Raw genomic sequence first — 231384 nt, 5'->3', positions numbered from 1 at the left:
CTGCTAACAGGTTCCATTTGTGCAACATACTACCCAACTAAACAGCATGTATAATATTGTATTCATAGAATAGTAAGGACTGGGGTCCAAATCTACCAACTCTTTACTGTTACCCCTATGTGCACACATCTACAGTATTTTCATAGTAGAAACAAGAAATAAAAAGATTCCCAAACAATTTGAACATTTGTAACCCACTTGTCATCTGTCCCTTTTCTCCTTTCTGTTCATGGTTATAAAAAACAGGATAGAAAATAAAACAAAACAAAAACTAAAAAAATTATGGGTCCAAAGCCCAAGTTCTCAGCTCATTTAGGGGAAGCGTAGTTAGTGATAATTTTAGAAAGTGGATGGGGAGAATGGAATGGGGAGTGGAAAATGACTGGAGACCAAAATAATCAAAAGCTTCTCCTATTCTGAACACTCCTGTCTCTTTTTGTTATTCCTACAATGTTGTTACTTAATGCTTGTCTCATTTTTCTTCGAGTATTCGTTTTCAGTTCACACAGCAGTTTTCTTGCTAGTCTTGACTCCCATTCGATATCTTTGACTTTTTACTTTATTTACAACAGCTATTCAAAGGAAGATAACATGTAAAAGGAGAGTGAAATATAAACTTCTCCTTAAGTGTAGAAGTGCATCACTGCCCTAAAACTCAATAAATCATTGGGTCCAGATGGTATACACCCAGGGGCGTAGCTAGAAGTGACTGGGCCCCATGGCAAATTTTTTGTATGGGATTCCCACCACCATCACACACACACACACACACACACACACACGTGTAAACAAACTTCTTTGCAAACGCCCTCCTCCCATGCAAACCCCACTCATGTGGCAATTTTGTGACTTTTTAAAATTTATTTTACTGTCATTTTTAGCACGACTTTATTGTTTTTTAACATTTACAGCTGCTGATGGAGTTTATTTTTAACTCAACCCCTTTAAACCTGCTTTATAATTGTAATAGACATGTCTGCTTTACCTCTACATAACCACAAGTATTTTAGCCTCTGTACCTTTCATACTGCAGCCACAGATGCCCTATACAGTTCTGACATAGGTTCACTCATACACACACTCACTACATACATGAACACACTCATATACGTGCTTACCACATACATGGACGCACTCATACACACAGTCACTACATACATGGACGCACTCATACACGCCCTCACTACATACATGGACACACTCATACACACAGTCACCACATACATGGACGCACTCATACACACAGTCACTACATACATGAACACACTCATATACGTGCTTACCACATACATGGACGCACTCATACACACAGTCACCACATACATAGACACTATCTTACACTCACCACATACATGAACGCACTCATACACACAGTCACCACATACATGGACGCACTCATACACACAGTCACTACATACATGAACACTATCATACACTCACCACATACATGGACGCACTCATACACACAGTCACCACATACATGGACGCACTCATACACACAGTCACCACATACATAGACGCACTCATACACACAGTCACTACATAAATGGACGCACTCATACATGCACCCACCACATACATACAGGTTAAAAACAAAAAAAAATTGAATATGAGTGTGTCCATGTCATGTCCTGGGTAGGGGCCTGATGAAGCGCGACTGTGCGCAAAACGGCCGTCGCTGCTGCTGCATGTGAAAATAGGCATACTGCACCCAGCCGTGTGTTCTCTATGTATTGAGCTTGGAAATAAAGATTCAAGCAAGAAAATTCTTCAGTGGTTAGTGATGCCTGTTCTTCTTCCTCTTCTATGTGAATTTAAGTGGTTTAACCTAGATAGAAAACAAAGTTTGGAGCTAGTAGTCCCAATGGAAATGCTTGATGATGTTAAACTATTACATGGATTGTCCTCGTGTGATGGACCCTTTAAAGAAAAAAAGTACCAAAACTCAACCTTCGGGTAATACAAACTGTATCGATGTGTTCCTTAATCTAGTGAGTAGTGATCTTGATTCTATGCCTTTACACTTTACTCCATCTAACTGTACTAAGAAAGAATTGCAAGCCCTAAACAATCTAGAACAGGATAAAAAACCCGATTTGATACATATGCAAATTAACCTGAGATGAGTCCTGTCCCTGACTCATCTCACATACAGGACTCATCTCAGGTTAATTTGCATATGTATCAAATCGTTTTTTTACACAATAAAAGCACACAGAGCTATGGGGACTGGGTATTGCGGATGTGCTAGCGGCCATCTAGCAACCCATGTCCTCAGCTCTATACACAAAATCCCGGTGACAGGTTCCCTTTAACCGTCTGATAAAGGCGGCAATACAGTCATCCTTGATTCTCACATGAATAGATCTATGTGTGAGTCCTTATGGCACCAAAGGATTGCTATGAGATACTGAGGGGAGATCCAATTGATGCATATAAAAAGGAACTTAAGATCATCCTTAATAACTGAAAAGCTAAAAAAAATTGATTAGCCAGGATGAGTTTGGTTTCCTTTTTTCCTCAGTTTCATTAAACAGCTATATTCTATTGTCTCCCGAAAATACACAAGGGGTGCGCCCCTTTAAAAGGGCGACCCATTGTGTCGGGAGTTGACAGCTTGTGCCAAAATTTGGGCATCTACATAGATAAGATATTATCACCTTTTGTAACAGCTTTGCCCTCGTACGTACTAGACACAGGAGATCTGAACAATTGGAAGGTATACATCTAGATGATGATTGTATTTTAGGAAGCATTGATGTAGAGGCACTGTATTTGTCTATCCCACATGAACTAGGTTTACGTGCAGTTGCACATTTCCTTACTACACAGGGACGTCAATTTAATTTACACAACCAATTTGTTCTTCAGCTCCTTGAATTTTCCCTCAATAGGATTTTTTTTCTCTTTGATGGCAGGTTCTATCACCAGCTCCGGGGCACCACGATGGGGAGCCCTTGTGCCCCCTCGTATGCAAAGTTGTTCCTGGGCTGGTGAGAGGGGACCTGCATCTTCAAAGATGAAATATCAGTTGAGACTCAGAATATGTATGTGTGGGCACGATTCATTGATGATGTCTTTTTCATTTGGAAAGGTAGCCCTGAGACATTCACTAGATGGGCATATGGGATGAATAATAATGACATCGGCCTTAAGTTCACTTCTGAGAATAACACCACAAAACTCCCTTTTTTGGACATTTGCATTATTAAAAATTCCAATGGTACTTTAGATACTTCTGTTTTCAGAAAGCCCACCTCTACTAATTCCCTCTTACAGTGGGAGAGCAGTCATCCCTTTCCCTTAAAGAAGGGAATTCCTCGTGTTCAGTACTTGCGTATCAGGAGAAATTGTTCACAACATTCTGATTTTCTTAAACAGGCGACGGATTAAAGGAATAGATTCCTAGGCTGTGGGTAGCCCCTTACGTGATCGTATATCCCTCCTTACAAATAATAAGCCAAACATGCATGTAAGCAGCGAGGGTAACAGAAGCTCAAGAGAGATTCACCTTATTGGCACTTTTGACAAGGCTGCTTCCAGTGTGCTAGATATTATATCCAAACACTGGCATATTTTGGGGATGGATTCAGATATTTGTAGGGTAATTAAGGAGTACCCCAGTATTACATACAGGAGAGGGAAAAGTGTCCGTGATAGAGTGGTTAAGAGCAATTATGTAGCATCATCAGTAACTAAAACCTGGCTCAATAAACCTCTGTCAGGGTGCTTCGCCTGTAAATATATGAGATGTGGTAAAACATTTAAAAGTAACGTCACTAATGGAACATATGAGATCAGAAGTCTAATCAATTGTAAATCTAAGGGGGTTATCTATAAGATAACATCTAGTTCTGGAAAGGAATACATTGGTAAAACGACATGGGAGTTGAGACGGAGAATTGGAGAACATATTGGAGACATCACAAATCAAAGAGATACAGCTGTGTCACGTCATGTCAGAAATGAAGAGAAAACTGAGTGCCTCAGCTTCATTGATTTGGTTAAACAAACAGGAAGAAGGGGTAGCTGGAATAAAAGAATCCTACAATGTGAAGACAAATAGATTTTTTATCTGAAGACTGTATACCCTAGTGGCCTTAACCCCTAAAGGACACAGGACGTACCGGTACGCCCTATTTCCCGAGTCCTTAAGGACACAGGAAGTACCGGTACGTCCTAACTTAAAATCGGGATTCCAACGCCGCGGGGGTTAATCGGAACGGGATGCCAGCTGAAATCATTCAGCCGGCATCCCGTAACAACGCAGTGGGGGGTCATTTGACCCCCCCCCGTATCGGCGATCACAGTGAGGGAGAGGCACCGTTAGGCAGGGAAAGAAGGGAAAAGTACTTTCATTCAAAACTTCCATCTATCCATCTATCAGACCCCAGACCCCCCCTGCCACTTGCCTAGACCCGGTTTTTGGCTAGACCTGGTGACTGGACGCCGGTCAGTGCAGCCGAAATGAGGACATTTTGGGGCCTCGTGCTGCATATGGGTCTAGTCCAAAAACCCAGTGTCAGGCAATACAGGAGTGGGGACGTCCTGTACCAGACCCCACTGTACAGTATGGTCATGACACGCTCCCGGTTTGAGGCCATCCGGAAATGTCTGCATTATTCCGATAATGCAGCATGTCCACCCCGAGGTGATCCTGCCTCTGACCGGCTGTATAAGATACGGCCGGTCATCGATCACTTTGGGGCCAAATTCATGGAGGCCTACGTACCTGGAAGGGAGGTCGCGGTTGATGAGTCTCTCATTGCGTTCAAGGGGAGACTCAGTTTCCGCCAATATATTTCCACAAAGCGGGCGAGGTATGGCGTGAAACTATACAAAATTTGTGAGAGTACCTCAGGGTACACTTACAAATTTCGTGTGTACGAGGGGCGAGATTCCCGTATTCAACCCTCAGAATGTCCCCCCACTCTGGGTGTTAGCGGGAAACTCGTGTGGGACCTTATGTACCCACTGCTGGATAACGGTTACCACTTGTACGTGGATAACTTTTATACCAGCATTCCCTTGTTCAGGTCCCTTGCCGCCAGATCCACGTTCGCTTGTGGGATCGTGCAGAAAAATCAACGCGGCCTCCCTGCCTACCCCCTCCAGGTACCTATCCCCAGGGGTGAGACCCGTGCACTTACCAGTGGAAACCTGTTGCTGGTCAGGTATAAGGACAAGAGGGATGTCCTTATGCTGTCCACAATCCACGGTAACAGCACCACCCCAGTCTCTGTGCGAGGTACCGCGGCAACGGTCCTCAAGCCCGATTGTATCGCCGACTACAATCGGTATAATGGAGAAGTTGATCTCTCTGATCAAGTCCTCAAGCCATATAACGCCATGCGCAAAACCCGGGCATGGTACAAAAAAGTTGCGGTCTACTTGGTGCAGGTTGCCATGTACAACTCTTTTGTACTATCCCGAAGCGCTGGCAGCACAGGGACATTCCTCCAGTTCTATAAGGCAGTCCTCAAGGACCTGATCTTTTCGGAGCGGGAAAGAGCAGGCCGGAGTACCTCGGGAACTGAAGGCGCCCGGATCGTCCCTGGCCAACACTTTCCAGGTGTGGTCCCCCATACTGGAAAGAAGGGACGAACCCAAAAAAAGTGCAGAGTGTGTCACAAGAGGGGGATACGGAAGGACACCACTACTCAATATGACACGTGCCCCGATCATCCGGGCCTCTGCGTTATCGATTGCTTCAGGGAGTATCCCACTTCCACGGAGTACAACATTTTTATAATCCCCAACAGTCCACTAGAGAACATACAACACTATGGCTCTCAGACTTTGGAGACACGGAAACAATTTTTCTTTCCCCAAAAAATATTAGTTTTAGTGCAGGTATCCTCAAACTGCGGCCCTCCAGATGTTGTAAAACTATAACTCCCAGCATGCCCAGACAACCTACAGCCATCAGCAGGGCATGGTGGGAATTGTAGTTTTACAACATCTGGAGGGCCGCAGTTTTAGGATGCCTGCTTAGTGTCTCCAAAGTCTGAGAGCCATACATATTGGGCATCGTCGCGTGCGTAAAAGTCGTCGCTATAAAAATAAATTTTGACCAAACGCCTCGGATGAACTGTGTTAAAAATATAAAATAAAAACTGTGCCAAAACACCCATTTTTGGGCAAAATTTAAATTTGAATCCATTTTGCCGGTAATAAAGCAAGGGTTAACAGCCAAACAAAACTAAATATTTTTTTTCCCCGATTCTGTAGTTTGCAGAAACACCCCATATGTGGTCGTAAATGGCTATATAGCCACACGGCAGGGCATAGAAGGAAGGGAACTCCATACGGTTTCTGGAAGGCAGATTTTGAAGGACAGTTTTTTTTTTTACACCATGTCCCATTAGAAGCCCCCCCTGATGTAGCCTAGACTAGAAACTCCAAAAAAGTGACCCCATCTAAGAAACTACACCCCTCAAGGTATTCAAAAGTTACTTTACAAACTATGTTAACCCTTTAGGTGTTCCACAAAACTAAATAGCGAATGTAGAAACAATTTTAGAATTTAATTTTTTTGTTACATTGCCTCAAAAAAGAGTAATATAGAGCAACCAAAAATCTAATTTACCCCAAAAATAGTCCCAAAACAACAACCACCTTATCCCGTAATTTCCTAGATGGGTTCACTTTTATGGAGTTTCTACTCTAGGGGTGCATCAGGGAGCTTGAAAGGGTACATGGTGTAAATAAACCAGTCCAGCAAAATCTGCCTTCCAAAAACCATATGACATTCCCCTTCTTCTATGTCCTGCCGTTTAGCCAAATAGTAGTTTACGACCACATATGGGGTGTTTCTGCAAACTACAGAATCAGGGCAACCCATTTTGAGTTTTGTTTGGCTGTTAACCCATTTTTTCCAGTAATAAAGTAAGGGTTAAAATGGAAAATTTTCCAAAAAATAGAAATTTCTAAATTGTTTCTCCACCTGCCATTAACTCTTGTGGAACACCTAAAGGGTTAACAAAGTTTGTAAACCCAGTTTTGAATACCTTGAGGGGTGTAATTTCTTAGATGGAGTCACTTTTTTGAAATTTCTATTCTAGGGGTGCAACAGGGGGCTTCAAATGGGACATGGTATAAACAAAACCAGTCCTGCAAAATCTGCCTTCCAAAACCCATATGGTGTTCCCCTCCTTCTATGTGCTACCGTTCGGCCAAACAGTAGTTTACGACCACATATGGGGTGTTTTTGCAAACTACAGAATCAGGGAAACCCATATTGAGTTTTGTTTGGCAGTTAACCCTTGTTTTACTCCTGGAAAAAATTGATTATATTGGAAAATTAAAAAAAAAATAGAAATTTCAAAATTGTTTCTCCATATGCCATTAACTCTTGTGGAACACCTAAAGGGTTAACAAAGTTTGTAAACCCAGTTTTGAATACCTTGAGGGGTGTACTTTCTTAGATGGAGTCACTGTTTTGAAATTTCTATTCTAGGGGTGCAACAGGGGGCTTCAAATGGGACATGGTATAAACAAAACCAGTCCTGCAAAATCTGCCTTCCAAAACCCATATGGTGTTCCCCTCCTTCTATGTGCTACCGTTCGGCCAAACAGTAGTTTACGACCACATATGGGGTGTTTTTGCAAACTACAGAATCAGGGAAACCCATATTGAGTTTTGTTTGGCAGTTAACCCTTGTTTTACTCCTGGAAAAAATTGATTATATTGGAAAATTTTAAAAAAAATAGAAATTTCAAAATTGTTTCTCCATATGCCATTAACTCTTGTGGAACACCTAAAGGGTTAACAAAGTTTGTAAACCCAGTTTTGAATACCTTGAGGGGTGTACTTTCTTAGATGGAGTCACTGTTTTGAAATTTCTATTCTAGGGGTGCAACAGGGGGCTTCAAATGGGACATGGTATAAACAAAACCAGTCCTGCAAAATCTGCCTTCCAAAACCCATATGGTGTTCCCCTCCTTCTATGTGCTACCGTTCGGCCAAACAGTAGTTTACGACCACATATGGGGTGTTTTTGCAAACTACAGAATCAGGGAAACCCATATTGAGTTTTGTTTGGCTGTTAACCCCTGTTTTACTCCTGGAAAAAATTGATTATATTGGAAAATTTTCCAAAAAATAGAAATTTCGAAATTGTTTCTCCATCTGCCATTAACTCTTGTGGAACACCTAAAGGGTTAACAAAGTTTGTAAACCCAGTTTTGAATACCTTGAGGGGTGCACTTTCTTAGATGGAGTCACTTTTTTGAAATTTCTATTCTAGGGGTGCAACAGGGGGCTTCAAATGGGACATGGTATAAACAAAACCAGTCCTGCAAAATCTGCCTTCCAAAACCCATATGGTGTTCCCCTCCTTCTATGTGCTACCGTTCGGCCAAACAGTAGTTTACGACCACATATGGGGTGTTTCTGCAAAGTACAGAATCAGGGCAACCCATTTTGAGTGTTGTTTGGCAGTTAACCCTTGTTTTACTCCTGAAAAAAAATGATTATATTGGAAAATACTCCATAAAATAGAAATTTCTAAATTGTTTCTCCATCTGCCATTAACTCTTGTGGAAGACCTAAAGGGTTAATAAAGTTTGAAAAAACAGTTTTGAATACCTTGAGGGGTGTAGTTTCTAGAATGGGGTCATTTTTGGGAGGTTTCTATTATCTAAGCCTCACAATATGACTTCAAAATTTGCTTCTAAACTTCTAAGCCTTGTAACATCTCCAAAAAATAAAATATCATTCCCAAAATGCTACAAACATGAAGTAGACATATGGGGAATGTAAAGTCATCACAATTTTTGGGGGTATTACTATGTATTACAGAAGTAGAGAAACTGAAAATCTCAGAATGGCCTGGGTAAGTCAAAGCGTTTTAAAGTTATGAGCACTTAAAGTGACACTGGTCAGATTTGCAAAAAATGGCCTGGTCCTTAAGGTGAAATAGGGCCGTGTCCTTAAGGGGTTAATGAACAACAAAATTATAGCTGCTTTTTATAAGAAGTTTTTCATAGTCCATGTAGGGCTTTGTAATTATTTTCCTTTGTTTTTACATATATCTGTAGCCTTATGCACAAGCGGCTCCTAAATGAATTGAATATCATATTGAGTCCTGCCCAAAATCAGTTTTTGAGCTACATAGCTTATTATTGTGAACAGCTATCTATCATTTGCGATAGCTCAGGAGCAGTGACGTCTGACGTTGCTTCGTTACTAGGGTTAAGCAAACCCGTGGAAGTTCGGCTTCGCCGGGTTCGGCTGAATTTCAGGTCAAAGTTCGGGTTTGGGACCCGAACTTGACCCAAACTTCATCCCGAACCCCATTTAAGTCAATGGGGACCCGAACTTCAATTTATTATTTTCCGTTATAACATAGTTATAACGGAAAATAATAGCATTCTTAAAACAGAGTGCTAAATAAAATGTCTATTGAGGGGTAAAAAAAAAAAAAAACTCACCTCATCCACTAGATCGTGCGTGCGTTCCACCTACGTGTCAACTCGAACAGGGAGGAGGCAGGGCGCTTTGAGGGCACTGAGTATCCTGCTCCCCTCCTTTGACGTAATTCTCGGCGGTGAGACGTAGGCTTGGTGGGGACACTTCTCCATGCCCACTCTGGCACAGACCACTGTATTATTTTGTGCTCCTCATATATTTTTCACAAGGAGACCAGGGAGTCTTTTGATCTTTATCTTTAATTGTAAGTGGTCTTTGCAGTCTCCAATTGACAATTTGTGGAGATCTTTTCCCCTTTTTGTTCTTATTTAAGTTTATATGTATTCTTTTCACTTAGGTATCCCTGATAAGTAGGGATTAAGTTAGGGACAGTATTAGGGAATAGTCCCCAATTAGGGACAGGTTCCTGATGGGGTCGCCCCTATCGGGGCGGGTGCTCTGTGTATGATAGACAGGAATGACTAGCCCCCTTCCCTCCTTTTTTGCAGGCAGGAATATAGCATTTGGGTTTGCTAGCTAGTACTGCCAATCACGACATGAGCTCTTGTTATCTGACTCTACTGTCAATTAACAAAAAGATGGGCACCTGTTGCTGAAAATATCCTGGGTTGGGTAAGACCTTTCCAATTATTATCCAAAAAGTAATTAATGAGGTGCACATTAGAGCATATTTTATGTATATTTTTCTTTATTTTTCTCTCCACATTGTTTGATCACGGTATTGATTATCTTATTTTTCATAATAAGTAAAAGTTATGTTTTAACAAATAAGTCCAAGTCTTCTAGATGTTATGTGATATTGTATGGTGGGAGACTCAGCTACCCATACATTTTTCACTTTTGTGTATTGGGTACCAGTATTTTTGACCCTAAAATAATACCAACAAAACTGCCACCTTATCCCGTAGTTTCCGAAATGGGGTCACTTTTTTGGAGTTTCTACTCTAGGGGTGCATCAGGGGGTCTTCAAATGTGACATGGCAACTTAAAATAATTCCAGTGAAATCTGCCCTCCAAAAACCACATGGCGCTCCTTTCCTTCTGTGTCCTGCCGTGCGCCCGTATAGCAATTTATAACCACATATAGAGTGTTTCTACAAACTACAGAATCAGGGTAATAAATATTGAGTTTTGTTTGGCTGTTAACCCTTGCTTTGTTACTGATTATCTTATTTTTGATAATAAGTAAAAGTTACGTTTTAACAAATAAGTCCAAGTCTTCTAGATGTTATGTGATACTATTTTAGGTTGCATATGACTTTTTGATCGCTTTCTATTACACTTTTTGTGATGTAAGGTGAAGTTTTTATTTTTTATTTTTCACGGTGTTCACCTGAGGGGTTAGGTCATGGGATATTTTTATAGAGCAGGTCGTTACGGACGTGCCAATGCCTAATATGTATACTTTTATTTATTTATTTAAGTTTCACACAATAATATTTTTTAAACAAAAAAAATCACGTTTTAGTGCCTAGATAGTCTTCTACGAAGGTGTGCGAGGGTGGCTACATTGGAGCAGCTCACCATCAAAATGAACCAGGGGGCAACTGGACCTGTGTCTAAGGCCTCATGCACACGAATGTTGTGCATGCGCATGAGGCCTAATTCAGTAAACCCCACTGTGTATGGGGCTCTGAAGCAGACGGATGGTCCTTGCACCTCTGCTAACGAATGAATGAATTGGCAGAAAAGGCTTCAATTATAGTATCAGAATTGAGCCTCTTCTGATTGGCAAAGGGTTGCCTTCTCCAATGAGTTACGTTTTTTGCTTCATCAAACAGATGGACATTGGTATGTCAGGTGAGAAACATCAGAGAACAAACAACCTATAACCATTGCTGGAAGAACACAAGCTGGTGGTAGCAGCGTTATGGTCCAGAGAATGTTTTTGTGGCATTATACGGGCACACTCATCCATGTAGAAGGCACTCTCAACTGATTTGGGTATGAATCCATCCATGCAGATCACATACACGCTTTCCTGGGACAGATAAGATGTTCCAGCAAGACAATGTGGCATTTCACATGTCAAGAAATGGCCAACATTGGTTGAAAAAGCATGACCAAGACTTCCCGGTGCTTACCCTGACCCCTAATTGGATTTGGGATGGAATTTTTTCCAAGGGGATAACTTATATATGATTATTAGATTTGCATACACCACCAATCTATAACTAATGATTAACTGCATGAAGAGATGAACTCTAAAACACAATTTTATTAAATCAAAATCATTAAAACCTGTGGCTTCCCACTCAATGTTTTATTCAGGCTTAATTTGAGAGGGTGTCAGTCGACTACAAAATTATAGGGACACCACCTCTCTTTCTTTTTGAATTACCTCTCACACACTAAAGTGTTAGTATCCACTACAGGGGATGTGTGAAAATTAACTTATTGCGATTGACAGTATCTCACAGTTTTTTTGCATACATTGTAACACTCTCCCCCTAAATATGTAGTTTGAACTATGTCTCAAGAAAGCCTATCAACATGCGGTGATGAGTGAGAGAGATGACCTCCTACATCCGAAAACACGTGATGTGGAGGATAAGAAGATCCATGTCATAGGGACGTATGATGTGCCACATAAGGAAGTCTGCAAGATCCTACAGGACCACTGGGGTATTTTAGAATCTGACCCCATAGTTGGGCTTCTAGTAGGGGATTACCCTCAAATGACATACAGGAGGGCTAGTAATCTGAAGGACAGATCAGACCACAGTCTATACAATCCCCTGACAGGATCCAACTGGCTGTCAAAGAAACCTTCAGGGACGTTCAAATGTGGCAACTGTGTTGCTCGCAAAGTGATTGGTAAGGGCAACACATTCACCAGTACTACCACCGGACGCGAATATAACATCAGATCATTTGTTAACTGTAAAATGATGGGGGTGGTATACTTGGCTACATGTATGTGTCAGAAACTATATGGGGGCAAAACTAAAAGAAAATTCAGAGACGGATTGGAGAACACCTGCTTAGCATTAATAAACAAGATGACGCCCCCCTGACGCAGCATGTTGCAAAATTCCATCCGGAAGCAAATGGATGGACAGATGTCTTTTTTCAGCCTTACAAACTATGTTACTATGTTACTACATCACCTTTGTATGTCTGAGACCAATATGAGTTTAATGTTGATATGCACAAGGCACAAAGTCAAAATCAGAGACCAAAAGTAGTTGCTATCCCAACTTCAGGGCAACGGATGTCAGCACTAATGAGTTATCATGTTGTCTTTGCACGATGCAGGTGATAATTGTAGCATTATCTATGACTGCTTCCAACTTTATTAGGGTCCAACCTTATTTGTTTTTTTTTTTGTTCTTTTATGGTAAATTACACTTTAGTCTGACCAGGAGCTAAAAATGTAAGTTTTTGTCTGGCGTTACATGTTAACCAGGCATTAGAGATGAACGAAGTTCTTAAAAATTTGATTCGGATGCTTTGATGAATAAAAATAAAAATTGCTTTGTGACGAATTACCGTACATCCTCATGAAGCACATTTCTATGTAAGTAGCAGGCGCAATGACGGCGATTGTCACCCCCCGTCATTAAAACCTTCAGATGCCATGTCCATCTCTGATCGTAGGGGTTAATAATTTAAACAAATAATAAATTGTACTTATCTTATCCATTTGAGCATCAAGAGGCCCCTGTTGCCACCTTGCTTGAAGATCCAGCATAAAATCTTGCACATTGAGTAATACCATCATCACGCTGGCTGGTGTGGTGACGTCATATGTCGCCGCACAAAATATTTTGCTTGGGATCTTCAAGCAAGGTGGCCTCTTCGCGCTCAAATGGATGAGGTGAATATGATTATTTTTTTTTTTTACTACCGCCATTAAAGGGAAAATTGATTCGTTACCACGAAGCACGAGGAAATACGGCTTCAAAGCGAATCAGATTTTCCTTGAAATTCCGATCAAAGTCCACTTCGGATACTTCGATTCACTCCACACTACCAGGCATGTCACAAATCACAGCTGAAAACAGGCACCTTCTACAACTCTTCTCCATGGTCTACCCTCTTTATAATCCATGTACAGTCGTGGACAATGACACAAATATTAGTTTTCACAAAGTTTGCTGCTAAACTGCTTTTAGGTCTTTGTTTCAGTTGTTTCTGTGATGTAGTGAAATATAATTACACGCACTTCATACGTTTCAAAGGCTTTTATCGACAAATACATGACATTTAGGCCTCTTTCACACTACAGTTTTTTGCGTTCCGTATACGGTCCGTTTTTTGCGTTCCGTATACGGTCCGTATACGGAACCATTCATTTCAATGGTTCCGCAAAAAAACGGAATGTGTTCCGTATGCATTCCGTTTCCGTATTTCCGTTTTTCCGTTCCGTTGAAAAGATAGAACATGTCCTATATTTGGCTGCAAATCACAGTCCGTGGCTCCATTCAAGTCAATGGGTCCGCAAAAAAAACGGAACACATACGGAAATGCATCCGTATGTCTTCCGTTTCCGTTCCGTTTTTTGCGGAACCATCTATTGAAAATGTTATGCCCAGCCCAATTTTTTATATGAAATTACTGTATACTGTATTTGCCATACGGAAAAACGGAACGGAACAACGGAACGGAAACGGAACCACAACGGAAGCAAAAAACGGAACAACGGATCCGTGAAAAACGGAACGCAAAACACTGAATTCAACATACTGTAGTGTGAAAGAGGCCTTATGCAAAGAGTCAGTATTTGCAGTGTTGGCCCTTCTTTTTCAGGACCTCTGCAATTCGACTGGGCATTCTCTCAATCAACTTCTGGGCCAATTCCTGACTGATAGCAACCCATTCTTTCATAATCACTTCTTGGAGTTTGTCAGAATTAGTGGGTTTTTATTTGTCCACCCGCCTCTTCAGGATTGACCACAAGTTCTCAATGGGATTAAGGTCTGGGGAGTTTCCTGGCCATGGACCCAAATTGTCAACGTTTTGGTCCCCGAGCCACTTAGTTAGCACTTTTGCCTTATGGCACGGTGCTCTATCGTGCTGGAAAATGCATTGTTCTTCACCAAACTGTTGTTGGATTGTTGGAAGAAGTTGCTGTTGGAGGGTGTTTTGGTACCATTCTTTATTCATGGCTGTGTTTTTGGGCAAAATTGTAAGTGAGCCCACTCCCTTGGATGAGAAGCAACCCCACACATGAATGGTCTCAGGATGCTTTACTGTTGGCATGACACAGGACTGATGGTAGCGCTCACCTTTTCTTCTCCGGACAAGCCTTTTTCCTGATGCCCCAAACAATCGGAAAGAGGCTTCATCTGAGAATATGACTTTGCCCCAGTCCTCAGCAGTCCATTCACCATATTTTCTGCAGAAGAAAATAATCTGTCCCTGATTTTTTTGGGGGAGAGAAGTGGCTTCTTTGCTGCCCTTCTTGACACCAGGCCATCTTCCAAAAGTCTTTGCCTCACTGTGCATGCAGATGCGCTCACACCTGCCTGCTGCCATTCCTGAGCAAGCTCTGCACTGGTGGCACTCCGATCCCGCAGCTGAATCCTATTTAGGAGGCGATCCTGGCGCTTGCTGGACTTGAACGCCCTGAAGCCTTCTTAACAAGAATTGAACCTCTTTCCTTGAAGTTCTTGATGATCCTATAAATTGTTGATTGAGGCGCAATCTTAGTAGCCACAATATCCTTGCCTGTGAAGCCATTTTTATGCAACGCAATGATGGCTGCACGCGTTTCTTTGCAGGTCACCTTGGTTAAAGGGAACCTGTCACCAGGATTTTGGCTATAGAGCTGGGGACATGGGCTGCTAGATGGCCGCTAGCACATCTGCAATACCCAGTCCCCATAGCTCTCTGTGCCTTTATTGTGTTAAAAAAACTGTTTTGATCGATTTGCAAATGAGCATGATATGTGTCCTGTATTTGGAGATGAGTCCAGCGGAAAGGAGCCCAGCACCGCCCCGCGTCCTCCGAATCTCCTCCTTGCTGGCTGACATCACAGAGCTGGAGCGCCGAAATCTCGCGATGCGTGAGCTAGCGCATGCGCAGTGTCGGCATCATGTTCATTCCCTGTGCTGGCATCAGCACAGGGAACGAACTACGCATGCGCTAGCTCGCGCATCGCGAGATTTCGGTGCTCCAGCTCTGTGACGTCAGCCAGCAAGAGGGAGATTCGGAGGACGCGGGACGGTGCTGGGCTCCTTTCCGCTGGACTCATCTCCGGATACAGGACACATATCAGATTCATTTGCATATCGATCAAAACGTTTTTTTAACACAATAAAGGCACAGAGAGCTATGGGGACTGGGTATTGCAGATGTACTAGCGGCCATCTAGCAGCCCATGTCCCCAGCTCTATGGCCAAAATCCTGGTGACAGGTTCCCTTTAATAATGGGAGAACAATGATTTCAAGCATCACCCTCCTTTTAACAGGTCAAGTCTGCCATTTTAACCCAATCATCCTGACATAATGATTTCCAGCCTCGTGCTCGTCAACATTCTCACCTGAGTTAACAAGACGATTACTGAAATGATCTCAGCAGGTCCTTTAATGACAGCAATGAAATGCAGTGGAAAGTTTTTGGGGATTAAGTTAATTTTCATGGCAAAGAAGGACTATGCAATTCATCTGATCACTCTTCATAACATTCTGGAGTATATGCAAATTGCTATTATAAAAACGTAAGCAGCAACTTTTCCAATTTCCAATATTTATGTAATTCTCAAAACTTTTGCCACGACTGTACAGTACTCATATACTGCCATTATTACATCACTTTGTAAATAATAGATGTGAAGAGTTATCTGCATTATACTGTGTAATTCTATGTGCTGAAAAGGGATACCACCTAGAAAAGCAATGGCCTTAGAAGTAGTAATAGAAATAATACTGTATAACATGTCTATATTGAGAGAGGATTTCATTGACCTGAAAAGTAGACAAGAAAGTAGAATCTGCTATGAAAAAAATTGGGAATCTGCCTGTTTTTCAAAAGGGAAAATATGAAAAATAACAGAAAACGGATGGTATACTTTAAATGTGGCCTCTTGCTATGATATGAGTAATGCAGTATGTTAGGAGAATGTACCGTATTCACCACAAGAGGTATATGATTAGTCTACAGTGTATCATATATAACAAACAGAAACATCTAAAAGACAGTACACATTTTTGGTGAACACTGTAATTATTACGCTGCATGAGCAATGATTTTTTTCTACTGACCCAACCCTAAAAAAATTCATGCTAGGAGAAGTAGTGCCTCCTGGTGGCAGTTTGTAGAAACTGAAAACCGTATTCTGTATACAATAGTCAATGGGCAGTGTGAAATCAGCAGTGCTTTGTAGCAGCCATATCCAATCAGTCCCACTGGGACTTGTGTTAGATTGCCATGGGAACTGTGAGCTACTGTCAGCGCTGGAGGTGTTGCTAGGAATATCAAGTATATCATCAAGTATGGGAGCTTGCAAGCAGATTCAGTTTTTAGATTCAGTGTACCGATAAAATTGAGTCACTAAAAGGAATAATGATATATCTATTTATACTGATGTCAAGACCCCTAAATTTGACACTGTTAGAAAGAAGAATCAAAAATATATGACTTAAAACAGAGATACATTTTCCGTTTAGGAAAAGTAATGTAGAATGAGTCTGGGGGTTATCTTATTATATGACAATTATAGTTTTTATTTTTTTGTAGAGTACTAATTAAATCTGGTCCTAAAAACCCATTAACTAGGGCACAGTGGGAAGAGTTGAAACTTGTACTTCCTGAGACCTAACATGAACACTTATCAAATCTTCTTGGGCCAAAGTGGTTGAAGTTATATGTTTGAATTATCTGCCTCCCCAAGTTATTGCTTTCTATGATGAAAAGCCAGCTCTCTGTGTGGCACAGAAAAGCATTCTGGGAACTAATCACTATCCTTCTGGTATTTAGTCTTTTATTAAAGAGGTTTTCCAAGCTTTTAATATTGATTACCTATCATCAGGGTAGGTCATCAATATCAGATTGGCGAGGGGTTCCAACACCCAGGACTCCTGCCGATCATCTGTATGAGGAGAAGGCACGTGCCGTATGCGTGTGCCGTCTCCTGTCTGTCTTCCTGCTTGCCATAGACATAGCAGCAGTGAGCAGGAAGAGACACAGGAGATGGCACGTGCTCATGGCGCATGCCTTCTGATACAGGCGATTGGCGGGAGTGCCGGGTGGTGGTGGGTGACCCCAACTATCTGATATGGAGGATAGGTCATCAATATTAAAAGCTTGGAAAACCCCTTTCAAGCACTCGTACACGTTCAATACGGGTACCTTAAAGGGGTCTTAGAGCTCATGTACACAAATGTGTGCCAGCCGGGCCCATGCTGTGGACCACAAATTGTGGTCCGCAATGCATGGGCACCGACCGAACGGAAGCTGCATGCGGACTCGGACCCATTCACTTGAATGGACAACTTTTTTGCAGTGCTTCAATGGGGTTTCTGTCTGTGCCTCTGCACCACACTTTCCGGATTGCGGACCCATTCAAGTGAATGGGTCCGCATCCCACTGTTTGTGGGCCGCAAAACGGGCCTGGCCGGTCGTGTGCATGTGCCCTTACAATGAGGAGAGAGAAGAAAGCCATCACCAGACACCACACACACTGATCCTTTTCTCTCCCAACATCATTTATTGAGGGAGCGTCACAAGCCCTTTATACACATTAGATTTTCAGTAGTGTTGATCGGGTTCTCGGGTGCTCTACCAAGCACCCAAGCACAATGAAAGTCAATGGGAGAACCCAAGCATTAAACCAGGCACCCCCTGCTCTGAAGAGGGGAGGGTGTCTAGTTCTCATGAAAAGGTCAGAAATTGATGGAAACACCACTGAAATGGTTCGGGAACAGCATGGGGAGGATGTCTGGATGCATCTTGGACTCCCAGGTCGCTGCTGGGAGCGATGTTGTCCGAGTAGTACGCCATAATACGCACAAAACCGAAGATAAAATCGATTTTAGAGGAAAAATTGTTAGGAAACATTCTTTCCTGTATATTTACTTGTATATAAAGTGCAAGTGCTGGCAAAAATTACAAGGAAGAGGCACTCCAATACAACCTGTATATCACGTAAAGGAGGGCCTCATTCACATTGTAGTACAATTGTTCAGGTAGTAGGACTCCTACACTCATGAAGCCTATGCACTAAGTGAAAAGGCTGCCAAAAATTATAAGGAACCGGCACTCCAATACACCCTTTATTACACATAATGGAGGGCATCATACACACCCTTGAAAAATTATGATTGCTGGCCTGCTGGTGACCCTCAAAAACATTAGGAGCAAGAGCCTGCTGGTGACCCTCTAAAACATTAGGGGTGAGGGTCTGCTACTGAGATGACCATCTAAAACATTAGGGATGAGGGCCTACTGCTGAGCTGACCATCGGAAAAATTATGGTTGAGGGTCTGCTGGTGAGCTGACTCTCTAAAACATTAGGGGCTAGGGCATGCTGCTGATCTGACCATGTAAAAAAATATGGGCGAGGGCCTGCGGCTGAGCTGAGCATCAAAAAAATTATGGTTGAGGGTCTGATGCTGAGCTGACTTTCTAAATCATAAGGGGTGAGTGCCTGCTGCTGATCTGACCATCGAAAACATTATGGGCGAGGGCCTGCTGCTGAGCTGACCATCGAAAAAAATTATGGTTGAGGGTCTGCTGCTGAGCTGACTCTCTAAAACAGGGGGCGAGTGCCTGCTGCTGATCTGACCATGGAAACAATTATGGGCGAGGGCCTGCTGCTGAGCTGACCATCCAAAAAATAATGGTTGAGGGCTTGCTTCTGAGCTGACCATCAAAAAAAATTATGGTTGAGGGTCTGCTGGTGAGCTGACTCTCTAAAACATTAGGGGCGAGTGGCTGCTGCTTATCTGACCATGGAAAAAATTATTGTTAAGGGCCTGCTGCTGAGGTGACCATCGAAAAAATTATGGCTGAGGGCCTGCTGCTGAGCTGACCATAGAAAAATGTATTGTTGAGGGCCTGCTGCTGAGTTGACCATCGAAAAAATTATGGCTGAGGGCCTGCTGCTGAGTTGACCATAGAAAAAATTATGGTTATGGGCCAGCTGGTGAGCTGACCATCAAAATAATTATGGTTGAGGGCCTGCTGCTGAGCTGACCCTCTAAAACATTAGGAGCAAGGGCAGTCTAATAAGCATGTTTAAAAAGCCACATTTAGAGGCCTTGTTCATTTTGATAAGAATCAACCTGTCAGCATTTTCAGTTGACAGGCGGATGCGCTTATCAGTTATTATGCCCCCAGCAGCACTAAATACCTGCTCTGACAAAACTCTGGCGGCAGGGCAGGCCAGCACCTCCAAGGCATAGAGCACCAGTTTGTGCCACGTGTCCAGCTTGGACACCCAATAGTTGTAAGGCACAGAGAGATCGTTGAGGACGCTGACACGGTCTGCTACGTACTCCTTCACCATCTTCCAAAACTTTTCTCTCCTTGTGACACTAGACCACGCATCAGGGTGAGGTTGATGCCGGGGTGTCATGAAACTGTCCCGGGCCTTGGAGAGTGCTTCCTTGCCTCTGTTGGAACTGCTGTGTGTTCCCTTCGTCTCCCTTTCTCGGTTGCCCAAGCAACGACGTACTCTGCTGGAAATTTTTGGAGCAATTTTTCCACAAGGAATTTCTGGTATTGCACCATTTTGCTAGTCCTCTCCACCACAGGAATGAGATATGAGAAGTTATTTTTGTAGCGGGGGTGGAGAAGGGTGAACAACCAGTAATTGGTGTTGACCAAAATGCGTATAACACGAGGGTCAAGGTAAAGGCAGCATACTATAAAGTCAGCCATATGTGCCAGAGTCCCAACAGACAAGACTTCGCTGTCCTCATCAGGAGGATGACTCTCAATCTTCTCATCCTCTTCCTCTTCTTTGGCCCATCCTGTCACGGTAGGTAGGTAAGCGGGGAAATAACGAAACACGGGAAAACAAACAGGACAAACGACTAGGCCCAAAAGCTAGGGAGAAAAGAGTCACCTCCTAGCAATCCCTAAAAGCTTTCCCTAAACTGCTGTGCCCATGTGCATACCCTTAGGGTGGATATGCACATCCCCTCGTGCCTAAAACTAAACACCCTGGGCAAACCCTAAGCAGTAAGGAAAAGGGAAGAGGCAACCTGCTTCTTCAAACCAAGAAGAAACAAATGTCTCCCTAGAGGCCTAGATAAACACATAAAGGGAAATGAAGGAAAGGACTTATCTTGAGCACAGCTGGAGCAGACGATCCATCACAAATCAAGAGCTCCCAGGAAAGAACTATAACCAGCACAGGCCACTGGGGGAGGGATAAATAGCCTCACTAACAATGAAACCCAGTACACCTGAGGGAAGGTGGGTCCAGCTCAAATCCAAATAAAAAAAAAAAGGAGTCAGACATGTGCAGCCAGTCTGACAGATCTCTGCACATTCACAGGGCAAGGTGTGACGCATCCACCCTGAACAGATGGAATAAACCTTCTGTGGGTACTACCCTTTGTAGCGGAGGCAACCGTCTCCTGCTCCTCCTCATCATCATCATCCAATTCCCGCTGAGAAGACGAACGGAGGGTGGTCTGGCTATCATTCTGTATACTGTCTTCCCCCAGTTCCACCTTTTCCACATTCAAAGCGACCGCCATCATTGTGAGCAGCGAGCATTTCAGTAGACACAGAAGTGGGATGGTTACGCTGATAATAGCAGCATCGCCGCTCACCATCTGTGTTGATTCCTCAAAGTTGCATAAAACCTCACAGAGGTCAGACATCCATGCCCACTCGTCGCTTGTGAAGAGCGGAAGCTGACTGGAAAGGCGACGACCATGTCCCTCTTCAAGCGGGCTTGGCGAAAGGCCCAAATCAAGGAATAGTGATGAAAAGAGCTCCTCGGAATATCCGAGTGTGGGATCACTTGTTTGGCAAGACTCTCCATGGTGGGACGAAGGAGGATCAGGGTGAGGATTCTGTTGACCAGTCTCTTGGCTACTGAGATTGGACTTTGTGGAAGACAAGGTGGTGCCGCCGTACAAACTGGGACATAAAGCCATGTATCGTGGATGAGTGTGTTTCTTGTGCTCCGGCAGCAGGCATAGTTTCAACGCGCACAGGGCCACGGCCTCTGCGTGCACCATCAGCAGCACGGCCACTTCCCCGTACCTTACTGCTTGCCTTCTGCATATTAAATAGTATATATGCTTGCACGTACAGTAGCGCTGGTAAGTGTATGAGCAAATAAATTAAACTGAATGTCACTGATATTTAGGATGTGCAAACATTATACAGGAGATGTAGCGCAAGTAATGTCGCTGCCACCAGCAGTGAATAAAATTTGACTGAATGTCATTGATATTTATGATGCGCAAGCGTTATGTAGGAGATGTAGCGCAGGTAATGTCGCTGCTGTCACCAGCGGCTAATAATAAATTACAGGCAATGTCACAGCTATTTGGAATGCGCAAACGTTATACAGGAGATGTAGAGTAGGTAATGTAACTGTCCGCAGCGGACACCGTTTACGTAAAAAGTACACTGGATGTCACAATTATTTTTAGTATGCGCACACGTTATACTGGAGATGTAGCGCAGGTAATGTCACTGTCCGCAACGTCTACGGAAAAAGTACACTGGATGTCACAGATATTTTTAGGATTCGCAAACGTTATACAGGAGATGTAGAGCAGGTAATGTAACTGTCCGCGGCGGACACGGTCTACGCAAACAGTACACTGCATGTCACAGATATTTTTAGGCTGCGCACACGTTATGCAGGAGATGTAGCGCAGATAATGTCGCTGTCTGCAGTGGCCAAACAATTGCAAGCTATTTTGCGCAAGTTGCGATAATAATATATATTGCTGCCAGATACAACAATAGTCCTTAAATGACTTTTGCGTCTCTAATTGCACGCAATTTAGTGCAGGTTGCGCTAAAAATATATATTGCTGCCAGACACAACAATAGTCCTAAAAAGGACTTTTGGGTCTCTAACTCCAACCCTGCCTAACAAAATTTTTATTCAATTCCCTACTCTATCTGTCCCCTCTACAGCACAGCTCTCCTTGACTGCGACTGGCCGACCTCGTGTCATCGGGTGCTTTATAGCACCCGATGACGCGTTCCGGCCAGCCACTCACTGTAATGCCAGTAACCAACATGGCTACGGCATTACAGTGAGCGGCAGTGCTTACCTGCACGTTTATTGGCTGCATAGCAGCCAAGAAACATGGGGGGAGGAAACTCGAGCACAGTGCTCGAGCACAGGCGGTATTCGGCTGAATGTGCCGAGCATTGCGATGCTCAAGCCGAACTGGTGTTCGGCCGAGCATGCTCGATCATCACTAATTGTCTGCAAAACCTGCCATTCTCAATACAATACCTATAGAAGCCTATCAGTCATTAGTTGGACCTTTTACAATTATTATAACTGAAAAGAAAAGAAAATTGTCCAAAATACAAATAGAATCTCCACTTTGTTAAACAGACATAAAACAAATCCAAAATCAGATTTGAAAAAACATAATAGTTGCAGCATAAGGCAATAAGCCCAACCTATACAGAAACATACCTCGTTGTGCACAATAGTTACATGTAAAAACTCAATAATACAATTGACTGGATAATACCAGTTATAACATATCAATAAACTCTACTGCACTGTATACCATGCCATCAACAGGTCATATAAATAACTGCAATAATAATAATAACCCCAAAAATAGAGATAATGGTAGACACACATAATATAATAATAATAATAATAATAAAAACCATCAATGATATTCCTGTTACAATAATAGGATGTTGCTATGCAAGGGGCAGAATAGGTTTATTGACTTGATATGTTATAACTGGTATTATCTAGTCAATAGTAGTATTTTTCATTATTGCGTTTTTACATGCAACTATTGTGCACAGCCAAGTGTGTTTGGTATAGGTGGGGCCTAATGCCCTATGCTGCTTTTTTCATGTTTTTTTTTTTTTAAATCCAATTTTGTATTTGTCTTATGACTTTTGTGACACAGTGAGGGGAATTGTCTGGGAAAACAGGTATTTTCCTCCCAGCGTGTGCTGCTGGGCTGATTTGCAGCCAGATGGGTGAAATACCGGACTGGATTTTAATTGCCGGTCCGGGTTTTTGGCAGCACCTGGCTGTCCTGAAATAGGCAGCTGGGCTCAACAGCAGGATTTCTGTTTTGGGATCTGAGGCTTGGTGCCAGGTTGGAGAGCTGAGATCCATGGGCCGAGGAAACAGGCCCCCTAAAGCCTGCCATGGACTGCTGGAGGCAGAACTGACATCAAGGTGACTTGTCTTATATGAACTTTCCAATTTGTGTGAAGTAACACCAAGATGTACTTTCCATTATGTGCGAAGTAAACACCAAGACTGCAAAGTAACGCATTGTTTTGTGTATTTGCCTCAAGTGTGAATAAACACTGAAGTTTTGCATTAAGAACTTGTCTTTTGCCTCTGTACTGTGTCCGCTTACCCTAACTACCAGAGCGAAACCCCACACTATTTAATAAAGTGGAGATTCTATTTGTATTCTGGACCTATTTTCCCCTTTTTGTTTCCTCAAGCCTGCCTTTCTTGGCAGGTTTTGCTAATAAAATACTAATGTATATGGGGCTTCAAGGCTGATTCTAGCTTTTCTGCTGTCTGAGGCAAAAATTAAAATGGCGCCCGCCATCCCCATGTTCAAATTCTCATTCCAATCCCTCCCCTAGCCCTACTGTTAAAGATATATGTGTATGAACATTACATAAAGCTCTATCACATACACAGGAGAATACAACACTCTTACATCCAGTGATGTCTCCTCTGATGTAGATGTTCTCTTTACTCATAGTCTCCATTGGAAGCAGACTGCTATAATGACATATTTCAGCCGCGTCTTGAGTTTGCCTCACAGACATCTTAGTTTCCTCACTTTTCCATCACCCCCCTTCCCTTTTCCTGGTGCACCAACATTGTCATCCTGTTGCTACCCCCAATACCGTGCCTACTGTGCTCCCCAATGCCCACAAACGCTATACTGCAGAAATAGTAGTGCCATACAGTCTCTTACCATAGTAATATGCTCTCAGGCTGCCCTCAATAATAATAGTGGCCCCTACAGTACCCCCAATAGCAACCCCATTAGTAGTAATGCCCTCCATATTGTTCCCAATATTAATAATGCTTCCACGGCACCCCAATATTGATAATGGCCTCATAAGGTCCATATTAGAATTAAGACCACCATAGTGCCAAAACACAAGGCTGCTCTACGTGGTACTCCTTTACAGCCCCCAGCCCCCTAGTTATAAGGCCCTTATAGTAGCCCCATATTTTTAAAGCCCAGATAGTCTGCCCCTCTAGTTATAATGACCTCTTTAGTACAACCTGTAAAATAATGCCCACTGTAGTGCCATATGTATAATGTACCCCCTGTAGTGCCCATATGTATAATGACCCCTCTCCCGTCATTCCCCCTGTAGTGCTCTAGCCTGTATTAAAATGCTCCTCAGTAGTGCCCTTTTTATTATAATGCTCCCCTGTAGTGGTTGTGCCTGTATTATAATGCCCCCATACTGCTCCCTGTAGGAGAATGCCACCTGTAGCGCTCTGATCTGCATTATAATGCCGTCCTGTGGTATGATAATTCCCCCTGTATTATAATGGCCCATTTAGTGGTTCGGTCTGTATTATAATGCCCTACTGACAGTGCCCCCTTTAGTTTAATGCCCTCTTGCTGTGCTAGTATGTATAATACTCTCAACCCGCCCTGCTCAACCATAGTGCCCCTGTAGTATAATGCCCCCCTGTAGTGTCAGGATGTATATTGCTCTCACCCCCGGTAGTGCCCCCTGTATTATAATTAGGGGTCAGCGAATCAAGCTTTGGATCCAAGGTCTGAAGTTGATTTCTTGCAAAACTTTGTTTTAATGCTGTACGGAGACCTGTAAAATTGCTTTGTGGAGGCAAAATTCGTTAAGTCCGAAGTCCTGCAAGATTTTGGTGAATAACATTGGTTCTTCGATTCTACGACTTTAAAAACAGGAATCCGGTTGGCTTTGTTACTGAGGTACCAACCTGCATGTATAATGCTCTTAGCCCCCCTTCCCACAGTACAATGTCCCCTTGTAGTGGTAGTATATAAAAAAGCAACTCCCTCTCCTGCAGTGCCCCATGGTATAATGCTTCCCTGTAGTGGTAGTATATATAATGACCCCCTATAGTGGCCTCCATAGTATATATAATGCTCTCCCCCATAGTATAATGCTACCATATTATAATGCCCTCCCCCTCCCTGTAGTCCCCCATATATATATATATATATATATATATATAATGCTCCCCCTTATATTCCCCCCATAGTATGCTCCCCTGTATTGGTGGTATATATAATAGTATATATAATGTTCTCCCCCTGTAGTATAATGTCCATGTATATGTCCTTCGTAGTCTTATGAATTGTCCATAAGGTATTGTGGACTCAACACATGGGGTGTGGAAATAAGGAAATTGTGGTGGTGGATTTTCTATATGTCTCTGTGTCCTATTGTTCTTACTAGTGAATCTCATATTCATCCTGTTATCTTTATTGAAATGGTACGCAAATTCTTGATATTGCACTTCGGTACCGGTCCAAACTACAAATATGTTATCTATGAATCTTAGGAACAACTTAATATATCCCATGTATTGATTGTCCACTGTAAATATAGATTTTTTTTCTTCGAACATTGCTAGAAACAGATTTGCATATGTACTTGAGACAGACGTCCCCATCGCTGTTCTGATTTTTTTGTAAAACCACTTTTCTCCACACATAAAGGCATTGTGTGACAAAATAATCTCTACTCACCTGTGTGCTGTTCTCTTCTGCCGTCTTCCATGCAGGCCACAGGTATCTTCCCGGCTGTGGCCTGAGTTGCCACATCCCAACGCAGGAGTTCGCGATGACATTACCACAACCTTCTGTCCCGGATACCATTCTGTGATGTGATCATGCGACACCTGGCACAGGCGGTTATGATGATGTTATAGCGACCTCTTGCGCCTTTCTACTGCTTTATAGGCTTCAGGCCTAGCAATTGTCAATACTATCCATGTTTTCCATCTATAGCAGCTTAAAGCATCATTATTACCTTGTCATCAGGGGTATTTCAGTTACAACATGTTATCCACTGTTCACTAGATAGGAGATAGCTTTTAGATCAATGGGGTCTGGTGTGCACTTCTGCCCCATTCAAACTCTATGGGACTACCAGTTACAGCAGATCCATAGAGATAAATGCAGAAGCGTGCATACTCAGCCTCTGCTCCATTTATATGCAGGATACAGGACGCTGTTCTTGTGATTAGTGAGGGTCTCATTGGTTTTAACCCACCAATCTAACAGTTAACTTGTTACAAGTTAACTGCAAAGTGCGGATCTGAAAAACACGGGCACCTGTTCTGTACATCCAGTATTGCAGTGCAGACCCATTGACTTTAATTGGATTCAATGGGTCTGCACCAAGATGTAGGGTGCACATGGCTGGTAGGGTTGAAGATGTGTAGGAAAATTGTACCCTATAGTTTAGAATTATGCTTTAAACACAGAATTGTTAAAGGGTTTCTGTCACCTGAAAAATGGGTATTAAGCTGGCTTAATGTCAGCTGGACATAACTATATTAGTGCCATCTCACTGCCTAAAGCCTTTAATGAGAAAAACAAATGTTTATAATATGCTAATTAGCCTCAAGGAGCGGGGGGGGGGGCTCCGTTTGCCCACCTCTTTTCACGCCCTTCTTCTCTTTATTGACAGGGGCAGGCATCGCTGCTCTCTTTCCGCCAGCCGTGTCTGCAGTGTAAATCTCGTGCCGTTCAGTATTCGGCAGACGTAATGAGGGAAGGACGCTCGGCGGCTGCTGACTTCCTCACTGTGCCTGCGCCGTTCAATACGGTTTGAGATTTACACTGCAGACAGGGCCGGAGGTAGGAGACCAACGATGCCTGCCCCTGTCAATCTAGTGTAGCAAGGCGTGGTCAAAGGTGGGAAAACGGAGCCTCTAGGAGCAAGGGAAACAACCCCCCCCCCCCCCGCTCCTAGAGGCTAATTAGCATATTATAAAAGTTTGTTTTTATCAATAAAGGCGTCAGGCAGTGAGATTGCACCAATATAGTTATGTTCAGCTGACATTAGCACATCACTAATGTCAGCCAGCTTAATACCCATTTTTCAGGTGGCAGAAACCCTTTAACCTGTTGATGGAAAAGATGTACAAGTTTCACTTGTGTCCCACGTTGAGGGTGATCTTCTAGCTTGTTGAGGACTATACATGGAACTATGGTTAGCAATGGTGAGAAAGGTGTTCAGGGAATAGTTTCACCAGTCTGTCATCACAATGTGCATTCTTCGTTAACATTAGCAGATATGCTGTGTTCTGTTCTTCCTTGTTTCTGTATCGTGCCATAGTGCATACAATTGCGCTCCTGGTTTGAGAATCAGACGTTGATGGGTTGTATTCATATACTTTATAAAATAACTCTTAAAGGTTTTTTCTAGGATTTGATCCCCCTTTTAATGATAGCATATGACACCTATTGAAGGGGTTCACATGCTGCTTCAGGATACACCACCCCTTAGGGCAGTCATTGGTTGGAGCAGTGGATGTGACTCATCCATCACATCCGTACCCCAGCCAGAAGTAAACAAGCCAGGGGCCAGACGATCAAAAAGCAGAGTCAGGACTCTGGAGAGTGGCAGGGAACAAGCCAGTATCATTACTTCATTAGGTACCACATATTACTGAGGCTAATAAAAAGAGACCAAATCCTTGAAAACCCTCTTAAAGGGTTGTTCAAGATTAGAAAAACATGGCTGCTTCCTTGCAAAAATAAATCCACAAATGATCACGGGTTATGCGTGATATTGCAGCTTAAGAAGACAGAAGAAAGATGGTTTACGTCTTCTGATAGAAACTGATTTCTGAGGGGCAGTATGTGTCAGTCTACAGGTTTTCAGCAAAAGGTTTATGCAAATATTTATTTTATAATCACAGTGATTAGCTTGAGGCTTCCCTCATGTTAAGACATTATTGTCACTCAATACTGAACTGTCACGGCTGGAGGTGGGGGAAACCCCCAGCCGTGCGGTGCCAGGAGATGGTAGGGTTACCCCTTGGCCGGGACCACAGAGTTAGGGAGCAGGTCACCTCCTATTGCGTCCCTAACGCTGACCCTGTCTCCTGTCAGTATGAGCCGACCTTGGTGGTAGGAGGGCTCATACGCCGGAACCTAAAAGTCCCTGCAAGCCCTCAAGTCGGCCCTGAACTAGGGGACAGAGTAAGACGACCTGCTCCTCCTAGATACGGAGGAGCAGGAGTCTCAACGGCCAAGCAACACAGGGGGAACATCAACAGACATATGGAAATGACAGGTAAGTGAGACTAGTCCTGCACTTACCTGCCACAGACACACAAACCTGGAACCCATGAACAAGTGCTGATGTCCACAGCAACATAAAGGACACAGCACACACCAGACATTACACGGGAAACCAGGAAACCATAAGCTGCACTAACAGGATAACCCCACACACACCTAGATAACACCGTGAAACATAGTATTAACTGACAATGGTTTATGACCAGAAGGATGGTCCCCACCAGGCAGATGGAGGAGACAGGAGGCTGCTCCAGCCAGCATGGCTGAGAGCAACCTACTGAGCCCAGCCAGGGACTGAGGCTTTATAGGCCAAGAGGCCCCACCCAACGATCAGCACACACCCAGTGAAGTCACACACACTGGGAAGGGAGTTAACCCTTCCAGCAACACAGAAGGGAAACTCACATAAAGGGGAAAGCACACAACCTCACTCACCTGTCTCCGACGGCAACGGAATGCGTGGCAACCGTGTCCTCCAGAACAGCCAACAGGCCGAGACACTTCCACAGCATGCAAACATCGCCAGACGTTGCCGCGGACAACCGCAGGTGAAGGGAGGAGTCCAGGTGCATATAAAACATCACCTCGTGCACAACAAACAACACAAAGTGCACACAGACATACAAACGGGCATTCACACAAAACCCGTTGCCAAGGGCAACCGCACGCACACTTGTTGTCCGCGGCAACCGCACCTGAGGCAAACAACTAAGTGCCCCAGCTGCGGTTGACGAACTCCCAAACCGCGGGCAACAGCATGCGGCACCCAAGGAGTCACGACCATGACCAAGGATCGTGACATGAACAGTCTAATGTACATTGGCAGCTCCCTACTCTCCCCTGGCAGATGAAGTCGGAGGAGAAAAGGATCAGGAAATCTGAATTTTTTCAACCAAAATATAAGCCACTATTACAGGTGTCTGGCGGCAACTTTCTTCTTTCTCCCCATTGTAGGACACCTACACGCTTGGCCAAACCAAAAATGTATGTTTGTAGATTTAGGATAGAGAGTGAAAGTGTATGGGTACCTTAAATGGGTTGTATGGGAATGATTTAAAATGGCAACAAACAAGCTGTCCTAGAATGTGAGCAGGACTAGTTGCCTCCACTTTTTTAAACTCTACTGCACACTTTACAGTTGAAAATGGTGGTGCTTACCATAAGAATTTCCAGATTTTTTGGCGTTCACAAGGAGTTGTACTTATTCAGGAACCCATGTTTATAAAATAATGCTTTAACAGGATGGTGATTCTGGAGAGGCTCATGCAATTTAGGCTCATTCATATGCCATAACATTGATCTGTTTGATACAGATCTGCCCTATATCTCCCATAGACCTCTAAGTGGTTGATAGAGGTACAGTATATCTACAGTATATCACAAAAGTGAGTACACCCCTCACATTTTTGTAGATATTTCATTCTATCTTTTCATGGGGCAACACTGAAGATCTGACGCTTTGATGCAAGGTAAAGTAGTCAGTGTACAACTTGTATAACAGTGTACATTTGGTGTGCCCTCAAAATAACCCAAGACACAGCCATTAATGTCTAAACTGTTGGCAACAAATGTGAGTACACCGCTAAGTGAAAATTGCCAAATTGCGCCCAAAGTGTCAATATTTTGTGTGGCCACCATTATTTTCCAGCACTACCTTTTCTCTCTTGGGGCATGGAGTTAACTAGGGCTTCATAGATTGCCACTGGAATCCTCTTCCACTCCCCCATGACGACATCAGGCTTTCTTTAGGGATGACAGCAATGCAGACCATTTTTTTTGCAGCATGTGAGGTATGGGCTGACTTCCCCACCAATTCAACCTCTGCAGCAATGATGGCAGCACTTATATGTCTATTTTGAAAAGGCAACCTCTGGATATGCCGCTGAGTATGTGCACTCAACTTCCTTGGTTGACCATAATGAGGCCTGTTCTGAGTGGAACCTGTCTTGTTAAACCACTGTATGGTCTTGGCCACCGTGCTGCAGCTCAGTTTCATGGTGTTGGCAATTTTCTTATAGCCTAGGCCAGTGATGGCTAACCTTGGCACTCCAGCTGTGGTAAAACTACAACTCCCAAGATGCCCCCCTTGCTTGGCTGTTCTCAGAACTCTATAGAAATAAATGGAGCATGCTGGGAGTTGTAGTTTCACCACAGCTGGAGTGCCAAGGTTAGCCATCACTGGCCTAGGCCATCTTTATGTAGAGCTACAATTCTTTTTTTCAGATCCTCAGAAAGGTTCTTGCCATGCGGAGCTATGTTGAACTTTCAGTGACCAGTATGAAGAGTGTGAGAGTGATAACACCAAATTTAACACACCTGCTACCCATTCACACCTGAGACCTTGTAACACGAATGAATCATATGACACCGGGGAGGGAAAATTGGGCACAATTTGGCCATTTTCACTAAGGGGTGTACTCACTTTTGTTGCCAGCGGTTTAGACATTAATATCTGTGTGAGTTTTTTTGAAGGCAGACGAAATTTACACTGTTATACAAGCTGTACACTGACTACTGTACATTGTATCAGAGTCATATCTTTAGTGTTGTCCCATGAAAAGATAGAATCAAATATTTCTAAAAATGTGAGGGGTGCACTGCTATGATGCACATACAGTAGAGAGTCTAGAGAACTGAAATGTAGTCATATTGGGATGTATACAACCATACAGACTCCTTAACTTTAAATGTTGGTTTCAGACATTTGAGGCATCATTGAACAATATATGAAACTAACCTTAGAGACTGAAAGAGTGGGCAGAATGCTAAGCGGGCTGCAGGGCTGGCTCTACAAGGACTAATTCCCTGTGTGGTACCTACCAATGGCATCCCCCATATGATGCATTTTCATACAGTATGCAAAAAACAGCCAAAGGTATATAAAAACAGCAAAGCATAGCAATGGCTAAATATGCTGTACAATAATATGATTCCTGGAGGTACAAGGGGCTATCTGTGGCATCCCTTGAGCAGGGGTAGATGATGCCTATTGCTAAGGCCAATCCTGGGGGTCTGTATGGAAAAAAAAATTGTGCCCATTATGGCTCACTTTTTAGTCGTGTAAAAAGATTAATATAATACTTTAGGTACAAATCTGATAACATAAATCATCTGATTCAATGCAACAGTTTGCTGGCAATAAGAAGGTTTAGTACAAATAAGCACATAAATCATAAAAGCTGTCAGAGGACTATGGTATAAAACAAAACTGTACAGTTTAATATGCAGGACAAACCATTGCAGTCATCTCCTTAATAACAGGAAGTACACTTGTATAGGCTACAGAACGTATCCTACTATATACACCAGTTATAGAATTCTGTACATTCTTTTTTTTTTTTCACAAATACAATATGTCGACTCGCCGGCGGTAGAGACACTGTGGTACCAGTTCTGTGAGCATCAACTGGATGCTTTTATGTATTAGAGAGCTTCCAGGGATGATAAAGATGTATATTCATTAGAAAATTCAACTATTGTCCCGTAACTGTAATATCAGTGCTTTACAAATGAAACGTCCAGCTTGACTGAAGTTTTCCTGTAGCATATCATACCACAAGCTTGCAATATGGACACTGAGGTCCGTTAACTAGTCATTAGCATTCTACACTTCATGTTTATATCTTCTAGACCCCTTCCTCCGTGAGTACACCGGCATGCTTAATTCACCTTGGTTCTTAAGTGGACTTCACTTTCATTGGAAGAGGCGCATGAATGCAACAAAAAAGGGCATGATTGCTATATGTACAGCTTGTACAAGAATGAACATACTTCCACAAAAGGTCCATTTAAAAATCGTGTTCCTGACCTTACAGAGGACACAAGAACAGCATTCTAATCAATTGTAGGGAATTGGAAATCTCTTGTATTGCACAAAGCATGAACAGTATCAGTCTTTTGGGGCTGTCACCCTTAATACTGGGCTGGCTGAGCTTCCCCATCCTCATTTCTGGTAGATTTTGGTTTTACGTAGTTATTTGTAAAAACGGTGGTTGTCTGTACACATTTTATTTTATAAAATATTTAAAAAGAGGATCCAAGGTTTGACTACCCTGAAAGATACATGATCCTGGTTGTTGTGGATCTTCCCGCCAAATGAATTGTATATAACCTAGTTTCTCGGTTGCATTTGAGTTCATTGTTTCATATAATAAATCCTATTATACAAAGTATAAAATATTTAGCAGTATTACGTTCCATAAGTGTGAAGAAAATGGCATTTCTTAAAGAATAGTGATGTCTCTTAGGATTTTTAACTCTAGGAATAGTCAAAGTTTCTGAGCGCGGTTTAAATGAATGGCAATTTACAATTGATAACATGTATTGCTATGTGTATTAGGCATTGGCTTTCTAAATTGCGTATGTACAACACCTATTCCTAAAGCAAAAGGAACAGGCTCCTCACATTAGCCCTCCCTGCAATCAGAACTATGTATGCATTCACAGGTATACATTGCGTGTCTCCAGCACAGTATATGGAGTATACAGCAGGCTCTGAGATTTTAGGCATAAGGCACTGCAAATTGCCATGTCAAACTTAAGCTAAGCTGGTCATACACTTTAGGGTTGTCATATGTCAAAGTACAGATGTGTCCACTTACCTTTGCTAGAATTTGGTTAAGTAGTCCAATTTCTCGTGAAACTCATTCAATATATTATTATTACATGCTAGCAAAACCCTTTACAGATTGAAATTCAGAACATAATCACTAGATGGTTACACATAGAATGGACATCTCGTGACATAATACTGTATTGAGACATCTTAATTTTTTTTTAAAGGTTGATCATCTCATGCCACACATCTTTGATATGTTGAGGAAAGGTAAGGAAGGACACATCTGTAGCTAAAAGTTCTCTTTTGTAATTTACAAATAAATATGCACACTTAGATTTGCAAAGAATGCATGTTTATTGCAAAAGGAAATGGTGGGTAAGTAGCTACGGGACACCTCTGGTTCTGCTTCTCCTGGGACACAAAGGCATGTTAAAATTCAACTTGCCTAATCCTTGTGTACCCTTAAAGCAGAAGTCAAGGGACACATGAGCTGTCCCCATTAGATTATCAGTGCGGTTCCCTAGAATGAACTAATGTTTATGACCATCTTTACTCAAATGTCAGGTTATATCTTCTTTCATACAGGACCATAAGGCAGTATGTACAGTATCTACTACATGATAATACAGGTATATCATCACAGATGCATAGTTGTTAAAGATAATTTCCATTGGTATACAGTTTGACTAATCTGTTTTGCTAGTTATATCACTATGCCTAAGCCTTCAATACAACCTAATAGAGATTGCCCATACAGTGCTGATAGGTACATGCCTTTGTTCCTTATGCTCAACATGCTGGAAGAACAGTGGATGCCCAGCAAGTCTTCAGTGTTAGACTGGTAAATCCTATTTACCCACCGGACTTTAGTTACATTTTAGTTGTCACTATTCCTGAGTTGAGACGAATAGCATCCCTGTATTAAGTAAACCAGACTGTAATCAATGAATATTTTATTGTAAATGACCTGGACGGGATGGGGATACGTTTCCAGCTTTGTCCATTTGCAGCTTATTTGTTCCTAAATCTTTCATTGGATATATGGTGTTACATTAATAGTGTTCCCCTGCACAGCAGGGAGTAGATTGTTTCTCATTAGCTTTGGTTCTATGCCCAAGACGCATTCTTCTATTGACTTGTTGATCCTCTTCAGGACATATGTTCTATTTTAGAATAAGCGCTTACATTTCCACTGAGTGTAGAATGTATATTGTGACCTCCAACCGGCCACACTGCAACAAAACATAGCAGATAAGGGACAGTGGCTTCCAATTCCAAGGTCTTGTGTCACTGCACTACCTCCTTTCTGCAAATATGGAAACGTTGATCTTTTACAAGGACTCATCCATATTTCCTAGAACTCTGAAACCAAGGCAGAGAAAGATATATAATATTATATGATACAAATAGAATATATTATATGTTCACCGAATATAATATATGTGAGCTAATACCCATATAATTAATCTGTTGTCAGAATATGTGGATTATACAGAGTTGGCTTCAGGACCTCTGGAAATGGGTTGCTCTATGCTCTATTGAAAGGTTTCATGGTGAATACATGTTGATCCTTCCCTACGCAGACCAGCATGCCCTTTACCATTGGAGGAGAAGGGCTTGAAAAGATTTTCCAGGTTTTTAACATTAGATCGGTGGTTGTCTGCATCCTCTTCAATGTTTACTTCAATCGGTATTGCACATTTCCATACTTTTTGTGGTGGCTGTGCTTGGAATTGCAGATTTGTCCTATTCAAATGAATGTCTGGTACCCAGCTTTAGTGATGATAGGATGCCCCTGGTTCTTAAGAAACGCATGTAGGGAACCAAGAGCCTCATGAGTCTCCCAAGCCGCTGGTTGGGGAATACTATCTAATATCTAGCCGTGCCAAAATGGAAGATTAACAGTTTTTAATAACTTTGTTTAATTCTACTTTACTTACATCAATGTTAGCAATTTAAAGTGAATGAGTGTTAGGAAAGACAAAGAATAGCTCTTACCTGATCAAGAGGTAATATTAATGTCAAGGCCAAAGAATGAAGGCAAGAGAAAAGAACAAGAATAGGAAAAGGAACTGCAGAGGAAAAGGAATTTTTTAGAAAATTGGCAAAAATGTGACATAAAAATAAGAATAACTTTAAACACATAAGAATGATGTAACACACTATTATTTACAATGTGCTAACTAATTCATTTCAGCAGATCAATAGGTTCGCTTTGCTAACGTTGTCCAGCACTGAGATCTAAAATCTCTAAAAACAAAAAAAAGGAGGAGTTGTCCAATGATGAATATCATTCATAGTATAATCCAGCCCATAATTATAAACATTTTGGGTTATTACGCTTAAAAAAATTCTTATATCACCAGATATTCCAGGAATTATGTCAGCATTGTGCCACCTGCTGTTTCTGTTGAACAGCCTTTCTGTGTTCACCTAAGGAAATGTGCCGAGGTGGACACACATGATCAGTCTTGTCTCCCTCTCTGCTCTTCCAGTTGTGTGAGAGATTCCTGGTGTGGTGAAGCAACTGCTTCCGTAGCTGCAATGTTGCCTCTGCTTCTCAGAGATGATACTGAGCAAGTGATAAGAGGATAAGACAGCATTACTGTAATTGCACTTGTTCAGCATCTCCTTTGAGAAGAAGAGATAACATTGCAGCTTCAAAAGCAGCCGGCTCACCACACCAGGAATGCCTCTGCAGAGAGAGAAGCATGACATAGCATGTCTGTCCACCTTGGCACATTTACTGAGGTGGACATAGAAAGGCTGTTCAATAGATACTGCAGGTGGTGCTATAGTAACACTGTTCCTGGAATATCAGCGGATAAAAAACATTTTTAATTTAAGTGAAAATACAAACAATGCTTTTAATTATGGACTGGATTTAGCTTCTTTATTGGAAACCTCCATTAACACAAAAAACATAATATCATAAATAAGATACTGCTAAAAGTGTAGGTATATAAGAGCAAACAAGCCTGAGAATAGGTCAGATCTCGGAATCTGCCTGGCACAGTGGTAGATATTGTGCTACAGTTGTAGACATCGTGCAAGCGGTGGTTACAGTAGACAGTGTCTCTACCACATAAAAAGACCCCAATAATATATAAACAGTACACGGTAGCTGGGGACACTCCTACGTATTTTAAATTTGAGCGCTGGAGCTTCCAGATACGCTTGGACTATATTAAGAAATATTCTGCTGGATCATGTTGCTAGTCACAATCTGGTGGGAACAGGCCAGGACAACCCCTTAGATCTCTGCATCTAAGGAGTTTAGAGAAGTAATGTTTAGTGGGGAGAGTATACTCCATTCTCTTGTGATATTTCAAGTTCTGGATGGAGCTAAACTACAGTGTCATAATACGATCAGTAAAGTTTGTCATTCTGAGCTGTTCTAACATCTATCAGAAGTAAACCTACCAATGAAATTATAATGAATTATAGGGAAAGTTTGGTTTAGCAAATCAATTAGCTATTTTCTGTTAATAAAAGGTCCTGCATTCAAGGCAGAGGATAGGTAATCAGTATTAAAATCTCGGAAAACCAAGGGGGGATTCCAGAATTATGATACTGATGGCCTGTGCTCAGGATAGGCCATCGATATCAGATTGGTGGGGTCTGACACCCAGCGCTCTTGCCGATCAGCTGTTCTGGGGTAGTTCGGACTTTGGGTCAGTATGATTTTGATGATACCAAATTTATATCTTTTTTGTTTTATTACTTTTTTCCATTGTGTTATACATTGTTTGTTTCCATGGTTATGACCACCCTGCAATCCATCAGCGGTGGCTGTGCTTGCACATTATAGGAAAAAGTTGCGGCCCGTCTGGTGGCTGGGACTTTGGAAGCATGCATAGGCTGTTTTTTTCTCTATGGTGTGCAAGCACGGCCATCACTGATGGATTACAGGGTGGTCATAACCATGGAATGAACAGTGTATAATGTGATGGAAAATTGAATCCTGCCAACAAAGGAAGCAATATGGATAATAACAATAAATTAGTAAGTGCCTTGTATTAACTTTTTACATAATAAATGCTATTTGCTGAAGTGACACAACTCCTTTAAGTACAAACTGTAATTTCAATTTTTTAACATTTTTATTTACTTTTTATTCCATGTTTTGGGAGACAAGGTGGTCGAAAAATAGCAATTGTCTGTGTTTTTTATTTTTATTTTTTTATGGGGTGCAAAGTACTTTTTAAATGGCAAGATAGTTTTTTATTTTGTGAGTTGGTAAGCTTACCACAATACTAAGTTTATACAGTGTTTTTATTCCTTAATACTTTAGCATCATAAAATAGCTTTTTTGTTAAAAATCATTTGTATTATATGTCTCCATATTCTAAGACTCACCTATACATTTTTTTCAGTAAAGTTTGGAGGACTTTTAATCACTTTTTACATCATTTTTTGGAAGGTGAGGTGACCAAAATCAACCATTTCTGAATTTATTTTTCCATTTTTTGTTTTTACAGCATTTACTGTATGGCATAAGTAACATGAACAGTTTATAAATCAGTTTGTTGCAGATGTGTAGTACATGTTCGTTTGCAGATATTATGGCAAAAATAGTTTATTAACTTGAAATTTAAAAATGTATGTTTTTTTTTGTCCCATTAGGGTACTTGACCCTCCAATGTCCTGACTGCTGAAATAATAATTTGCAATACTTGTGTATTACAGTGTATTATACTTTGTCTTCCACAGATGACAGACCCAAAGGCTATTGTTGGGCTTCTAGTCACTTTTGCAATTGTGTTGCAGTGAGACTAATAGGGTACAGGGGATGCCTCTCCCTCTGTCAACTTAGTTACTTTGGTCGTTATTGACTGTGGCATCTAAGGGGTGGACCTGACAGGATCGGAGTTAGTGCAGATCCTGCCAGTTGCAGCAAGGTGTCAGCTGTTTATCACTTTGAACATTCACTGGGGATGGTATCGGCTCAACTCCTGAGCTCACACCATCTACTGTACTTGATGCAACTTTACGCTGGATGTGGCCAAGTCACTTGGAGTCTGGACATAGTTACATCCTTTCGCAGAAAGGGGTTAATAAATCTGTAGTGAACATTTCTATAAGAATAGGGTTCATTATTAAGCAAGTTTTACCGTTAACTTGCATTCCACGTTGACGGCTGTTGGCAGGTTCCACATACAGTACAGCCTTGCTCATTCTGTACTTTATGTTCTCCATGAGCTCTTTAGTCATAACCACAAGTTTCTTTAAGGGAAAGAAACAATTTTATAGGATTCAAAAATATTAACTTTTACAACCAACCTTTTCCTCTAAGTCTTTAATTTGTCTCTTCTGAATATCTGTTTTTGTTTCCAGGTCTCTTATTCTCTGAAATCAAAGAGGAAGCCAGAATTCAGATGAGCTATGAAAATTATTCAGATCCTTTGAAGACTTGACCTGAAATCCACTTACTGGTTTCATATGGACCAAATATGTAGGGTAACCATGTATTTGTGGTTTTATTTAGCTTTTTTAAATAATGCAATTTGTATTATCTATAGAATTATGTGTATCTACATAAAACTTTCCAACCCTATGCCAAAACACTTGCTCTCAAGCTCTCTTCTCTGTTCATTTACTTAATCTGACGGTTACAAATTGCATCTGCATCTTAATTAACATGGTTCACAGACCTGACTTTAGTGGTCAGTCCTCTTTAAAGGGGTTCTCTGGGACTGAGGTATGGATTACATTTCTCAGCACTTTTGCCAATCTGATATTGGTGAGGGTACTGGTCAGCAATACCTCAGTCCAAGTGAAGAACCCCTTTATGTCCTTCAAAAATAATTTAGTTTCTTCTGGTGCCTGTGTTCTATGTGAGGCTTTAGAGTCACAGCATATAGCCACCTTAGCCTTTAAAGGGATTCTCTAAGCTTTTAAAAAAAATCTGAGAAAAGTATTTTTCTGATCTATGAAGGGAAAATGGTTTCCCCAGTACTTACCCATCCATTGTGCTGTCAATTCTGACTTCTCCGTTGCACATTGCAGCTGAACTGTCTTGTCTCCACAGGTCAGAAGACTGGATTTTCAAAAAATCTAGGCAAACCCATTTAATAGTGTAGCATCAGCATAACATACATGCAGCATTTCAGAGGCCCTGCTACATTTCTCATGCTTTAGAAAAAGGGCAATATCTCTGAGACATTGAGTGTATGTTATGCCACTGCTGTACATTATTAAGGGCTAAGGCCGCTATATACTGTGGCTCTGAAATGTAATGTGGAATGTCTATGAAGGTCAGTTTTTCTAAAACTTAGCATGCTCTGTTTTTTTTCCCTGCTGTTTTTCCTATACTTTTTCTTTCTATAGGACTTCAAAAACACCACCAAAACTAATGAAATTCATATTTTTTTTAACAAAAAATTGCATATGTGAAGAAGTCTATGGACTAGACTTACACGTGTACTCTTTGTGGCAATTAAAAAAAAAAAAACAAAGACAGCAGTAGGAATTGTGCAAAGTAAAAAGTGAAAATTACAGAAGGATCAGTCTTTCCCTTATATGGTATCCACTCCTGTATTTAGGTAAAGAAAACTGCTTCAAAAACTGCCATGTATGATTTCAGCTGAGCTGATTTTGTCTTAAGTAATGTTAGTTAGGCCTATTGCACACGGCCGTTTTTTTTTCCCGTTTACTGGCCGTTTTTTGTGTTCCGTATACGGAACCATTCATTTCAATGGTTCCGCAAAAAAAACGGAATGTACTCCGTATGCATTCCGTTTCCGTATTTCCGTTTTTCCGTTCCGTTTTAACATAGAACATGTCCTATTATTGTCCGCAAATCACAGTCCGTGGCTCCATTCAAGTCAATGGATCCGCAAAAAAAACGGAACACATACGGAAATGCATCCGTATGTCTTCCGTTTCCGTTCCGTTTTTTCTGAACCATCTATTGAAAATGTTATGCCCAGCCCAATTTTTTCTATGTAATTACTGTATACTGTATATGCCATACGGAAAAACGGAACGGAAAAACGGAACAGAAACGGAAACACAACGGAAACAAAAAACGGAACAACGGATCCATGAAAAACGGACCGCAAAACACTGAAAAAGCCATACGGTCGTGTGCAATAGGCCTTAAGTTTCTTCTGAAAACAAGCAATTATCACAATAAAATAGTTACATTTGTGGATTTATCAGATGAGCTGCTATTCTTCATAATCTTGTAATTACTACAAGAAAATTTCCTGGAGATGTCTGCAATTGGGAGAGACTAACATTGTATGTATATTGTCGCTTTCATTATTTTAATATATGCCCAAATCAGTATTAAAAGGGTTTTCTGGAATTGTAATATTAATGGCAGCAAAAGAGTGAAACCTTAAGGCCTTTTTAACACGAGCAAGTTTTCTGTCTGGATGCGATGTGTGTTTCAAACGGACAGCATTTGGACTGAATCCTGACCCATGCATTTCAATGGGTATGTGCAAATGAGAATCATATTTCACACATCATCTCTGACTTCAGGAAACATTGCACTATATTCTATATTGTGTGTTTTTGCAAATCTGGCCCCATAAAAGTAGATGGGGCTTGCATGAAAAAATGAAGGCATCCGCATGCAATACAGATGCAATGCGTTTTTCACTCATGGTTGGTAGGAGATGTTGAGTGATCTTCATAAGTTTTCCTTCACGGCTGTGAAAAACGCATAAAAAGCTGATTGCATCCACGCGGAAAACAATGAAACACTGAACCCAATTCCAGACAAAACTGATGCATGGAAAACCATTATTTTGTCACTGAACAGATCCTGATATAATCTGTATCACTCGTGTGAAAGAAGCCTAAGTTGCGGGACTCAAAACCCCCCACTAAGGCCTCTTTCACACGGGCGTGATGGACTAGATCCGAATGCGATCAGGGTGCGTTAAGTGAAACTCACACCATTTTTCAAGCAAGTTCAGTCCGTTTTGTCTGTGATTGCGTTCAGTTGTTCAGTTTTTATCGCGCAGGTGCAATGCGTTTTGATGCGTTTTTCCCACACATGATAAAAAACTGAAGGTTTACAAACAACATCTCTTAGCAACCATCAGTGAAAAACGCATTGCATCCGTACTTGCTTGCGGATGCAATGCGTTTTTCACCGAAGTCCCATTCACTTCTATGGGGCCAGGGCTGCGTGAAAAACACAGAATATAGAACATGCTGCATTTTTCACGCAATGTAGAACTGATGCGTGAAAAAAACGGTCATGTACACAGACCCATGAAAATGAATGGGTCAGGATTCAGTGCGGGTGCTATGCGTTCACATCACGCATTGAACCCGCGCGGAAAAATCGCTCGTGTGAAAGGGGCCTAAATGTCCCATGCTGATTCCAGACATAACTGACACTTGGGTTTACTCGGATATAATTCAAAGACAGGACTACATTGTCTGTTAATCTTGGTGGGGAACTGTTTGGAGAAGGACAAATATGGTAGATCTATATAAAGTATCCCAATGTCTGCCAATAGTCACCTGGTGAGCTTGCTGGAGAAGCTCCATCCTCTCCTGCAGGATCTGACAGTCAAATTCCCTGCTTTTCCGTAACATCTGCCTCCTCAGTTTTTCCACAGCCATTCTCAGTTCATCTTGTTGTTTGTCATTGAGTAACTCTCCAAATTTGATAACCGATTCCTGCTGCAATGCGTTGTACAAGGTGGCCTCCAATTCTTGTATTCGCTGTTCAGTCAGTGGGTAATCAGATAAAAGAGAACAAGAGGATCACTTTTCATCATTTGCCTTTAACCTAGCACATTTTACAGCATTCCTGATACACCAAACTATTCAAACCATTTCATGCAAAATGAAGGTAGCAATAAATCTGTGTATTTGTCTTAAAACGCTTTCCATATGACCTATTGGGGCTATCTGCAGTAGAGATTTACTGCAAATAGTTCATAGTTCTCTTTAAAATCGATCACCTATCCTTAGGATAGGCTATCAATATTAGATTGGTGAGAGTCTGACTGCAATCAGCTGCATAAAAGAGCCATGGTGCCCAGTGAGCGTCATGTCCCATTCATTCTTACTGGCAACAGCTCCACACTTTTAGTAGTGGATGTGTCTGGTATTGCACTTCAGTCCCATTCACTTTCATCAACTGATCAGAGAGGATGCTAGTTAAAAGTATAATTACAATGTATGGCTTTATGTATGTTATCAATATCATGCCACCTGAAGGCTATGCATGGCATTCATGTCCCCCCCCCCCATATAAATCACTCCTGTTCAGCTAGGCATTAATTATCTCCAACATACTTGAACATTTACTGCTGTTAAAGAGGTTGTTAAAGTAGCAGTGCAGTGTACTTACACCTTTCTCCATTTAAAGGGGTTCTCCAGGAATTAAAAAAATGAAAATACTTAAATATTATTTAATAATAAATATATTCACAAATACCTTTCATTACTTAGAATGACTTGTTTTGTCTGGGGAGCAATCATTAGGAGAAATAAAATGGCCGCCATTCTATTAGTACACACAAAACCTGTCCTAATCACACAGCCGGACAAGTTACTTCACAACACTGAGGAAAAGAGCTGCCTAATCCTCCTGTCTGCTTTGCTCGTCAGGATTCATGATCCTGAATACAGGTGAATCTCTGTGGGAATGGAGAAGATGAGGAGACCTGAGAGGAGGGTGAGGTGTGGCTAATGAGCAGCAGCACTTGTTTATAGTCTCCATTACCACAGCGACACATTATCACAGCCTTTCCGTCCTCTCTGTACTTCATGTCTCCTCATGAACTAAATAACTAAATTTCCAAGAGATTCAGCTAAAAATCTTATCATCTGTATTCAGCATCATAACCCCTTACAAGTAGAGAGGAGGAGGAGGAGGCTGAGGCATCTCTTTACCTCAGTGTTGTAAAGTAACTTGTCCTCCTGTGTGATTAGGACAGGTTCTGTGTGTACTGGTAGGACAGCGGCCATTTTGTTTCCCCTGATGATTGCTCCCCAGACAAAACGAGCCATTAAAGGTATTTGAGAATATATTTATAATAAAGTGATATTTAGGTATTTTCATTTTCTTAATTCCCGGAGAATCCCTTTAAGTGACTGGGACTCAAATGGCGTGACCGTGTAGGTAAGCATTGAGGGGGATGAAGTGCTCGCACAAGTGCTGCAGGCTTTTCAAACAGCTGATCGTTGGGGGTGCTGAGAGTCAGACCCCTGCCAATCAGAAAACCAGACAACCCCTTTAACCTTCATTTACTGCATACACTGACATAATATACTGCATGTATGTTGTCACACTATTCAGTACAAACCACATATGCTTGGTCTAGTGCTTGCTTCCTGTAATCCAGTTCTTCTTCCAAATACCCCTTCAGTTTACAGAACTGCTCCTAAAGGAATTAAGTAGTATATTGATTCTTGGTGGGTTGACAGTTAGTACTTCTTTTTATGGTGCAAAAATATTACCAACAATATTATACATATTATTATTATATACTGAAAAACTTGTATATAGTAAGTATAGACATTTTTTACTGATGCTTTTATGAGAAACAGACGTTAATAACAATCCCCTTCAATTGCAAGGAGGCTGAAAACGGACTGAATAGAACATGTTATATTTTTTGATGCCCGTTATTCATTGGCCATATCAAAAACGTCCATGTAAATAACCCCATAGATTACCATTATTGTGTGAATGTAGCCTTATACTGATACAAGAGAGGGTTAATATATAATTTAATGTCCAAAGTTTCATTCTTACATTCAAGATAAAAAAAAATTGATTCCTCAGTGGTTGATACTTTTTATTGGCTAACTGAAAAGTCGATGACACAATTGTAAACTGTCAAGACTACTAAGGCCTCTCCCTCAGACATCTTTTAAGACAGTATCTGAAGATTCACATATTTATACACCAACGTACAGAGGAATAATGAGTAGTGATGAGCGGCAGGGACTATATTCAAATTCGCAATATTTCACGAATATTTGGGCGAATATTCAACATATATTCTCAAATTTGAGATTAATTTCTTGATTGCAAAAAATCAACAATGTAATATTCGCGTAATGAACGCAAAACACAGGCGTGGGTAAATTTTTCTACATTTTTCAAGCTGCTAGAAGTTTCACTAATGTTTTGTGATTGCGCTAATCGGCACTAATGATGCGAATATTTTGGCGCAATACGTGAAACTTCACATTTTAGCAGGTCTGCATGTATGTCTGGACAGCAGAACCTTTCACACTACCAACACCCTGCACTGCAACAGCTACACTATATCAGGATGTCCTGTACATATCGCTGAGCTGATATTACCCCTCATATGACTACTAGGGATGACTGACTGCTATGCGATGACCCCCTAGATCATCACACCAGCAGAAGGGTCTTTGTATCGCTCCACAGCAAGGGCAGGATTGAAACGCCCAATATGAGGCCTCTATAGTTGAAGCTGACCATCATCGGATCCCAAACGGAACCTGGATTTGTCACTCATTTATGACACCACTGCAAAGAAAGGTGATAGTGGCTGGATGTCAATCGCAGGAAACGTAATAGATGCCATGACACCAAATTTCCTTTTGCTAAGCACCTGGAAATGGTCCGGGCAGAGACAGGGATGTGGAATGAAGGTGTCTCCTGTGTCTGGATGATGAACAAGGAAACTGTCGGAGCTGCTCATGTTTGTCTGCAGATCAAACAATCCCCTTGTACTAGTGGTCTGTCTGGGCAATCCGGAGCCTGTTCACCATGTGTATGTCCTCCTTTAAATAGTGCTCCCAACACCTCCTAATGGCTAGGTCAGAATGGCCTGAACAGCAGGCAGTTTGTTAAAAGAACCATCCGGTCTCTCTCAGTCCAAAGATGTGGACCCTACCAAAGCCTGTGAACTGGGCAAAATGCCTTGGAGTGCGTTATCTAGACATGTCTAGCAGTTAGTGATCTCTCATCAAGGGGGAAGCACTTTTACGCCCCCTTGTGGCAAGACCCAGTGTCTAATCAGACCACCCCTGTAATCATCTACATATCTGCCTCCATAGACATAACTGCGTGCACAGTTTGGGAGCATCTGACATCTTTATCTGGGTGCGTTATTAAAAAAAAAAAATAATTGCAATGAGTGTATGTATGAATTCCTTAGTGGCCTAGGCTTGTGCATTTCACAATCTGGTTTGTATATTAAACTTTACATTTTTGTCTTAAATCATCCTCATATGATTCACATCATGATTTCACATGCAGCTTCCTGCCATACATGCAAGTAAAGTTGATAAGGTGAAGGTTGAAATCCATCGTTGTTGAGAGGGAAGCACTGGCAAAACCAATATTAGTCATAGTGTAATGATCTACCTGTTCTCATCTGAGATCTACCTACCATATCACTCTCCAGCTCCATCATCTTCCGATGAAGTGCGGCTTCGGCACCTTCAATCTGTTGTATCCACTGTGGGTACAAAAAGGAAACTGCACCCATCATTATCAAATAGTTTTATCATATACATATAGCCATAATATGTTTCTTGGCTTAATTGCAATAATTCTTTATGATTTTCTGTCATTGTATGGCTTTGAAATAACCAGGTGATGTCAGCTGACATTCCGCTGTACTTGGAAGTAGTATTCAAGATGACCACAAGGTGGCAGACTTCCATTGGTAAAGTCTCATAATTAAGACTATACTATAGCACAGGGGTAGGCAACCACTAGCACTCCAGCTGATGTGAAACTACAACTCCCAGCATGCATACTTGCTGTGCTTCTCTCAGAACTCTCATAGAAATGAATGAAGCATGCTGGGAATTGTAGTTTTGGAACAGCTGGAGTGCTGAAGGTTGCTGATCCCTGCTATAGCATATAGTCATAGAGCATATAACATATCTAACAAAGGCTCAAAATGTGGCCATGTGAATAAGTCCAAAGTGTTTTAGAACTGCTGAACATGCCGTTAGTGCAATCATAAAGGCGGAGGAAGATCTGCAATTTTGTAAGACCACTTTATTGTGATCTTTTACAGCTATATATTATTCTGTTTACTTAGTCTTTTACCTGCTTACATATTTTTTGTAGCAATTATAATCTTATATATTTGTATATGATGCTTATTCAAAGTATTTGATTATTTTATAGACATGAGATATATATCTATATATCTTATTATTAAATGGTCTACTTAACATCATTTATTATAATGTTCTTAGAAAAGACACATATGCAAAAAACTTCTTCTACAGTATACAAGTATGTAGTAGCAATCAAGCCATGTATAAATACCTATATAGAATTGATTATAGTCTATTCTTTCCATGTCTATATAATGTCAATGGACTCATTTTAAAGGGTTATTCCCATCTCATCATACTATGGCAAATTGCTATGGCTGGTGGAGGTCCAACCTCTGGGATCCCAACCAATCCTCATATTTAATGGGCTGCAGCACTGTTTCTGAGCTTTGTCCCCCTCGCAGTCTTTCCCTGTACAGTGGTACCAGCTAATAAGCCCAACGGCCGTTCCTTGCACAGCAAATGGGGCTGGTAGTGCTGCTATTGAGGATCAGTGCTGCAGCCCCTTCATTCTATGAATCAGTGGCGTTCTCCAGAAGAAAAAAAAGAAGAAAACACAGATGATAAAGTGATGGTATATCCTGAGAATGTGAATGAACCATATACAATAATAATGACTGAAGTAAGGATTGAGAGGTGAGGATGTAAAATACCCATCAAACCTGTATAACAACGCAAAATGGAAAGTGTATTCTCATGGATATGAATTCAGAGTATAACTCACTGACCTTAGTTGTCTGTAGATGATTAAACCACAATGACAGTAAAAGTTTTGTGGACTGTTTCACATTGACGGCTCTTGCCACTTAGTAACCAAAGCTATAATTTATGAGATTGGTTTCAAGGAGGTCTTTAACATTTTCCACTGACATACATGAAATACCATCCAAGCCATGCTGTATGTTGTGTAATCTTAAGTGCCAGTTGTACATTATGTATGAGCACTCACATATACCTCATAGGCATCTCTAAACTCTAATTGATGCAAGCCTAGGGAGACCACCAGAACCCGATAAATATTTTAACATTACCTTCTCAGCCAATGACAGCACGGTGCTCGCTTGAATTATGGCAACCTGTTCTTCATTCCTTAGATTCTGACAGGGAAGTAAAATGGAAGTTCAGCGTGGAATAATGTTTAGCTGCCCATGGGTATAAGTATATCTAATGTACTACTTACCCCATTGTCTCCCAGAATATCTAGCTGTTTGATTAGAACCGGTATGTTGACATCCTTAAAAAATGAAAATAGTAATGTAAATCTTAAGAAGCGTTAGTCGACAGAAAAAACTGTTTTTTGTCCGTTAAGTGGCAGCATTGGCCTCTCCTTCAGTTACTTTGATAAATATAAAATGAATACACAATAAATGTCCTATACCTTAACACCTTCCTTCATGCAGTAAATCTGTAGGGCACTGACTCCATCAGAAAATGGATGAATTTGTAAATTGAATGCAGGTGACCTTCGTTCTCGCTCCTGGAAGGAAAAAAATAGGTTACAAAGCCAAAGTTGTCAGCAGTCCCCATTGCTATGTGGGCATCTTCAGTCATTTCCTGTGCATTGGGGTAGGAACAGGAAGTGGAGGGCAAACAGATGTGGAGTGGAGCAGCATTGGAACAGCAGCAACAAGGGAGCAAAGAGGTGAGCAATGCTCCCATTTAAAACATTCTCCCCCGAAAACCCCTTTGCTGTATCAATGTGTCTACTAAATTAAAAGGTTATCTCATTAAGACAACTGTATCGCCAGGGCATATAGACTTCATAAAGGGGCATCTACTACCTGGGACCCTCTACAGAATATGAGCGAGAATGTAGTCATTCTGGAAATCTAGAGCCACACATGTATTCCATAGAATATTACAAATCACTTGTCTAGCTGCCACCCCACCGCCCCCTTCCCCAATGACCCCCACATAAAGGGGTTGCCAATGGTGAGACTGGACATCTGTTCAACTATAAAACATGTTTGATAATGTTAGAGTACTGAGATGTGTTTAAATTCCATTTTAGTGCCCTACAGAAAAGAACATTGCCACCCATGCAAATGTGCACCCCATCTACCTAGGTATTTTATCATTTGTCTTATGGCTGTGCCAGTCAACCCCCTGATTACCATAGAGTTTTATGCTGATCATTAAAACGCTAAGATTTTGGAATGAGACTCCTGAGCCTTATGAATGACTGACCAGAAGTAATAATAATTTTCATGTAAAAAAAGCTCTACTATCAATATACAGGTTACATGGTCAGATATAAAAACAAGAATACATGTTAACTCTACTCCATCCGTATGCATTTTGACAACAGCGAGAATTGTCATACCGAGATTAACTTAAAGGGGTATTCTGGTTATATTAAGTACATTAATTTCAAGTTCTAGATTTTTTTAAACAAAAATAAAACAGTTAATTGTCAGAATTTTTGGGTCCCCTGGAATCAGTTGATATGAGGTGGGACATGAAAGATGTGATGTCCCTCATTTTTCTTTAAATGTTTGCCTTTTCTTAACTTGTTTATCAGGGGCGTAGCTATAGGGGAAGCAGGGGAAGCAGCTGCTTTGAGGCCCACCTAGGATGAGGACTAAAAAAATTTACTGTCAGGGCCCTTCAACAGTATTATACGTTGACATTACAGTGACACTGTAGGAAGCGGGTGGATCGGCTGTGAGAGCCATCTTGACTAGCCACTGGAGTGGGGGTTGCATGGGAGGGGGCCATTCATTTCTAGTTACACCACTGTTTTTTATGCATAGTCAAATTAGTTTTTTCTTTTCTTTTTTCTATTTCTTTAGAAGAAGGTACTCTTGAATACTTGATGATGCAGGATCACTATATGATAATACTTGCAAGTAACTTCTATAGTAATTATGTATAGGGATTATTATATTTTTTAGACAGTCACAAAATGTAAAGAAACTTAGAGAAATAAAAGATTATCTCATGAACCAGTCATACTTCTAACTCCAGATTGCGGAATTCCAACAACTCATTCTGGTCTCTAGCATCTTGCAGTTCTTGTTGTAGACGATTATTTTCAGATTCCAGTTTCTCAATCTGAAAGTGAAATACAATCATCTTTATTATGCTTCAAGGGGTTATCCGATGATGAATTGACAAGCCCATACTACTTGAATAACATAATTAATCCAGTCATTGTGCCTCTGCATGAATAACACAGGCCTAATTTAATCTTCATGGATGACAATGCACCAGCTCATCAAGGTCGTATCATTAGGCCTCATGCACACAAACGTATTTTCTTTCCGTGTCAGTTCTTTTTTTTTTGCAGACCGTATACGGAACCGTTCATTTCAATGGGTCCGCAAAAAAAAGGAAGTTACTTTTTTATTTCGTTTCTGTATGTCTGTATTTCCCTTCTGCAAAAAAAAAAATTTAATGTCCTATTATTGTCCGCATTACAGACAAGGATAGTACTGTTCTATTAGGGGCCAGCTGTTTCGTTCCGCAAAATATGGAATGCACATAGACATCATCCGTTTTTGATAACCGCAAAATACTTACGGTTGTGTGCATGAGGCCTTAGAGGCCTTAGGGAACGGCTGCTGGAGACTGGAGTACCTCAAATGGAGTTGGTTGCACTTTTTCCAGACCTGAATCCCATTGAAAACCTATGGGATCAGCTGAGTCACCGTATAGAGGCTCGGAACTCTGTGCCCCAGAACTTTAATGACCTGAGGGAGGCCCTTCAAGAAGAGTGGGATGCCATGCCTCAGCAGAGAATAAGTCGACTTGTAAACAGGATGAAACGTCGTTAAGCTGTTATTGATGCTCAAGGCCACATGACAAGTTATTGAGACATTGACATTTCTGTGGGGTATACCCACCACTGTTGTTGGCTTTTGCTTCAATAGATTGTTTGAGATGAGGAAATCACCATTCCAGACTTCTACTTAAATACCCTACTTTCACTATATAATATCACTGTAGTGTGAACTTTTGAAGTTTTCCATAAATTTCACCCAAAAGCCAAATATCCCTAACTTTTTGTGAGTAGTGTATATATGAAAAGTGAACCTGAGAACAGGATATGATGGAGGGAAAGAAACTGAGCTTTGTGATAAATATGTTTAGAGATGAGCGAATCAAAGTTGACGAAGTCGAATTTGATCGGAATTTCAGGAAAAATCTGAATTTCCACACGCTTCGTGGTAACAAATCAAATTTTTTCCTAAAATGGCTGCTGTACGTGTTTGGACACGGAGCATGGAACTCTGGGAACGAGTGATAACCCACAATGCCATGCATGCAGCCAATCAGCAGCCAGCCAGCCCTATAAATAGCCTCAGCTATCTTGGATTCAGCCTTTTTGTACTTGGTGCAGGGAGAGACGTCAGCAGGCGCTAGGGACAGTTGTAGAAAAGACTTTAAAACTTTTATTTTGCTGTATAGAAGTTCAGGTAAAGGATAAGGAGGAATCATTCCACAGTATTGAAGCAGAACAGGGTTCAGTAGGGGAGATTACAGCCTGGGTAATAGGAACAATCCTATTACACCTTGCTGCACTGACTGGGGATCCAAATTGCCATTATACAGCTCTGTAATTCCAGCAAAACATTCTAATTAGGGTGCAAGTGCTGATTGATACAGGCATTAACAGGGGTTATTACAAGGAAATATTTATACGTCTTATTTGCTGTGCAGTTATATGTTGTAAAGCATTTTTTGGCTTGTATTCGTGGGGAAAAAAGTGCTCATTAGCCGTTGTGTGGTGACGTGAGAAAATTGCAGCCCTTTTTGGCGTGTATAAGTGACAAATATAGTGAAAAATATATTATTTGCCGTTTAGCGGTGCAGTTATATGTGCTAAAGTCCTTTTTGGCGTGTATTAGTGGCACATAAATATATATTATTTGCCGTTCAGCGGTGCAGTTATATGTTCTAAATCCCTTTTTGGCGTGTCTTAGAGGCGCAAAAAAATAAAATATTTGTTGTTCAGCGGTGCAGTTATATGTTCTAAAGCCCTTTTTGGCGTGTATTAGTGGCAAAAAAATATATATTATTTGCTGTTCAGCAGTGCAGTTATATGTTCTAAAGCCTTTTGTGGAGTGTATAAGTGGAAAAATGTAAGAGCCTATTTGCTGTTCAGCAGTGCAGTTATGTGTTCTAAAACCTTCTTAGGCGTGTATTAGTGAGAAAAAAGGGCTTATTAGCCGTTGTGTGGTGAAGTGAGAAAATTGCAGCCCTTTTTGGCATGTATAAGTGACAAATATAGTGGAAAATATATTATTTGCCGTTCAGCGGTGCAGTTATATGTTCTAAAGCCCTTTTTGGCGTGTATTAGTGGCACATAAATATATATTATTTGCCGTTCAGCGGTGCAGTTATATGTTCTAAATCCTTTTGTGGTGTGTATTAGTGGCACAAAAAATATATATTTTTTGTCTTTCAGCAGTGCAGTTATATGTCTTAAAGCCTTTTGTGGAGTGTATAAGTGGAAAAAAGTAAGGGCCTATTTGCCGTTCAGCGGTGCAGTTATATGTTCTAAAGCCCTTTTTGGCATGTATTAGTGGCACAAAAAAAAGTATTTGCTGTTGTGTGGTGAAGTGAGAAAATTACAGCCCTTTTTGGCGTGTATTAGTGGCAAAAAAAAAATATTATTTGCCATTCAGTGGTACAGTTATATGTTCGAAAGCCTTTTGTGGCGTGTATAAGTGGAAAAAATAAGGGCCCATTTGCCGTTCAGCGGTGCAGTTATATGTTCTAAAGCCCTTTTTGGCATGTATTAGTGGCAAAGAAATATATATTATTTGCTGTTCAGCAGTGCAGTTATATGTTCTAAAGCCTTTCGTGGAGTGTATAAGTGGAAAAATGTAAGGGCCTATTTGCCGTTTAGCGTTGCAGTTATATGTTCTAAAGCCTTTTGTGGCGTGTATAAATGGAAAAAAATAAGGGCCGATTTACCAATCAGTGGTGCAGTTATATGTTCTAAAGCCCTTTTTGGCGTGTATTAGTGGCAAAAAAATATATATAATTTGCCGTTATGGGGTGCATTTATATGTTCTAAAGCCTTTCGTGGAGTGTATAAGTGGAAAAAAGTAAGGGCCTATTTGCCGTTTAGCAGTGCAGTTATGTGTTCTAAAACCTTCTTAGGCGTGTATTAGTGAGAAAAAATGGCTTATTAGCGTGGTGAAGTGAGAAAATTACTGACTTTTTTGGGGTGTTTTCATTTCCTTTTTATTTATTTATTTGATCTAGCAGTATGTCAAACAGAGAAGAGCCAGGCCCTGCACAGGGGAGTGGTCTAACACCCCAGAGGTGTTGCTACTGTCTTTAATGGTCTAACCTCATGTCATGTTATGCATTTTTTCCAGGTCCTCCACACTGTGCATTTCTAATGTTATGTAATTGTTCATGTAATGTGCCTGGTTCACCAGTAGGTGGCAGAAATTATAGGAGAGCTATAGTTAAATATATATATATATATATATATATAAATTGTAGGAAGGTGCAAGGGTCAGTTGTTGATGGAAGGTATGTGTCATCGAGCAGTTTTCATGTGCTGTTTGACACCTAGCTATTTAGTATAGCTGTGTAGCTGATCCGAGACGGCTCTTACTAGGAGTAGTCAAAGTGCTGGTTGGGTGACTACTCCACACGTTCCAGGCCGGTCTTGACTGGCCTATAAAAAACCCAGCCAGCAGTGTCAGCTGGGTGTGATTACCTCTCTCTGACAGAGGAGCTCTGGCAATCACTGTATTGGGATCTGAGCCATGTGCTACGCTGGAGGCCTGGGTTTGGGACGTCTGCTCTGTCCTGAGCAATGCCGATCGGGTGTGAACTAAGACCTAGGGCAGTGATGGCTAACCTTGGCACTCCAGCTGTGGTGAAACTACGACTCCCAGCATGCTACATTTATTTCTATACAGTTCTGAGAGCAGCCAAGCAAGCGGGGCATCTTGGGAGCTGTAGTTTTACCACAGCTGGAGTGCCAAGGTTAGCCATCACTGACCTAGGGTAACAGGTGACTGTGTTGCTGTATGAACTGTCTAGCTGTGAACGAACACCAAAACTGCAAATGGACTGTCGCACTGTTTTGTTGCCGTAAATGTGAATAAAACACTGACGTTTTTGAGTTACATGCCTCTCAGGTGTCCCTGGTAAAAGCTACCCTGGTGCGGCCTAACAAGCTTTGCCATAACCCCTCCAGCACTGGATCGGCCAGGTGTCTCCTGGTAATGCCCTTGAGATGGTGGACCTGGTGGAACGCTATGAGTCTACCAGGAATTTGAAAGGGGTTTCGTTTGGGAGGGGGCAGCCAAACCCCAGCTATCTCCATCCCAGACACAGAGACTTGAGCCAACCAAGCCTGGATGGGGTATACCCAGCTCCGATAGTATGCTGGTGGTGTCAGGAGCCTGGCCATGTAAGGGCCGACTGTCCCCATCGGGGCGAAACCATGGAGACTAACTATGCATACCGCAAATTGTCTTTGTACGCCAGGAAGCTGTGTGCATCAGGTATCCCAGAGACTATAGACAATAACCACCTGTGCCAGGTAGAAGTGGGAGACACTCTGGAAGTGGCTTTGTTGGACTCAAGGAGTCTGGTGTCCCTGGTAAAGCTACCCTGGTGCGGCCCGCCGAATATACTAGCTGAAAAATCAGGGTCGTGTGTATACATGGAGATTTAAAGGACTATCCCACCGCCCTGGGAGGCAGCAGGTGGACCCACGAGGTGGCCGTTGCCACCACTTTACCTTATGAACTAATAATAGGGAGAGACTTTCCGGGCTTCCCAGCCCTGTGGCCGGCCATGAGAATTGTTGATACCCCTGAGTCAGGGGTGACTCCAGCAGAGTGGCCTGGCTCGGGCAGGAGGCCAGAACCCTGGGAACCCAAGACCAAAGGTCCTGTGGTAGGGGTGATCGCCACTTTGGTGGAGGAGGGGGAGACAACCCCGCAGAGTCTGTTGGTAGGAGACGTTGAGGACTTGCCATCGGGTCCTGAATTGGCAGAACTCTATGTCTCCGGTGAAAATTTTTGAACCGCCCAATACCAGGACCCAACCTTATCCCGGGCCTGGGAGAATGTTGTAATAATTGATGGTGAACCACAAAAACCTGGGGCCAAGTCGATGTTTCCCTGTTTTGTTGTTCACCAGGAAATGCTGTATCGGGTAAACTAAAAACTGGGGAGCATGTTGAACAGCTGGTGGTGCCCAAGGCTTATCACAAACGCGTATTGAAGCTTGTCCACCAACATGTTCTTGGGGGTCACTTGGGATGGCAGAAAACGCAGGACCAGATACTACAGCGGTTTTACTGGCCCAGTGTGTTCAGAGAGGTAGAAGAGTTTTGTAAATCTTGCCCAACCTGGAGTCCCCTTGCCCAACCTGGAGTCCCCTGGTACCTCTTCCGATTATCGAGGCCCGTTCGAGCGAATCGCTATGGATCTCATAGGCCCAGTACCGAAGTCTGCTAGAGGGAACCAACACATCTTGGTGGTTCTACACTACGGCATTTGGTACCCGGAGGTGGTGCCACTGCGACATACATCAGCCAAACTCATAGCTAAGGAGTTAATGAAGATGTTTTTCCGAGTGCGACTACCTAAAGAGGTTCTGACCGACCAAGGGACCCCTTTTATGTCCAAGGTCATGAGGGAACTCTGTAAGTTGCTCCACATAAAACAGCTATGGACGTCCGTGTATCATCCGCAAACGGATTGCCTGGTAGGCCTCTACTGGGTTCTCGCCCTTTGAACTGCTATATGGCAGACACCCTCACAGTCTGTTGGACATATGTAGCCAAAGAAGCATGGGAATAACAACCCACACCGCACAAAAGTGCTATTGAGTACGTGACCCAGATGCAAGAACGGATGGAGACAGTGTTGCCTCTGGTCAGGGAGCATATGGAGGTAGCGCAGTGAGCCCAGAGTAGGGTCTGTAATCGGCAGGCTTGGGTCCAGAACTCTTCTCCCGGGTGATCAGGTTTTGGTTCTGGTACCAAGCATAGACAGTAAGTTCCTAGCTAGGTGGCAGGGGCCCTATGAGGTACTTAAGAAAGTTGGAGAGGTAAATAGCAAAGTACACCAGCCGGGTTGGCGAAAGCCAGGAAAAATAGGGAGTCCTCTACTGAAGACAGCCCACGGCCAGGTTTTCTAGGAGAAGAGGTTCATGCCCCTCTGTCTGATGCAAGAGAAGCAGTTGCCACAGTAAAAATTGCTGACAGACTCTCCTCTAAACAGGCTCAGGAAGCCAGGGAGTTCATTAGTCGGAACACGGATGTGTTCTCCGACTTCCCTGGACGCACTTCCATAATCCAGCATGACATTGTCACTGAGCCTCAGGCAAAAGTCTGGTTAAAACCATACTGGGTACCCGAGGCTCGGCGACAAGCCATCTCGGGGGGAAGTGCAGCTAATGCTGCAACTAGACGTCATTGAGAAGTCCAAAAGTGAATGGGCCAGTCCGATAGTCTTAATACCCAAGTCGGACGGGACGTTACGGTTCTGTAACGATTTTCGCAAACTAAATAAAACCTCCAAGCTTGATGTGTATCCCATGCCCCGGGTAGATGAGTTTATCGAAAGATTAGAACAAGCACCTTATTTTTCTGTTTTGGACCTCACGAAGGGCCATTGGCAGGTGCCCTTAACGAAGGCTACCAAAGAGAAAACTCCCTTTGTAACCCCTGAGGGGCTGTATCGGTATAAAGTGATACCCTTTGGTCTGCATGGTGCCCCTGCCACTTTCCAACAAATCATGGACATTGTACTTCATCCACATCGTCGGTACTCGTTAGCTTACCTGGATGATATTGTCATCCACAGTACCGACTGGGAAAGTCATCTACCCAAAATGCAGGCTGTAGTTGACTCCCTTAGGAAGGCTGGACTGACCGCTAACCCAAAGAAATGAGCAATAGGGTTAGAGGAGACTAAGTACCTGGGGTATGTCATCGGGCGCAGAGTCATCAAACCCCAAGTAAATAAAATAGAGGCGATTCGGAATTTGCCCCAACCTGTTACCACTAAGCAAGTCCTTCCTGGGAATGGTAGGCTATTACATGAGGTTTGTTCCCCATTTTGCCACTTTAGCGGCTCGGTTGACAGGGCTCTCGAAAGGACGGAAGTCCATGATGGTCTGCTGGAATGACCAGGCGGAAGAGGCTTTTTCCGCCTTGAAGTCGGTCCTGTGTGGGTCACCGGTTTTGGTGACGCCCGACTTCAAGAGGGAGTTTGTGGTACAGACCGATACATATGAAGTAGGCCTCAGAGCTGTACTTTCCCGTTGTTTTCCTGAGCCGCAAACTCACCCCAGCCAAGACTATTTTTATTGCAAATATTGCACTTTGATAATTTGCGAATATCTAGAATATAGTGCTATATCTTCGTAATCACAAATATTCTAGAATTTTCCCATGATCCCTCACTGCTTCTTGCTTGTGGGCCAATGAAAAGGCTGCAATATCTGACTTTAGAAGTAGTGTTGATCACAAATTTTTATTGCAAATTTTCCGATTGCCAATTTTCACAATCAAGAAAATAATGACTGGAGATCACAAATTCTCTAATTCGCGAATATGTGACGAATATTCACCCAAATATTCGCAAATTCTAATATTGCCCCTGCCGCTCATCACTTGTGTTCACACAGCTACATATTTATTATAATTGTATAGTGTTGTCAGGTCAAAACATTTCCTTAGGCTTCATTGTTCCTAAGCTTATGTTCGGGTATAGTGACATGACCTGCCCAAGTGATACTTTACCTTTTCTATTAATTCCTGATTTCGTTTTCTGAAAAGCTGTTTTTCGTCCACCCAGTGGGAATCCTATGAACAACAAAAAATTCATAAACAAAAAAAAAATCATTGTTATCCTATTTTGAGATTATATGTCATCTACCAACCTGTCCCTTTTCAGCCAATGCCTTTTCAAGATCTTCAATTTTGGCTTTATAGCGTAGGGCGTCTGTTTGCATCTGTTCTTGAATCTGCCAAAAGTATGTGAATATCGTGTCATTTCGAGTCTAGACATTTGTGTCTACTATATCATATTAATCATATTAAAGAATCCTGGTAAATGTGTTTGTTATATGAAGTTCCATCTTGAGATTACTTTAAAGTGGCTGCCATGCCCACCCTTGCATATTGCGATTTCCTGCGGCTAAGGCTACATGTACACGACAGAAAAAAAAAAAGTCAGGCCATTTTGCATAAGTGTGTGCATCTATTTTCTGGCCGTGTGTCAGTTTTTAATGTCCGTTTTGCATCAGTTTTTCATGTCCGTTAAAAACGAACATTAAAAATGGATGAATTTGACCCACCCTCCTGAGAACACCCACAGGATGGTAAGCCCCAGCTAAATAAATGTACCCAACAGTGTATATAATTTTTTTTATAGTATCCCCAGCTTTAATAATGCCCCCATGTAGGCCCCCAGAAAAATAAATGTTTCCCACAGTGTATATAATTTTTTATAGTGTTCCCAGCTTTAATAATGCCCATGCAATCAAAAAAAGATAGGGGCACATCCAATAATATAAGAGGAGAGTGCCGGCCCTCGGTATGTGAAGCACAATATAACAAAAGAGAAAAAGAATACCGAAATGGGAGCCGCACATCTACAAAAATATAAGTTTATTAAGGCAACAGACACAGCATAAAAAAGTTTTTTAAAAACGTTGTATACAACAAATCTGGGCCATGTAAGCCGTGTATCGGCGCATGCCCATCTGAATCACCACAAATTCATATATGAACCCCCACATCAATCAGCATATAATGATGTAAAGTGCATGAAATCCATCAACAATAGATAATAAATACTTATCATAAAAATGGCATAATGGGGGGTGTCTGTGGCGGTCAGCAGAAGAGCCCAACGCGTATCGCCAGACTTGCTGGCTTCCTCAGGAGTGTCTGGTTCCTAATAGTAATCATCAGATATATATACAAAGTAATCAATATACTGCTACCTTGCAGCTGGACACTGATTCCTGATGGAGAAAGAGGGGGCGGTGACCACCTCGTCATCATCAAGCGACAGAGGGGCGGTATGGGGAAGTCTCCAATGATATGATTGTAAATTGATTGTGGGACGCGAACGGCGTCCGGATGCGCTGTCCGCGCATGCGCCCATTCAAGCCGGCCCGTGCTGCGTTCCAAAGACCGGAAGTAGCAGCACGTGCCGGCTCACAGGGCTCCCACTGCGTGTCAATAACCGGAAATGACATAGGTCCCGGTGTGTGACGCGACGGAGGGGGCGCTGCAGATGTGCACGGGGCAAAGAGATAAGACAGGAATAAGCTTCTTGCAATAGACATGATATATCCATTATCATGGACAAAAGACCAGTACCGGGGACTCTGACCAAAGATTGGAATAAGGAGAAAGAGACTAATGTCAATCCAAGAAATAGAGACATGGAGAGAATGCCAAAAATGAAATAAAATGAATTGATAAACACACAGAAAAAACGTGACAAATAATGATAATAAACAAAATCCAGAGAATAAATCGATTTTTTGTATTAATATTTGTAATTATTTTTTTCATTTATTTTGTTCTCTATATTTGATATAACTATTTCATTATTTTTTCGTGTATATACTTCTTATTGTTTATTTTTTATATTTTCTATATATTTTATAGAGTTTGTTTTCTATTATTTTTTATATATTTTTCAGTTTATTTCTTGAATTTTGATGTATTAATTAGTGCATTAAGGGGCAATATAAATGCCCAGAAATGAGATCCAAAAGTAAATACTATAATTGGATCATGTGCAGAAATAACTACCTGTCAAGGGAATCACCCGGTCTATTAGGTTAGCTACATGATATTACATCCAGAAGTGCTTGGATAGGCATTTTGTCCCTTAATTTTAGTCATTAATCACTCCTAATTTTTGTCTAATTTGGAGATTTTATGGTATATACTCAATAATCACCCCGAAAAAAAAAAAAGGGGGAAAGGGGAGGAAGGAGAAGGGGAGGGAGAAGAGGAATGGAAACAAGAATTATATAAAAGAAGAGAAGTAGAAGAAAACGAATATGAAGCACCGTGCCCAAATCCGCAGCTCCCCACATCGAAGTCCCAGTATCGAATAGGGTTATTCTTCAAATAATGGCCACACCAGGGATTGTAGCATCAAAGGACCGTCAAGAACAGATAAGGTGGGGACATATATAGATTGAAGTAGGCTAATCATCACAAGTCCAAGCAAACAAAGAAATCCTTGAGGAAAAGGCATGGTAATCCAGTGAGATTCAATATGATGAACAATATTCAAGTGATTTCCCAACCAAGGTGCAGAAAGGGATAACCCGATCCCGGAGTCGAAGACCAGGTGATCACAAGTAATGTGAACAACACGTGTATCTGAAATTGCAAAAGAAAATTTTTATTATTGAAGAAGAAAAAGGGGAAAGAAAAGAAAAGAAAAACAGGCAATTGAAAAGTGCAACAAATCATCTAGCATAAAAGCCTGTGAACAAAAGCTCCTCGTTAAGACCCTGTGGGGATAAACAGTCAAGGTTATAAATCCATCGGGATTCCGCCTTCAACAAACATTGTGTTATGTGTGTCCCCCTGATGTTGGAATAAATTTTTTCTAAGCCTACAACTTGTAGGTCATTGTGCTTACCCCCATGATGATCCAAAAAGTGTGAAGCCACAGAAGTGAGAGTCTTCTCCTCATCGGCTCGGTCCCGAGCGGCCAGGTTAATGTTAGACATATGCTGCTGGATCCGTTTTCGCAGTTCCTGTGAGGTCTGTCCCACATATATTTGTCTACATGGACAGATGATCCCGTATACCACATTTCTCGTGCGACAGTTGATGTAATGCTTTAAACGTATATGTTCCTCACCATTCATGAAATTATCTTTCCCCAACATGTATGGACAAACATTGCACTGGCCGCAGGGATGTGTACCTTTGAACTTGATGCCTCTATTCAGTCCCCGTGTAGGACGCTGGAAGTGACTGCAGACAAGCTTGTCCTTGAGTGAGGGTGCTTTCCGGGCAATGATTTTCGGTTTTTCGTCCATGTGTGGTATCAGTCTGTGGTCAGAGGTGAGCAAAGACTGATACCACACATGGACGAAAAACCGAAAATCATTGCCCGGAAAGCACCCTCACTCAAGGACAAGCTTGTCTGCAGTCACTTCCAGCGTCCTACACGGGGACTGAATAGAGGCATCAAGTTCAAAGGTACACATCCCTGCGGCCAGTGCAATGTTTGTCCATACATGTTGGGGAAAGATAATTTCATGAATGGTGAGGAACATATACGTTTAAAGCATTACATCAACTGTCGCACGAGAAATGTGGTATACGGGATCATCTGTCCATGTAGACAAATATATGTGGGACAGACCTCACAGGAACTGCGAAAACGGATCCAGCAGCATATGTCTAACATTAACCTGGCCGCTCGGGACCGAGCCGATGAGGAGAAGACTCTCACTTCTGTGGCTTCACACTTTTTGGATCATCATGGGGGTAAGCACAATGACCTACAAGTTGTAGGCTTAGAAAAAATTTATTCCAACATCAGGGGGACACACATAACACAATGTTTGTTGAAGGCGGAATCCCGATGGATTTATAACCTTGACTGTTTATCCCCACAGGGTCTTAACGAGGAGCTTTTGTTCACAGGCTTTTATGCTAGATGATTTGTTGCACTTTTCAATTGCCTGTTTTTCTTTTCTTTTCTTTCCCCTTTTTCTTCTTCAATAATAAAAATTTTCTTTTGCAATTTCAGATACACGTGTTGTTCACATTACTTGTGATCACCTGGTCTTCGACTCCGGGATCGGGTTATCCCTTTCTGCACCTTGGTTGGGAAATCACTTGAATATTGTTCATCATATTGAATCTCACTGGATTACCATGCCTTTTCCTCAAGGATTTCTTTGTTTGCTTGGACTTGTGATGATTAGCCTACTTCAATCTATATATGTCCCCACCTTATCTGTTCTTGACGGTCCTTTGATGCTGCAATCCCTGGTGTGGCCATTATTTGAAGAATAACCCTCTTCGATACTGGGACTTCGATGTGGGGAGCTGCGGATTTGGGCACGGTGCTTCATATTCGTTTTCTTCTACTTCTCTTCTTTTATATAATTCTTGTTTCCATTCCTCTTCTCCCTCCCCTTCTCCTTCCTCCCCTTTCCCCCTTTTTTTTTTTTTTTTTTTTTTTTTTTTCGGGGTGATTATTGAGTATATACCATAAAATCTCCAAATTAGACAAAAATTAGGAGTGATCAATGACTAAAATTAAGGGACAAAATGCCTATCCAAGCACTTCTGGATGTAATATCATGTAGCTAACCTAATAGACCGGGTGATTCCCTTGACAGGTAGTTATTTCTGCACATGATCCAATTATAGTATTTACTTTTGGATCTCATTTCTGGGCATTTATATTGCCCCTTAATGCACTAATTAATACATCAAAATTCAAGAAATAAACTGAAAAATATATAAAAAATAATAGAAAACAAACTCTATAAAATATATAGAAAATATAAAAAATAAACAATACGAAGTATATACACGAAAAAATAATGAAATAGTTATATCAAATATAGAGAACAAAATAAATGAAAAAAATAATTACAAATATTAATACAAAAAATCGATTTATTCTCTGGATTTTGTTTATTATCATTATTTGTCACGTTTTTTCTGTGTGTTTATCAATTCATTTTATTTCATTTTTGGCATTCTCTCCATGTCTCTATTTCTTGGATTGACATTAGTCTCTTTCTCCTTATTCCAATCTTTGGTCAGAGTCCCCGGTACTGGTCTTTTGTCCATGATAATGGATATATCATGTCTATTGCAAGAAGCTTTTTCCTGTCTTATCTCTTTGCCCCGTGCACATCTGCAGCGCCCCCTCCGTCGCGTCACACACCGGGACCTATGTCATTTCCGGTTATTGACACGCAGTGGGAGCCCTGTGAGCCGGCACGTGCTGCTACTTCCGGTCTTTGGAACGCAGCACGGGCCGGCTTGAATGGGCGCATGCGCGGACGGCGCATCCGGACGCCGTTCGCGTCCCACAATCAATTTACAATCATATCATTGGAGACTTCCCCATACCGCCCCTCTGTCGCTTGATGATGACGAGGTGGTCACCGCCCCCTCTTTCTCCATCAGGAATCAGTGTCCAGCTGCAAGGTAGCAGTATATTGATTACTTTGTATATATATCTGATGATTACTATTAGGAACCAGACACTCCTAAGGAAGCCAGCAAGTCTGGCGATACGCGTTGGGCTCTTCTGCTGACCGCCACAGACACCCCCCATTATGCCATTTTTATGATAAGTATTTATTATCTATTGTTGATGGATTTCATGCACTTTACATCATTATATGCTGATTGATGTGGGGGTTCATATATGAATTTGTGGTGATTCAGATGGGCATGCGCCGATACACGGCTTACATGGCCCAGATTTGTTGTATACAACGTTTTTAAAAAACTTTTTTATGCTGTGTCTGTTGCCTTAATAAACTTATATTTTTGTAGATGTGCGGCTCCCATTTCGGTATTCTTTTTCTCTTTTGTTAGCTTTAATAATGCCCCCATGTAGGCCCCCAGCTAAATAAATGACCCCCACAGTGTATATCATTTTTTATAGTGTTCCCAGCTTTAATAATGCCCCCATAAAGGCCCCCAGCTAAATAAATATCCCCCACAGTGAATATTATTTTTTTTAACCTCCCCTAGCTTTAATAATGCCTCTAATGTTAGGGCCCCATCTTAAATAATTTCCTCCATAGTGTGTTTCTTTTTTTTTTTTTATAGGGCCCCCATCTTTATAATGTCCCCCATGGTTTATATAATGCCCCCATAGTGTCCCGCAGCCAAACAAAACAAAACAACAAACCCTCCACTTGCTCACGCTGCAGCAGTCTCTTCTTTCTTCACAGATCGGGACCTGCCGAGGGTGCGCAATGACGTCACTGCTCGCTCCCCCGTGGTTACATCACCACGCAGGTCCTTCGGCAGGATCTGCTCAATAAAGAGAGAAGAGACTGCTGCACCGCGAGCAAGTGGATGAGGTGAGTTATTCATTTTTTTTAACCCCTAAATGGCCTGTGTACACGTTTTTAACAGCCGTTAGACGGGTGCACCCCTGTCAATCGGCCGTTAAAAAGGTCCCATTGATTTCAATGGGGTCTGTCCGGCCGTGAAAATGGCCAAAAATAGGACATGTCCTATTTTTGGACGGACGCTATTCACTAGCCATTAAAAGAACGGCCATGTAAATAGCCCCATAGACTTTCACTGGTGCTAAAAATGGACGTGTGATGGCCGTTACTTAGACGCGTGCATGTAGCCTAACACTACGGGACCTTAGGCACTTACTGCATATTACTATACAATGAACAGTGTAAAACATTATGTATAAATGGCTTGTGTTATCTCAGACATTGATGGCTCAGATATGCCATCAAAGTCTGAAAGGTGCAGGTCCCACCTCTGAGACTCGCACCTATTTCCATGGCATGCTCTCCATTAATTTCTATGGGAGATCCAAAAATTGGATAGTGAGCGTGCTTGGCTATTTTTTGAAGTCCCATAGAAATTAATGGAGAGCACACCGCGCAAGCTCCATTCACTTCTATAGTACTGCCGAAATAAGTCCCATAGGGTGCTCTCCGCTCCGATTCAGGAGATAAGTACATGTTGCAGATGTAGGACCCACACCTATCTGACATTGGTGGCATATCCTAGAGATATGAAACCAACGTCTAAAATCAGACAACCCCTTTAAGCACCTAAAATCCTTCCAATGGTGGTGACATCATGTTATTAGCGCTATGCATATGCAGGAAATTCACAAAAAAGGAACACCAACCTATATAAAAATATAAAATTAATCAGCAGATAATTTTGGACTTGAAAACAACATCATAAAAGGTGTTTAGTCTGCCTATAATTTAATTGCATTTAATATAAACAGAGCCGAAACATTTAGAGTAGTGAAAGCTCTATGGCAAGCTCTATGTGAAGCGCCACTACCCCCCCCCCCCCTCTTTTAAATGTAAAACATGACAAAACCTATAATGAGTTCCATAAGAGGTCCAAGTGTGGTGTTTTTTCATTTTGACAGGAAGAATGGTTCTGAATGCTCCCCTGTTCTCCCCATCAAATGTGAAGCAACTGTTCCAAATAGAGCTTCTGACAGAGGTATGAGCATAGCCTTAATTTGTTAACTTTTATAACCACTTATTTTCTTGGGGGTACTTAGTTGGAATTTGTTGTCACTAGGGACTAGTGGTCTAGAGGATTCCATGTACAGCAAATACATCTGCAGATTTTACTTTTGTCTGGACCAAATTAAATCAATGTGCATTAATAAGGCTTTTCTCTAAACACTATTTTGAGTGACGTGGAACCTCCATTTCTTCGATTGTCTGCAACCTGCCACTGACACCACTGCTACTAAAAGGGGTTGGCCACCATACACATAAAAAATAAAATAAAAGGCCCCAGATAATAACTAAAGCCAAGAAGTATTAGTATAATGACAGATATACTGTGTATATATAATTTTTCTACTGCATTCAGCATAGTATGCTCACATAGATGAGAGGCTATGTGGGGACGGAGCAGCTGCAAAGTGAAAGTAAAAATCCCAGCATGCATCACAGCAAGCATCTTCCGAGGAGTGGTCACATGACATCCCTGGCCAACTGTGATAGCATAGTAGCAACAGCACCTCAGGTGTCATCTCATCGCAGACAAGTCAACATCGGTGCTAGCATTGATGTTGGCCGTTTCAAGCAGAGTGTCAGCTGCATGCTGACACTCTGCCAACCGCTCAGCCATCCGGAAAATGGGGGAAGGAAGAGGGGGACGGGGGATCGCGCACTCGGCAATCCTGAAATTAGGGGGGCACAATGTAGGCTGAAGCCTACGGGGGGGGGGGGGGGTATTATATGTACACATTAGAAGGTTCTGATCCCCACAGTCACGTTTTGTGGGGATCAGAACCTTTTAGCCGGCATTAGGATTGCCTGATTGGCTAGTCTGTACAGACTAGCCAAGGGGGACACCTGGGAAATAGTGACCACAAAGTAATAACCTTCCAATTATCATTCAAAAGAGTGTTTCTACAGGGAGGAACAAAAATACCAAACTTCAAAAAAGCTAAATTTAGCCAACTAAGAGAGGCCATAGGCCTAACTAAATGGGATAAAGTCCTCACAAATAAAAATACAGCCACAAAATGGGATATCTTTAGAAGCATCCTAAAATCTCATTGTGAAAGGTACATACCGTATGGGAATAAAAGGTTAAGGAACAAAAAGAAACCAATGTAGATAAACAGAACGGTAAAGAAAGCAATAAATGACAAAAAGAAAGCATATAAAACACTAAAACAGGAAGGTAGCACGGAAGCACTGAAAAACAGGAAAAAAATAGAACATGTAAAAAACAAATAAAAGTGGCCAAACTAGAGACCGAGAGATTAATTGCCAAAGAGAGTAAAACTAACCCTAAAATATTCTTCAATTATATAAATGTTAAAAAGTATAAATCTGAAGGTGTCGGCCCTTTAAAGAGTAATGAGGGGGGAGTCGCAGAGAGCGACGAGGAGAAAGCAAAGCTGTTAAATATTTTTTTTCTCCAATGTATTCACCGAGGAAAATAAACTGTCAGATGACATGCTGAATGTTGAAATAAATTCCCCATTAAAAGTGTCCTGTCTGACCCAGGAAGAAGTACAACAGCGACTTAAAAAGATTAAAAAAGACAAATCACCAGGACCAGATGGCATACACCCCCGTATCCTAGGGGAATTAAGTAATGTCATAGCCAGACCCTTATTTCTGATATTTGCAGATTCTATATTGACAGGGAATGTCCCACAGGATTGGCGCATGGCAAATGTGGTGCCAATATTCAAAAAGGGTCCAAAAACAGAGCCTGGAAACTATAGGCCGGTAAGTTTAACATCTGTTGTGGGTAAACTGTTTGAAGGTTTTCTGAGAGATGCTATGTTAGACCATCTTAACGGAAATAAGCAAATAACGCCATATCAACATGGCTTCGTGAGGGATCGGTCATGTCAAACTAACTTAATCAGTTTCTATGAGGAGGTAAGTTCTAGACTTGACAGCGGCGAATCAATGGATGTCGTGTATCTGGACTTCTCCAAAGCATTTGACACTGTACCACATAAAAGGTTAGTATATAAAATGAGAATGCTCGGACTGGGAGAAAATGTCTGTAAGTGGGTAAGTAACTGGCTCAATGATAGAAAACAGAGGGTGGTTATTAATGGTACATACTCAGATTGGGTCACTGTCACTAGTGGAGTACCTCAGGGGTCAGTATTGGGCCCTATTCTCTTCAATATATTTATTAATGATCTTGTAGAAGGCTTGCATAGTAAAGTATCAATTTTCACAGATGACACTAAACTTTGTAAAGTAATTAACACTGAAGAGGACAGTATACTATTACAGAGCGATCTGGGTAGATTGGAGGCTTGGGCAGATAAGTGGCAGATTAGGTTTAACACTGACAAATGTAAAGTTATGCACATGGGAAGGAATAATGCATAAGTCACCCGTACTTATTAAATGGTAAAACACTCGGTAACACTGACATGGAAAAGGATCTAGGAATTTTAATAAACAGCAAACTAAGCTGCAAAAACCAGTGTCAGGCAGCTGCTGCCAAGGCCATTAAGATAATGGATTGCATCAAAAGGGGCATAGATGCCCGTGATGAGAACATAGTCCTACCACTTTACAAATCATTAGTCAGACCACACATGGAGTACTGTGTACAGTTCTGGGCTCCAGTGAACAAAGCAGACATAGCAGAGCTGGAGAGGGTCCAGAGGAGGGCAACTAAAGTAATTACTGGAATGGGGCAACTACAGTACCCTGAAAGATTATCAAAATTAGGGTTATTCAATTTAGAAAAAAGATGACTGAGAGGAGATCTAATTATTATGTATAAATATATCAGGGGTCAGTACAGAGATCTATCCCATCATCTATTCATTCCCAGGACGGTGACTGTGACGAGGGGACATCCTCTGCGTCTGGAGGAAAGAAGGTTTGTACACAAACATAGAAGAGGATTCTTTATGGTAAGAGCAGTGAGACTATGGAACTCTCTGCGTGAGGAGGTAGGTGGTGATGGTGAGTACAATAAAAGAATTCAAGAGGGGCCTGGATGTATTTCTGGAGCTTAATAATATTACAGGCTATAGCTACTAGAGAGGGGTCGTTGATCCGGGGAGTTATTCTGATTGCCTGATTGGAGTCGGGAAGGAATTTTTTATTCCCCTAAAGTTAGGAAAATTGGCTTCTACCTCACAGAGTTTTTTTTGCCTTCCTCTGGATCAACTTGCAGGATAACAGGCCGAACTGGATGGACAAATGTCTTTTTTCGGCCTTATGTACTATGTTACTATGTTACATGGCTAGAAATGTTCAACATTAGTTGGAAGAGCATGACCAAGACTTCCAAGTACTACCTTGGTCCTCTAATTCCCCAGACTTGAACCCAGTTGAGTATATGTGGGACCACCTCCACTGTTATGCTTGCTCTATGGATTCTCCCCCACGCACCCTCCATCAAGTGTGGGATGCACTGCAGTCAGCATGGCTCCAGATACATGTGACAACCTACCAGGACCTTATAGAGTCACTCCCAGCCCACCCAACTGCTGTCCGTGCTGCACATGGTGGTAACTCTGGATATTAGTTGGTGATCATAATAATGTTACTCGAGTGTGGACATTTGTCTTAGACAATTGCTTTGACTGGATACAATTAGAGCATACTGTGCCTTGTTAGCACAGCTATGTCTGTAGATGTTTGTTCAGTCTCCTATGTCATGAACAGCTGAGATCTTGAAAATTATGAGATATTAAAACAAAGTGTTTAGCAGTTTCTTAACTTTACATCACACAACAATTAAGCTATATTTAGATAGAATGTGATAACTCCAGACTGGTAAACATGGTGCTGCATGCTTATTTACCTGTGTCTCTTTCTCTGCATCTATCATACTGCCTGTATGTTCTTGGAGCAAAGCGTAGGCCCTTTGCAATGCCTGGTATTCCTTGGTCAACTGACGAAACCTTAGCTCAGACTCTTCTGCTGCTAAACTCTATGAAGAGACACAAGGGACATTTTATTGACATTTGAAAGTGAAGAAAACTAAGAGGCAGCTCATGATTGTTAAAATGGCTTATAAATATTTACATTGTCTGCTATTACATGTATGTACAGTAATGGCATGATCTGGAAATTAAAGTATATATTTATCTATATAAAAAACAGCACATGGATTATACTGGATGCCAGAATGGTCACTGGGGAATTGTATTCAGGAAAGACACAGTTAGGTTTAGGGTACTTTCACATCTGCGTTCTTGTCTTCCGGCATAGAGTTCCATCGTCGGGGCTCTAAGCCGGAAGAATCCTAATCAGGATTATCCTAATGCATTCTGAATGGAGTGAAATCCGTTCAGGATGCATCAGGATGTCTTCAGTTCCGGAACGGAACGTTTTTTGGCCGGAGAAAATACTGCAGCATGCTGCGCTTTTTGCTCCTGCCAAAAATCCTGAACACTTGCCGCAAGGCCGGATCCGGAATTAATGCCCATTGAAAGGCATTGATCCGGATACGGCCTTAAGCTAAACGTCGTTTCGGCGCATTGCCAGATCCGACGTTTAGCTTTTTCTGAATGGTTACCATGGCTGCCGGGACGCTAAAGTCCTGGCAGCCATGGTAAAGTGTAGTGGGGAGCGGGGGAGCAGCATACTTACCGTCCGTGCGGCTCCTGGGGCGCTCCAGAGTGACGTCAGGGCGCCCCAAGCGCATGGATCACGTGATCGCATGGCACGTCATCCATGCGCATGGGGCGCTCTGACGTCACTCTGTAGCGCCCCGGGAGCCACGCGGACTGTAAGTATACCACTCCCCGCTCCTACTATGGCAACCAGGACTTTAATAGCGTCCTGGCTGCCATAGTAACACTGAAAGCATTTTGAAGACGGATCCGTCTTCAAATGCTTTCAGTACACTTGTGTTTTTCAGGATCCGGCGTGTTATTCCGGCAAGTGGACACGCCGGATCCGGACAACGCAAGTGTGAAAGAGCCCTTAGATTTGGTTGAGTTGGGGGGACTGCAAAGAAAGCATTTATGTAAATGTGAACCCTCTAATAATAAAATATTTTTCTTTATATCCTTTTATCTTTATATCTTTACTATGCAATGCCACTTACTTCATCTAAATCATCATCCGGTGTGGCTGGCGTCCTGTCTGTTCGATAGGAAGCTACTGATGATGTTTCAGAATCCATCGAGTCATCATCATATCCAAATACAGTGTCCACCAGGTGTCTCTGTAATAAGTATGGAAAGTAAGATTCCCTTCAAGTGCATACTGTACCAAGCTGCGGCACATTGCATGTGGTTCCAACTGTTGAAACGCATGGCGCTCAGTAGCTATTGTAGAGAAGGATCTTTGGATAGCCACAGATGAATGGATGAGCATATAAAACATGATTGTGTTGCATCCTCCAGAGTAAGAGACACTTTTTACAGTATGTGAATGCTCCAGCTAATAGTTTAAATTAATGAACCATCTTTATGATATTCATATCTTCTAATAGGGCTTACAGATAGGGGCTCTCCTAATGAGGCAATCTCTTTAACGTCCATGGTTTTTCCACATTCAGTGCCGCCATCAGAACACTGCAGATGGACTGTTTTTGGAGGCCCAGGAAAAGGAGCCTAAAAATGAAGCCTATACTTTCCTCTCAGCTGTACTCCCCTCCGTATTCAGTGCTCTGTTTGATATATTGTATATAAAGAGTATCTCACCCACTGAGGTTGACTATCATCAGTGAGGTTCAAGATGGATGATGAGAGAAAAGTGGTGAAGTCCAGTGGCAGGCCAGTTTGCACTAGCAGTTATGTTTGTGATATTTCCCTATATATTTCATTAGAGAATTGCACAGTCCTTACCTTTATAGGCTTAGAACTTCTTTTATGTTTTTTCCGTCTAATAAGTTTTTCTCTATCCTGGAAAAACAAGAGTTTTATAATTGGTAATACTGATATGTGAGTCATGTTAAAATGTTACATAAAATCTAAAAATACGATAAAAATAACTACAACACATTCAGATACTAGGTGCCTTACTAAAATGTACTACAAAACAGATCAGTCTTAACCTTTTTACATAGCAATCCATATAGGATTGGATCTGACCTCTTGAGCCAAATACTAATATGCAAGATGTTGAGGTTGCCATACAGATTAGACGAATGTTGGCCAATTTAGATTTCGGTGGGCACAGCCATCTATCTATTGTATATGGTTATGTCTCGAGCTTTCCTCCAATGGTAGAGGGCAAAGAAGTATTGGGAAGCTTTATAGGAAAGGAACTGAGAATATTTATACTACATGAGACTAAAATAGAGGCTACGGTGCAGATTTATCATAAAGATATAATTTTTTTTAAAGGTTCTTGCAAAAAAATGTTTACACAAGAGCTGTTTCTCAGCTAGCCTCGCCACTTTCCTGAGGGTATGGTGAGGCCGGGATAGGGACTTGGCGAGGATGGGGCATAGATTTCAGGTGTACGGACTGCTGGATGTTGCGCCTAATTTATGACGAGGCGTACGCCATCAGGCTATCATAAATCTGCCTCCTTTTGTTTTCTATTTAGTCAAGTAGCTATAGTATGTCATATGGTGGTTGGTGCATAATATGCATATATATTCTCCTATCTGGAGTCCCTACCAGAGAAACATGATCCAAGCAGATAAAGCAGAACAGTATACACAGATCTCCTTTTACTAAGGTTTTGACATTTAATTGTTTTCTATTATATTGGCCCTACTGTAAAGGTGACCATACACCATACACTGTAAAACTGTGACCTCCCCATATACACACGTATGCTCGGTTGAGCATGCATGTGTTCTCAGTGGGGAGAGGTGAATAAACCACTGTCAGCAGCATCTTCTTTGAAAACAAAAGGATAAGACATGTTGAAGTATACAGGATACTTGTACTTTCACACTAGCGTTTTTGCTGGATCCGGCAGGGTCCAGCAAAAACGCTTCCATTACAGATAATACAACCGTCTGCATCTGTTTGAATGGATCCGGTTGTATTATCTTTAACATTTATTTAACATTGCCAAACGGATCCGTTTTGAACTCTATTGAAAGTCAATGGAGGACGGATCCGTTTTCTATTGTGGCAGATTGTGCCAGAGAAAACTTTTTTGCTCCACATCCCAGGACGGAAAGAAAATCACAGCATGCTGCGGTTTCTCCCCGGTCTGGGAACAGAATGCATTTTGGAGCATTCCGTTCCCTTCAGTTCATTGACAATGAATAGGGACAAAACTGAAGCGCTTTTTTCCGGTATTGAGCCCCTATGACTGAACTCAATACCGGAAAACTTTAACGCTAGTGTGAAACTAGCCTTATTCACAATAGATGGTCAGCTGATTCCACTGAAATCTGTAGCTTGGGCCAACATTCATCTCATGTGTCCTTTCTTACCTTTCATTAGATTCAAGAAATCCTGATTTTTCCATTGCAATTGACCAGTTTAAAAAATAATAATTTTGTGTTACTAACAACATTAGACAGCACTTATTCTTCAAAGCTGGTCATCTTGTGACATTCATTTTGGGGCATCTTGAAAGGTTAGTAAGGACACAGCTGTATGCATAAAGATGTAGCAAATGTTCAATTGACATTAAATAAACAGTTGCAACAAAACCATAATGGAAGTGCTCATTAGTATTCACCCCATAAGACGCACTGACACCCCCACCCACTCTGGGGGAAAAAAGTGCGTCCTATAAGGCAAAAAATGTGAGCCTCACAGGCAGTGAGAAATTACGTTTTATGTATTACTGTTACGCTGAGCGCTCCGGGTCCCCTGCTGGCCGCGGATCGCTCACAGCGTATGCCCCCAGGCAGCACTCCAGTGTCTCGGCGTGTGCGTCCTCGCTCTCTAGGGCGCGCGTGCGCCGGGACTCTTAGATTCAAAGGGCCAGTGCACCAGTGATTGGTGCCTGGTCCAAAAGGGATATTAAGGGTTAAGGTTTGTGAGAGGCAGTGCTGACTTAATTAGGCTGCACCTGTGCACTGCCCATTTATACCTTCTCCTCCCACAGCTTCCTGCCGGATCTTTGTGCCTTGTGCCTCAGAGAAAGCGTTCCACAGTGTTTGTTTGCCTTGCCTGTTGCCGAACCCGTTGCTACCGTCTACTCGCCTTAGAACCTTTGCCGCCTGCCCTGACCTCTGCTATGTCCGACTACGCTCTTGCCTTCTCCCTGTGTACCATGCCTTATCAGCTGCCAGAGAGGTCGAGTTGTTACTAGGGGACACGACCTGGTAGTTACCGCCGCAGCAAATCCATCCCGCCTTGCGGCGGGCTCTGGTGAAGACCAGTGACTGCTTAGAACCGGTCCTTTAGTACAACCCGCGCCATCGCCTCTCTGGTCCAGAGGATCCACTACCTGTCCTGCCGGTACGTGACAGTAAGATCCGGCCATGGATCCCGCTGATGTTCCCCTGCCAAGCCTGGCGGACCTCACCACTATTGTGGCCCAGCAGGGTCAACAGCTGGCCCAGCTGACCGCCATGTTGCAGCAGCTCCTGCCTTCTCAGCAACAGCCAGCTCCTCCGTCTGCTCCTGCTGCGTCACCTCCGCCTGCAGTTGCCACCGGTTCCAGAATCCGTTTGTCCCTACCAGACAAATATGACGGAGATCCTAAGCAGTGCCGTGGGTTCTTGTCGCAGTGCTCTCTCCACCTCGAGCTTCTGTCCGACCAGTTTCCTTCTGAGCGAGCCAAGGTACCCTTTATTCTCAGTTTGCTGTCCGGGAAGGCCCTGGCCTGGGCTACACCACTATGGGACCGCGCAGATCCTGCCACCGCTTCCGTCCAGAGCTTCTGCCTAGAGTTCCGGAATGTTTTTGAGGAGCCTGCCCGGGTTACCTCCGCAGAGACTGCCTTACTAAATTTGACCCAAGGAGGTTCTTCCGTGGGTGACTATGCCATTCAGTTCCGCACCCTGGCCTCTGAGCTGAACTGGAACAATGAAGCCCTTTGCGCCACCTTCAAGAAGGGACTTAATAGTGAAGTAAAGGACGTTCTGGCTGCACGTGAGCTTCCTTCCACTCTTAGTGACCTCATCTTGCTGGCCACTAGGATAGACAAACGTTTCGCCTAGACGCTTTCCTCGTCTGGCTCCCGTTTTTCTGCGTCCACCTCAACCCGCTACTGGGCTTTCCGCTGTGGAAGCCATGCAGGTGGATCGGTCACGCCTGACTCCGCAAGAACGAAGCCGCCGCAGAAACGAGAACCTGTGTCTGTACTGTGCCAGTACCGAGCACTTCCTTAGAGATTGTCCTCTCCGTCCACCGCGTTCGGGAAACGCTCGCACCTAGTAAACGTGGGAGAGGCGTTGCTAGGTGTGGATTCTTCCTCTCCACGTCTCATCATACCCGTGCAGTTGTTCATCTCTTCCAAGTCCTCTTTCTCCGCAGCCGCCTTCTTGGATTCCGGTTCAGCTGGCAACTTCATTCACGCCTCCTTGGTTGATAAGTACCGTATTCCAGTAATCCGTCTACCCAAGCCGTTTTTCATCTCTACTGTTAACGGTGAGAGACTCTCTGCCACCGTACAGTTCCGTACCCAGCCTCTGCAGATGGACATCGGAATATTTCATACCGAGACTATAGAGTTCTTTGTCCTTCCCTTCTGTTCCTCCGAACTCCTCCTGGGTCTGCCGTGGCTTCAACGTCATAGTCCTGTCCTGAATTGGTCCACCGGTGAGATCCTGCGTTGGGGTTCCTCCTGTTCGGACCGCTGTCTTAAGCCTGCTCTGGTCAAACAGAACCCGCAAGTTTCTCCGCCTTCTGGGCTGCCCAAGCCATACCATTCCTTCGCGGATGTCTTCTGCAAGAAACAAGCTGAGGTCCTTCCTCCTCACCGATCCTATGATTGCCCGATCGACCTGATACCCGGTTCTACTCCACCTCGGGGCAGAATTTATCCTCTCTCACCTCCTGAGACTCTTGCCATGTCCGACTATATACGTGAGAACCTACAGAGAGGATTCATAAGAAAATCTTCTTCTCCTGCTGGGGCCGGTTTTTTCTTCGTGACAAAAAAAGACGGCTCCCTCCGCCCCTGCATTGACTACAGAGGTCTTAATAAAATTACCATTAAGAACCGTTACCCTCTGCCTCTAATCTCTGAGCTATTTGATCGTCTCCGAGGGGCTAAGATCTTCACAAAATTGGACCTTCGAGGGGCCTATAATCTGATCCGTATCCGGGAAGGAGACGAATGGAAGACCGCCTTTAACACAAGGGATGGCCATTTTGAGTATTTGGTGATGCCCTTCGGCCTCTGCAACGCACCTGCTGTCTTCCAGGAATTCGTCAATGATATTTTCAGGGACTTACTTTACACCTGCGTGGTCGTATACCTGGATGATATCCTGATCTTTTCCTCCAATTTGGATCAACACAGGGTCCATGTGCAACAAGTTCTTACTCGTCTTAGGAGAAATCGCCTGTACGCTAAACTTGAAAAATGTCTTTTTGAACGGACCTCCCTGCCTTTCCTGGGATACATTATCTCAGCCCAAGGACTTCAAATGGACCCAGCCAAGCTCTCGGCGGTTCTGGATTGGCCACGCCCCTCTGGTCTCCGAGCCATACAAAGATTTCTGGGCTTTGCGAATTACTACAGGCAATTCATCCCTCACTATTCCACTCTGGTAGCTCCTATCGTGGCCCTCACAAGAAAAGGAGCTAACCCCAAATCCTGGCCTTCCCAAGCCGAGGAAGCCTTCCAGTCCCTGAAATGCGCCTTTGCCTCTGCACCCGTTCTCTCTAGACCAGATTCCACCAAGCCTTTCTCTCTTGAAGTGGATGCCTCCTCGGTGGGAGCCGGAGCTGTCCTCACCCAGAAGTCTTCCCAGGGCAAGACTTCTACTTGTGGCTTCTTTTCTAAAACATTCTCTTCCGCAGAGAGAAATTACTCCATTGGGGACAGGGAACTGCTGGCTATTAAATTGGCACTGGAGGAATGGAGACATTTACTCGAGGGCGCCACACATCCTGTGTACATCTTCACGGACCACAAGAACCTGGCTTATCTCCAGTCTGCTCAGAGTCTAAATCCCCGTCAGGCTCGTTGGTCTCTGTTCTTCGCCCGCTTTAATTTTGAGATCCATTACCTTCCAGCTTGTAAGAACATTAGGGCAGATGCTCTGTCTCGCTCCTCTGATGTGGTGGGCGACGAGTTAACACCTCGATATATTATCCTTCCAGAACGCTTTATAACAGTCGCTCCCGTGGACCTGCGCCTTCTTCCTCCTGGCAAATCCTACGTACCCCCACGTCAGCGGCTGCGAATTCTCAAGTGGGGCCACGCCTCCCCTTTTGCCGGTCATCCAGGGGTGCAAAAGTCTCTCCAACTAATCTCCCAAAGGTACTGGTGGTCTTCTCTAGAGAAAGATGTCTCGGACTTCGTCCAGGCCTGTATGATTTGCGCCCGGGATAAATTGCCTCGCCAGAAACCAGCGGGTCTCCTCTTGCCTCTACCCATTCCTGAAGTTCCCTGGTCTCACATCGCCATGGACTTTATTACAGATCTTCCCTCCTCCCATGGCAAGTCCGTTATTTGGGTCGTGGTGGATCGCTTTTCCAAGATGGCTCACTTTGTACCCCTGCCCGGTCTACCCTCTGCACCCATGTTGGCCAAACAATTTTTCCAACACATCTTCCGTCTCCATGGCCTTCCCAAACATATTGTCTCGGATCGTGGGGTACAATTCGTCTCCAAATTCTGGAGGGCTCTATGTGCTCAGCTTGGGATCAAATTGGACTTTTCTTCTTCGTACCATCCTCAGTCTAACGGCCAAGTAGAACGGGTGAACCAAATTTTGGGTGACTATCTGCGTCACTTTGTATCCTCACGCCATGATGACTGGGCTGATCTACTTCCCTGGGCGGAGTTCTCCTACAACTACAAACAATCCTCTGCCTCTAACAAGTCTCCTTTCTTTGTCGTTTTTGGCCGTCATCCTCTTCCACCTCTGCCGCAGTCTCCCACTCCTTCTTCTGTACCTGCCGTGGACAGTCTTGTACAGGATTTTTCCTCCATCTGGCGAGAAACCCACGCTGCTCTCCTCAAGGCTTCCGCCCGTATGAAGGTTCAAGCTGACAAGAGACGCAGATCTCCTCCGGAATTTCGCCCGGGTGACAAGGTGTGGCTCTCCTCTAGGTACATCCGATTTAGGGTCCCAAGTTACAAGTTGGGCCCTCGTTTCTTGGGACCCTATAAAATCAAGAGTCGTATCAATCAAGTTTCTTATCAGCTCCATCTTCCTCCCTCCCTCCGAATCCATAACTCCTTCCATGTCTCCCTTCTTAAACCTGCTGTCTTTAACAGTTTTTCTCCCAAGCTTGTTTCTCCCACCCCTGTCGCCGGTACCTCCAATATATTCTCTGTCAAGGAATAGATTTTTTTTGGTCGACTGGGAGGGCTGCGGTCCTGAGGAGAGGTCATGGGAGCCGGAGGAGAACATCCTGGACCGCAGTCTCATCCGCAAGTTCTTCGGTACCAAAAAGAGAGGGAGACCAAAGGGGGGGGGGGGGGTACTGTTACGCTGAGCGCTCCGGGTCCCCTGCTGGCCGCGGAGCGCTCACAGCGTATGCCCCCAGGCAGCACTCCAGTGTCTCGGCGTGTGCGTCCTCGCTCTCTAGGGCGCGCGTGCGCCGGGACTCTTAGATTCAAAGGGCCAGTGCACCAGTGATTGGTGTCTGGTCCAAAAGGGATATTAAGGGTTAAGGTTTGTGAGAGGCAGTGCTGACTTAATTAGGCTGCACCTGTGCACTGCCCATTTATACCTTCTCCTCCCACAGCTTCCTGCCGGATCTTTGTGCCTTGTGCCTCAGAGAAAGCGTTCCACAGTGTTTGTTTGCCTTGCCTGTTGCCGAACCCGTTGCTACCGTCTACTCGCCTTAGAACCTTTGCCGCCTGCCCTGACCTCTGCTACGTCCGACTACGCTCTTGCCTTCTCCCTGTGTACCACGCCTTATCAGCTGCCAGAGAGGTCGAGTTGTTACTAGGGGACACGACCTGGTAGTTACCGCCGCAGCAAATCCATCCCTCCTTGCGGCGGGCTCTGGTGAAGACCAGTAACTGCTTAGAACCGGTCCTTTAGTACAACCCGTGCCATCGCCTCTCTGGTCCAGAGGATCCACTACCTGTCCTGCCGGTACGTGACAATTACTTTGCAGTATATGTTGGTGTTTTATAACCAAAGGCAAAAAAAAAATCTCTCTGTGCTATTGTCTGTCACTACCATGTGTAGGCATATAAAAGTAAAGTTGAGGCACACAATTTTCACGATTTGCGAATAGGGAATGTATTCATTTGCATGTAATGCTATCATCCATTGGCCCAATCTGCTTCAGATTATGAACATTTGCATAAACCGTACGTTTCGGTCACGCAGGACCTTCATCTGCGGTTTTATCTGTTCAGACGGATGTGGGTAATCTGGGGAGCTGGATGCATCCAGTGCCGCAGATCGCCCCAGATTACCCATTACATGCAAATGAATAAATTCGCTATTAGTAAATTGCGAAAATTGTGCCTCAACTTTACTTTTATATATACTGGCTGCTTATAGCCCTTGGTTGGCACCTGAACGCTAAATAGCAGAGTGCGGTTCTCAAATCTCTCTTAAATACATTGTGTAGGCAGACAGCAGGAATTGTATTGGAGGGAGTGTATATATCGCCCAGAAAGTTAAGCTGGGTGAGATATTAAAAGCCGGATAATGTTGTTTTGTTCAACAGCCTAGTTGCTGAACTGTTGGCAAATGGTAAAATCAGGGCCGGCTTGGTTGGAGTGGGGAATAGGTGGTGGTGGGATTCACCACTCCCACTCTATTACAGAGAGTGGGGAAGACTCAGCCCGTTCAGCTGAGGAAAAAGTCCCTCATTAAAGGTGCATAAAAGTTTGAGGGAACCAGCAGTGTCTCTCTGCAAACAACCCAGCTGAGAGACACCAGCAGTCTACAGGCTGGTAACAGAGCCAAGTGTTACCATACCCTGGGAGAGTGGGGCAGGGGCCTCAGTCATTATACCAGCTGAGCCAGGTGAATGTGTTTTTGGTTTGTTTATTTCTGTTATCTTGTTGAACCCTGTGGAGTTTAAATAAATCTCTACATTACTGCATTGGGACTGTTGCATCTGTGTCACCTACCCCGCTTCAGAACATTGCAAGTGGTGGAGGATGCGGGCAATGCAGAGCCGTTGCTAATAGTTACGGCGTGACACCTATAGACGCTAAAGATTTTCCTCAGCGACTGAAAGGGCGGCTTTGCCTGTGGATGGGCGGGTCCACGAAAACCTCTGCGATGACTCCCGAGAGCATTGCCTGTGGATCGGCGGGTCCACAAAAACTTTGCAATCACTCCAGAGAGCATTGTGGATCGTCGGGTCCACGAAAACTCTGCAGCTACTCCAAGGAGCACTGCCTATGGACCGACGGGTTCACGAAGATTCTGGTAGGAGTTATATGTTGTACTGTTGATGTCCTGGGTGAAGTCCCTATCGACCATGCAGTCACAAACCCACCCTATGGAGGAAGTGGTAAAAACACTGGTGCAGGCCCAAGACCGAGCCTTGGAGCAGCAGCGCCAGTTCCAGGAACAAACCACAAGTCTAATGCTGAGACAAATGGCGTTGTTAAAAGAGGTGGTCTTGGCACGTTCTGAGTCCCACGGGGGGAGGGGCCTGCAAGCTGGGGTGCCAGGGAGGCCGTGCAATGCTCCCTTAAAAAAATTGACTCCCAGGGACGATGTTGAGACTTAACTTACCATCTTTGAGAGGGCAGCCCAAAAGGAGAAACTCCCCAAGGAAGACTGGGTTGCGGTTCTGGCACACTATCTGGTCAGGGAACCCCAGAAAGCCTATCATGACCTCAGTGAACAAGATAGAAACATAGAATGTGTCGGCAGATAAGAACCATTTGGCCCATCTAGTCTGCCCAATATACTAAATACTATGGATATCCCATGGCCCTATCTTATATGAAGGATGGCCTTATGCCTATCCCATGCATGCTTAAACTCCTCCACTGTATTTGCAGCTACCACATCTGCAGGAAGGCTATTCCATGCATCCACTACTCTCTCAGTAAAGTAATACTTCCTGATATTACTTTTAAACCTTTGCCCCTCTAATTTAAAACTATGTCCTCTTGTAGCAGTTTTTCTTCTTTTAAATATTCTTTCCTCTTTTACCTTGTTGATTCCCTTTATGTATTTAAAAGTTTCTATCATATCCCCTCTGTCTCGTCTTTCTTCCAATCTATACATGTTAAGGTCCTTTAATATTTCCTGGTAAGTTTTATCCTGCAATCCATGTACTAGTTTAGTAGCTCTTCTCTGAACTCTCTCCAAACTATCAATATCCTTCTGGAGATATGGTCTCCAGTACTGAGCACAATAATCCAAATGAGGTCTCACTAGTGCTCTGTAGATCGGCAAGAGCACCTCCCTCTTTCTACTGGTAATTCCTCTCCCTATACACCTAAGCATCCTGCTAGCATTTCCTGCTGCTCTATGGCATTGTCTGCCTACCTTTAAGTCTTCTGAAATAATGATCCCTAAATCCCTTTCCTGAGGGATTAGGACTGTATTACTGATTTTATATTCTGCTCTTGGGTTTTTACGTCCCAGGTGCATTATCTTGCACTTATCAACATAAAATTTTAGTTGCCAGATTTTTTACCATTCCTCTAGTTTTCCTAAGTCCTTTTCCATTTGGTGTATCCCTCCAGGAACATCAACCCTGTTACAAATCTTTTTGTCATCAGCAAAAAGACACACCTTACCATTGAGGCTTTCTGCAATTTCGCTGATAAAGATATTAAACAGTATGGGCCCCAGAACAAATCCTTGAGGTACCCCACTGGTAACAAGACCTTGGTCTGAATATACTCCATTGACTACAACCCTCTGTTGCCTGTCCCTCAGCCACTGCCTAATCCATTCAAAAATATGGGAGTCCAAGCCCAAAGACTGCACTTTATTGATAAGCCTTCTATGTGGGACAGTATCAAAAGCCTTACTAAAGTCTAGATAAGCGATGTCTACTGCACCTCCTCCATCTATTATTTTAGTCACCCAATCCAAAAAATCAATAAGATTAGTTTGATATGATCTCCACCATGCTGTTTTTCATCTTTCAATCCATGGGATTTTAGATGTTCCATTATTTCTCCACTATTGATGTCAGGCTTACTGGCCTATAGTTGCCCGATTCCTCCCTACTACCTTTCTTGTGAATGGGCACAACATTTGCTAATTTCCAATCTTCTGGGACGACTCCTGTTGCCAGTGATTGGTTAAATAAATCTGTTAATGATTTTGCTAGATCACCGCTGAGCTCTTTTAATAGCTTTGGGTGTATCCCATCAGGCCCCTGTGACTTATTTGTATTAATTTTAAACAGCTGACTTAGAACCTCTTCCTCTGTAAAGACACATGCATCAAAAGATTCATTAGTCATCTTTCCTAACTGAGGTCCTTCTCCTTCATTTTCCTTTGTAAAAACTGAACAGAAGTATTCATTGAGGCAGTCAGCTAGTTCTTTATCTTCTTCCATATACCTTCCTTCTTTTGTTTTTAATTTGGTAATTCCTTGTTTTAGTTTCCTTTTTTCATTTATGTATCTGAAGAATGCCTTATCGCCTTTTTTCCTTGACTGAGCTAATTTCTCTTCTGCCTGTGCTTTAGAAGCTCTTATAACTTGTTTGGCCTCTCTCTGCCTAATCTTATAAATTTGCCTGTCATCCTCTTTTCTTATTTTTTTTTATAATTCCTAAATGCTATCTTTTTGTTTTTAATTATTTTGGCCACTTCTGCTGAGTACCACAGTGGTCTCTTCCTTTTTTTGCTTTTACTGACAAGCCTAATGCAATTTTCTGTTGCCTTCAATAGTGCCACTTTTAAGTAGTCCCATTTCTCCTGGACTCCAATGAAACTGTCCCAGTCTGATAGGGACTCGTATACCAGTAATCTAATTTTAGAAAAGTCTGTTTTTCTAAAATCTAAAACTTTTGATTTTGTGTGGTGTGACTCAGTCACTGTACTTATAGTAAACCACACTGACTGGTGATCACTAGATCCCAAGATTTCCCGTACAGTAATATCAGATACCAAATTCCCATTTGTGAATACTAAATCTAAAATGGCCTCCTTCCGGGTTGGCTCCTCCACTACTTGCTGTAGAGATAATCCCAGCAGGGAATTTAGAATATCTGTACTACTGGCAGAACTAGCTATTTTGGTTTTCCAGTTTACATCTGGAAGATTGAAGTCTCCCATAATGATAACTTCCCCCTTCAATGTCATTTTAGCTATTTCCTCAACTAGTAGATGATCTAATTCTTTGACTTGGCTAGGTGGTCTATATATCACACCTACACGAGTTACCTTATGATTATCAAGCTGCAAGGTAACCCAAACTGACTCTAAATTGTTCTCGCTAACTTGTAAGATGCAGCGGTGGGTTGGACAGGGAGATTCCCAAGGGGTGGACCAACTAGTGGAACTAGTGGAGAAGTTTGTTGCCACAGAGGGAAACCTCCAGGAGGGGCCCACCAACTCGGGATCATCTGGGAACTGTAGGGCTCCAATTGGCAAACTACGTCCTTTGGTAAAAGGGGATGACAAAGAAACCCCAGGTCCCAAGAGAGACTCCATGGCTAGGAGACCAGGGCAGGTTCAGTGTTGGAGGTGCTGGGATTTTGGTCATGTCATGGCACAGTGTCCACTGGCCACAGAGCCTATGGACTGTAACTACAGCCGACGTCAATCCCTGTTTGCAGCCCCATCATGTCTGGCTACCATGGGACTAGAGACTGAGCCACAAGAATGAAAACTTGTTGTGAATGGCTGCCTGGTCACGTCTTTGCGAGACTCCGGTAGTTTAAAGACCTTAGTGCATGCCAGCCTTGTACCCGGAACCTGTGTCCCGGATCGATTTGTGAATGTAGTGTGTATTCATGGTGACACCTGAAGGTATCCTGTGGCCCTCGCAAAAATAGAGACGCCACAGGGAACAGTAGAATATGAAGTTGGGGTGGTAAAAACCCTTATGCATAGTGTAATTGTGGGGCGGGATTTCCCTCTGTTTTGGGCATTATGGAAAAATGGGGCCGTAGCATAGAGAGAGCAGGATCCACCACTGGACTATAACGTTAGGACCGATCCCAAAGGAGAGGACGAGACGTCTCCACTACAGGTCTTAGCAGGGGAAGATGACGTTGACCCCAACCCCCCGAGAAATACCCGAGTTGGAGGTAACCCGTGATAACTTTGGTACCACCCAACTGAGGGCTGATACCCTTAGACATGCTACTTGAGAAACCTTGACGTGGTGCCCGGGCTTAGACATGTTCTACACCGTAGGACATGTTGACTAATCTCTCAATTTTAAAATCAGTTTGAGGGTTTAGTGAGACCGCAGAGTGCACATGTATTTGTTGTTGTTTTGTTATATTGTTATATTGATTATTACATCCGCACTTGTTACCTTGGGTGAGATGTCTATTGTGGTACTTGTGGTTCGCCGCGGGCATCCTCCACCGTATGCATTTTGCTGGGGATCGCCATTATCAACGGGCCACAAGTGCAGGATTTGCTCCCCTATATATATGCACGACTGCATGTGGGTTTGAGCACCTCCTGCTAATGCCACCTTGTCTTTTTTGGTTTGTATATATAGATTCCTGGAGGTGTATAAACTCCAATTCAAATGTGCCTGTTTTCCATCTACAGGCCACATTTAGGTGCACCTGTGAGGCCTGGGCAATATCAGTCAGTCTTGAGTGGGACTCACAGACTCCTCCCTCCTCCCATTGCAAGCATGGTTACATGCTGGAGGTAACTGGTGAGCTGTTTGTGAGTCGGCCTCATGCTCCTGTAATTTGCCCACTGGCTCCTGGTATCGCCCATACGGCGCAGGTAGGAGAGCGTTAGGTCCCGGGCTACTTGAGAAACCTTGACGTGGTGCCCGGGCTTAGACATGTTCTACACCGTAGGACATGTTGACTAATCTCTCAATTTTAAAATCAGTTTGAGGGTTTAGTGAGACCGCAGAGTGCACCTGTATTTGTTGTTGTTTTGTTATATTGTTATATTGATTATTACATCCGCACTTGTTACCTTGTGTGAGATGTCTATTGTGGTACTTGTGGTTCGCCGCGGGCATCCTCCACCGTATGCATTTTGCTGGGGATTGCCATTAGCAACGGGCCACAAGTGCAGGATTTGCTCCCCTATATATATGCACGACTGCATGTGGGTTTGAGCACCTCCTGCTAATGCCACCTTGTCTTTTTTGGTTTGTATATATAGATTCCTGGAGGTGTATAAACTCCAATTCAAATGTGCCTGTTTTCCATCTACAGGCCACATTTAGGTGCACCTGTGAGGCCTGGGCCATATCAGTCAGTCTTGAGTGGGACTCACAGACTCCTCCCTCCTCCCATTGCAAGCATGGTTACATGCTGGAGGTAACTGGTGAGCAGTTTGTGAGTCGGCCTCATGCTCCTGTAATTTGCCCACTGGCTCCTGGTATCGCCCATACGGCGCAGGTAGGAGAGCGTTAGGTCCCGGGCTACTTGAGAAACCTTGACGTGGTGCCCGGGCTTAGACATGTTCTACACCGTAGGACATGTTGACTAATCTCTCAATTTTAAAATCAGTTTGAGGGTTTAGTGAGACCGCAGAGTGCACCTGTATTTGTTGTTGTATTGTTATATTGATTATTACATCCGCACTTGTTACCTTGTGTGAGATGTCTATTGTGGTACTTGTGGTTCGCCGCGGGCATCCTCCACCGTATGCATTTTGCTGGGGATCGCCATTAGCAACGGGCCACAAGTGCAGGATTTGCTCCCCTATATATATGCACGACTGCATGTGGGTTTGAGCACCTCCTGCTAATGCCACCTTGTCTTTTTTGGTTTGTATATATAGATTCCTGGAGGTGTATAAACTCCAATTCAAATGTGCCTGTTTTCCATCTACAGGCCACATTTAGGTGCACCTGTGAGGCCTGGGCCATATCAGTCAGTCTTGAGTGGGACTCACAGACTCCTCCCTCCTCCCATTGCAAGCATGGTTACATGCTGGAGGTAACTGGTGAGCTGTTTGTGAGTCGGCCTCATGCTCCTGTAATTTGCCCACTGGCTCCTGGTATCGCCCATACGGCGCAGGTAGGAGAGCGTTAGGTCCCGGGCTACTTGAGAAACCTTGACGTGGTGCCCGGGCTTAGACATGTTCTACACCGTAGGACATGTTGACTAATCTCTCAATTTTAAAATCAGTTTGAGGGTTTAGTGAGACCGCAGAGTGCACCTGTATTTGTTGTTGTTTTGTTATATTGTTATATTGATTATTACATCCGCACTTGTTACCTTGTGTGAGATGTCTATTGTGGTACTTGTGGTTCGCCGCGGGCATCCTCCACCGTATGCATTTTGCTGGGGATCGCCATTAGCAACGGGCCACAAGTGCAGGATTTGCTCCCCTATATATATGCACGACTGCATGTGGGTTTGAGCACCTCCTGCTAATGCCACCTTGTCTTTTTTGGTTTGTATATATAGATTCCTGGAGGTGTATAAACTCCAATTCAAATGTGCCTGTTTTCCATCTACAGGCCACATTTAGGTGCACCTGTGAGGCCTGGGCCATATCAGTCAGTCTTGAGTGGGACTCACAGACTCCTCCCTCCTCCCATTGCAAGCATGGTTACATGCTGGAGGTAACTGGTGAGCTGTTTGTGAGTCGGCCTCATGCTCCTGTAATTTGCCCACTGGCTCCTGGTATCGCCCATACGGCGCAGGTAGGAGAGCGTTAGGTCCCGGGCTACTTGAGAAACCTTGACGTGGTGCCCGGGCTTAGACATGTTCTACACCGTAGGACATGTTGACTAATCTCTCAATTTTAAAATCAGTTTGAGGGTTTAGTGAGACCGCAGAGTGCACCTGTATTTGTTGTTGTTTTGTTATACCCTTAGACATGCCAAGCGTTTAAGTCAGTATTTTCTCCATGTGTTGACTACCAGTAGTTTTCTTATGATTCCTTCTTCCAAAGGCACTGAAAAATATTTGCTTTAGACCAGTCATGATAAAGACGCCACAGATTAGTGGGAAAGGATCAAGTTATATATCAGCAACAGGAGGTGATTTGAATTCAGCGCCAAAATGGACTGAGAGTCAGGACTGCAAAAACGTGAGTACTATACCAATTCTCACAATATTGACTCACAACAGCACTTGAACTGAACATCAAGTTAGATATTTGTGCTGGCTTTATTCAAGCGGTCATATTGAAAGTACTCGCTATCTGAAAATATCGCTCCATAGGAGTTAGATTGTGCATAGATATAAGATCCTATACTGATTTTTATCTGAAAAAAGAACGCGAACCAAGTGGCTAGACTGAATTTATCTTCCATTTAAATTATCGCAGTGAACCAAGCGACCATATTGAATTCACCCTTCATCTGAATTATCGCCGCAATACAGTTCGATTGTAAATATAAGTAAGAACTGAGGAAGCATTCAGCCATTGTGCACCCATATATCCAATATATCTCCTTTTCCCATTCGAAAATATTTTTCCATTCGAAAATATTTTTTCACTTGAAAATATTTTTTCGAAGCAGCTTTTCTATCTGATTTATTACTCCACCAGAGTCTGATTACGAACTTTTGCAACAAACCAGCGATTATTTTGTACATCAGTATATTGTGACTTATTTAGCCATTAAGATCTTACGATTGTAGATTCAGGTGGTCCAGTATTTTATATTGTAAATTTTTATTGTAATTTAGTAATATTGGCTAATCTAGATGTTTTATTTGTGTTATAGATGTGAATAAATTTTAAATCTGACATTAGCATTTTCTGCGTGACCCTAGTATATTGTGAGTGCTGGTCATTCCATTTCTTTCAGCATTTATTAAGTAAATGGGGGTTTACATTTGACCGTGCACCCAGCCAGAATTCCCCACACAAAGTAGAGCCACTCATATCCGAATTTCAAAGGGCCAGATATATGACGACTCTGGATCTGACCAAAGGGTATTGGCAAATTACCTTAACAGATAGAGCCAAGGAAAAAACAGCTTTTTCCACCCCAGAAGGTTTGTTCCAGTACAAGAACATGCCGTTTAAGTTAAATGAGGCGCTGCCAACATTCCAGAGGTTGATGGATTTGATTTTGAGACCCCATAGTCGTTACGCAGCAGCTTACCTAGACAATGTGGTTGTGTTTAGTGCAGATTGGGGAAGTCACAAGCAGTTCTAGATGCTATAAGTGACGCAGGTCTAATAATAAATGCAGAAAAGTGTGCAGTGGGACTGGAAGAAGCCAAATACCTAGGATATGTCATAGGCAGAGGTATAATTAAGCCCCAGGTGGAGAAAGTGGAGGCGATACAGAATTGGCCGAGGCCAGTAACTAACCAAGTGGCGGCCTTAATAGGGATCACTGGTACTACCGGAGGTTTGTACCAAATTTTTCGGCAATAGCAGCACCGTTGATGGACTTGACAAAAGGAACCAAGTCCATAATGGTGTCTTAGTCCCCAGAAGCTGAGAAAGCGTTTCACAGTGTGAAATCGGCTCTGTGTGAACGACCGTTGTTGGTTGCACCGGATTTTACCAAGGAGTTCTTGGTACAGACAGACGCCTCTGACACAGGATTGGGAGCAGTACTATCCCAAACAGTAAACGGTGAAGAACACTCAATACTATATTTAAACAGGAAGTTGACAGGGTTACAAGATGGTTTCTCGCTCTACAGAATTTTAGTTTTTCCCTAGAACATAGATCAGGGAAGTCACAGGGCAATGCAGACACACTGTCAAGAATCCATTGCATGGTGGCTCAACGGGCCCATACCTCCAGTCTGGAGAAGAGGGGGGGGGGGGGATATGTAGGCAGACAGCAGGAATTTTATTGGAGGGAGTGTATATCTCGCCCAGAAAGTTAAGCTGGGCGAGATATTAAAAGCTGGATAATATTGTTTTGTTCAGCAGCCTAGTTGCTGAACTGTTGGTAAATGGTAAAATCAGGGCCGGCTTGGTTGGAGTGGGGAATAGGTGGTGGTGGGATTCACCACTCCCACTTCCACTCCATTACAGAGAGTGGGGAAGACTCAGCCCGTTCAGCTGAGGAAAGAGTTCCTCATTAAAGGTGCATAAAAGTCTGAGGGAACCAGCAGTGTCTCTCTGCAAACAACCCAGCTGCGAGACACCAGCAGTCTACAGGCTGGTAACAGAGCCAAGTGTTACCATACCCTGGGAGAGCGAGGCAGGGGCCTCAGTCATGATACCAGCTGAGCCAGGTGAATGCGTTTTGCTGTTACTTCTGTTTAGCCGAACCAGGCGAATGTGTTTTTGGTTTGTTTATTTCTGTTATCTTGCTGAACCCTGTGGAGTTGAAATAAATCTCTACATTACTGCATTGGGACTGTTGCGTCTGTGTCACTTACCCCGCTTCAGAACATTACAATTGTCAGAACTTTACAATTCAGTTGTACTTACCCTTGTTAAATCATCAATGATGTTCTGTTGTTCTACCACTTGTAACTTCAGGAATTCAATCTCTTGCTCATCCTCAGCTTGATCAAGGTCATTTAAGGATCTCAGCTTCTTCAATGGTGGGTGGGATATGATTTTCTCTCGCTAAAGACGAAAGTTTATCTTTTTAAACAGTATAAAAAAAGTCTAATTGGGCATATGGACAGGGCTTGTGCAAAGGGTAAAATCTGCAGCCAATTCATGGATCTGATGTTTTTTTTTCCCATACTAGAAATTTTGCTATGTGAATATGGTCTAACAGTATAAAACAATAACTTAATACATACCATCTCTGCATTCTCCTTAGAAAGGGTTTTCAGCTTCTCTTCCATACGTTGCAAGGATTGCATTAATTCATCGTTTCTTTTAGTGAGGCACTTGTTCTTTTCTAGGAGAGGTTTGCATTGTTTTTCTGCTTCTCGGACTCTCCGTAACTGAAAATAACATATCCCATTACTACTTGTACATCCATCGGATGAAGACATTACCCCATCTAACATAACAATAAAACATGAGACATATGCTCTGACCCCAAAGCAGAATCTGAAACAAGGCCCTTGAACCATTACATGTCATTTTGAGTACTAGTGTCCCCTTATGTTGCAAAATCCTGTTTGGGGTTAATCGGACATCAGGGCCCAATCATAACTACAGCTTCTGCCCTTCTGTTGTTATGCCCCTGAGATGAAATAATATACACTGTCAACTACTACATACTACATGTATGTGAGAATGTAGTCTGTGGCAGGAGGACGGAAGTCTCTGGTAGTCCCCTTGTATTCACACTTTAACACCAGTACAGGGATTTGGATATCACCACTAGGCTGCTACCACCTGGGGTAGTTGACAGCTGACTCACAGGGATCAGAGAAACCAGTGTGAGGCACAGGGGAATCAGGCTAAACTCGTAGTCAGTAACAGGTCGAGGTCAGGGCAGGCACACTAAAGGTCAATACAGTAATCATGCACAGGTCAGGTCAGCAGCGGAGGGTCAGAATCAGAAAAAAACAGGCAGAGGTGAGAACACAGGCAGACAAATGGAACAGCACACCTCATGTACCACAAGATGGCCAGTCACTGGCTGCTGAAGATTAGGTGCATGCACACTGGATATTTAAGTGCTGGGTAGCGGGTGTGTGCGCATCCTATGGGCAGGCAGAAGAAGAGGTGGTGACAAGTGCTAGTTGTGGCCTGCATGAGGAAGAGACATATGGGACTATGGTGGCAGGGCCTCCAGAGGAGGGCAAATGGGTCTGGACCACCAGTAAAACAGAAGCACCAAGAGGGTGAGTAACAAGGCACCCAAGGCCGCTAGGAGGAGCGAGACAGTGGCAGCGTAACAGCTTCACTAGCTGGACTATCTAGTCCCCGCATCCAGGGGCGTAACTACCATAGCAGCAGACCATGTGACTGCTATGGGGCCCAGGACAAGAGGGGGCCTAGTCTTACTTGGGATTATCTCCTCTTCTACTGGAGGTGAAAACTACCCTCTAAAGGAACAACCTTTAGAAAAATGTCCCAAGGCAGAAACACTTCTGTCCTATGTGGGGGCCTGATTTGATCCTTGCTATGGGCCCTTACTTCTCTATGTACGCCACTGCCCCCATCTAACTATCAAGGCATGTTATTCACCAGTAATTAAACAATAACATGGGGAGATACATTACCAGTTCATTTCTCTCATCCACAAGCAAAGTATTTCTGTCCTCCAGTTTACGGATTGTAGCATTTAACTCTGCCATTCTTTTTTGATTCCTTCGCAAGTCCTACAAACAGATCATTTCATTGTATGAGATACTCATTTTTCTTTATTTTCCCAGTATGCATATAAAATCATACTTATTAAAGCTGATTACTTTACACTATTTGATGATTTCACTAGTGTCATTAAATATAATGTAAGTCTTGTAATGCCTTTTATAATTAACAATTGCTTTTCTATTTAAAGGTGTTCAATAAAAGCATGCCAAGTAGTCTCAATCCAATAAATAGAACTGTATTGAAACAATGTGTGCCTGCTGGGTCATTGCCAGAATACAGGGACTGTCTGCTTCTCAAACCTCCTAGCAGGGCAGATATCCCTCAGTGCACTACTTTATAATGGATTTGCTCCTCATAAACGGTAAAAAACCATTTACCTTAGGTCCAGTTTGCATTATATATAGCAGGGATGCCCAACCTGTGGTCCAGCAGCTGTTGCAAAACTACAACTCCCATCATGCCTGGACAGCCTACAGCTATTAGGGCATGCTGGGAGTTGTAGTTTTGAAACAGCTGGAGGGCCGCAAGTTGAGCAACCCTGATAAATAGCATTTGTAATCTGTCATGTCTCCATATTATCCACTTCCTTTTTTTCACCTTTTTGATAATGATCATCTTATATTTGGTCAGTGGATAACAGACCGCATGATACAAGTGTCCAGAAAACATAGGCTATGCTAAGACAGGTCGGATCATGCGGTTTGTGACAGTATTCAGTGGGACATAAGAGCTCTACTGTAACGTTGCGGCTGTCCCGATTACTGGCACCCATAGGTACATATTGCATGGTTCAGGCTTAGGTACAGACATTTGAATACTTTGGGGATCATTTATGACCTGATATATGCCAGTTTTCTGGCATATATCTGTCGCTGATTGCGGCGCAAAGGTTATTTGTGCTGCAATCTGTAACTTTTCCCCGCTCATGACAGGTCTAAAAAAGGGGGTGTAGAAGGGGGTGGGTCGTCTCATTTATCATTTTCTACACATATTTTAGGTGTAGAAAATGGTCTAAATTTAAGGGATCAAGGGAGTTGGCTTACAATTAGACCAGCGGTAGATACCCAAAGTAATGTAGAGGCCTGCGTCTGTACATACCTTCGGCGGACCCACCACCAGAGAAAGGGGTTATTAAGACCTGTGTCTAAAATGCTGGTCTTAATAAATTACCCTCTTTGTGTTTTTGCAAAGCAGATCCAAGCAGGATTCCTTAGGAACACATAGAGCAATATAGGTTTCAGCTGGGTTCGGGGGGTTCTGGAGTATAATCAGCTGTTACAATGAAAGGATGCTTTCACACAGCCAAAACCAGGTGCATTTTTTTATTTTCTCTTTGGAGGCTCCATTCCTGGTTTTGGCTCACAATCACTGATGAGAGTCACTGATCCAACACTGACTTTGAGAAAGCAGCCTAACAAAACTATAAACATGAAAAAAGCCCATATACAATGCACCCTGCCTGTGGGATGTGCATGCAGCTCACTGATAATTGCTGGGCCATACCTTTAGTTGTCGGGCCACATTTGTACATGCTTGAAACAAATAGCATGTTCATGTGCTAGCCGGCAATTGCAGTTGTGGTTCGAATCACAATTTAATAATAATACTTATTGAGAGCAAAAGTTACAAAGAGATATAAACAGCAGACAAACATTCATAAAAACCTAAAAACAGTATATAAATGGAAATATATACTGGTCCCGACCCCAATAAGGTCCAGGACCCCCACATGAATATACATATTTTGTAGCCACTAGGACAATGTCTCCCTATAAAAAAGAAATAACATATCAGTAGTATAAATGTGAAGAACAAACATACCAAAGTGAAACTGTGCACAAATAATAATACCTGAAATAATACCATAATACCTGAAATTGGCAATGGGTCAATCATATACGAGTAAAGAGTGAAAGTAGTAAGGTCACAACTTACAGGATTTTTACACAAATAATGCAGAAACAATAAAAAATACATAGGAGAAATACCAAAATACAGACATAGTAGACATAGGCAGACGCCCCAATAGTGACCAGGTTTACGTTTGTGATGTATCATGGGAGTAGATTTAATCCTACACATACAGTATATCCATAGCTGAAGCTTCCTTGGGGGCATGGGACAAGTAAGTATGTTCATTTATGTGTTTGTTTAGATGTTTTTACAAATGTTTGTCTGTTTATACCTCCTTAAAACGTTTGTACTCAATAAAAGATTACTGTACTGGGATTTAGAGGTGCTGCCTATTTCCACATGTATGCTTTTGCATAGTTTAGGATATCTATGTTGTGCACATTAATGTGATCTCTAGCGGCGCCCGCTGTTTTTGGTTTTTGTTCAATTTGTCATCTGTCTCACCGGACTTCCACAGTGCTCCGATCCATCTCCTGCCCTTCCTGGGATTTCACGTTTGGGACTTCCTACATTACACTCCGCTTCTTTCACCAGAAATAATTGCTCATCCAACGCTTCTTTCTGCAACTGCAGTTTCTGGAGAGAGCTAATTTGTGTCTCCAATTCTTTTTCTAGGGAGAATATTATCCTGTCCTTTGCTTTAATTTCATCCATCTGAAGAATAATATGAAAAAAAATCTTCATCACAAATTCTTACACAATATACACAGCATTTCATTGGTTTAATAATCAAGAGCACACAATAGAATGTATGTGTGTTTTAGTTGATAATTGGGGTATAAACTCATCAAGACCTGGTCTATTTGTTTTGTAAATTCTCTTTCTATTATATTTTTTAATACATATATAGCACAAAAAAAAAAAACAACAGAAAACAAACCTTGGCATGAACAAATAGAAAGGTGGCTATTTTATTTCCCCTGATGATTGTTCAACAGACAAAACGAGCCATTCTAACTAATGAATTGTATTTGAGAATATATTTATAATAAAGTAATATTTAAGTAAAATGTTCTTAATTCATGGAGAACCCCTTTAAGTTTTATTTTTCTTTAGTGGGATGGGTGTAAAATGACAGTAATTCTTCCATTACTTTTTTAATAAAAAAAAAAACATGCAGTTTTATTTAATGTTATCTTTACTCCATGGTTAACTACTATTACCCCTATAACAAAGTTATACAATTATTATAATTTTTTGAAAATAAAAACATGTTTTATTGAAATAAATTTTTATATCGCCACATTTTGATACTTTAATTTTTCATTTGACATAGCCATATTTTTGTGGGATGGGTCATAGGGTTTTTTTGTTTTATTTTGGGACATATATGTATATATATATATATATATATATATATATATATATATAGTTTTAACTTTTGCTTTTATTTTTTCAGAGGGAACATGAAATAAACTGCACTTCCAACGCTGTTTTGTGCCTTATTTTTTACACCATGCAAAATACAGTTTTGTATGGATTGTTAAAATTGTGGTGGTGTCTATTTTAATAATATATATTTTATGTTTACTCTGTTTTTATTACGGTTTTCAGGTATAACAGTACAACCAATAATGGACAACTATTACATGAACAGTTCAAATACAGGACCACGCAGGATCCAAATTGCAAAGTTACAGATGAAGACATATGTACTTTGATCATATACACTGATACTATCTCTATCAGTACAGCCTACTGTAAGCAATAAAATATGTGAGAATGATTACAATCTGTCTTCTGTACTCTATTTCTTCTCACTGTTATTTCTGAAGAAACGCAAATTTTACACTCTTAAATAACATAGGCAAGTAAAGAGAAAGGAGGGGGGGGATTAAGCAGGAACCAGGCCATAAAGTTATGTTCAGTGAGAACCAGAATATAGGTCAAATCTATGAATTTAAAAAGATCATAGCATGTTCCCAAAATCTAGAGAGTCGAGGAAGTAAATATCTCAGACCTTTCTTGCTGATCTGCTATCAACTCTTCCATTCGCAATATATACCGTATATTAGCTCCTTTGTCCATTCATGTACTGTAGGTGGGGAACTGAACTTCCAATTCCTTTCTTGACTTGGGCAAGGGAGCCAGGAATAAGAGACAGCAGGGTTAGTTGGGAAGTGTTAGGAATCATCTTGCCAGAGTACTTAGCGTATATCTGCAAGATTTACTCCCAGAACGAGTGAATTGTTGGGCAACTCCACCATATATGTAGTAGGGAAACCCTATCTCTCTCGCATCTCCAGCCCCTCTCTGAAACGGATGGAAACATATGATGTAGTGTGGTAGGACAGTAATACCATCTAGAGAGAATTTAGAAATTCTTCTCTTTAACATGCGCCGCCAGTGATATTCCATGGGAGAACGTACACATCTTCCTCACCTCCTCCTCAGTGAATCGGACCTATAAGTCACATTCCTATTTATCAAAAAATTGTGACTTATCCCCACTATGGAGGTCCATAAGGACTCCATATAATGTGGACAAGATACCTCTATTTTCCCCTGATTGTAGACATACTTTGTAAAAATCCATCAGCGGGCCCAACACCTACTTGGAGAATGTAGTTAGAAAAAAGGAATTTATCTGGGCGTATCCCAACCATGATGTCATGTTAAAGGCAGCGTTCTGGCGTAAAGCTTCAAATGAAGACAGCTTCCCTGAAGTCAGGACTTAGTAAACGGTTGTGTACAGTTTTAATGAGGACGGATGAGGGAACCAAACCTAAAGTAAATGCTGGATTCCCGTGCAGAGGGGGCATGGGCCGAGGTCTAAAAGTAATCTGCGATTTGGCAATCCAGTCCTCCCAAACAGCAAGGGCATGTCTTACAAGGTAGGGCCAATCTTCGCTAGGAGGTCTATCTGCCATATTGATCCAGGGTACAGTTTGGATGGAAAGAGGTGACAAAGACTGCTCCAAGGTGACCCAAAGTTTCTTTGAGCCTTTGTGCATCCAATCTATAAGTCTGGTGAGTACCACCGCATCATAATAGATGTGAATATCTGGAGACCAAATCCACCCAGGGATTTATGCTTAATTAGGACCTTTTTATTCAATCTAGGTTTACTAGCATGCCAAATAAACCTATTGAAAGCTTTTTGTAGTTCTAAGATATACTTTTTGGGAGCCTGAATAGGTATTGTTTGGAAGAAGTATAGAAACCTCGGCAGAATATCCATTTTGACAGTGTTCATGCGACCAACCAAGAGAGATGTTTGAGTTTATACAGCTGTAGATCTTCAAGAGTTCTCCTCTGCAGTGGCAAGTAGTTCAGGGGGAATAATAGGTGTAATTGTGTGGGAATTTGAATGCCTAGGTATGTCAAGCTTTGGTCTTTCCATTTGAAATAGAAATGATTTAGGATAGATGATACCTCCTCTTGGGAGAGGAAGATATTTAATAGTTCGGTTTTAGTAATGGTCACCTTAAAGTTGCTAAGGTGGCTAAATCTACCAAATTCCTGGAGCAAAGATGGTATAGAGATATGAGGGGAAGTCATGTACAGAAGTACACTACAGACCAAAAGTTTGGACACACCTTCTCATTCAAAGAGTTTTCATTATTTTCATGACTATGGAAATTGTAGATTCACACTGAAGGCATCAAAACTATGAATTAACACATGTGGAATTATATACATAACAAAAAAGTGTGAAACAACTGAAAATATGTCATATTCTAGGTTCTTCAAAGTAGCCACCTTTTGCTTTGATTAGTGCTTTGCAAACTCTTGGCATTCTCTTGATGAGCTTCAAGAGGTAGTCACCTGAAATGGTCTTCCAACAGTCTTGAAGGAGTTCCCAGAGATGCTTAGCACTTGTTGCCCCTTTTGCCTTCACTCTGCGGTCCAGCTCACCCCAAACCATCTCGATTGGGTTCAGATCCGGTGACTGAGGAGGCCAGGCCATCTGGCACAGCACCCCATCACTCTCCTTCATGGTCAAATAGCCCTTACACAGCCTGGAGGTGTGTTTGGGGTCATTGTCCTGTTGAAAAATAAATGATGGTCCAACTAAACGCGAAAGGGATGGAATAGCATGCCGCTGCAAGATGCTGTGGTAGCCATGCTGGTTCAGTATGCCTTCAATTTTGAATAAATCCCCAACAGTGTCACCAGCAAAGCACCCCCACACCATCACACCTCCTCCTCCATGCTTCACGGTGGGAACCAGGCATGTAGAGTCCAACCTTTTCTGCGTCGCACAAAGACACGATGGTTGGAAGCAAAGATCTAAAATTTGGACTCATCAGACCAAAGCACAGATTTCCACTGGTCTAATGTCCATTCCTTGTGTTCTTTAGCCCAAACAAGTCTCTTCTGCTTGTTGCCTGTCCTTAGCAGTGGTTTCCTAGCAGATATTCTACAATGAAGGTCTGATTCACAAAGTCTCCTCTTAACAGTTGTTCTAGAGATGTGTCTGCTGCTAGAACTCTGTGTGGCATTGACCTGGTCTCTAATCTGAGCTGCTGTTAACCTGCTATTTCTGAGGCTGGTGACTCGGATGAAATTATCCTCCGCAGTAGAGGTGACTCTTGGTCTTCCTTTCCTGGGGCGGTCCGCATGTGAGTCAGTTTCTTTGTAGCGCTTGATGGTTTTTGTGACTGCACTTGGGGATACTTTCAAAGTTTTCCCAATTTTTCGGACTGACTGACCTTCATTTCTTAAAGTAATGATGGCCACTCGTTTTTCTTTACTTAGCTGCTTTTTTCTTGCCATAATACAAATTCTAACAGTCTATTCAGTAGGACTATCAGCTGTGTATCCACCTGACTTCACAACGCAACTGATGGTCCCAACCCCATTTATAAGGCAAGAAATCCCACTTTTTAAACCTGACAGGGCACACCTGTGAAGTGAAAACCATTTCAGGCGACTACCTCTTGAAGCTCATCAAGAGAATGCCAAGAGTGTGCAAAGCAGTAATCAAAGCAAAAGGTGGCTACTTTGAAGAACCTAGAATATGACATATTTTCAGTTGTTTCACACTTTTTTGCTATGTATATAATTTCACATGTGTTAATTCATAGTTTTGATACCTTCAGTGGGAATCTACAATTTTCATAGTCATGAAAATAAAGAAAACTCTTTGAATGAGAAGGTGTGTCCAAACTTTTGGTCTGTACTGTAGGTCGTCAGCATAGAGCGCAAGCTTATGCTAAATGTTCGGGGTCTCTATGCCTTTAATATTTGGGTTATTCCTTATTGCCTCTGCCAGATGTTCCATTGTTAAGACATATAGAAGAGGGGACAGGGGGGAAGCCCTGGCGCGTACCATTATGTATTTCAACGGAAGGGGCCAAAATACCATTTGTTCGTACTAGTGCTGTGGACTATACAGTGCTGCCACCACCTGTACATATCTCTATCCCAAACCTATTTGTTTTAAGGATGCCAACATGAACTGCCAGTGTACCCTATTGAATGCTTTTTCAGCATCAAGTGACATCAGGCACATGGGAGTCTTTTGCTTCTAAACCTGCAAAATTATTGTAATGGTGCAAATGGAATTGTCCCTTGCTTCCCTACCGGAGACAAATCCTACTTGATCTCTCTATTTATAATTTCAGGCAGGATTTTACTTAATATGTTTAGCAACATTTTTGAATTGATCTTAATATCACAATTTATCAAAGATATTGGCCTATAATTACTACATATAGTACCATCTTTGTTTGACTTGGGTATGACTACTATGTGAGCTTCCAGGGACTGCTTGGGAAAAGGACATGTTGGGGAAATGCTATAATAATATATATTTTAATTTAAAAAAAATATTTACTACAGTTTATTCAATTGAATCAGAATTTTTAAGGTACTAGAAAATGGAATTGATCACTTCTATAATGGTTTGAAATGTATTTAGGGTCTCCTGTATCAAAACTGTCCTTTTTCAGTAACTAAACTGAGTTCAGCTGCTAGTGCAACTGCTTTGGAAAAATGAAAGCTGAGCTTTGATCGGTTGTTATGGACAACAAGGACAAGTTTTTTTTTTTTTTATCCAGCTGGTTTTGATTAATGTAACTCCTGGCAACCCAAAGCATCATTGCCTGTCAGTTTAAAACTGACAGCCAGTCTATTAGGTCATGCATCTGGCATGACCTAATATAGGTGTTCACCATGGTAGACTTTGAGGCCTTTGTTTGCCTTCTGACTTCCATTAAAACCCAAAAGCACCCCTTCTTCTTGCTGGCTATCCCTCTGTCAAATTCTATAGATGCTGCAGTTGCTATTGACTGAGTCATTTAACCACTTCAACCCCACTAGCTAAAACCCCCTTCATGACCAGGCCACTTTTTACACTTCTGCACTACACTACTTTCACCGTTTATCGCTCGGTCATGCAACTTATTACCCAAATTAATTTTACCTCCTTTTCTTCTCACTAATAGAGCTTTCATTTGGTGGTATTTCATTGCTGCTGACATTTTTACTTTTTTTGTTATTAATCGAAATTTAACGATTTTTTTTGCAAAAAAATGAAATTTTTCACTTTCAGCTGTAAAATTTAGCAAAAAAAACGACATCCATATATAAATTTTTCGCTAAATTTATTGTTCTACATGTCTTTGATAAAAAAAAAAATGTTTGGGCAAACAAAATATGGTTTGGGTAAAAGTAACTTATAGCATTTGCAAACTATGGTACATAAATGTGAATTTCCGCATTTTGAAGCAGCTCTGACTTTCTGAGCACCTGTCATGTTTCCTGAGGTTCTACAATGCTCAGACAGTAGAAAACCCCCACAAGTGACCCCATTTCGGAAATTAGACACCCTAAGGTATTCGCTGATGGGCATAGTGAGTTCATAGAACTTTTTATTTTTTGTCACAAGTTAGCGGAAAATGATGATTTTTATTTTAATTTTTTTTCTTACAAAGTCTCATATTCCACTAACTTGCGACAAAAAAAAAAAATTCTAGGAACTCGCCATGCCCTTCACGGAATACCTTGGGGTGTCTTCTTTCCAAAATAGGGTCACTTGTGGCGTAGTTATACTGCCCTGGCAATTTAGGGGCCCAAATGTGTGAGAAGTACTTTGCAATCAAAATGTGTAAAAAATGGCCTGCGAAATCCGAAAGGTGCACTTTGGAATATGTGCCCCTTTGCCCACCTTGGCTGCAAAAAAGTGTCACACATCTGGTATCGCCGTACTCAGGAGAAGTTGGGGAATGTGTTTTGGGGTGTCATTTTACATATACCCATGCTGGGTGAAAGAAATATCTTGGCAAAAGACAACTTTTCCAATTTTTTTATACAAAGTTGGCATTTGACCAAGATATTTTTCTCACCCAGCATGGGTATATGTAAAATGACACCCCAAAACACATTCCCCAACTTCTCCTGAGTACGGCGATACCAGATGTGTGACACTTTTTTGCAGCCAAGGTGGGCAAAGGGGCACATATTCCAAAGTGCACCTTTCGGATTTCGCAGGCCATTTTTTACACATTTTGATTGCAAAGTACTTCTCACACATTTGGGCCCCTAAATTTCCAGGGCAGTATAACTACGCCACAAGTGACCCCATTTTGGAAAGAAGACACCCCAAGGTATTCCGTGAGGGGCATGGCGAGTTCCTAGAATTTTTTCTTTTTTGTCACAAGTTAGCGGAAAATGATGATTTTTCTTTTTTTTTCTTTTTTCCTCACAAAGTCTCATATTCCACTAACTTGCGACCAAAAATAAAAAATTCTAGGAACTCGCCATGCCCCTCACGGAATACCTTGGGGTGTCTTCTTTCAAAAATGGGGTCACTTGTGGGGTAGTTATACTGCCCTGGCAATTTAGGGGCCCAAATGTGTGAGAAGTACCTTGAAATCAAAATGTATAAAAAATGGCCTGCGAAATCCAAAAGGTGCACTTTGGAATGTGTGCCCCTTTGCCCACCTTGGCTGCAATGGATCCGTAAGAATCATACGGATGTCTGAATGGAGCCTTACAGGGGGGTGATCAATGACAGGGGGGTGATCACCCATATAGACTCCCTGATCAACCCCTGTCATTGATCACCCCCCTGTAAGGCTCCATTCAGACGTCCGCATGTGTTTTGCGGATCCGATCCATGTATCCATGGATCCGTAAAAATCATACGGACGTCTGAATGGAGCCTTACAGGGGGGTGATCAATGACAGGGGGGTGATCAATGACAGGGGATGATCAGGGAATCTATATGGGTGATCACCCCCTTATCATTGATCACCCCCCTGTAAGGCTCCATTCAGACGTCCGTATGATTTTTACGGATCCATGGATACATGGATCGGATCCGCAAAACACATGCGGACGTCTGAATGGAGCCTTACAGGGGGGTGATCAATGACAGGGGGGTGATCAATGACAGGGGATGATCAGGGAATCTATATGGGTGATCACCCGCCTGTCATTGATCACCCCCCTGTAAGGCTCCATTCAGACGTCCGTATGTGTTTTGCGGATCCGATCCATGTATCCGTGGATCCGTAAAAATCATACGGACGTCTGAACGGAGCCTGACAGGGGGGTGATCAATGACAGGGGGGTGATCAATGACAGGGGGGTGATCAGGGAGTTTATATGGGGTGATCATGGGTGATCAGGGGTTCATAAGGGGTTAATAAGTGACTGGGGGGTGTAGTGTAGTGTTGTGTTTGGTGCGACTTTACTGAGCTACCTGTGTCCTCTGGTGGTCGATCCAAACAAAAGGGACCACCAGAGGACCAGGTAGCAGGTATATTAGATGCTGTTATCAAAACAGTGTCTAATATACCTGTTAGGGGTTAAAAAAAATCACATCTCCAGCCTGCCAGCGAGCGATCGCCGCTGGCAGGCTGGAGATCCACTCGCTTACCTTCTGTTCCTGTGAGCGCGCGCGCCTGTGTGCGCGCGTTCACAGGAAATCTCGGCTATCGCGAGATGACGCGCCGATGCGTCCAGGAGGAGTAAATCAACCACCTCCCGGACGCATCGGTGCGTTAGGCGGTCGGGAGGTGGTTAAAGGGGTAAATGCCCCCGATTGGGATTCATCCATGTAATGTGCACCGAAGGAATGTTGTTACATTTGTTCACAATGAGCAACTGATTTCGAAATGAACAAGGATAATTTTATTGTATGCAGTCTCTCATGTCCACGGTATATTTAGGGAGTTCATGGGGAACAAGAAAGAAATACTAAAATAAAGTGTGTGCATTTAAACCTAGGTAAAATAAAGAGAACCATGCTGATAACTAGGTTTGCACATCATCAACTATTTAATAGTGTGCTTTAAAGGGAACCTGTCACCTCCAAAAACCATCTGAAGCCGCCAGCAGTCACAGCGAAGGGGTTGTATCTAAAGAGTTAATTTGCTTACACAAAAAATGCATTTGCCCAACTCTTTTTGCATAAGCAAGTCACCTAATAATACTTTGAACAGTTAGGTTACCCTTACACTAGAAACTTACCTCCTGGTTTTCTTAACGCACAGCAAATGCCTGGAGATGCCTGCTCAAACACCAGCTGATAGTCATCACTGAGACCAGTGGTTGGTTGAGTAAGAATGTCCAGGCATTTTGTGTGTGTCTAGAGTAGACCAGAAAATGGACACCAGTGGGGGACCTGGTAAGCTTATGAACAGAAGCTGTAGGGAATCGTTGAGGGTGAGTATCCCTTTTATTTTTTTATACCACTTTGAGCTCTTTCTAAAGAATTGTAGTCCTGCAACTGGAAACTGCAGAAAGAATAAATGAGAACTGAATAGCATGCCTATGGTTATTTAGGAAGATTGCTAAGTGAACTTTGAGTGTGTCTCAGAGAAGATTACTACCATCATTGCTACTGTCTAAAAACAACTATTCGGAGAAGCTTACTCTCTAACATACTCCAGAACTGTGCCTATTGCTACTGTATGAACTACTAATCCCATTATCAATTCAGTAGAGAGATAATTTATTAATTGCAAGCAAAAGGGCCTGATTTTTGACGACTCCACCATCCATCCATTGGCCTATATCTATGTTCTATTTAACATCAAGGACACCCTACATAACATCAGGCAGAAGCCCCTGAAAGCCCAGGGTATGCCCAAAGGGAAGAAAGGGTGTGCCAACCACTCATTCCAAGGCCCCAGGGTGTGTTGGAGTGAGGACAGGCACTGTTAAAGACTCCTATTAGTGACACAACAACCACTCCCCTTCTTCTGGCGCTCCCCCTGGGGGTCACTGCACATCTTAAATGTATATAAATTTCAATTTTCAAACGCCATATTTGGATGATGCTTGACTACTGAAGAAAATGTATGGGTTTTTTCAACACAGATTAAATTGTACAAATCTATAAAAACATCTGAAAATATGGGACAGATTTATGAAACTGTCTAAAAACCGGCCATTATTTTTCATAGCGACCAATCACAGCACTGTTTTCATTTATAATAATGGTCTTGAAAAATAAAAGTTGTGCTGTGATTGGATGCTGTGGGCAACGATGACAGTTTTTTTTTCTGTCACTTTTATATATCTGCTGTAAAGAACACATTGGGAAGAATTAAAATAAGTTCTGCACCTCTGATTTCTGTCTTCAAAAAGTTGCAAAAAAGGGCTTTGAGACTTTTTGGGCGTATTTGCAAAAAATAAAATGTTGCATTTTACAATGTTCACTCCAGTTTTGAAAAGTAGGCAGGGGAGTGGACTCTGCTAGCCTGTCAAGCTGACTTAGAGAAAAGGAGAAAAAAAAGGAGGGGGGGTTAATCTCTATTCTTCCCAAAGGAAGTTTTGAGAGTTTCCAGCAGGGCGCCAGAGGAAGGATTTAAAAATGTATTTGTATTTGCCAAGGCAAGGAGGTATTATATATTTTGGTATTTTTGGTGTTGGAGGGATATTAGGCTGCCAGGGGTAAACAAACCATCTGGGGGAGTCCCCTAATGGAGGAGATATAAGCACAGAAAATGGAGCAAACAAACGTTTTTCACCCCTTTACAAGGCGCCACCATCCCTTAGATAAGCGATATACAAAAAAGAAACATATATATATAAAAGTGATTTGCTTTTTTAGATAGATTATTAAAATTCAAATTTTATACGTTTAAAATTCAAATTACTAGCATATATATTCTCACAGGTTCAAATAGTGGCTATGATGTCATATTATAAAAAATATATTAGATATATTATATATATTAAAAACAATTTTCACTCACTTCACCCAGGAGGTACCGGATGGGATAAACTCAAAACACCCACCGGATCACCTCCTGCGCCTGGGTCGCCTATAAGATCCCACGGAATGACAGCAGTCCAGTCGAGCTTCTTGTCAATCGACTTTTATTCAAACCACAGGGTGGGGTGAAGGTATCTTGCTCTACGCGTTTCGGGGTATAAAGGACCCCTTCATCAGGAGCATATGACATCATACATCTTTTGGGGGGTATAAATACACAAACTGTTTGTGGAAAAAGCGCCAAAAAACGCTGGAAAAAGTCACTTCCGGTTTGCGTTCCAGCATGGAACGCACCGGAAGCGGCGTCTCCTCTTACATGCACATATTGTTCTATAGAGATCATAACATATAGGTAATAGAACACAGTTTCAGTAATAGAATGTAGTTTCCGTTATTTTAGCATAAGATTTAGATTTATTAGCATAATTTGTCCTGCAGTCTGGACAGGGTCCTGGGCGTCACTTCCGGTTTGCGTTCCACTAGGAACAAGCCGAAGGTGGCGTTTTTTTTACAGGTTATTGTGATTGGATACTGATTGTTATGGTTGGATGCTCTTATCTCAGCGGCTAGTGTTTACAGCATTCATTTTAGTGCTGGATTTATCTACTGGTATCGGAACGTCACTACCGGTATGCGTTCCAGCATGGAGCGCACCGGAAGTGACGATCTCCTCATCCAAAAGACGCGATTAGGGGGATATAGGGAAATTGTTTTTTTATCTCTGTTTTTATTTTGTTTAGATTGTTAGGACCCTATGGCCAGGCCTCTCATTGTTTTTTATTTATTATTTACTTAGAACATTCTCTCCATATATATTCTCCATATATATTCCGGTTCAAAAGCGACTTCCGGTTTGCGGTTCACTTTGGAACGCATCAGCAATTTACATTTTACTGTAGTAGGAGACATGGTTCTTTCTGTGTTGGGGTCTATATTCTTTTGTATATATGCAAATGTGTTCAAGGATGTGTGTAGGGGGTATGAACTGGGGGAAGTAATTGTGTAGCACGGAGGACTGTGTGTATATATGTGTACACACAAAACCACACACAAGTGTATACACACATATACACATACATACATATATACATGGATATCAGAAATACGTTACAAAAATAGGATTTCATCAAAATAAAACTTTCCTAAAAAATGTACTAAAACATGTGTTAAGTCATTAATAAAACTTCTTAATATTAAATAAATAGATATCTTAGATAGCAATAATCATTATAAATGACCGTATAAAAATGTATGAATAATTTAGTTTTTAAAAATCATGTGCTAATATATATATAGTGATAAGAGTATTCGAAAAAAGCATAATTGTTGGTGCACTAGTTTTGTTGATTTTTTATATATAAATAAATTGTAGCAGAAATTTAATAGTTCGAGTATTCAAGGGTCTCATTCAGTCCAAAAGGGGCAAGGGTATTGAGTTTGTATATCCAGTGCATCTCTTTGCGACAAAGTTGCTGATAAGTGTATGTCTGTTCTAGCGGTGACACCCTCAGGCTTGATGGGTCACTGTTGTGTGTCTCTGAATAGTGTCGCGAGACGCTGTGGGTAAGAATACTACGTCTAATATTTGAGCGATGCTCGTTCATCCGCTCTCTAACTGTCTGTGTGGTTCTTCCAATGTACTTTAGACCACACGGACAGTAGAGGAGATAAATTATATTTTTTGACCCACAGTTTAGTTCCTGTTTGATGGTCCAGAGGGACTCGTCTTTGTTTTTTTTAGGATTGGGGATACTGACTGTTTTGACCCCGTGGGTAATCATAGGGCAACAGAAACATTTTTTTGAGGTACATTTATGTATTCCCGTCTTATCTGCAGGGTCGATGGGGGTGGTCTCAGAATTCATGGTTATTTTTGGACATGAGGGTGCAATCAAATTTTTTAAAGTTTTGGCTCTTCTAAACGTGATTGAGGGTTGTTTTGGTAAGATTTTTTTAAGAATAGGGTCTTTGAGGAGGATGCCCCAATGTTTATTAAGAGTTTGTCTGATATTGGTGTGGTGAATGTTATACCGGGTAATGAGGTTATACTGATATCTATCGTCTTTAGTGGTTTTAACTGGGGCAGGTTGTAGCGCAGTGTCTTGACTGATAGAAGTGGCTCGTCTGGCAGAGCTGTTGATCAGTCCTTTTGGATACCCCTTATCCCTAAACCTTTCTTTCAGCGTTTTTATTTGTTTTTCCATTACTTTTGTGTCTGAGCAATTTCTTCTGACCCGTTTCATTTGTCCATACGGTATATTGTTTCTCCATTTTGAATAGTGACAGCTTGAATAATCTAGATAGCTGTTTGAGTCTACTTTTTTAAAATGAGTTCTGGTGGTGATTTTGTTTGCTATGATTTTAATATTGATATCAAGGAAGGTTGCCTCTTTCAGATGGTGTTCAGAGGTAAATTTTAAGCCCCAATTATTTTGGTTAATTTCTTCGATGAATTTTACTAGATCCTCTGTGCTGTTGTCCCATATGAATATGATATCGTCTATAAATCTTTTGAATATTACAATATTTTTGTTCGATATCAATCCTGTTTTTTGTTCAAAGTGTCCCACAAATAAATTGGCGTATGATGGGGCAAATTTTGTCCCCATGGCTGTTCCTTTTTTTTGAGAGTAGAATTGTTCATTAAAAGTAAAATAATTATGTTTCAGAATAAAAGAAATTGATTCCAAAATAAAATCTTTTTGTGTTGAGGACATCTCTTCATCGTTGTCTAAAAAGTATCGTATTGCTTTTAGGCCCAGAGTGTGTTGAATATTACTATAGAGTGAGGCTATATCAAGCGTAACCCAGATGTAATGGGGTTTCCATACAACCTCATCTAATATATTGATTAGGTGGGAGGAGTCTCTAAGATAGGAAGGAAGTTTGAGAACATATTTTTGAAGATATTTATCTATGTAAGCTGAAAGGTTGGAGGTGAGAGAATCGATCCCCGAAATAATTGGCCTGCCAGGTGGACAAGTGATGGATTTATGAATTTTTGGAAGAAAATAGAATCGGGCTATTGTTGGATGGGTATTGGAGACGAAGGATTTTTCTTTTTTGTTTAAAATTCCTGTGCTATATCCTGAATCAATCAGGATTTGCAAATCCTTTTTGAAGGATGGAGTGGGATCTTCCTTGATGATGCTATAGTACTCAGCATCTGATAGAATTCTCATTGATTCCTCAAGATAATAGTTTTGATCCATAATGACTATCCCCCCTCCCTTGTCTGCACTTTTTATTACTACTTCTTTGTTTTGCTTAAGATTTTTCAGGGCTTTATTTTCACGTCTGCTGAGGTTGAGTGTTGGTTTATCTGTTTGTGTATCTGTAAGAGTTTTTAGGTCATTATGGCCCAAAAGAAAGGCATCTTTAACCTCTCTAAATATAACTTGACATCTGATGAAATACTACTCCTAAGCAAAGGCCTATCGTTTTGTCCCACCCAATATCCTGATCCATTTGAACTATTCGTGGACCTCAACCAATACATACGTAAGCTAACTTTAAAAAGACATTTTACAATCAAAAATTTGAACAAAGAAAATGGTATAAACCCCACCCCTGACATAAACTCTACACTACCGTTAAACCCCGCCTCCATAGAAACATCCGAACCAGCACCAATCCCATCAAACTTAAAATTAAAATCATCTTTTTATCCCTTAGAAAGTAGGGGTCCACATCTAGAGAGTTTCTTTAATATAGTCCTTGATGACCTAAAAACTCTTACAGATACACAAACAGATAAACCAACACTCAACCTCAGCAGACGTGAAAATAAAGCCCTGAAAAATCTTAAGCAAAACAAAGAAGTAGTAATAAAAAGTGCAGACAAGGGAGGGGGGATAGTCATTATGGATCAAAACTATTATCTTGAGGAATCAATGAGAATTCTATCAGATGCTGAGTACTATAGCATCATCAAGGAAGATCCCACTCCATCCTTCAAAAAGGATTTGCAAATCCTGATTGATTCAGGATATAGCACAGGAATTTTAAACAAAAAAGAAAAATCCTTCGTCTCCAATACCCATCCAACAATAGCCCGATTCTATTTTCTTCCAAAAATTCATAAATCCATCACTTGTCCACCTGGCAGGCCAATTATTTCGGGGATCGATTCTCTCACCTCCAACCTTTCAGCTTACATAGATAAATATCTTCAAAAATATGTTCTCAAACTTCCTTCCTATCTTAGAGACTCCTCCCACCTAATCAATATATTAGATGAGGTTGTATGGAAACCCCATTACATCTGGGTTACGCTTGATATAGCCTCACTCTATAGTAATATTCAACACACTCTGGGCCTAAAAGCAATACGATACTTTTTAGACAACGATGAAGAGATGTCCTCAACACAAAAAGATTTTATTTTGGAATCAATTTCTTTTATTCTGAAACATAATTATTTTACTTTTAATGAACAATTCTACTCTCAAAAAAAAGGAACAGCCATGGGGACAAAATTTGCCCCATCATACGCCAATTTATTTGTGGGACACTTTGAACAAAAAACAGGATTGATATCGAACAAAAATATTGTAATATTCAAAAGATTTATAGACGATATCATATTCATATGGGACAACAGCACAGAGGATCTAGTAAAATTCATCGAAGAAATTAACCAAAATAATTGGGGCTTAAAATTTACCTCTGAACACCATCTGAAAGAGGCAACCTTCCTTGATATCAATATTAAAATCATAGCAAACAAAATCACCACCAGAACTCATTTTAAAAAAGTAGACTCAAACAGCTATCTAGATTATTCAAGCTGTCACTATTCAAAATGGAGAAACAATATACCGTATGGACAAATGAAACGGGTCAGAAGAAATTGCTCAGACACAAAAGTAATGGAAAAACAAATAAAAACGCTGAAAGAAAGGTTTAGGGATAAGGGGTATCCAAAAGGACTGATCAACAGCTCTGCCAGACGAGCCACTTCTATCAGTCAAGACACTGCGCTACAACCTGCCCCAGTTAAAACCACTAAAGACGATAGATATCAGTATAACCTCATTACCCGGTATAACATTCACCACACCAATATCAGACAAACTCTTAATAAACATTGGGGCATCCTCCTCAAAGACCCTATTCTTAAAAAAATCTTACCAAAACAACCCTCAATCACGTTTAGAAGAGCCAAAACTTTAAAAAATTTGATTGCACCCTCATGTCCAAAAATAACCATGAATTCTGAGACCACCCCCATCGACCCTGCAGATAAGACGGGAATACATAAATGTACCTCAAAAAAATGTTTCTGTTGCCCTATGATTACCCACGGGGTCAAAACAGTCAGTATCCCCAATCCTAAAAAAAACAAAGACGAGTCCCTCTGGACCATCAAACAGGAACTAAACTGTGGGTCAAAAAATATAATTTATCTCCTCTACTGTCCGTGTGGTCTAAAGTACATTGGAAGAACCACACAGACAGTTAGAGAGCGGATGAACGAGCATCGCTCAAATATTAGACGTAGTATTCTTACCCACAGCGTCTCGCGACACTATTCAGAGACACACAACAGTGACCCATCAAGGCTGAGGGTGTCACCGCTAGAACAGACATACACTTATCAGCAACTTTGTCGCAAAGAGATGCACTGGATATACAAACTCAATACCCTTGCCCCTTTTGGACTGAATGAGACCCTTGAATACTCAAACTATTAAATTTCTGCTACAATTTATTTATATATAAAAAATCAACAAAACTAGTGCACCAACAATTATGCTTTTTTCGAATACTCTTATCACTATATATATATTAGCACATGATTTTTAAAAACTAAATTATTCATACATTTTTATACGGTCATTTATAATGATTATTGCTATCTAAGATATCTATTTATTTAATATTAAGAATTTTTATTAATGACTTAACACATGTTTTAGTACATTTTTTAGGAAAGTTTTATTTTGATGAAATCCTATTTTTGTAACGTATTTCTGATATCCATGTATATATGTATGTATGTGTATATGTGTGTATACACTTGTGTGTGGTTTTGTGTGTACACATATATACACACAGTCCTCCGTGCTACACAATTACTTCCCCCAGTTCATACCCCCTACACACATCCTTGAACACATTTGCATATATACAAAAGAATATAGACCCCAACACAGAAAGAACCATGTCTCCTACTACAGTAAAATGTAAATTGCTGATGCGTTCCAAAGTGAACCGCAAACCGGAAGTCGCTTTTGAACCGGAATATATATGGAGAATATATATGGAGAGAATGTTCTAAGTAAATAATAAATAAAAAACAATGAGAGGCCTGGCCATAGGGTCCTAACAATCTAAACAAAATAAAAACAGAGATAAAAAAACAATTTCCCTATATCCCCCTAATCAAGTCTTTTGGATGAGGAGATCGTCACTTCCGGTGCGCTCCATGCTGGAACGCATACCGGTAGTGACGTTCCGATACCAGTAGATAAATCCAGCACTAAAATGAATGCTGTAAACACTAGCCGCTGAGATAAGAGCATCCAACCATAACAATCAGTATCCAATCACAATAACCTGTAAAAAAACGCCACCTTCGGCTTGTTCCTAGTGGAACGCAAACCGGAAGTGACGCCCAGGACCCTGTCCAGACTGCAGGACAAATTATGCTAATAAATCTAAATCTTATGCTAAAATAACGGAAACTACATTCTATTACTGAAACTGTGTTCTATTACCTATATGTTATGATCTCTATAGAACAATATGTGCATGTAAGAGGAGACGCCGCTTCCGGTGCGTTCCATGCTGGAACGCAAACCGGAAGTGACGTTTTCCAGCGTTTTTTGGCGCTTTTTCCACAAACAGTTTGTGTATTTATACCCCCCAAAAGATGTATGATGTCATATGCTCCTGATGAAGGGGTCCTTTATACCCCGAAACGCGTAGAGCAAGATACCTTCACCCCACCCTGTGGTTTGAATAAAAGTCGATTGACAAGAAGCTCGACTGGACTGCTGTCATTCCGTGGGATCTTATAGGCGACCCAGGCGCAGGAGGTGATCCGGTGGGTGTTTTGAGTTTATCCCATCCGGTACCTCCTGGGTGAAGTGAGTGAAAATTGTTTTTAATATATATAATATATCTAATATATTTTTTATAATATGACATCATAGCCACTATTTGAACCTGTGAGAATATATATGCTAGTAATTTGAATTTTAAACGTATAAAATTTGAATTTTAATAATCTATCTAAAAAAGCAAATCACTTTTATATATATATGTTTCTTTTTTGTATATCGCTTATCTAAGGGATGGTGGCGCCTTGTAAAGGGGTGAAAAACGTTTGTTTGCTCCATTTTCTGTGCTTATAAGCTGACTTAGGCCAGATTTATCGACGGCAACTTTTTAAACATCAAATAAAATGTCGGAATCTCACTCCAGTAAAGGGGTGGCCTAGAAAGTGGAGTGACAACCCAAGACAGAAGTGTTTGACTTAAAGATTCACCAAACTTATCAAACTCTGTGCAAAATTTGATACATTGGGTACAAAAAAACACTGACTTAAATATTTCCCACATGATAAATCATCCCACTTCAGGTGAGAGCTTGTGTAAAGGAAACATTTGTCCACATCAGCCAGGTCTTGCTTCTTATATTTGACATGCTTCAGAAGCTGTAATCTGACTGGCCCATTTAGACAACACAACTTTTTTAATATCAACTCATGCTTATACATTCCCACAACTACTTACCAGTCTACGGATGTCCCTCTCACTTTCCCATTTAAATTTTGCAATAGCTTCCTGGTGGGACTGGTGCTCACTCCTTAGATCTCCAGCTTTTATTTTGTCAGCTTGTATTATGTTATTGAGGGCCTCATCCACATGTTTCTTAGCAGACTTCAGTTCTGTGATCTCCTGTAAGAGCTTAAGGCGCTCAGAGTCAAACACTTTCCTGGCCTCCTCACGCGCCTCTGTTGTCAGAGCTGTCCTTACTTTGTCACTGCTGCCATCTCGTAGAGCATTTACAGCAGACTTGAGTCGCAGGATCTCTGACTCTTTTAGTTTAACCATCCGAGACATCTCCTGCTCATGCTGTTTGATTAAGTTCTCCCTTACAGCCTGAAGCTCCTTCATCTTGTCCTCATGCAGCTTTGCCTTGAGCTCTGAAACAGTAGCGGTGTGTCTGTGCTGCTCTTGCTCCTTTATTCTCTTGCTTTCCTGGTTCTTTTCCCTCTCAAGTCTTGTCACCTAAACATTACAGACAGCAAACAGTATAGTTTTAGTGTAGACACCCTGCTAACCCGGGAATCATTTATTTACATGAACAATCAGACAATAAACAAACTTCAAATATCAATATTCTGATTCGATTTTATGTGGATATGAGAAAGCAGTCAAAAACACCCAAAGTTAAAGGGATTGTGCAATTTCAGCAAATGATATTTATCATGTAGAGAAGGCACTTACTAATGTATGGTGATTGTCTATATTGCTTCCTTCGCTGGCTAGATTCATTTTTCCATCACATTATACACTGCTTGTTTCCATGATTCCATGGTTACGACCACCCTGCAATCCATCAGTGGTGGTCGTGCTTGCACACTATATAGAACTTGTAGGTTCTATCACATTTACATAAGAGTAGCCTAATTATATTAAAGGTGTCTGTCAGCTCTCATGACATACCTGTAGCTGTTTTAGTAAAAACATGCATTCTTGAAGAAATAATTATAATGGTGCATCTTCTCCTAGAACACTGTATTGTGATGTTCCTCTGTTATTTCTCTTAGAAATGTATCAATAAATCGACCGGCAGGTGTTACAGCTTGAAGGGCATGTCCCGTAACAGTCTGACAATCAGTGCTGCCAGTGTCAGGCACTGTAGGGACACACCCCTACAACAAGAGGAACGAAAATACCCAGTTGTCAATATTGAGAATCCAATTATTTACACTGAAATCAGGAGAGCTGACAGATCCTCTTTCATCCTAACACTTCAGAACTAATTTAAAGGATTTCTGAATCAAGGAAGTCATCTCCCTCTTTTGTTTTCGTACCTTTGACTTTTCCTGATGAAGCTCAATTTGAATATCTGTTAATTTAGTCCTGAGGTCTTCATTTGCAGCTTGTAGAGCAAGGATCAGGGCTTCGGGCTTTTCGCCCTTGTTACGCCCCTTTTTCGACATGGTTGAGTATTACTGTAGGTGTCTTTGGCTTGACTTCTCTCAGTAAGCCATCCCCAGTGGATGCCAGAGCTGCTGGCTTTTTAGGTTTCCAGGAAGTAAAATAGTCTTCTCTTGTGGAAGCCCTTTAAAAAGAAAAATACATTAGAATCAGATCATTGAAGAAAATATGAAAAACACTAAATGTTCAAGATGTGAGAAAATAACTCTGGATATTTTAGACAGGGAAGGCCTCAGGTTTAGGGCTCATGCACACAACCGTATGCCCTCTGAGACATACGGTCCGTGAGCAGGCCATATGTCCCGGAGCGGCATACATCGTGTGCATGGGAGCGCACAGCATCATAGGTTACTATATAATCTCATATAAGTGTGGGACAATAGTCCCATGGGCGGCACGATGCGCACAGCATCATAGTAACCTATGATGCTGTGCGCTCCCGTGTGCACGATGTATGCCACTCTGGGACATATGGCCCGCTCATGGACCGTATGTCTCGGAGGGCATGCGGTCGTGTGCATGAGCCCTTAGTCCAACATGAACACCAGGTCAACAACTAGGTTGAATATGCATCAGACCCTGTTCTGCCAGGATAAGGAAGTATGGTGCTATGAACACACCCTGGAGGAAATGCCTAATTTCTATTTTTGCTGTCAGGTCCCCTCACCTCATGGAGTTAATATCTTTACAACACATCTGTTAAAACAGCATAGGAAACAGGCTCTGTATTTCATAGTTGCCAATCATTTAGTGAAAGAGAAAACAGATTTGTTGCTATGAGCGTGTCAGTTTTGAAATGTGTAGGAAGCGAAATAATTTGGAATTACTGTCACTGAAGAAAAGAAGACACATTTTTGGATAATGCAAATAAATTAAAGAAGAGCAATACAACACTACACCACTCATCCACATTTAACCTTATGGCAGCTTTATAGATCACATGTCAGTTTTGTGCAAAGATCTACACAGGACAAGGTAAAAAAGTAGTAAAATCTCACCTTTGACTTCAACCATCGACATCCATTGTCTCCAGTTCTCCGGTCCATATCTGTTGAGAAGAGAAATATAACATGAATAGTAAATATGTTTTCTGAATGAAAAGTTCAGATACCATGCCTTCAAATAGACAAAGACAAGCGTCACCATAACAAGGTATCTAGTATAGCATAAACCTATATACAGTTGCAAGAAAAAGTATGTGAACCCTTTGGAATGATATGGATTTCTGCACAAATTGGTCATAAAATGTGATCTGATCTTCATCTAAGTCACAACAATAGACAATCACAGTCTGCTTAAAGTAATAAAACATAAATAATTACATTTTATCATGTTTTTATTGAACACACCATTTAAACATTCACAGTGCAGGTGGAAAAAGTATGTGAACCCCTAGACTAATGACATCTCTAAGAGCTAATTGGAGTGAGAAGTCCAATCAATGAGATGAGATTGGAGGTGTTGGTTACAGCTGCCCTGCCCTATAAAAAACACACAACAGTTCTGGGTTTGCTTTTCACAAGAAGCATTGCCTGATGTTAATGATGCCCCGCACAAAAGAGCTCTCAGAAGTTCTACGATTAAGAATTGTTGACGTGCATAAAGCTGGACAGGGTTATAAAGGTATCTCCAAAAGCCTTGCTGTTCATCAGTCAAAACCTCATCCCAACTGTGAAGTATGGTGGTGGGGGCATCATGGTATGGGGCTGCTTTGCTGCGTCAGGGCCTGGGCGGATTGCTATCATCAAAGGAAAAATGTATTCCCAAGTTTATCAAGACATTTTGCAAGAGAACTTAATGGGCTTCTGTCCCCCCCCAAAAGTATATATTTTTTTAGGCTAATTAAAATCCTTATACTGCGATTTTCTTCAATATATAGGGCTCTTACCCTTTTCTGTTGGCTAGTTTATTTAAAAACGGCACTTTTATAATATGTAAATTACCTCTCCACCAGCAAGTAGAGCGTCTACTTGCTGGTAGCCGCCACATCCTCCTTTAAAAAAAAACACCCCCTCCTCCTGCTGATTGACAGGGCCAGGGAGCGCTCTCCTCCTCCGACTGGCCCTGTCTGCAATTCAAATCCCGCGCCTGCACCTCATTTGGCGCAGGCGCTCTGAGAGAAGGACGCTCGCCTCCTCAGCACTTCCTCAGTGCGCCTGCGCTGATGACATCACCCGAAAGAGAAGACATCATCGGCGCAGGCGCACTAAGTGCTGAGCAGGCGAGCATCCTTCTATCAGAGCGCCTGCGCCGAATAAGGTTCAGGCGCGGGATTTGAATTGCAGACAGGGCCAGTCGGAGGAGGAGAGCGCTCCCTGGCCCTGTCAATCAGCAGGAGGAGGGGGTGTTTTTTTTAAAGGAGGATGCGGCGGCTACCAGCAAGTAGACGCCCTACTTGCTGGTAGAGAGGTAATTTACATATTATAAAAGTGCAGTTTTTAAATAAACTAGCCCACAGAAAAGGGTAAGAGACCAATATATTGAAAAATTGCAGTATAAGGATTTTAATTAGCCCAAAAAAAAAAGACTTTTGGGGGGTGACAGAAGCCCTTTAAGGTCTTCTGTCCACCAGCTGAAGCTCAACAGAAGATGGGTGTTGCAACAGGACAATGACTCAAAGCATAGAAGTAAATCAACAACAGAATGGCTTAAACAGAAGAAAATACGCCTTCTGGAGTGGCCCAGTCAGAGTCCTGACCTCAACCCGATTGAGATGCTGTGGCATGACCTCAAGAAAGCGATTCACACGAGACATCCCAAGAATATTGCTGAACTGAAACAGTTCTGTAAACAGGAATGGTCAAGAATTACTCCTGACCGTTGTGCACGTCTGATCTGCAACTACAGGAAACGTTTGGTTAAAGTTATTGCTGCCAAAGGAGGTTCAACCAGTTATTAAATCCAAGGGTTCACATACTTTTTCCACCTGCACTGTGAATGTTTACATGGTGTGTTCGATAAAAACATGGTAACATTTAATTCTTTGTGTGTTATTAGTTTAAGCAGACTGTGATTGTCTATTGTTGTGACTTAGATGAAGATCAGATCACATTTTATGACCAATTTGTGCAGAAATCCTTATTATTCCAGATACTTTTTCTTGCAACTGTATATATATATATATATATATATATATATATATATATTTATATATATATATACAGTATATTTAAAAAACTAAACAATCAGACTCCATCTTATTGATGCAAGGAGCCATCACAGGAGAAAACCTAATTTAAACAGGATACCACTTAAGTCAGATGCTTTTGAGAAAGCTGGCACATAGCCACATCTCTGCTGGAGCTACCAAGAATACACTAACATTGGTAATAAACTATGAGCCTCAAAACCATCAAAAGGATACTCTCTCTTTTTGTTTCCCATAGCAAGCTATAAGAGTTCAGCTTACATTTCTTAAATTGCTCTGATTAAATGAAAGCTGAACCCTGAGTAAAAGCCAGACTATAACAAAATAACAATAAAAGGACTTTAAATGGAGCATTTTTATCCTGCTTCAAAAAGTTGGCTGCAGAGTTCCCAGCTGTGTTACTTTTCATGGTAAAGCTTCTGAATACACATGAAAGGTAGAATTATTTCAGGCGATCGAATAAAGAATTTTTGATTCCCAGAAACCACACAACTCAGAAGGCAGCCATTAAATGACACAATAAATCGATATGGTTGCCTACCATTGAGGAAGGTGGAAGTAAAGGGCCTCTATTTCAGTATCATACCATTGGATTGTGAATACTGAATTCTTTGGTAAAGAAAGAAATATGGCGAAAAAGATTGTCGCTGATATAGAGTAGGATAATTCTCAAGCGTCATAAATTCCATTGTTTTCTAATAAATATGCACAAGGCAAACTTAACCGGTAAGTGTGCTTACAGTATTTACAGCTTATGCAGGCCAACGGAAGAGGACAGGCCTTTGCCAAGAAAGAAAAGCATATGGCCAGAAGAGACGAGTAGAAGGGAGGGAGGGTTCATGTACAGTGTGAAGTTTATGTCCATGGAGCAGATGCTGAAACAGCTCTACAGCATGCTGAAGGAATGGCTGGGAGCATCTGCATCATCACCATCAGTAAATGATACGGCAGAAATCTAGAAGATGTCATATTCATAGACACTATGTGCGCTCCTTTCACTTAATACCTAGGCCTGGAGATAGCACAATGTCATATATTGCTTCTTGCAGTTTGTGGATTTGGTAGTTCTCCAAAAAAGAGGCAGCACTCCAGTATATTGAAGGTAAAAGACCCGCTTTATTGTCCCTCTGCAACGTTTCAACTGCTCATTGCAGTCTTTATCAAGCATACAAAATAGTGCCAAAACATCCACATTTATACCCACAATACTTTGTGAGCCAATTAGTGATAATTATGCAATCAAGTAGAAAAACATATAATATAAAATACATAATCAAACCAGTGATCAAGAGGCCTTCTATGCAACTTATAGGCCCATAATTGCAAATAGTTAAAAATCGCATATTTCATTGTGTATTCAAATAAAGTGCTACAGTGCATAAATTGATCAGTGATCAACTGTGTGTAAAATCAATCATTAGTGAGTAGCCAATCGGCTACAAACCGCATAGACTATAGAAAAACGACTTACACAGCAATGTAATCGGATAGCGCCAACCCCTGTCTGCCAATGCGCATGTCCGGTAACCAGGACACCAGTACACACGTGATCAGTGACGCAGATCGCAAGGCGTAAACAGGTAACCGGCCTACACCATTGGTGCACGTGACGCGCTAGAAACGGCAACCGCGTCACCAAGTCACAGAATCACATGACTGCATCACGTGAGCCGTAACCTGGTAACCGAACGGCGTCCCAGATCTAGCGAACCACAGCCACCTAAAGGTGAAAGGGCACCACCGGGGACAGACATGGAGTGGGATTTGAAAATCACCTATGGGGCATGAGAAGATTGTCTGGTATAAAGATACCAAATAGTGAATCTACTAAAGAAAGGATATCAAGCTGTATATGTAGGAAGAAATAAAGTGATGCGTTCCCAAAAGAGACGCTATTAGGGAACACTCACTACTGTGACTATATTGAACAGTAGAAAGAGGGGGGGGGGGGAGGTTATGCGGTTGTATCACTGCAATGCTCATTGCCACCCACTAATTATGGCACCAAGGTGTAAAGTACGATCAGCACCAAACACCATCAGGACCAAGGTCCACCCCATTGCCCCTCATCTTTAGACCATAAGTAAAAACCTTCCAACCACGACTTACCCACAGTACGATTACCTTAATCATGAATTTAATAAAAACAATTCCAATCATGCTCCCAAGTCTGAACCTATTAGACACTATATTTCCACTGCTGTTATTAGCTTGAAAAGATCAATCAGATATGATCAAATCTGAAATAAAAGAAATATATATACAGTCCTGATCACAAGTTTAAGGCCACTTGAAAAATGGCAAAAAAATCATATTTTACATTGTTGGATCTTAACAAGGTTCCAAGTAGAGCTTCAACATGCAACAAGAAGAAACTGGAGTGAGACAAAAAAAAAAATTGAGCATTCAATTTAATGAAAACAGCAAATAAACTGAAACAGGCTGTTTTTGAGCTGATCAAAAGTTTAGGACCACATGCCTTTAAATAGCCAAATCTGTGCAAAGATGTGGATTCATTGTCATTTTCTGTCAGGTAGTCACACGTTGTGATGGCAAAGGCAAAAAAATTCTCCCTTTTTGAACGTGGTCGGGTTGTTGAACTGCATGAGCAGGGTCTCTCACAGCGCACCATCGCTGCTGAGGTGGGACGCAGTAAGACAGTCATTTGGAATTTCTTAAATGATCCTGAGGGTTATGGAACAAAAAAGTTAAGTGGAAGACCCAAATAATTTTACCAGCACTTAGTCGGAGGATCCAATTGGCTGTCCGTCAAGACACTGAACGATCCTCGACCCAAATTATTGAATATTGATATTGAACGCCACAAAACTGCTCGTTTGGACTTTGCAAGAGAGCACCAAACATGGGACATTCAAAGGTGGAAGAAAGTTTTATTCTCTGATTAGAAAAAATGTAACCTTGATGGTCTTGATGGTTTCCAACATTACTAGCATGACAAGCAGATCCCACCTGAGATGTTTTCTACACGCCACAGTGGAGGGGGCGCCATAATGGTCTGGGGTGCTTTTTCCTTCAGTGGAACAATGGAGCTTCAGGAAGTGCAGGGGCGTCAAACGGGCACTGGCTATGTCCAGATGTTGCAGAGAGCATTCCTCATGACTGAGGGCCCTCGTCTGTGTGGTAACGACTGGGTTTTTCAACAGGACAACGCTACAGTACACAATGCCCGCAGCTCAAGGGACTTCTTCTAGAAGAATAACATCACTCTTTTGGCCCATCCTGCATGTTCCCCTGATCTAAATCCAATTGTGAACCTTTGGGGATGGATAGCAAGGGAAGTTTCCAAAAATGGACAACAGTTCCAGACAGTAGATGGCCTTTGTGCGGCCGTCTTTACCACTTGGAGAAATGTTCCCACTCACCTCATGGAAATGCTTGCATCAAGCATGCCGAAACGCATTTTTGAAGTGATCAACAGTAACGGCGGAGCTACTCATTACTAAGTTAATGTTTGGAAGTTGGATTTCTGTTTTGGGGGGGTTTCGTTTTTTTTTGGAGGTGTGGTCCTAAACTTTTGATCAGCTGAAAAACAGCCTGTTTCAGTTTATTCCTTGTTTTCATTAAATTGAATGCTCAAAAAAAGTTTTGCCTCACTCCGATTTCTTCTTGTTGCATGTTGAAGCTCTACATGGAACCTTGTTAAGATCCAGCCATGTTAAATATGATTTTTTGCCTTTTTTCAAGTGGTCTTAAACTTTTGATCAGGACTGTATATATCAGTTATTGGATAAGAGGAAGAATGCTTAGGTTTTCAAGGATATTTTTTTTAAATTCATATTCATGACATTATAGTACACAGCCAAAGCATGGACACCCTTCCTGTGCAGGCCCTGGGTGTTCCATGCATTGCACAGACTGGGAGATAGCGGGATGCCATGTACAGATGCTGCAGCATTATATGCTACGCCGCACAGTTTTGTGGACTCTCACATTAAAGGAGGGGGCTTCGGAACTTTTCTTCAAGGATACGAGGGGGAAATGAAAAAAAAATCTTTAAAATATCAGTCTATGGAGATTAATTTAAAAAAAAAATCATTTTCTTTTTCAGTTTACATTTCTTTTTCAGGAAAAGTTGTATTTTGTAATGGCACTATTTATAATGAATACGAAGCAGTGAGAAGCTGATGCTATGGCGCTCCCTACGCGGTAAAACTGACCTGTTACCTTCATTTATATAGTTATGTTGGCTTGTAAAGGCCTGTAAGATACTGTTCTTCGGTTGTTATGTTAGCTTGTAAAGGACTGTAACATCCTGTTCTTCGATTGTTATGTTGGCTTGTAAAGGCCTGTAACATCCTGTTCTTCGATTGTTATGTTGGCTTGTAAAGGCCTGTAGCATACTGTTCTTCAATTGTTATGTTGGCTTGTAAAGGCCTGTAACATATTGTACTTCGATTGTTATGTTGGCTTGTAAAGGCCTATAACATACTGTTCTTCAATTATTATGTTGACTCGTAAAGGCCTGTAGCATACTGTTCTTCGATTGTTATGTTGACTTGTAAAGGCCTGTAACATATTGTTCTTCGATTGTTATGTTGGCTTGTAAAGGCCTGCAGCATACTGTTCTTCGATTGTTATGTTGGCTTGTAAAGGCCTGTAACATATTGTTCTTCGATTGTTATGTTGGCCTGTAAAGGCCTGTAACATACTGTTATTCGATCGTTATGTTGGCTCGTAAAGGCCTGTAACATACTGTTCTTCGATTGTTATGTTGGCTTGTAAAGGCCTGTAACATATTGTTCTTTGATTGTTATGTTGGCTTGTAAAGGCCTGTAACATACTGTTCTTCGATTGTTATGTTGGCTTGTAAAGGCCTGTAACATATTGTTCTTTGATTGTTATGTTGGCTTGTAAAGGCCTGTAACATACTGTTCTTCAATTGTTATGTTGGCTTGTAAAGGCCTGTAACATATTGTACTTCGATTTTTATGTTGGATTGTAAAGGCCTGTAACATACTGTTCTTCGATTGTTATGTTGGCTTGTAAAGGCCTGTAACATACTGTTCTTCGATTGTTTTGTTGGCTTATAAAGGCCTGTAACATATTGTTCTTCGATTGTTATGTTGGCTTGTAATGGCCTGTAATATACTGTTCTTCGATTGTTATGTTGGCTTGTAAAGGCCTGTAACATACTGTTCTTCGATTGTTATGTTGGCTTGTAAAGGCCTGTAGCATACTGTTCTTCGATTGTTATGTTGGCTTGTAAAGGTCTGTAACATATTGTTCTTTGATTGTTATGTTGGCTTGTAAAGGCCTGTAACATATTGTTCTTTGATTGTTATGTTGGCTTGTAAAGGCCTGTAACATACTGTTCTTCGATTGTTATGTTGGCTTGTAAAGGCCTGTAACATATTGTACTTCAATTTTTATGTTGGCTTGTAAAGGCCTGTAACATACTGTTCTTCGATTGTTATGTGGGCTTTTAAAGGCCTGTAGCATACTGTACTTCGATTTTTATGTTGGCTTGTAAAGGCCTGTAACATACTGTTCTTTGATTGTTATGTGGGCTTTTAAAGGCCTGTAGCATACGGTACTTCAATTGTTATGTTGGCTCGTAAAGGCCTGTAACATCCTGTTCTTCGATTGTTTTGTTGGCTCGTAAAGGCCTGTAACATACTGTTCTTCGATAGTTTTGTTGGCTTGTAAAGGCCTGTAACATACTGTTCTTCGATTGTTATGTTGGCTTGTAAAGGCCTGTAACATCTTGTTCTTCGATTGTTATGTTGGCTTGTAAAGGCCTGTAACATCTTGTTCTTCGATTGTTATGTTGGCTTGTAAAGGCCTGTAACATACTGTTCTTCGATTGTTATGTTGGCTTGTAAAGGCCTGTAACATATTGTACTTCAATTTTTATGTTGGCTTGTAAAGGCCTGTAACATACTGTTCTTCGATTGTTATGTGGGCTTTTAAAGGCCTGTAGCATACTGTACTTCGATTTTTATGTTGGCTTGTAAAGGCCTGTAACATACTGTTCTTTGATTGTTATGTGGGCTTTTAAAGGCCTGTAGCATACTGTACTTCAATTGTTATGTTGGCTCGTAAAGGCCTGTAACATCCTGTTCTTCAATTGTTTTGTTGGCTCGTAAAGGCCTGTAACATACTGTTCTTCGATAGTTTTGTTGGCTTGTAAAGGCCTGTAACATACTGTTCTTCGATTGTTATGTTGGCTTGTAAAGGCCTGTAACATCTTGTTCTTCGATTGTTATGTTGGCTTGTAAAGGCCTGTAACATCTTGTTCTTTGATTGTTATGTTGGCTTGTAAAGGTCTGTAGCATACTGTTCTTTGATTGTTATGTTGGCTTGTAAAGGCCTGTAACATTTTGCACTTCGATTGTTATGTTGGCTTGTAAAGGCCTGTAACATTTTGCACTTCGATTGTTATGTTGGCTTGTAAAGGCCTGTAACATACTGTTCTTCGATTGTTATGTTGGCTTGTAAAGGCCTGTAACATACTGTTCTTCGATTGTTATGTTGGCTTGTAAAGGCCTGTAGCATACTGTTCTTCAATTGTTATGTTGGCTTGTAAAGGCCTGTAACATATTGTTCTTCGATTGTTATGTTGGCTTGTAAAGGCCTATAACATACTGTTCTTCAATTGTTATGTTGGCTCGTAAAGGCCTGTAACATACTGTTATTCGATTATGTTGGCTTGTAAAGGCCTGTAACATCCTGTTCTTCGATTGTTTTGTTGGCTTGTAAAGGCCTGTAACATCCTGTTCTTCGATTGTTTTGTTGGCTCGTAAAGGCCTGTAACATACTGTTCTTCGATAGTTTTGTTGGCTTGTAAAGGCCTGTAACATACTGTTCTTCGATTGTTATGTTGGCTTGTAAAGGCCTGTAACATCTTGTTCTTCGATTGTTATGTTGGCTTGTAAAGGCATGTAACATCTTGTTCTTTGATTGTTATGTTGGCTTGTAAAGGTCTGTAGCATACTGTTCTTTGATTGTTATGTTGGCTTGTAAAGGCCTGTAACATATTGTTCTTCGATTGTTATGTTGGCTTGTAAAGGCCTGTAAAATTTTGCACTTCGATTGTTATGTTGGCTTGTAAAGGCCTGTAACATTTTGCACTTCGATTGTTATGTTGGCTTGTAAAGGCCTGTAACATACTGTTCTTCGATTGTTATGTTGGCTTGTAAAGGCCTGTAACATACTGTTCTTCGATTGTTATGTTGGCTTGTAAAGGCCTGTAGCATACTGTTCTTCAATTGTTATGTTGGCTTGTAAAGGCCTGTAACATATTGTACTTCGATTGTTATGTTGGCTTGTAAAGGCCTATAACATACTGTTCTTCAATTGTTATGTTGGCTCGTAAAGGCCTGTAACATACTGTTATTCGATTATGTTGGCTTGTAAAGGCCTGTAACATCCTGTTCTTCGATTGTTTTGTTGGCTTGTAAAGGCCTGTAACATCCTGTTCTTCGATTGTTTTGTTGGCTTGTAAAGGCCTGTAACATCCTGTTCTTCGATTGTTTTGTTGGCTTGTAAAGGCCTGTAACATACTGTTCTTCGATTGTTTTGTTGGCTTGTAAAGGCCTGCAACATACTGTTCTTTGATTGTTATGTTGGCTTGTAAAGACCTGTAACATACTATTCTTTCGATTGTTATGTTGGCTTGTAAAGGCCTGTAACATACTGTTATTCGATTGTTTCCACTTAATATTCTGTTTTATTATTCTTCTCCGTCCCCCCTTTTTCAATACATTACTCCTCCTACAGTTTTGGGGTTGCAAACGCCAAACTTTCTACACTTATTCGGCCTATAGTGAGGTAAGTTGCTTGTGCTTTAATAAGCAATCTCACTTTCTGGGCCCCTGCGGTGGACCACTGAAGACCCCTTTTTTGCCATTGACTTTGACAGGAAACATTTTCAAATCGCTCACCTGCACAGTTTTGGAGCTACACTCCCAAAACTCGCACCACATATTGTTGGTGTGAACCTGAATAAAAGGGTACATTTTGAGGGGACACCTCAAAGTGGGCAGAGCTAGCAACAGCCAATGAAAATTCAGCTATTTACTATACACTACTCCTCCCACAGTTTTAGGAGTACAATTAGGAGTACAAGGAGGCACAGATGGTCACTGGAGGACTGGGATTAAAATTCTGAAAAGTGGGTGGGACCAAAATCAACCAATCAGGTTTATTTGATTGATTTAAATGGGAAAAATTAAAAACGTTTACATTCTATCATTAATAATGTCACCTCAAATATCACAAATTTGGTCATTGGGTGTTTCCACTTCAAGCTTAGAAAAAGTGGGCATAGCTACCAACAACCATTTAAATTTCACTTATTGAAACTGCTGCCATTTTTACATGCTAAATGCCATAATTCACAAACCTTAAAGTGTTAGTCACTGGGTGACTGTGGTTCACAATTAGGAAAAAAAAGGGCCGGGGCAACAACAGCTAATCAGATTTCAGCCATTGAACTTAATGAACAAAAGATAAACTACTGCTAATATCACAGTTTAAATGCCAAGTGTCCCAAACTTAGCACAATTACTCACTGGGTGAATGTGGTCGAAATTTAGGAAAAGTGGGTGGAGCCTAAAACAGCCAATCAGATTTCACCTATTGACTTTAATATAAAACTTTCAAATACTGCCATTCTCACAGTTTTAAAGCCAGAGGCCAATCACATTTCAGCCATTCAATTTATATGGGAAAATTTAAATTGCTGCCACTCTTAGACTGTTAATGGCAGGGTCCTCATATTTGGCACAGTCAGTCATTAGTTGTCTTGGGTTTTCAAGCCAACATCCTGTGGTTTCTTCAGAAACGACACCATCTAGTTTTTATTGTGTTTTAAATTAATACAAAAAAAACAAACAAACCTGTTTTATAGTTATATCTATGGGCGGCTCTTCTGTTCTTTTCATTGATACCATTGTGAAGTGTGTATGACATTTGATTACATTATTATTCAATTTTTTTGGGGGGTGAAGTGCCGAAAAAGTGCCAAAGCAGCTATTTTGATTTCAAATTGTCCATATTGCTTTCTTTGCTGGCTAGTTTCATTTTTCCATTACATTTTACACTGCTCGTTTAAAGGGGTTATGACCTCCCTACAATCCAGCATTGGTCGATGTGCTTCCATGCTATAGGAAAAATCAACGGCCTCTCAGGTGGCCAGGAGCGTAGGAGTGCACATAGACACACATGCACAGCAGTGCCCATGTCGGCCACCTCGTAACTATGCTGCAGAGGTGGCTGTAAACCCTGGATATAAGCAGTGTAAAATGTGATGGAAAAATTCATCAAGCCAGAAAAGGAGGCAACATGGACAATTACAATACATTAGTAAGTGCTTTAACTTTGTCTACATGATAAAGGGCCATTTGCTGAAGTAAGGCAACCCCTTTAAAATCTATGTACAGTCATGGCCAAAAGTTTTGAGAATTACATAAATATTGGAAATTGGAAAAGTTGCTGCTTAAGTTTTTATAATAGCAATTTGCATATACTCCAGAATGTTATGAAGAGTGATTAGATGAATTGCATAGTCCTTCTTTGCCATGAAAATTAACTTAATCCCCAAAAAACCTTTCCACTGCATTTCATTGCTGTCATTAAAGAGCCTGCTGAGATCATTTCAGTAATCATCTTGTTAACTCAGGTGAGAATGTTGACGAGCACAAGGCTGGAGATCATTATGTCAGGCTGATTGGGTTAAAATGGCAGACTTGACCTGTTAAAAGCAGGGTGATGCTTGAAATCATTGTTTCATTGTTAACCATGGTGACCTGCAAAGAAACGCGTGCAGCCATCATTGCGTTGCATAAAAATGGCTTCACAGGCAAGGATATTGTGGCTACTAAGATGGCACCTCAATCAACAATTTATAGGATCATCAAGAACTTCAAGGAAAGAGGTTCAATTCTTGTTAAGAAGGCTTCAGGGCATCCAAGAAAGTCCAGCAAGTGCCAGGATCGTCTCCTAAAGAGGATTCAGCTGCGGGATCGGAGTGCCACCAGTGCAGAGCTTGCTCAGGAATGGCAGCAGGCATGTGTGAGCGCATCTGCATGCACAGTGAGGCGAAGACTTTTGGAAGATGGCCTGGTGTCAAGAAGGGCAGCAAAGAAGCTACTTCTCTCCCAAAAAAACCCATCAGGGACAGATTGATCTTCTGCTGAAAATATGGTGAATGGACTGCTGAGGACTGGGGCAAAGTCATATTCTCCGATGAAACCTCTTTCCGATTGTTTGGGGCATCAGGGAAAAGGCTTGTGCGGAGAAGAAAAGGTGAGCGCTACCATCAGTCCTCTGTAATGCCAACAGTAAAGCATCCTGAGACCATTCATGTGTGGGGTTGCTTATCATCCAAGGGATTGGGCTCACTCACAATTTTGCCCAAAAACACAGCCGTGAATAAAGAATAGAGTTGAGCGAACACCTGGATGTTCGGGTTCGAGAAGTTCGGCCGAACATCCCGGAAATGTTCGGGTTCGGGATCCGAACCCGATCCGAACTTCGTCCCGAACCCGAACCCCATTGAAGTCAATGGGGACCCGAACTTTTCGGCACTAAAAAGGCTGTAAAACAGCCCAGGAAAGAGCTAGAGGGCTGCAAAAGGCAGCAACATGTAGGTAAATCCCCTGCAAACAAATGTGGATAGGGAAATGAATTAAATTAAAAATTAAATAAATAAAAATTAACCAAAATCAATTGGAGAGAGGTTCCATAGCAGAGAATCTGGCTTCCCGTCACCCACCACTGGAACAGTCCATTCTCAGATATTTAGGCCCCGGCACCCAGGCAGAGGAGAGAGGTCCCGTAACAGAGAATCTGTCTTCATGTCAGCAGAGAATTAGTCTGCATGTCATAGCAGAGAATGAGGCTTCACGTCAGCCACCACTGCAACAGTCCATTGGCATATATTTAGGCCCAGCACCCAGGCAGAGGAGGGAGGTCCCGTAACAGAGAATCTGTCTTCATGTCAGCAGAGAATTAGTCTGCATGTCATAGCAGAGAATGAGGCTTCACGTCAGCCACCACTGCAACAGTCCATTGGCATATATTTAGGCCCAGCACACACACAGGCAGAGGAGAGAGGTCCCGTAACAGAGAATCTGGCTTCATGTCAGCAGAGAATCAGTCTGCATGTCATAGCAGAGAATGAGGCTTCACGTCAGCCACCACTGCAACAGTCCATTGGCATATATTTAGGCCCAGCACACACACAGGCAGAGGAGAGAGGTCCCGTAACAGAGGATCTGGCTTCATGTCAGCAGAGAATCAGTCTGCATGTCATAGCAGAGAATCAGGCTTCACGTCAGCCACCACTGCAACAGTCCATTGTCATAAATTTAGGCCCAGCACCCAGGCAGAGGAGAGAGGTCCCGTAACAGACAATCTGGCTTCATGTCAGCAGAGAATTAGTCTGCATGTCATAGCAGAGAATGAGGCTTCACGTCAGCCACCACTGCAACAGTCCATTGGCATATATTTAGGCCTAGCACACAGGCAGAGGAGAGAGGTCCCGTAACAGACAATCTGGCTTCATGTCAGCAGAGAATCAGTCTGCATGTCATAGCAGAGAATGAGGCTTCACGTCACCCACCACTGCAACAGTCCATTGGCATATATTTAGGCCTAGCACACAGGCAGAGCAGAGAGGTCCCGTAACAGACAATCTGGCTTCATGACAGCAGAGAATCAGTCTGCATGTCATAGCAGAGAATGAGGCTTCACGTCACCCACCACTGCAACAGTCCATTGGCATATATTTAGGCCTAGCACACAGGCAGAGCAGAGAGGTCCCGTAACAGACAATCTGGCTTCATGACAGCAGAGAATCAGTCTGCATGTCATAGCAGAGAATGAGGCTTCACGTCACCCACCACTGCAACAGTCCATTGGCATATATTTAGGCCTAGCACACAGGCAGAGCAGAGAGGTCCCGTAACAGACGATCTGGCTTCATGTCAGCAGAGAATCAGTCTGCATGTCATAGCAGAGAATGAGGCTTCACGTCAGCCACCACTGCAACAGTCCATTGGCATATATTTAGGCCCAGCAGCCAGGCAGAGGAGGGAGGTCCCGTAACAGAGAATCTGTCTTCATGTCAGCAGAGAATTAGTCTGCATGTCATAGCAGAGAATGAGGCTTCACGTCAGCCACCACTGCAACAGTCCATTGGCATATATTTAGGCCCAGCACACACACAGGCAGAGGAGAGAGGTCCCGTAACAGAGAATCTGTCTTCATGTCAGCAGAGAATTAGTCTGCATGTCATAGCAGAGAATCAGGCTTCACGTCACCCACCACTGCAACAGTCCATTGGCATATATTTAGGCCCAGCACCCAGGCAGAGGAGGGAGGTCCCGTAACAGAGAATCTGTCTTCATGTCAGCAGAGAATTAGTCTGCATGTCATAGCAGAGAATGAGGCTTCACGTCAGCCACCACTGCAACAGTCCATTGGCATATATTTAGGCCCAGCACACACACAGGCAGAGGAGAGAGGTCCCGTAACAGAGAATCTGTCTTCATGTCAGCAGAGAATTAGTCTGCATGTCATAGCAGAGAATGAGGCTTCACGTCAGCCACCACTGCAACAGTCCATTGGCATATATTTAGGCCCAGCACACACACAGGCAGAGGAGAGAGGTCCCGTAACAGACAATCTGGCTTCATGTCAGCAGAGAATTAGTCTGCATGTCATAGCAGAGAATGAGGCTTCACGTCACCCACCACTGCAACAGTCCATTGGCATATATTTAGGCCCAGCACCCAGGCAGAGGAGGGAGGTCCCGTAACAGAGAATCTGTCTTCATGTCAGCAGAGAATTAGTCTGCATGTCATAGCAGAGAATGAGGCTTCACGTCAGCCACCACTGCAACAGTCCATTGGCATATATTTAGGCCCAGCACACACACAGGCAGAGGAGAGAGGTCCCGTAACAGAGGATCTGGCTTCATGTCAGCAGAGAATCAGTCTGCATGTCATAGCAGAGAATCAGGCTTCACGTCAGCCACCACTGCAACAGTCCATTGGCATATATTTAGGCCTAGCACACAGGCAGAGGAGAGAGGTCCCGTAACAGACAATCTGGCTTCATGTCAGCAGAGAATCAGTCTGCATGTCATAGCAGAGAATGAGGCTTCACGTCAGCCACCACTGCAACAGTCCATTGTCATAAATTTAGGCCCAGCACCCAGGCAGAGGAGAGAGGTCCCGTAACAGACAATCTGGCTTCATGTCAGCAGAGAATTAGTCTGCATGTCATAGCAGAGAATCAGGCTTCATGTCAGCCACCACTGCAACAGTCCATTGGCATATATTTAGGCCTAGCACACAGGCAGAGGAGAGGTTCATTCAACTTTGGGTAGCATCGCAATATAATGGTAAAATGAAAATAAAAATAGGATTGAATGAGGAAGTGCCCTGGAGTCCAATAATATATGGTTATGGGGAGGTAGTTAATGTCTAATCTGGACAAGGGACGGACAGGTCCTGTGGGATCCATGCCTGGTTCATTTTTATGAACGTCAGCTTGTCCACATTGGCTGTAGACAGGCGGCTGCGTTTGTCTGTAATGACGCCCCCTGCCGTGCTGAATACACGTTCAGACAAAACGCTGGCTGCCGGGCAGGCCAGCACCTCCAAGGCATAAAAGGCTAGCTCTGGCCACGTGGACAATTTAGAGACCCAGAAGTTGAATGGGGCCGAACCATCAGTCAGTACGTGGAGGGGTGTGCACACGTACTGTTCCACCATGTTAGTGAAATGTTGCCTCCTGCTAACACGTTGCGTATCAGGTGGTGGTGCAGTTAGCTGTGGCGTGTTGACAAAAGTTTTCCACATCTCTGCCATGCTAACCCTGCCCTCAGAGGAGCTGGCCGTGACACAGCTGCCTTGGCGACCTCTTGCTCCTCCTCTGCCTTGGCCTTGGGCTTCCACTTGTTCCCCTGTGACATTTGGGAATGCTCTCAGTAGCGCGTCTACCAACGTGCGCTTGTACTCGCGCATCTTCCTATCACGCTCCAGTGCAGGAAGTAAGGTGGGCACATTGTCTTTGTAGCGTGGATCCAGCAGGGTGGCAACCCAGTAGTCCGCACAGGTTAAAATGTGGGCAACTCTGCTGTCGTTGCGCAGGCACTGCAGCATGTAGTCGCTCATGTGTGCCAGGCTGCCCAGGGATAAGGACAAGCTGTCCTCTGTGGGAGGCGTATCGTCATCGTCCTGCCTTTCCCCCCAGCCACGCACCAGTGATGGACCCGAGCTGCGTTGGGTGCCACCCCGCTGTGACCATGCTTCATCCTCATCCTCCTCCACCTCCTCCTCATCCTCGTCCTCCTCGTCCTCCAGTAGTGGGCCCTGGCTGGCCACATTTGTACCTGGCCTCTGCTGTTGCCAAAAACCTCCCTCTGAGTCACTTCGAAGAGACTGGCCTGAAAGTGCTAAAAATGACCCCTCTTCCTCCTCCTCCTCCTCCTCCTCCTGGGCCACCTCCTCTTCCATCATCGCCCTAAGTGTTTTCTCAAGGAGACATAGAAGTGGTATTGTAACGCTGATAACGGTGTCATCGCCACTGGCCATGTTGGTGGAGTACTCGAAACAGCGCAACAGGGCACACAGGTCTCGCATGGAGGCCCAGTCATTGGTGGTGAAGTGGTGCTGTTCTGTAGTGCGACTGACCCGTGCGTGCTGCAGCTGAAACTCCACTATGGCCTGCTGCTGCTCGCACAGTCTGTCCAGCATGTGCAAGGTGGAGTTCCACCTGGTGGGCACGTCGCATATGAGGCGGTGAGCGGGAAGGCCGAAGTTACGCTGTAGCGCAGACAGGCGAGCAGCAGCAGGATGTGAACGCCGGAAGCGCGAACAGACGGCCCGCACTTTATGCAGCAGCTCTGACATGTCGGGGTAGTTGTGAATGAACTTCTGCACCACCAAATTCAGCACATGCGCCAAGCAAGGGATGTGCGTCAAATTGGCTAGTCCCAGAGCTGCAACGAGATTTCGCCCATTATCACACACCACCAGGCCGGGCTTGAGGCTCACCGGCAGCAACCACTCGTCGGTCTGTTGTTCTATACCCCGCCACAACTCCTGTGCGGTGTGGGGCCTGTCCCCCAAACATATGAGTTTCAGAATGGCCTGCTGACGTTTACCCCGGGCTGTGCTGAAGTTGGTGGTGAAGGTGTGTGGCTGACTGGATGAGCAGGTGGAAGAAGAGGAGGAGGAAGCCGAGAAGGAGGAGGTGGCAACAGGAGGCAAAGAATGTTGCCCTGCGATCCTTGGCGGCGGAAGGACGTGCGCCAAACAGCTCTCCGCCTGGGGCCCAGCTGCCACTACATTTACCCAGTGTGCAGTTAGGGAGATATAGCGTCCCTGGCCGTGCTTACTGGTCCACGTATCTGTGGTTAGGTGGACCTTGCCACAGATGGCGTTGCGCAGTGCACACTTGATTTTATCGGATACTTGGTTGTGCAGGGAAGGCACGGCTCTCTTGGAGAAGTAGTGCCGGCTGGGAACAACATACTGTGGGACAGCAAGCGACATGAGCTGTTTGAAGCTGTCTGTGTCCACCAGCCTAAATGACAGCATTTCATAGGCCAGTAGTTTAGAAATGCTGGCATTCAGGGCCAGGGATCGAGGGTGGCTAGGTGGGAATTTACGCTTTCTATCAAATGTTTGTGAGATGGAGAGCTGAACGCTGGCGTGTGACATGGTTGAGACGCTTGGTGACGGAGGTGGTGGTGGTGGTGTTGGTGGTACATCCCCTGTTTGCTGGGCGGCAGGTGCCAACGTTCCTCCAGAGGCGGAGGAAGAGGCCGAGGCGGCAGCAGCAGAATAGGCCGAGGCGGCAGCAGCAGAAGAGGTAGCAGGGGGAGCCTGAGTGACTTCCTTGGTTTTAAGGTGTTTACTCCACTGCAGTTCATGCTTTGCATGCAGGTGCCTGGTCATGCAGGTTGTGCTCAGGTTCAGAACGTTAATGCCTCGCTTCAGGCTCTGATGGCACAGCGTGCAAACCACTCGGGTCTTGTCGTCAGCACATTGTTTGAAGAAGTGCCATGCCAGGGAACTCCTTGAAGCTGCCTTTGGGGTGCTCGGTCCCAGATGGCGGCGGTCAGTAGCAGGCGGAGTCTCTTGGCGGCGGGTGTTCTGCTTTTGCCCACTGCTCCCTCTTTTGCTACGCTGTTGGCTCGGTCTCACCACTGCCTCTTCCTCCGAACTGTGAAAGTCAGTGGCACGACCTTCATTCCATGTGGGGTCTAGGACCTCATCGTCCCCTGCATCGTCTTCCACCCAGTCTTGATCCCTGACCTCCTGTTCAGTCTTCACACTGCAGAAAGACGCAGCAGTTGGCACCTGTGTTTCGTCATCATCAGAGACATGCTGAGGTGGTATTCCCATGTCCTCATCATAAGGAAACATAAGTGGTTGTGCGTCAGTGCATTCTATGTCTTTCACCGCTGGGGAAGGGCTAGGTGGATGCCCTTGGGAAACCCTGCCAGCGGAGTCTTCAAACAGCATAAGAGACTGCTGCATAACTTGAGGCTGAGACAGTTTCCCTGGTATGCATGGGGGTGATGTGACAGACTGATGGGGTTGGTTTTCAGGCGCCATCTGTGCGCTTTCTGCAGAAGACTGGGTGGGAGATAATGTGAACGTGCTGGATCCACTGTCGGCCACCCAATTGACTAATGCCTGTACCTGCTCAGGCCTTACCATCCTTAGAACGGCATTGGGCCCCACCATATATCGCTGTAAATTCTGGCGGCTACTGGGACCTGAGGTAGTTGGTACACTAGGACGTGTGGATGTGGCAGAACGGCCACGTCCTCTCCCAGCACCAGAGGGTCCACTAACACCACCACGACCATGTCCACGTCCGCGTCCCTTACTAGATGTTTTTCTCATTGTTATGGTTCACCACAACAACAAATATATTATTTGGCCCAATGTATTGTATTCAAATTCAGCGGGATATAAATTTGAGGCCTAGTATTTAGGCGCTGGGTGACCGGTATGGATTTAGTGACAGAATTAGACTTGGAAATGCACAGAAGCGTGTGTGTGAAGTTATTCTGAATGACCCTATGTGCACCTTCAATATGATCTACCCTTTTAGGGATAGATTTCAAATAGCTCTGATATAGCAGAAACGACTAAATTATGAAATTGCTAAATTGGGAATTGTATTTCAACCCAGAACAAAAAATGTGCTTTGACGGACACTAAATAACTTTCCCAGCCACAACAGGACAGCGGTAACGAGAGATTTAGCGGGATATAAATTTGAGGCCTAGTATTTAGGCGCTGGGTGACAGGTATGGGTTTAGTGACAGAATTAGATTTGGAAATGCACAGTAGCGGGTGTGTGAAGTTATTCTGAATGACCCTATGTGCACCTTGAATATTATATACCCTTTTAGGGATAGATTTCAAATAGCTCTGATATAGCAGAAACCACTAAATTATGAAATTGCTAAATTGGGAATTGTATTTCAACCCAGAACAAGAAATGTGCTTGAACGGACACTAAATAACTCGCCCAGCTACAGCACTAGGGACAGATTTAGCTGGATATAAATTTGAGGCCTAGTATTTAGGCGCTGGGTGACCGGTATGGATTTAGTGACAGAATTAGACTTGGAAATGCACAGAAGCGTGTGTGTGAAGTTATTCTGAATGACCCTATGTGCACCTTGAATATTATATACCCTTTTAGGGATAGATTTCAAATAGCTCTGATATAGCAGAAACCACTAAATTATGAAATTGCTAAATTGGGAATTGTATTTCAACCCAGAACAAGAAATGTGCTTGAACGGACACTAAATAACTCGCCCAGCTACAGCACTAAGGACAGATTTAGCGGGATATAAATTTGAGGCCTAGTATTTAGGCGCTGGGTGACAGGTATGGGTTTAGTGCCAGAATTAGACTTGGAAATACACAGTAGCGGGTGTGTGTGAAGTTATTCTGAATGACCCAATGTGCACCTTGAATATTATATACCCTTTTAGGGATAGATTTCAAATAGCTCTGATATAGCAGAAACCACTAAATTATGAAATTGCTAAATTGGGAATTGTATTTCAACCCAGAACAAGAAATGTGCTTGAACGGACACTAAATAACTCGCCCAGCTACAGCACTAAGGACAGATTTAGCGGGATATAAATTTGAGGCCTAGTATTTAGGCGCTGGGTGACAGGTATGGGTTTAGTGCCAGAATTAGACTTGGAAATACACAGTAGCGGGTGTGTGTGAAGTTATTCTGAATGACCCAATGTGCACCTTGAATATTATATACCCTTTTAGGGATAGATTTCAAATAGCTCTGATATAGCAGAAACCACTAAATTATGAAATTGCTAAATTGGGAATTGTATTTCAACCCAGAACAAGAAATGTGCTTGAACGGACACTAAATAACTCGCCCAGCTACAGCACTAAGGACAGATTTAGCGGGATATAAATTTGAGGCCTAGTATTTAGGCGCTGGGTGACAGGTATGGGTTTAGTGCCAGAATTAGACTTGGAAATACACAGTAGCGGGTGTGTGTGAAGTTATTCTGAATGACCCAATGTGCACCTTGAATATTATATACCCTTTTAGGGATAGATTTCAAATAGCTCTGATATAGCAGAAACCACTAAATTATGAAATTGCTAAATTGGGAATTGTATTTCAACCCAGAACAAGAAATGTGCTTGAACGGACACTAAATAACTCGCCCAGCTACAGCACTAAGGACAGATTTAGCGGGATATAAATTTGAGGCCTAGTATTTAGGCGCTGGGTGACAGGTATGGGTTTAGTGCCAGAATTAGACTTGGAAATACACAGTAGCGGGTGTGTGTGAAGTTATTCTGAATGACCCAATGTGCACCTTGAATATTATATACCCTTTTAGGGATAGATTTCAAATAGCTCTGATATAGCAGAAACCACTAAATTATGAAATTGCTAAATTGGGAATTGTATTTCAACCCAGAACAAGAAATGTGCTTGAACGGACACTAAATAACTCGCCCAGCTACAGCACTAGGGACAGATTTAGCTGGATATAAATTTGAGGCCTAGTATTTAGGCGCTGCGTGACAGGTATGGGTTTAGTGACAGAATTAGACTTGGAAATACACAGTAGCGGGTGTGTGTGAAGTTATTCTGAATGACCCAATGTGCACCTTGAATATTATATACCCTTTTAGGGATAGATTTCAAATAGCTCTGATATAGCAGAAACCACTAAATTATGAAATTGCTAAATTGGGAATTGTATTTCAACCCAGAACAAGAAATGTGCTTGAACGGACACTAAATAACTCGCCCAGCTACAGCACTAGGGACAGATTTAGCTGGATATAAATTTGAGGCCTAGTATTTAGGCGCTGGGTGACCGGTATGGATTTAGTGACAGAATTAGACTGGGATATGGCCAAAAAATAAACAGACTATTGCTGGTTAAATGCACTTGGTGTGACAGCTTCACCCTGATGTAGGCTTTAGCCAAAAAACAACCACACCATTGAGGGTTAAATGCACTTGGTGACAGGCGCAGCTTGCCCCTGATTTAGTATATGGCCAAAAAATGAACAGACTATTGCTGGTTAAATGCACTTGGTGTGACAGCTTCACCCTGATGTAGGCTTTAGCCAAAAAACAACCACACCATTGAGGGTTAAATGCACTTGGTGACAGGCGCAGCTTGCCCCTGATTTTGTATATGGCCAAAAAATGAACAGACTATTGCTGGTTAAATGCACTTGGTGTGACAGCTTCACCCTGATGTAGGCTTTAGCCAAAAAACAACCACACCATTGAGGGTTAAATGCACTTGGTCGCAGCTTGTGCTGGCGCACCACAAGACACAAAATGGCCGCCGATCACCCCAGAAAAATGTGACTGACAAACGGTCTGTGCAGCCTAAAAACAGTGAGCAATTGAGGATCAGCAGCTCAATGATCCACAGCTGCAGATCGATCAGTTAATCAAGTCCTTTGGAGGAGTTAATCTGCCTAATCTCGCCCTACTGTCGCAGCCGCAACCTCTCCCTACGCTAATCAGAGCAGAGTGACGGGCGGCGCTATGTGACTCCAGCTTAAATAGAGGCTGGGTCACATGGTGCTCTGGCCAATCACAGCCATGCCAATAGTAGGCATGGCTGTGATGGCCTCTTGGGGCAAGTAGTATGACGCTTGTTGATTGGCTGCTTTGCAGCCTTTCAAAAAGCGCCAAGAAAGCGTCACAAAAGCGCGAAGAAAGCGACGAACACCGAACCCGAACCCGGACTTTTACGAAAATGTCCGGGTTCGGGTCCGTGTCACGGACACCCCAAAATTCGGTACGAACCCGAACTATACAGTTCGAGTTCGCTCATCCCTAATAAAGAATGGTACCAAAACACCCTCCAACAGCAACTTCTTCCAACAATCCAACAACAGTTTGGTAAAGAACAATGCATTTTCCGGCACGATTAGTGATAACTAAGTGGCTCGGGGACCAAAGGCCATGTTGACATTTTGGGTCCATGGCCTGGAAACTCCCCAGATCTTAATCCCATTGAGAACTTGTGGTCAATCCTCAAGAGGCGGGTGGACAAACAAAAACCCACTAATTCTGACAAATTCCAAGAAGTGATTATGAAAGAATGGGTTGCTATCAGTCAGGAATTGGCCCAGAAGTTGATTGAGAGCATGCCCAGTCGAATTGCAGAGGTCCTGAAAAAGAAAGGCCAACACAGCATATACTGACTCTTTGCATAAATGTCTTGTAATTGTCGATAAAAGCCTTTGAAACGTATGAAGTGCGTGTATTTATATTTCACTACATCACAGAAACAACTAAAACAAAGATCTAAAAGCAGTTTAACAGCAACCTTTGTGAAAACTAATATTTGTGTTATTCTCAAAACTTTTGGCCACGACTGTACATTTCCTCCCAAAATGTATTATCACTCAGCAACTACATCAATTTCAGTGGGAAGATTTGTCTTCCCCAGCAAAACATTTAGGTTTTATCGCCCATTTTTGAGATCTATTGAGCTAACAGAGGTAAAAAAATATTACCGTGGACAGATTTCTCACCCACAATGTAATAGCATCAGGAAAGTATATCTTTGGCAGAGAGGCCATCTTCCTATTTGTTTCTTTTTCTTGACACACCAAAAAGCACAGATTTTTTTTAAGGTTAATACGCCTTCAGGCTTATAATGGTGACATGGGGCAAAGGTAATATCCCATATATTGCTATATATAAAAAAAATCATATAGCATTATGCTGGAGCTATGCAGAGCACCAGGCTCGGACTGGCCCATCAGGGAGCCGGTGAAATCCCCGGTGGGCTCCTTGGCTGTCTGCTCATACTAGTCAGCGGCAACACCAGCTGCCTACTGACAAGCACATTTGTAATAAACAGCGCAGCAATTACCATAGGCACAGTGTCAGGGGCGTAACTACCATAGTGGCAGACCATGCGACTGCTATGGGGCCCCGTGCAAGATGGGGCCCAGTTGGGATTCTCTCCTCTTCTACTGGGGGTGAAAACTTGGTCAGGATTCTACCCTCTAAAGAAACAACTTTTAGTAAATGAGGCAGCGGAAAAAAATGGCCCAAGGGTCACTGAAAGGGGTTTAGGCAGAAACCTTTCTGACCTTTGTGGGGGGCCTGGTTTGATCCTTGCTATGGGGCCCTTACTTCTCTATGTATGCCACTGCACAGTGTGTATGTAGCAAGCAGCCAGATGACCATGCCTGTCATCCAGCTGCTTGTCCTCTTGTATAGCTGGACCAGTACTGCGGAGCCAATGTTACTCAACTGTGAGCCCTGTCTCCTGACCTCTGCTCTCACTAGGTGCATCCGTCATCCAGCTGTCACTGCACAGTGAGAGAGAGAGCTCTCCTGCTGCCCAGGCCGTGTTCCAGAGGCTGAGCAGAGCGCGGTAGTTCAGTGTGGGAAAATGTGATGACAGGGCAGGAGAAGAGAAGCAGGAGGTTCTTTTCTAAATAAAGCTACAAAAGTGTGTCCAGCCAGGTCAGTCCCCAAGTCACTAAAGTAATGGGAAAAAAAGGTATTTACCGATAAAAAAAATGCTCATGTTTTGACTGTTCCCCTCTCTGAAAATTACAACTCCCAGCATGCCCTGTCAGATGCAGACCTTCAGGACCTGCTGAGAGTTGTAGTTTTCCTCACTGCAAAATGCCATATTACTAGGCCTATTCACACCATGTATACCATGATAGAAACTGCTGTGGCTTTTGCTGCTATATACTGTATATGCTGCATTGAATGGAGCTAAGCCATGAAAGGACACTGCATCAAAAGTGGACATATCTGTTCTTGGGACAGTTTATCCCATTCAGGACAGGGCCATTTTCAGTTTTTTTACTCCCAGCCCTCCCAGAGCCATAACTTTTTTATTTTTCCATTCACATAGCTGTATGACAGCTTGTTTTTTTGCGGGATAAGATATACTTTTTAACAGCACCATTTACAGTTGCATACAATGTAGTGGGAAATGGGAAAAAAATTTTAAATGGCGTAGAATTCTAAAAATTTTTTAAAAAGTTCCGATACAGTTTTACGAGTCTTGTTTTCACAGCATTTTGGTTCCAATTTTGAGTTGTCATGGAGAAAGCCAGGATTTGATTTCTTGATGAAGAATACAGAGCAGTTCCTCCCCTGTGTGACTCCGTTTGCCCAGGCAAACGAGGTGTAGAACAGGGTGATACCGCCATGCCCTGCACATTTGGTATGCTGGAGGAGCACTGTGAATTGTCCCTGCAGTGGAGGCAGAGGACACGGTGGTGGATGAGGCGGCAGAGGCGGACATTGTCGCAGGACCAGCGGCGTGAGAACGTGGAGGCGGAAGCAGCGTCACCTGGCCAAGTTGCTGGTTTGGCTGGGCAGGAACCACATTTATCCAGTGGGCTGTAAAGGACATATATTGTCCTTGACCGTAGTTACAGCTCCACACTTCGGCGCTGCAGTGCACTTTGACAGACACCACCAGGCTCAAGGACTGGCTCATTTTCTGTTCTACATATTTGTGCAGGGCTGGTACTGCCTTTTTGGAAAAGAAATGACGGCTTGGGATTCTCTACCTCTGCTCGGCACAAACCATCAGTTCTCTGAAAGGTGCAGAGTCCCCCACTTGGAAAGGAAGGGACTGCAGCACCAGCAACTTGGCTAGGAGCACATACAGCTTCTGCGCTGTTGGATGAGTGCACACATACTGTTGTCTCTTGGCAATCGCTTTGGTAATGGATTGCTGAAGGAATGACTGGTGAGGAGTAGGAGGATAAGAAGCAGGAGCATCAGGACTTGTAGATGATAGTAAGGACAGACAGCTCCCTTCGGCTGAGGTGGTGGAGCCTTGACTGCCTGAAATCGGGTGCGTGCCACTGGGTGATGCAGCGGTTTCTGCAGCAGGCTGGACCACCACATTGGAGCCATGGTTCTCCCAGGCCACTTTATGGTGACGCTGCATATGCTGATGCTGGGCCGTGGTGCCAACATTGGTATCCTGGCCACGCTTTACCTTCTGCCCACAGATTAGGCAAATGGCAATGTTCAACTCCTCCGGCGGCTTAACGAAAAACTGCCACATCGCAGAGTAGGTGATTTTATCCCCAACACTCTGCACTGACTGACTGCTACCTCCGCTGCCTCCGTGAACCCCTGTACTACTACTTTTAGAACAGGTAGACCTACCCCGGACACGTTTGTTTCCCGACCTTCCACTACTGCCACCCTGTTGACTCCCGGTCATGCTACCAACTTGCTGGCTCTGCCGCTACCTCACTCGCAAGCTGCCAGCCTCTTCTCCCGATGATGATGAAGCCCCTTCATCACCCGGCTCCCAATTGCGATCGGCTACATCATCATTGTCACTGATGTCCTGTCCTCAACAGTCTCTGAGCCAGGAGCCTGACTGCTCGCAACACCAGCTCCCACGCCACTCTCCTCATCACTACTTGCCCGCCTACTGGAGGAAGCAGCGGATGTCTCCTCCAGATCTTGGCTGGGCAGTAGCTGCTGGCTGTCTTCTAGTAGCTCGTCCTCACTGTATAGTGGAGCACATAATACTTGTCTGGCTGAGGGAACAGAAAAGGACAGAGGCAGGTTGTGGACAAGTTAGGGTACAGGGCCATGCCAACTAAGGGTTGTGTCTGACAAACCCACCGACTCTTGGCCGGGGGTGTCTGATGTCACTCGGGACGAAGTGGATGACCGAGTCAACTATTCAAGAACAGCTGGGTTGCTGGTCAAGATACGACTGCTAGATGACACCAGGAGCTCAGGCCTCTCGAAGTGACCCCTGCTGCAATGCCCCCTTACTCTGCTGCGACCTGTGCCTGCGCCAGAAATCATTTAGGCCTGTCACAGGGCCTGTCACTTCTCTCTCTGACATACTATTAGATCAAATAAGTAAATAAATAGGAAATGAATACACTCCAAAAAAGGCTGTAATTTGTCACTTCACCACACAATGGCAAAAAACTATTTTTTTTTGCCACTTATACATTCCACAAAAGGCTTTAGAACATATAACTGCACCGCTGAACACAGCACTTGCACCCCAATAAAGAGAACGGTTTGCTGTAATCACAGAGGTATCATCTATTGCAAACCTGAAAGCAGCAGTCTAATGCCAATTTGGATCTACAGTCAGTGCAGCAAGGTGTAATAGGATTGTTCCTATTACCCAGGCTGTACACTCCCCTATTGAACCCTGTTCTGCTTCAATACTGTGGAATAATTCTTCCCAATTCTTTCCTTACACTTCTAATGCTCTTCCCTGACTTCTATTGAGCAAAATAAAAGTTTTCAAGTCTTTCCTAGCACTTTCCCCAGCACCTTCTGACATCTCTCCCTGCACTAATTTCACTGGAAAATGGCAGAATTCAAGATGGCTGAGGCTATTTATAGGGCTGTGAAATCACAGGGCTGGCTGGCTACTGATTGGCTGCATGCATAGTATTGTGGGTGATCCCTCGTTCCCAGAATTCTTTGCTCCTTGACCTAACATGTGGAGCAGCCATTTTAGGAAAAAATGCAATTCTTTACCACGAAGCGTTAGGAAATTCGGATTCAGTGCGAATCAATTTTTTTCTGAAATTCGGATCGAATTCCACTTTGTCAACTTCGATTCTCTCATCTCTAGATATAAACTTATTTATATGAGTAAAAAGAGATGAGCTAATACAGTCAGGTCCATAAATATCTGGACTTGGACACAATGCTAACATTTTTGTCTCTATACTCTACCACAACGGATTTGAAATGAAATGAACAAGATGTGCTTTAACTTTAGACTGTCAGCTTTAATTTGAGAGTATTAACATCCAAATCAGGTGAACGGTGTAGGAATTACAACAGTTTGCATATGTGCCTCCCACTTGTTAAGGGGCCAAAAGTAATGGAACAATTGGCTTCTCAGATGTTCCATGGCCAGGTGTGTGTTGTTCCCTCATTATCCAATTTACAATGAGCAGATAAAAGGTCCAGAGTTCATTTCTAGTCTGCTATTTGCATTTGGAATCTGTTGCTGTCAACTCTCAAGGTGAGATCCAAAGAGCTGTCACTATCAGTGAAGAAAGCCATCATTAGGCTAAAAAAAACCACAACAAACCCATGATAGAGATAGCAAAAACATTAAGCATGGCCAAAACAACAGTTTGGAACATTCTTTAAAAGAAGGAACGCACCGGTGAGCTCAGCAACACCAAAAGACCCGGAAGACCATGGAAAACAACTGTGGTGGATGACCGAAGAAAACACCCTTCACAACAGTTGGCCAGATCAGGAACACTCTCCAGGAGGTAGGTGCATGTGTGTCAAAGTCAACAATCTAGAGAAGACTTCACCAGAGTGAATACAGAGGGTTCACCACAAGATGTAAACTATTGGTAAGCCTCAAAAACAGGAAGGAGAGATTAGAGTTTGCCAAATGACATCTAAAAAAGCCTTCACAGTTCTGGAACAACATCCTATGGACAGATGAGACCAAGATCAACTTGTATTAGAGTGATTGGAAGAGAAGCGTATGGAAAAGAAAAGGAAATGCTCATGATCCTAAGCATACCACCTCATTAGTGAAGCATGGTGGTGGTAGTGTCATGGCGTGGGCATGTATGGCTGCCAATGGAACTGGTTCTCTAGTATTTATTGATGATGTGACTGCTGACAAAAGCAGCAGGATGAATTCTGAAGTGTTTCGGGCAATATTATCTGCTCACATTCAGCCAAATGCTTCAGAACTCATTGGACGGCGCTTCACAGTGCCGATGGCCAATGACCCAAAGCATACTGCAAAAGCAACGAAATAGTTTTTTAAGGGAAAGAAGTGGAATGTTCTGCAATGGCCAATTCAATCATTTGACCTGAATCTGATTGAGCATGGATTTCACTTGCTGAAGACAAAACTGAAGGGAAAATGCCCGAAGAACAAGCAGGAACTGAAGACAGTTGCAGTAGAGGCCTGGCAGCGGCCGGGGATGAAACCCAGTGTCTGGTGATGTCTATGCGTTCCAGACTTCAGGCTGTAATTGGCTGCAAAGGATTTGCAACTAAATATTAAAAAGTGAAAGTTTGATTTATGATTATTATTCTGTCCCATTACTTTTGGTCCCTTAACAAGTGGGAGGCACATATGCAAACTGTTGTACACCTGATTCGGATGTAAATACCTTCAAATTAAAGCTGACAGTCTGCAGTTAAAGCACATCGTGTTAGTTTTATTTCAAATCCATTTTGGTGGAGTATAGAGGCAAAAATGTTAGAATTGTGTCCATGTCCCAATATTTATGGACCTGACTGTATGTACACAAAAAACTTTACATGAAAAATACAAACCGGATTCCAAAAAAGTTGGGACACTATAGAAATCGTGAATAAAAACTGAATGCAATGATGTGGAGGTGCCAACTTCTAATATTTTATTCAGAATAGAACATAAATCACGGAACAAAAGTTTAAACTGAGAAAATGTACCATTTTAAGGGAAAAATATGTTGAATCAGAATTTCATGGTGTCAACAAATCCCAAAAAAGTTGGGACAAGGCCATTTTCACCACTGTGTGGCATCTCCCCTTCTTCTTACAACACTCAACAGACGTCTGGGGACCGAGGAGACCAGTTTCTCAAGTTTAGAAATAGGAATGCTCTCCCATTCTTGTCTAATACAGGCCTCTAACTGTTCAATCGTCTTGGGCCTTCTTTATTGCACCTTCCTCTTTATCATGCGCCAAATGTTCTCTATAGGTGAAAGATCTGGACTGCAGACTGGCCATTTCAGTACCCGGATCCTTCTCCTATGCAGCCATGATGTTGTGATTGATGCAGAATGTGGTCTGGCATTATCTTGTTGAAAAATGCAGGGTCTTCCCTGAAAGAGATGACGTCTGGATGGGAGCATATGTTGTTCTAGAACCTGAATATATTTTTCTGCATTGATGGTGCCTTTCCAGACATTCAAGCTGCCCATGCCACACGCACTCATGCGACCCCATACCATCAGAGATGCAGGCTTCTGCACTGAGCGTTGATAACAACTTGGGTTGTATTTGTCCTCTTTGGTCCGGATGACATGGCGTCCCAGAATTCCAAAAAGAACTTTGAATCGTGACTCGTCTGACCCCAGAACAGTCTTCCATTTTGCCACACTCCATTTTAAATGATCCCTGGCCCAGTGAAAACGCCTGATCTTGTGGATCTTGCTTAGAAATGGCTTCTTCTTTGCACTGTAGAGTTTCAGCTGGCAACGGCGGATGGCGCGGTGGATTGTGTCCACTGACAATGGTTTCTGGAAGTATTCCTGAGCCCATTCTGTGATTTCCTTTACAGTAGCATTCCTGTTTGTGGTGCAGTGTTGTTTAAGGACCCGGAGATCACGGGCATCCAGTATGGTTTTACGGCCTTCGACCCTTACGCACAGAGATTGTTCCAGATTCTCTGAATCTTCGGATGATGTTATGCACAGTTGATGATGATAGATGCAAAGTCTTTGAAATTTTTCGCTGGGTAACACCTTTCTGTTATTGCTCCACTATCTTTCTGCGCAACATTGTGGGAATTGGTGATCCTCTACCCATCTTGGCTTCTGAGAGACACTGCCACTCTGAGAAGCTCTTTTTATACCCAATCATGTTGCCAATTGACCTAATTAGTGTTAATTGGTCTTCCAGCTCTTCGTTATGCTCAAATTTACTTTTTCCAGCCTCTTATTGCTACTTGTCCCAACTTTTTGGGGATTTGTTGACACCGTGAAATTTTGAATCAACGTATCTTTCCTTTAAAATGATAAATTTACTCGGATTAAACGTTTGATCTGTCATCTACGTTCTATTACAAATAAAATATTGACATTTGCCATCTCCACATCATTGCATTCAGTTTTTATTCACGATTTGTATAATGTCCCAACTTTTTTGGAATCCGGTTTTTACCCCAATAAATAATTATTCAGGTCTGTACATCATTGCTGAACTGGTGAGTAACAATATAATTATAGCCTATTTCCCTCGGTAAACTCCTTGTACCTAACCCTTCCAAATGGGGACACATCATTATGAAGTAAGAGATGACAGCACCACCTTAGGGCAGGAACATCTCCTTTTCGTTGGACAAAGGAGTCGGAAGTATGAGTTTGTTATACAGATGCCAGGGTGGTTCATGGGTATTGGAGATGAAAGTGCTAGATATCAGGATGCTGGGGCACAGTTGAGTCATACAACTGTCTCCTAGCACCTACATATTATATACCCTATGTACTAAAGCTTCAGCACACTGAGATATGCTTAGAAAGCTAATATACATATTTCTGCTTTATTCACAGGCAGAATATATGATTATAAAGACATCAGTAATATTTGTTTCTTTATGTGGTAATCCTAATGCTTAGTAGTAAGTGGTCTGCCATGCATGTAGAAATACTAAGTTCATGTCCCTGGACCCATAATAAAAGGCTATACTGGCTATACTGTAATAATGAATATATAATCATATATTACCAATAAAAGGCCTTACTATATACTGAGAATAGTGTTTTTTGTTTTTTTTCTTAGAAACCTAAAGCATATTATTGGTTTATTCATAGGCACAATATATTATCATAAAGAAACCAGCAATATTTATTAGCTTTTTAAGCCTAAAACATTTTTCTCGACATGATAAAGATATAGACTTTTATTATGGGTTAAAGGGGTTGTCCTACAAAAAAAAAAAAATATTCTACAGTTTTCAAACCACCACCTGGTTCTGAATACTTTTGTAATTGCATGTAATTAAATATTTATTATAGCTACTGAGTTATTTACTGAAATTCATCTGTATAGCGCCACCTGCTGTTTCCTCTTTTTGTTATTAATTTGTCCGGCTCACTGAGAAGGCCGCTCATGCTCAGTTCCATCCTTCTACTGCCTCCTGAGCTGCTATTGGGAGAGAGCATCGGCAGAAAAGACACGCCTCCTGAGCTGTGATAGGGAGAGCATGGACATGCCCCCTTAGCTGCAGCAGAACAGAAACGCCTCCTGACCTGCCAGGTTGATATAATTCTAGTAGAGCAATGAATGGTGAGCTCTCTGGATCCATGTGAGGTACAAGGCTGATTCTACCTTTGCTAGAAAGAGATTGTCATGTAATATATGATGTTTGATTTTCATTTTTTACAATCATAGGATAACCCCTTTAAATGTGGATGAAACAAACCTTGAAGTCTATCTGAAGATTCAAGCCTGGGATTTCTACATGTAAAACCAAGCACTTATCACTAAGCTATAGCATTACCCCATAGAAATGCATGTTTCTTTTCTATGTTTGTAGGATAACACAAATTACTTGTGTCTGTATAATCATATATAGTGCATGTGAATAAAACAGTAATGTGTATATTAGCTTTCTGAGCAGATCTCAGTGTCGTAATGCTATAGTAAGCAGTGTATATGATATGTAGGTATTAGGAGACAACTCTAGGACACAGCTCTGCCCTCAGTATTCTGATGTCACGCCCTGGCAATCAAGGGGAGGGGGGAAGTGTGTAGCGCACAGCGGGTGTTATAATGCAGTGCTCAAAGCATTCAGCCCCACCTTCTGGTGCTTATACATCTCATTTGCATATGAATAAAAACACAGATATCTCTGCTGCTGTTTAGCATAGAGACAAAATAAAGGTATAGTTTTAATCAGCATTATCAGCCCTACCATGCAGTATGCTTGGTTTAATAGGGTTGATCCTGGTGACAGAGCCTCTTTAACAATGGGAAGGGTTTGCCTGGTCATATCCCTTCTATTGTACATTATATAAGCATTGTCATAGAACACAAGGTCACACAGATGGGGTACATTCATAAAGTTCAAAAAAGCTGCAAGGTCACTGATTATATTCTTACTTTGCAGTAAAGAGAGATTATTCCTTATAACATGCACTTCAGCTGCTGCTGAACCTCTTTTTGAACAGAAAAGATTACATTCCCATCCACTTTTCATTTATTGACATGAAATGCCTTCATCTTTCCACCACGAAGATCTACAATAGCTGTATTTTTATGTGCTGTAGCAGCTGGGGTGCAGTACTGTTTAATGCACACTTCATGTCAGTTATTCAGCCAAAGAGAAGGATCTGCCTATAAAACCTATCAGTAACAGAACGCTTTCGCCAAAATAGATAATAGTGCCACTCATCTTGGAATTGGCGTGAGGACTTGTGCCATGTGGCACAAAGAGCACATGGCTGTACCATGAATTACCATGATTCCCCAGCTAGCACAGGTGAAGCTCAATAAAACCGTGAAACAACTGCACCATCTGAATATATCCTAATCGTACAATGTCATTACATGATATATTTTGCAGGCATGTCAAACAGCATATTAACTGGCAATTGACTTCCAGGATTTTGTGCTATTTCTCTGCATTTAAGCAGTCCATAGGCTTGAAATGGAAACTGTCCAAGGTGAAAAGAAAAAAAAATCATCCTGAATGGATGGATCAGAACGTCAGTGTTATAGAGAGAGAGCTTGCACTGCAGCATCTTGCCAGTCCTCCTTTGTGCGGCTTCTTCTTAGTAGAACTGCAGTGCAGAATTTAAATGAGGCAGTCATAGCTGGGCGCAAAACTAACCCAGCTGTCATCCGAGGTACAAAGGAAATGAGTATCGACATGCCACATAATAATAGATTTCTTCAATAATGCACCACCATTTACATACACATGTAGACCCTGCATCCCCACTCAATGCTGGACTTCCAAATCACATTTATCTGTCACTTAAAGGTCGCGGTAGTGAAACAGTTTATGTTAATCTATAGGTGATGAATTCTTACTGGTATTTCCAATACAGTACTGATCAATAGAAAACATATACAATACATTACTAGCATGTTATTGCACATATCAATGTCATAACGAAGCCGCAAATGTGTCTAGTATAAGCCTATGAAACACCCAAACCTATAACCACTACAGGGTATAATACACAAACATAATGCAATAACCCAAATCAGTGGCACAGCTACATGGGCTTCAGAGATCCAAGGAGGTCCATAATCTACCCAGACACATATTATTTGGATTTCTTCTACCCTGATAATGTTATCCTTTTAGTCTAAGGACCCTGATAATGTGAACAAATACAACAAAAAATGTACTGTAACACCTCTCGAAAAGATCACCTCTTTGAGAAGACCATTTTGATGTAGACAGGATTTTCTGTGATGGATTTTCAATTCCCTTATCCTTTGCACAGTAAAACCTTTTGAAGACAACCATACAAAATGATATAGAGAATAGTTTTCTAAAGGATGATCCTCTTTGTTAAAGGGGTTGTCTCGGCTTTTACTATTGATGACCTATTCTCATGTAATCAATAGGTAATCAATATCAGATCAGTGGGGGTCTGACACCTGGCACTCCCCCCGATCAGCTATATGAGGAGACAACACGCCCAGTGCGAATGCGCCGTCTCCCTTCTCTCTTACTGTTCACCGCTGCTGTCTATGCTCTTTGCCATAGACAGCAGAGGAAGAGAAAAGGGAGATGGCACGTGTGCACTGCACGTGCCGTCTCCTCATACGCCAATGTGATATTGATGACCTATACTGAGGTCGTTAATAGTAAAAGCCCAGACAACCGATTTAAGCAGGCTAATTTTTACTGATAGTAGATCAGTATATAATAATAGAATGGAAAAATCTGATCTAAGTGGAACCTCTTGGGGTCTGGGTGTCACTGATGATTCACGTGATACTTCCCTACCCAGATAAAAAAAAAGGACAGTTCAAGATTTCGGATGTTGTCCCATTGTCACAGAGAGCATCATGCAGGTCACGGACACTACAGGATCCAGTGACAGCACTGCTGCAAGTGCTGGAGCTATACAGTGGCATCAGACGCATGCGCTGTGGCCTGGCAGGTGAGAGGAGCACTATTGACTAGAGACACATGTACCCTGTCTGATGTCCTCTGTATAGATTCCTGTAGTTTAGCTGCATATCTAATGAGCCTGAACATGTATATAACTGTATATAATAAGCCCATCTCCGTCACATTTTTGCACATTTTTCAATGCACTGTCACTGTTTTGTTGCAATTTTGTCATAATCTTTGTTGCTGCTTTGTCTAATGTCTGAATTTGAAAAACCTATATATAGCCCTAACAAAATTGCGGGCTTACCCCTAATTAGAATATATATAACCGATTGAAGGAGTAAGGTAGGTAAAACGTAATTTAATATAAAGAAAATATACTGCAATAGTACAAAAATACTCAATTTTATTAAGAAAATCACAAAAGACACATGATCAGCACTGGTCACAAATAAAACAATACATACAGGTTACAGTACATGTTAAAAACCAAGTGAACCGATGGTGGGCTGCCAATACATACATCTAGGGTAAAGTGCAAGTGCAAGATTTTATCCAAATGGTCATTGGTAGTGGACATATAGTATCCCAAAGCTGTAGCTATTAGACACCACAATTATCCACATGTATATATGTGTCAGAATTTGCCACAAGCTGGTGTGAAGATATACACCAAAGTTGTCAAAATTAGGGCAATAACAATAATCAAAATTATATTTGACACATGATGGAAACCATTATATATACTGACCAATTGATTCGATTGTATCGTGCAGCAATACCACCGGTCCACTCCCCAACCACCGTTTCACTCCCCAACACCCCTTGAAAAAGCTGTACGCGAAACGTGCGTTGGGGAGTGGACCGGTGGTATTGCTGCACGATACAATCGAATCAATTGGTCAGTATATATAATGGTTTCCATCATGTGTCAAATATAATTTTGATTATTGTTATTGCCCTAATTTTGACAACTTTGGTGTATATCTTCACACCAGCTTGTGGCAAATTCTGACACATATATACATGTGGATAATTGTGGTGTCTAATAGCTACAGCTTTGGGATACTATATGTCCACTACCAATGACCATTTGGATAAAATCTTGCACTTGCACTTTACCCTAGATGTATGTATTGGCAGCCCACCATCGGTTCACTTGGTTTTTAACATGTACTGTAACCTGTATGTATTGTTTTATTTGTGACCAGTGCTGATCATGTGTCTTTTGTGATTTTCTTAATAAAATTGAGTATTTTTGTACTATTGCAGTATATTTTCTTTATATTAAATTACGTTTTACCTACCTTACTCCTTCAATCGGTTATATAATGTCTGAATTTCACAAAAGTGTGCTGTCTTCATCCGTATGTCCGTTCCACAAACTACAGAACACGTCCTATTCTGCTCTGCAAAGTGCAGTCCGAGTACACATTGAAGTTAATGGGTTCACATAAAAATTTGCGGAACGCAAAAAGAATACATGTCGTGTGCATGAGGCCTTAAGGCATTGAATAGTATATTCAGCTACATTATTAATCACTGTGAAGACGTATGGTATATGCAATTATTTCTCTTCAATACATTTCCATTGCACATCAAATAGGCTGTAGTGTTGAGCGAGCATGCTCGGCCGAACTACTGTTCAGCTCGAGCATCGCTATGCTCAGCACATCTGAGTGCTCGGCCGAATACTGTGGGTGCTCAAGTGCAATTTAGTACAATGGAAGTAAGAAGGAGACCCGAGCATCAAAACAGGCACCTCCTGCTCTGAGGAAGAGAGAGTGTCTGGTTCACAAAAAAAGGTTAGGAATTGATGAAAACCCCATCAAAATGGTTTGGGAACAGCATTAAGAGGATGGCTGGATATGCAATCCATCAATCTATCCATGAGACAGATGACAGGCTTAGTCAGCATACCTTACAATGGCAGCCTTGTGTACTATGAGACATTCCTAACCAGCTCTCATCTGACTGAGAGCCAGTAAGCGTCAAAGTTACTTCAGATCTGTTGGATGGCTTGGGTGGACCTGCGCACCTAGATCAATATCATTAGGGAGACAAAATGTTTTCTGATTGTCCTAACATAATTTTCAATAACCTTTCTATTGTCACGACCATGGTCATGGTCGTGTTTCCTGTAACCGCATACAGTTGCCTGCGGTCTAGGTCTGGTTGTCAATCACAGGTGAGGGCTGTAGTATGTTGCCTCACCTGTGGTTGCCGCTGGCAACATTATTTATGTGGCAGCATAGCAGCCTGAGCTGTTGCGAGCCAGCTTGCTATGTTGTGCATGTGGTTGCACTTGGCAACGTGTGTTTATATGTGTGCACTTTCCTTGTCTGGTGTGCACAGTGTTTATTGTGTGTGTATTCCCATTTTAGTTGCTGTCTTCCCTTCCCTGGTGTTGGAAGGGTTAACTTCCTTCCTAGTGTGTGTGCCCTGGGTGTGTCTGAGTGTGGGTGTGGCTACTTGGGCCTATATAGCTTCTGCTGTGATTCAGAAGTCTGAGGGGTACTTCAGCTATGTAAGCTGGAGTCATCCTCCTTCTCATTTTACATCTGCCAGTGAGGGCCACCCTTGTGGTCATAGATGTATATATGTTCAGTTGATGTATTCCTTTTGTTATTTAATGCAGCTATGGATCTGGGTTCCTGTGTGTGTATGTGTGTTGGCTGTGTCCATTTAAGTATGGTGTGGACATCAGCGTGTCAGCTCAGGGATCCAGTCAGCAAGGCTGTGGCAGGTAGGTGGAACTAGTGCAGTTCACCTGCCATATCCATAGGTCTGTTTTTGTACCCCTTTTCCTTGCAGCTTGGCCAGTGAGACTCCTGTTCCTCCGTGCCTAGGAGGAACATGTCGTCTTACCCTGCTCCTAGTTCAGGGCCACCCTGAGGGCTAGCAGGGACTATTAGGTTACGGTGTATGAGCCCTCCCACCATCAGGGTTGGCTCATATGGTTAGGAGTCAGGGTCAGGTTAGGGAAGCTCTAGGAGGTGACCTGCTCCCTAATTCTGTCGTCCTGGCCGAGCAGCCAATAACATCTTCTGGCATCGCATGGCTGAGGGTTTACCCCATCCTCAGCCGTGACATCTATGCAGTTTTGTCATGTAAAAACGCATTTGCATAAACATGGGCATATGGGAAAAACATGCAAATTAGCAGAATCTGCCTTGTTTTTCAGCTGAAAATGGAAAATGTGCGATCTACACTACTCATGAACAACACCATCTATTGGTTTCATAGTCTTATGACAAGACTATTTCTCTTGTCATAAGATTATGAAAACAATAGATGGCACTGTTCATCTTGTTGGGGCGCAAGTAAGTGGGGCACACTGCTCAACAGAGTTCACACCTTGAATCACTCAGCCTATAATAGCCTGCGCTAAAACTGAGGTGTATATCGGATTGCTGCTATCATTCACACATCTTCTAGCACTTTATCTGCGGTAATATAAGCTTTCTAGGGTGTATCTGAGGACTATTACCCTGCTTGTAATGACTCATGAACAGCGCCACCTATTGGTTTCATAGTCTTATGACAAGACTATGAATCCAATAGATGGCGCTGTTCATGAGTAGCATAGATAGCGAATATTCTAATCACAAATTTTTATCGCAAATTTTCCATGCAAAAGGCTACACTATTACTCTTGTTATAAGACTATGAAACCAATAGATGGCGCTTTTCATGAGTAGTGTAGATAACACATTTTCCATGCAAATGGTTTTTCAGCTGAAAAACAAGGCAGATTCTGCTCATTTGAATGTCTTTCCCATATGCCCATGTTTATGCAAATGAGTTTTTACATAATAAAACTGTATAGAAAGGTTATTGAAAAGTATGCTAGGACAATCAAAAAACGTTGTCTCTCTAATGATATTAATCTAGGTGCGCAGATCCACCCAAGCCATCCAACAGAGCTGAAGTAACTTTAAGGTTTACTGGTTCTCAGTCACATGAGAGATGGTTTGAAATGTCTCATAGTGCACAAGGCTGCCATTGTAAAGTATGCTGACTAAGCCTGTTATCTGTCTCATGGATAGATAGATTGATGGCTTGCACATATGTGGCTTTTGGCATATAGCCTTTGTGTGGTTGTCTATTGTATATCGTAGATAATAGGAGTCCAAAACGCATCCAGCTATCCTATTAATGCTGTTTCCAAACCATTTTGATGGGGTTTTCATCAATTTCTAACCTTTTTTTGTGAACCAGACATCCTCTTCTCTTCCGAGCAATGCTTAGAATATATTGGTATATATGCAGTCCAAAAGCAAAAAGTTCTGTAGACCTTCAGTCCTAAACATAATGGGGGCCCAAAAACTGTTTTCATGTTGCATCCCCTTCACAGTTTTTCCTGGAACTGCAGACTGAGCAGGCATTGACAAGGATTTGTGTTGTATTACGTATAATGCATGAGTTTACCTTTTTCTATTTTTTAAAAGTTGGGAGGTACATGTAATGGCAGTGTGGAACCAGTAAGCACTAGGACCTACTGGCCTGCAATGAAGGTGGTGTGTGAATGAGTGATGTGGGAAAGGAGCCTTTGCTGTCTGCCCCCCTTTTGTGCTAGATAAGGTCTCATGCACAGGAACGTATTTTCTTTCCGTGTCCGTTCTGTTTTTTTTTGGAAGGTACTTCATGTGCATTCCGTTTCCATATGTCCGTATTTCCATTCCGCAAAAAAAATAGAACATGTCCTATTATTGTCTGCATTATGGACAAGGATAGGACTGTTCTATTAGGGGCCGGCAAAAATACAGAATGCACCCGGACATCATCCGTATTTTTTGCGGATCCATTTTTTGTGGACCGCAAAATACATACGGTCATGTGCTTGAGGCCTAAGTTTGAGATGAAAGCATTAAGAAGCACCAAGAGGAAGGATCTCTTTCCTATGTCATATTTGTATCACAATCAGTGATAATGCTGTATTACAACATTCAAGATAAACTGCTTTTTCAGTGACAACTAGTAGAGCACTTCTGTGTCTCTCCATTTTTCTCCATCACCATCCAGTACCCTTTCCCCTGTTTCTCTGGTCTATCCACTAAAGCCAGACTTCAGAGAAATAAAGCTAGGGCTATGGATTCGGAGTCAGTATTGGGGAGTCAGTAGAAATTTACCAACCTAAACTCTGGTTTCAAACTAAAAACATTACATGATTACAAAATATCACAGTTCTTAGCATGCATGGACTGGCACTCTTAAATTCGTTGTAAAAGAGGGTTCAGATATATCAAAAAGTAAAAAAATCAGGCAAACAGGAGACCTCAATGTAGAGAGGGATTTGAGTTAATTACCATCTACATATGGGACATCCTGACAAGCAGCCTACAGTTTGCTAGCATATAATGTGCTCAGTGAAATGCCTGCAAACTAAGGCTATCATTAATACCGATTGAGGACAGGGACTCACTGTCACAGGCTAGTTCCTATCATGAATTCGCACCCAATACGCATGTGTACTTGACAATAGGTAGAAGAAAGCACTAGTCTGATGAGTCTGATTTATATACACCAGTGAAATGGTGTCACTGAATGCTAGCACCTGCCCTGCATAGTACATGCACTCAACACGTTACTACATGGGTAACACACCCCACGTTTCATCAGGAGCGGTCAGAGTTTAGACACAATTGCCAGTTATAACATTATGCTGCACTGTTGCATGCAGGCATCGGCTCTGTGATGGCCATATGTGGCTGAAGACACGTCGAATTGATATAGGAAACGCCCCTCCCTCCGGAGGTGTGTGCAAGCGTGAGGAGCCAATCAGAGGTGGAGGTTCATCTATCAGCACACCTACCACACCTGCCTCACTCAGATTGGTCATTACAAGTCCAAAGGAGTGCGCAAGCACCCCGAAGATAAGGGGGAATCGAAGTTGTGGTTTGTAAAGATCAAGTATTCGGTCTGACTGTGACCGTATGCAGAATACCAGGAAGGTATAAATTTCTCAATGGGCATCATGAATTGCCCCAAAAACAAAAACTATATAAAGGGCCCATAACAATGCAGACTGGGCTAACATACAGCCCCAATGTGATAGGTAGTAACGGATATGTTACAATAAATGACATAGAGAACCGATATCTGAAGGTCCTGTCTAGTACAACCTAAATGACAGCTGACCCAATATGAGTTAAATGAAACATGCAGAGAAGATCGCCTCATTAAGTCCCTTGGGTTGGACGGTGCACAATTAAAAAATCCACTGGGTCTCTTTGCGGAGTCGTGACACATCAATGTCCCCCAATGTCCCCCGAATAGATTTTTTGATGTGTTCTATCCCCTGGCCCCTGAGTACCCCTGGATTGCCGTCATGATGGTCGCATACATGACGCGCCACAGATGTCTCCCATTTATTTCTGATATTAAATAGGTGTTTACCAATCCGCCTTCTCAGCTCACGTTTGGTCTTGACTACATATTGTAACCTACATTGACAGGTAAGTAGATAAACGACTCCGACTGATGTGCATCTGAAGGCAGAGCGAATAGAATATCTCTCCTTAGTCACCTGACTGGGGAAGAATGCACCTTTTATTATGCTACAAATGACACAAGAGCCACATAGAACAGTGCCTGTCAATGTTTTTTTGAGCCATGTATTTGACATGGGATGTGTGTACAGGCTATGGACCAGATGGTCGCGTAGATTGGAACTCCGTCACTACGTGATGGAGGGACGTTCTGATACCAGTTCTCCAATGTCTGGATCAGACTGCAAAATGGGCCAATTCCACTGTAGGATGTCACGTACCTGCTTGTGTGCTTTATCGTAAGTGGCTATAATCCTAGGGGCATTATTATCCTGTGCACTGATTTTAGGAACAAGGAGTTGTCCCTGGCCAATGCTCATGGAATGGTGAAACGACTATTTTAGCGTATATGGTGGGTATCCCCGATTTGAAAATCGGGTCCTAAGATCACATGCAGCATCCTTAAAATCACAGAGTTCTGAGCAATTCCTCCTAGCCCTCAGATATTGTCCCTTTCTTGAGGGCTAGTGGAGGTTGACTATCCCAGCGTAACAGGCTGTTCTTAGACATCTGCTTTCTGAACAGATTTGTAATGACTTTTGTATCTGTCCCTACTGAGATGGTAAGATTCATAAACGTAAATTCCTGGTTGATGTAAAAAACAGACCTAGCTGGTTGACATTAAGCTCAGCCACAAAGCGGATACACTTCTCCTTAGTTCCTTTCCACCTTTCCATAGCAGGAACACATCATCAATATATCTGATTCACATTAATACTGATGATGTGTAATAATCCATTGTTTCACTGAAAACGACCTCCTTTTCCCACCAGCCCTGGTAGAGATTTGCGTAGGTTGGGGGACAGGGACTGCCCATCGCAACTCCCCTGAGCTGGTGGAACACTTGGTGGTCAAACAGAAACACATTGTGTGTCAAAATAAAATCCATTAATTCTATCACAAAGGCATTATGCCAATTGCAGTGTTCACCTCTCTGTGCCCCGACCTACACAAATCCCTCTCTACATTGAGATCTCCTGTTTGCCTGATTTTTTAACTTTTTGATATATCTGAACCCTCTTTTACAAGCAATTTGAATTAAAACTTCACTATTATCTTTTTGTTTTCAACATTCTATCAGGCTGATATTATATGATTTACTATGGAACGTATATCATCATATCCCCTTTTTTTTTTTTGCTGTGTTCTGAGGACTGGAAGTCTCACACTACTTTGCAATTTCCACAGTTCTTACAGGTTACATGGCTGAAAACATAATTAATAGGCCAAGATGTCTCCTTAAAGCAATTCTCCTCACACTGCACTTCCGTAGCTGACCTTAGCTCAAGTATCCAGAAATAGGTGTTCAACACTACGGGGTGGACTCCAATGTTATGTTCTGCACCTTTTGTACAGGTCGCCTAACTGACAGTTATGCTTTCCGCAATGTCCTTGGTGAGATGTGGTATTTGTGTCACAGCTGGCAAGGCTGTTTTTAGTGTATGTCCAGGCACAGTAAGACTTGTGAACAAGTTTGCTGTAGAATCTGTAAAGTCCTTTCAGACAGCTTATCTCCACAGAGCTTCTATACGCACCTTTCACTTAACACTGAAATGCCTTTGAAACATATCTTCTTTTTTCTCTTTGCTCTTTTTGGCTGGTCTTATCCAGGGCTGTGTTACGTTGCATCTACATCTGCTCTCATCACCATCAAAACACTCTCTGATCTATCTCCTCCCTATGGGGAGAAATGCATAGCCCCACCTATTCATAGTAAAAAAAAGGCCTATTAACTACTTGTGCACCAAAAATCATGAAATGCATACTTTATATAAAAGCAAATTTTTAACCCGTTCGCAGTGTATCACCACCAGAGAAGTCGGATACTGCAATTACACATTTGAAATTATGCTAATTGGAGATAATGGTAGCAAAATATATCCACCATTTCCAAACTGCCACAAACAATGCATCATAACCTTTTAAGTATATATTATAAATACACATGGATTCACAGGACCAGAAATACCCTAGGACCTAAGGTCTCAAACCTGTCATACATGTACCAATGGTTGCACTACATGACCTCTGGAGGTACTCATAAAGTCCACACTTTGTGCTTTTAATGCACAGTTCTTGTGGGAGCTAGAACTAAACTAAATTCATTTAGGTAAGTGGTGCTTGAGAAACACTGCTCTAGAAAATATGAGCCCTACAGTGTATGATATAAATTCCTGTCACTCCTCTTTCCCACCCTATAATCCAGTAGTCATACACCCACAATGTCTAATGGAATTTTTAAATAACTAATCAATGACATTAAAGAAGGTACTTAAGAATGACTGGTAAACTTGAAGAGAAAAAATTTCAAGTGAGATTATTGCGGCTTCCAAGAATCACTCATCCTTGTTGAAGAAGTCAAACTAATATGTGAAAAATGTCTAGTGAGGATATGAAGAAGAACAAATGTAAACTATTCATCTGGTGTAGTTATTCTTAGATAAATCTGTCATTGTCACTTAGGATGGAAGATTACATGAGGGCATCGATAAAGGCAATACATGAGTTTCCAATATTGACATACATATGTTTTATAGTTATATATAGTGGTTTATAGTTCTTAAATATCAAATAATATTTTTGCTCTGTAGATAGAAGCATGCTTCCTATGCCCTTTTAATACTTAAAGAGGACCTGTCCCCTCTCCTGACATATCAATCTTAGTAACTTCTTTAATCCCCCATGTAATAATAATTCTGGAGCATCTATTCTTATCACTCTATGTGCCATTCCTTTATTATTCCGGCTAGAACTTTTAGTTCGTGTCTGACTATGTCCAATCAGTGCTGCCAGTGTCAGACTATGCATGGACCCCCCCCAACTGGTAATGCCCATCTATAGCTTTACTGCAGACTGATAGCAATTCATTCATAAAATCCTAGTAGAAAAAACAAAGGAATGGCAGAACATAGAGCCACAAGTATAGATGCTCTAGAATTGTTATTACATGGGTGACGCAAGTAGTTAATAAAACAGATATGTCAGGAGAGGTGACAGGTCCTCAATAATTAGGAAATCCTAATTCCTAATTCCTCTTAAGCGTCACATTTGGGTCCTCTATAACACTTGGCTCTTACTATGTAAATTTGTCTATTTGGGACGATAGTTTCATAAGCGTTAGCATGAGAGAGGCATGGTGTGAGCACTGATTTAAGGGAATCTGTCACCCTGATTTTGGACTATTAGGTGCAGTAATACATGCATAGAACTTCAGATGAAGACTTTAGATCGTTATTTGTTATTTTCCTACTGCCCCCACCCATTACCCCGATGTCAGCACTCTAAGCTGCAGTGAAATACACAGTCCGGACTGCTGTGCTGTTCTAACATAGCGGAGAGGACTCACATGCGCTTGTACAGCAGTCCTGACAATGTATTTCAATGCAGCTCTGAGCACTGGCAGCATGCGAATGGGGGGGCAGTAGGAAAATAAAAAATAGTGATCTGGACTCCATATCTGCAGTACTAATTTTGTATTACTGTAGAAAATGGTCCAAAATTGGGCTGACAGTTTCCATTTAACAGTGGTGGGCAGCTAACGGCATTCGAGAAGGGAAAATGGGACAATGAAATAATTTTCTGAGATAATGCTGTCTAGTGTGAATAAGAGATATGGGGAGAAGTACCTTGAGTTGTGTAAGACTGTAACACTATCGTATAACTTTTATAATAGTTACAAAATACAGCATTTCATGTAAAAAGGCAGTGTAAAGCATTCCTTACTGCTAAAATAGATACATGCCCCCCACCACCACCATAAAGATGACATAACAAACATAAATGTATGTACAGTATATATTTCCATTTGTTCTGTGGGTATTTATTTTTTTATTAAACTAGCACATTTATACCTAGAATATCTCTTTTACATGACATAACATAATCATCTCTAAACACTTCAAACAATGTCAGTTTCCTTGAGGTTGGTTGTGACAAATGTAACATTCCTGGTGCAACCCGGATGCCAATGATGGTATCCAGGGTGGTATGTCTTGCAGGATAAGATCTATCTCTTGTATGTGTGTACTTCATCATATGGTATCGTGGCCCCCAGTTCACATAGGGCATACAGAGTCTGGTTTGGAAATTTTTGACATAATGGAATTGAGGTGTAGAGGATCTTTGGTGCATAACATATAATCTCAATAAGTGACTGGTATGTGAAGAATCTTGTTCTTACTGGTTGTATTGTTCAAAGACATACCCCATCATCAATGACTATAACCTAATATTTGTATACTATTAGTTGGTGTTTGCTGCTCTATAGACATGCAATGTACAGAATTGATCACTGAAAACATACACATACAACAGAATTAAAGACAGACTGTATCTTTGGGAATTTAAAGTCTTTTACAGGGAAACTAGAGATATTAATTGATGACTCCTACAATTAAAAAACTCTACACTAATACTAACATATTGCAGTAACTTATAGGGGCTATGCAGGTTTTTATAATGAATGGCCTATCCTTAAGATATAGTGATCCCTCAAGATACAATGGTGTCAGGATACAATATTTGCAACATACAGTAGACTTTTCTGGGCCATCGTAAATTGAAACCAGACTCAACATACAATGCCTCACACTCAGATCCAACTAAAAAACACCTTTTTTTAGTAGCTCCTCTGTGGTACTAAATGTCCTGTACTGCCCCCTGTCTGTGCCAGGATGAGCTGCTCCTTCGGACACCAGGTGAGGACGCCTTCATTTTATTTTTCTAGTACATGTATAGTATGTACTATGCAAGACCCCAAAGACGCTCCTGCCCTCACCACAGAAAGTAATTTACCACTTCCAGCATCTATTCCTGTATGTTTATGTAATGACTTTATCTGTCCTGGTTATTTGCTTATTTTTATTAAAACCTCACTTTTTCTTATTCTGGGATGACATTTTTGCGCTCTGAAACCAATTACTAGTTTTCCATAGAGTTGTGGACTCAAGTAACAATGGTTTCCACCTACAATGGTCGTCCCAGAACTAATTAAAGGGGTTGTCCGGGTTCAGAGCTGAACACGGACATATCCCCATTTTCATCCAGGCAGCACCCCTGACTTGAGCATCGGAGCAGTTCATGCTCCGATACTCTCCTTTGCCCTGCGCTGAATTGCGCAGGGCAATGGCATTTTCTGGAGTTCCAGTGACAAACAGCGTTCTCCTTAGGGCTGCCAGGTGGAAGCTTCCACCCAGCAGTGAGCCCGGTGACGTCACTGGCACTGATGGGCGGGCTTTAGCGCTGCCCTAGTCTGTAAAATGGCTAGGGCAGCGCTAAAGCCCCCTCCATCAGAGCCGGTGACATCACCAAACACACTGCTCGGCGGAAGCCTCCGCCCGGCAGTGTGTTATTGTAAATAAAAGAACCCTTGCCCTGCGCAATTCAGCGCAGCGCAAGGAAGAGCATCGGAGCATGCTCTGATGCTAACATCAGGGGGGCTGCCTAAGTGAAATTATGGGTTTTTACGGGTTTAGCTCTGAACCCGGACAACCCCTTTAATATTGTAACTTGAGGGACCACTGTATATTGGATTAGTAGGAGTCCAACTGTCAGTACCAACCATAACCTTCTCTACACTATGTTCCAAGGCCAGTTAGTGGGCGCAGGTGGGGGGAACAGAGGAGAGTATAGACAAACAAGATCCTCTCTGTTAACTCCCAGCCCTTACCTCTTAAGTTTGATTGACAGGACCTGGATGAAAATAAGTCTACTGTGCATGCACCAACATCTAATCACATGGTGCTTGTGAAAGAAGACAGGGCCAGGCAGGATGATGTAGCTAATGCCTAGTCCTATCAATCAAACTTCAGAGACAGGGACTGGGAAGACCTTGATGTAGGGCATATTTTAAATTTAAAAAGTCAGCACAACGGAGGCATGGAAGTTTAAAACAGCTGATAACAGACCTCCTTTAAAGGGGTTGTCCTGTCATATACAGTATATTGATGACCTATCAGGATAGGTCATCAATATCTGGTCAGCTGTTTGAAGAAGAGGTAGCGCTCCATGCGAGTGCCGCTTCCTCTTCATTACACCGCACATCATCTCAGAAGTACAGTGTAATGACAAGTACTGGCTCCATTCACTACGCTGCCGCTCCACAGGAGACGACACAGTATAATGATCATGGAGCGCCACCCTCTCTTCAAACAGCTGATTGGTGGGGGTGCCGGGTGTCGGACCCCCACTGATCAGATATTGATGACCTATCCTGATGATAGGTCAATATATATGGCAGGACAAAAACTGTCTAATGTTTTCCAAAGTGCAACTTTAAGAAATAAACACACAGATTAGATGAACCTGTCATAGTCCTGACCGTTTTAGCTAATTCTGAATTGCCAAATTTCTTTATTACAAACCCCACGGTGCCATTCCAGAACATACATAGGGTATACCATACTGTACTTCTGCTGTACTGCTTGTATATATGTTGTTTTTTCTGACAGATGGTGTGATTTGGCAAGTGTTGAGGTATGCCAATTGTACTGACTACTTCAAGCTGTGCTGCAATCACATACAATTATATATGCCAGTGTGGCACACCAGTATAAATTATTTCAATCTTATACTACATCTCTTTCACCAGATGAATGCAAATATTCATGAATTTCTTTTTTTTTTTTTCAAACAGCAGTTTACTGTTTTTAATATAAATAGAGTGTCAGACTAGGGCCCACCAGTAAAATACACTGTACAGCTAGATGCAATTACAAACCGGATTCCAAAAAAGTTGGGACACTAAACAAATTGTGAATAAAAACTGAATGCAATGATGTGGAGATGGCAAATGTCAATATTTTATTTGTAATAGAACGTAGATGACAGAGCAAACGTTTAATCCGAGTAAATGTATCATTTTAAAGGAAAAATACGTTGATTCAAATTTTCACGGTGTCAACAAATCCCCAAAAAGTTGGGACAAGTAGCAATAAGAGGCTGGAAAAAGTAAATTTGAGCATAATGAAGAGCTGGAAGACCAATTAACACTAATTATGTCAATTGGCAACATGATTGGGTATAAAAAGAGCTTCTCAGAGTGGCAGTGTCTCTCAGAAGCCAAGATGGGTAGAGGATCACCAATTCCCACAATGTTGCGCAGAAAGATAGTGGAGCAATATCAGAAAGGTGTTACCCAGCGAAAATTTGCAAAGACTTTGCATCTATCATCATCAACTGTGCATAACATCATCCGAAGATTCAGAGAATCTGGAACAATCTCTGTGCGTAAGGGTCAAGGCCGTAAAACCATACTGGATGCCCGTGATCTCCGGGCCCTTAAACAACACTGCACCACAAACAAGAATGCTACTGTAAAGGAAATCACAGAATGGGCTCAGGAATACTTCCAGAAACCATTGTCAGTGAACACAATCCACCGTGCCATCTGCCGTTGCCAGCTGAAACTCTACAGTGCAAAGAAGAAGCCATTTCTAAGCAAGATCCACAAGCTCAGGCGTTTTCACTGGGCCAGGGATCATTTAAAATGGAGTGTGGCAAAATGGAAGACTGTTCTGTGGTCAGACGAGTCACGATTCGAAGTTCTTTTTGGAAATCTGGGACGCCATGTCATCCGGACCAAAGAGGACAAGGACAACCCAAGTTGTTATCAACGCTCAGTTCAGAAGTCTGCATCTCTAATGGTATGGGGTTGCATGAGTGCGTGTGGCATGGGCAGCTTGCATGTCTGGAAAGGCACCATCAATGCAGAAAAATATATTCAGGTTCTAGAACATATGCTCCCATCCAGACGTCATCTCTTTCAGGGAAGACCCTGCATTTTTCAACAAGATAATGCCAGACCACATTCTGCATCAATCACAACATCATGGCTGCGTAGAAGAAGGATCCGGGTACTGAAATGGCCAGTCTGCAGTCCAGATCTTTCACCTATAGAGAACATTCATAAAGAGGAAGGTGCAACAAAGAAGGCCCAAGACGATTGAACAGTTAGAGGCCTGTATTAGACAAGAATGGGAGAGCATTCCTATTTCTAAACTTGAGAAACTGGTCTCCTTGGTCCCCAGATGCCTGTTGAGTGTTGTAAGAAGAAGGGGAGATGCCACACAGTGGTGAAAATGGCCTTGTCCCAACTTTTCTGGGATTTGTTGACACCATGAAATTCTGATTCAACATATTTTTCCCTTAAAATGGTACATACAATGGTTTAAACTTTTGTTCCATGATTTATGTTCTATTCTGAATAAAATATTAGAAGTTGGCACCTCCACATCATTGCATTCAGTTTTTATTCACGATTTGTATAGTGTCCCAACTTTTTGGGAATCCGGTTTGTATTACCTGACCCCCATTCACATATCCCTAAAACGGCGGCAAATACTTTTTCAGTAGTAGCCTGCTAGCTAGTCTGTGTTTCATACTGTTCTGTAGCCTCTGTCAGTATCCTGATGACTGGCTTACACAGCGTTAGGCAGCAGCAATGCGATGCAAGGTGACTGATTATAGGGGAAGAAGATGCTGGCCACCCTGCGTTTGTATATAGAAGTCATATCAGCTCTAAATAATCTATAATAATAATAAAAAGGGTAGTTTGTTTAAAAATGTACCCAGTTCTTATATGGATGCCTAGGCTGGGTGAGATGCTGTATACTGCCCATCTATATGTGGTACAATGTACTGTGCCATTTGGCACTTGTGTTCCCCTGTGGACCAGTCCAAGCCTGTGTAAACTTTGAGCAAGTTAATATCTTTACATTGTTATAGTCACTAGAGCTCCAAATGTTCCCCGGATGATATCTGGTTTGTATGCTGAACTCAATAATACATCAATCAACCATTAGTGCTGGTGTTCAGCATATAGTTCTTTATTTAATCACCCCATATTAAGAAGTACCTAATCATTAGTGTATTAGTGATCACAAGTTCCTGCATAACATATCTTGTTAATATCTTTTCCCTTTTGTTATAATAATCTTTTTCCTATAAGGGGTTAATTGTATGTTTGTCATATTTAGTATTACCGGCTCTGATGAGGTGGCTGCATTAGCATTATGTATATGTATTATCGCAGCTTGCGTTCCATACATTGGAAGTGGATGCGGGTCACATGACGGGTCACATGATTCCGGTCCATAGACAGGAAGTTCTTGCGTGTCATATGCGGCATGCACCATGTGACTATAGCAGGGCGGTGATGTCACCTCTTGAGGAGCGTATCATCTTCTATGCTCAGCTGGGGGGGTGGAACTTCCTCTAATGGCGGGAATTGGGCATCCTGCTTAAATTGATAGCAGGTATCAGACTAGTCAGTCCATTGTGACAGTGGCAGAGTGGACATACATGACATGGTTGGACAAGATTTCTTTTTCCATGCGATGCTATGTTTATATGTCCAGTGAATCTTTGTATCATACGTGGTTAATCTTAGGACCACAGATTCCTCACTGGCATCATCACAACTCTACAGGAAATCACATTGTGGATAGTGATTGCAATACTGGGGAACCGCTACCTGACGGGTACGTGATGTTGTGGGGCCTATATGCAGGTGTTATTACTATCTTGCTGCATGTGAACTTCTAGGTCATTGTCTGGTTTTTGTTCACAGGCTATTACAGTGTTTCTCATCCGATATTGCATGGAAGTGCGTATCTTTGGTGTATCTTCTGGAAGACGTGTTTAAGACGCATGATTACCACTGCTGCATTTAATATCATTGACAAGTGGCAGAGTGGATATTCATTGCGTGACGTCCTCCACTGACCGCGGATCCTTCACTGGCATCACTACAATTCCACAGGAAACCATATTGTGGTAGTGATTGTGATACTGTGGAACTGTTACTTGATGGGTTATCACAGTGTCTCTCATCTGATATTGCATGGAAGTGTGTATTTTTTGTGTAACTTCTGGAATTAGTGTATAAGATTCATGATTGCCACCGCTGCATTCAATATCATTTTTTATATACATTTTTTTATCGAATTGACATTTATACAATAGTGACTCATAAGAATTACCTCCTGAGGAACCCGTATTATAGAGAGAAACGCATTGAGGTGTCACTTACATTTACTAGATGGCCCCTGTCATAGATATCATCTAGCAGGGAAGCTAGAAATACAATAAGGTTATTATTGGGCAAAGGTATTGCTATTTGTTTAATATAGGACAGGGAGTCCCTACCATACAGAGTCATCCCTGGGCTGAGGGTTAGACAGGGTTATTGAAGGGACGGCTACCCCCCCCCCCCCTCCCCCTGCCTGTTCCTGGTAGATCCCTTGATACTTGTATGTCTGGTCTTTGGATGTATCACTGTATTATTGGCCAATCTGAATTATCAATAATCGGGAATATATCCCATTTTAAAACAGATCAAATAAAGTAAATTATTTTAAGGGTTTGTTTATTCTGCTGGACTATACATTCTGTTTCAAGTAACTCTATTACATAAATTGTATCATATTGCTGGACTTGTGCTGTGGTATATACATACTTGCCAACTCTCATGTAATGTCCAGGAGGATCCCAGAAAAATGGGAAACCTCCAGGACTCAAATAAGAGTTGTAAAATCTCCCACACAGCTCATAGATGGATGCTTTCCTTATGAGCTCTAACTCGCTCCCAAGTCTGTTCTAATGGCATCTAAAACATCACAAAATGGGGAACCGGATTGAGAAAGGGGCACGGCGTCATAAAAAGAGTGTGTCCATGCCCTTTGAGCGCTATAATTAATCATCTCTCAGAGGCCTACAAATAAAAGTTATCAAGTCTGGAAGATCTGGGTAATTTGGAAGCAAAGTCAACACCTGAACTCTTTGTCATGTTCCTCCAAAGATTCCTGGCAATTTTTTAAAGTGTGTAGAGCGATACCGTTAGAGAATACCATTGCCATTCGTACCCCTACCACTGCTGGAGGGCATAGGCGTGCGTACGGGGTGTGCTGGGTGTGCCTGGGCACACCCTAAACAAGCATGCTGGCCGGTGAATACTAATGAGCGCTTCCATTCTGTCCATGTGATATAAAAGAACTATGGTTCATCAGACCAGGCCACCTCCTTCCATTGCTCCATCAGGTAGTTCCAAAAGTGTCCATTCTAAGTGCATTTGAAGGTTGGCCGGGGTCAGCATGGGCACCCTGATTGCTCTGTGTCCATGTAGCCCAGCAAGTAATGCATTATCTGAAGCAGCATGTCTTATGCAGAATCTGCCCTGAATCTCATCAAAAACCACAAGAAAACCACACACACAAAAAAAAAAACACGATAAAAATGTGCACAGATTCCACATTGAATTTTGTAGGTGGATTTTTACAATCCGTTGTGTGAATATATCCTAAGGAAACCCATACATAGTGCAGTTGAACCATACCATATTTTACCACTGATTTCATTGCAAGTACAGGTGAAACACCCACTAGTCAAAGACAGGCATGTATATGATTGGATGGTTAGGAGCCCCAAAAAATTGTTACGAGGACTGAATGTGGACCAGGGACCGCAAGCTATGCATCTCCTTTTTACACGTTCAGCTTTTCTGAAGGAGTTTTTTATGCCAAAACCTGGCGTGGATAAAAAAAAAAATATCTATCCTTTATGGCTATTCATCCTTTCTGATCCACTCCTAGTTTTGGCTTAAAAAATGACACCAAAAAACCTGAATGTGTAAACCCAGCCTTAAAGGCCCTAAAGATGGCCTTGCGGTTCACCCGGTCATTTCACCCCGAACTTTGCATGTTCGCGATTCGCCAAACATGCGAACATATAGCGATATTCGCATGAGCCTTAGTTTTTTTGCATGGTGCCGAACTTTGACCCATGACACATCCATCAGGTGGAACAGGATAGCCAATTGAGACGTTTCAGGACATGGACACACCCCCAACCCTATAACAGAACCTGATCTGGCCGCAATTTTACATTATGTGTTTTGCCAGTGTAGGGAGAGGTTGCATTTTGGAGCAGGGACATTTAGGGACACCAAACACTACATAATAGGCCCAGAAAAGTCCTTTTAAGGACTGGTATAGATGTGCTATCGATAGGTGTGACATACTGAGGGGTGTGATATACTTATAATATACTTTCTAACATAGAAAGTATATTATAGTGCATTTGTAATGTGCAGCAGTTGTGTGCGGTTCTGCTGTGATACTGCAGCTATACAGAGGGGCAAACGCTATTGGAGTAACTAATTGCAACGCGGTGATATACCTGTTGCCCCCCAAAAAACTGATTGAGGGGTGCGATATACCTTCTTCCACAAAATCCTTATTGAGGGGTGCTATATACCTGTTTCCGCCAAATACTGATTGAGGGGTGCTATATAGCTGTTTCCGCCAAATACTGATCGAGGGGTGCTATATACCTTCTTCCAGAAAATACTGATTGACGGGTGCTATTGCTATATATCTTCTTCCACCAAATACTGATTGAGGGCTGCGATACACCTGCTTCCACAAAATACTGATTGAGGGGTGCCATATACCTGTTTCTGCCAAATACTGATTGAGGGGTGATTTATACCTGTTTCTGCCAAATACTGATTGAGGGGTGGCATGTACCTTCTTCCACCAAATACTGATTGAGGGGTGCTATTGCTATATACCTTCTTCCAACAAATACTGATTGAGTGGTGCAATACACCTGCTTCTACAAAATACTGATTGAGGGGTGATATATACCTGTTTCCGCCAAATACTGATTGAGGGGTGCTATATACCTGTTTCCACCAAATACTGATTGAGGGATGCCATATACCTTCTTCCACCAAATACTAATTGAGGGCTGCGATACACCTGCTTCCACAAAATACTGATTGAGGGGTGCCATATACCTGTTTCTGCCAAATACTGATTGAGGGGTGCTTTATACCTGTTTCCTCCAAATACTGATTGAGGGGTGCTATATACCTGTTTCCACCAAATACTGATTGAGGGGTGCTATATACCTGTTTCCACCAAATACTGATTGAGGGGTGCTATATATCTGTTTCCGCCAAATACTGATTGAGCGGTGCCATATACCTGTTTTTGCCAAATACTTATTGAGGGGTACTATATACCTATTTCTGCCAAATACTAATTGAGGAGTGCCATATACCTTCTTCCACAAAATATTGATTGATGTGTGCAATACACTATTTTCTGCCAAATACTAATTGAGGGGTGTCATATACCTTCTTCTACTAACTACTGATTGATGGGTGCTATTGCTATATACCTTCTTCCACCAAATACTGATTGAGGGGTGCAATACACCTACTTCCACAAAATACTGATTGAGGGGTGCCAGATTCCTGTTTCTGCCAAATACTTATTGAGGGGTGATATATACCTGTTTCTGCCAAATACTGATTGAGGGGTGCTATGTACCTTCTTCCACCAAATACTGATTGAGGGGTGCTATTGCTATATGCCTTCTTCCATCAAATACTGATTGAGTGGTGCAATACACCTGCTTCTACAAAATACTGATTGAGGGGTGCTATATACCTGTTTCCGCCAAATACTGATTGAGTGGTGCAATACACCTGCTTCTACAAAATACTGATTGAGGGGTGATATATACCTGTTTCCGCCAAATAATGATTGAGGGGGGCTATATACCTGCTTCCACCAAATACTGATTGAGGGGTGCCATATACTTTCTTCCACCAAATACTGATTGAGGGGTGCTATATACCTTTTTTCGCCAAATACTGATTGAGAGGTGCCATATAAATTCTTCCACTAAATACTGATTGAGGGGTGCTATTGCTATATACCTTCTTCCACCAAATATTGATTGAGGGGTACAATACACCTACTTTCACAAAATACTGATTGAGGGGTGCTATATACCTGTTTCTGCCAAATACTGATTGAGGGGTGCTATATACCTGTTTCCGCCAAATACTGATTGAGGGCTGTGATATACCCTCTTTCACAAATATTGCTCTTCTCTACGGACTTAGGCAGAGGGTCAATTAGAAAATGACAGGCAGAGGAAGAGGCAGACCATTCCGCAGGGATGGTAGGGATCGGGCTGGTGCACCAGGCCGGACCCTAAGTGGGAAGTTGGAGAGGGCGCCTGCGATAACTTCAAAGGGCGCACCAGAGTTGCTTGAGTGGCTCACTTAGCCTTCCCCTTCTGTACCCTCTTCATCCTCTGTATCTGCACCCTCTTCACTCTCTGCCGTGTACACCCCCAAAGACATCACAACCACCACAACCACCATAACCCCTCCACTCGAGTCAGAGGAATTATTTTCCCATCCATTCCCAGACCTTACCGATGCGCAGCCATTCTTGGCATTGGATGAGGAAGAGGGGGTAGCAACGCTCGCCACCCAGCGGTCTGTGATCTCTAATGTCAGTGGTGCTGAAGGTGACAATGATGACATGATGATGGATGTCACGTGGGTGCCCACAAGAGAGGAAGAGGAAGGGAGTTTAGAGGGAGAGACGGAGCAGCAGATAGAGAGGAGAAGGAGGCAGAACTCACAGCGCACAGGAGGCAAAAAACAGACTGCAAATGTATCTGGAGCGAGCCATCCACCATGCACGGTCACATCTTGTGCTCTCAGGATGCCGGCAAATGGCTCCGCAGTGTGGGCTTTTTTTTTAACATGTCAGCTGCTGACAATAGTGTTGCCATCTGCAGCCTGTGCTGTGAACGCAGAAGGGACGGTAAGCCCAACACTCAACTAGGGATGACCACATTAAGAAGGCACCTGATCTCCCATTACCGAGCCCAGTGGAAGCTACGCCGTCAGAACCCACAAAGCCAAACTACCAGCGCTCTACGTCCTGTCTCTTTTCCTTCTCCTCTCTCCTCCCATTTATCCTCCACTTTACCTTCCACTGTGGCATTGTCACATTCATCTGGCACAAGGCAGGCTTCCATGGCACAAATGTTTCAGCATAAAAAAATGATGACGGCGGATAATACTCTTGCCCAACGGCTGACCAGTGGCTTCTAGCCCTCCAACTACTGTCATATAAATTGGTGGACTCGGATGCCTTTTGAAAATTTGTGGCCATTGGCACACCGCAATGGAAGGTCCCCAGAAGGAAATATTTCTCCCAGAAGGGCATCCCAGAGCTATATGGCTACTTTCAGCAGCATGTTAATATATCTCTGGCACACAGTGTTGGTGCCAAGATACATCTGACCACAGACACATGGTCTAGCAAACACGGGCAGGGAAGGTACATAACTTTTACTGCCCACTGGGAGAACCTTTTGATGGCCATCAAACATGTAACCCATGGCACCCATGTGGATTTGGTGTTTCCACCACGGATTGCATGCATGCCGGCCTCTTCTTCTCCTCCTTCATCCTTCGTCTCCTCCTCGGCTGACTCCTGCTTTTCCACTGCTACCACCTCTTCCGCTGCACCCCCCAAACTCCCGAGAGCCTATTTGACGTGCCAGGTGAGACGTCGCCATGCGTCCTGCTTTGCTTTCAGCTCTGTGGTCACAGGCCGATCAGTGGCTAACCCTGCTTAATTTGACAGTTGGTAAAGTGGTGTGCGACAACTGTGCCAATCTGCTGAGCGCTCTGAAACAGGGCAAAATGACACACATGCCATGCATGGCACACGTCCTGAACTTAGTCATGCAGCAATTTGTTGCCAAATACCCCGGGTCCAGGATGTCTTGTGGCAGGCCAGGAAAATCTCTGGCCATTTTAGAAGATCTTACACGGCCATGGCTCGCATTGCTGACGTTCAGCGGCGACACCACTTGCCCGTCAGACGTCTGATTTGTGACTGCCCGACACGCTGGAACTCCACCTTGTATATGCTTGATAGGCTGCTCCAGCAGAAAAGTGCTGTTAACGACTACCTATACAAACTCTGCGGCAGGACAGGTTCTGGGGAGCTTGGTTTCTTTTCATTAGCCAGTGGCTGCTCATGTGCGGCGCATGCAGGCTTCTGGGGCCATTTGATGAGATCACCAAACTGGTCACAGCCAGGGCGCTATCAGTGACATTGTATCTTCTTTTTGGAGTGCGCATTGATCAAGCCGTCAAGGAGCAGGAGCTGAAAGATGAGGAGGTCGCAATGCTTTATGAATTCCCAGTGCGGGCTAATCCATCTGAGACAAGTCAGCAGGAGTCTGAAGAGGAGTCAGAGGAGGATGGTGGCTGGGGGGAGGAGGAGGAGCAAGAAGATCAGGATTTAAACTTTTTGGGGATCCCTGGTGTTTTCCGTTGCTCCGGGGAGGAGACCGAGGACGACTTTCTTTTGGACGATAAGCAGGAGCCAGGGCACTCCACCACTTCCAATTTAGTGCAAATGGAGGCCTTCATGCTCCAGTGTTTGATGAGGGACCCCCGTATAAAAAGCATAAAGGTCAAGGACCTGTACTGGGTGGAAACGTACCTAGACCCCCAGTACAAAATGGCGGACATGTTACCAGCATCACAGAGGGCTGTCAGAATGCAGCATTTCTAGGCCTTGCTGTGAGAGATGCTGCATTCTGCTGTTGCGGTCAATGGCAGAAGAATTTCCATCCAAAGCGAAACAGGTGCGGGTACCAATCCTACCGCGCCTGCATAAAGAGGGAGGTTTAAATTTTAATATGTTGGTCACTTCAGATATCATTCTTGCAGCCAACCCATTTACAGCCGCCCTCCTGTCCACCCTCAGGGAACACTTAGACCAACAGGTCTGACTACATTGGGTTAAAGACTGATGTGGAAGCCTTTTTAAAAAAAGACTGATGTGGATGCTCTGAGAAGTGAGGAACCCCTTGACTACTTGGTGTGCAGGCTTGACCAGTGGCCAGAGCTGGCACAATTTACCATGGAACTCTTGGCTTGCCCCTCGTTGAGTGTCCTGTCCAAATAGACGCTCAGCGCAGCAGGGGAGATCGTGACTGATAAGCGCACTCGCATAGCTCACGACAGTGTGGACTACCTCAAATTTCTAAAAATTAATGAGGCATGGATATCGTAGGAATTCAACACTTGTGATGACCACGTGTGCCAGCCCAAACATAATTTCCATCACACAGAACAAAGAATGGTCCTTGCCTTATGTTTATACAGCAGCATAAAAGGCATTTTATTTTTATGGCCTGTACTGGCCGACAGTTCAATTTTTATCCTGTTTATCCTTATCATGTCCCTACAGCCACAGAATCCTAAGTTCTTTGCTGTCAGGCAAATGCCTATTAGCAAATTTTTGGGGCCTGTACTGGACAACAGTTACATTTTTTTACAGTGACTGCCTAATGCACCTCCAGCCACAGAATCCTACAAAGTTGTTTGCTTTCAGGTGAATGCCTAATGGCTAATTTGTGGGGCCTGTACTGGCTGACAGTTACATTTTTTGATCCTCTGACTGCCGAATGTCCCTCCAGCCACAGAATCCAAAGTTCTTTGCTGTCAGGTGAATGCCTATTGGCTAATTTTGGGGGCCTGTACTGGCTGACAGTTATATTTTTATCCTGTGACCGCCTAATATACCTACATTTACCTGCTGTCATGTGTCGGCCTTATACTACAGTGTTACCATTTACCTGCTGCTGTAAGAGGTGTTTAAGTTTATTTTAGGTGTTGCCCCGGTCTGGTAGTGGACCATTCCTGGGAACACATTCCTGCTAAGAACCTGCTGCTGTCTGTTCCTGCTGAGTTTTTTGGAGTTAGGTGTAGGACTTATACTCAACCATTACCTTTACCTGCTGATGCTGCTGTCTGTCCTGATCCTGATGAGTTTGCCCTGGACTAAAGGGGCCTTACTGTAACCTTATCATTTAAAATTACACCAAAACATAACAATATTTAGAAAACAAAAATACACGTTATAAACGAAAAAACTATTTATTAACAATTTTACAAAAATAACATGCCTTTATGGCAATTTTTTAAGTTGGTCCAGCAGGTATAGCACCTCCTGCATCCCAGTGCGGTGCTGCTTATCCAACTTTTGCACCTTGTGCACAAATGTCATGCACTGCGCCTGCATCTTGCACTGCAGCTCCTTAATTTTCAGCTCCTGCTGCTCCCGTCGCTCCTTGATTGCTTTTTGGTGCTCCTGATGCAGCTTTTTTATTTTCAAATTTATTTTCTTAATCACTGTTAGAATAAAAAAATATATAAAAATTACTTGCAATTCAGATTAAGAGCAAATTAGTGCATTGTGTGTAGTATTTTTTTATGTTGTCCCCTCATTGTTGGCCCTTTTAATGTTTATGTACATTGTCCTCCTGGCGGGGGCTGGTGACCTCCTCCTGCTCATCCTAAGCTGGGGTGGTGCTGGAGGGTCCCCCAGTTTCCACCTCCATCTCCACCACTTCGCCAACCTCTGGTGGAGGTGGCACGTCCACATGATGGGAGGGTCTGGCCTCCTCTCCCCCTCCTCCTCCTTCGCGGAGACCTCCCCCACCTCCAAATCCTCAGTGGAAGGCCTGCGGTGGACTGAGGGAATGGGAACATCTGTAATCACACAATGTTCAGAATTTAGACAAATAACTCAGAAATCATAACAACTTTAAATATCCAGAAATTACAGTATGGAGGGATCTGCAACGGATTAGGATAATCCCAAAGGGGGGCTTAGGCTGTTTTTTGCGGTAAATTACCTACTAAAACAAGTGGTAAAGATGGCTAAAAATGGCCTGTTACTAGGTTAGGTAGCAGGGGATTGGTTAGGAAGGTGTCCTATAGTGTACTGTTGCTGGGTTATTGAAGTTTAGGGGACCCCAGCAACAATTAGGACATTGGATAAGGGGTTATTGGGTGGTGTTATGGTGGGTATATAATTGCAGTGGCTGAGATCTGTTGATTTTTTTGTCACCGTCACTTTATTAGAAGGAGGGGTGGCGATAGGTGGCGAGCAGACTAGATGTTTTCATGGTATTTTTTCAAAACTTATATCTGGTCTATTCAGTGGTTAATATGTCTTATGGAATTTATTAATTTGTTTAACTATTCTTTAATAACGTTGGCCGTGGCCTAATTTATCCATTTATATTCTGTGTCCATGTTTCTTTTTTTATTATTGGTTTATTCGGGTTAAGCTATATATAATCTATAATCCCATGCAAATTAAGTGGGGAACGTACGAAATCATCTGGTTACATCATAAATCTCTAACTCGCTGTGTGTATATATATATTTATATATATATGTATATACAGTATATATATACAGTACAGACCAAAAGTTTGGACACACCTTCTCAGTTTTCTTTATTTTCATGACTATGAAAATTGTAGATTCACACTGAAGGCATCAACACTATGAATTAACACATGTGGAATTATATACATAACAAAAAAGTGTGAAACAACTGAAAATATATCATATTCTAGGTTCTTCAAAGTAGCCACCTTTTGCTTTGATTACTGCTTTGCACACTCTTGGCATCCTCTTGATGAGCTTCAAGAGGTAGTCACCTGAAATGGTTTTCACTTCACAGGTGTGCCCTGTCAGGTTTAATAAGTTGGATTTCTTGCCTTATAAATGGGTTTGGGACCATCAGTTGCGTTGAGGAGAAGTCAGATGGATACACAGCTGATAGTCCTACTGAATAGACTGTTAGAATTTGTATTATGGCAAGAAAAAAGCAGCTAAGTAAAGAAAAAACAAGTGCCCATCATTACTTTAAGAAATTAAGGTCTGTCAGTCCGAAAAATTGGGAAAACTTTGAAAGTAAGGGCTATTTGACCATGAAGGAGAGTGATGGGGTGCTGCGCCAGATGACCTGGCCTCCACAGTCACCGGACCTCAACCCAATCGAGATGGTTTGGGGTGAGCTGGACCGCAGAGTGAAGGCAAAAGGGCCAACAAGTGCTAAGCATCTCTGGGAACTCCTTCAAGACTATTGCAAGACCATTTCAGATGACTACCTCTATCAGCTGTGTATCCACCTGACTTCTCCACAACCATTTCAGGTGACTACCTCTATCAGCTGTGTATCCACCTGACTTCTCCACAACGCAACTGATGGTCCCAACCCCTTTTATAAGGCAAGAAATACCACTTATTAAACCTGACAGGGCACACCTGTGAAGTGAAAACCATTTAAGGTGACTACCTCTTGAAGCTCATGAAGAGAATGCCAAGAGTGTTCAAAGCAGTAATCAAAGCAAAAGGTAGCTAACTTTGAAGAACCTAGAATATGACATATTTTCAGTTTTTTGTTATGCATATAATTCCACATGTGTTAATTCATAGTTTTGATGCCTTCAGTGTGAATCTACAATTTTCATAGTCATGAAAATAAAGAAAACTCTGAATGAGAAGGTGTGTCCAAACTTTTGGTCTGTATATATACTCATGGCGAGATAGAGATGTATGATGTAAATGGCTAAGGGTACTTTCACACTTGAGTTGCTGGATTCCTGCAGGCAGTTCCGTCGCCGTAACTGCCTGCCAGATCCGTCAATCTGTATGCAAACGGATTCCATTTGTAGACGGATCCATCTCATAAATGCATTGCAATACTGGATCCGTCTCTCCGGTGTCATCCAGAAAAACTGAGCTGGTATTTATTATTTCCACATTTATAAAGGTCTGCGCATGCGCAGACCGGAAGTACGGATCCGTCAATGTGGCAATTTTAATGCCGGATCCGGCACTAATACATTTAATTAGCATGAGCAGAGATGTACCTGTCTAGTGAAGTGACTGTACGGTATGGGGTGTACTGCTGGTTCGCCTCTCCGTTTTGCACCCTGGGTAACTCAAAATGAACCAGTAAATACTGGCGGTCTGATAAATAAAGCTTTTCCTGAGTCCTGACCAACAGGACACAAACTATAATCTATAGACTGTGTGTGTGTGTGTGTGTGTGTGTGTATATATAGTGTGCGGTAGGAAAATGGATGTGCAATGTGCATGTGAGAGATATTTCTCTGCTGTCCATACATACATGCTACAGACAATAGTACTGTGATGTTACAACAATAATTGCGCCAATCACTAATATCTAATGAGACCTTATAAAATGTGAAGTTGTGCGTACTGAGGAAAAAAAATTGCATCATTAGGGATTTTCCCAATGGCACACTCTATCTGCATATAAAGCGATTGTTCTGACATGCATGTGAAATGTAATCAAATACACTGCTGTAATGTCAAATTACTTACAGTGATCAGTTCTTCCTCGACGTCGCAAAAATTGCTGCCAGCCATCTTTTCTGATCGCATCCAACTTCGGGTCGGTGGAAACCAGTTGCTGTAGTAGGCCACGCCTATTTCACGCATGCGCATACGCGGAAATTACATTGCCGATATTTCGCAATTAAAAAAATAATGAATGGAGATCGCAAATTCGCATAATACATCTGGTATGTCACTGTCCATGTTGTGGGACTATTTGTGCACTTCTAGTAATTATTTGGTGGCTGCAAATATGACCTGAAGGTTTTTCAGGTTCGCCTGCCATTAAAGTCTATGGGGCCCGCCGTGAACACATAGCTCGCTAACATTTGAGCGCGAACACTCATTTGCGTTCGCGAACCATCCCGGCCAAGGTTCGTCCATCACTGATTTCTGGTATATTAATAGGATGTGACATAATTGTCTGACAGGTCTGTGTCCCATCTCGTTGAACCGCTCCTATGTCCAGAACGGGGCCCTGAAATGAACAAAGAGCAAGCCATGCATCGCCACAGGGATGCTTTGTCATTGATATGCCATAAATGTCCCAGATGAGGCAACCCTTTAAATGTAAAGGCCAGTTGGTGTATATCAGCATGAAGTAAGGTCCCCCTAGAGACAGCTTTAGATAGGCTGAATTTGATTATTGAAAGGGGTTGTTGAAATATTGCCACACTTGTCCGTAGCTTGTCTGTGGCATGGCAACCCTATTCATTCCAATTTTCTGATGAAAAAGGAAGCTTGCAAAAGCACTTTCTATGGATCAATCTATATAACATGGCGTAACGACCTGAGGCAAGTTTATTTTTATCATTGACTCTATAATGCATGGCATGCTAGACATAAGACGGAGAAAGAATATTGAGATAATGCTGCAGTGCTCTCCGCGGTCCATTTTCCAATAAAAGCTTTCATGTGAAGGGCATTGTCGTCCTTATAAGTCTGACTGTTCCTGAAGGCTTCATTCTGCTCAACTGGTTCTATATGAATATGACTGTGTTTAGGTCATTTAAGGCTGAGATTTCCATGTAGTATTAATCTGTGCCTAATTTATTTTCACATACAGGGGCGGACTGGGAACTTTAAGTGGCCTTGGAAAAAAAATAATAGTGGGGTCCAAATTAACAAAAGGCAGGGTCAAAAATACCATATTGTAGCACAAATACCCAAGTACCTAAGTGCAACACAATAAACTGGCGTAGCAATACAGCTGAATTCAGGAATCAGGAGGGCACCTGTGATTGCTGGCCAGGTACATAACTTCTTGAAACCCCTGGCATTAATTAACTATGGGAGTGACAGATCATTACTTAACTGGCTGGCGGCCATGAGGAGGGCTCAGGCGGCCCCATGGGCATCCGCCCATTGGGAAATTTCCCTGTAGAGTTTATGGCCACCCCTGTTAACATATAAACTAGGGTACTAAACTCAGGAGAAAATAGAGAGAACAAGGGAACTCCTGCCACAAATTAACTTGAGACCAAATATAGGAGGATGCGGCTTTTGTGCTAGAAGAGGGCACTATGACCCTTGTGCCAGTCTGTATATTCCTTGATTGCTATTCCTGTATAGAGAGTCAGTATCTATAGTACCTTATATTCCAGTGCCATGTGTATACATGGCTTCTCCAGCGTACAGAGTATGGATCCATTGGCAGTATATTGGAAAAACCAAGCAGGCTGATGAACCCGAAGGTGCACAGTTGTCTGAGAAACACTGCAGAACCTTTGTGGTTTCAGCAAAGTTTTAGGACCCCTTTAATGATTTCTGGCTGGTACAAGTCCTCCACAGGGCACCTCATATTTATTAGGGATACAGGTGTCATTTATACACATATATAACTTACATAATCACATTTTTGCATTCATACGTGCAAGAACAAATTCATCTTGGATACAGCAGATTAAAAAAATCTAATGCTAATATTATTGTATACAAATATAGAATCTAACACCAACAACTGAGCCATACAGCCAGCGCCTAGGTGCTCAAAATAACTAATTTGAAAATAGATAAAGATAAAAAAAAAAAGGTATCAATTTAATCGCATGATGAATCCTACAAGGCAATATGTCTGGTTTAATAGGGTTGATCATGCTGACAGAGGCCCTTTATATAATGCTGAAATAGTAAGGCCATAATTGAGCAGGAGCAGGGTTATGAGAGGACACAGACTTGTGTAACTACGGTCAATGTTAAGTGAATAAATGAGGCACCAATGCAAGTACAAGGCATCGGAGTCAGTAAGGATATGTGATTCTACAAGTAAAAGCCACATATGACAAGCAAGCATTTAGATGGAATCCCAGAAGAGTCAGGGCAGGAATGCCGGGAATCACACCACTTTGTTAAATTGAAACTAGAATTGCTGACATAAGCATATGATGGATATTCAGAGGTGGCTTTGCATTAGCTCTATGGTGTATAAAGAAAGAACATTAGAGTCTGGAGACAGAATAACAGTTCCTAATCACTATTAATAATTTGTATGTATCTAATATTTAAAAGGGTTTTCCAAGAATGTTATACTCCTCTGCATAGGTCATTAGTATCTGATTGGTGGGGGGTCTGACACTCAGGACCCCTGGCGATCACCTGTTTGAGAAGGCACTGGCACTCTTGTGAGCACCACGGCCTTCTCCATGCTTACCAAGCACAATGCCATACATTGTATAGCAGCAGTGCTTGGTATCATGCTTAGCCCCATTCACTTCAATGGGGCTGAGATGCGCCTAGGTCATGTGACCAATGCATTTGTCATCAATGGCCTAACGAAAAACAATAGTGGAGGCTGCTACTGCGAGTGCCACTGTCTTCTCAAACCCCCCACTGATCAGATACTGATGATACAGATGTCAGAGGATAGGTAATCAGTAGTAAAGTCTCGGAAAAACCCTTTGAATATTTAAGTGTTTAAGGTTGGGTTTTGTAAACCAGGCAACGACTTTAAAGGAAGTCTTCACCAGGAAATTCACAGATAACCCAGATAGGCTGCCTAGTCGGTCTAGATCAGCGAATGTACTGTAATGATGAGACCTGACATTTAGCGATCCATTGCTACATTCTGGTGAAGAAATACTTTTATATGTAAATGGACCAGGGCCAAGTGAGATGACTATACAGGAACTAGCTGGCAGAGGAAGCAGGAGGAGCAAAGGTGCACAGAGTGGCTTGGGCCCACCCTACTCTGGCCAAGCGAGATGACTATACAGTAACTAGCTGGCAGAGGAAGCAGGAGGAGCAAAGGTACACAGAGTGGCTTGGGCCCGCCCTATTCTGGGCCAAGCGAGATGACTATGCAGGAACTGGCTGGCAGAGGAAGCAGGAGGAGCAAAGGTGCACAGAGTGGCTTGGGACCGCCTCGTTACAATTAAATGCTCATTTGCATACGGATTAAAAGTACTTTTTCTCCAAAATAAAGTAGCAGATTGCTAAGTGAACGGCATCATTACATTCAGCTGACCTAGACCTACAAGGCAATGTGCTTGGATTAACTGAATTTCCTGGTAACAGATTCTGAGCCTTTTTAGATACTGTAATTCAGGGTATTCTGCAACTGCTAATCCACCAATATTACATGTAAACAGGATAGCTCCCTTTACATTTGGGGTCATTTTGGACTCCTAGGAATTCAAATCCCCCACTTATGCCCCTCAGGCAGAGTCATTACTAGTCTTTCCATCAGCCATAGCCAGACTTGCTTGTTTGGGCCCCATCCAGCTCCCAGGACAAATGCCAATCCTCCCTTAGCAATGCCCCTGTCTCAAGCCACCATTAACCAACTGAACACCTTTAACCCCTTTCTGAACACCCAATGCAAATGTTCGTCGGCGGTCAGTCATTAAAACATTTTAAACCCTGGACTAATGTATGCGATCAACAAGAACATCAATCACATACATTTAACCCCTCAGATGCTGTGGTCAAAAAGGGCTCCACAGGAAAACAGTGTAAGGCCTCATGCACACAAAAGTGTTTTTTCACTGTCAGTGATTTGGCTTAAGTGGTCCGTGTCCGATTTTGCTTCAGTCCTTGTGTCTTCCTTTTTTTTTTGTCTGACAGGGGGAAAAAAAGGAAGGTTAATGAAAAGTGTAATTTTATTGCACCAAGGTGTTGTAGAAAAAAGCAGACACGAACGCGGACACAGATGACATACCAGTTGTGCATCCGTTTTTTTTTATGGACCCATTGACTTGAATGGGTCCGTCCTCCGTTATTCACTGATAAGAATAGGACAGGGTATATTTTTGGGACGGACTGGAATCACGGATCATGGACGCGGAGAAAAAACTGAGGACTATCATTTTTTTTTCACAGCTCCATAGAAATGAATGGGACCTCCGCTAAACTGTGAAAAATGACGGAACAGACGCGGATGCACACAACGGTCGTGTGCATGAGGTCTAATTCTAATAGACTCCAATGCTAAGGATCGTCCCGCAAAAAATGAGCCCTCATACAGCTCTGTATAGATAAAAATAAAAAAGTTATGGGGGTTAGAATATGGCAATGCAAAAGAAAAAAAGATCCCAAAGTTTTTACAAACGCAAGAAAACTATACAAATGGGGTAAAGTTATAATCATAATGACCCAGAAAAGAAAAGTAACAGGTTAGTTTTAACACATAGTAAATTGTATATATATATATATATATATATATATATAAAAAACGCTGTAGCAGAATTTTTTCCTGCTTCCCACCACATTGTATGCAACTGTAAATGGTACCATTAGAAAGTACATATTGTCCCACAAAAAACAAGCCCTTATACGGCTATGTGAATGAAAAAATTAAAAAAATTATGACTTTGGGAGTAAAATGAAAACAGAAAAATGGAAAATCACTCGGTCTTGAAAGGGTTAATGATAACCTGTACTCCGTCATCTTGATTCAGCACATTTGTTTTGTGGTCTTGTAAAATATTTCCCACAGAGAAAAAGTGAAATATACACTAATTCTTTAACCCCTTACCGATCCAGGCTGTTTAACACTTTACATGCCGCAGGCAATGGCGCCCGCTGCATGTAAAGTGCTAACAGAGGGAGTAGACTTCCTCTGTCCCCCATCAGCACCCCGCAAATACGATCGCAGGGTGCCGATGTATATAGGGATAGTGCATTGCAATTTAAAAGCAATCAAAAAGCTGTTTGTCATAGTCCCCTTGTGGGACTATTAAGTGGGGTAAAAAAAGGAAAAAAAAAACTCATTTATTCAATGTAAAAAAAATCCCTTAAAAAATACACTTTTCAATGAAAAAAATTGCAAAAAAAATATCTTCCCCATATGTTTGGTATTGCCGTCCCCGTAACGACCTGGACTACATAAATATGATGTAAATTATCCACTACAGTGATTGCCGTAAAAAAATAAATAAAAAAAAAATAAAACAATTATAGCTAATTCAAAACTTAATAACAAGCGATCAAAAAGTGCCATTTACTTAATGATACCAATGAAAAATACAAGTCATCCCCCCAAAAATCAAGCGCTCACACAACTCCATATAAAGAAAAATAAAAAAGTTATGGGTCTTGGGAAGTGGCAATGCAAAAACATTTTTTTCTTTTTAAAAAAAAGTGGGTTTTATTGCACAAAAGTAGTAAAACGTAAAAAAAATATATGAATCACTGTAATCGTATTGACCCAGAGAATAAAGATATTATGTTATTTTACCGAAAAATGAAAGCCGTAAAACCGCAGTGGCAGTATTGTTGTTTTTCCCATCTCCCTCCCAGAAACAGTTAATCAGAAAGCTATGTGTACCCTAAAATGGCACCATTAAAAACTACAACTTGTCCTGCAATAAAAAAGCCCTCATAAAGCTATATAGATGGAAAAATAAAAAAGTTATAGCTCTTGGAACGCGACGATGAAAAAAGGAAGAAAAATGCTTGGTCAGTAAGGTCCAAAACAGGCTGGTCACTGCAGGACACCACTCTCAGGTGCTGCCGCACGCAGGACCGCCACTATGACTACAGCTGTACCATATATATAGGTCACTACTGGAGAGCTAAGTAGCCTATGTATATTTTAAATGTATTTTTGATGTGTATTTTGCATATGACTAATTCCTAACAGCTTTAAAGAGGCATCTACAGCAAGATTAGATTACCCAGTAGATCGGTGCCCTGGCCGAGATCCCGCTAAGCTCCGCCCCCTCCAGTCCGATGACATCACCCGGTACCGACATTGGACCAATCAGAGTGGTCCCTTGCCCACGCTCTCTCCAATTGGTTGGTCTATGGTTGGTCTATGTACTGTAAAAATGCTGGTTTCAGCACTCAGAGTGGAGATCTCTGCCTGAAAGCAAGTAAGTGCCCCCAGTTCCCTTTATAAAATAAAAATCCCCTTCATATGTGCCCCAGTGCCAGTCATCAAATAAATCCCCCCTCAAGTATGGGCCCCCATTGTTCTCGATCCGATGTTCCTCTGCTCCTGCTCCTGCTGCCCTGGAGCCGCTGACATCTGCAGAGAGAGTGTGTTAGCTGTAATTTACAGCTAAAACTCGTCTCCAACGCCCCAAATCGGTGCTGGCACAGTTCTGGGGTGTTTAGCCCCGTAGATGCCGTGGTCAGTAGCCGCCCGCGGCATCCACAGGGTTGAGAGGGAGGGAGCTCCCTCTCTCTTCCATCTGGACTTTCGCAACAGCGTCCTGGTTGCCATTTGCAAGGAGGAGTTTATGGGGGAGAAATATGAGGCTGGAGGATGAATATGTAAGAGTGTGCGGATCTATGGAGGAGTGAATAATGTGCAGGAGGCTGAATATGTAAGAGGGGGCGGATCTATGGAGGAGTGAATAATGTGCAGGAGGCTGAATATGTATGAGGGGGCGGATCTATGGAGGAGTGAATAATGTGCAGGAGGCTGAATATGTATGAGGGGAGCGGATCTATGGTGGAGTGAATAATGTGCAGGAGGCTGAATATGTATGAGGGGAGCGGATCTATGGAGGAGTGAATAATGTGCAGGAGGCTGAATATGTAAGAGGGGGCGGATCGATGGAGGAGTGAATAATGTGCAGGAGGCTGAATATGTATGAGGGGGGCGGATCTATGGAGGAGTGAATAATGTGCAGGAGGCTGAATATGTAAGAGGGGGCGGATCGATGGAGGAGTGAATAATGTGCAGGAGACTGAATATGTAAGAGGGGGCGGATCTATGGAGGAGTGAATAATGTGCAGGAGGCTGAATATGTATGGGGGGAGCGGATCTATGGAGGAGTGAATAATGTGCAGGAGGCTGAATATGTAAGAGGGGGCGGATCTATGGAGGAGTGAATAATGTGCAGGAGGCTGAATATGTATGAGGGGGCGGATCTATGGAGGAGTGAATAATGTGCAGGAGGCTGAATATGTATGAGGGGAGCGGATCTATGGTGGAGTGAATAATGTGCAGGAGGCTGAATATGTAAGAGGGGGCGGATCTATGGAGGAGTGAATAATGTGCAGGAGGCTGAATATGTATGAGGGGGGCGGATGCTGGGAGGTGATCTTACACTGTAGCAACCGCCTGCTGCTGAGCTGCACTGGGAGCCACAATGCTTTGCAGCAGGAAGTGATGGCATACATAAACAGACATGCAAACAGTCTGTTGGGGACTGTAGAAGCAATGCAGCAGAGCAAAAGCTACCTAAAAACATCTTGGGAACATAAACTTGGCTACTAATGGTGAGTAAGCAACTTTAAAAAAAAATTAGTTTGCAGTGAATTTCTTATGTGAATTTGGTTTTTCAATATTGTTACCGCTAATTCATTTGGCTTTGCCCTTGAACACACATTGATACTCTTCCACCTCGTCCAAAGCAAGTTGCATTCAATAATCAGTAGCCAGATTACGGGGTGTAGATGGACCACTGTAAGTCGGGGAAATAAAACACCGATTCACCACTTAATCACATTATAACATGGACTTGTGGAACTGCCAAGAAAGTGATAAACTCTAGCAGCAAGCAATCTTGGCTAGGATGCTTCCTGTTACATTGTCAGAAACTGGGTCCACCAAATGATCATCTGGTAGGCAATTTCTACCCTAGAGTCAGTCAATTTAGCAGAAATCCATGTTTTAATTATTGTAACACTGTCCTTAGTGATCTACACTATGCAAGAACAAAAGTAGCATGCAAATAATCTTACATTCAGCCAAGTGCTTAATTAAACATGGCTACACTGCAGCTTTTGGCCATTCCCATTGCCCAAAAATAGAACTAAAGAAGAAAGACTTTTCAAAAAGGATGTCTATGATCTGTGAATAAAGCCCCATGGCTGCCCTCACAACACTTAATCACTTCTGCTATGCCCAAGTTACTGTCAAAAGGCTGAGGATTTCCATAGCTTAGACTCCACCAGGGAAGTACTGAGAAGATGTGATAAGTTCAGAACGTGCCTAGTTCATTAAACTGAGATGAAATTTAAAAGGACAATCTGCATTTTACTGCCTAGGGATATAGTAGCGTGCAGCTCCCGCTCTGCTATTGTTAGGAACTGATACAGTAAATCCATTGTTACACTCCCTAGCATTCTGAGTAGGGAGAACAGAGTGAGAATGTTTGCAGTAGAAATTCCATCATATACCATACACTGATATTCCTATCAGCACTATATACCATGAATATACAGTAAACTGGACCAGATTTGCTCTAGTGTCGCCTCCAGACACATGTATGCACATTACTGAAATAATGACACTAATCTCAATGGTTGGGGTACAACATGTGACATTGATGCAGCTGGCTTTCTTGGAAAATGCAGCTTATATGTAAAGTTGACAGGGGTCCTAAAGGAGTTGTCCAGGGGAACAACATTTTTTTTCATTGACCCCCTGGCGATGTGTTTCGGTCCAATCAGTTCTCCATATCCTGGTACCAGCATGCCACACTGGAAATAGTTGGAAATGCCCACTCAACCAATCACTGGTTGTAGTGGAGACCCACCTCAGTCAGTGATTGGCATTTTAAACCATTTCCAGAGAGTTTCCCCAGAACTATGAAGTCGAGGGCAGTGGGGACCAGAGCAGTGTTAAAATGGAAGTGGTATGGAATCAGTGTGTAAATATTATTTTATATTTTTAACCCATCCATGGCCAATTTTACAAAAAAATTGTTCCCAAAAATAAAACCTTTGGGTTATCCCACTTCAGACATTTTAGGCATATCCTCAAGACATGATATTTGATAGATGGTGATATCCATTATATAAATATAGGCACACTATCCCCATATTATGTTATTCTGTCTACACTTGCCTATTTAAAAGCAGTCCCGATGGAAAACTAACCAATAAGAAAAGAAATTGCCTATTCAGTGCTTTGTCGTATCACTGACCTGAAAATTCATATTAGCATTAATTACAACACTAGACAGATAAGTCCAAAGAACATGACTGGGAGCATGCACTGGAATGCAGCACAGATCCTATTCCCAAATAATTAATTTTCACTAATGCTCTTACATAGACTGCTTTGGGCAATGAATTTTAATAGAGAGGAGCCTTATGAGTGCAAATAATGGTTTTCAAGAATTAATTCAGTTGAAAGGCAGAGAACAATGTCGTTTGTATACTGTCCAATGTATGAAATGTACCAAGTCACGTATAGAGATTACTGATTGTCGTAAGAAAATAATGAAAATTGAAAATGCAAATAAATTGCTACTGGCTGAGGGTACATTTATACAGAGAGCCCATAAAGAGAGCTGATAGACAATACAGCAATGGTGAATGGCATTTGTTTAAAGGGCATCTGTCAGCAGGTTTGTACCTATGAAACTGGCTGACCTGTGCCATGTGCACTTGGCAGCTGAAGGCATCTCTGTTGGTCCCATGTACATATGTGGCCACATTACTGAGAAGAATTATGTTTTTAATATATGCAGGGATGAGATCAAAGCACATCAGCTTCTTTTCTTCTTTTCTGTATATGTACAGTGGTCCCGAATACTTCAAGTCACAGTGATACAGTAGGCTGTAGATGTATCCCTGACCTACATGTGACTCTCTAGGTTCCTCAGGAATCTAACAAACATACAAACAAGGAATGGGGAAGACCATGACAATGCACTCTGTAATATTTCCTGTAAGACAGTTTCATGAGAACAGAGCTACCCATGCTCCCAAAACTCTCCAGAGATATCAGCTTTCCGCTTTACAGCTTCAATTACAATTGTAACAATTAGAAATCTTCCTGGAGCAGTGCACTTGTATCCAGCTTCCCACATAAGATGTGCTTTGGGGTTCAAAAAGATCACATAGCAGTGACCTTATTTCTCTAACGTGGTAGAAAGCCTGCAGGTGGTGGAGAAGATGGGATGTCACGCAGAGAAAAAGGCAACATTGGAAGACTATTAGAATGCATTCATTTCATTTCCAATAAAGCAAGTAGAGGTTCTCCTTTCTTTAATACTATTCACTATCAGCACCATTCTGTAGAAATCCTTCCTGAGCTGGTTCTCACAACCCCATACATCTGGAGCCATGGTACAACATACCTATAGAAGACCTGATGCATATCAATGGAGATGAGCGAAGTTATGAAAAATTCAATTCAGCTGCTTCACAAAGAAATTTGCTTTGTGACAAATTACTTAGACACGAAGCGCATTTCTTTGCATGTATTGGGCACAATAATGGGGAACGACGATCGTGCCGCCGCCCGACAATGAACCCCTCAGATGCCGCATTGATCGCTGATCACGGCATCTGAGAATAACATGGAGGGCTTTCAGGGATTATTCCAGAAAAAAAAACTTTGATTGCGTAGAGGACATCGTGATTGAAGATTAAAATATCGCGATGTGACGTGGTGACATCAATACACCGGGCAGAAAAAAAAATACGCATTTAAATATGTAAAAGACAAATAAAAGCAGCTAAACTAGAGACAGAGAGATTCATTGCCAGAGAAAGTAAAATTCACTCTAAAATGTTCTTCAATATACAAAACACTGGGTAACACTGACATGGAAAAGGACTTAGGAATTTTAGCAGACAGCAATCTTAACTGTAGAAACCAGTGTCAGGCAGCTGCTGCCAAGGCCAATAGGATAATGGGTTGCATCAAAGGGGCATAGATGCCCGTGATGAGAACATAGTCCTACCACTTTACAAATCACTGGTCAGACCACACATGGAGTACTGTGTACAGTTCTGGGCTCCTGTGAACAAGGCAGACCAGAGGAGGGCAACTAAAGTAATAACTGGAATGGGGGAACTACAGTACCTTGAAAGATTATCAACATTAGGGTTATTCATTTTAGAAAAAAAGGGGAGATCTAATTACTATGTATAAATATATCAGGGGTCAGTACAGAGATCTATCCCATCATCTATTTATCCCCAGGACTGTGACTGTGACGAGGGGACATCCTCTGCATCTGGAGGAAAGAAGGTTTGTACACAAACATAGAAAAGGATTCTTTACGGTAAGAGCAGTGAGACTATGGAACTCTCTGCCTGAGGAGGTGGTGATAGTGAGTACAATAAAGGAATTCAAGAGGGGCCTGGATGTATTTCTGGAGTGTAATAATATTACAGGCTATAGCTACTAGAAAGGGGTCGTTGATCCAGGGAGTTATTCTGATTGCCTGATTGGAGTCGGGAAGGAATTTTTTTCCCCTAAAGTGAGGAAAACTGACTTCTACCTCACAGGGGTTTATTGCCTTCCTCTGGATCAACTTGCAGGATAACAGGCCGAACTGGATGGACAAATGTCTTTTTTCAGCCTTATATACTATGTTACAATTAATACTAATGTTGATCTGATTTGTAATAGATGGATATTTAGGGCTCCTAAGGAACCAATCTGCAACTTCTGCCCACTATACAACTACATCAGCAATGCAAAAGCTTGCTACCAGTCCAAAATAAGGCTTTTTGAAACTATGGTTGTGTTTTTTATTAAGTTGAACTATTAGGGCTTAGTGAGGGGGCTAGATACAGTACCGAAAATCCACCCACAAAAAAAATTACTTTCCCTGACTGGTATTCAGCCACCATGGTGTTCTTTACCGATGCCCTCTTTCCATAGGGTTGTGTGACCCACACAATTCTAATCTACTAATATTACAGAGGCTGTGGAGAGAAGGTGTCCTGTACACATAGCCCTTGAGGGAATGAGAGTTGATCCATCCTGAACTTGGGCCTAATGTACACTGTAATTTGGAGCAGTTGGAGGATGTAAGTATCCCCTACTATGCACAATTGTTAAAAAAGTAATTTTGGATATAGATTTTTCTTATTATTTTGCATTACATAGTTGATTTAGTTTAAGAACTGGAATATCCTTCTACCTGCCAGGGGCTACGTATACCACAGGCTGCGAAACAGCAGCATTTATCATGTAATGGTTTATTAGCTCTGACCAGACAATCAAAAAAGCTTAGGATATCTGCAGGGAGTCTAGGCTTATCTGTAAGAAGGGATATATGGAACAGATGAAAGGCATATCCGCTGTAATGCGTGCCAGGAGAAGTAGGGGATTCATTTTACATATTAGAACTATTGAGACAGAGAGATCAATGCACCATGAAGGTCATAATGATTTAATGAGTATTCAGCTAGGAAAATTCAGAGGAAGCATGCAGATTACTGTAGGCCTGTACTCAAAGCAAATGCAATGTTATCAAAGTTAAACATAATACAATATTAAAGAATGTGTAGTAATATTTGTCTCTAGGAATTATATGAATTGTATTGTGCTTTCACATAGTAGATGAAGCTTAGGCTGTGTTCACATTGTGCTTACAGTGCATGTTTGGCATATACAATAGAAAATCTCCCAATCTCTACACCGATTATATGGCCTCTCATTGTAAAAAAGAAAAAAGTATACTGTGTGATATACATTTTTATGGAATGTCCTTGCATTCAAAAGCAAATTGCTATTTATACACAAAGGACGATCTGAACACCAATGGGTATGTTTGGTGTACACACCAGGAGAAGTGTTAACATAGCTTTGTAGCTGTATATATTAGACTTCAAGCCTTATAAAGTTCAAACTCTCTCCCTTTACAACCTGGAGTGGTTGAGGTGCCACTCCCAGAATATAGGAGTTATCACATTTTTCATTTATGGAATACAAGTGTTCACAAATTACTTATACACGAAGCGCATTTCTTTGCATGTATTGGGCGCAATAATGGGGAATGACGATCGTGCCGCCGCCCAACAATGAACCCCTCAGATGCCGCATTGATCGCTGATCACGGCATCTGAGAATAACATGGAGGGCTTTCAGGGATTAATCCTGAAAAAAAAAAGAAAAAAAAACTTTTATTGCGTAGGGGCCATCGTGATTGAAGCGAGTAAAATATTGCGATGTGACGTGGTAACATCAATACACTGGGCAGAAAAAAAAATACGCATTTAAATATGTAAAAGACAAATAAAAGCAGCTAAACTAGAGACAGAGAGATTCATTGCCAGAGAAAGTAAAATTCACTCTAAAATGTTCTTCAATATACAAAACACTGGGTAACACTGACATGGAAAAGCACTTAGGAATTTTAGCAGTCCACCGGGAGTCAGCAGGGTGGCAGCAGTGGGAGGTGGGTAGCCAAACGTACCCGGAGTAGACCACCTGCTTCGCAGGAACCTACCTGTCCAGAAAATAGTGGTGTGTGGCGTGGGTTCACAGAAGCAGCTGTGCTAGCAGGCAAGTCAGTGCAGAGTGTTGGGAGTAAAATCACCTACTCGGCGGAGCGGCATTTTTTTTTAAGCCGCCGGAGGAGGTGAACATGGCCATATGTAGAATCTGTGGGCAGAAGGTGAAGCGTGGCCAGGGCGCCAATGTTGGCACCACAGCCCTGCATAAACATATGCAGCATCACCATAAAGTGGCCTGGGAGAAATGTGGCTCCGATGTGGTGGTCCAGCCCAGCACTGCATCACCCAGTGGCACGCACCGGGTTTCAGGCAGTCGAGGCTCCACCACCTCACCCGAAGAGAGCTGTCTGTCCTTCCCATCATCTGCTGGTCCTGATGCTTCTGCTCCTCTTATTCCTCATCAGTCATTTAGTCAGCAATCGATCACCGAAGTGATTACAGTATGCGTGCACTCATCCAACGGCGCAGAAGCTGAATGTGCTTCAGTCCAAGTTGCTGGTGCTGCAGTCCCTCCCTTTCCAAGTGGTAGACTCTGCACCTTTCATAGAACTGATGGCTTGTGCCGAGCCGAGGTGGAGAGGCAGTACCAACCGTGCACACAAATGTAGAACAAAGGGTGGGCCAGTCCTTGAGCCTGTCAGTGTATGCCAAAGTGCATGGCAGCGCCGACGTGTGGAACTATAACTATAGTCAAGGACAATACATGTCCTTTACGGCCCACTGGGTGAATGTGGTTCCTGCACAGCCACACCAGCAATTTGGCCAGGTGATGCCGCTTCCGCCTCCACATTCTCACGCAGTTTGTCCTGCGACAATGTTTTCCTCTGCCTCCTCTTCCTCCACGGTGTCCTCAGTCTCCACTGCAGGGAAAATTCACAGTGCCCCTCCAGCATACCACATGTGCAGGCACTGTCACGCTGTCCTGCTCCTAATTTGCCTGCATGAACAGAGTCACACAGGGGATGAACTACTCCGTGTCCTTCATCAAGAAATCGAATCCTGGCTTTCCCCGCGACAACACATAATAGGAACCATGGTGACTGACAACGAGAAGAACATGGTGTCGGAGCTGCGTCAAGGAGGGCTGAGCCGTGCGCCCTGCATGGCACACATTTTCAATCTGGTTATCAAGAGGTTCCTGAAGTCTTTGTCATGGCTGAGAATGGGGGAAACTCTCAACCGTTCGATGTCTATAGGATATGTGTAGCTGCTAGGCCAGGACGACAGGATCAGGGAGCAGGTCACCTCCGATCGCGTCCCTAATCCTGACCCTGACTCCTAACCGTATGAGCCAACCCAGATGGTAGGAGAGCTCATACTCCGGAACCTAGGGTCCCTACTTGCTCTCAGGAAATCCCTGGACTAGGAGCAGGGTAAGACGACCTGTTACTCCTAGACACAGATGAACAGGAGTCTCACTGGCCAAGGAGCAAGGAGAGGGGAAACATTTACAGCATATGGATATGGCAGGTGAGATAAACCAGTACTACACCTAACTGCCACAGACACGCTGACTGGAACCCGTGCACAAGTACTGATGTCCACACAAACATTAAGGACACAGCACACACACAACTCACGGAGGTATCCAGGACACCCATAGCTGTAAACAACATAGAGAGCATAAAAACATCTTCTTAACATCATAACATATATTTTTATGACCACAAGGGTGGCCCTCACTGGATAGATGGCATATAAGACCAGGAGGATGACTCCCGCATAGAGCATGGCTGGAGTACCCCTCAGCTACAGGCATCCAGCAGGAGCTAAATAGCCCAAGAAGCCACACCCACACACACATACTAGGAAAGGAGTTAACCCTTCCAACACCAGACAAGGAAAGTGTCACTAAAAGGGGAAAGGCACCCACAACTAAATCCCGTGCACACCAAACATAGAAAGTGAACACAAACAAACACACATTGCAGATGCAACCGCATGCCTTGACAGCGGGCCCCATAGCAACCAGCTCAGGCTGCTACACTGCCAACAAACATCATGTTGCCAGCGGCAACAAGCAGATCGCTGACAACTGCATGCGACACAAAGAGTCACGACCAAACACATAGTCGTGACAGTCTTCCACCTATCTGCAAGACATCCTAAAAATGGCCAGGAAACTTTGCATGCACTTCAGTCACTCGCACACTGCAAAGCAGCGGCAGAACGGTATCCCCCAACATAGGCTGATATGCAACGTTTCCACCCATTGGAATTCCATCCTCCATATGTTGGATCGACTATACGAACATAGAAAGGCCATAAACGATTTCTTGATGATCCAAGCGGACAGGAGTACTCCCTTTTGTAACTTGTCAGTACAAAACACAGAAGACATGTAAATATTCCATTCACGTGTCATCTCTGTTTTGGATCCACTCCAGTTTTTTTGGGCATTAGCAATACTGATGGATAACTGACCAAATGCTGACCAAGTGAAGGCGGATGCTTAACAGACAGGATCCGTTTTTGGGGGGCTATTGTTCTGACGGATCAGAGCAAGGGCAAAATAATCAGAGATGTCAACACAAACTTACTGCTGACACCCTCTCCAGGGTTTAATAAAACAGGTTCTGTAGACATCTATGTGGAATCAGCTGACGACGGTGTAAAAGGAGTGCGCTTCTTCTTAACGCTAACATTGACCTGTAAGACTGAGTTCATAGTTATTTGGTCAGTTTTGGCCCCGTGACTGCCCAAATAAGTGAAGTGTGGAGTGATTCTAAGAGTGAGGCCTGTCATCTGCATGTCATACTGACCCACAGTATTATTTCGCTACCACAGCAGACTCCCTATGCGTGTTACAGCAAGGCACAGTGTTCTACACTATAAAGGCTCTCTGCAGTCAGGAAATAGACATTTTTTAATGCGATTAGCCGCAAATAAATTAAGATCGAACCAAATTTTTTCAAAAAATTTGTTGAACCAGCCGATTCAAATTTTTTGAAATTCGCTCATCTCTAGTTATAAATTTTTGTTTAACTTTGCACCACTTACAGCACAATTTTGCCACACCTGTTGTTGAGCAAAGCACAAAAAGTGTCATCTGAGACACTTAAAGGGGTTGTCCTTTTTTTCATATTGATGACTTAGGGCTTGTTCACACGAACGTATGGGTTCCGTTTCCATATTGCGCCACAGATGCGGACCCATTCACTTGAATGAGTCCACAAATCCAGAGATTCGGAGCGGTGTGGAGCGGAAGCACAGAATGGAAACCCACAGAAGCAATACAGAGTGCTTCTGTGGTGTTCCGTTCCGTCCTTCCGTTACGCACAAAGATAGAACATGTCCTCTCTTTTTGCGGAACGGAGGTATGCAGACCATTCAAGTTGAATGAGTCTGGATCCATCCCAGGGACTTCACAAACGTTCTCCGTGCATTGCAGACCACAAATTTTGGTCCGCAATGGAAAACATACTTTAGTGTGAATGAGCCCTTACCCTCAGAATAGCTCATCTATATCAGATCGGCGGGGATCCGACTGCAGGCACCCCTGCCGATCAGCTGTTTGAAGAGACCGCAGTGCTCGTAAGAGTGCTGCCTTCTCTTCACTATTTGCCGGATCACTGTCACAACTGTAGTGGCGAGCAGGTCTAATTACAGCACTGCTGTCCGATTCATCTCAATAGAACAGCTCCGTCGCCAGAACTGCCTGCCAGATCCGGCAATCTGTATGCAAACGGATACCATTTGTAGATGGATCCGGATCTGTCTCACAAATATATTGCAATACCGGATCCGTCTCTCTGGTTGTCATCTGGAAAAACAGATCCGGTATTTATCTTTTTCACATTTTTAAAGGTCTACGCATGCGCAGTCCGCAAAACCGGATCCATTTTTCCAGAACACTTAGGGCATTAATGCATTTCAATGTAAAATAATGCCAGCAAGTGTTCTGGAATTTTGGATAAAGAAAATACTGCAGCATGCTGGGGTCCAAAAACCGTACAGTGACTGAACTGAAGACTTCCTGATGCATCCTGAACGGATTGCTCTCCATTCAGAATGCATTAGGTTAAAACTGATCAGTCTTTTTCCGGTATTGAGCCCGTAGGATGGAACTCAATGCCAGAAAAGAAAAACGCTAGTGTGAAAGTACCCTAAGAATAACACTTTTACCTACAGACGTTTCCCCAGTTTTTACACCACCCCACTACTGGAATGAGATTGCTCCATTTTTTTTTTACCTTAATAGCCATGCCTGCTTACCTATCAAGTTTTATAAAAATGCCTAGAAATTGAATAAAATTACAAAAAGTTGGAAGTTTGTGCCCAAAAACCATTCCACAGTGCTATTCCAATCAATATTGTCTGCAGCCTTGCCATTTTTGAACTGATGGACATTCAAGCAGGATGGACCGAGAAACCACAAAGTGTGATTTAAAGCAGAGCAGGTCTGCTGAGATTTTTTTTCTCGCAAACAAGCCCTATTAAAAGATCACAGCAGCCAAATTTCCTGGTCATGACAAAGGCTGTACAATATTGCCTTACAGAAAATGTGCAGAAGAAAAGTGACAGGGTTGTTCATAGTTACTAATCAAATTTTCTTTCAGTAATTTGCTGATTCCCAGAGGAGTGCTTCTTGGACCCCACTGATCAGAAGCATAGCTTGTAGCTCCTGGGCCTAAATGCTAAATCATTAACAAAGCCCCCATCTATAATGCTTTATGCACAGTACTGGTCTCCTTATATGGGGAAGAAGTACTTTATGGTTCCCCCATCTGTCTCCTGGGCCCAGGTACAGCTGCATTCCCTGAACCGTATATAGTTGTGTCTCTGCCTCTGATTCGTTAAATGTTGCTGATAGTAGCACTCTGCTCTGGCTAATAGTCAGGATCTTGATTCAGTAGTAATCTTCTGTTACAGGTCCTCTCAAACATTTTCTCAATATCCTTTACAGTCAAACTACGGTGGTACCTGGGCCTCACTAGCTGTTAATATCCATGACAAAACGGGACATACACGTAGGTTACCAGTGCTGGTCCCAGTGCCTGCAGTAACAGTGATAGAGTCCCCAGTAACAGCTGTAGTAGCCTCCAGCTATCTTACCAAAGTCACAGTCACTGTCCCACTCCATTAGCTAATTTTTTCTATTTTCTCCCTTTGCTTTTGTCACAAGAAGGAAGTTAACTGGGTAACTTCCTGTTCCTGTGCCAATCTCATCCTGAGAATGTCTTCCTGGGTGAGGTGGTCTGTGCAGGGGCAATTAGTCTGCCCTACTGTATTTGGGATGCCTGTCAGACAATCAAGAACTGGAGGGAAGGGAGGGAGGCCACCTCATAACAAAGTGAGGCCTGCCACAGTTTATGAAGCAGTACTTGTGTGCCTCCTTAGGATTGGCTGCTATAGAAAATGCTCCACTTTTCCTCAGCAATTATTTTAGCATACAATCTGAACAGCTTAAGGACCACAAGTCACATATTTCCTACCATCTGTTCTGTTTCTGGTTAAAGCTGTGTATAGATCTTTGTGAGCAGATCCCAACAATTGGGGCAGGTAGACTGCCACTTGTGGACTGCCTTTAGGAGAAACTTGGATCTAATAGGATCGTCTCACTCCATCGTTGCCAGCCACTCATCTCCACTGAAATACCATGAGCCACCACTAAAGATGAAGATAGGGTATCAGAGCTCATGGCTATGTGATATCTGTAGCCACCTACTTATTTCCAGAATCGCTGATTGCAACTTGTGACTCTCTCCCAAAAAGTGGAAATTTGTCATATATTTGGCCTACTAAAGACTCACATCATATACATAAAACACCCTTCATTTACCGAACTTCAGCCAATGTGATTCCTATTTAGGTCAGTCACAATACACAATGTGATCGGATGTCCGTGTGACCTGGAACCAAACTGCATGTTCTGGAAAGGTATGCAGTAAGCATGGGCAAATACCCTTACAATAGGATTATAATTAAAGCTGGTGAACAAACACTAGAGGCCTCCAGTTCATGGAAATAATATAATGCAGACATCTAGCATTTCTTATTGTATCTCAAGCTACTAAATAAAAAGAATGAACAGAAGAGTCAATGATTACATATCATAAAGAACACTAAATGCCAGATTTATTGCCGCATGAGGCAGTAGGCTAGAAGTAGGAACCGAGGCCTGGAAAACTCAACCCAATACACAAGAGGGCTGTATATGCTCTTCCAATAGTATAAAGGCTTTGTGTGCTCTCCTCGACATTCACTGCACAGTGCCAATATTATCAGCAAAAATCAATAGGCTACAGTAAAAAACAGGCACGTGATATACAAACCTACAACCACAAACCAAACATTGAATATTTTTACCAGTGCAGATTATATTTTAGCTACGTTATTACTACAACACTACTATACATGTATCTGATTTACAGTAAATATAAAATATATAATGATGGCATCTCATAACAGTCATGTAGCATTTCATGTATGTATGATGGTTGCTCATTAACAAATGGATGACATTGTAGCAAGCAATACCATTACACTGCCTCAGCATCCCACCATACCTAGGATTTCCTTCTACCATATTAAATACCAGTCATGCTTCTAAAATATAATCGATTGAATGCTGTGATATTTTTATTATAAATCTTTTAAGCAGTAGAATTAGATCAAGTGTATCCTTTTGGCAGGACAGCACAGAATATAATACAGGCTAGATACAAAATTGTTGGACATGTCGGAATAATATATTAATATCATCTCCCCGGGGATATTGTGTCTCCAGATGGAGATGAAGGTGAGGCCCAGACCGATTACTACCATTGCTGCCATCGTTACCCTTCAAATGCTATACCACTGCTAATGTGGATAGTAAATAATACATGGCTGCAAGCATCAATCTTATATGGAAAATGCTCTGATGCATCAAGCTGTCAACATAATTCTGCATCCTTAAATTCAATCATTCTTGTACATGGCCACTACGCTGGTTCCTAATGATGACAATGACAATGCAGCCTTACACCCTACGAAAATATGTAATGATGGGACTCACCATGTTGAGGGCTGGCAGAGAGAAAAGCTGAGCTGTCTCAATGCTGAATCCATTTTGCTCCTGCTGCTGTATAAGCCACACATCAACAGCTGGGATGATGCTGAGGACGGCTGGATGGGTAGGCATCCGCCCCTCCCTCCTTCTTCTAGGGAGGCAGACAGAGAATGAGCTCATGGAGCCTGGAACTGCAATCTCCCTCCCTCAGTTCCTATGGAAACTAGGCTGCTATCACAATGGAAGATTGCTGCTGTGTAGGTGCTCAGAGTCTCATTCACAGCTCAAGCTGCACGTTGTGATTGTGGCTCTGAGCTCTCCAATAACCACACAAGTGAAGTGCTTGGTGTGCTGTCATTGGTCACCAATTGTTTCAGATGAGAAAAATCCCAAAATGAGAGTGCCAAAATAAAGATCTACTGTAAGTGACCTTTAGGTGACTGCTCAGACAGTAATGATGACTATTCTGGGTGCCCACTGATCAGTAATATAAAATAGTAATAAGAATTATTTAGAAGAATCAATAACTGCAGAAATGAATAATCCAGGAAAAAAAACCTGAATTCATAAACGGATCAGATTGATAGGTTGATCACAGGAAATATTGATTAGAGATGAGAAAATCTTTCAATATTTGTTTCGGTTCCAATTCGCTCAAATTTTTTGAAAGGTTTGGTTCGGTTATACAGACAGGTCCATAAATATTGGGACATCGACATGATTCTAATATTTTTGGCTCTATACACCACCACAATGGATTTGAAATGAAACGAACAAGATGTGCTTTAACTGCAGACTGTCAGCTTTAATTTGAGGATATTTACATCCAAATCAGGTTAACGGTGTAGAAATTACAACAGTTTGCATATGTGCCTCCCACTTGTTAAGGGACCAAAAGTAATGGGACAATCGGCTTCTCAGCTGTTCCATGGCCAGATGTGTGTTATTCCCTCATTATCCCAATTATAATGAGCAGATTAAAGGTCCAGAGTTCATTTCAAGTGTGCTATTTGCATTTGGAATCTGTTGCTGTCAACTCTCAAGATGAGATCCATAGAGCTGTCACTATCAGTGAAGCAAGCCATCATTAGGCTGAAAAAACAAAACAAACCCACCTGAGAGATAGCAAAAACATTAGGTGTGGCCAAAACAACTGTTTGGAACATTCTTAAAAAGAAGGAACACACTGGTGTGCTCAGCAACACCAAAAGACCGTGTAGACCACGGAAAACAACTGTGGTGGATGACCAAAGAATTATTTCCCTGGTGAAGAAAACACCCTTCACAACAGTTGGCCAGATCAAGAACACTCTCCAGGAGGTAGGTGTATGTGTGTCAAAGTCAACAATCAAAAGAAGACTTCACCAGAGTGAATACAGAGGGTTCACCACAAGATGTAAACCATTGGTGAGCCTCAAAAACAGGAAGGCCAGATTAGAGTTTGCCAAACGACATCTAAAAAAGCCTTCATAGTTCTGGAAAAACATCCTATGGACAGATGAGACCAAGATCAACTTATACCAGAGTGATGTGAAGAGAAGGGTATGGAGAAGGAAAGGAACTGCTCATGATCCTAAGCATCTCATCAGTGAAGCATGGTGGTGGTAGTGTCATGGTGTGGACATGTATGGCTGCCAATGGAACTGGTTCTCTTGTATTTATTGATGATGTGACTACTGACAAAAGCAGCAGGATGAATTCTGAAGTGTTTCGGGCAATATTATCTGCTCATATTCAGCCAAATGCTTCAGAACTCATTGGACGGTGCTTCACAGTGCAGATGGACAATGACCAAAAGGATAATGCAAAAGCAACCAAACAGTTTTTTAAGGGAAAGAAGTGGAATGTTATGCAATGGCCAAGTCAATCAGCTGACCTGAATCCGATTCAGCATGCATTTCACTTGCTGAAGACAAAACTGAAGGGAAAATGCCCAAAGAACAAGCAGGAACTGAAGACAGTTGCAGTAGAGGCCTGGCAGAGCATCACCAGGGATGAAACCCAGCATCTGGTGATGTCTATGCGTTCCAGACTTCAGGCTGTAATTGACTGCAAAGGATTTGCAACCAAGTATTAAAAAGTGAAAGTTTGATTTATGATTATTATTCTGTCCCTTAACAAGTGGGAGGCACATATGCAAACTGTTGTAATTCCTACACCATTCACCTGATTTGGATGTAAATACCCTCAAATTAAAGCTTACAGTCTGCAGTTAAAGCACATCTTATTCGTTTAATTTCAAATCCATTGTGGTGGTGTATAGAGCCAAAAAAGTTAGAATTGTGTCGATGTCCCAATATTTATGGACTTGACTGTACATGTACCACAACCAAAGTTGCTCCAATTGCCCTCAAAATTGGTGTATGACACCCTATAGTCTTTTAGAATATTTTAGGAAAAAATGTTATCTCTTTTTATTATATATTTTTTATGAATTTTCACCCTTTTTCTCCCCTCTCCCCCTTCCCTCTTCCCTAAGCTCTTAAACGGAATGATGCAATACGCCAGTCCTTCAAGGGGAGCGAATATGAGGTCACGGGAGTCAGTTAACAAACCGAGGTTTGCTTTTGGTACTCACAATTTGTAGGATACCCTGGGCAGGCATACAGCAGTGATGGAGAGGATGGCACATGGATCCTCTGGGGCACTCTCTGTATATAGGGACCAGGCCAGGTGGTAGGTGAGGTGCCCTGGGTGTTGCAGGTTTAGTGTGTCTGTGGCAAGATCCCTTATAGTTCATGACGCCAGTGCCGGTAACGGTGGCACACCGATTAATTGTAGGAATAATTGAGGTGCACACAGTTGTAGTGAACCAGAACTCCTTTTTACTGAACAGTTCAACTATATACAGGCTTCAGTTAGTTCCATATGAAGGGTAATGGTATAAGGCAGGCTTTACATAAATGGCAGGTAGACTCCTAGCAAGATAACTCAGAGGGAATAAACTCACAGATCAGGGTGTACTTTCTGCAGAATCCTGTCTGACTTTCTCCAAGGCCTGGATGCCTAATAGCTGGCTTTATCCTTGGGAGGGAAACCTTCCTCTGGTCTAAATCCACTTGCTGTAAATAACCTTCTGCCTTTCAGCTTTCCACTTTTCTGTGTAAGATTAGCACTGTTCTGTACTTTGCAAGATACAGGATACCCTCAGGAGGCAACTTCTTCTCCTGGAGGCAAGCTAGGAGCCTGGGCTATCTAGCTGCATGTTAGAAGATGAATCTTCAGCTACCCTTTGGCTAAAGTGATCACTTGGCTTCTAACCACACACACCCTAACTAACCCTCTCCTGAACTGGACCTGTCTATATATACTAGGGGGTTCCCTAGCTCCCTCTACAGCTTGGAAGGATAAACTACACCCCTAACAGGCTTGGTACACAGGAGATAATCATGAAAATACACATTACAATGCAATAGAAAATACAATGACCATGTTCCACAAGAGGTGGAGAACAACGTAACCCAATTGACCCTTGAGTAGTGCCCACCTTTACATAGTGGGACACTACATAACCCGCTGCTTTGAGGTTGCCCATCCTCAGCGCAACACAGGGGGCCCACCCAGCTGGAAACTGTGACCTGAAATACAAAAATGCAAAGCAGGCATATACAACAACCATTACATCTGCAATGAAATTATCAGGCAGCTCTGCTGGCAAAGGACAAGTGCAGTGAAAAGGGGCGTTGTTCTCTTCACAGGATAGTACAGGGAACAGGGGCTCTGACCTGGTACAGCGTATCAGGAATAACCAGGATAGTCCATAATAATAAAATACAATAGTCCCATAAAGCAGCATCTCAGAGGCCCACATGCGTTGTGGTCATCTCTGGGCACAGTTCTTGAATTAATATTGCACATAAAAGTCATAGCACAAAGCTCTACATTTCAGGGATACTTTCTCCTGCTAAGTCCTGGTAGATAAAAGTAGTGCTGTAATATCCCCTACTCAACCTGAAAAGGGGATTAAAAAGGGTAAGAGTGCAAAAACAGCAGGCACAACTTGAAATGGCACTTAAAGCAGGCAGGGGATCCTGAAAAATAACATGGCAGAAGAGCAATTGGAATCCTCAGTGGCGGCAGCTCATTGTACCAAAACATAGGACTCCTGTCCCGAAACAGTTAAATTCATTGTAAGGGTCCCTCAGCAATTATGGCCTAGCAGGCCTACTCACAGGTATGTGTCCAGCTCGTTCTGATCATCTGACGTGGTGCAACCTGGTTCTGCTCTGAGTCTTGGCCTGGAACGTGGACTAACACTTGGCTGGGCCCACAAATTAGTATTATCAGGCAACTTAAATGCAAATGAGCCTGTCAATTGTACAGGCTCTGCAAGTCTGGGGGTTATTGATGCAGGAGGCTCCACAGGTCTGGGTGTCGTCTGTCCTGTACGACGGACCCGGCTCCTGACATAACACAGTTTCTCTGCTGGCGCAGTCATGGTGGTCGCCGAACTGGTGGCGACGGGATCTTTCACTGCAGGCCTGGGGACGAAAAAGTTCATAGATGGATCGCTATCGTCAGGTGGTATTGGTGCCACTCTGGACGCAGCAATTTGATGCAGGCCATCAAGGTGGACTTCTAGTCTGGCGATCTGTTCCTCCAGTCTCATGTAATGCTCCGCTGCAGGGATCCGGTGCTGTCGCAGCAGGTACAAGTGCTGAGTCACGATTCTTTCCTCGGTGCAGATCGTCTAGGGCTTCATGGAACTTATGCATGTTCTCTATTTCTACTTGTGTCTTCTCCCTCAGGGTAATTCAGGTGAGGGATATGGACTCACCCGTTTCTCTAACACCGTAGGCTGCCAGAAGATGTTAGGGCCTGTGAACGAACCCCTCTCTTGGTAAGTATTGCGGGCAGGCTCCGCCGGAATCCCTGGCTCGCATTCTGAACCGGTGGGCTCCTCAGGCTCTTCCCAATTCTCCGGTTCCAGCTTGGGATGGGTTACTGCCGTCGCGTAGGGACCCCTCAGGCCCTCAGCGGGGGTAAATTCAACTTCTTCTCCTTCACTGAGGTTATGCAGATATTCGGGTAAGTAGCTGCGCTTCACGAACCTCCGATTTACATAAAGGTCTCGGCCAGTAGAGAAGTCCTTTATAAACCCGAAACCTCGGCCTTTATCGAAAGTCACAACTACTCCCATCCTTCTCTCCAGACGGGGCTGGGTATTCGCATGGTGCTCGTATACCGTCTTCGCAAGCTCCTCGAAGTATATCTTTTTGGCAGTAGTCTTGCGTATCACGGCGGCGCGTATCTCGGCCATCAACAGGGGCGCCCAAGTCTTAACAAATCCTCTGCACGAGCCAGGGTACGGCTCGGGCTGCGACTGCGGTGGGGGCAAGGGGGCCTCTCCGATCCCAGAGTATAAGCGGGTGGCTCTTCTCCCTCTCCGACCATCTCAGGCTCCGGGGTCTTGTTCGCAGGTAAGGCCATTCCGGCAGGAGACTCTCCATTCTGCAACATGCCCGATTCTTCTACTGCACACAACAGGGCGGCATGCAGAACTTCGCACATGACCTCCCACTGCTCCGGGAGGCCGCCCCCTAGGTACTCAAACATGGGAGAGGCGGAGTCCATATTGGCATATATGCAAATCAAATGCAGAGGCGGAAGGCGCCAAATTCTTCCCGCCAACAAAATACAGCGATGGCGCAGCAATAATTCCAGTCAGCTTAGGCGGCCATCTTTAAGCATAATGCTGTCAATTCACTGACAGCAAGCGGTGACTCAGAAATCAGCAAACAGTCCACAATGTACAGTTTCACACTGCAATTTTTCACAGTTCTTTGGCCCCAAATTTTTTAAATAAACAGATAGGGCATTTATCACTTAGTAGGCAATAATGGCACACAGTTCTTATTTTACTATGACGTAGAAATATTCGTATCCTGTTCGTGACGCCAAAATATGCAATACACCAGTCCCTCTGGGCGAGCTAATATGAGGTCACGGGAGTCAGTTAACAGACCGAGGGTTGCTTTTGGTACTCACAATTTGTAAGATACCCTGGGCAGGCGTACAGCAGTGATGGAGAGGATGGCACATGGATCCTCTGGGGCACTTTCTGTATATATGGACCAGGCAGGGTGGTAGGTGAGGTGCCCTGGGTGTTGCAGGTTTAGTGTGCCTGTGGCAAGATCCCTTATAGATTATGATGCCAGTCCCGTTAACGGTGGCACACCGATTAATTGTAGGAATAATTGAGGTGCTCACAGTTGTAGTGAACCAGAACTCCTTTTTACTGAACAGTTCAACTATATACAGGCTTCAGTTAGTTCCATATGAAGGGTAATGGTATAAGGCAGGCTTTACATAAATGGCAGGTAGAATCCTAGCACGATAACTCAGATGGAATAAACTCACAGATCAGGGTGTACTTTCTGCAGAATCCTGTCTGACTTTCTCCAAGGCCCCGATGCCTAATAGCTGGCTTTATCCTTGGGAGGAAAACCTTCCTCTGGTCTAGATCCATTTGCTGTAAATAACCTTCTGCCTTTCAGCTTTCCACTTGGTTGTGTAAGATTAGCACTGCTCTGTACTTTCTATATACAAACTGAAAAGAATAACGTGGTGTCAGCAGGAGGTGCTCAAACCCACATGCAGTCGTGCATATATTTATAGGGGAGCAAATCCTGCACTTGTGGCCCGTTGCTAACGGCGATCCCCAGCAAAAATGCATACGGTGGAGGATGCCCGCAGCGAACCACAAGTACCACAATAGACATCCTACACAAGGTAGCAATTGTGTGGATGTGATAATCAATATAACAATATAACAAAATAACAAAGACAGGTGCACTCTGCGGTATTACTAAACCCTCAAACTGATTTTAAAATTGAGAGATTAGTCAACATATCCTACGGTGAAGGACATTTCTAAGCCCGGGCACCACGGCAAGGTTTCTCAAGTAGCCCGGGACCTAACACTCTCCTACCTGAGCCGTATGGGCAAATACCAGGAGCCAGTGGGCAAATTACAGGAGCATAAGGCCGACTCACAAACAACTCACCAGTTACCTCCAGCATGTAACCATGCTTGCAATGGGAGGAGGGAGGAGTCTGTGAGTCCCACTCAAGACTGGCTGATATGGCCCAGGCCTCACAGGTGCACCTAAATGTGGCCTGTAGATGGAAAACAGGCACATTTGAATTGGAGTTTATACACCTCCAAGAATCTCTATATATACAAACTGAAAAGAATAACGTGGTGTCAGCAGGAGGTGCTCAAACCCACATGCAGTCGTGCATATATTTATAGGGGAGCAAATCCTGCACTTGTGGCCCGTTGCTAACGGCGATCCCCAGCAAAAATGCATACGGTGGAGGATGCCCGCAGCGAACCACAAGTACCACAATAGACATCCTACATAAGGTAGCAATTGTGTGGATGTGATAATCAATATAATAATATAACAAAATAACAAAGACAGGTGCACTCTGCGGTATTACTAAACCCTCAAACTGATTTTAAAATTGAGAGATTAGTCAACATATCCTACGGTGTAGGACATGTCTAAGCCTGGGCACCACGGCAAGGTTTCTCAAGTAGCCCGGGGATTGCTGGGGATCGCCGTTAGCAACGGGCCACAAGTGCAGGATTTGCTCCCCTATAAATATATGCACGACTGCATGTGGGTTTGAGCACCTCCTGCTGACACCACGTTATTCTTTTCAGTTTGTATATATAGAGATTCTTGGAGGTGTATAAACTCCAATTCAAATGTGCCTGTTTTCCATCTACAGGCCACATTTAGGTGCACCTGTGAGGCCTGGGCCATATCAGCCAGTCTTGAGTGGGACTCGCAGACTCCTCCCTCCTCCCATTGCAAGCATGGTTACATGCTGGAGGTAACTGGTGAGTTGTCTGTGAGTCGGCCTTATGCTCCTGTAATTTGCCCACTGGCTCCTGGTATTTCCCCATACGGCTCAGGTAGGAGAGTGTTAGGTCCCGGGCTACTTGAGAAACCTTGCCGTGGTGCCTGGGCTTAGACATGTCCTACACCGTAGGATATGTTGACTAATCTCTCAATTTTAAAATCAGTTTGAGGGTTTAGTAATACCGCAGAGTGCACCTGTCTTTGTTATTTTGTTATACTGCTATGTACTTTGCAAGATGCAGGATAACCTCAGGAGGAAAATTCTTCTCCTGGAGGCAAGCTAGGAGCCTGGGCTATCTAGCTGCATGTTAGAAGCTGAATCTTCAGCTACTCCTTGGCTAAAGTGAACACTTGGCTTCTAACCCACACACCCTAACTAACCCTCTTCTGAACTGGACTTGTCTATATATACTAGGGGGTTCCCTAGCTCCCTCTACAGCTTGGGAGGATAAACTACACCCCTAACAGGCCTGGTACATAGGAGATAATCATGAAAATACACATTACAATTTTAAAATGATGTCTTAACGGGGTCAGAATGCCTGCTCATACATATCACGCATAAGTGCTACTTGTCAGAAGAAAGAATGGCTTGTAGGGACCAAGCATCCAAAAATTATGCTCATCTTAACCCCTCCGGCCCCCCTGACATGAGCATAGGAGCATTTCATGCTCCGATGCTGTTCTTTTCCCTGCTCTGAATTGTGCAGGACAAAGGCATTTTTTGGAGATCCGGTGATGTACCTGGCTCTCCATAGGGACTTCTAGGCGGAGGCTTCCGCCCAGCAGTGAGCCGGTGATGTCACCGGCACTACTGGGCAGGCTTTAGCTCTGCCATAGCCTGTAAAACGATAAAGCCCATCCATTAGTGCCGGTATTGTCACCGGGAACACTGCTGGGAGGAAGCAGTGTATATAGGGATATGTCTGGGTTCAGCTCTGACCCCGGACAGTGCCTTTAACAGGGGCTTAATGCACACACAATTGATAATTATCAGAAGAAAATATTCTCATTCTGAATAAGCCTAGAAAAGTTCTCCCTTTTAATTGGAAACAGCAGCAGTACAGTATGGATGTGGAAAGGGTACGGTATTAGAGGCATGTGGCCGCAACAGTAGCAGGGGGAAGAGATGCCACAGTTGTCTGTACTGACAAATTTTGTGGCCTCTTCAAAGTCCTTCAGCACTCAATAGACATCTCGGATGAGCTGCCACTGCCTGACCTCGAAACAACACATGCTCCCTGCTGAAGCGATCTGGTGCATGATAGAATCATTCACAGATTTCCACATCTCCTACAGAAGCTCTAGCATGTGCAATGTTGAATTCCAGTTGGAATGTGTGGATTAAGCACTGTAAAGGCAGACCGCTCTGTTGCTGCAAGTCTAGGAGAGTGTTACTTGCCACATAAGAATGACTGAAATGCAAAAGACCTAGCCTTGTTGGTGGATTCCTGCCACAAAAAATATTGACACAGTGGGCCATTCAAGACATGTACTGTCCTTGCCTGTAACAGCTGCACCATGGCGTGCACCTTCCCACAGAGAGACAATTGCAAGGAGCAGCTGACTTTCAACACCAAGTGAGAGTACAAGGCAGGGATGGCTTTTTTGGAGAAATAACGCAGTTTAGTTATCTTCCAGTGAGGCTGAGCACATGCCACCAGCTCCCTAAAGGCAACAGATGCTACTAAATGGTACAGTAGCAACTGCACCGCCAGCAACTTGGGCAGGTACAAATTAAGCTTGATTGTAATTAGGGATGAGCGAACTCGAACTGTATAGTTCGGGTTCGTACCGAATTTTGGGGTGTCCGTGACACGGACCTGAACCCGGACATTTTCGTAAAAGTTCGGGTTCGGTGTTCGTCGCTTTCTTGGCGCTTTTTGAAAGGCTGCAAAGCAGCCAATCAACAAGCGTCATACTACTTGCCCCAAGAGGCCGTCACAGCCATGCCTACTATTGGCATGGCTGTGATTGGCCAGAGCACCATGTGACCCAGCCTCTATTTAAGCTGGAGTCACATAGCGCCGCCCGTCACTCTGCTTTGATCAGCATAGGGAGAGGTTGCGGCTGCGACAGTAGGGCGAGATTAGGCAGATTAACTCCTCCAAAGGACTTGATTAATTGATCGATCTGCAGCTGTGGATCATTGAGCTGCTGATACTCAATTGCTCACTGTTTTTAGGCCGCCCAGACCGTTTGTCAGTCACTTTTTTCTGGGGTGATCGGCGGCCATTTCGTGTCTTGTGGTGCGCCAGCACAAGCTGCGACCAAGTGCATTTAACCCTCAATGGTGTGGTTGTTTTTTGGCTAAAGCCTACATCAGGGTGAAGCTGTCACACCAACAATAGTCTGTTTATTTTTTGGCCATATACTACATCAGGGGCAAGCTGCGCCTGTCACCAAGTGCATTTAACCCTCAATGGTGTGCTTGTTTTTTGGCTAAAGCCTACATCAGGGTGAAGCTGTCACACCAAGTGCATTTAACCAGCAATAGTCTGTTTATTTTTTGGCCATATACTACATCAGGGGCAAGCTGCGCCTGTCACCAAGTGCATTTAACCCTCAATGGTGTGGTTGTTTTTTGGCTAAAGCCTACATCAGGGTGAAGCTGTCACACCAAGTGCATTTAACCAGCAATAGTCTGTTCATTTTTTGGCCATATACTACATCAGGGGCAAGCTGCGCCTGTCACCAAGTGCATTTAACCCTCAATGGTGTGGTTGTTTTTTGGCTAAAGCCTACATCAGGGTGAAGCTGTCACACCAAGTGCATTTAACCAGCAATTGTCTGTTCATTTTTTGGCCATATATATACTTCATCAGGGGCAAGCTGCGCCCGTCACCAAGTGCATTTAACCCTCAGTAGTGTGGTTGGTCAAGCTGTCACACCAAGTGAATTTAACCAGCAATAGTGTGGTTATTTTTTGGCCATATCCCAGTCTAATTCTGTCAGTAAATCCATACCGGTCACCCAGCGCCTAAATACTAGGCCTCAAATTTATATCCCGCTAAATCTGTCGTTACCGCTGTACTGTTCTGGCTGGGCAAGTTATTTAGTGTCCGTCAAAGCACATTTTTTGTTCTGGGTTGAAAAACAATTCCCAATTTAGCAATTTCCTAATTTAGTGGTTTCTGCTGTATCAGAGCTATTTGAAATCTATCCCTAAAAGGGTATATAATATTCAAGGTGCACATAGGGTCATTCAGAATAACTTCACACACACGCTACTGTGCATTTCCAAGTCTAATTCTGTCAGTAAATCCATACCGGTCACCCAGCGCCTAAATACTAGGCCTCAAATTTATATCCCGCTAAATCTGTCTTTACCGCTGTACTGTTCTGGCTGGGCAAGTTATTTAGTGTCCGTCAAAGCACATTTTTTGTTCTGGGTTGAAATACAATTCCCAATTTAGCAATTTCCTAATTTAGTGGTTTCTGCTATATCAGAGCTATTTGAAATCTATCCCTAAAAGGGTATATAATATTCAAGGTGCACATAGGGTCATTCAGAATAACTTCACACACACGCTACTGTGCATTTCCAAGTCTAATTCTGTCAGTAAATCTATACCGGTCACCCAGCGCCTAAATACTAGGCCTCAAATTTATATTCAGCTGAATTTGAATACAATACATTGGGCCAAATAATATTTTTGTTGTTGTGGTGAACGATAACAATGAGGAAAACATCTAGTAAGGGACGCGGACGTGGACATGGTCGTGGTGGTGTTAGTGGACCCTCTGGTGCTGGGAGAGGACGTGGCCGTTCTGCCACATCCACACGTCCTAGTGTACCAGCTACCTCAGGTCCCAGTAGCCGCCAGAATTTACAGCAATATATGGTGGGGCCCAATGCCGTTCTAAGGATGGTAAGGCCTGAGCAGGTACAGGCATTAGTCAATTGGGTGGCCGACAGTGAATCCAGCACGTTCACATTATCTCCCACCCAGTCTTCTGCAGAAAGCGCACAGATGGCGCCTGAAAACCAACCCCATCAGTCTGTCACATCACCCCCATGCATACCAGGGAAACTGTCTGAGCCTCAAGTTATGCAGCAGTCTCTTATGCTGTTTGAAGACTCCGCTGGCAGGGTTTCCCAAGGGCATCCACCTAGCCCTTCCCCAGCGGTGAAAGACATAGAATGCACTGACGCACAACCACTTATGTTTCCTGATGATGAGGACATGGGAATACCACCTCAGCATGTCTCTGATGATGACGAAACACAGGTGCCAACTGCTGCGTCTTTCTGCAGTGTGCAGACTGAACAGGAGGTCAGGGATCAAGACTGGGTGGAAGACGATGCAGGGGACGATGAGGTCCTAGACCCCACATGGAATGAAGGTCGTGCCACTGACTTTCACAGTTCGGAGGAAGAGGCAGTGGTGAGACCGAGCCAACAGCGTAGCAAAAGAGGGAGCAGTGGGCAAAAGCAGAACACCCGCCGCCAAGAGACTCCGCCTGCTACTGACCGCCGCCATCTGGGACCGAGCACCCCAAAGGCAGCTTCAAGGAGTTCCCTGGCATGGCACTTCTTCAAACAATGTGCTGACGACAAGACCCGAGTGGTTTGCACGCCGTGCCTTCAGAGCCTGAAGCGAGGCATTAACTTTCTGAACCTGAGCACAACCTGCATGACCAGGCACCTGCATGCAAAGCATGAACTGCAGTGGAGTAAACACCTTAAAACCAAGGAAGTCACTCAGGCTCCCCCTGCTACCTCTTCTGCTGCTGCCGCCTCGGCCTCTTCTGCTGCTGCCGCCTCGGCCTCTTCCTCCGCCTCTGGAGGAACGTTGGCACCTGCCGCCCAGCAAACAGGGGATGTACCACCAACACCACCACCACCTCCGTCACCAAGCATCTCAACCATGTCACACGGCAGCGTTCAGCTCTCCATCTCACAAACATTTGAGAGAAAGCGTAAATTCCCACCTAGCCACCCTCGATCCCTGGCCCTGAATGCCAGCATTTCTAAACTACTGGCCTATGAAATGCTGTCATTTAGGCTGGTGGACACAGACAGCTTCAAACAGCTCATGTCGCTTGCTGTCCCACAGTATGTTGTTCCCAGCCGGCACTACTTCTCCAAGAGAGCCGTGCCTTCCCTGCACAACCAAGTATCCGATAAAATCAAGTGTGCACTGCGCAACGCTATCTGTGGCAAGGTCCACCTAATCACAGATACGTGGACCAGTAAGCACGGCCAGGGACGCTATATCTCCCTAACTGCACACTGGGTAAATGTAGTGGCAGCTGGGCCCCAGGCGGAGAGCTGTTTGGCGCACGTCCTTCCGCCGCCAAGGATCGCAGGGCAACATTCTTTGCCTCCTGTTGCCACCTCCTCCTACTCGACTTCCTCCTCCTCTTCTTCCACCTGCTCATCTAGTCAGCCACACACCTTCACCACCAACTTCAGCACAGCCCGGGGTAAACGTCAGCAGGCCATTCTGAAACTCATATGTTTGGGGGACAGGCCCCACACCGCACAGGAGTTGTGGCGGGGTATAGAACAACAGACCGACGAGTGGTTGCTGCCGGTGAGCCTCAAGCCCGGCCTGGTGGTGTGTGATAATGGGCGAAATCTCGTTGCAGCTCTGGGACTAGCCAGTTTGACGCACATCCCTTGCTTGGCGCATGTGCTGAATTTGGTGGTGCAGAAGTTCATTCACAACTACGCCGACATGTCAGAGCTGCTGCATAAAGTGCGGGCCATCTGTTCGCGCTTCCGGCGTTCACATCCTGCTGCTGCTCGCCTGTCTGCGCTACAGCGTAACTTCGGCCTTCCCGCTCACCGCCTCATATGCGACGTGCCCACCAGGTGGAACTCCACCTTGCACATGCTGGACAGACTGTGCGAGCAGCAGCAGGCCATAGTGGAGTTTCAGCTGCAGCACGCACGGGTCAGTCGCACTACAGAACAGCACCACTTCACCACCAATGACTGGGCCTCCATGCGAGACCTGTGTGCCCTGTTGCGCTGTTTCGAGTACTCCACCAACATGGCCAGTGGCGATGACGCCGTTATCAGCGTTACAATACCACTTCTATGTCTCCTTGAGAAAACACTTAGGGCGAAGATGGAAGAGGAGGTGGCCCAGGAGGAGGAGGAGGAGGAGGAAGAGGGGTCATTTTTAGCACTTTCAGGCCAGTCTCTTCAAAGTGACTCAGAGGGAGGTTTTTGGCAACAGCAGAGGCCAGGTACAAATGTGGCCAGCCAGGGCCCACTACTGGAGGACGAGGAGGACGAGGATGAGGAGGAGGTGGAGGAGGATGAGGATGAAGCATGGTCACAGCGGGGTGGCACCCAACGCAGCTCGGGTCCATCACTGGTGCGTGGCTGGGGGGAAAGGCAGGACGATGACGATACGCCTCCCACAGAGGACAGCTTGTCCTTACCCCTGGGCAGCCTGGCACACATGAGCGACTACATGCTGCAGTGCCTGCGCAACGACAGCAGAGTTGCCCACATTTTAACCTGTGCGGACTACTGGGTTGCCACCCTGCTGGATCCACGCTACAAAGACAATGTGCCCACCTTACTTCCTGCACTGGAGCGTGATAGGAAGATGCGCGAGTACAAGCGCACGTTGGTAGACGCGCTACTGAGAGAATTCCCAAATGTCACAGGGGAACAAGTGGAAGCCCAAGGCCAAGGCAGAGGAGGAGCAAGAGGTCGCCAAGGCAGCTGTGTCACGGCCAGCTCCTCTGAGGGCAGGGTTAGCATGGCAGAGATGTGGAAAAGTTTTGTCAACACGCCACAGCTAACTGCACCACCACCTGATACGCAACGTGTTAGCAGGAGGCAACATTTCACTAACATGGTGGAACAGTACGTGTGCACACCCCTGCACGTACTGACTGATGGTTCGGCCCCATTCAACTACTGGGTCTCTAAATTGTCCACGTGGCCAGAGCTAGCCTTTTATGCCTTGGAGGTGCTGGCCTGCCCGGCGGCCAGCGTTTTGTCTGAACGTGTATTCAGCACGGCAGGGGGCGTCATTACAGACAAACGCAGCCGCCTGTCTACAGCCAATGTGGACAAGCTGACGTTCATAAAAATGAACCAGGCATGGATCCCACAGGGCCTGTCCGTCCCTTGTCCAGATTAGACATTAACTACCTCCCCTTAACCATATATTATTGTACTCCAGGGCACTTCCTCATTCAATCCTATTTTTATTTTCATTTTACCATTATATTGCGAGGCTACCCAAATTTGAATGAACCTCTCCTCTGTCTGGGTGCCGGGGCCTAAATATATGCCAATGGACTGTTCCAATGTTGGGTGACGTGAAGCCTGATTCTCTGCTATGACATGCAGACTAATTCTCTACTGACATGAAGCCAGATTCTCTGTTACGGGACATCTCTCCTCTGCCTAGGTGCTGGGCCTAAATATATGCCAATGGACTGTTGCACTGGTGGCTGACGTGAAGCCTGATTGTCTGTTACGGGACCTCTCTCCTCTGCCTGGGTGCTGGGCCTAAATTTATGACAATGGACTGTTGCAGTGGTGGCTGACGTGAAGCCTGATTCTCTGCTATGACATGAAGACTGATTCTCTGCTGACATGAAGCCAGATTGTCTGTTACGGGACCTCTCTCCTCTGCCTGGGTGCTGGGCCTAAATATCTGACAATGGACTGTTGCATTGGTGGCTGACGTGAAGCCTGATTCTCTGCTATGATATGAAGACTGATTCTCTGCTGACATGAAGCCAGATTGTCTGTTAGGGGACCTCTCTCCTCCCCTGCCTGGGTGCTGGGCCTAAATTTATGACAATGGACTGTTGCAGTGGTGGCTGACGTGAAGCCTGATTCTCTGCTATGACATGAAGACTGATTCTCTGCTGACATGAAGCCAGATTGTCTGTTACGGGACCTCTCTCCTCTGGCTGGGTGCTGGGCCTAAATTTATCAAAATGGACTCTTACAGTGGTGGGTGACGTGAAGCCTGATTCTCTGCTATGATTTGAAGACTGATTCTCTGCTGACATGAAGCCAGATTGTCTGTTACGGGACCTCTCTCCTCTGCCTGGGTGCTGGGCCTAAATTTATGAAAATGGACTGTTACAGTGGTGGGTGACGTGAAGCCTGATTCTCTGCTATGACATGAAGACTGATTCTCTGCTGACATGAAGCCAGATTGTCTGTTACGGGACCTCTCTCCTCTGCCTGGGTGCTGGGGCTAAATATCTGACAATGGACTGTTGCATTGGTGGCTGACGTTGTGACGAAACCAACCTCGCCACGGTGTTTTGGAGGGGGCTGGTTGCTAGCCTCTTGCCTCAGGATTATGGCCCATACTAACTTTAAAGAAAACAGACCGGCCGCACAGCTTAACCCCTTAAGGACTCAGCCCTATTTCACCTTAAGGACTTGGCCATTTTTTGCAAATCTGACCAGTGTCCCTTTAAGTGCTCATAACTTTAAAACGCTTTGACTTACCCAGGCCGTTCTGAGATTGTTTTTTCGTCACATATTGTACTTCATGACACTGCTAAAATTGGGTCAAAAAAGTTAATTTTTTTGCACCAAAAAATAAAATTTTTACAATTTTTTTTGAAAAATTAGCAAATTTCAAAGTTTCAGTTTCTCTACTTCTGTAATACATAGTAATACCCCCAAAAATTGTGATGGCTTTACATTCCCCATATGTCTACTTCATGTGTGTAGCATTTTGGGAATGATATTTTATTTTTTGGGGATGTTACAAGGCTTAGAAGTTTAGAAGCAAATTTTGAAATTTTTCAGAAATCTTCAAAATCCCAGACCAGTTCAGGTTTGCAGTCATATTGTGAGGCTTAGATAATAGAAACCTCCCAAAAATGACCCCATTCTAGAAACTACACCCCTCAAGGTATTCAAAACTGTTTTTTCAAACTTTATTAACCCTTTAGGTCTTCCACAAGAGTTAATGGCAGATGGAGAAACAATTTAGAAATTTCTATTTTTGGGAAAATTTTCCAATATAATCAATTTTTTCCAGGAGTAAAACAAGGGTTAACTGCCAAACAAAACTCAAAATGGGTTGCCCTGATTCTGTAGTTTGCAGAAACACCCCATATGTGGTCGTAAACTACTGTTTGGCCAAACGGGAGGACATAGAAGGAGGGGAACACCATATGGGTTTTGGAAGGCAGATTTTGCAGGACTGGTTTTGTTTATACCATGTCCCATTTGAAGCCCCCTGTTGCACCCCATGAATAGAAATTTCAAAAAAGTGACTCCATCTAAGAAAGTACACCCCTCAAGGTATTCAAAACTGGGTTTACAAACTTTGTTAACCCTTTAGGTGTTCCACAAGAGTTAATGGAAGATGGAGAAACAATTTAGAAATTTCTATTTTTTGAAAAATTTTCCAATATAATCAATTTTTTCCAGGAGTAAAACAAGGGTTAACTGCCAAACAAAACTCAAAATGGGTTGCCCTGATTCTGTAGTTTGCAGAAACACCCCATATGTGGTCGTAAACTACTGTTTGGCCAAACGGGAGGACATAGAAGGAGGGGAACGCCATATGGGTTTTGGAAGGCAGATTTTGCAGGACTGGTTTTGTTTATACCATGTCCCATTTGAAGCCCCCTGTTGCACCCCATGAATAGAAATTTCAAAAAAGTGACTCCATCTAAGAAAGTACACCCCTCAAGGTATTCAAAACTGGGTTTACAAACTTTGTTAACCCTTTAGGTGTTCCACAAGAGTTAATGGCAGATGGAGAAACAATTTAGAAATTTCTATTTTTTGGAAAATTTTCCAATATAATCAATTTTTTCCAGGAGTAAAACAAGGGTTAACTGCCAAACAAAACTCAAAATGGGTTGCCCTGATTCTGTAGTTTGCAGAAACACCCCATATGTGGTCGTAAACTACTGTTTGGCCAAACGGGAGGACATAGAAGGAGGGGAACACCATATGGGTTTTGGAAGGCAGATTTTGCAGGACTGGTTTTGTTTATACCATGTCCCATTTGAAGCCCCCTGTTGCACCCCTAGAATAGAAATTTCAAAAAAGTGACTCCATCTAAGAAAGTACACCCCTCAAGGTATTCAAAACTTGGTTTACAAACTTTGTTAACCCTTTAGGTGTTCCACAAGAGTTAATGGCAGATGGAGAAACAATTTAGAAATTTCTATTTTTTGGAAAATTTTCCAATATAATCAATTTTTTCCAGGAGTAAAACAGGGGTTAACTGCCAAACAAAACTCAAAATGGGTTGCCCTGATTCTGTAGTTTGCAGAAACACCCCATATGTGGTCGTAAACTACTGTTTGGCCAAACGGCAGGACATAGAAGGAGGGGAACGTCATATGGTTTTTGGAAGGCAGATTTTGCTGGACTGGTTTATTTACACCATGTACCCTTTCAAGCCCCCTGTTGCACCCCTAGAGTAGAAACTCCATAAAAGTGACCCCATCTAGGAAACTACAGGATAAGGTGGTTGTTGTTTTGGGACTATTTTAGGGGTAAATATGATTTTTGGTTGCTCTATATTACTCTTTTTTGAGGCAATGTAACAAAAAAATTAAATTCTAAAAAAATTTCTACATTCGCTATTTAGTTTTGTGGAACACCTAAAGGGTTAACATAGTTTGTAAAGTAACTTTTGAATACCTTGAGGGGTGTAGTTTCTTAGATGGGGTCACTTTTTTGGAGTTTCTAGTCTAGGGTACATCAGGGCGGGCTTCTAATGGGACATGGTGTCAAAAAAAAAACTGTCCATCAAAATCTGCCTTCCAGAAACCGTATGGAGTTCCCTTCGTTCTATGCCCTGCCGTGCGGCTATATAGCCATTTACGACCACATATGGGGTGTTTCTGCAAACTACAGAATCAGGGCCATAAATATTGAGTTTTGTTTGGCTGTTAACCCTTGCTTTATTACCGGCAAAAGGGATTCAAATTGAAATTTTGCCCAAAAATGGGTGTTTTGGCACCGTTTTTGTTTTATATTTTTAACACCGTTCATTCGAGGCGTTTGGTCAAATGTTATTTTTATAGCGACGACTTTTACGCACGCGACGATGCCCAATATGTATGGCTCTCAGACTTTGGAGACACTAAGCAGGCATCCTAAAAACTGCGGCCCTCCAGATGTTGTAAAACTACAATTCCCACCATGCCCTGCTGATGGCTGTAGGTTGTCTGGGCATGCTGGGAGTTATAGTTTTACAACATCTGGAGGGCCGCAGTTTGAGGATGCCTGCTCTAAAACTAATATTTTTTTGGGGAAAAAAAATTGTTTCTGTGTCTCCAAAGTCTAAGAGCCATAGTGTTTTATGTTCTCTAGTGGACTGTTGGGGATTATAAAAATTTAGTACTCCATGGAAGTGTGATACTCCCTGAAGCAATCGATAACGCAGAGGTCCGGATGATCGGGGCACGTGTCACATTGAGTGGTGGTGTCCTTCCGTATCCCCCTCTTGTGACACACTCTGCATCTTTTTTGGGTTCGTCCCTTCTTTCCAGTATGGGGGACCACACCTGGAAAGTGTTGGCCAGGGACGATCCGGGCGCCTCCAGTTCCCGAGGTACTCCGGCCTGCTCTTTCCCGGTCCGAAAAGATCAGGTCTTTGAGGACTGCCTCATAGAATTGGAGGAATGTCCCTGTGCTGCCAGCGCTTCGGGATAGTACAAAAGAGTTGTACATGGCAACCTGCACCATGTAGACCGTAACTTTTTTGTACCATGCCCGGGTTTTGCGCATGGCATTATATGGCGTGAGGACTTGATCAGAGAGATCAACTCCTCCCATATACCGATTGTAGTCGACGATACAATCGGGCTTGAGGACCGTTGCCGCGGTACCTCGCACAGGGACTGGGGTGGTGCTGTTACCGTGGATTGTGGACAGCATAAGGACATCCCTCTTGTCCTTATACCTGACCAGCAACAGGTTTCCACTGGTAAGGGCACGGGTCTCACCCCTGGGGATAGGTACCTGGAGGGGGTGGGCAGGGAGGCCGCGCTGATTTTTCCGCACGGTCCCACAAGCGAACGTGGATCTGGCGGCAAGGGACCTGAACAAGGGAATGCTGGTATAAAAGTTATCCACGTACAAGTGGTAACCCTTATCCAGCAGTGGGTGCATAAGGTCCCACACGAGTTTCCCGCTAACACCCAGAGTGGGGGGACATTCTGGGGGTTGAATACGGGAATCTCGCCCCTCGTACACACTAAATTTGTAAGTGTACCCTGAGGTACTCTCACAAATTTTGTATAGCTTCACGCCATACCTCGCCCGCTTTGTGGGAATGTATTGGCGGAAACTGAGTCTCCCCTTGAACGCAACGAGAGACTCATCAACCGCGACCTCCCTTCCAGGTACGTAGGCCTGCTGAAATGTGGCCCCAAAGTGATCGATGACCGGCCGTATCTTATACAGCCGGTCATAGGCAGGATCACCTCGGGGTGGACATGCTGCATTATCGGAATAATGCAGACATTTCCGGATGGCCTCAAACCGGGGACGTGTCATGACCATACTGTACAGTGGGGTCTGGTATAGGACGTCCCCACTCCAGTATTGCCTGACACTGGGTTTTTGGACTAGACCCATATGCAGCACGAGGCCCCAAAATGTCCTCATTTCGGCTGCACTGACCGGCGTCCAGCCACCGGGTCTAGCCAAAAATGAGCCTGGGTTTTGAGCGACGAACTGTTGGGCGTACAGATTCGTCTGCTCCACCATCAAATTCACCAGTGGGTTACTGAAAAAAAAACTAAAAAAGTCTATTTCAGTAAACCCCACTGTGGGAATCTGGATTCCAGGATTGCCAGCGAAATCCGGAATCTCAGGCTCAAAGTCCACTGGGGGACACCAGCTAAGTTCATCGGCAGGGGGCTCCGGTGAACTTATTTGGTGGGCCGGGAAACCAGTACGAACCCCAGGGCGGCTCGTACTAGGGTGGGCCACAGGATCCCTAGCATGTGTGGCCCCTGGCTCCGCCTGGCGGCGTCTCCGCCGCCTTGGTGGCTCATCGTCATCCGATGATGATGAGGAGGATGCGGATGACAGAAGGAATGTGGGGTCATCCTCATCCTCACTGGGGCTCTCGGAGTCGGAGGCAATCTGGGCGTATGCCTCCTCGGCCGAGAACACCCGGCGGGCCATGGGTGTGTGTGCGTGTAGGTGTGCGTGTGTGGAAACCTTTATTATATGTGCGTGTGTGTGGGGGCAACGGGTGTTCGCGTACTAAAAAAAGGAAAATAAAGGGGCAAGTGTTAGGAAAAAAAGTTCAAAGTTGCTGATCAGCGGTACAACGCTGATCAGCGGTGGGGCAGGCGATGCGCTAACAGTGGACGGACGCTAAAGTGCCGACCAGTCAGCGAACGCAGAAAAATAAAAAAAAAGTGGTGGTAAGGGGGCTAGTGGTGAGGGGGGGGAGGCTGGGGAGGGCTGGTGGGGGGATGGGTGGGGGGGGTGGGGGGGGCTGGTGGTGGTGGGGGGCTGGTAGGGGGGGGCAAGTGGCAGGGGGGGCTCTGGGGTCTGATAGATGGATCAAAAAAGTTTTGTGTAAAAGTTCTTTTTTTTTTTTTTTTTTCCTAACTAACTTTTCCCTTCTTTCCCTTCCTAATGGTGCCTCTCCCTCACTGACCCTAACCTACCTGAGTGGCGATGGGTGCAGGAGGGTGATGGATGCCGATTAGGGGGACACAGGAGCTGGTGCTGGACGATGCTGCACGGTCAGGGTGCTGGACAGGAAGAGGAGGGGAGAGAGGAGCGCAGGAAGTTTGAATCTCGCGCCTCTCTCCCCTGCACCAATCAGCACCCTGGACAGCAGTGTTCAGCACCAGGGCCAGCACCGCCTCCTCAAATCCTCGGACTGCGATTGGTGGTGTAAAATTACGCCACCGATCGCAGTCTTTTTACGGTTCATCGGGTCACAGCACACCCGAATGGACCGGAAACGCAGAAAACCGCAGGTCTGAATGGACCTGCGGTTTTCTGCGATCGTCTATACGGGGGGGTCAAATGACCCCCCCCTGCGTTGTTACGGGATGCCGGCTGAATGATTTCAGCCGGCATCCCGTTCCGATTAACCCCCGCGGCGCCGGAATCGCGAATTGAAGCCATGACGTACCGGTACGTCATGGGTCCTTAAGGATTCGGGAAACATGCCGTACCGATACGTCATGGGTCCCTAAGGGGTTAAATCTGTCTTTGGAATTGTGTTTTATGTTATTATGCGTTCGGTTAAATTGTATGTTATGTGAGGGCACCCAGATAGCTAATATTATTGTATTCGTGTATTCTGAGTGCCATTCACCTAATGATATGCACTCAGACTTGAGCTATCTGGGGATATGTTAAATGTCTGTGTTTGCTGTGGGGGTGTGACATTGTGTGTTTGGGTGGTGATTCCTGTCCTGTTGTCTCCACGTGTGTATTGGTGTTTTCCCTTTGTCCTGAGAGATAATTGGATTGCTCTTCGGTCGTCTCCCAGGCAGAGAGGAGGAAACCATGATGCATTGTGGGGATATGTTGTATCTGTTCTGTGTCGCAGTCTCCCTTCTGGTCCTCTAGGGGGCGGGAACGATTGGTTGCTGTATTTACATTGTGTGTGTTGTGAATTACTGATTGGTTGGATTTCAAAACCCTGTGGGCAGTACTATGTTTGGTTTTTATCAATAAAAGAGGCTGTACTTGAAGTACAGTCAGATCACTGCTGACCCTCAAGACAGAGCCTTGTCTCGTTATTGGGGGGATTCCCTGTATGCTGTTAGAGACTGATTGCCAGGAGTGTAAGCTGATTGGATCCTTTTCCTGTTCGTCTGCTGACAGCTAGTTGTGAGGTTCCAGTTTGGAGTGCTATTTTGTATCCAGTTCGGGAGGTTGGTGTTCTGCAGTAGCTGTGCCTGTCTCTCGGAAAGGGGCATATCGCCTAAACGGATTTTAACCCCTTGTCTGCTGAAACGGTCCGTTACATTGGTGGCAAGCAGCGGGATCGTTCCTACAGCCAGAAGGACAGCTACAGGAGACACCATTTCTTTGGATTCTACAATTTAAGGGCAACGCATGTCCCAGTACAGCGACCCTAAAAGCACCAGGATGGAACCAGCAGTGTTATACGAGGAGGAGGACCCGGACTGGAGGGATGCAGACAGAAAGGAAGTCTGGTATGATGCCCTGGAAGATGCCCAGCGGCGGCGAGGTGAGAGTCTCCCCAGTTATGAGCAGCGGCTACAAAAGCGTGTGGCGATGCGGATGGGTCTCTTGGGAGAGCAGCCCCTGGGTGACTGGGTAACAGAGCTCCAGAACCTGGTATGTAAGGAGCTTTGGCTAGAGGACGCTTACCAGGCCCTAAGGTGGCATGTCATTCAACATTCCCCCTGGATGGCTGAGCACGACAGACCCGAGGGTGAGGATTATGATGGACCTGGGTTACTATGGGATGCCTTGGAGGAGGACATTGATCTTGGCAGCACGGAGGAGTCTAGGTTTTGGGACATCTACGACTACCGGATGGGCATGCATGATTATGCTGACGAAAGGGAGGTGAGCAAAGACATGATCCACCTGGTAACAAGGGAGTGGGAGCTGGAGCAGACCTACCAACACCTGCTCAGCTCTGTTCATCCCCAACCTACTCGACAAGTAGAGCCAGATCTGCCCTCCTACAACTGGGAAGACTTGCCGGCGATACCCCCTGCTTCCCTACCAACTCCCAAAGTAGGGAACTTCATTGACTGGTTCTGGGAAGACGTCCCGACGGCAGGTAGAGATGGGACCGAAGTCTCTCCACCGGCCCTACAGGGATGCTGGGTAGCCGGCCCAGATCCCCAACCACAGGGGGACAGCACCCCTAACTTCGATGGTGCAGATGGGACCGCGGTCTCTGCACCAGGCCTACCAGGATACTGGACGGCCGGTTCAGATCCCCCACCAACCCTGCAGGAATGCCTGGAGGAGGAGGTAAGCGATTCCTCCTCTCCACAGCCGATCTGCAACAAGGTCCTGGGGATAGGATTTGCTGATCCCATCCCAGCGGAAGAGCTGGCCTCTGGGCAGAGCGCAGTCGGCCTCTGCCCTCCCCTATCCTCTTCTTCAGAGCCGGACTCCCCACAAGCGACCCCAGCGGAAGAGCTGGCATCTGGGCAGAGCGCAGTCGGCCTCTGCCCACCAAGTACCTACAGCTCCAAGCTGGAGAACCACAAGGCAGCAAGGAGTCGCAGATGCCCACTCAACAGCTGGGGACATACGGAACAGAGCCAGGCCCCAAAATTCAACAGGTCCAGTATGGGGTTGTGGTTGGACTGCCAGACTAACTCAGGTACTGACCGTGAGGTCAGGTATCTGGTTAGTCTTCCCTGGAAGGGGGAGATGTGTGACGAAACCAACCTCGCCACGGTGTTTTGGAGGGGGCTGGTTGCTAGCCTCTTGCCTCAGGATTATGGCCCATACTAACTTTAAAGAAAACAGACCGGCCGCACAGCTTAAATCTGTCTTTGGAATTGTGTTTTATGTTATTATGCGTTCGGTTAAATTGTATGTTATGTGAGGGCACCCAGATAGCTAATATTATTGTATTCGTGTATTCTGAGTGCCATTCACCTAATGATATGCACTCAGACTTGAGCTATCTGGGGATATGTTAAATGTCTGTGTTTGCTGTGGGGGTGTGACATTGTGTGTTTGGGTGGTGATTCCTGTCCTGTTGTCTCCACGTGTGTATTGGTGTTTTCCCTTTGTCCTGAGAGATAATTGGATTGCTCTTCGGTCGTCTCCCAGGCAGAGAGGAGGAAACCATGATGCATTGTGGGGATATGTTGTATCTGTTCTGTGTCGCAGTCTCCCTTCTGGTCCTCTAGGGGGCGGGAACGATTGGTTGCTGTATTTACATTGTGTGTGTTGTGAATTACTGATTGGTTGGATTTCAAAACCCTGTGGGCAGTACTATGTTTGGTTTTTATCAATAAAAGAGGCTGTACTTGAAGTACAGTCAGATCACTGCTGACCCTCAAGACAGAGCCTTGTCTCGTTATTGGGGGGATTCCCTGTATGCTGTTAGAGACTGATTGCCAGGAGTGTAAGCTGATTGGATCCTTTTCCTGTTCGTCTGCTGACAGCTAGTTGTGAGGTTCCAGTTTGGAGTGCTATTTTGTATCCAGTTCGGGAGGTTGGTGTTCTGCAGTAGCTGTGCCTGTCTCTCGGAAAGGGGCATATCGCCTAAACGGATTTTAACCCCTTGTCTGCTGAAACGGTCCGTTACAGACGTGAAGCCTGATTCTCTGCTATGATATGAAGACTGATTCTCTGCTGACATGAAGCCAGATTGTCTGTTACGGGACCTCTCTCCTCTGCCTGGGTGCTGGGCCTAAATTTATAAAAATGGACTCTTACAGTGGTGGGTGACGTGAAGCCTGATTCTCTGCTATGATATGAAGACTGATTCTCTGCTGACATGAAGCCAGATTGTCTGTTACGGACCTCTCTCCTCTGCCTGGGTGCTTGGCCTAAATTTATGACAATGGACTGTTGCAGTGGTGGCTGACGTGAAGCCTGATTCTCTGCTATGACATGCAGACTGATTCTCTGCTGACATGAAGACAGATTCTCTGTTACGGGACCTCTCTCCTCTGCCTGGGTGTCGGGGCCTAAATATCTGAGAATGGACTGTTCCAGTGGTGGGTGACGTGAAGCCAGATTCTCTGCTATGGGACCTCTCTCCAATTGATTTTGGTTAATTTTTATTTATTTAATTTTTATTTTTATTCATTTCCCTATCCACATTTGTTTGCAGGGGATTTACCTACATGTTGCTGCCTTTTGCAGCCCTCTAGCCCTTTCCTGGGCTGTTTTACAGCCTTTTTAGTACCGAAAAGTTCGGGTCCCCATTGACTTCAATGGGGTTCGGGTTCGGGACGAAGTTCGGATCGGGTTCGGATCCCGAACCCGAACATTTCCGGGAAGTTCGGCCGAACTTCTCGAACTCGAACATCCAGGTGTTCGCTCAACTCTAATTGTAATCGGTTTCTTGGCCACGCATTCTGTTATTGATAGCTGACAGAGCAGAGGAGGGAAAAGAGTCTTAGCGGGAGAAGCAGAATGTGATGATGACAATGTGAAAGGAAATGTACTGCCTGTGGATACAGCCTGACCCAGGAGATGGATGAAACCGTTGTTGAGCTTCATATGGTTCAATAAAGGCCTATGTTTGTGTTGTGTAATACTGCTGCTGTTACCTTGCAGCTTAATAATCATAAGGTAACTCGTGTAGGTATGATATATGGACCACATAGCCAAGTCAAAGAATTAGATCATCTACTAGTTGAGGAAATAGCTAAAATGACATTGAAAGGGGAAGGGGAGGCCATTTTAGATTTAGTATTCACAAATGGGAATTTGGTATCTAATATTACTGTAGTGTAGGGGAAAGCTTGGGATCTAGTGATCACCAGTCAGTGTGGTTTACTATAAGCACAGTGACGGAGTCACACCACACAAAAAAAAAAGTTTTAGATTTGAGAAAAACTGACTTTTCTAAAATTAGATTAGTGGTATACGAGTCCCTATCAGATTGGAACAGTTTCAATGGAGTCCAGGAGAAATGGGAATACTTAAAAGTGGCACTATTGAAGGCAACAGATAATTGCATTAGGCTTTTCAGTAAAAGCAAAAAAAGGAAGAGACCACTGTGGTACTCAGCAGAAGTGGCCAAAATCATTAAAAACAAAAAGATAGCATTTAGTAATTATAAATAAAAAAAATGAAAAGAGGATGACAGGCAAATTTATAAGATTAGGCAGAGAGAGGTCAAACAAGTTATAAGAGCTTCTAAAGCACAGGCAGAAGAGAAATTAGCTCAGTCAGTGAAAAAAGGCGATAAGACATTCTTCAGATACATAAATGAAAAAAGGAAACTAAAACAAGGAATTAACAAATTAAAAACAAAAGAAGGAAAGTATAAGAAAGAAGATAAAGAACTAGTAGACTGCCTCAATTAATACTTCTGTTCAGTTTTTACAAAGGAAAATGAAGGAAAGGGACCTCAGTTAGGAAGGAAGACTAATGAATCTTTTGATGCATGTGTCTTTACAGAGGAAGAGGTTCTAAGTCAGCTGTCTAAAATTAATGCAAATAAGTCACAGGGGCCTGATGGGATGCACCCAAAGCTATTAAAAGAGGTAGCGGTGAACTAGCAAAACCATTAAAATATTTATTTAAGCAATCACTGGTAACAGGAGTCATCCCAGAAGATCGGAAATTAGCAAATGTTGTGCCCATTCACAAGAAAGGTAGTAGTGAGGAATCGGGAAACTATATGCCTGTAAGCCTGACATCAATAGTGGGAAATTAATGGAAACCATACTTAAGGAGATGACAGTGAAACATCTAAAATCCCATGGATTGAAAGATGAAAACCAGCATGGGTTTACTTCAGGGATCTTATTGATTTTTTTTTGATTGGGTGACTAAAATAATAGATGGCGGAGGAGCAGTAGATATCGCTTATCTAGACTTTAGTAAGGCTTTTGATACTGTCCCACATAGAAGGCTTATCAATAAATTGCAGTCTTTGTGCTTGGACTCCCATATTGTTGAATGGATTAGGCAATGGCTGAGGGACAGACAACAGAGGTTTGTAGTCAATTGAGTATATTCAGACCATGGTCTAGTTACCAGTGGGGTACCTCAGGGATCTGTTCTGGGACCCATATTGTTTAACATCTTAAGGCCTCGATGGTTAGGTGTGTTTCGATGGAAAATGATTTATGAAAACTAGAGGAATGCTCAAATATCTGTCAACTAAAAGTTAATGTTGATAAGTGCAAGATAATGCACCTGGGGTGTAAAAACCCAAGAGCGGAATATAAAATCAGTGATACAGTCCTAACCTCAGTATCTGAGGAAAGGGATTTAGGGGGTCATTATTTTAGAAGACTTAAAGGTAGGCAGACAATGTCATAGAGCAGCAGGAAATGCTAGCAGAATGCTTGGGTGTATAGGGAGAGGCATTACCAGTAGAAAGAGGGAGGTGCTCATGCCGATCTACAGATCACTAGTGAGACCTCATTTGGAGTATTGTGCGTAGTACTGGAGACCATATCTCCAGAAGGATATTGATACTTTGGAGAGAGTTCAGAGAAGAGCTACTAAATTGGTACATGGATTGCAGGATAAAACTTACCAGGAAAGATTAAAAGACCTTAACATGTATAGCTTGGAAGAAAGACAAGACAGAGGGGATATGATAGAAACTTTTAAATACATAAAGGGGATCAACAAGGTAAAAGAGGAGAGAATATTTAAAAGAAGAAAAACTGCTACAAGAGGACATAGCTTTAAATTAGAGGGGCAAAGGTTTAAAAGTAATATCAGGAAGTATTCCTTTACTGACAGAGTAGTGAATGCATGGAATAGCCTTCCTTCAGAAGTAGTAGCTGCAAATACAGTGAAGGAGTTTAAGCATGCATGGGATAGGCATAAGACCATCCTTTATATAAGATAGGGCCAAGGGCTATTCATAGTATTCAGTATATTGGGCAGACTAGATGGGCCAAATGGTTCTTATCTGCCGACACATTCTATGTTTCTATGTTTCTGGCAAGATAGAAAAAAAATAGCCAGCCGGCAGATGATCCCACACTCCGCACAGAGCTAGCTGCTGACAAACTTGCCTCAGCCTTAGCACGTTTTGGGCCTGCTTCCCCCACAATATGTGCAGATCACCAGTTCCCAAATCAGATCTGGCCCTGGCAGTGCTTTGGGAGGTTCTGGACATACGTCGTCTCTGCTCTTTTCTACTGCCGCTGCCACCACCCTCCTCCTCTGATGTTACCTCCACCTCAGAACCCCAATATATGGCTCCCAGGTCCTGTCAATCATACAATAATCCTCACCCCCTTCGCCACTTTTGTCAGACTGCGATATCTCATGGTGGGCTCCTTGGTCCTCGTCTCAATTCCCATCTTTGTGTTTTCCCAGAGCGCCACTGTCGGTACCATTGCCCCTACTGCCACCACTGTGCCTACGGGTGCCACTACCACTGCCACAAACACAGCTATGCATGGCGTTCCCCACCTCCCCCTGAACCTCCAATTTAGGCCAGTCCAAATGCCAACTGCTCTCACACGTCATTAACAGGGAAACTCGCTTGACTATCTGCTGAAGTGCATCCAGGGGTTTTGTTGCCTTTTCTTAGGAAAAAAGAAGGCGTCTAACTAGTGAACAGTGAATACAGACAGTATAGCACTGAAAGGCTTCTCTGGTACTACAAGGAGGAGTGTAGTGTCCCACTAGGTAGGGGTGGGCACTACACAAGGATCAATTGGTGTGCGCGTTACTCCTACTCACAAGGGACAGAAATGTCATATTTAATTGTGCATTTAATGTATGTTCTAATGTGTTTTTATATGCAATGTACCCCTGTATGATGCAATAGCAGGCCTAGTTGGGTGTAGTTAGACATCCCAGACACTAGAGGAAGCCCCTAGTATAAATGTCCAGGCCCAGACAGGGAGAGTTAGTTAGTGCAGAGCCAGGAGTCTGAGAAGACAGAGGTTAGAAAGCCTCCTCCTGACATGCAGCTTGATAGCCCTGGCTGCTAGCTATGACCAGGAGGCTAGTGAGGAGATCCTGCCTGCCTGAAGCCAAGAGAGCCTTAGTTAGCTCTGAAGTCACCCCAGTAGCAGGACAGAACCTCCTGGGAGAAACCCACAGTCATCCACCAGACAAGTAAGGACATCCCAGGGAAATATAAGTAACCGTGATGGGCAGATGCATTACAAAGTAAAGCAAGGATTTATTTAATACCAGAGGAAGAGATAGTTACCAAGGATTTAAGCCACCATTTAGGCATCCGGGCCTTGGGATAGCAAGCCAGACAGGAGTTCTATAAAGAACAGTGTACGCTATTTCTGAGGAAAGGTACAACCTGATTCTGAGTGCATTGTGCATTTACTCTCTGAGTATCTTGCATAATTAATACCTGCCATTTTGTGGAGAAAGCCTACTTGTGAAGCTGTGATTTAAAGGACTGTGTTATCATCTGATTGTACAAAGTTGGACTGTTTTAGTAAAGCAACGTTTGGTTTACTATACCACCTGTGTACCTCCCTTATTCCAACTATCAACCGGTGTGCCACCGTCAAAGGCACTGGCGTCACGAACCTTAAAGGGACCTTGCCCCAGGCACTCAAAATACCCGTAACATCCAGGGCACCTCATCCACCATCAGGCCTGGTCCCTACATACAGAGTGTGCCCCAGAGGAACCGTGTCTACCTCTCCTTCACTGCCACATGCCTGCCCAGGGTTCTCCAATACAGTGAGCAACCCTCGATTGCCCATAACCGTGACCTCACTTCGCTATACCCTGCAGGTCTGGCGTGTTGCAGGAGGAGCAATAGGAATGTTGTGACGCCCGGCTCCAAGGCATAGTGTCAAAATCAGAAGTACTACTATGAGTGAAAGGAGGATTGATCCATCCAGTCTCATCCTCTTTCTTCTCCTGTACCCATGTACTATGCCAGGATTATCTGAGCAGAGTGGGCTCCTGCTTCTGCCTGCTCCGTTAAGCTAAGAGAGCTGACATGCAGTTTTCTTAGCTTAGCGGAGCAGGCAGAAGCAGGAGCCCGCTTCGCTCAGCTAATCCTGGCAGAGTACCCATGTGCTATGCCAAGAGTTCGTAATCGTCCAGGGAGAATGATACTCACAGGGCTGCTGTGACCCCATTGATAAAATGCACTCCGTACTCCATATACCGCTGATCTGTCGGCAGTGTACAGAAAACAGAGTTTTAAGCACAGGGAATGGTGCGCTTTAGGCAGGGAAAAGTGTAGTAAAAATAGAAAATTGATTAATAAAGTATATTAGAGATAGTTTCATTAGGACATTAGGGACAACATATTAAAACTTTATGTAAAGGTTTAGTTCCTTTCTACAAACCCACTGAAGACACTGCTTTTGACAATTTACTTTGGGAACAATGCAGTATTGGCACCAGTAACAGATTTGGGCCTAGTGTCTTATCTGTGTTAAAATATGCATTCAGAAGAAAAGCTTTCTCTAGTTTAAAACACAAATTGTCAAGCTATTATGAGATTATTCCTGTCTAAACCAACGCCTAAATTGTCTAGCGATGCCCGGTCACAGATTTTGGCCTCCTATTTCAGGTGTTTTCTCTCAGAAATTTAAAATGGTACTTTCTGCATTATAAAACACGAGTTATACACTAGTATAGCTATTTTTGCACCCCACCCCAACACTTCAACTGTCTGAAGATGCACTTTTACAGATTATGGACTACTGATTAAGGTGTTTTCACTCAGAGATTTAACACAGTACACTTATATTGCTATTTTTGTACCCCACACCAATGATTAAACTGTCTGGAGATGCCCTGTCACAGATTTCGGCCTACTATTTGAGATATTTTCATTTATAGATTTAAAACAGTACCTTCTGGATTGTAAAACATGTGCTGTACACTTGGAATGCAGTTAATCTCCTCCCTTACGCTCCCCCAGCCCTTGATTTGTCCGAAAATGACCTTAAAAGTGTTTTAACTCAGAGATAACGAAATATAACAATAGCTCAACAGCAGCGGATGGCGTAAAATGCTTCTGCTACAAAGCAACACTATTAGAATGGATGGATATGATGCACTGAAAAAATGTACACTATTTATTCTGCAGTCAGCACTGCAGCATAAAGCTAATTGTACTGGAATAAGCTGGTAATAAGCCGAAAGAAACTTCAGGTTTGGAAAAAAAAAACTGTTCACGTCTTTGTGTTCAAATGAGAAAAAAAAAGTAATTCTTGTAGGTAGCTGCTTTTGAGGTTCTGCAGCTGTATAATAAGGCAGTAACTACAGCTAGAAGGCACTGCCTGTGGCAGGCACACCCAGCCTCAGCTCCTCACTCCCTGGCTGAAAGTTTTCCCAGCCATTTTCCGGTGTGATTAGTGCAGGGAAAGACATCAGCAGGGGCTAGGGACAATGCTATAAAAAAACGTAATTGTGCTAAAAAAAAATGTTTTACAAGTACAGGGAAAGATTATTCAAGGTGTAGGGAAAGGATAGGGAGGAATCAATCCACAGCATATATGTTGAATAGGGTTCAGTAGGGAAGGTTACAGACTGGGTAATAATAACAATCCGATAACACCTTGCTGCACTGACTGGGGACCCAAATTGCCATTATACAGCTCTGTAATTCCAGCAAACCGTTCCAGAAGTGGAAGAAAAGACTTTAAAACTTTTTGGGGGCTTTTTTCAGGGAAAGATCATTAAAAGTGTAGGGAAAGGAAAGGGAGGAATTATTCCACACTATAAAAGTAGAACAGGGTCCAATAGGGGAGTGTACAGCTTGGGTAATAGAAGCAATTCTATTACACCTTGCTGCCCTGACTGGGGATCCAAATTGCCATTATACTGCTGATTTTATGTTTGCAATAGATCATAGCTGTGTAATTCCAGCACATCTTGATTGTTATTGGGGTACAAGTGCTGTGGGATACAGCCATTAACAGGGTGTATTACTAGGAAATAATTACAACCTTTTTTGGGGAGTATTAGTGGAAATAAAAGTGTTATTAGCTGTTCAGCGGTGCAGTTATATGTTCTGAAGCCTTTTTGGGGGTGTATTAGTGAAGAAAAAGGGCTTATTAGCCTTGGTGCGGTGAAGTGACAAATTTACAGCCTTTTTAGGGTCAATTAGTGGGAAAAAAAGTCTTATTTGCCATTCAGCACTGCAGTTATATGTTCTGAAGCCTTTTTTGGGGTGTATTAGTGAAAATAAAAGGCTTGTTAGTCGTCGTGCAGTAAATTGACAAAATTACAGCATTTTTTAGGTGTAGTAGTGAAAAAAAAGTCTTATTAGCCGTTCAGCAGTGCAGTTATATGTTCTAAAGCATTTCTTTTTGTGTATTAGTGGAAAAAAAGGCTTGTTAGCCGTTGTGTTGAAAAGTGACACAATTACAGCTTTTTTGGGGGTGTATTAGTGGGAAAAAAGGGGCTTATTTGCTGTTGTTCGGTGAAGTGACAAAATTACAGCCTTTTTTGGGGAGTATTTGTGGAAAAAAAGGGCTTATTAGTAGGGATGAGCGAACTCGAACTGTATAGTTCGGGTTCGTACCGAATTTTGGGGTGTCCGTGACACGGACCCGAACCCGGACATTTTCGTAAAAGTCCGGGTTCGGGTTCGGTGTTCGTCGCTTTCTTGGCGCTTTTGTGACGCTTTCTTGGCGCTTTTTGAAAGGCTGCAAAGCAGCCAATCAACAAGCGTCATACTACTTGCCCCAAGAGGCCATCACAGCCATGCCTACTATTGGCATGGCTGTGATTGGCCAGAGCACCATGTGACCCAGCCTCTATTTAAGCTGGAGTCACATAGCGCCGCCCGTCACTCTGCTCTGATTAGCGTAGGGAGAGGTTGCGGCTGCGACAGTAGGGCGAGATTAGGCAGATTAACTCCTCCAAAGGACTTGATTAACTGATCGATCTGCAGCTGTGGATCATTGAGCTGCTGATCCTCAATTGCTCACTGTTTTTAGGCTGCACAGACCGTTTGTCAGTCTCATTTTTCTGGGGTGATCGGCGGCCATTTTGTGTCTTGTGGTGCGCCAGCACAAGCTGCGACCAAGTGCATTTAACCCTCAATGGTGTGGTTGTTTTTTGGCTAAAGCCTACATCAGGGTGAAGCTGTCACACCAAGTGCATTTAACCAGCAATAGTCTGTTCATTTTTTGGCCATATACAAAATCAGGGGCAAGCTGCGCCTGTCACCAAGTGCATTTAACCCTCAATGGTGTGGTTGTTTTTTGGCTCAAGCCTACATCAGGGTGAAGCTGTCACACCAAGTGCATTTAACCAGCAATAGTCTGTTCATTTTTTGGCCATATACAAAATCAGGGGCAAGCTGCGCCTGTCACCAAGTGCATTTAACCCTCAATGGTGTGGTTGTTTTTTGGCTAAAGCCTACATCAGGGTGAAGCTGTCACACCAAGTGCATTTAACCAGCAATAGTCTGTTCATTTTTTGGCCATATACAAAATCAGGGGCAAGCTGCGCCTGTCACCAAGTGCATTTAACCCTCAATGGTGTGGTTGTTTTTTGGCTAAAGCCTACATCAGGGTGAAGCTGTCACACCAAGTGCATTTAACCAGCAATAGTCTGTTTATTTTTTGGCCATATCCCAGTCTAATTCTGTCACTAAATCCATACCGGTCACCCAGCGCCTAAATACTAGGCCTCAAATTTATATCCAGCTAAATCTGTCCCTAGTGCTGTAGCTGGGCGAGTTATTTAGTGTCCGTTCAAGCACATTTCTTGTTCTGGGTTGAAATACAATTCCCAATTTAGCAATTTCATAATTTAGTGGTTCCTGCTATATCAGAGCTATTTGAAATCTATCCCAAAAAGGGTATATAATATTGAAGGTGCACATTGGGTCATTCAGAATAACTTCACACACACCCGCTACTGTGTATTTCCAAGTCTAATTCTGTCACTAAACCCATACCTGTCACCCAGCGCCTAAATACTAGGCCTCAAATTTAAATCCCTCTAAATCTCTCGTTACCGCTGTACTGTTGTTGCTGGGCAAGATATTTAGTGTCCGTCAAAGCACATTTTTTGTTCTGGGTTGAAGTACAATTCCCAATTTAGCAATTTCATAATTTAGTGGTTCCTGCTATATCAGAGCTATTTGGAATCTATCCCTAAAAGGGTATATAATATTGAAGGTGCACATTGGGTCATTCAGAATAACTTCACACACACCCGCTACTGTGTATTTCCAAGTCTAATTCTGTCACTAAACCCATACCTGTCACCCAGCGCCTAAATACTAGGCCTCAAATTTAAATCCCTCTAAATCTCTCGTTACCGCTGTACTGTTGTTGCTGGGCAAGATATTTAGTGTCCGTCAAAGCACATTTTTTGTTCTGGGTTGAAGTACAATTCCCAATTTAGCAATTTCATAATTTAGTGGTTTCTGCTATATCAGAGCTATTTGAAATCTATCCCTAAAAGGGTATATAATATTGAAGGTGCACATTGGGTCATTCAGAATAACTTCACACACACGCTTCTGTGCATTTCCAAGTCTAATTCTGTCACTAAATCCATACCGGTGACCCAGCGCCTAAATACTAGGCCTCAAATTTAAATCCCTCTAAATCTCTCGTTACCCACCGCTGTACTGTTGTTGCTGGGCAAGATATTTAGTGTCCGTCAAAGCACATTTTTTGTTCTGGGTTGAAGTACAATTCCCAATTTAGCAATTTCATAATTTAGTGGTTTCTGCTATATCAGAGCTATTTGAAATCTATCCCTAAAAGGGTATATAATATTGAAGGTGCACATAGGGTCATTCAGAATAACTTCACACACACGCTTCTGTGCATTTCCAAGTCTAATTCTGTCACTAAATCCATACCGGTGACCCAGCGCCTAAATACTAGGCCTCAAATTTAAATCCCTCTAAATCTCTCGTTACCCACCGCTGTACTGTTGTTGCTGGGCAAGATATTTAGTGTCCGTCAAAGCACATTTTTTGTTCTGGGTTGAAGTACAATTCCCAATTTAGCAATTTCATAATTTAGTGGTTTCTGCTATATCAGAGCTATTTGAAATCTATCCCTAAAAGGGTATATAATATTGAAGGTGCACATAGGGTCATTCAGA

The 231384-nt window shown here is 43.0% G+C and overlaps 1 protein-coding gene across 1 annotated transcript; it reads right to left on the bottom strand.

Moving 5' to 3' along the window:
* Window positions 1-34206: 34206 nt before the first annotated feature.
* Window positions 34207-195939, bottom strand: JAKMIP2 (janus kinase and microtubule interacting protein 2). Its single transcript, XM_044280740.1, has 22 exons — window positions 195886-195939; window positions 113181-113230; window positions 112056-112306; window positions 110749-111246; window positions 92274-92483; window positions 89822-89920; window positions 88442-88588; window positions 88119-88259; window positions 70454-70510; window positions 69709-69828; window positions 68458-68586; window positions 57333-57416; window positions 57193-57255; window positions 49413-49511; window positions 47836-47934; window positions 47638-47691; window positions 47489-47554; window positions 45773-45841; window positions 43703-43780; window positions 41907-42110; window positions 38703-38768; window positions 34207-34781 (listed from the first exon to the last, which is right to left on the bottom strand). The coding sequence occupies exons 3-22, from the start codon at window positions 112182-112184 to the stop codon at window positions 34761-34763; spliced, it is 2433 nt and encodes an 810-aa protein (XP_044136675.1). The 5' UTR covers window positions 112185-112306; window positions 113181-113230; window positions 195886-195939; the 3' UTR covers window positions 34207-34760.
* Window positions 195940-231384: the final 35445 nt, after the last annotated feature.

The sequence above is a fragment of the Bufo gargarizans genome, chromosome 2 (assembly GCF_014858855.1).
Source record: "Bufo gargarizans isolate SCDJY-AF-19 chromosome 2, ASM1485885v1, whole genome shotgun sequence".
Classification (NCBI taxonomy): Eukaryota; Metazoa; Chordata; class Amphibia; order Anura; family Bufonidae; genus Bufo; species Bufo gargarizans.
The sequence above is the reverse complement of the archived record's forward strand: the minus strand, read 5'-3'. Positions and strand labels throughout refer to the sequence as shown.

Bases quoted from the DNA above. Each gene is read 5' to 3' on its own strand.
- JAKMIP2 (XM_044280740.1), bottom strand. From the start codon at position 112,184: ATGTCGAAAAAGGGGCGTAACAAGGGCGAAAAGCCCGAAGCCCTGATC. The intron at 111,247-112,055 runs GTACGAAAACAA...TGTAATGTTTAG, and splicing joins TTCATCAGGAAAAGTCAAAG to GTGACAAGACTTGAGAGGGA. The intron at 42,111-43,702 runs GTTTGTACTGAA...CTGACTGAACAG, and splicing joins CACTAGACCAAGCATATGTG to CGAATACAAGAATTGGAGGC.